This window comes from Callospermophilus lateralis, chromosome 7 (genome assembly GCF_048772815.1).
Source record: "Callospermophilus lateralis isolate mCalLat2 chromosome 7, mCalLat2.hap1, whole genome shotgun sequence".
Taxonomy (NCBI): domain Eukaryota; kingdom Metazoa; phylum Chordata; class Mammalia; order Rodentia; family Sciuridae; genus Callospermophilus; species Callospermophilus lateralis.
This window is the reverse complement of record NC_135311.1, coordinates 7,867,153-8,149,355: the sequence shown is the minus strand read 5'-3', so window position 1 is coordinate 8,149,355 and position 282,203 is coordinate 7,867,153. Positions and strand designations below refer to the sequence as shown.

Here is a 282,203-nt window from a genome sequence, read left to right as displayed (position 1 = left end):
AGGCCACTCTCAATGAAGCCCTAATTCAGTCACAAAGGCTCAGCCACATCTCCATAGGAAATATGAGCTACTAGCGTGAAGCTGTTTGACCCCAACCCAGACCCTGATCGATCATCCACAAATAGTCAATGAACTACTAGATGCCAGCCCCTGTTCCAGGTGCCTGGGACACACACACACAAGGGAAGCCTACGAATCCCCCTGCCCTCTTCATTCTATCAGATGGAGAAAGGGACATTAGAGTCACCGTAGCCAAGTAGGAATGGTATGGCATATGAAAGGTGACAAGGGAAAGAAGCAGGAAGGGAGAGTCAGGACTCAGGGAAGGGTGGGTTGTACCACAGGCTTTATCAAGAAGGAAGCCTTGGGGCTGGGGTTGTGGCTCAGAGGTAGAGCACTCGCCTAGCATGCCCGAGGCACTGGGTTCATCCTCAGCACGACATAAATGTAAAATAAAGATTTTGTGTCCACCTAAAACTTAAGAATAAATACTTAAAAAAAAAAAAAAAGAATGAAGCCTGGCAGAAAACAGGGAAGGAGGTGAGCAAGTGGCCAAGTCTGAGGAATAGCTTTTCAGGCAAAGGTACCAGTCCAGGTTATGGCCCTCAGTCGGGACATGCCAGCTGTGTCCCAGGAACACAGGCCAGTGTGGCTGAAGCAAATATGAGCACAGAAATAGGGGAGGACATTCTGAGATCAGAGAGGAAATGGGAGCCAGATCAGCTCCATCCTATTTTAGGATCTCAGACGTCAGAGCCAGGGGAGGCTCTAGAGAGAGCGTGATAGCCCACCACCTGCTGGGCAGACAAACAAACTAGGTGGGCAGGACAGGGGCACTTCACCCAGGGATACTTGAATAAAGCTGGACAGTACTTCTCAATGCCACTTATGCTAGAGAGGACCTGCCTGGGCTCAGGGCAGGACTGTGCTCTTTCTCCTCCCACGACTCCACTCCCAAGTCCATCACTATCACCTCCACTACCTCCACCACTACCTCCACCAGCACCATCACCTCCACCACAGTTACAACCAACACCTCCACCACTTCCACCACCTCCTCCTCCTCCACCACCACCATGGAGTGTCCAAGAGAGGTGGGCAGCATGAGACTCACACCAGGGCCGGGGACCCAGCTCCTATGGCTGCAGCTGCAATACAATCCACCAGGGGGCGCTGGTTCCCCGCGCGCCTTCTCCCTCCATCCCAGGTGCTTCCTGCTCTCTGCCCTGGAGATGCCCCCTTCACCCCATCTCTGACCCTGACCCAGCCCTCCCAGGTTCTCCATCTCACCCATACTTGCGCCCTTTGCCTCAGTTTCTCTTTCCCTCTGCCATGGATTAGGCAGGACAGAGGAGCTAAGTCCCCAAGAAAGAAGGGACCCCAGACTGAGTTTTGAGGGACAGAGGAGCAGAGTGAGGGGAAAGAATAGCCCATGGGCAGGCGTGGAATGTGCACAGTCACAGTGTTGCTGCCTGTCCTCCCCAGGGCTGACTTTTGCTCTTTCCCTGTTGTGTTTACGGCTGAGGGTCCCCAGGGGCTCATTTGGAGCCAGGGAACCGGGCAACCCGGGTAAGGGCAGAGGAGAGACTCAAAGAGAGCGAAGAGCTGGTGTTGGCTGGGAGGACTTCACCTCCTAGAAAAGGAACCCTGGAGAAGGAGGCCATTCTTCCAGAGCCCTTCACGGGGTTCCTCCCTTCCAACAGCAGCCACACCTCAGGGAAGGGGACACTGAGGCACCAGGGAGAAGTACCAGCCTCCGGGTGCCCTCCTTCCTGGCTGATATCTCAGAACGTGACCATGTGTGAACTGTACCCACAAAACTGCTGTCCACAAGAGGGCCACGATTGGGGATCCCCTGGGGCTGGGAGGGTGGGGCCGCTGCAGTCCCCTTATCAGCCCCCAGGATGCAGACACTGTGTGCCCAACCCACACCCTCTTAGCACACAGGCCCGGCTCAGGAGGGCAGAGACAGTTCAGGAGATGGGGGACAGCACACCCCAGGCCTGGAGATGCAGGCAGGGGTATCAGCCTACGGTCTCTCACCCCACTGCCCTCTAGCTCCCACGCTTCTCCCCCTCATTTCCCTGAACTTGACCTTGCTCTCCAGGCTCAGAGACTCAAACCCCCAAATCCTGATGGAGCAAGGTCAGCAGGAGTCCCCAGCGACCAGGGGAAACAGGCTCCTCCTCTGAACTTTGGTCTTGCTTTAGCAGCTGGACAGCAGCCAAGAATAAGGTTTCCCCTCTCCAAGTCTGACTTCCTGCTGGCTGAAGACTGGGGAAATCCCAGAAGCTGAACTGCCCCTGCCCCCAGGGACTCCCAGCAGCCCAGGCCAGCGCAGGGCATGCAGCTCTGTCCTCCTGAAGTCAGTGGGGACCAAGGGCAGAGGGCAGAGCTAAGAGGCTCTCAGAGGAAGCCTGGAGCTGTGGCATCCTGGGAAGCGCACTGGGAGGTGTGGGAGGGTCTGAGAGGATCCAGGGGACAGGGCAGGGAGGCCCAAGAGGGAGAGAGAAAGGTAGCCTTGTTCACCCTTCACTTCCTTCTGACTGTCAGGGTTTCAGCCTGTCAATAGCTCAGGGAGCCATGATGTGGGTGGGAGTGGAGGGAGGAAGGTGGGCAGAAGACAGGAGGGTGATGTGTCTGGCAGGAGCCGAGTGGGGGGATCGTGATGGGGCTGAGGCGAGGGAGGAGACAGGTGGCCAGGCCCACTCTCCCCTCACTCAGGGAGGTGGTGGTCCTCCCTCCCCACTGCCTGCTGGGGAATGGAACCAGGACGGGAGAGAGGGGTCCACGTGGCAGAAAGTAAAGCCCCCGCAAGCAGAGAGGAAGGCAGCTGACTACAAACGGTCCTGGGCATTAGAACGGTTATTCTTGTCCTCGTTGCCCTAGAGATCTCCTTCTGGTCCCTCACAACAGCTGTGATCGGCTCTTCCTCCCGCGCTCCCTCGGATTACTGCTGGGTGCCCAGAATCCTAGGCAAGGACAGTGAGCCTCGTCTTCTTCCCAGGGTGCACAGCCCCCACCCCATTCTCTTCCCTCCTTTGCAGCTAGCTGCTCCCTCCCGGCCAAAGGCAGGTGTTGCGTGGTCCTTCTCCTCCTCCAAGAAGCTCTTCCAGCCTGACCCCTCCCCAGGTCATGCACCCCAGGGCTCCTTATCCTCTCCTCCACCTCTCCTTGCTGGGTGTTCATAGTTGCTGTGCAAATGTACTAAGCACTGTGGTTTCTGGGTGTGTCTCAGGTCTTTCCCATCAGGAGCTAGTTCAGGGCAGGGACCTCAATGTCAGACCACAAGTCAGTTCCTGGGAGAGGGAGAGGGCTGATGGGTGGACATTGCCAGATGGATTTTCTTTCTTCTTTCTTTCTTTTTTTTTTTTTTTTTTTTTTTTTGTACCAGGGATTGAACCCAGGGCTCTTAACCACTGAGCCACATCCTAACCCCTTTTATTTTTTGAGACAGGGTCTCGCTGAGTTGCTTAGGGCCTACTAAGTTGCTGGCACTGGCCTTGAATTTGTGGTCCTCCTGCCTCAGCCTGTCAAGCTGCTGGGATTACAGGTGTGTACCACCGCACCACACCGGGCCAGGTGGATTTTCATAGTGCAGATTTTCCCCCCAATACAGGGGAGTGAACCCAGAGCCCCGTGTATGCCAGGCAACCGCTCTATCACTGAGTTATACTCTGGGCCCTATTCACAGCATGGAATTCTAATTAAATGGCCTCATCTGTGCACTGAAACCTGTCTGAACCTGATCTTCATGTGCTCCCTTCCCCCACTGTCATCTCAAACCCCGACCTCTCCCAACCTCTCATGTTCTCCGCCCAGGGTTCCACTGTTCTCTTGGGCACCCAGACCCGAGACCTCAGAGACGTCTGTGGTCCCCGGATAGAGGCCACAGCAAGCCCTGCCTTTGTCATTTCTGATCCCAACAAACACCCCCCAGCCCCTTCCAGGGGCTGCCCAATGTCAGGTGCTGGTTAACACAAGATGAGTAAGTCACCAGCCTTGCCCCAGGGAGCCACCACAGCATAAGTCAGACTGTAATAAGCATTGTACTGGAAGCACAGAGGGCTTTGGAAACCAGAGGGAGGGACTCCTGCTTGGGGCCTGGGGAAGGCCGGCTGGGCTGTTTCCATCTCTCCTTTACAGAAGGAATGAAGCTCTGGCTCTTGATTACCTGCTGGGTGGCTTCAGAAACATTCCTCAACCCATGAGCCTTTGTTTCCTCAACAACAATATGAGGATGATAAAAAACCCTGGCAGGGTTTGGGAAGATTAACTGTAATAACAGATAACATTTATTAGCTCTCATTATGTACCAAGCCCTGTCCTAAGTATTTTATATGTCTGTGTCATTTAATCCTTGCAAACTCCCTACAAGGGAGTTAACATCCTCATCCCTATTTTCAGATGATGAAACTGAGGTGCATGCCTATAATCCCAGCAGCTAGGGAGGCTGAGGCAGGAGGATTGCAAGTTCAAAGCCAGCCTCAGCAACTTAGTGAGAGCCTAAGTAACTCAGCAAGACCTGTTTCTAAATAAAATATAAAAATGGGGATGTGGCTCAGTGGTTAAGTATCCCTGGGTTCAATCCATAGTATCCCCCCACCAAAAAAAAAAAAAAAAAAAAAAAACAGAAACTGAGGGTCTAGGAGGTTAAGCATTTTGTCTAAGCTGGCCCAGTGAATAAGGGTTGAAGCCAGGACTTGATGCAAGACCATCTTTCATAACTTGATCCTACTCACCCATGCAACTTTACCTTCAAAATAAAGTAACAACAGCTAATTTTTCTGAGCATTACTGCCTGCCAGACCCTCTGTGTTAATGTAACTTTCTTGCATTTAAGCCTTAGAACCACCCCGAATGGCAATCACCACTATATTAGCTTGGAATGAAGCTCTGAAATTTTCTGTAAAGCCCAAGGTCAGACAGCTAGTTCCTTGCAGAGGCAGACTTAAACCTGATTCTGTCTGACTCCAGAGTTCTCTCTTCTGCCTCCCACGGCTCAGGCTCTCTGGTCACCTCCCAGGCTCACACAATCACCATGCTTGTTCTCCTCTGGCTTTGTTAAAGCCCCACACACACCCGAAACCCCCCCCCCTGAATTGCCCCCTCCCCGTTCCTGATTTCTACCCCCCCCCGATCCAGTGGCCCACTGCAGGGCCACTTCTCACAGAGCCTGCGTGCTGACTCCAGTCAACCCTGGCTCCTTCTCCTGGCACCACCTATCAAGCGACATGGATGACATCTATCTTGACCCTAATATTTAATTAGCAAAAATAATTCTGTATTATTTGGCTTTGTCTTCTAATTATTTAATATTTAGAAATCTTATATCCCCCAACCAGGGTGCAAAATTCCTTGAGGGTAGGAATCTTAACTTTCCCTAGATTATTCCACCCATCCCCCCATCACTTAGCAGATTGCTAGCACCCAGTAAGTGCTCATTAATTGAATAGAGATGTAGAGAGCCTTGATGAGCCAGGAAGTCCCAGGTTATTAGTGCCTGTTCATGTCTTATCACATGGATGCATATCTGTACACTATGTTACTCTGAATACTGTATAAACCTCATCTGAAGGCGGCTCTTGTCTGGCTTCTAGAAGCTGGAACTTCAAGGACAGATCAGCCAAGGCCAGCTTTACTGTCCCCTCCACACTGGCAGTGTCAACTCTATGGCTTTCCCCCTGCCCCTCCTCATCCTCTCTCAATGAGAATGCTGAGGGATCTACTGAGAGGGAGGAGGGGGCAGACCTGGCGCTCCGGGGCTGCTGACAGCACTTAAGCCTACTGTGTCTGACCTTCCTGTGTGTCAGCAGCAGCCCACACAATCAGGTCCAGTTCTTGGGCCAGCAATTTATCTATTTGTGCACTCAGACCTCACTCTTGGCTGTCACCATATTGAAACTCTTAACAGTTTCTGAACAAAGGACACATGTTTTCATTTTGCACTGAGAGCCACAAACTGTATAGCTGGTCCTGCATGTGATCCTTTCTACGACCCCAAATCCTCTACAGAAGATGGTAAAAAGGTAGCCTAGTGTCCAACTAACTCCCTGGACTCCTTCCTGGCTCTACCATTAGTGAGTGATAAGGGATTCATGGGGCAAGTTATCAAATCTTTCTCAACACATTCCCGGGTCTGTCTCACAGTCTCATAATTCTCTCATCTCCAAAGTACAGACTCTGTCTTAATGTTTCTCAAAAAAGAAAAACGCATGTAAAGAGTTTGAAGCAACCCTGAGCTGTGGCACGTGCCCATAATCCCAGCAGCTCAGGAGGCTGAGGCAGGAGGATGGTGAGTTCAAAGCCAGCCTCAGCAATTTGGCACATTATAAACACTCAACAATTACTGGCTCTTGTGATTATTACAGAGGCAAGACATACAGATGAGTTGTAAAGGTAGATGGACCTGGGAGATGCCAGAGACCAGAGGACAAGTCCGTCCACAGGAAGGGGAAAGTCCAGAGATTCTGAGAGGAAAATGCCCTAGGTGTGCGGCCTCCCTCCATTATCAGTTACCCGGCCGTTCCCTCCCTGGCCCTGACCACCCCTCCCCGCCTCCTGGGGAGAGACGGAGCTCTATCGCAGGCAAGCTTCTTATCATGTCCTCAACATGGACAGTGCTTGTCTCTGCTGCTGAAACTTCTCACAAAACATTTCCTCCTAGAGTGTTTGCTTTCACTTCTCTTTCCCGTTCATGCCCATCACCTCCCCTAAGAGGCCGTCTGAGCAGAGCCTTCTCTATTCCATCCCTCCTTGACTCTGAGGCAGCCTTCTGTTGTCCCTGCGCAGACTCTGCTTAGTCATGGCCTCTTGACTTCCCCCACCCACCTCAAGGAAGCAGACTCCATATCCCTATCTTGAATGTAAACGCCTGAGGTCAGACACCTGACCCTTTGAAATTCTCTAGCACATCAAAATGCCTCTTTCTCGGCTCTGAGCTGTTGGCAAACCCACTTCTCTGTGCTCACTTTCCATCTCTGGGAAAGAACATGCTGCCCCTTCTCACCTTGTTGGAGTGATGGATAGCAACCACTCAGAAAAGAGGCTGAATCTCCAGAAATCGGGTTCAAGAGAATTACAAAATAATCATTACTGTCATGTGTCCCTCACTATGCGCCACGGGTAAAGGAAACATCACTGGGCTATAGAAAAGTCCCTGAGACAGCCAGGAAAGTCAGCACTGAATTCCAGCCCCCCACTGACATGGCAGGAGAACTGAGTGAGGAACTGCCCCCTAACTCTGTAACTCTGATTTGGGGTCTGAGCATGGGAGATAATGTCAGTGCATCCCTGGCTGGGTATGGGACTGTCCCACTAAGACACCCTGGACAGAGCTTATTATTTCTCTACATATGATTAAGGTAAATGGAGCTGGCTCTCAACAAAACTGTCAAGTCCTGGAAAATATTTTGTAGTCCTCTTTCCAGTTCTTTCAACTGGACTCCCTTCCACCCTCTTCCAATATTCAGCAAGAGAAGGGGGAGGATCTCCCCTCCCAAATATTTTTTATATACACATAAAACAATTTGAATAATAGAGTCACTCTCGCAGGAATAAGGTGAGTTTTAGTCAATGAATTGCCTTTCCCAGGTCCGTTGGACTTTGGGCCTTAAATCAGTAGCAACAATGTGATTGACTATGTTCCTTATTCTAATAACGATGTCTGAGAAGGTTTTTGTGGGTTTCTTTGGGGGGGGGGTTGTTCTTTTGTTTTGTATCAGAGATTGAACAATTGAGCCACATCCCCAGCTCTTTTTTATATATTTTTTAGAGACAAGGTCTTGCTGAGTTGCTTGAGCCTCACTAAGATGCTGCAGCTGGCTTTGAACTCCTGATCTTCCTGCCTCAGCCTCCTGAGCTGCTGGGGTGGTCTGTTCCACAATGCCGGGCCTGTCTGAGAGTATTTTGATAGAGATTATGAGGAGCCCTCTTTACCCCTGAAGCTCTCTTGTGCCCACCCAAAATTACTATAAATAAACCTTATTTTGTCCTTATTTTGTTCTGTTACCTGTTGCTTTAATAGACACCCCCAAATGTTTCTGCCTAAAACAAGAGACAGCTTATTATAACCCAGGATTTTGTAGGTCAGGAACTTGGAATGGAATGACAGTGTAGCTCGGTGGCACAACACTGGCCTAGTGTGTGAAGGTTCTGGGTTCAATCCCCAGCACTGAAGAAAAAGGGGGAAGAGAAGGAAAAGAAGACGGAGGAGGACGAGGAAGAGAAGGAGGAAGAGCAGAAAAGAAAAAAGCTAGGAGATTGGATTGGGCTTGGAATTTGGGTTGGGCTCAGCTGGATGATTCTTCCACTTCACACAGCACTGATGCAGCTTTGGCTGGTGGCTCAGCTGGGCTGGACAGCCTGAAATGACTTTATCCACATGTTTGCCCCTGGCCTGGAGCAGCAGAAAATCTGGACTCAGCTTGGTACCTTTCCCTTCCCATGTAGCCTCAGGGTCTCTGCGTGTCCTTTGTCTAGTAGGAAAACTGGTCTTCTTAGATGTCAGCTCAGAGTTACAGGAAAGCAAGGTGGAAGCTGCAAAGCCTCTTAAAACCTGGGCCCAGGCTGCACACAGTGTCATTTCTGCTGGACTCTCTTGGTCAAAGCAGCCAAAGGCTAGCCAAAGTCAAAAGGGAAATAGATCCCACATCTTAAGGGAGGCATATCAAAGAATTCACTATAGTCATTGATCCATCACCCAGGGGCACCTGATGAGGACTCAGAAGGAAAGATGTTTGAGAGAGGAAGAGGAGTTCTTCAGATGAAGAAATCTAAGAAGAGCTTCTCAATATGAAGACTGAAGTTTCAGACCTAGCTGAGGTTTCTGAAGGTACTAAACACCTGAGCCACCCCCACCCCCATATCTCCCTCCTCTATACCCTAAACCTAACTCAGCGTGGTTAGATCCTAGGAGCTGCTTTCACTGTATAATTCAAAATCCAGCCTGTGGTCTTGAACCCACTCCACCCAACACCTAACCCTCTACTAGTATTTCCTTTCTAACAATTCCTGTCTTCTCTGGTCCTAAGGAATCCAGACCCTTCTCTCTCTGGCCTTATTATCTCCCAGGACTGGTTTCTCTAACAACATGGTCACCTTCCATTTGTACCAGGTTCTATGCTATTTGCCTTATATGCATTATTACATTGACTCCTTGTACGGAAATATTATCTTTATCTTACAGATGAGGAAATAAATAACACACCCAAGCTGGTCCAACTCAAAAGTCCAGGCCCTACACCTATGCTATACCACTCAGGAAATTTTCTACTACTACTTAAATGGGTTACTCTTAACCTTATTCCTGGGTCTAGAATCCCATAGTCTGCTTGGGGAGCAACATGCTGTCAAGGACCCCTTCAGAGGGAAAGCAAGAGGAGAAGGAAACTCAGGGTCCCTAAATCCCTAGATGGGAATGCAAGAAATATCCTCTGTTGAAAAGTTACAGGCAAGGTTTCTGTCTTAATTTATGTCACAGGGTTGGCAGTGAGGATCAATCAGTACATGATATCATTGAAGACTGGTTACAGAGAGAGAGAAAAGAGAACCAAGCAGGAAGCATGAACACTGAACAGCTTGGATGACAGTAGAAAAGCAGTGTCGTGACACCCCATTTAACTGGAAGTTAGGCTCTGACAACCTCAATTCTGTGGAATGCAACACCAAATCCGGAAGTGAAAATGGCCTTTAAGCACCAAAAATAGCTGACACAAATTGAACCAAAGCCAGATCCTTTGGCTTCCACAAGGAGCCTTACTGGGTTACACTGGACAAAATATTTAAGAGGTTTGACCTCTGGCTTTCCAGTCCATGGCCCTCAAAGAACAAGGTGGGGTGTGGGTGACAGTCTTCCTTGAGAGGGAAGCCCCTGGGAACAGAGGGACAGCCAACAACCTAGCAGTGAGGAGAATATGACTCAAAAGTAGACAGGCAATGTGTTGAATATCATCTGACTTTAGAAAAAGGACTATAATGTGTTATTGTCTGGTACCTAATGCTTCACCAGACCCTCACGGGAGCATTATGTCATTACACCTCCACAGGAAGCTTGAGAAACGGGCAGCCAAGGAGAAAATGAAGTCTCAGAGAGGCCCCATGACTCTCCATGGCCATAGAGATTAGTGAGTTGTGGAGCTGGGAATAAATCTGACCTTTGACATCCAACACAGGACACCTTCCTGCATACCATGACTTGACCCTTTCCTTTATAACGTGACATCTCCCTATCTCATAATGGTGACCATGAGTCATCAAGAAAAGGTTAGTTAATATCTAGTAAACTATGTTGAAGAAAACAGGGAAGTAAGCAGTCCTTAAAATTTTTTTTTCATAAAAAAAAAATGTAAAAATAGACAAAGTGGTTTCAGCTTTCCGGTATAAGCCAATTTATAAATAACAAACATTTACCTTTGACGGTATTATGGATGTGCAGCACCATCCAAGTGGACCTCCTGAATTTTCTGGAATCAGTCATTACTCTCCATCTTTATTAGATTCCCTTAATTCTGATCTTTCCCCTCTCTCTCCTGAATGCTCATAAAATTCCTAATTGGGATCTCTACCTCCAGTTTTGATCCCATAAATTTATCCTCCACTCACATTATTCTTATCAAGCCAATAGAAAAAGTCACGCTCCTTAGCAGCAACCAAGGCCTCATTCTCATTAGATATGGTGGTGCACTACTGTAATCCCAGAAATCAAGGAGGCTGAGGCAGAAGGATCACAAGTTGGAGGCCAGCCCAGCAACTTAGTGAGGCCCTGTCTCAAAAGAAAATATAAAGGGCTAGGGATATGCCTCAGTGGTTGGTTAAGCAGCCCTGGGTTCAATCCTTGGCACCAAAAAAAAAAAAAAAGGCCTCACTCCACTATCCACCTCCCGCCACCCCTGTCAAATATCATGACACTTCAGGTTTGGTGCTGGATTCCTACAATGCCAAAGCCTTCTAACTACTGTTTCTCCCACTTATCTGAAGCATCTGCTCGTGTTTTTATACTCTCTGCCTGAAACACCCTTTGTTCAGTCCTTTATTTGATTAATTTCTGCACCACTTTAAAGACCCCAAGCTTAGTTGTCATCTTGTCACCTCTTCTTGGTGCCCCTATGGTCTCACAATGCCTCTATCCTTGCATGTGTCAATTAAGATGTCTGTGGTTGTAACAGAACTCCCACACGTAAAGCATCTGAAACAATAAGGGTTTATTGTCCCTTCACTAGAAGTCTGGAGGTAGATGGTCCCAGGGATGGCTTAGTGATGTCAGGGTTCTAAGTTAGCATTGCCAGGATTCTCTTGGCCTTCTGCAAGATGGTGGCAGCAGCTCCAAACTCACAACATTCAAAAGCAGGGAAGGTAGATTAAAGATAGACTAGGCTTGCTAGGGCCACCATAATGAAGTACTGAAGACTGGGTGGCTTAAACAATAGGAATTTGATTTTCTCACAGTTCTGGATGTTAGAAGTTCAATATCGAGGTGTCCACGGGGTTGGTTCTGAGGCATTTCTCCTTGACTTGTAGATGACCATATGAGCATCCTCTCCCTATGTCTTCACGTCTTCTTTCCTCTGCATGTGTTGTGTCTAAATGTCCTTTTCTTCTTCCTATGTGTGTGTGTGGGGGGGGGGTAGTGAGGTTTAACTGGTTTACCTGGGAATAAACTACTCTACCACTAACTATATCCCCAGCCCTTTTTATTTTTTATTTCGAGACAGGGTCTCATTAAGTTGCTTAAGGCCTTGCTAAATGGTTGAACCTGGCCTCCAACTTGCAATCCTCCTGCTTCAGTCTCCCAAATCACTGGGATTACAAGTGTGTGCCACCATGCTGGGCTAAATATCCTCTTTTTATAAAAACACCAATCATATTGGATTAGGCTTCATTTTAACAGTCATGGCTTCATTTTAACCTAATTACCTCTTTAGAGACCCTATCTCCAAACACATTCTGAAGTCCTTGGAGTTAGGACTTGAACATGAATTTGGGGGGTACACAATTCTAATCATAGCAGGAGATTCTGGTGTAGGAGAACCCCTCTGGGAATCACTCTTTTCAGGTGAGAAATTATTCCTGGAATCCTTCAGTAGACTTATAGACCAGGATTTGCTAACCTTCCTCTATCTGAGTTATAATGGAGGTTGGAAAAACATTTTTACTTTTATAATGGAAAAAGGGGGTGAGAATAACTTCTGCTGGGTAAGTTACCAAACCATCTGTCAGAACTGCTACCACATTGTATCACAGTTATCTGTTTATGTACACCTCTCCCATTAACTCTTTTTTGGGGGGTGGGGTATACCAGAGATTGAACTCAGGGGCACTCAACCATTGACCAACATCCCCAACCCTTTCTTGTATTTTACTTAGAGACATGGTCTCACTGAGTTGCTTAGCACCTCACTTTTGCTGAGGCTGGCTTTGAACTCACGATCCTCCTGCCTCAGCCTCCTGAGCCGCTGGGATTACAGGCATGCACTACTGCATCCAGTCCCATTAACTCTTCGAAGCAAATATCAGTGTGTCAATCATCTGTGTACCCCTAGAACTTGACAGATACTAAGTGTTCAACCACTATCTATGGAAGGAACAGATGAATACAATTTAATAAACTAGATGAACCTGTTGGTGTTATAGTTGATTACAACATGTAAACTTTGTTCATATGTTTGGCTTACAGTGTCTACAGTTCACACCTGTAAATAATTGTAGGAAATATTGCTAATGGAGCTGTTATTACAATCAGTGGAGACCAAGCTCTGTGAGTTTTGTCTCCCCCAAGTCTGGCAGAATGCATGTAGTAGCGACTACATGAATTTTTCTGGAATGAATAATGGAAGAATGAAGCATTAAAATATCAAAAATATATATGTTGAAAAATATGTTTATACAACTCCAAGAGTTATTATGTTTTCTAGAAAACTGTCTTTCAAAACTGAACATGCATTCTGTCTATTAGTACCTGCAAAGATGGTATATCAGCAAGTATTACATTACCAGGCCATTTCTATTCTGATAAAGAATGATCCTACCAGGTGCAGTGGCACATACCTGTACTCCTAGATACTTGGGAGGCTGAAGCAGGAGGATCTCAGATTCAACACCAGCCTGGGCAAGAAACAATCTCAAAATGAAAATAATGAGGAATGGGAATCTAATTCAATTGTAGAATGCACCAAGGTTCCATGCGCAGTACCAAAAAAAAAAAATTTTTTTTCAGATGAATTTGGCCAATAGGTCCATAATGCTGTTATGCTAAGAGCAGTTTCAACCAAGAAGTAAAGATAAACTAATAATATTGAGCTATTTGAAGTGGTATTTGATTTTGATTCTGTGGAAATGCAGGATGCATGTCACAAATCCACACAAAGCACTGCTGGATTCTAGCATGTGTCACTTTTACACCACAAAACCCCACACATCTGACACTCCATGTTCTACAGAATAGGGAAGAACCAAGTGCCTAGACAATGAGCAGCATTCATTGTGGCAGTAAGTGACTGATTGAGTGGTGATTCCCTGAATTCAGGCCACCCTACCCCATGATTTCCATCAAATTCCTACTTCTCCCTCTGCATCAAGGTGAGAGGACTCAGGTAGGTGAGGTGCAAATGATATGAAGTAAATGAGGAGCAGTGGAAGCACAAAATCCAAGTTGCCACAAGTAACTGGGTTCCCAGAGGCAGTGTATTTTGGCACCATGAGACAAACTGTGTGACTGAGAGTTAAGTCTCCTCTCACCCTATTTCAGACTCAAGGGACTTCTGTCTCCCACACATGGCTCAAGTAATGAGGTTCAATTAAAATGTTCAGGTTCAATTAGTGTTTCAGGCTTCAGGGGCAGTTTCAGGGCAAAATATTTTCTATGAGAACTTAAGAGAAACCAGCACTGTTCTGGATGAGAGTGGCATGCAGGGGCAGGAGAGGACTTGGTCTGCAACCAACATCTGCATAATAGAGAAGCTGGACAAGATGGCACTTGTGTGTGTTTATGCATCTGCATTGCCTGCTCTGTGCCTCGGGTGCTTTCCTAACAGCCAGGAGAAAGAGTTGCATGCTAGGCTGTTTTCCTTGCAAGTCATGAGTTTTTCTTCTTTCTTTAAAGTATTGGCAGCCCAGATTTTTACTGCAAAATCAAGACCTGTTACTATAATGATGATGACTTTTTTTTTAATTGTGCCAGTGAACCTGGTTTTAACACATTATTGCAAGCACATCAGCCAAGCTCATTACAATAATCTATTGTCAAGAGAAATATTCTGGCAACACATGTACCTAGAAGTTCCACCTTCTGAATTGATGCCAAAGTACAAAAGATTCCTAGTTCCTTACAATGTCCAACTAACTGTACATGTACCCCCCACTACTGCCAACATAGTTTTGCTTTGATGTTCTCTGCTTTCTACAATGGCTTTAACTCTTTGGCAGAGCCTCATGCACTAAGCTAAGCACTTTGCTATTTGGAATCCCATTACCTGCAGTGCTACTAACTGGCATTCCATAGATCAAAGGTAGACTGATGAGACACAGCATGATCCTGCAGCGATGTCTGAGCCATGTAGCAAATATGTGATGGTGTTTAGAATGGTTTAACATTCAACAATGTGTTCTGAAGAAGCTGTTTCCATGTTTGCCCCACGTAGAGCCTATCAATAACTTAAACAATAATATATTATAATAAATAAAGATGATGTAGATAGGCAGGAATAAATAAGACTAAAATCGGGTAAATAAAATTGACAGGAATTAAGGTAAAAGAGTCCTGATTCTCAGGACAAAATTCTGGCACTTAGGTTTAAAAAGTCCTTCTGGGTTAACAGCCCCTATAAAGAGAGTCACAGGGATTTTGACTATCAACTCAGCAATGTGCAACAACCTCTGAAACTGTCCATCTTATCTAAGGTCATCTTTTAAGAAAAGATAGCGCTTTCCTGTAATCCCATTGACTGGGGAGGTAAGGCAGAAGGATTGCAAGTTCAAGGCCAGCCTGGGCAACTTAGCAAGACCCTCTCTCGAAATAAAAAATAATCATAAAAAGGGCTGAGGATAGAGTTCAGCAGTAATGCATCTCTGGATTCAGTCCCTAGAACAAAAAAAGAAAAGAAAAAAGAAAGACGCAAACAAAGAGTGTCCTATCAAGGAAGGAACAATATCACTCTATATGTAATTGGTATTAGTCAAGCCAGGTCTGTGCAGGACCATGTTTGGTTATGGAGGCCTCATTTGAAAAGGAAAGGAAATAAGGATATTTCTTTTGGCAACTCTAATATAATTTCTGCCTTTAATAACTGGTGGATGTCGTATGGAAGAAACATTAACCTCACAGCCTCAGCGTCCAGAACTAGGGGTCATGGCTAGAAGTATCCACAGAACTCATTTCAGCTCTACATGAGGAAGAATTTTCTACAATTAGGGTGATCTGAACATTGAACTTGAATGACTCTAGGAGAGGCAAAAGAAGATCTTGGGGGGTATGGTAATGTCTATTTCTTACCTGGTGATAGGTACTTGAGTGTTTTATTAGTGTTCTTCAACTGACCCACAAATATTTTTAATTATATTTTACTAGGAAAAAAGCACTGATTGTGTTGACAGGCAAAATTGTGAACTCCTCATCATTGTGAGGGCTCAAGGAGAGGTTGGTAGCACTGAACGAGAAAATGGACAGATGACCTCTGATGTTCCTTCCATCTCTAAGATTCCACAAGTTCGAAAAACATGACAGTTAATACAGCAACGCTCTTTCAAAGTATTCTGAAGGTGATGTCCTTTCAATTAACTTGATCTGAGTCCTTGCTCCATTCCTCACCACCATTACTGGCATTTGTTAGACTATGATCCCCACATCTCTATTGCAGTGATTATCACTTTTATTGGCCATTATATAATGAGAAGTAGATAGACACAGTCACTGCCCTCTTAGGATGACAAATGATATGGACAGTCATAAAGAGAACACTGTGAGAGCCGGATGTGAACAGTGAATAAATACAAAAGAAAGTAAAAAGGTTTATGTGGTAAGCAGGTCAAGGTTTCAGGTATTTTAAGAGTGAGGAACAAATGTCAGGCCTTGGAAAAGACATCCTAAATAGATTAAGACCAGAAGTTAACCCTCTGCTCCAATTAATTTCAGCAGGCTTCCTGGAAGAAATGAGCCTTCAAAAATATATAGATTCTGGCAATCCAACATTTGGTTAGGGGAATCTTTCTCCTGGGCTGCCAGGAAAAAAAGCCAGAGTAGCTGAAGTGGTCATTTCCTCCTGTTAATCCTGTTCTTCCATTCTGTTCCTTCATGATCTTTACCCACTCCACTGTACTGATCTGAGAGGGGGGAACCAAGACCCAAAAAAGGGAAATGAGAGGAAGGGGTATTTATGGACTGTGATGGATGTGGAATCCGGGAGAGTCCTTGAGTCCCCAAGTCACTGCTAAATACCAGCTCTGCTCTCTGCTTCTTCTGGCTGAGCTGTAACTTTGGGCAAAGTTACTTCTGCTTTGGACACACTTAACCTTTAATCCGGGGATCCCCAATCATGTTACTGACATTAATTCCTCTATCTTCACAACAACTTAGGTTGATGGGAAAAATACACCCAAACACAAGATCTCATGAGCTATTCAAGTCCAGTGTGGTCATATCCAAAAAAATATTTAGTCAAAGTTTATTATTTTATAATTTCACCTTTACTGAAGGGGAAAGCAAAAAGAGTATAAATAAGTCAATTTTATATATACCTTCAGTCTTTGACTTCATCAAAATCAATAATGTTTTAATGTTATAGCACTTTCTTCCTGGAAATTCTTAGCATGGTCATTTTATAAATGGAGAAACTGAGACATAGAGTGATTCAAAGACACCGCGTCAATGCATGCCTCATAAAATAGTGCCTAGGTGGGAAATCAAAGAGTCCTGATTCTCAGGACAAAATTCTTTTCTCATTAGATTCCTACCCAGGTTTGAAACATTGAATCCATTCAGTTTCTGAAATTATGCAGGAACAACAATCAAATTTGAGTTCTTGATACCAAGAACAGAGAGAGGAGAGGCTGCAGTGGTAGCAAGAGTGATCATGATCCTTGACCTTTGTAAAGGTTTCATAGTTTACAAGCGTTCCGCAGCCACTATTACACTCTGTCCTCATCAAGGACATCAATACTGTCCCCTTGTAGATAGGAGGACACCGCAACTCAGAGAAGGCTAGTGGCTTGTCAGAAAACAAGAGTTAGCAAAGAATAGAATGGAGACTGAAACTCGGGTCTTCTGAGCCTTGCTTCAGTGAGAGCAAATTTGGGAGGGAAAGGGCTACCCACCTTTGACTGGGATATTTAGAGGAGCCTGAGGGAGGGGGGAACAACTGTGAGCACCTCAGCACACATAATAGCGGAGAAGGAAATGAATATCATTAGGCATTTCAAAAGGTGGCACAGAACTGCTCTGGGCACTGTGGGAACTGTGGCACTAGCCTCTGGGGGCCTGCAATTTAAGACAAACACACTGGGAGGAACAAATATGTACATGACATACAGATGATAGAAGGAGGACAGTGAACTACCACAGAGTAGACAGGAAAGCATTGATAACACATGCATGTCCAGGTAGGTTTGGGGTGTGGAGAACATAAGCACATAAATAAAAATGGGAACAATAAAGAAGCACAAGCCAGGGAAGAGTAAGAGAGGGAGGGAGGGACGGACACACACATACACACACACACACACACACACACACACACACACCAATTTAGGAAGGAATTTTTGGAAAATCAGTTCTAGGAGTTTGTTTTTTGTTTTTGTTTTTAAGACAGGGACTCGCTAAATTACTGAGGCTGGCTTCGAACTTGCGATCCTCCTGCCCCAGCCTCCTGAGTTGCTGAATTACAGGAATGGACCACCGAATATGGCTTTTTTTTTTTTTGAGTTTAAGAAGCAGTTGGGTAGATGTTGCAGGAAGAGTAGGGTTGAGGGTATAAACTTTAGAAGAAAAACTTACCCTAAATATATGGAACAATTATAAAGTTGGGTGGGAAGGGATAGGAGGCAGGGTCAGTGGACAAAGAGGGCTTTGAGCAAGTGGAAATTCAAGAGAGATTACAACCTGTCTTGACTCCTAGGCTGTCTTTTTCCACCCCCATGCTTTCAGAAGGCACATGCTCTTCCAAGTTCAGGAACACAAAGACTCTCCAAGTTGTGAAAGCCTGTTTGCAGCAGATGAAGAAGGCAACAACCTGCGGGTGAAGGAGACGGTGAATAGGGACCTTGTGTACGCTAGGCAAGAAGTCCCCAGCCATCCCAATCTCCCCAGATTCCGCCACCACAGGAGAGCTTCCCAGCACACAGCTCATTTACCCAGATCTACTCATTGTTAGGAAAGTTCCAGTTTGCTTTACCAAACCCAAATTCACCTGTTCAAGTTTTCAGGCCAGTGATTAGATTCTTAGTGTAAAATATGGTTGAGTTCTGCTGGGATCTAAACATTTCTCAACATCTCAATTCAGATTAGAGCCAAGTAGAGAGAGACCTGTTTATCTCTGTTAATTGTGTTTACTCAAGTCATCCTTTGTGACCCTAATTAGCCAGAGAAGCAGCAGGAGAGAACCTCTAGGAGTCTAAGGTGAGTCAAAACATATGCAGAAAGAGTCCTTACACTCCAGTCCCAGGGCCTTAGCAGAACACAGGGTCTTTGCTGTTGACAGTACTGGCTCTATCCATGACCATTTGAGCTATTTTAGACTTTCCAAAGAAGAAGCTGGTCACGACCATGATTGACACAATTACTAAGATTTGAGTGGGTGGTGTGAGAATTTGAGGATTCTTGTAATAATGATTAGGATTATTTTTGCCAACATTTATTTATCTGCCAAACAAGGTACCATTCTCTATCCTGAACATGCTGCATGTATTAACATATTTAATACAATGCAATACTTGTAATATTTACTATACTACGATGAGATACCTCTAGAGACTTACAGGAATCCACATAAGTAGACTCCATAGGTATTATATTCATAAAAATGAGAAAATGACACGGAGAAGTACCCTAAGGAGGCAAGAAAGCTAGTAGTTGGAGGCATGAGGACCTAACTATAATCTCCCTCATTTTGCTAAACCCCAATATTTTGGTCTGCTGGGCCAACGGCTGATATTTACATGTTAAGACACTGTTCTAGGTAATAAGCAGAAGATAGACTATTTCTACACTCAGAGAGCTTGCCGGCTATTTTCAGATATTGGTAATCATCTCTGCGGCACTTAAATTTTGTTCCTTTTATTCACCTATATAGAATTTCCTAACTAGAAATGCTATTCTCCCTTCTGTTTTAAGGCAACTTTAGGTCACTGGGAACCAACTTTCTCATCAATTTAGCCACACCTACAGAATGGCTGGTAACATGTCAAAACTGAAGACCAACTTAGAACAACTAATGTTGACATTGCCACGGTCCATGTGCAGACAGGTTGGAAAAGCTTGTTAGGCCAATGCTATAAAACAAAGTTTTGATACATTTGATCAAAATGGATCTTCAGGGGCTGGGGTTGTGGCTCAGTGGTAGAGCACTTGCCTGGCACGTGTGAGGCACTGGGTTCCATCCTTAGCACCACATTAAAAAATAAATAATAAAAGAAAATTATTAAAAAGAAATTATTATTTAATAATTTAATTTTTTAATAAATTATTATTTAAAAGAAAATCGATCTTCAGTCCCATCTCTCATCTTCACCTCCCCCACATTTAATTTTTCATTCTAAATGTATTAAAGCTTCTCTGATCCCCACTTTATGCCCCTGGAGTGAAATCAGGGCTTGGCCACCACTTGAATCTATGAGGGTAGGGGTTGGACATAAAATTGAACTGCTTGAGATCTTTTCCCATTAAACTTCTTAGAGGGAAACATAGACTTTGGACAAGGTATTTGTAATTACTCGAGCAGGAACAAAAAGGGAAAGACATGGGAAGTGTTTGAACGGCTGGGAACCAATTCGGAAGAAACGCAGATTGGCGGGGAGAGGAGGGGAGGCGGGGAGGCGGTCACTCCCCGGTCTCCACGGGAACAGCTGCCAAAGCCTGTGCCTCAGGTTTCGCGGCTCCGTTTTATACGTGCCGTCCAGGGCCCTTTTTTTTGGGGGGGGGGGGGTGGAGGCAGCGTCTGCGGATCCTACTTCCCATTTCGAGGGCGGTCCTCCCTGGGAGGTCGCCGAGCCCTTTTCGGGGGAAACGTGGGCCTCTCCTCGGGATGCCCGAGCCCTTCCCGTGGGGTCGCGAGGTGCCCGCCCGCGGCAGGTGGCCCCGGCAGGCAGCGCCGCCGTCGCCCCGCGGGCTCCTGACGTCCGGCTCCGGCGACCCGACCGGGCCGGGGTGCCCCCGCGAGCGTGCGTCACGTGCCCCCCACAACGTGACGCACGCGCCGCACCGGGCGGAGTGCGGGCGGAAGTCGGCGTCTGCAGTGAGGAGAAAGGAAAGGAGCCGCGGCTGGGTGCGGCGCGGCGAGGCCCCGAGCCGGCGGGCGGGCGGGCGCCGCCTCCTTCCCCGCCCCCGCCCAAGATGGAAGTGACGACAGCACCCGAGAAGGTCACTTCCTGCTGGGGTGGATGAGGAGGAGCTGGAGACGCCGCGGAGGAGACCGGACCGAAGACGGACCGTGCTGGAGAGAGGTGAGTCCCGCGTCGCCGCGGCCGCCGGGCCCCTCGGGGCCAGCAGCCCGGGACCCCGACAGGGACAGCGTCCCTGGCGCCCGGGGCGCCCCCTGGGCCGTGCCACCCCCGCCGGGCCTCACCCTGCGCGGGGGGCGGGGGAGGAAGGGGCCCGTGTCTGCGAGGCGGCCGGGATCCCGGCAGCGTTCGCGAACACCCGGCCGGGGAGATGAGGGACGCCGGGGCCCTGGGGGCCGAGGAGGCCGGCACCGGGAGCTGCCGCGGGCGTCCGCAGCGCCGGACCGAGAATGTCTCCCTCGGGGAACGGTCGCGAACGGAGGCAGGGCTGGGGGCCGAGGTGCGGAGGGGAGTCTCTGGTCCCGCTTGGACGGAGTCTCGGGGTGAATTTGTGAGGAGCTTGCAGAGGCGCCTCCGGGCTGTTGGAAGAGGGCGTTGATGGGCACAGTGGGACAGCTGGGGTATCCAGAAGGGGCTTCCAGATCAGGTCATCGTTGCAGCGGGGTTTGCACCCCTGGCCATGCAGGATCGAGAGTATTCCTGGGGGCAGGGTAAAGGCCCCGCCGTGGACAGAACAATCCAATAGTTTCAAGTCCAGGGCGGCTTCCTTGCAACCGTGGGGAAATTACTGTTTTTCCTTCCTCACTGTCACGGAAATGGGAGAGGAAACTCCTGCCTCAGCCCTGGTGCCTTGTTATTGTGTATGGTGTGTGTCTGTATGCCTCTGTGTCTGTGTCTGTTTTCTCCTTCCTTTGGGCTATTGATCTCCTCCCTGGCCCCTGGTAGTTTCATGGGCTGATACTGGTCTCCTTGTATGTATGGTGAGAAAGAAAATTAAAAAGATCTAGAGGAATCCCAAATTAGATGAGATTTCCAAGATTAGGAATTTGTCCCCACCCGACCCTGGGGCCAGTGAGGCACCTGCATTCCCTCTAGACTCCTGTAATATGGGTGCTGAGGGCCTGTCATCCACCCTGGGGAACAATGAGGGTAAATCTGCCCTCTCCTGCCCCCATCTCCCTCTGGCAGTTTCACCCCTCCCTCCTCTTTGCTGAAGGGACTCACTGACACCAAACTGCTTGCTGCTTGGAACAGGAAATTTATTGAGGAACTGTAAATCTGCATGGAATGAATTCAGATCTTCATAGCAGGACTCCCTCCACTCATTGGCCAGAAGGACCACAGAAATGACTGCTGCTTTTCCCCCCTCCTTCCTTCCAGTTAAAAGATAACATAAAATTTTTTTCTCAGGAAACTTGAGGAGTGTGTGTATGTGTGTGTGTGTGTGTGTCTGTCTGTCTGTCTGTCTCCATGTCCTATACAGTGACTCTACATATGTGTGTTTACTTCCTGTATCCAGAGTATTTTTCAAGGGGAAGGGGACAGTTTCTGACTAGGAGGAGTTTTCCTTCTTCCATCTCACATAATTCAGTAAAGTAAATCAAAATCAGATGTTCATTCTTGAGGGAATCAGATGGATTTGGATTTTTTTCATCCTTTTTTAAACAGGTACATCTGGGTGAACTCAGGCTTGTGTATTTTGGCATGTGAACCTGTCTAGTAATAGAAGACAAACTGTTTGACTTGTTTGGGCTGCCTTTTTGGACCCATTTCACTGTACCCTTTCTTTTTCTTTTCTTTTCTTTCTTTTTTTTTAACATTTGGAGGGTTGGTCAGGAGGAAGAAAGCAAATATTAAGGACAGTGTTTACACTTTGTGGTTTAAAGTCAGGTGAGAGATAATTATGGCTTTTGAAGCTGATGACCTGAGGACCATCATTTGATGACTTGCGGATTAGCAGTTTAGAGATGACATGTTTGAAAGACAGAGGGTTGCATAAGGAAGGAAAGACAGGGAAAAGGAAGTTTGGGGAAAGATTGTGCCGGAAAAACTCAGGAGGATAATAAATAAGTAGTATCTTAAAGTAATCCTATGGCTTATGTCTCTCAGCAGGAGGGTGAAAATGAAAGCAGGCTGTAGCATCGTGGAAAAGCCAGAAGGAGGTGGAGGTGAGCAGAAGTTAATCATCTCTGATGCACCTGGAATGTCCCTCCATAGTTCCTGTTCTGTGCACTTGGATTTTGTTCACAAATGTAACTCCATGACTGATAGCCTCCTGACTGGGACAGTTGTAGGCCTGTTTCCTTTGAATGTGTATTGAACACATTTGATCAGCACACCATTATCTCAAGTTTTAGTCTCTTTCCTGTTAGAAAAATAATTCCAACCTTGAGGATAAGAGGAGTTTTCAGCTGTATTTTCCTAAAATATTAGTTTATCTTGCCCATTTGTTCCTTTTGGAACTTTTGTGCCCCCATGGGAATAGGTTTGGTATATAATAATGTATGGAAAGCTAAATGATTAGGGCACCTGGGTTCTGCTGCCAGACTCTATCCGATTCAGTGATTGCCACAAGAATAAGTCATTTCTCTGTCCTATTCTCTCCTCTGTTGTGGTTAGCCCCAGATGACTAAAAGGGTGTTGGTGGCATGTTTACAAAGCACTCTAGAGATTCTGAGCAGTGGAATGTGAAGTTGGGGGTGCTGGTATGTATGTACCTAGCTCCTGACTACTTTGATCTTGCTGTTTTCACACTAAAGGGTATCAGTTTCCTGACTGGGCCTACAAAACAGAGTCGTCCCCCGGCTCCCGGCAGATCCAGCTGTGGCACTTCATCCTGGAGCTGCTGCAGAAGGAAGAGTTCCGCCATGTCATCGCCTGGCAGCAGGGAGAGTATGGGGAGTTTGTCATCAAGGATCCCGATGAAGTGGCCCGCCTCTGGGGCCGCAGGAAATGCAAACCACAGATGAATTATGACAAGCTGAGCCGAGCCCTCAGGTAAAAGAAAGGAGTCTCAAATCTGTGGTGTTAACAGATTGGAAGGAGACTAGGCAGTTTGGTGAATGTTAGATAAAAAGGGTATCAGGTGATAAGAGACAACACTCTCTCAGTGAATAATGTGTAGCTTTTAAAGTGGGAGTCAGAGCTGTTGAATCCTAGTAGCACAGGCACAGGAGGAGAAAAGACATATCTTTGGTTCTATGTAGGAGGGAATTCCAATGTGGCTGGCACTGGATCCTGATAGACAGCCGCTTCTGCTCTGTAGTGGGCGAGAGTGTGTGGTGAAACATGGTTTGGAGCTCGTTTATAATCGTTTAGACTTCCCTGTCGGGAGTTTATTAGAATTTCTCTTATTTGGGCTCCCCTGGGAGAAGCTAGGAAGGGGTGAAGCTAGCATAGGAGGAGGGCTCACCGAATGGCGCTGACCCAGCTACTCAGGAACTGAATCTGTGGGCTCAGTTGTCAGTGCATAGGTTGCTCTACAATTTGATTACTATAAGTTCTCAGGCTCTCTTTTCCTCTTTTCAGTCTTAAAATTTCATAACCCTTTAGCCCTCAAGGGGCCAGAAGGCAATTTATGACCTGAGCAATTAAATAGAAGCCAGGCTAAAGGTTCCATGTACGTCAAAGTTCCCCTGCCTTTCTTCATTCTTAGTGACCCTGAACGTAAAATCTGTACAGCACTCTTCTGGATCCTCCCCCATCCCTTTGAGTCTTTGAAAGTGAAGCAGGCCAGGCTGGCTGCTATTTTCCAGATCAGGGTATGCTATTGTCTCACTGGCCACCATAAAACAGTTCTACATTCCTTTGTGCCTTGAGCATCCGACCTCCTAGGAGAGGTGTCTGCCCCCACCTGGGCCAGACAGAACCTAGGCAGTTAGTGACATAGAATGGAACTGGAAGGAAGTAGACTAGAAATGAAATTGTAGAGAGATGGAGGAGAAAGGTGATTAGAGCTAGGATAGGTGTTTAGGATCTTAAAGTGAGGAAGTCTATGTAAAGCCGTAGCCAAAAACTAGAGCTAATTGAAAATTGGATGAAAAAGTGAGCTCTTAGGTCTTCCAACTCTAACCTAATGGCTGCAAAAGAATGAAGAAGATGTTTGCAAGTAATATTTACAGCAAGAATTGTTATTCTTAGCAATTATTTAAAATATATCAAAATCTGTCAATAGCCTGAAGATAAATTGATGAGTATTCCCATTTTTGCAGATACTATTACAACAAGAGGATCCTTCATAAAACAAAAGGGAAAAGGTTTACTTACAAATTTAACTTCAACAAACTGGTGATGCCCAACTACCCATTCATCAACATTCGATCAAGTGGTAAGATGAAGACTCCTTTGGTTGGTAGTGAATTTTGAGTTAAATATTTTCAGAAAACCAGTTCTAATCCATTGCCTGTAATCCCAGCTGCTTGGGAGGCTGAGGCAGGAGGATCACAAGGTCAAAGTCAGCATCAGCAACTTAGTAAGGCCCTAAGCAATTCAGTGAGACCCTGTTTCTAAAAATATATATCTAAAAAGAGGGCTGGGGATGTGGCTCAGTGGTTGTTTCCCTGGGTTCAATTCCCAATACCAAAAAGAAAACCAGTTTTGAGACATGACACATTAAAGGGGATTTTAGAAACACTGAAGTAATGTGAACCCTTGAATTGCCTCTGTGTTCTTCCTGAGTCTCTCCCCATTCATCTCTCCTTTTTTTTTTTTTTGGTGGTGCTGAGATTAAACCCAGGACCTTGTGGCATCTCCCCACCAACACTAATATTCATCTCTTAGAGGGAGTAATAGGCTATGCAATAACAAGATACATTTGTTTGGTTTGTTTACTTAGTTACCTTTTATGCATATTATTTGTAATCTCCTAGATATTATTCAACTATCCTGTTTGAGAATGATGCTCCATAGGTTTGCATTGATTCTTTTTTTTTTTTTAAGATACACACTCAGTTTAACACCCTACTCAGTGGCTCTTTCATAGATGAGAACCTGTTTCTACAAACACTTCCGATTTTCTATGAACTACCAAGCGCTCCCTTATCATGTGAATAATCATCAAAACCACAGCATCCTTGATCAGAGAAGGAGAGGTTCACATGTTTGCAGTGAAAAGTAGTGTCTTTGATCTGCACCAGCAACTCCTCAGACAACAAGACTCTAGGGTTACTTAGCCTTCTTTCCTTTTTTAAGTGTAGCAGGGCTTCCCCTCGGTCTCTCCAGGTTACAGCTTTTCACCACAGCTCCTCACAGAGGCTTTAGATCTGCCTCTCTTAATGCAGAGGCAGTCTCTTATAAAAGTTGTTTATGTTTGATTATTGGGTTTTGTAAAGATATCAATTCTTCCCCTACTTAAGAAAATAAATTGTATTTAATTATTTTTCCAACCAATTCATCATTGCTCTTTGTGGCCTGTGTGTCAAGACAAAGAAAGTTGATCTTGATTCTGTAGTAATACAACTTCTCAGAGAAAAGTTGGAAGAAACCTGGAAAATTAGAGCGGGGGTGTGGCTGAGAATATAATGCTAAAATCCATTGCAGATATGTAATTACTACACACAACAAGTTAGGGCAGTTTTAGCTTCACTCTGCTATCATTACAGTTTCATCTCTCTTTCTGTAACCACTCCCTCCTGTCCCTGGGGCATGCATTTAAAAAAAAAAAGAAGTGGTATTGGAATGCATCTCTCTAATTACAACCTGTTTTCTTTCCTTGTGCCTGAGGGAGCGGCATTAGGAAATCGGACCTGTTCTAGCCACTGGAATCTTGTTTCCTCTATTTCTCACTTTTGCCCCTTCCCTGTGTACCTAAGTACGGGCACTTTAGATGGGAGTACCAGTCATTGAAGAATGTGTTGGGGTTCATACTCATCTATCCCACCCCCAAAAGAATGCTTCATTGGTATTTTTTTTTCTGTCCTTGATTTTTTTTTTTTTTTAATTGAAAACTCAGAAGGCCAGCCACTTGGATAAATTGAAATGGGATGTCTGTCCATCAACCTCTGGGATAAATATGGTTATTTTTACAGGGCAAGGAATCTAAACTGTTACTCTGTGAAGACTGGTCTGGAAATCTAATAGCAGTGGCTGGTACACATGGTCTGCCTGAAAGCAATTGAATCAAAGTTGATCCTTAACAACCTCAAGACCCTAATCAGAAATTTATGGGGAAAGCAAAATAGCATACATTTCTTTTAGGAATACATTATCATTACTCACATCCTTAGATATAGACAATTCCAAAGAACAGGAGCTGCTTTTTTTTTTCCATGGGGGTTGAAAATTCAGGGGCACTTAACCACTGAGCCACATGCTTTTTTCAGGGGAGAGAGGACAAGGTCTTGCTAAGTTGCTGAGGCTGACTTTGAATTTGTAATCCTTCTACCTCAGCCTCCTGAGTCACTGGGATTATAGGTAGGTATGTACCACAGTGCCCAGCTTTGGAATTGTTTTTTTTTAATAGAGAACTTTTGCCCAAAGAGGCCAAGTATTGTTTAAGTAATATTAATATGATGACAAAGGGACGGAACATTTATTGAACATCTCCTTAATTGAGGTACTTTTGCTTGGTGGTTTGGCAAATTATCTTATTCAAATCTTCTAGTCCATTAAAGTATATGTCTCAGTATTCACATTTTATGAATGATAAAAGTCAATGACTGATCAGAGTAGATTGAATAGTTATATTGTTGAACAGTTTATCAGGAAACAGTTCCTGAGAGATTGAACTGTTGAAATTTAGCTCTTATTTAATAATTCATACATTCCAAAATCTCAATTGGGTTTTATTCATTTGTTCAACAGATAATGTGTTAAACCCTAAAGAAAAAAAAAAATGATGGGAGAGTTGTTTCCTTCAAGAACTACAGAATTTAGCAGGAAAAATATATACTAGGTTTAACACAATTGTGAAATGCAAGTGCTTTAAGCAGAGCTGTGTGAATTTAGATCCTAGAGACTTTAAAGGTTTCTGCAAGGTGTATTGATACTTTGGTCTGTGTTTTAAAAAGAAAGGTGGTACATGGCTGATAGTAACATGACTAAATAATATAGAAGTTTATAGAGTAAGAGGGTAAATATTCTTTTCTCTTCCCCCATATTTTCACTTTTTTAACAGTTTATTGTAGTGTATTTCATGTGTAGGTAGTGTTCAAAGTACTTCTACATATAGTAACTCATTTTTATCATTAGTAGCATCCTATAAAATACATCCTATAGGGCTGGGATTGTGGCTCAGTGGCAGAGCACTTGCCTTAACATGTATGAGGCACTGGGTTCAATCCTCAGTACCATATAAAAATAAATAAAATAAAGGCCTGTGTCCATCTACAACTGAAAAAAAATATTTAAAATATATCCTATAAGATACACTTAATAATGTATTTTAATATCTACTTGTATCTGTATAAGAAACATTGAAGCTGGACACGGTGGCACATGCCTGTAATTTTAGCAGCTCAGTAGGCTGAAGCAGGAGGGTCACAAATTCAAAGCCAGCCTCAGCAACTTAGCAAGGCCCAGAGCAACTTAGTGAGACCCTGTCTCAAAATAAAAATAAAAGGGCTGGGGATGTGGCTCAGTGGCTAAGCACCCTTGGGTCTGATTTCTGGTACCAAAAAATAAAAATAAAAAACATTGAAAAAGTACTAGTAAAAATAGTTACCTCTTAGAGGATAAAAGTCAGGACAGACTATTCAGGGATGGACTTGAGATCTCTTGGGCTATTCTCCCTATTCCCACCCCACCCCAGTTTTTTGATTGTTTGTTTTGGAAGACTTCAAATCTCAGAAAAATTGTATTAATAACAGTGAACACCCACATGTCCTTTATCTAGATTCACTAATGGTTAACATTGTTGCCACATTTGTTTTATCTCTTTCTATTTATATATACTTTTTAAATCTTTTGAGATTAAGTTGCAGACATCATGGCACTTCACCCCATGTACTTCAGCATGTATCTCCCAGGAACAAGGACATTCTTTTCCATAACCACAATAACGTTACCACACCCAGGAAGTTTAACAGTGCTCTAACACTGTTACCAAACATGTGGTTCATAGTTGAATGATACATGTACTTCAAAATTTTAATTTTTGAATCATGATTATTTTCTAAGAAAAAAAATATTTTAACAACTACATGCAATTTGCTACGTGCTAGTACTATTCCAAGGGCTTTACAAATTTTAATTTTTTTTATTTCTCATAACATTAGGATTGGTCTTATTGCCACCTATTTTACAGGTAAGGAAACTGAGGCACAGAGAGGTGAATTGTCCAGCTAGAACCAGGGATTGAACATAGGTAAAGACCTTGTTATTTACACTGTTGCCAGAGGGCAATCAGAAACTCCAGTTTGGGGCTGGTGTTGTGGCTCAGCAGCAGAGTGCTCACCTAGCATGCTTGAGGCCCTGGGTTCGATCCTCGACACCACATAAAAATAAAGCTATTAAACAAAACAAAACCAAAAAAACTTATTTGTACTAGCCACAAGATAGGAGGTACCAGAAGTAAGATTCAGACCTCAGTTTTCCAACTCTACTATTCAAATCTTGTGATGGTTTTACTAAGGCAATTTTCTTTCAGAACAATAATATTCATTCAAACTTTTTTTCGGGGGGGGCGAACAAATTCTTTTCCCTAGCAAAGTCTTGGATTTTATTTCTTAATATATAATATAATCAGAGGGAAGGGACCAGATTTCTACCTTTCCAACATGGCTCTATTCCACCATCCTTCCCCTTCCCCTTCCCCCTCCCCGATCCAGAGCATTTGGAAAATGCTGTGTATTATTTTTCCTTACAGATTTATAGCATGCCTTAGTATGTGTAAAGACTGAGATATTGCCCCTTTAAAAAAAAAAAGGCAAGCACCCTACCACTGAGCCCTGATTTAACCAGTTTTCTAAATTGTTAGGAGACAGAACTTTCCTTCCCTTCCACATTATCCTTATGACTTATTTTGTCTTTCTGAGTATATACAAGTGGGATTGTTGCTTTTGACTGAATGTACTCTTAATAAAAGCCAAGGATCAAAAGAATCAAAAAGATTAGGATTCAGTCACTGTGATAGACTGAGAAAAAGAGACTTATGTCCTGGGACTCTCTTGGCTCTCCTCAAATCCTATGCAGAGCCATTTCTCTGTCTTTCCTAAATTAAGATTAAGTAAGGGGGCTTTAAAAATAAAAGAGTCCTGCAGACAGTTTTCTGTGAAACATCCCTTTGGGCAGTGCTGCTCTGGCAGCGTTAGCCACATGTGCCCAGAAGCTATCTCACACATACCAGCCTACTCCAGAGTCACAGCTGAGGGGGTTTTCCAATAGCAAGCATAGGAGACTGGAGCTAACTGGGACCAGTTCCTAACCGCACTGTGTCTGGCCTCTTTTCGTTTTCTCTCCTAGACCACCAGACTTTTGCTGGTCTTTATTTCCCCCGCCCCCTTCCTTTTTTTTTTTTTTTTTTTTTTCTTCTTATGCCTGCCTCAGAGTATCAAGAACCCTTATTACATCATCATGATGGAAGCCACCAGAACCTCCAGGAACCTGTGGGCTCCTTTCTCGGGCCTTAAAGGAACTTTTGGGGAGAAGTTGAGAACTTTATGTTCCTCTCAAGTTGGTGGTTAATAGTGTTAGCTTCCACTTAGAGTTTCACATTTTAACAGTTGAACCTAGGAGAGGGAGGAGCAGGTCCTGGGTTTTCTTCCAGCATCCTCAGTGCTTAAAAGCAGAGTAGGAATGAAGATCATTTTATAAAATGATCAGAGGTATAAATTTGTAGAGATTGGAAAATATTTGAATCTCTGTGGTAATGATTATTTATCAAAAGTTCCAAATGTATACCACAAGAACTTACCTTAAGAAACAATTATTTATTCAATTGTTCAATAAATATTTGTGGAAGAACTAAAAAAAAAAAAAAAAAAAACAATTTTTTTTTAATTAATCTATTTTCATTAAAATATGGTCTTGTTTATGTTCATATATGTGAGGTGCAGGGTCTTGCATGACTTTACATATATATATTATTTCCGGTTTTGTTTGTTTAGGTTTGCTTGCTTTATACCTATAGTCAGAATTATGAAAACAAGAAAAGTTTGTTTGCACAGCTGCAAATTGAGACAGGTGACACCTACACAATACTTAGAGTTGCAGAGAAGGTTGCTTTTGTATCCCATTCATTCATTCACTTAATACTTATTGAGCACCTACTAATTGTTAAGCCTTGAATTGCTGGGAAGACAGTTGTGGACTATTGGAAGTCTCTGCCTGGTGAATTTGTTTTAAAATATTAATATAAACAAATAAAGAACATTGCAGATACTAAGGAGTAGTGTGAAGACAATTTAAGGAGCTAGAGAAAGATGGCAACTAAGTTGAATGGGAGAGCTGTGGTCGTTACTGGGAAGGTGGGGAACTGTGGGATTTGGTCCATTTGAGATGTTTGTTTCCTCTTGGGGCTATCTGTTGTGTACCTCATTAGCAAAAATGCTAGCAGCCTGAGCAACCAGACCTCCAACGGAGCCTTTGTCTTTCCCCTGCTGCAGGTGTGGTTCCTCAGAGCGCGCCTCCAGTGCCAACAGCCTCTTCCCGCTTCCACTTCTCACCCCTGGACACCCATTCTCCGACTGGTGATGTGCAGCCCGGCCGGTTCTCTGCCAGCTCCCTCACTGCTTCTGGCCAGGAGTCGAGTAATGGCACTGATAGGAAGGTGGAGCTTCCGGAGCTGGAGGACAGCTCAGCTGCCGACTGGCGCCGGGGCGTGGACCTCATGTCTTCCCGGAATGCTGTCGGTGGAGGCGGGCTCGGCCACCAGAAACGCAAGCCCGACATAATGCTTCCTCTGTTCACTAGGCCCGGGATATATCCTGACCCCCACAGCCCCTTTGCCGTCTCTCCCATCCCTGGCCGTGGAGGTGTCCTCAATGTTCCCATTTCGCCAGCCCTCTCCCTGACTCCCACCATCTTCTCCTACAGCCCCTCCCCAGGTCTGAGCCCCTTCACCAGCAATAGTTGCTTCTCCTTCAACCCAGAAGAAATGAAACACTACCTTCATTCTCAAGCCTGCTCTGTATTCAACTACCACCTGAGCCCTCGGACTTTCCCCCGCTACCCCGGGCTCATGGTTCCGCCACTGCAATGCCAAGTGCATCCCGAGGAGTCCACTCCGTTTTCTATTAAGCTGCAGCCCCCGCCCGCTGGGCGCAAGAACCGCGAGAGGGTAGAAAGCATTGAGGAATCGGCACCTGCTGCCGCACCCACCATGGCTCCTGTGCCCCCGCGAATTAAGGTGGAGCCCACAGCTGAGAAGGATCCTGAGAGCCTCCGGCAGCCAGCCCAGGAGAAGGAGGAGCACCCTCAAGAAGAGGGTACCGTGCTGAGCAGGACCACGGAAGAAGGGAAAGGCACCGTCTTTGCTCGCCCTGCTGCCCCACCCACCTGGCCCCCTGGCCCCACCAGCACCACCAGTGAAGAACCCCTAGAGGTGACTGAAGACAGTGAGGACAGGTCTGGCAAAGAGCCCAGTGCACCAGAGAAGAAAGAAGACGCTTTGATGCCCCCCAAGCTTCGGTTGAAGAGGCGCTGGAATGATGACCCTGAAGCCCGGGAGCTGAGTAAGAAGGGCAAGTTCCTCTGGAACGGGTCAGGACCCCGGGGCTTGGCAACAGCAGCCGCAGATGCGTAGAACTGCAAGTGGGCTGGGAGCTGTTTATATTGTAGTCAAATACATACATGTATTTATGTAGCAAGATTTGGGGGGCGGGGGGCGGGAGTTAGGCTGGTTTGATCATCTGGGGCATAGACTCATACTTTTCTGTTGGGGATGGGATGGGTGTCTTCTGTTGTAAATTAGGTCAGATGTGAACACACTTTTTTTTTTCCTGGTGAGTAGTAGGACACAGAGAGGGTATGTGAACTGAAAGGGGAAGAAGCCTGTTTTCCGTTTGAGGCTTACACTTCCTGACAAGGAAACTCCTAAAGGGCCCAGGTACTTTTTGGTCCCGCAGTAGTTTGGGTTCCAGGCTTTTTCTTTTCTATTGTATTTATGTATGAAAAGCCATTAATGGGTTTCTGTTGCTCGGAGAGAGAGACTTAAAAGGGAAAGGTCCTGGCTGGGAGGTTGTGCAGTGAGAGACCATTAATACTAAGTATTTTGCCTGAAATGTTACTTTATAATTATTTCAAGGGAGGAATAAGGTAATTTCAGTCTTAGGGGTGGGGAGGGATGTTCAGATGTCAATTTTCCTTTTTCTCTCTCTTTTCTCTAGTTGTTATTTGCCATTTCTCTTTTCCTTTTTAAAAACTGCTTTCAGGACACATGAGTGTACTGCCAGTTAGAGTGGGGCTGAGGCACGGAGCTGGCCGCCTCTCAGGGGCAGGGTTGGGGCAGGAAACCTTGCTGCGAGCTCCTTGGACTTTTTACCTACTTCATCTATTAAGAAGCCATGAGGAGTTGCAAACTCTTGTTCAGGGAAGAAAGAAGAGGGCAGGAGGAAGTAACCCAATGCCTTTAAAAACAAAACAAATGAAAAAAACATGATCCTCATTGTTCTTTTCCATTGTGGGTTTGGGAAGCCAAACCAAAGTTTGACTGTGAGCAAGTTCACTGAGAAGGCATGACAACATTGCTGAAGATGTCTTTCCATTGTGTCTGGTCCTCTTATCATTTTCAGAAGTCGAGCCTTAACTATGAACATACTTCAAGAGATACGGGTCTGTCAACATAAACCTGTAAAGGGCATGGACAGCTTTTCAGATAATCCAGGAATGTTGAGACTTGCTTCAATTCCTAGCTGGTATTTAGTCACTCCCTCTTGATGTTGTCGGAATGGGTAGCAGAAAGGCAGGGTCGTGGGAGCTCAGGGCAGATGGTACCTGGAAGCACAGAAAGTAGCTGGGGGAACAAGTGGATGTTTGTCATGAGCAAAGGAAGAGGTGGAAAGACGCTGAAGGCAGCCAGAGGCCACAGGCCTGGTGTGAGTGAAGGTTTATGTCTGTCCTGCGATGGTGCCCTTCTTGCCGCCCCATTTGCCCACATTGTTCTGAGCCTCCTGATCGACTGTCTTGCTTGAGACTCCAGACAGGAATTGTCTCTTTGTGGGAAATTCTCTTCCAACAACTTCAAAGGAAAGGGAAAGTATTGATCTTATGTGAAGCAAAAGACTAAGGCTGGGTGTAACTCTCTAGTACAGCACTTGCCTAGCATGCAGAGGGCCCTGGGTGTGATCCCAGCACCACAATAAGAAGAAAAGAAAAAACTAGGGGCAGAGAGAAAGTAACAGCAGCCAACCTTCTGTGTGTGCATGTACCTCCTTAGTGTACGTGAACGTAAACTCCTGGCTGTGGCTCAGATCCAGCTGGCAGCCAAGCAGAGGGAGGGAAATAATGCACTGTCTGTTGAGGGTAAGGGGTGGTGTCTAGGAACTGGAGAAAATCCTGACTTCACCTTGGCCTGAGAGACATAAATAGGGAACCTTTGAGAGTTCTTTTAATAGTGGGGTGTTTTTTCTTTTTAAAACTGGAGTATGTACATGAGACAGGGATTTAGGAAAGGTTAGAGCAGGTGAGAGACATGAGATGGCCTGGGATGACTTGAGTCCAGCATGCTATTTCTTGGCATGCAACTGAACTTGATCCAAGTTCCCTAAGTGACTCATCTTTGCCCAGGAAAGGAATTGAGTGTGGTCCCTAAGACTCAGGCTTGGTCAGGCTGCCTTTGGCGGTTGTGTTTTTACCAGTTTCCTTCTCTGCACCTCGATTTACCTCTGACTTGGAAAGCAGGCCCGGCAGGTGGATGAGGGCTCTCTGCTTGGCATTGCCCGATCTAACCAGGGAGGCCAGCTGGCCACCCACTGTCCACTACAGGGGAGGGCCAGCAGGTGTCGGTATGAACTCAGGAATAGAAACACGAGGCCTTTAAAATAAGAGAGGGAAGAAAATCAATGATGCATCCCTGTAACCCCCTAGAACCCAAGTGCCAGAATTAATTCCTAGATGCTGCTTCTGTTTGAACAAAAAGTCACTGCTTTTACACTTGAAAAATCATACTCAAAATGTTCAACTCCATGAAATATGTTTTTTGGCTTTAAGAAGTTGTTTGGTGTTAAACTGTTTTCTTTGATTGCCATTCCACCAGTAACTGTTGTTTGATTTGCACTGCACACTGGGGTTTGGGGGTGGGGGGGCTTCTATAGAGCCGAACTTGGGCTTGCTCAGGAAGTGGACCAGGGAATGTGGAGATTGTTGATATTTCCTGGAGCAGAGGAGTGAGAGTTTTTTCTCCTCCCCAGCGCACTCCTAGCAGCTCCTGTCACCAACCTGGTACAAAGCCAGGCCTTTCTCTTCCATGAGCATCTCATCACTGTCCAGCAGCATGTGGAAGAAGGGGAGACAAAAACCGGACCTATGTCGTGTCTCCCATTTTTTCCAAGTTTTGCTGTGCCAAATGTTTAAAACTTTGTAAACATAATGAAATTTCAATAATCAAGAACTTATTCATGTAAACAGATTGCTTTTGTAGCTACAGAAAACAGTAGAGATCTTTTAAGGGCACCCAGCCTTGCTGAGCTCACCTTTTTTCCTGAAGAAGGATAGAGGTGAACTATAAACCATTCACCAAGTCCCTCCACCCTAATTACCAAGCTGCGCTGCATTAAACCCACCTCACTAATATAGGGAAACTATTGCATCCTAGCGACCCATGGGCCAAGAAATTTTTAGAAGCATTAAAAAATAGTTGAGGTATATCACTTCTCACCAAGTGGTTAGAGTCAGTTGGCTGTTTATCCCTTGTCATTTATTTATTCCATAATTATGTTGTGCTTTTTGTTTTGTAAACAGTAATGGAACATACATATTTATGTGTTTTGAAAGAAAACTTTGAGTTTTTTAAAGAACTGTTCCATTTTTAGTTTCTTCTTGGGGCAGGGAAGAAGTTAACCAGTTAATTTGTTTTGAAATATTTAGGCATTCTTTGAGTTATAAAGTTGTGATGCAGGGATTTGTGGATGAGACATTCACGTGTGAAAGATAACTTCACTAGTTATCCGCTTACGCAGAATAAAGTGTGTATATGTACATAAAATGTAAGTAATCTTAACTCCATTGTGCAGTGCCTTTTAGATGTTCCGCTTTCTATAAAGTCTTCAAATTTTTGCATATATATTATATATATATGATGTAATGTTATAGAAATATATGTATAATATACATATTTTTTCCAGGGGTATCTGATAGCTCTGTATTTTGTTATGGAAGTTGAAAGAAAAAAGTATTTTACCTCAGAAATTAAAGTTAAATAAAAAAAAAAAAGTACTTTTAAGTAATGTTTGTGGAGTGCTGATTTTGTTGTTCATTATACTCCATGGCCAAAGGATTTGCAGGGTCTGCACCAGCTCCCCCAGTCCACACTTTTTTTTTTTTTTTTTCCCAGTCCTTTTTTTCCCCCAGGCTGAGGCCGGAACCCAGGGCCTTGCTCATGCTAGGCAATAGGCAAGCGCTCTGCCTCTGAGCTAAATCCCCAACCCCGCACAAATTTTTCTTCTACTGCCTGGGCACCACATGGGGAGGAATAGCTCTCCACTGTGGTGGAGCTTGTCATTTTCCTTGAGTGGGTGGCTGCTGCCCGATAAAGGAAACTGAAGCCAGGGACCCCGAGGGGAGTTTCCGTCTGGAGATCGTTTTCAGGGTCCATCTGAGTACATAGAGAGGCAGGCACAGAAGGCCACAGACCGCGTGACGCCATGTATGTGCGATTTCCAGGAGAGGCAGATCCAGAGGGACCAGACAGAGATTGGTAGTGCCCAGGTAATTCATTTTGGGGCAATGAAAACATTCTGGACTTCTAACAGAAACTCCTGAAGTAAGATCACTCTGGAAGGACGTTATGGTATGTGGCTCTCAATAAAGATCGTTTCATGGTTGGTTTTCTTGTCTTTAAATTCAGGATGTGCCTGTGCCAGGGGAACAGTATTTCCTAGTAGAACAAGAGTCCAAGGGGAAGAAGGGAGTCTTGGTGGGTTTTGAATATCATATAATACACTTCAAGGGAAAAGGTGCCAACGGGAATCTCATTTTACCCATGGGAGATAGGCAAGATGACTTTTAGAGGGTCCCAACATGCCAGGTGTTAGATTTGGCTTCTACTAAAAGGTAGGAGTTGTAGAAGGGTGTGACTGAGTGGTAAGGGTGCAGGTGAAGAGGCAAGTGGATTAGGAAGGATCTTAGAAGATCCCACATTTTGCATTTTTTTTTTTTTTTCTGGCAATAATCATCCCGGGTGCTTTACAAGAGTTTGGACCAGGCCAATGAGGGGCATGCATGGAAGGCCATCAGAGAGACTACCCTTCAGAGCAATATCTGTTCAGGAAGACTCAGCCCATTGGAAGTGGGGGTAGGAGGGGGACAAAATGACCTCCCTGGTGGACTGCCCAGATAACTGAGGTCAGGAAGCTGAAACGGGTTCAGTTAAGTCCCTCTTGCTTTTGTCATTGCTAAAGGGAAAGAAAGGCTTGTTTTAGGAACAGACTTGAACAGAGTTTTGAGATGCGGATTCTAAGCAACAGGCTTTGCCCGCCTAAGTTGACCTCTCAGTGCTCAGAATTGGATGGTAAGTACTGAATTTTTCACAAAGAGGAGGGACTGAGGAGGAGACCGAGCTTGGAGGGGAGAACACCATGGGTCTGGGAACAAGGGTGGGGGGAACGGAGGAGAAGGAGGGAGGATGAGGCCGCCCGGCCTTAGTCGTGGGCTAAGGCTATTACTAGGGAATAAAGCCTCCCATGGCTCCCCGTTTCCTCTGACGCAGCCTTGCTTGGAAGGCCTCTAATAATCTGGCCCTTGCAGCCTCGTCCTTCCCACAGAGGCCTGCCCGCACTCCCGGGCCCTAACTAAGCTGCAACCAGAACAGCGAGGCATTCGGAGCACTCACAAAGTGCTGGGGTTTCTTCATACACTTAGTCTTATGAACTCAATCCTCAGGACGACCCTCTGGGTAGGTGCCGGTCATCTCTGCTCTACTGAGGGGAACCCTGAGTCTCAAAAGAGTGAACTAATGTGACCCAAGTGCTCAGTGCCTGTGCTTTTAACCACACTGCTACAAGGCCTCAGCCATGCTGGACCACTGATGGGGTCTGCCCCACCTACCAGAACACTCCTCTACTTCTAACAAACTGTATCTTCTCCAGAATTCAACTCGTGTGTCCCTGCCTTCAGGGTCCTTTCCTGTAGGACACTGACCTAATGTCACCCTTTCCACACTTCTTGTCATTGCTGACTGGTCTGGCTTCTTACCCAACAGCCAGAAGCCAAGGGCCAGCACAGGCAGAGCTCAGTTCATCTCCCTTTCTCCACTGCCTACCACACTGCCCAGGATCGAAGATGCTTGATAAATGTGGATTAAATGAATAACAAGAAACATAAGGGATGTCTGACTACGGGGACAGAAAACACAGGTTTGGAACATGAGGACAGGCAAAGGGATATGGGGAGAGTGATACATGGAGGGTCTGACTTGTAGGCCCCAGAGGAGGGCCACCTGGCAGAGAAGCTGAGCTTGTGGGGGAAGGGGCCTCTCCCTGCACAGCCTCTGCGCCTCCCCTGCTCCTGCAGTGACTTCTCCGTCTCCAGGCGCTCTCCTTCCCCTCTGCAACTGAACTTCCTGCTTCCTTCAGACTTGCCTCTCCTCCAGTGACATACAGGGCATGTTCTTATTTGCCCAAGTAGAATGTGGGCAAGAAAAATAGGAACTGAAAACAGAGAGCCCTGGTCCTGAAGGTGCCCCCTGCCTCCCAGTCTCCCAGACACTTCTAGTTCTGCACAGCCCCACCTGGGCTTCTCCCTTCCCGCGCCCCGCCTGGGAGTCACACTCAGTTCCAGCTTCACATTCTACCCCTTCTGCAAAAAAAAAAAAAGTGGGTAGGAGTCCCCGGGAAAACCTCTGGTCTCAGACAGGCCCCTCCTGTCAAGTTCAGTTCCTCTCCCTTCTGAGACTCCCACTCCCGGAGGAAGATCGGAGGGAGATAATCTGCAACCAGCTCTACTCCCAGGTCCCACCCCTGCCAGTTAACTGACTCCAAGACCTTGAACAGTTTAAGGAACTTCTCTGAGCTTCAGTTTCCCTATTTGTAAGGATTAAATGCATGCGCATAAAGCAGTATGCAAAATCTTTCTTTAATGAGTGGCCAAGATGCTTAGGTGAGATTGAGATCCCCACCATCATCAGGTTCCTGTCCTCTGCGTGACTTTGTGCTTCACAATTTTTTCTAGAGCTGTTTTTACAAAAGTGAGGCCCGGAGAGGGTGACCACCTAAAGATTCAAACCAAGGCCGCCTGACCAGCAAATTTTCCTCCCGGAAGACACACTTTCCTCTCAGCATCCAAGAATCAGACACGCAAAACAGGATTTGGTGGGAGGCCAAGCTGAGGTGTTTTCCAGGTGTCCTGCCACAAGTGTGGAGACGTGGCAAGAACCAAGCCGGAGGGGAAAGCAAGCCCCCGGGGGAGCCCTGAGCTCTTACAGGCTCCAGAGACTGGCCAGAGGAACAAAGATCAAAGCATTCCAGAATGCAGATGAGCTCCCCCCAGGCCAGCTACCCCTACCCTGTTATCTGTTAGTTCCCTCCCAGGTCCAGGACCTGGGGATCAGCTTGGGCAGACAATGGAGAGGGAGCACTCACTCCAGAGGATGCAGCCCAGAAAGGGGAAGTGAAGTCAGAGGCCAAGCACTAACAGGCTCCGTCCCTCCTAGTCTGTCGGATCACTGACATCAGTCCACCTTCAGCCCAAAGACTAGTTCAGAAGAGCTACGGTTCTGTGAAGGAGGAAGTCTGCAGTCTCTCACCTGGAGTCCTGCAGGGTCTCACCAGGAAAGGGAGGATGAGAGGACCCTCTACAGGGGCAGAGGTCAGCCTTGGCCAGATTCCAGCTGCAAAAGAGGGACCCTGTGTTCCAGGGTGTCATCAAGACTTCTGACCAGTATGGTTGGTGCACGCCTGTAATCCCAGCGACTCGGGAGGCTGAGGCAGGAGGACTGCTGAATTAGCAATTTAGCGAGAGCTTGTCTTGGGGGTGTAGCTCAGTGGTACAGTCCCCCTTGGTTTGATCCCTGGTACCCCCACCTGCAAAGGAAAGACCATCTTCTGTTTTTTGCCTGGATTCCTCAAGTTCTAGAAGCATAAACAGGTGAGGGGATAGGAGGCCCAGTCACAATCCCCAGAGTGTCTTGAGATTTAAGTGTCTTCTTTGTATTACTTTTGCCTCCTCAGTAACCAACATGGCAAGGAAGGGGCGGAGAAAGAGGCATGGGGTTGTCCATCTGTCTCCAGAACGTCACAGATGGAGGAAACCTGGCCTTCCACTGGTGCCCCAGCTGAAGGAAAGCTTCACCTGCCCCATGGGGGCCAGACCTCCCACTCCACGCTAAAAAGAAAAATGAACATTTCTAGCTTCTTCTCACATAACTTGCATTAACTCCCTCCACTCACGAAATTATCTTCTATGGAAGATGCTGTCACTACCCCCATTTTGCAGATGAAGGAAACAGAGGTCAAAGAAGCTAAGTGAACTGCCCAAGGTCAACACAGTGAGTAACCCAGTCAGGACTCACCCTGAGCTTCTGGTTCCAAAGTCCATGTTTTTCCTCAAATACCTCCTGGCCTCTCTGGTGACACATGTGGCCTGGAAAGGGAGGGTAGGGATTGACTTGCTTTTAAAGAGACCCCAGGTTTCTCTCAGGGAACCTTGTGGGTTGGTCACCAGTTGGAGCTATGCTGTGCTCTCTGCCTCCTTCAGCATGGGGACTTCTTTAGTGCCATAATGAACTGAAATACAAGGTGACAAGAGTCACGCATTTATTCAGCCAGGCCCTGCCCTGTCATTACGAAGTCAAATGAGCAGTCTTGACTAGTCAGGCACTTCCAGTCCAGCAGACAGGGCAAATCAGGAGGCTCTGACTCCCACTCAGCCCAGTGCTTTTTTGGGGAATGGGACTGGGACGGGGCACTTAACCATGGAGCCACACCCCCCGGCCCTTTTTTATACTTTATTTAGAGACAGGATCCCACTGTGTTGCTTAGGTCCCTGCTAAATTGCTGAGGCTGGCTTTGAACTTGTGCTCCTCCTGCCTCAGCCTCCCAGTCACTGGGATTATGGGCGTGCACCACCACGCCCGGCCCAGTACTCTTTCCACAGTGCCATTCCTTCTCTATCCTCAGGGAAGCTGTAACTTTTCAGGTTGCCACAGAATTCTCAGTGTTACCCAGGTGGTAGCACACATCTGTGATCCCAGTGACTAGGGAGGCTGAGGCGAGAAGATGGCAAGTTTAAGGCCAGCGTGGGTAATTTAGCAAGTTCCATCCCAAAATGAAAACAGGGCTGAGGGTGTAGCTGAGTGGGAGAGACCTTGGGCTCCACCCCCAGTACAGACAAGAATTGTCAAGGCTGACCTGGGCCTGGGGCCTGCAGGAACTCAAGTTTCCCACACTCCTGGGGAAATTCTCCTCAGCTGTTGCCTTCTAAAAAAATACAACCCTCAGGTCATCTCCAACATGCACGCGGTCCCCAGATGGACTAGTGCCCTTCACCCTTGGCACCGGCACCTCGTGGCCTCCTTGGGATCAGCAGGAATCAGCAGCCTCCTCCCCCTCCCCATCCTCAGACCCCAGGTTAGCCAGGGCTTGCGTATAACCAGTGCCCCATAAATAGAATAACTGTCATCTTACCAATTAGACAGTGAAATGTCGCTGGTAGGGGAGGACTAGATCCCTGCAAACCTAGTTCCTGCGACCCAGCTGGGTTGAGCTGTCCCCCCAGTATGACAGGCAAGAGGGACCCGGGGAGGGGGAGGCATCGGCCCATAAGGGCAGCTGAGAGTGGGATCAGTTTGTGAAGGAAGGAGTGAGTGGGGGAGCGGAGGTGGCGAGGAAGCTTGGGGGAGGGGCACCTAAGCACAGGTTGGGGCTATCGGGGCAGCGGTGATACTTTTGTGGGCCAGAGTGCAGAGGCTGGGTGGGAGGCAGAATCGGAGATAAATCCCCAAGGGAGGGGGTGAGCAGCGAAGGGGGGAGCCCCGTGAGCAGGGGAGCAGGCTGAGCAGGGCGCACCCCCAGCCTCCTGCCCATGGTATTGATCCGCTAGATTACTCAATTTCACCCGTATTGATCAGGTAATTGCTTTATCTCGGTTCTCATTTGAGCTCTGCATTCTCCTGGCCTCCCCTTCTCTCTCCCTCTTGTTTTTTCCTATCAACCTGACACAGGGCTCCTTAACACAGCATCTATATATAAAGTTTGGTTAGGCTGCCTGGGTGTTTGGGGCTGAGGAAGGGGCGGAATGGAGGCAGAGGGACTCTAGCCTTAACTTGGAGCCTCTGAATTCTCCTTTTCTGAGAAATCCTTCCTGGATCCAGGTGGTGGAAATCCGCACCCATCTCAGATGCTCACAGGTCAAAAAAATAAATAAATGAAAGGAGAGGAACTAGAGCCCCTGGGTGACCCCAAACTTCAGAAAACTAGAGCCTCAGCCTCCGTCTGCCTCTGCTGACCGCCTCACCCATCCTGCTTCCTGAACTGCAAGTCTTGAGCCCCCAATTACTACACCAGGCTCTGGGTGTACTGCCAGCACACCCCATGTTAATTGTGGTGGTGCTGGCAGTGTACCTCTTTTTTTGTACCCCCGCCCCTTTCTTTTTTGGTACTAGGGATTGAATCCAAGAGTGCTTAACCACTGAGCCACATCCCTAGCCCTTTTTTTTTTTTTTTTTTTGTATATATTTTATTTTGAGACTGAGTTGCTCAGGGCCTCACTAAGTTACTGAGGCTGGCTTTGAATTTGCGAACCTCTTGCCTCAGCTTCCCGAGTGGCTGGGATTACAGGCGTGAGCCACCATGCCTGGCCTGGGCGTCCCTCCTTTAGGCCTTCAGAGCCTTGCGTTTGTCCCTCTTACTGCTCTTCCAGTGCCTTTTAAACGGTGAAGGCAGCTGGCCCCCTCTAGCCCCATGTGTCCTTCCTGCCCACTCTCCTCACATTCCCCCTTCCCTGTCACTCCCCACAAGTCCGAATGGCCTAATCCCCACCCTCTAGTGCTGGGGCAGCACACCTGGGCTCCAGGTAGAGAAATGGGAATTAGGGAAGGACACTCAGCCCCTCCCCACAGAACCTCCAGTTCAAAGGAACCCCCAATCTGGCTCCTGGCTCCCCGAAGCCCCCAGTGTGAGGAAAAGACCCGTCTAAGATCAGGCAAGAACCCCCACAAAAGACAGAAAAAGATGCAGTCACAGTGGCACGTGCCCTAGTCCCAGTGACTTGGAGGGCTGAGGCGGGAAGATGGCAAATTTGAGGCGAGCCTCAGCAAATTAGTGAGTCCGTGTCTAAAAATATTAAAAAAAAAAAAAAATAGAAAGGGCTGAGAGTGTCGCATGGGTAAAGCAACCCCAAGTTGGATCTTCGGTACCAAAAAAAAACAGAAGACAGACTAAGCCCAAAGGGAAAGCGAGCGGCAGGGGACCCTGACAGGAGTCAGTTCTCTCCATCTTCAAGAGCTCAGCCCTGGGAGAGCTCACTGGCCACAGCTCAGAAGACCGTAGGATACATTCTGAAATGGTCATTCTCAGGAGGAACCACCCTGATGCCAGAATAGCAGGGCCCAGCCCAGGGGCAGTAAAGAGCAGGTACCCACCAAGAGCCATGTCCTTTCTTCTAGCCCACACTCTGTGTCCCTAGCACCCTACCATTCCCCACCCAAACAAAGGAGTCCCTGCCAAACTGGGCCTCCAACTTGGGATCTTCCTGCCTCAGCTTCCCACGCAGCTGGGATTACAAATGCAGACCACTGAGCCTGGCCTTCTCTTGGAGTTTCAAGACTCCAGGAGATTATAACCCAGCTCTCTCTCCCCAAAGCCTCCTGACCTGCCCCCCCAAGCCCATGCTCATTACCCAGGAGCATCCCAGCGCCCCCCCCCCCTCCCCCCGTCCTCCTGGAGGAATGGAGTCTACCAGGTGAGAGAGGGAATGACTTAAAGCCAGCATCGCACTCTTGGCACTAAAGAAGTCCCCATGCTGAAGGAGGCAGAGAGCACAGCATAGGATGGACACGAGAGGGGAGCCCCCCTGCGTCCTCTTAGTGTGTGCACCCATCGGCCCTGAACAAGCAGGCAACTCTCTCTGCCCTTGTTCCCACAGGACCCAGCAGAAGTCTCTAGGGTTTTCCAAAGCAGGGAACAACCCATCCCTTCTTCTTTCTTTATTAGCTTCCAGAGTCCTCCCTCTGTGCTCTAGGGAAGTTCCTCCTTTAATCTAACTAGCAATCCTCCCACTGCTCCCAAGGTCAATGCCTTGACCTTTCCATCTTCTCTGACTCTCTGCTCCCCAACCTTCTCCCTCCTTTTAGCAGCTCCTAAGTGAAGAGGGAGACAAAGCCAGGCGCAGTGGCGCACACAGACACCCTTTCCCAAGAAAGCACAGCCCACACACCCAGAGCAGACACCCACAGAATCGTGCACCCTCACACTCACATGCACACCCAGGCTCACACACCCACGTCACCAGAGAGAGGGCCGCGGGGACCGGCGGGCACACACAGTCCCCTCACATCACCCACTGGAAACACAAAACCTGACACTAACTCCTACGCAGGAAAACACAGTCACAGGCACAGAAAAACGTGCACTGGCTGCGCGAATCCTCAGAGGTGCTCCATGCACACCCACGAGCAGAGACAGACACACATTCAGACGCCCACGGAGACACAAACACAGGCAGTGTCATCCTGGAGCCAGGAGCACCGAGATGCCTTCAGGTGGGGGCTGATCAAAGCTCCAGGGCTCCTCCCTGTCCCGCTGGGGACTTGGGAACGCCGTAGGGTTTGGGGCGAGGACAAAGGGCTGGAGATCCCAGGCCACAGGCAGCAGCCGGACCCCGGAGAGCCAGACAGGGAGCCGTCCACCCACCGCCCCGACTCCGCCCCCCGCGGCCCCGGCCCAGGTCCTGGGTCTGTCCGGACCGCGGACAGCGGACAGGCGGTGGCCGGGGCCTCGCTCCCCTCGTGGGCCGGGCGGGAGGGGCGGAGAAGTGTGAGCGAAATGGGTTTATTACTCGGAGTCTGTTGCCTCGATTGGTATCGATCCCCGCATGTCACCTTCCATTGCCGCTAATGGGACATGAAGAGTCTCCGCGACACCACAGCCCCGGGCTCCACACCGCAGCCTCCCCTCCCCCAGCCTCCCGACCTGCTTCCGGAGGCGGCTTCCAGGGCGGCCTTGGCCACGGCTGCGTCCTCCCCATCCTCTCCCCATCCTCCTGGGGTGGCCTCCTCAACTCCTTCTCCCCCTTCTTTGTCTCGAGTCGGATTTCCTCTTCCTCCCAGTGTTTGCCTGGCACCTCCTTTCTATTTCCCCTCTCTGGCGGCCTAGAGACCTTATCCCTCCATTCAGGGGCAGCACCCCCCCATCTAGTGGGGTCACCCCCACTCCCCTCCCCACTCTGAAAGGGGCCCATCCTGTCTGGTAAGGCCTGGTTATAAACAGGTCTTTGGGTCGGGCACAGTGGTACACATCTGTAATCCCAGTACTCCCAGGAGGCTGAGGCAGGAGGATCCAGTTCAAGGCCAGACTCAGCAACGTAATGAGGCCCTGTCTCAAAATAAAAAATAAAAAGGGCTGGGGATGTAACTCAGTGGCAAGATGCCCCTGGTTCAGTCCCCAGTACTGCAAAAATAATTAAATAAATAAGCAATCTGCCACAATTGGACTGGTCAGGTCCCCCAAACTTCACACCACTGGTTGCCATGACCCCTGGCCAGCTAGAGAGGGAGAGATGAGCCTAGTTTTCCTGGCTCCTTCTTATTCTATATTAGGGGTAAAGAGGGCATCACCCTCACCTCTATCTACCCCTCCCCTGTGCAGCCCTCCCCAAGATCTGAGCCCACCCTAGACTTCAGGTCCCACCGTGTATGTGTGTGTGTGTGCGTGCGTGCGTGCGTGCGTGTGTGTGTGTACACACACTGAGGATTGAATCTCCAGCAGGCAGGGTCTCACTAAGTTGCTGAGGCTGGCCTTGAACTTGCGATCTTCCTGCCTAGCCCCCTGAGTCTCTGGGATTACAGGCATGAGCCGCTATCCCTTTAGGTACCCCATTTTAATGTCAGCCACTATAGTTGAATCCTGAGAGGACCCATCCAGGGTGGTGAACCCTCATGCAAAGCCGACAGGCTCTGACCCAGCCTCTGCTGCTCTTCCCTGAGTGTGGGCACTAACTGGCGAATGGCGGGCTCACACAGAGCCTCCTTTGGTTTCCCCTGGGAGAAGCCTCGGGCTTGCCTGAACCTCTTATTTGCTAAGCCCTGGAGGCCACAGCAGAGCCCACAAGAAGGGGCTGTTCCCAATCTTCTGGTCCCTTCTTGACCCAAGTGGGGGCTGAGAGACATCCCCAAAGTGGCGAAGGCTGACTCCTGCCCCAGACAAAGATGGGTTCTCCATTCGCCCCCTCTTGGCTAGAGCCCGCTCTGGCGCTGTGTCAGAGGAGTGAAGGAAGCTCCGTGGGGACAGCTACTGGGCCTGGAGTCAGGTTCTGCTGGTTTTGTTCTGGTTTTGCTGCACCAAGGACTGAACCCCAGGCCTCTCAGTGCTCGACCTTCAAACTATAGCCTAATCCTTTTTTTTTAGAGACAAGGACTCACTAAATTGCCCCCCATCTTCCTGTTCTCCTCCTGCCTCTGCCTCCCCCAGGGCTGGGGTCACAGCATGAACCACGGCGCCTGACTGCACTGGGGTTTTGAAGGCCCTTGGAGTGGCTGGGGCATAGGAGGTGTCTGAGGCTGGGGTGCCTTTGGGTTTCCTTACTTAGAGACGCTGGGGGACACCGTGTAAGGCGGCGATGCACACAGAGCCGCTGTCATTTAGAAGGAGTCTGTAGATCCCAACCTCCACCACCCCAAGGGTGCTAGCGCATTTGCTTTCTGGGGGAGTGGTGATACCAGGGATCCAACTCAGGGGCACTCGACCACTGAGCCACATCCCCACCCTATTTTGTATTTTATTAGAGACAGGGTCTCACTGAGCTGCTTAGTGCCTCACTTTTCCTGAGGCTGGCTTTGAACTCACTCCTGCCTCAGCCTCCCCAGCCACGGATCACAGGTATGCACCATTGCGCCAAGCAGGGCATTTGCTTTTCATTTCTTTCTCTTTCTTTTTTGACCTTTTGCAGTGCTGGGGATCAAACCCAGGGCCTTGCCCATGACGGTAAGTGCTTTACCACTGAGCCACATCCACAGCTATTTGCTTTTATTTTGTTTTGTTTTTGGTACCGGGGATTGAACTCAGGGGCACTCGACCACTGAGAGCCACATCCCCAGCCCTGTTTGTATTTTATTTAGAGACAGGGACTCACTGAGTTGCTTAGTGCCTCGCTTTGCTGAGGCTGACTTTGAACTCGTGATCCTCCTGCCTCCGGATTTATTTTATTTTGTATTTGGTACCCGTGATTGAACCCAGAGGGGCTTTACCACTGAGCCACATCCCCAGCCCTTTTTATTTTTTATTTAGAGACAGGTCTCACTAGGTTGCTTACAGCCTCGCTAACTTGCAGAGTCTGGCCTCGGACCTGCAATCCTCCTGCCTCAGCCTCCCAAGTGGCTGGGATTACAGGCCAGGCGTGCACCATCGCCCCCAGCTCCGAAACTCAAGTCAACAAGCTAGGATAGGGTGACAGTGAGCAAGAGGCATACAGGCTCTTCAGACAAGGAAATACCAAGGCACCTAAGAGAAGCACCAGGGACACTGTGAGCTGGCCTCTTATTTGGGGCTGTCTTTCTGCCGGTGGCTTTCTTCGGGGGAAACCAAGTCGGCCTAGTCCTTGCCAACATCCTCTCTCCCCCTCCACCCAGCTCCCTGGCACCGTGTTCCATGCCAACCCTCCATTTGCAGCCCCAGCCCCTGCCCCTGCACCACGAGGACCCTGTCCATGGCCCCCAGCTCCGTCTCTTCCATCAATCAGCCTCTCTCTCACCTTTCCATCATGTTAGCTTCGGTTGATTTAACCAGAAAACAACCCCCAGAATTTAATTCCATGGCCCTCCATTCCCATCTCGATCAGCTCAGGGCTGGGAGGGGCTGGTAATGAGTGATGGGGGGAGCGGTGGGAAACTCGGCCTCTCGGAGTCAGGGGAGAAAAAAGAAAATCATATTGATTCCTCCAATGACATCCATCAATCTTCTCCTCCCTGCGAGTAGTCGGAAGATTGCACACAGGTCTGGCAGGCTCCAGGGTGACTTGGTCCCCAGAACTTTAAAGAGAGAGGCTCTGTCTTTGGCATCTACCCTCCTCCAGTTTCTCCTGAAAAACCTGTCCTGAGTTCAGTTACCTAAGTCCTCCATTCCCTCTCCAGGATATCCTGGAATCCTACCCCTTATCTTGTTCTTTAGCAGGCTATCTGATGCCCCTGTAGCCACATTCTCCTAGCTGGCTTATTGCTCGGTTGGAAGTTCTTCCTGCTGTCTAACTTCAAGTTGAATTCATAAGAAAAAGGAAAAGACACCAGGCATAGTGGCACACACCTGTAATCCCAGGAACTCAGCAGGCTGAGGCAGGAGGATGGCAAGTTTGAGGCCAGCCAGTGATTTAGGAAGCTCCTGTCTCAAAATAGAAATTTTAAAAGGGTTGGGGTGTAACTCAGTGGAGCAGTTGCCTAGTATGTGTAAGACCCAGGATTCAATTCCCAGTACTGCTGAAGAAAAAGAAAAAGAAAAAGTAAAAAGAAAATTATTTCCTAAAACTCCAAGAGAACAGGCAGAATAAGTGCATAAAAATCCTTAGAAAAGGAGATTGAGTGAACTGTTGGTATTTGTTTGAGACCAAAGAAGAAAAGTTATAAATTGTAAAGATCCAAAACCAATATGTGAGCAAAGCTGGGAGTCTAGGACTTAGAGGGAGAAGCCGGATGTGGTGGGGTAAAGTCAGAAGTTGTGAAGGCTGGTTGTTTTCCAGGTCTGGTCTGTATCTCCAACAGAGAGAGGGGTTGACAGAGCGAAAGGTAGACAGCTGGAAGGACTTCCCCCAGGTCTGCATTACTTCCAAGAGTTGAAGAAGAGGTGGGTCCCTCACCCGTCTTCCTCTTGGCCAAACACTGTAGGAGCCATCTGCTCCAGAAGAGGCTCTGGATGCAAAGGACCCAGAGAAAGACACTCCTCCCACCCCACCCCCACGGGTGGAGGCGCACGGGAGGGGGCGCAGGCCGGTGGTGCCGCTGGCCCCCGAAGGGTTAATGCTATTGTCTGAAAACCACAGCAGCTCCCCTGGGAGCTTGGAGATCCCGCTCTCATTTTAAGTAACCCTAACGCTGTGATGAGCGCGGGGTCGTCGCTGGGCGAGGAGTGCGCCAGAGGAGCTAGCTGCGCTGCGCTGCGCTGCGCGGGGACTTGGCTGCTGCACCTCGGTAAGGGACTGGCACCGTGTGCTCCCACCTCCACCCCCTGTGGAGCCAGTTGTGGGCAGGTGGGAAAGGGAAGCGTCAGGGTCAGGAGGTGGAGAGGCAGTGAAGCTTCCTGAGAGGTGGCAGGGCTTCCCCATCCAGGTGTGGGACACGCAGGGCCAACCTGGGCACCTGCAGGAGAGCTTCTGTAGGGCAGCAGACCCAGCAGGCTCCTCTGCCCAGGTGGGCACAGCTCTCTGGACAGCCCGACTCCTGGTCTGCAGGGTCGAGCTGGACTCTGGGGCTGAGTGCATGATGGCCTTGGCGCCTCCGTGACCTTTGGTCTGCGCCCCGGCGCCTGCGCTGCCACCCCAGTGGCCTGAAGTCAGGGCTGGCAATCAGCTGCTGGTTTCTGCCGGGCAGAGGGAGGCGGGTGAAGCTGTGGGCATCACACGTGGGGACCCGAGAAGCAGCGGTGGGCACAGGGGTACAAGGAGGAGGGTCATGTGCCCTCCTGGGCCAGGCAGGGTGACTCCAATGGAGGCCTCCGGTGGGGTGAGAGGTGCTGCCCCACCTGCCTCCTCCCTTCCCCAGACTCCTGGTTCTTCCCAAAGAATAGAACCAAGAAGCCAGAAGTCTGAGAGCAGAGTCCTCGCTGGCTCCAGAGCCCTGGGACGGCCAGCGCAGAGGCAGGCTGGGAGGCCCGGAGGGGGAGTCCTGCCTTCCCCCCACCCCTTCCCAACAGAAAGACTGTGGGTGCCCCTGCCCTCCCTTTTCTGGCCCTGCCCAAGGGCAGTGGGCCCCAGAGGGCACAGGGACCAGGACCTGTGGATGGAGCCTGTGGTTGGGCCTGGCATTTGGGGGGAGTCTGGGGGCTGAGGATCGGGGTTGAGTCAGAGCTGTCAGAGGCTCCCAGCTAGCGAGGCCACCTCTGGTGCCCACTGCTGACGTCACGGCCCCTTTTTCCTGGTCCCGGTCCTTCAGCCCCAGGCCAGTGGCCGACGCACCCGGCCCAGCTCTTGGGTAGGCACTTTCACTTCCTCTCTCCGAGCCTGGCTCCCGGCCACCTCTCTCCTGTGCCGGGGATTTCTTGTCCTTGGGTGGGGACACTGAAGAGGGGGTTTACCCCGGGGGGCTCCCCAGGCAGGCTGACAGGGAAGCTCTGAGGGAACCCATGCCCAGGTGTCCCTGGGGAAGGAAGCTGGAGGGACTGGGGGCGTGGGGACGTGAGGCTGTGAAAGTCCAGGAGCCACAAGCTGGGGCTACAGTCAGCTTCCAGTTCTGAAGCAAGGGTGAGAGTCGGGGCAGGAGGGGAGAGACAGGGAGGCAAGAACACAGAGAGTGACAAGGAGAGGCCGTGACAGAGACAGCGCTGAGTGATGAGGCAGACATCACCCTGGAAAAGAGGGAAACGGGCATCCCAGGGGAGGCCAGACGGAGATGGCCACCGAGAGAGACAGGAAAAGACACATCAGGGAAGAGAGAAAAGAGGGGGGAAGGTACAGCACGCCAGTTATGGTGGCACACACCTCCCGTCCTAGTGATTCTGGAGGCTGAGGCAGGAGGATCACAAGTTCGAGGCCAGCCTCAGCAACTTAGCAAGACCCCCTGTCTCAAAATTTAAAAATTAAGTAAAAAGGGTTGGGGATGTGGCTCAGTGGTAAGTGCCCCGGGTTCAATCACGGGAGGGAGAACGTGCCATAAATGGATGGCGGCAGAGGAGGAAGACCAAGGAAGCCTGGAGGATGGGGAGTAGCAGGAAGGACGAGGAGAGAGGCATCATGGAGGAGCAGATGAGCAGAAGACAAAGGCCGCAGTGCCACAGACCAGCAGGGGTCAGACGCAGAGTCCCAGCCTGGAAGCCTGTTGCTGGGTAGCCCACGTCCCATTCCCCTAAATCTGAGGTCCCTTAGGGTGTGTGTGAGGTCAGTGACTTTCCCCCTGACCTTCGACTGCCTGTGTTCCCGGGAGTCACACAAACCTTTTAAATCCCATGGCCCCTAGGGACCAGGGACAAGAGCAGCAAGGGGCAGGCTGGGAGCAGGGACTGCGCCAAGATCTGGGTCTAGGTGAGGGGACTGGAGAGGGAGCCCGGAGGCGGCTCAGGGCGAGGAGAGGAGAGGGTGGGCTGAGGCTGCTGGAGGAGCTGACTCCCAGCCCCAGCAGGAGGGGCAGAGGTTCAAGGTGCCCTGGTCTCTGCCAGCATGTCCCTTGGTCAGGGAGGAAGGGAAAGGAGACTGAGGGGAGGCTGCCCCTTCCCTAAACTCCCCCAGGTACGGTGGCCGGCTTTGCCCTCCCAGCCCCCAGTTCTTCTTGCTCTCCTACCTAAGCAGCTTTACTTAATAGCATTAAGCAGGTCTCAGGACTCCCCACCCTCCACTTGGGGCTGAGATCAAGGGGAGAGACCAGAGGCTCCTAATCAGATTGGGGATTTGGCGGACGGGAGGGGGTTGTGCAGTTTGTTCAAAGCTAACAAGCATAAAATATCCCCTGGGGACTGCCACCGCTGTCTCTGAGGGGCTTCTCTCCTACTCTGATCCCCAGGGCTCATCTTTCACCCAGCCCCCACCCCCGGGCCATACCCGACCTTATCTGCATCACTATTTGTCTCCTCTCTGGTTCACTCTCCCTCTCGCTGATCCCCACGGTCTGCCTTTGTATTTATAAACAGTTCCATTTTCCCACTGAATCAAACAGTCCCTGGGAAGACTTGGTTCTGTCCAATCGATCAGATTATATAGTCGATTCATTCCAGCTGCTGAGAAGCCCCCTAACCACAAAATGACTTTCTGTACCAGGTTTTGTTTGTTTATTTTTTTGCATGCCTGTAGCATTGGGCTTAAACACTCTTGGCTTTTTAAATATGTGTATCTGTGTATGATCCTGTCTTTCTTGTCCTCTCTGTCCATCTGGTTGGCCCTTCTCTGACTTCCCGGGATCTCTGTGAAATATTTTTCTGGCAAGGGAAAATAAAATGGTCATTTAGGAACCCGGGAGACTCCACCTCACCTACTCACAGCACTTGATTTTGTAAGCTCACATCGTAGGGTGGGAGTGCAGTGCCTCCTTAGGGGCTCAGGACCTCCCGCCAGCCTCACCTCTCCGCTCCCAAAGTTTCATCCTCAACTTTTCTGCCTTGATGGACTGATTGCAGCTCAGCTCAGAGTCAGACAGACCTGTTCCCATCCAGCTCCACCCCTTAGCTAGGATCTTATGCAAGTCTTTTAATCCTTTTGAGCCTTAATTTCCTCGGCTTGCAAAACGTAGCTAATAGTCACCTCTGAGGATTATTGTGAAGAATCAATGAAGTTACACTTGAAAAAAAAAAAAAAAAAGTCAAGTTCAATGTTAAGTGGGTGACAGAGGGGCCCAATTCATATTAACGACAATCTTGAAAAGGAAGAATTTGCTTTGGACATTTCCTTTGGCTCTAAACCCTGATTTCAGACTTAGTCTCCAATATTATCATCATTATTTATATTGCTTTTATTAAATAATGATCTAAAACCTACATGTGTTGTAATGAACAGTTATATTAGCCAAGAGGATTAACCTTATTGTTATAATCAGAATGATGATGATGATGGTGGTGGTGGTGATGATGGCAGCAATTCCTTGCTGCTATAACCCTTCCAGGAACCCAAAGTGCTTTAGACAAACCACACTGGCCATTCAAGATTGGGTTACGGTCCTTTTTGATTTATAGTTCTTAATACTCGTCCTCCTCTCAGGCCACTGCACCAGTGTTGCTGGGGGGGGTTGCAGGGGCTGAAGAAGCTGCGTAGTCAGTGGTCAGAGGGTCACCAAGCTTTGTGTGATTAATCCACAGCACAAGGGGGAAGGAGCCCCAGGGCCTAGAGGACCAGGAGGAGGGGACAGAGTGGGAATGAAAGGACTGGGTGCAGTAGCACACGTTTGTAATCCCAGAGACTAAGGAGGTTGATTCAGGAGGATCATCAGTTTGAGGCCAGCCTCAGCAATTTAGAGAGACCCTGTCTCAAAAATAAAGTAAAATACGAAATAGGGCTGGGGATGTAGCTCAGTGTTAGAGCTCCCCTGGGTTCAATCCCCAGTACCACAAAAAATTTAAAAAATTAAAAAGTAAGGCTTTCCACACACAGAACTGGCAGGCTGCTGGAGGGCTGAGGATCCACAAGTGAGGCTTAACCCAGGAGAGGCTGGGAAGGTACCACTTCCTTTTTTGTTTGGCTGGCCTGGGGTTGTTGTCTTGTTTTTGTTGTGTACCAGGGATTGAACCCAGCAACACTTAAGCACTAAACCATATCCCCAGCGCCCCCCAGCCTATATTTTGAGACAGAGTCTCACTAAGTTGCTTAGGGTGTAACTAAATTGCTGAGACTGGCCTTGAACTTGTAATCCTCCTATCTCAGTGTCCTGAGGTGCTGATATCATAGGTGTGCCCCACTGCACCAGGCTACCACTTTGTTTTTTGTTTACATTTCTGTTTTTGTTCCTTTTTAAAGAGCAGGGAAAAGGTATTGCAAGCCTACCTTCGCAGCCGAATCTTTTAAATCCTTTTTTTTTGGGGGGGGAAAAGGGGTGCGTACCAGGGATTGAACTCAGGGGCACTCAACCACTAAGCCACGTCCCCAGCCCTATTTCGTATTTTATTTAGAAGCAGGGTCTCACTGAGTTGCTTAGCACCTCACCATTGCAGAGACTGGCTTTGAACTCGCGATCCTCCTGCCTCAGCCTCCGGAGCCACTGGGGTTACAGGAGTGAGTTACCACCGAGCACAGCTACAATCTTGACTCAGTATTGCTTCCCACTCTTCCACTTAGCTGTACAGCTTTAGGGAATGTGCCCGAATGTGCCCCCTGAGCCTATACCTTGTGTGAGGTCTCAGCCTATGTCAATTTCAGTCCCTTATGCAGGCACAGTGAGGGTCTCTAGTGGTGGGTTAATTATACTCTTCTTGCCAGACCCTGAGGTCCCAGATCCTCCAGACCTGGAAACACCACCAGATCCAACAGTCACCAGAGCAAGCTATAGAATTCCATCTGCTTCCTCCAGGGAACAGACTTCCCTGGAAACCTCTCACCTTTGCACAAACACACCCCATTTCCAGCCAAAGTTCCTAAAGTGAGACAGAAGCGCTCCCAATTTAATTGAGGTTAGACGAAAGAGGAATCCCCCCACCCCCAGTACCAGGGCTGTCTACCACTGAGCTACATCCCTAGCCCTTTTTCTTTGAGACAGGGTTTCAGTTGCCCATCCTCCTGCCTCAGCCTCCACAGAAGCTGGGATTACAGGTGGCAACACCACGCCCAGCTTCTTTAAAGTCTTAAGGCAACTTGGTATATTAGACAGTGCTGTGGAGTGGCGACTAATTCTCCAGGTGTCTTTGGTCAACTCACCTTCCCTCCCTAAGCTCCTCTGGAATGTGGGGAGGTTGCTCCAGACACACCATCAAGTCCTCCAGACCTGAGCGCCTAACAAATTCTAGTTGAGAATAAAGCGTCATCATCATCGGAGAGGAAACCCCAGAGGCCAGGTTGTGTAATCCTGTTTGCACGCAATCCTAAACACCCAGGAATCTCCCCTGCCCCCACCCACCCCGAGCAGTCCCCACATCCCCACAGCCACCTCTCCCTTCCCAGTCCTCTTGCACATTGTCTCACGTTTCATTAGTGACAGCAAAAACCAGTCTTGTACTGACATCCTCTGTTCCATATGGAAGGCTTTGCTTCAACATTTTCTATGATGATGATGATGATGATGATGATGATGATGATGATGATCTGGGGATAAACCCAGAGTACTCTCCCACTGAGCTGTATCCCCAATCCTTTTCATTTATTTATTTATTTTTTAATTTTAAGATAGGGTCTTGCTAAGTGGCCCAGGATGGCCTTGAACTTGTGGTCCTCCTGCCTCCCGAGTCACTGGGATTACAGGCATGTGCCACTGTGCCCTGCTTCCTTCAACAGTGATTGTCCCCCCTTCACCTACAAGTCTGACTCGCTGGGGCTCATTCCAAACTCCCCTCCCTACCCCACCCTCATCAGTTGAGAACCAGCAATCAATGTCCCCTCTTTTGTGTCTGAGGTTATTTATTTATTCATTCATTTTTGGTACAGGGGATTCAACCCAGAGGTGCTCTACCACTGAGCTACAAACCCAGACTTTTTATTTTTTATTTTGAGATAAGATCTCACTAAGTTGCCTAAACTGGCCTTGAATTTGCAATCCTCCTTCCTCAGCCTCCCAAGTTGCTGGAATTACAGGTATGCCCCATTGCAGCCAGCTCTCCCATGGTTCATTAATTCAATAAATAGTCTCAATACCTAGGGTGTCAGCAGTCAGCAGTGAGCCAGACAGACAAGGTTCCCGACTTTTTGTAATCGGCACTCTGAGGGAAAGCACACACATTAAAAAATGATGCTGTTCGTTTATTCTCTTGTGATCATTTGTTGTACGTCTACTGTGTGTCAGGCCCCTGGGACACATTGGTGAAAATAACAAGCAAAAATCTTTGCTCATCTCAAATAAAACTGTTCCGAGTACTATTAAGGTACAGACAGATAGGTATACATGCTGCCTCCTCCCCATTCAAGGTTTAGAAAGAGTCAGCAATTAATCACATTTTCTCTTGTCTTCTCTTGGAGAAAACTCCAATCCTGTTAAGCCCCGAGATCCTCTGTTCCATGTCTAAATCCCCCCCGCCCCGTGGGGACAGGACGCAGGAACTTTGCCTTCCTCTCTCTCTGTGTAAGTGGTTCAGCCCCGAGCCCAGTCCAGGGTCAGCCTCTGGGCAGCGAGGAGGTCCCCAGAGGAGGCTGGGCCCTGCCCTGAGACTGGGAAGTTTCCTTCCTGACCCTCCATCTCTTCCTTTTCCCCTTCCTCTTAGTGGTGACCGTTTCCCCCCAGGTCCGGCCTCAGTCCTCTGACACCTGGAGGGGACCATGCACTGTGGCTGCCTGGCTGAGGGCATTCAGGCCACCCCTGGCAACTACTGGATCTCAGGTGAGCCTCTCTGAAGCTCTCCCACGCTCTCGCAGCGGCTTTGGGGGCCTCTGGAGAAGCAGGGCGCCTCACTCTCGCTTCCCCACCCCAGGCGTGGCCTTCCCTGACTGGGCCTACAAAGCCGAGTCGTCCCCCGGCTCCCGGCAGATCCAGCTGTGGCACTTCATCCTGGAGCTGCTGCAGAAGGAGGAGTTCCGCCATGTCATCGCCTGGCAGCAGGGAGAGTATGGGGAGTTTGTCATCAAGGATCCCGACGAGGTGGCCCGCCTCTGGGGCCGCAGGAAATGCAAACCACAGATGAATTATGACAAGCTGAGCCGGGCCCTCAGGTGAGAGGCGGTGGCCAGCGCAACTGGAGTGTACAGAGTTCAAAGAAGAGGGCTGATTCCTGACACCCGGTCCTGTGGCCACTCCTCCTAGGCTTAGGAAATGTCCTTCCCTGTGGGAAGAGGCCCAGGGTCCTCAAGACAGCATGGTCAACTCTGCTGGCCCGGGGAGGGGGCTCTGACTCTGCCCCCTTCCCACTGAGCCAACTCCTTGTCCACCTCCCTTCCCCAGGTATTACTACAACAAGAGGATCCTGCACAAGACCAAAGGGAAGAGGTTCACTTACAAGTTCAACTTCAGCAAGCTCATCATCGTCAACTGCCCTTTGTGGGGAGTGCGGGCACCGTCACCCCCACACCTGCTGCTGGGGGCTCCCCCCCTGGGTCGGCCAACCTTGGTGCCCACGGGTATGCAGAGTGAGGTAGGCATGAAGGTGGCCCTTCCCAGAGCCCTACCAGGACCTGCCCCTGCCCAGGGAGCCCCTGTCCCTGCTCTCTGCCTTTGGGATCTCATTGGCCTCTGATGCTCTTCTTTTCCCACATCCTCGTCCCTGAGGACCCCAGGAGCAGGGGTATGTAACAGTCCATATGGTACACCCCTGGGAGAAAGGGTGACTTCTGTGACCGGCGTCACTCATTCAGTTGTGGATCAGAGAGAAGTGATGGCTGTTAACCACCAGTATGGGGGTATTTCGTTTTTTGAACTGGGTGATGAGGTACAGGCATGTTCCAGAGGAACAGATGCCGGGGTGAGTCCATCCCCCCCCCCCTCCTTCTCCTCACCCCTCAGCTCCTGCACAACATGCTGTTTACCCACCGGGCCATGGCGGAGCAACTGGCTGGACTGCAGAGCCCCCAGGGGCCACCAGAGGCTACTGGGGAGAAGAAGGGGAGCAGCAGCACTGTCCACCGTGAGTGCAGAGAACGGGTAGGGGCAGGAAATCTTAACCAGAGAAGGGGAGGGCCCTCCCGGCTGAGTACGCGGCTAAGCAGGGTGAGACCGGGAAAAGCACTCAAGTCATTCACTCATTCACTCAACCAACATTGGTCAGGCACAGCTATTTACTAGGTGTGGGGACTCAGATATGAAAGATGACCCTCAAGAAACTCAGTCCTGCCAGGCGTGGTGGCACACACCTCTAATCCCAAGGTAAGGGAGGCTGAGGCAGGAGGATCACGAATTCAGAGCCTGCCTCAGCAACTTAGTGAAGCACTAAGCAACTCAGTGAGACCCTGTCTCTAGATAAAATACAAAGAAATGGGGCTGGGGATGTGGCTCAGTGGTTAAGCACCGCTGGGTTCAATCCCTGGGGAAGGAAGGAAGGGAGAGAGGGAGGGAGGAAGAAACTGAGAGCCTAATGGGGAACAGAAAGGTGAGGACTGTCAGGGTCCAGTTCTGAGATTCAGGCAAGAACAAGGTAATGGGGAGATGCACAGGAGGAGATGGGGTTTCCTGGACAAGGTCACACCTCAGCAGGTGAAAAAAAGATGCCCTGGCAGAGGGAATAGAATTTGCAAAGTAAAAAGCAGTTGGCAAGGGCTGGGGTTGTGGCTCAGTGGCAGAATGCTTGCCTAGCATGCGTGAGGCACTGGGTTCAATCCCCAGCACCACATAAAAATGAATAAATAAACAAACAAAATAAAGGTATTGTGTCCATCTACAATAAAATATTTTTAAAGAAAGCAGTTGGCAAGCATAGCAAATCTGGCATCCTGTTAGTATCTTGCTGTGGTCAGAGTAAGTTATATGATGGGGTCAGAATAAGCAGGAGCAGCCAAAGACGGACTTGGCAAGGCAAACCAGTGTCTGCCCCAGAAGGCCTTAGAAACTATTCTAGGGCAGTTGGACTTTATCCTATGGGTAGGAGGGGGCCAGGAGGAAGAGCAAGTTCAGATACTGGGGAAGGGTACTGAGGATTGAACGCAGGGGGTACTCTACCAATAAACTACATCTCCAGTTCCATTTATTTATTTATTTGTTTATTTATTTATTTTTGAGACAGGGTCTCTCTAAATTGCTGAGGCTGCCCTCAAACTTGCAATCCTCCCGTCTCAGTCTCCAGAGTTACTGGATTACAGGCATGTACCACCAGGGCCCGGCTCAGATTTTCATTTGATAAGAATTACAAGAGTTTCCCAACTTATAATGGTGTGACTTCAAACAGGGCAAAAAGCTATCTGCTATTCAGTATGGACCATGCTTGGAACTTTGGGTTTTGATCTTTGCCTGGGAGCCACAGCTGCGGATCACCTACATGTCAGAAGGGGAAACCACCAATGCTCTACAGTGCCCCGTGTTGCTAAGCTAAGATATTCTGTAGGTTAGGTATATTACGTACTCTTTTGACTTGCAATATTTTCAACTTACAATGGGTTTGTCCAGCACTTAACCCTACCGTAAGTGAAGGGATATCTCTGTCAGTGTGTAGTTGGGACTGGAGGAGACACAAGACTGGCACTGGGAGGCTTTTGAAGATAATCCAGGCAGGAGACAGTGAGACCAAGACAAGAACCAGGGGGTGAAGGAGGAGCCTCAGCTGAAGGCAGATGGAGAAGACACAGTTCACTCACTGATTTACTCACTCATTCACTCGCTCCTTGCATCAGATGTTTAATAACTTTCTGTTTAGCATGCCAGACACTGTCTTAGGGACCGGGGGTGCCTTTACAGGGCTTGTAAGCAAGAGGGGGTGCATATTCAATTACTGAGAGGTATGCAGTTATAACTGCTACGCGCTACCGAGGAGAAGTTGAGGGTGCCGAGGGTAACACACTTCCCCAACACAGTGACATATGAGCTGAGACCCAAAGTGTGCACAGATGTCAGCTGAGCTCAGAGGGAGCAGGGAGAACAGGGCAAGGAGAGTGTGTAAAAGCCCTGGGACAGAAAGAGGAACCGGGAGAAGGCCAGTGGCTTGGCACTTGGGATGGTGTGGGAGAAGGTGAAAACACAGACAGATGCCAGTTAGCTCTTTTTTTTTTGGTACTGGGATTCAATCCAGGGGTACTCTACCCCTGGGCTACTTTCCCAGTCCTTTTTCATTTTTTACTTTGAGTCAGAATCTTGTTAATTTGCTAAGGCTGGCCTCACACTTGCAATTCTCCTGCCTCAACCTCCCAGGCTGATTAGTTCCTAGAGCAACAAAATTAGATTTTCTGTGGAAAAGATCACACAGATATTCAACCAATCCAAAGCTCCTGTGCAGAGACCAGAGAACTACCCCTCCGCTCCAGCCGGTTTCATGGAATAAGGATCCTCAGTGTTTGGCCTACTCCAGGTGCAGCTGGGGACCCAGACTCTGTGCCCCTGGGAGAACAGCTGAGGCTGCGGGTGTAGGGCAGCCCTGGGCAGGCTGGGACTCGCTAGGCCACCAGTCTGACAGCCTGGAACCGAACAGCACCTGAAGAGCCCTCCCTGTCTCTCCACCCCGCCCCTCGAAAGTGCCCTAGGCATAGAGTGTCCCTTTTTGGAAAACAATGAGGAAAAGAAAAGGGTTCCTTTCCTAAGCCCCAGCTTGGAGGGGACTCTTTCACATCTCTGCCCTCCTGGGGCACACAGGTCCTGCCCACACTTGACCCTGAAGGACACAATAGGTTTAGATCACCAGGAGGTTAGTGAAGGTTATCAGAATGCTCCATCTGAACTGGGATTCCCAGCCCGTGCCAGCCAGGCACATATCTGTAGACCCAGTGCCCTGGGGGGCTGAGGCAGGAGGATGGCAAGTTGCCAGGCCAGCAAGACCTTGTTTCAAAATAAAATAAAAACGGGCCTGGGATGGGGCTCAGTGGTAGAGCACTTGTCTAGAGTGTACCAAGCCAGGTTTGATCCCCAGCACCATAAAACCACCCAAAACCCTGTGCCAATCATACTGCCAGTCTCACTCAAAGCACAGGATGCCAAGAGAGGAAGTTGCTTCTGGACAGGAGAGTGTGGGGACTGAGCTAGAGCCAGGAAGCTGCAGGGCTGGGTGGGGAAGGGGTCTGGGAGGACCCTTAGAAACATCTCCCCTGGAGCCAGGTGCAGTCAGTGGCACACACTATAATCCCAGTGGCTCAGGAGGCTGAGACGGGAAGATCACAAGTTCAAAACCAACCTAAGCAACATAGCAAGACCCTGTTTCAAAAAAAAAAAAAAAAAACAAATAATTAATTAAATAAAAAGACCAGGGATATAGCTCAGTGGTAAAACTTCCCTGGGTTCAATCCCAATACAAAAAAACAAAACAAAGAAACCTGTCCTCTGCCTGCTTGGCTGGAACACACAGAGGACACAGCCTTCCTGGGAAACAAGTCCCCACACCATCTAAGAACCCAAGACAAAGAACACTGGCCTAGTACATTATGATTTCTGTATGTATATAGGTGACTCTATGACCAGTGTGATTCTGCAATCTGTACAATTAGAAAAATGAGAAAGTATACCCCAGTGATTCAAATGTATGAATTGCCAAGATCATTGTAATGTCATGTGTAGCTAATAAAAAAAATTAAATTGAAAAAAAAAAGAACACTGGCCTACAAAGAGGGTATACTCTGACAGGGGTCTCCTACATTTTCCCATGGAGGATCACTGATGCTTCATGATCTGACTTTATTTTATTATTAAATAATAATGAATTTGTCTTCCCCATTTTTATTCATTACACTCTCCTGCTGATGTGGCTACCTTGTTCCTACCCTCTTTAGGTTAAAAATGAGAAAAAATGTTGAGTTGCAGTCAGGCTACTTGAAATACAGAAAATGGTTTGAAGGTCTAGCTAATTAGGTCCAGGCTGGGCATCCCTAGCATAGGATCCTAGCAGATGGCAAGAGGAAAGAGGGCAGATTTGGAAGGAATGGGGTGAGGGCAGGGTTCTTGGAGGAGGAGAATTATGGGGCCCAGACGCAGACAGAGAAGAGGAAGCTGGGATTCACCCCTCATCCATCCTGGGATCACAGCCACCATCTCTGAGTTCCCTTATTACCAATGATGCTGCCTGATCTTAGCCAGGATAAGGGACTTTGCAGATGAAGAAAGAGGCTTTCAAATTTAAGCAACAAGCCCAAGACCACACCACAGATTCTTTGCCCAGCTAGTACTCGAGCTCTTCGCTGCAGGGACAGGGAGGGCAAAGGATGGATTCACTGTGTTTTGGCAAACAGCACCCTTTGCTTCTCTCGGTGTGTTTTGTTTTGTTTCTGGGGTACAGGGGATGGAACCCGGGGTTCTACCAGTGACTGCCACCCCAGCACTTTGTATATCTCATTTTAAAGCAAGGTCTTGTTAAATTTGCCCAGCCTGGTCTCCAAAGTAGCTGGGATTACAGCCTGTGCCACCTCACCTGGTTCTCACCATGGTTTTACTGAGCACTCGATGTGTGCTAGGCAGGTCTGGGTTCGGGAAAGAAAAAATAAATACACGTCGTGCCCACACTGAGCTGGGGCACAGACATTGCATAAATAAGTACACAGATGACAGCATGATTCTAACAAGCTAAGTGCCCTGAGGAGAGGTAGAGAGAGTGAGGACTGCTGGCAGCCATGCTCCCACCGAGGCTGGGAGTCTTGGGAAGCTTCCTGGAGGAAAGGCCATTTAGGATGAACCTGAACAAAAGCAAACAGGGGAGGAAAGAGGGGTGGGGTCAGGGAGAGGCTTTGGGGCAAGAGGAGAAAGGAATGGGAAATGGGAGGCGCCATTTTGACCCTTTCTCTTTCTTCCTCTAGGACTTGGTTCTGCCTTGGGCCCTTGCCGGCTGGGCCCTTGCTGCCACTTTGGGAACCCCCAAGGCGAGCTGCCCAGCCTTGCCACCTTCACCCCCACTCTTCTGCCTCCTCTCCCTTCCAACTGGACTGGCCTCTCAGGGCCCTTCTCGCCTCCTCTCTCCTCAGAGCAGCTGCTCCCAGGGACCCCCAAGCTAGACACCCTGCTTCCAGGTCCTGGCTTCTCCCCAGGGTCCTGGCATTTTCCAGGGCTCCCCCTGTTGGCCAGGTTGGGCCAGGGCCCAGGTGAGAGGCTTCGACTCCTGTCGCTCAGGCCTGAGGGGCTGGAGGTAAAACCTGACGCTGTGGCAGGGGCCAAGGGCTGCCTGGACCCCAGGGAGGGCATCTCCTCAGAGACCCACAGACTCCAACCTGGGGAGGAAAACTCTGAGTCCCCCAATTTGGAAAACCTCAAGGTCGTGTGGGCCTTGGACCCTCCTTAATTGGGGAGGAAGATGTGAAGGGCAGCAGTCTGCAAACGCCATCTCTCCTCTTGCCCACCTTCCTCCTGGCTGGACACCAGCCAAAATTGCAAAAGGATTTGAAATTGGACCAAGAGAGGGGGCATGGCAGGAAGACACCAGTGTGGGGTGGGGAAAAGAAGGCAGGACCCTCTTCTCCCACCAACTTGCTCATTAGACTAAGGAGACATTCTTAATCTCAATTTTCTTTGAGAGAAATGAGGTTAAGGTTTCCATGCCTGCCCCGTGAGGGAGGAAATTAGGGACTGTGCTGGGGAGGGGCCGAGTCTCAGGTGACTCCTGTCTTCTCTGGGCTCTTCTCCCTGTCCAGGCCACGGTCCCCAGTCGCTCTCCCACCCCTCCATGCCCTTCTCTTCCATCCCTCTGATTTCTGGGCCCTGGTGGCTCCTGTCCCCTGTAGGCACTTTCTTTTGTCTCCACTGCCCCAAGCCCCAGGCAGGTGGCTAGGGAGGGCTGGCTTCCTCATCTCTGTAATACTTGAATAAAATACCCATGGCAAACTGCCCTCTCGGTGGCCACCCCTCGCCCACTCCATTCCTCCTGCTTTCTGTTCCTCCAGAGTCCTCACGGGAAGGGGGAGTGTGGTTGGGGAGGGTCTGAGACCTGGAGCAAGAGCAGCAAGCAACCCAGTGACTGCGGTCAACTCAGAAAGAGAAAAGCTGAGGAAGCCATAGCCCCAGGAGCTTCTGAGCAACCTGGAAAACCAGCTTCGAGAAAGAGCTTCAGGAAGAGCAGAGAATGACCCTCAGGTCTCCACAGAATGGCCCTCAGAGCCCCGTGGAGGCCCTCTGGGCAGAATTCCAAGGACTTGGTAAGAAAGGAGGCCCTTGCCAGGGGTCCTTCTTTCTCTGCCCACCCTCCACCCCCTAACAGAGCAGAGTTGAAGCCCTGGGGGTCTGGGGGCACGGGCAGGCACGTGAGAGCGTGTGCGTCTTTTGCTTACACCTGGACATGCCAACTGAGAAGGGTGCTAAGGGGCCAGGGCCATCCCACACATTGCCATCTCCAGTCTCCAGTCACACTGCTCGGGTTTGTCGATGTCGAGCTGCGTCTCCAGGCCTTTCTCCCACATGGAGCATGAACGAGGGAGCCACAGAGGCTCCGAGCTGGCCCAGTGTGTCTGTCCTGTCCTTCCAATCCCCTCACCTGCCTTTTGGCAGCCTCTCAGTCCCCAGGTGGTGGGCGTGTGGCCAGATGGCTGGAGCAGGGAAGGGGAGACCCAGAGTGAGGCAGGGCCGGTCCTCGCCCAGTGGAGAGGTCAAGGTGGCAGGAAAGCCAGGCCCTGGCTTCTCAGGGGGCCTCTGCCAGGAGAAGGGTTTCTGAGGGACCACCTCAGCCCAGATGCCAACAAGGGGACCTCAGATTTTCTTCCCAGGCAATTCCAGCTTCCCACTTGCGCCCAGAGCCACAGGCCCACCCCCTGCCTGCAGGAAGGACCACACCAGGGGCTTTCCCATCGACACACTCCGTCCAGGAAGGCAGGGCGACTGCTGCCTGCCCCAGCACGAGGAAGAGGATGATGCTGTCACGGGGCTGGGCCTGTTCAGAGGCCAGCCCCAAGGACAGGGTTTTCTCCATAACGGGGACCCTCCTGTGTCCTGGGCCTGACCCTTCAGTGGTTTCTGGTGGCTCTGACCCCCACATCTCAGGCAATGAAGAAAGCTTTGAGGTCACTGGTCTAAGAATTCCCTTCAGAATAGGTGAAGCCAGGACACTAAAAGCTCAGCCTAGAGGACCCACTTCCAGGTGGATGGCACTATTGACATTTTGGCGGCACAATTTTATCACTGTGGGGAGCTGTGCTGTGTATTCCTGAATGTTGAGCAGCAACAGAGCTTCTAATGAGTAGGTAACAGCAGCGCCTTCCCCCATTCCGATGTGACAACCCAAAATGTCTCCAGATGTTGTTAACTGTCCCCTGAGGAAAGGGAGGAGAATCACGGCCTTTGAGAACCACTTAAATAGGGAAAGGCTTCAGCAAATCCAGATGTTCTGGCAAAGATGGGACCCAGCTTCCAGAGACCGGTTGGTCTCCACATTGCAAGAGTGCCCTCTGGTGGTCAGAGTCAGTACCAGCGCTCAGAAGACCAGAGCCATGAAGTGGGAGTCCTCTTAGGGGAAGGAGGATAGTGGCAGCATGAAAGAATTTGTGAGAAGCCTCCCACTTTAAACCCCCTGAACAACTCATCACAGGATCAACTAGTCTGATGTGACAGAATCTGCAGGCTTTCAGGGACAATCATCAAGCCCAGACACCACACCTGGCCCATCTGTGAGTGCCGGTCTCACCTGGGATAGCACAGCGTGGCTGCTCAGCTTTCTGCCAGAAGCAGTGGCGAGAGCAGGACAAGACACAGCGAAGCCAGCTCGCCAACCTCCCTGCTCCTAGGCCTTCAGCTCCGTCAGACCAGAGACACCGACAGACTCTCACAGGCTTCAAGAATTTTAGGGAGTCAGGCCAGGTGTGAAGATGCACACCTATAACCCGTGACTCAGGAGGCTGAAGCAGGAGGATCATAAATTCAAGGCCAGCCTGGGAAACTTAGTGAGACCCTGTCTCAAAATCAAAATTAAAATGGGCTGGGCTCACTGGTATAGCACCCCTGGGTCCAATCCCCAGGACTAAAACAAAGAGGGTGGCTTTTAGGGACTCAGATTCCCCAGCTGCATGTATCTTAGATTCTCAGGAGTCAGAACTTTTAAGATCATGGAGTTCAGCCCCCGTAATTTTACAGACCCAGAAAGAAGAAGGGACTTGTTCCAAATCATCCATACAGAAAAGCCGAACTCAGAATATAAATTTCCTAATTATCAGTTAATGTTCTTTCCATATCATCATAATCACTTGGCTAAAGAGTTTTAAGAATTTTAAGAGGTACTTAAAATTCCTTAGAAATAAGAGCATATTATATGTGGAGAGGGAAATTCTAAAAGTCCTTCCTCTGTGTTACTTTTCATATGACTATCGCAGCAAACACTTTCCTTTTTGTGTGTAATTTGTGGCCCTTGATTACTGTCTGGTGCTGGACTTTGTCTCATGTGCATCAGTATTGTGTCCCCATAAGCTGGCATTCTTGGGGTACTGCCGGACACTTTTATGAAATGGAGGGTGTCTGGTCACTAGATTAGCAAGTGAAAGAGGCCTTAGAGATTAAAAAATATAAGAGCAAAATATTGGCTCCCCTGAATTGTTGGTGGTAGTGAGGATGATTCTGACCTGCTCCCTTTCTTTCTCTAATGAGAACCTGACCCACAGGGAGGAAAACTCAAGCACCTACAGGTTTTATGTGTACAGTCGTGCAGCACTGAAAGCCAGAACATCTTCTGCACTGTTATGTGATTCCTTCACCATATGACCATAGAGTGTGCTTAGGTCAACCTCTGCACACAGTCTTTTTTTTTTTTTTTTTTTTAAGTATATGAAGTAAACCCGGGGGTACTCTACCGCTGAACTACTTGCCCAGCCCTTTTTATTTTGCCCAGGCTGGCCTCCAACTTGCAATCCTCCTGCCTTGGCCTCCTGAGTAGCTGGGATTACAGGTGTGAGCCACCTAGCCCAGCTGAAAGCAAACATTTCTACATTCATTTACTCTATACAATTTGGATTCTCTTGTTTTAAAATTAGAAACAGAGGTACTTCATTAATATGATATTAAAAAGATATCTTAAATTTACATATTATGACCAGGTGAGAATAGAGAGAGGAAATGGGCATGGGTGGAGAAAGGAAGTGGAAGGAGACAGAACTCTTCAGAAGGTTTTGAAGAAAACATCGCAGCCACAAGGATGGGCAGCACTTACTTCATTTACTGTTGAAAGGATAAACGACATTTCTAAGATCCCTCTCCATTCACTTGGGCTGAAAGCTATAATTTCATTGGAAATGTTAGTACCATCGTTAATTAATCACTGTGGTAATTCTTTCATTGCTTTCTTCTAAACACTTCAGAGGCGCATCCTGGACAGGGCAACCCACCGGGGCAAAATTGAGCACAGCAATAATTACCTTCAGGATTCAGTCAGAGAAAAGCAAGCAGTGGGCAAGAATGAGTCCACGGGCATCCTAATGAGTAAAGCCCACACAGCCCCATTCCTGTGGGCCACTGCCAGGAGTGTAGAAGTGCAGCCAAAAATATCATCCAGTCCAACCCACTTATTTTTCAGTTGCAAGTTCAAAGGCCCCTGAGAAGAATAAGCTGTTCTGCGTCTCCAGAGCTGCACCACCTCTGAATCGATCCCTGTGTGTCAATCACACCTACCTGTCCCAATCTCAACTTGTAGTGTACTGACACAGAAAATCCCACCATTTCAGGACTTGTGACTGCCACATAGCAACGCCTCTCAGTAAAGCACTCCTGAGTTCAAATCCCAGTACCAAAGAAATAAAAAGGCTGGGATGCAGCTCAGTGGTCAAATGCCCCTGGGTTCAATCCCCAGTCCTGCAAATAAAGGACACCTAATATGAACACACAACCTAAAATTCTCCAGTGGCTCCCCTGAAAAGGAGAATCAAACATTCTCTGTGTCCCCAGTGGTGATCATTTATCTGTAGTATGATGTCGTTTAATTAGATATTAGGCATAAGACTAGGTGTGCATATATTTTTATGGCACATAAAACTTCAAAAGCAATGGCAATTTACCAATTAAATGGGAACATAACTATAAAGCCAATGCATTTTAAAATAAAAATACTGATATACAGCAAAAGATGATGTTTTTCTGCAACCATGTGCTACACAAAACATGACCCCAGCACGCCAGCTGCAGCGTGGGGTCTCTGGAGCTGGCGCGCTGGGCAATGACTCACTTCTCCTTCTCTTAGTGTAACTTTTACTAGCCCTTTGTTCATCCAGCCTACTTCAAGGACGTTTGGTCTCCTCTGAGCCCAACGCATCCTTTGCATATTAAATCCTCCTCTGTTCTCATTAGTGGAGACAATTAAAGCAGGGCTACTAGGTGCCAACTCATGATAAACACAAAGGCAAATGCAGACACTGAAATCATTTTTTATTAAGTACCACCCAGACGATGCAAAACGTGATTTTCTCATATGCTTTTTAATATTATCATCACAAGTAAGACACAAAAGTTAACCTCTTTCCAGAAATTCCATGGACTCAAGGTTTGGAATTCCAAGTTCAAACCAAGTTTATTTAGCATGGGATCACTGTGCTCCCCCCGCCCGCACCCCAATCCATAGAGAGGCTTCCAAATCACTTCCCAACACCCACTTTATACTCTGATGGCACCTAATTGCTCGTGCCTTTGTGCTTTGATGTCTGCTCATCTTTCTGGTGGACAGGCCCTGCCCAACCCTCTTCTAAGACTGACTCCTCCACATCCTTTAGGATTTTGCTCAGAAGCTCATCCTGGCCCACTGGGACTACCTTACCTCTTTTCTCTGTTTTTTTTTTTTTTTTTTTTTTCTGAGGACTGAACCTGAAGGCTTTACAACTAAGCCACATCCCCAGTACTTTTTTAATTTTTTAAATTTTGAGACAGGATCTCACTAGGTTGCTTAGTGCCTCACTAAGTTGCTGAAGCCGGCCTGGAACTTGCGATCCTCCTTCCTCAGCTTCTGAGTCACTGGGAGTACAAGGGTGTGCCACCACACTTGGCTGTGCCTTGCTTTCTTTGAGCCCTGACTCCCGCATCTTGCAGCATGATTTTAAAAGCAAAATCTTAGAAGCAAACTAAATTTCCATCAGTAGTGCACTGGTTAAAGAAATTATAGTACATCCACACAATGTCAAAAGGGGAGAAGGTTTATGTACAGTGTTGAATTACCTCTAGATTCGTTTTTAGGAAAAAAGTAGGGGGCTGGGGGTGTGGCTCGGTGGCAGAGCACTTACCTAGCATGCAGGAGGTACTGGGTTCCATCCTCAGCACTACATAAAAATAAAGATATTGTGCCCACCTATAACAAAAAAAAATACATTTTAAAAAAGAAAGAAAGGTGGGAGGGAGAAAGAAAAGAAGAAAGAAAAAAACAGGGCAGAACGATGGGTGAAGGGTGTTACCATTGTCTAAAAGGGAAATCCTGGAAAAATAAAAAGCTCATCATAGAGTTTTATCTGTTGGGGTAGAAGAAACTGGAAGGACAGAAAACAGATGTGAGAACTATATTTTTCACTGTGTAGATTTATTTAGTACATATGATTTTTAAACTGTAAGACTGTATTACTTTAATAGAAATTAAATAAAAAGTTTTAATTTACCGGCTGTTAGTCAGCTTTTTGACACTATGACAAAATACCTGAGAAAATCAATTTAAAGGAGGAAAAATTTACTTTCGCTTATCATTTCAGAGTTTTAACTTCATGGTCACTTGGTCCCATGGCTCTGAGTCTGTGGTGAGGCTGGACATTATAGCGGAAGGTTTTGGTGGAATAAAGCTGCTCACCTAAAGGTCACTGGAAAGCAAAAAAAAAGAGAGGGAAGGCGGGCAGGGACATGACATACCCTTCAAGGACACACCCCCAGTGGCCCCTATTCTTCCTATTACGGCCTACCATCTCCCAACAATGCCATCAAATTATGAATCCATCAGTGGAGTAATCCACCAATGAGGTTAGAGTCCTCACAATCTAATCACTTCCCCAAAGCCCACTTCTGAACACACTGTACTGGGGACCAAGCCTGCAATACAGGAGCCTTTGGGGAACATTCCAGATCCAAACTATACTAGATGCCATGACTATATCACAGGATCAAGTGGGAAGATCAAAGAAATATCACAAAAGTACGTGCTGTTTTCATCAGGGGCAAGCAATGATGGTACTGTGGTGCTGTGTGGTGCTACTGCTGTCCCAGAGTAGGATTGATAATCATAATGACAAATATGTCACACACCTTTCCTTCTCCATCCCCACATTCCTCCAACACACACCCACTAGGGGACAGTCAAGTTTTGCTATCATTTTACAGGCGACTGCAAGAAGGGAAGTGACAACAGACTGACACATGATCTCACACTTGCTTCTAATACAGAGGGTCCCACATCTGAACCCTCTCCCCAAAGTTTTATATCAGCAGCTGGTTCAAATAAAGCCTGAGTTCTCCCTCTTCTTTTCCATGCTCCAGTTGCACCCTACACTTTCTCAGACACCCTCACACAACTAGGAGCTCTTCTATGAATGGCATCAACCATCTACCACCAATTTCACGCATATTTTCTAATTAATCATGGATGCACACCAGATCTGGTGACTTTCCCTCACCTACCCTGACATTCTCACAGAAACCTCAAGCCTGTAAAATCCAAATTGCAGCCTAATGGCAGGCTCCTCAGAAATACTGGATGCTGACCCCCGAGAACTTAAGATAACCCCAGTCATCAGGATGAGTCACCTCTGATATCCTTCTTGCTTCTCTTACCACTTTCCCCTTGTCAAATATTTCTAGGAAACCAGAACTAGATGGGAGGAATGTCAAGGTTTGCTTTAGGAAAGTAACCAGGAAGTTTGCAAGAGCAGTACTCCAGTATGGTCCACAGCAAGAGTGTCCTATGACAGGAAATTCTGAAATGAGTCCTGATCCATTCAAGGTATGGCTGAAAACACCTTGAGGACATGGATAAACATGTGGACTTTGGAGTTACATGTTTACTCATTCAACAAATATTACTGAGTGCCTACTCAGTGCCAGGCACTTTGCTAGATAACGCATGCCGGACTAGACTCTACAAAAAGAAAAACAATTAAGTCCTGACTTAGAGCATTTGCCAATTACCATGGTGTAAATACTCCCATCACACTCAATATCAAGCTATGGGACCCCAATAAATGTGGAACTAGAAGAGATGAGCACAATGGCTGCCATGAGTCAATGCAAGCTGGCCCCAGCAGACCACGGCACAAGGCACAAAACACACAGGTTCTTGACCTGGTCTTAAAAAATACTGAGGGCTGGGGATGCCGCTTTAGTGCCCCTGGGTTCAATCTCCAGTATCACCCCCTCACCCCACCACCACCAAAAGTAGAATATTATCTGGCATATAGTCAGCATTCATTAAAAGTTATTATATTCTGAACTTATTAACCTGGTATTATTGATCCACTTTGTAACATGGTCTCACCGAGTTGCTGAGGTGGCTTTGAACTTGTGATTTTCCTGCCTCAGCTTCCCAAGTTGTTGGGATTACAGGTGGACATCGCTGGGCCTGGCTCTTTGGTTTTTTGTTTGTTTGTTTGTTTGTTTGTTTGTTTTTAAGAGAGAGAGAGGGCTGGGGATGTGGCTCAGGTAGTAGCGCACTCACCTGGCATGCGTGCGGCCCGGGTTCGATCCTCAGCACCACATACAAACAAAGATGTTGTGTCCACAGAAAACTAAAAAATAAATAATAAAATTCTCTCTCTCTCTCTCTCTCTCTCTCTCTCTCTCTCTTTAAAAAAAAAAAGTAAGGAAGAAATCTTTATTTTTAACATAACCTCAATATTATTATACACAATAGTATTTAATAGAATTTCTCAAGTCACCGAAAATCCTATGTTCAAACTTCTAATGGTCCCCACAACTGTCATGTGCTTTTAAAAGTGTTTGAACCTGTATCCACAAGGCTCAGATTATAATTAGATCATCTAGGACTGGGGATGTGGCTTAGGCGGTATCGTGCTTGCCTGACATGCATGCAGCCTAGGTTCGATCCTCAGCACTACATACAAATAAAGATATTGTGTCCACCTAAAAAACAAAAAAAAATAAATATTAAAAAAGTTGGATCATATATTTTATAAATCTTTTTTTTTCTAGTATTGGAGATTGAACCCAGGAACATTCTATCTCTGAGCTACATCTCCAGTCCATTTTTATTTTATTTTGAGACAGGGTCTGGCTGTCTCAAAATAAAAGCTGGCCTCAAACTTGGCAATCCTCCTGCCTTAACCTCCCAAATAGCTGGGATTCTAGAAGTGTGCCAGCACACCTGGTTCATGAATCTCTTTTTATTTATAGGTTCCCCCTCTCTTTCTCTCCCTCTCCCTCATAAATATATACACATATATGGCTATACATAATCATGAGTATACACACATACACATAAAATTTTTTCTAGCAGTTTATTTGTCGAAGAAAACTGACTGTCTTGCAGTTTTCCACAGTCTACATTTGGATGATTACAGTGCAGTGGCGTTCTTTTTTGGCAAGATTACTTAATAGTTAGCACTGTTCTTCTTAAGGAGACATGTGTCTAATAGTCTCTTTATGCTGAGTTATGCTCAGTGCCTAGATCCATTAGCTCACTGAGTATTAATATAGTATTGATACTCTAATTCTATCATATCCTGATTTATTAGACAAAATGCTGCTTTAGGGGGCAAACTCCCTTTCATCTACTGTTAGTTACTCAGTGAATTCTGAGTATGTAACTGTACCTGGTTACTCTGCACTGTTATTATAACCTTAATAAAAGGTTCTCTTGACTACCCTGATGGAATTAAAGACTGGTTCACTTTCACAAAGGATATGTCCTTTGGGATCTTAGTTGTAACTGGAGGTGGCTTATCAGAGCCTCACACCTAGCAGATCCTGTGCTTTGACTGTTGTTCCCTCAGCCTCATGTGGTCACAAAGTGGGCATGCAGCTCAGTCTATACCTACAGGCACAACAGAAATACATTTTAACTCAATCAGAGATCTAACCCTTGGTTCAAAATAAAAGGATAAAAATGTTTATCTTTACATTGTGTTTGTTTATTTGCACTACTGGGGATGGAAACCAGAGCCTCATGCACGTTAGGCAAGTGCTCAATCACTGAGTTACAGCTCCAGCCCAAGAAAACACTTAATACCTGATTTGATTACAAATTATTAACCTTTTAAACTTATGCACTATTGGTTAAACAAAATTTACAGAATATGTCCCCTTATATTTATTTTCAAGGGTAATATTAGAAAAATACCTTCTAGAGGATTGGGGTTGTGGCTCAGTAGTAGAGCGCTCGCCTAGCATGCATGAGGCACTGGTTTTGATCCTCAACACCACATAGAAATAAAATAAAGATATTGTGTCCACCACTAAAAAAATAAATATTTAAAAAAACAAAAAAAGAAAATACATTCAAGAGATTGGCTTCAATCTAGAATGACCTATTAATAAACAATGTATTTATAACTTTTAGTACATTTCCTTCAGGTTGTATATTTGCTGGAACATTCTACACAAATTGTTTTGTATCAAGTTCTTCATGTTACTTATGTTTACAGGATTCTACTACATGAGAAAATTTCATAGGGCTTTGAAACTATTTGTTACAACAGACAATTTTCTCATATTTTTCACATTTATAGGTTATGAATCCAGTGTGCATTTTCCTTATTCTTTTTATATTTTATTTTGAGACAGGGTCTCACTAAGTTGCTGAAGCTGGCCTTGAACTTGTGATTCTCTGGCCTCAGCCTCCTGAGTCCCTGGGATTATACGCATGTGCCATGGTGTCCAGCTCAGTGTGCATTCTTGTATGTGGGCCACCTAAAGACTTCTAGCATGAATCTGTTTATGTATACAAAGGGAACTGAATAAGTGAAGGTTCTCCCACACTGCTTACATTAATAGGGCTAAACCCTAATCATTTTTCAAAATCCAACTTAATTATGAATTTCCCATGCTCCCAAGTATTATATCAATTCCTCCATTTTAGAAATACATTGTTATGTCACAAAAGTCAAGACAGAGTTTAAGAACTGATGAACAGTGTCAAGAGTCTCACAGAGTCCACTGGTCCCCAAAAGGTATCTACTGGATCTGGCAGGATGGAGGCCCCTGGGGCCCTCTGCTTGAACAGTTCAGAAGTATAATAGGGAACAATCCAAGTTGGAACACTATGAAGAATATGTTATGAAGAAGCAGTGGAGGTAAGGAATGGAGAATATTTTTTCAAGGTGCTTGGCTAGGAAGGGATGCCAAAGGTTAGGAATTTTGTATTTTGTAAATGGAAGATATTCCTGAATGTATGAGAGGAAAGAGGGGAAAGGTTGAAGATATAGCATATAAAGTGATAATTTATGACAAGATTAAGTCCTCACTGAGGTTTGAGGACAACATGTAAGGTGGAAAGGTGGAGATTCACAGAGTAACCTTAGGGATGGAGGTGGGCACTAAGTGTGAGCTATAACTTCTTCTTTATCTTCATGAAACCAGAATGGGATGGTCATCTAGCTAGATGCTGAGTTTCAAAGAGGATGGAAGGGTTACAGTTACCACTTGGAGTGAAAAGTTTCTTCTGGGGGGAAAAAAAGCAGGGGGATTGAATTAGGCCATCTCTGAGCAATCTCAGCTCTCAGAGGGAGTCTCTATGGACCTCCAGGACCTAGAGGTTTGTCCCCAACCTACGGTACTTCCCTACCTTTGCTGCCTTCACTGCTAGGATTCACACACACTCCAATGCTCAGCTTTTCTGCACTCCTCAGCCATGCTCATGAGGGACTCGAAGTCCCACTCTGACCTGTGTAATCCTTAGTGTTGGTGCTAATGAGGGCAATGTTCTTAGCAAATTGAAGGCTCTTATTAATTGTCAATCTATTATCTAGTGCCTCAATATCTGCCAATCACTCGGTTCTACTCAAGATACCCGGTTCTTGGAAGATCTGTTTCATCCTATCAACACATCATGAAAACTTGTAGTTAACACTTGCAAGAAAAACAATGCTGCCAAGGGTCTCTCCCTCTTCTATCTGGGAAACCCAGGACTGCCTGTGGATGGACTGGAGCTTCCCCTTTCTTCCAATGCCTTTGCCATTCTACTTCTTCCCACTTCATATTTGTTCCTGTGTCTGTGTGTGTGTGCATGGCACCCAGAGTGCACACAGAGGCACTTTACCACTGAACTACATCCCCAGTCCTTCAGATTTTTTATTTTGAGTCAGGGTCTCACTAAGCTACCCAGGTTGGCCTCAAACTTACTATCCTCCCGTCTCAGCCTCCGGAGTCTCTGGTATTATAGGCACACCAACACTTCCAGCTTGCTCCTCCATCTTTACTACCCCACCACACACACTGATTTGGAAGTACCAATTCTATCCTCAAACTTTAGCCTATCTGCCAACACAACCCTCTGGCCTCCCACATCCATCTTCAATGCCAACCTATTTTTCAGAAAAGGCAAGACTCTCTTCCTCTTGAGTCATTAGGATCTTGACTGAGTCTTTCAGTCTGACTACTGTGTGCCTGCCAGCTGTGAGGATTAGTGAAGCGTCAGAACAGGCTGGCAGCCATGCTGGGTTTTCCCTGCAGCTGCTTCGAATAGCATCTCAGTTACCACCAAGCAGGAGCCCAGACTGCCAGCAAAGAACTGCAGGCTACAGAGGCTGGCTCCCTGTGACTTCCCTCTCAAAATGCAGGGGGAAGTCAGGATGTGTGCAAGTCCTTGTGAGGACTCCCCAAATGCCTGCAGTGAAACTCACACAAGTAAACGCAGAAGTGGTAATCAGAATGTCAGGGCCCTTATCCATCCCACTTTACCTATTGCTGCTAACATTAAATACAGTGCTTACCCTTTCCCTTCTCCAATAGATAATCTTGTTGGCTCCCTATTGTCTTACCGATCTTTAAATCAGAGTAATTTTTAAAATTAGATTTTTTTTTATTATTAAGATGAGTTACTGAAGAAAACTTGGGAGGGAAAAAAAAAAAAGAAGTAAAAAGATATAAATCACCTGTCATTCCATCACCCAGAAATAATATTGTTAATATTTTTGGAGTGTTGCCCAACAATCTTGTGGTGTGTGTGTCTGTGTCTGTGTGTGTGTGTGTGTGTGTGTGTACACGCATGCACATGCAAGAATATTTTTGTGTTTTTCATTTTGTTTTAATTTACAAAACTGGTGTACATGATAATATTCCAGGACATAGTTAGACTGTATTTAATTATTTCATATTTGTCAGGAATTTCCCCAACTGTATAATGTTGCTGTAATGAATGTCGTTAAGGAATTACTGAGTCAAAAGATACGTTCACTGTAAGGCTTTTAATTCATACTGCCAAATCATCCTCCCCAAAACAAAAAATCAGTTTTTACTTCATTCATTCAAGGATAATAGTGCCCAACACTAGATAATTTCATTTTTTTAATGCTTTGCCAAACCGATGTGGATAGATTCGATGTTCATCTTATTTCAATTCAAAATTCTTACAAGAGAGGTTTTACAGTTTTTCCTATACTTATTGGTCCACCCTATCCCAACTAAACTTATCAGTCCAGTCTTCCCAGCCTTATTTCACTGAGCCCACCCACCTTGCCATCCTCATTTCCCACGACTTCCCACCAATCTGCACCCTACACTAGTCAAACTCTTCTATCTGCACAATACTTACCTCTTCATACACAGGAATAGTGATGTTTAATATGTATTAGGCACTGTACAATGCTTTACATATATGAACTCATTTAATCCTTACAACCAACACTATAAGGAAAGTATTGCTTTACTCACCTCTAAAATGAGGCCATAGTGCTAGCACAGTAGGACATGCCTATAATCCCAGAGATGTGGGAGGTTGAAGCAAGGAGGATCACAGGTTCAAGGCCAGCCTGGATAATTTAGATCCTGTCTCAATAAATAAAAAGGTTGGGGTATAACTCAGTTGTAGAGCACCCCTGGGTTTAACCACCAGTAATAAAAACAAAATTTTAAGTGTCTTAAAGTGGCTTAAATTAACTTTCTTGAGGTCACACAGCATAGATCTTGAACCCCAATGATTGAAGATTCAAGTTCAGACAGAGAGTTGACTGAAGAGGTACAATTAGACTGAAAATCTCCCTTCTGAAATAATAACACAACAAGTCTTCCTTTAAATTTAATTCTACCATTGGGATTTTTTTTTTTTTTTTTTTTTTTGAACCCAGGAGTGCTCAACCACTGAGCCACATCTCCAACCCTTTATTATATTTTATTCAGAGACAGGGTATTGCTGAGTTGCTTAGGGCCTCACTAAGTTACTGAGGCTGGCTTTGAACCTTGTGATCCTCCTGCCTCAGTCTCCCAAGCAGCTGGGAGTACAGGGTGCACCACTGCACCCAGCAATGTTTTAAGTTTGTAAGTGTAAGGGTGGGGCTTGAATTCGAATATAAAAGATAAGACAGATTTTCTGCTTTTGGCCAAAATGAAATAGGAAGGCTGGATTGAGATATTTCAATTGAAGCAAAAAACAAAACAACAACGACAACAACAACAACAAACAAACTATATGAAAACAATTCTCAAAATGCTGGATACCAGGCAATGAAGGACAGTGATTTCTAAGAGGTAGAAACAATGAGGAGAGCCCTGTAGTTGCTCCAGCTACATCCATACTTCCTGGATGTCGGGAGCTGCCACATAGGAGCCGAGCGCCCCCTAGCTTTGAGAAATGGGAATGTGGAGACTGGCCTCTCTGTGCACTGAAGCAGGAGGATCTCCTTCTCCACTCAGCAGAGGCGCAAAGCTTTGGGAGTGGGCGGTACCCAATGGAGTGGGCTGCCTTCTTGTTCCTTCGTAACACTACCCCTTACCTTTTCTGGATGGAATGTTCCATCGAACTTCCCCTTGTGTGCCCCCTATATAAGAATAAAGAATCCAGGTGGCTCTCTCTCTTTCCAGTGGACCCCTAAGGTCCAGAGAGCCCTCCCGGATTTCGAAAAGGTGTTTTTCTGTGCTTGCGTGCCTTCTTCGCCATCTTCAGTTATTGATGTAGTCAGATATTGTGAACCCAGCAGAGGTCGCCAGCTCGGTTAGATGGCGCTATCTGGAGTTTCCAGGTCAAGCTATGGGGAGGAGAAGCCATGCAGAGTTGAGTGGTAACCCTGAGTTGAAGAGACAAAGCTGGGAGGTCAGGAGAGGAAGGTGGACAGACTTCACAGGCAGAGCATCAGAGAGGAGGCTGCCGCAGAGAGAGAACTCCAGAGATCTGCAGAAGGCCCCTCCTGAGTATACAGCTGAGTTTACATCAGTACTGCTCAAGAGGATTAGAAAGAATGATCTTTGAAGCCAGGTGCAGTGGCATACGCCTGTGATCCCAGAGACTTGGGCAGCTGAGGCAAAAGGATCACAAGTTTGAGACCAGCCTTGGCAACTCAGGGACATCCTATCTTAAAATAAAAAGGTCTGGGATACAGTTCAGTGGCAAAGCACCCCTGGATTCAACCCCCAGTACTGCAAATAGAAAATCAATAAAGACTTCTAGAAACTCATACAGGGCTAGATATAGGGTTTTCTTCACCAGGCAGAGTGAAAGATCTTTCATATATCTTGGGCTGAGGTAGAAAACACAAAGGGACCAGTCAGTAACAACAGAAGAATCCTAGACTAAATATTGTTCTGGTCCTACCTAACAAAGTTGAAAAGAACATCTAAAAGGGTCAAACTGTTTCCCAGAAACTTACTGCATACTGTAGCAAAATGCAATAACACACACACACACACACACACACAGAGTTATATACATACATAAAAATATCTAACACCCAAAAAGGCAACATTCACAATGTCTGGTATCCAGTGAAAATTGTGCCAGGCATGCAAAGAAACAGGAAATTATGGCCCATGATGAACAAAAATATCAATCAATCAAACTGACCCAGAAATGACACACGATAGAATTAGTACACAAAAAGTTTATAACTATATTCCAAATGGTCATGAAGATAAAGGAAAGACTTATCATATTAAGCACAGACATCTAAGAGATTAAAAAAAAAAAAACCTAAATGAACTTGGGATGACAATTACAATATCTAAGATGGAAAGTTCATTGTATATCAAAGCAGAAGAAAAGATTAGTGGTTTAAACTACCTAAAATGAAAATTTAAGAGAAAAAGAAAATTAAGCACTGTGTACAAGTAGATTAATATACATGAATTAATCTCCAAAAGACAGCAAAGAGATGAGAGAATAGACAAAAATGTCTGAAGAAATTTTAAAAATTCCAAATTTGAGTAAAACTATAACCTACAGATCTAAGAAGCTCAATAAGCCTAGAACTCAAGAAACTAGAAGAAAACTACATCAAGCACATCCTAATACAACTGCTTAAAACAAGTGACAAAGTAAATCTTTTTTTTTTTCATGTGGGTAAAAGTAAAGACTTTTTTTTTAATTTTTAAATTTTTTTTTATTGGTTGTTCAAAACATTACAAAGCTCTTGACATATCATATTTCATACGACAAAGTAAATCTTTAAAGAAGGCAGAATAAAAAAGACACATTATATACAGAGGGAATGAAGGTGGAACAATAGCAGATTTCTCATAATAAAAAATGCAAGTTACAAAACAGTGGCGTAGAGCTGGGCACCATAGTGCATGTCTGCAACCCCAGTAATCAGAAGGCTGAGGCAGGAGGATTGCTATAGTTCAAGGCCAGTCTCAGTAACTTAGTAAGACCCTATCTCAAAATAAAAAGGGCCGGAGACATAGCCCCGTGATACAGTGCCACTGAGTTCAATCCCTGGTAGTCCTTTTAGAAGGAAAATGTATGCTAATAAATCACAGAAGCTAGGAGGGAGAAATGGAAGGCAACTGTTGTTAGGTTATTATATGTGAAGTAATACGTCACTTGAAGGTAGGTAACGATAAATTAAAGATGCACACTATAACAGCACAACATAAAGGCATAGCCAATAAGTCAATAAGAGATTAAAATATTAAATTATATACTTGTACATCTCAAGGAACTAGAAAAAAAAAAGAGCAAACTAAGCCCACTGCTAGAAGGAAAGAAATAGGAAAGATGAGGGCAGAGATACATAAAAAAGAACATCCTAAACCTACAAGAAACAAAAAGTCAATGGACCCATAAGTTGGCCCTATAAAAGATCAACAAATTTACTAGATTGACTATGGAAAAAAAGACTCAAAATACTAAAATCAGAAATGAAAAGTGGAGGCATTACTATCAATTTTATAGAAATAAAAAGGATTTTAAAAGAATACTATGAATAATTATATTCTAACAACTTGTATAGTCTAGATGAAATAGAAACATATAACTACCAAAATGAAATAAAAAAAAAATCTGAATAGACTAATAACTAGTATAGAGGTTGAATCAGTCATAAAAAATATCCTAGTACAAGCCATGTGTGGGGGTGCATGCCTATAATCCCAGCAACCCAGGAGGTTGAGGTAGGAGGATTACAAGTTCAAGGCCAGTCTCAGCAATTTAACAAGACTCTTTCTCAAAAAAAATAGAAAGGGTTGGGGATATAGTTCAGTGATAAAACATCCCAGGTTCAATCCTCAGTAGCAAGAAAAAAAAAAAAACCAAAACAATAATAGATATCACTTTACGTCCACTAACATAGCAATTAATGAAACAACAAAAAAGAAGTGTTATCAAGGATATGGAGAAATTTAAATTTTTGTGCAGTGATGATGTGGAGCCATGGTTTAGTGCCGAGTGCAGAGTTGAGTGGTTCCTCAAAAAGTTAACCATAAAGCTGGGAGTGTAGCTTGGTAGTACAGTATTTGCTTATTTTGTGTGAGGCAAGCAAAAAATAAATAGTTAAATACAGACCAACAGCATAAACCAATAATCCTCTTCTGTGTATATGCCCCAAATAATTGAAAACAGGGACTCAAATATATATGCCAATGTTAAGAGAAGCATTATTCATATTAGCAAAAATGCATACAACTGTCCATCAACAGATAAAGGGATAAACAAAATGTGGTATATATACACAATAGAATATTATTTATCCATGAAAATGAATGGAATTCTGATACATGTGACAACATGAAAGAAACCTGAAAAAAATGCTAACTGAAATAAGCTAGTCACAAGAGAACAAATATTGTATGATTTCACTTACATGAGATGTGTAGGCAAATTAATTGAGACAGAAAATATAAATTAAAGGTATTAGGGGCTAGACGAAGGGATGAGGACTTACTGCTTAATGGTGTAAGATTTTGTGTTTGCCATGATGAAAAACTTTCTGGAAATAAGATAGTAGTGATGGTTACATAATATTGTGAATGTACTTGGTGCCACTGAGTTGTACATTTAAAATGACTACAATTATACATTTTTTGCCACATACATGATGTATATTTTACCATAATTAAAAATATATTATATATATATATATATATATATATATATATATATGGAAGAAAAGGAGGAAAAAGAGGAAAAGGAACATAGAGAAAAAACAGCAAAATGGTAGATTTAAATCCAAACATCATGTTCATTGTAAACACACTCAATAACCCAACTAAAAGACAGACATTGTCAGAGGGACAGGGGAGAAGAAGAATTGCTCCATGCTTCCTGGGCTGGGGACGTAGCTCAGAGGCAGGGGCACTTGCCTAGTGTTTGAGAGGGCCTGACTTCAATCCTCAGTATTACAAAACAACACAAAACCTATATGTTTCCTGCCAGAAACCTGCTTTAAATATAAAGACACAAATAATCTGGGTGCCATGGTGCATGCTGTAATCCCAGTGATTCAGGAGGTAGGAGTATCACAAATTGGAAGCCAGACTCAGCAATTTAGCAAGACCTATCTCAAAGTAAAAAATCAAAAGGGGATGCAGCACAATGGTAAAACACCCCTGGGTTCATTCCCTGATACAAAAAAAAGAAAAAAGAAAAAAAAGAAAGAAAGACAGAAAAAGACACGAATTAATTAAAATTTAAAAGTTGGGAAAAGATGTACTGTGTTCAGCCTAATTTACAGAAAGCTGGAGTTGCAATATTAATATCATACAAAGCATGCTTCAAAGCAAAGAATATTACCAGGGCCAAGGATAGTTTTTCATAATTATCTGAGTCAATTCATCGAGAGAATATAAAAACCTTAACCATTGAGGTATTTATTGACAAATCTTAAAAACATAAGAAGCAAAATAGAACTGAAAGAAGGAATGGACAGATGCATAATTATAGTTTAAAAGTTCAAACTTCCCCCACTCCACCTCTGATAGGATAGGTATGAGAAATTCAATAAGGCTACAAAAGGTTTGAACCATACTATCAAATACAATGACAAAACTGACACTTATAGGACATGTCACCCAAAACCAGAACACATGGGACATTTATTAAGAGAGACCATATTCAATGCCATAGAATAAGTGTCGATAAATTTGCAAGATTCAAGTCATACAAAATATGTTTTCTAACCACAATGTAATTAACCTAGAAATTAATAAGAGAAAGATATCTCAAAATTCTCCAAATATTTAAAAATGTAGTCACTTCTAAAACACCCATGACTTTAAAATGAATGAAAATGAAATAAAGGGGCTGGGGATGTTGCTCAAGCGGTAGCGCGCTCGCCTGGCATGCGTGCGGCCCAAGTTCAATCCTCAGCACCACATACAAACAAAGATGGTGTGTCTGCCGAAAACTAAAAAATAAATTTAAAAAATTTAAAAAAAAGAAAATGAAATAAAAACTTGTGGATGAAGGTAAAACAATAATGTGAAAATCCCTATTTAGAAAAGAAGTGGGGAGGAAGAATGGAGGTTCATGGGATTGGGCAGGGGAGGGTGGAGGGGAGGGAAGGGGGATGAGGAAAACAGTTGAATGAATCAGACATAGCTTTCCTATGTTCATGGATAAATACACGACCAGTATAATTTCACATCATGTATAACCACAAAAAATGGGAAGTTATATATGTAAGATATGTCAAAAAACATTCTACTGTCACATATAACTAAAAAGAACAATTTTTTTTTTTAAAAAGAATGACTTCAGCTTCACCAGTGAGAAACTTGGAAAAGAAAAACAAATAAAATCTAAAGTAAAAACAGAAGAAAGGGGCTGGGGATGTGGCTCAAGTGGTAGCGCGCTCGCCTGGCATGTGTGCGGCCCGGGTTCGATCCTCAGCACCACATACAAACAAAGATGTTGTGTCCGCCGAGAACTGAAAAATAGATATTAAAAAAAAAAAAAAAAATTCTCTCTCTCTCTCTCTCTCTCTCTCTCTCTCTCTCCTTAAAATAAATAAATAAATAAAAAAAAAATAAAATGGAGAGATATTTAAAAAAAAACAGAAGAAAGGAAATAATAAAAACTGGTTCAAAAATCAGTGAAAAAGTATCAGAAAAAGCAAATTAAAAAGTTGAATTTTTTTTTTTTTTTTTGGTATGGGGGATTGAACTCAGGGGCACTTGACCACTGAATCACATCCCCAGCCCTTTTTGTATTTTATTTAGAGACAAGATCTCACTGAGCAGCTCAGAACCTCAATTTTGCTAAGGCTGGCTTTGAACTCATTATTCTCCTGCCTCAGCCTCCTGAGCTGCTGGGATTATAGGCATGTGCCAGGCAAAAAAGTTAGTTATTTGAGAAGATCAATGAAATGTATAAACCTTCAGTCAGATTGGGAGAAAAAATTACAAATATCAAAAATGAAAGAGGAGACGCCAGATTTTACGCACATAAAAAAGATAAAGAGGGGCTATTATAAACAAGTTTCTGATGTGTTATATTCAATAACTTAGGTGAATGAACAAGTTCTTTGAAACACTGAATCTATCAAAGCTTTACTCAAGAAAAATATAAGTAACATAATAGACTTGACTTATATGTATGAAAGAAAGATCAAATTTATAGTTTAAAACTTTCCCATGAAGCCAGGTATGATGGTACTCTCCCTATTCCCAGCAACTCAAGAGACTGAGGCAGGAGGATCACAAGTTCAAGGCAGCCTCAGCAATTTAGTGAGGCCCTCAGTAATTCAGTGAGACCTGTCTCAAATAAAAAAGTAATAAAAAGGATTGGGAATATGGCTCAGTGGTAAAGCACTACAGACCTTTTACTGGAGTATTCTACAAAATATTTAAAGAAGAAATAAATGCCAATTCCACACAAATTATTCCAGAAAATTTAAGAAGATGTAAACTTTCCAACTCATTCTACAAGGCCAGCATGATTAAAAACCAGACAAAGATATTATAAGAAAAGAAAAGCAATAGACTTATATCCCTCAAATATACAAATGCAAAAATTTTTCAAACTTTTAATAAATCAAATCTAAAACTAACATACAAGGTAAATTTACATATATTTACATCTATATCACAACCAAGTAGAGTTTATCCCAGAAATTCAAGCTCAGCTCAAAAAGACTAGAGAAAAAAAAAAAAAAACAAATAATAATCTCAATTAATAAAGAAAAATAATTTGATAAGATATATCTGTTCTTCAGAGCCTCCCCCTCCCCACCGCCCCAGGGCTGAGACTTCATGTGTGGTACGCAAATGCTCTACCACTGAGCTACACCCCAGCACTACACCTATTCTTGAAAAAACTCTCAACACACTAGGTATAGAGAAGCATCTATGAAAAATCTACAGATCACATTATATTTAACAATGAAAAAAAATGCTTTCCCCCTAAGATCAGAACAAAAACAGGTATTTATTCTTCCTAGTTCTATCAACATTGCACTGGAGGTTCTAGCTGGTGCAATAAGATAAGAAAAAGAAATAAAATGAATGCATACTAGAAAAAAAGGAATAAAACTCTCTTTATTCTTGGATAACACAATCATTTATATAGAAAATCTGATGGAATCAACAAAATACACCCTATAACTAAGAACTGGATTTATAAGATTGCAAGATTTAAGGTCAACATACAAAAATAATTGTAATTCCATGTACTTGCAGTAAGCAATCAGGAATGAAAATATTTAAAATACCATTCGGCAACAAAGTAAATATACTCAATGACATAGATGAATCTGAAAATATTTATGCTGAGTAATAGAAGTCATACAAAAAAGTATGAACAGTTATTGCCTGGGGACCAAGAGTGGAGAAGAAGTCTAGGGAGAAGGATTGGGAGAGGATATTAAAAAGGAGCAAAAGTAAATTTTTCAAGGTAATAAATATGTTATTATCTTGATTGTACTTAAGTTTTGAAATAAAACTTATCAAACTGCACGTTTAAATATTTTAATTGAAAGTATGACAATAAATTTTTTCAAAAAGTTAAAAGAACTTTTTTTTTAGTTTGTAACATAGTTTTCAGGCATTTTTTTTTAAAGAGTTAGAGAGAGTGTGTGAGAGAGAGAGAGAGAGAATTTTTAATATTTATTTTTTAGTTATCGGCGGACACAATATCTTTGTATGTGGTACTGAGGATCAAACCCAGGCCGCACGCATGCCAAGCGAGCGCGCCACCGCTTGAGGCACATCCCCAGCCCCAGGCATTTTTAAAAATTATTATTATTATCTTCCCCTTGGCATCTCACCTCTTTTTGTTTCTCATATATGATCCTTGGAAATTTTCCTTATTGGGAAGGAAATACACACACACACACACACACACACACACACACACACACTCCCAAAATATTAGCCTTCAATCTAAAACTGTTCTTCTTTCACACGTTTTCTTTTACAATTTATCTTGCCACCTTTTTTGCTATTCTGTTTGTCTCAGCTACTAGGGGTGTGATGGCAGAGAGTTGGTTACTAAGGTAACCACAGACATGAAGGTATCAAGTTTGAGAGACTGAAGTATAAACCTGGGAGGTGACACAATGCAGACCATGCAAACTTCTCCTGGGTGGGAGTTACAGTGAAAATCTTTTTTCCCCTAAATTCTTGAGATCCTCTCTCTGGGGAAAGTAACTCAAGGGACTCTGAGAGGGAAGACAGAGAACTGAGAGCAATAAGGAAAAATATGTGCTGGTCTGGGGGTCTGGGGAATTGAATCATTGAATTGTTTTTAGCTCCACTTGCCCCAGTTTCTCCCCAATCAGCCTTGTACCTCCTCTCTCTTTCTAACAAGGTTCTGCCCATGTACTGTTCTTTGGCTGTTTTTTCCCCAGGGCCTGTAACACAGAGGCAGACAGCTGATAGTCAAGTGTGAAAACCATGGGGATAAACTGCTGAGGTTCCAGCTCTGTGAGCTGGGCAAGTTATTTTAACTCTCTGGGCCTCTGTTTTCCCATCCAAAGATGGGGTGATAACAATACGTACTTCAAAAGGTTGTTGTAGGGCTGGGGATATAGCTTAGGATGTAGAGCTCTTGCCTAGTATGCACAAGGCCCTGGGTTTGAGGTCTTGATACCAGGGGAAAAAAATCGTTGTAATCCCAGTTAGTTGGGAGCCTAAGGCAGGATGACCATGAGCTAAGATAGTGAGACCCTGCCTCAAACAAACAAGATCTCCAAAAAGCAATAATACTCTTTAGTGGTACTTTTTTCTATTTGTGGTTCTGGTGATTGAACCCAGGGGTGCTCTGCCATTAAGCCATACCCCCAGCCACCTCCCCTGCCCTTTTAAATTTTTATTTTGAGACAGAGTCTCACTAAGTAGCCCAGGTTGGCCTCGAATTGTTATCCTGCTGCTTCAGCCTCCAGAAGCATTGGGATTATAGGTATGTGCCACCATTTTGGACTCCCAGTCTCTGTCTCATAACAGCACCCCAGAAGGAGAATCTTTATGGGGAGTCCATCTTTCTAAAAGAAACATCCAGTTTGGTCCCAGGATATCTACCCATCAGTGAGAAGGTGCTTCTTGAAAGAGTTCTCAGCTTTTCAAGGTTCTGCATCACTGACCTCCCTCAGCTATTCAATTAAGTGTTAGGTTTCTAGAATTCCTCCCAGCAAATAAAAACTGACCATACCTGCCTTTTTCTTTGCTTCTTGTTGCTTAAAGATGATAAAGATAAACTCTAGTTCCAAACAATCAATTAATGGGAATTTATGCAAATCACGTAAAATTTCTTTGGGCCATAATTGTAACCAGTGCCCTACCCATTACATAGGATGTTAGGCAGAGAAAAGGATTCATCTATTAATAGAGTTCTATAGGAAAAGAGTTAAAGGGTCATGTAGATTCAAGATTCAAGGTATCCCTTTATTAACATGAATCATGATTTCCCTGCTGAGAACCTATAGCTTACAGAGTCCATGCTTGATCTTTTTTTTTTTTTTTTTTTTTTTTTTTTTTTTGATACTGGGGATTGAACTCAAGGGCATTCAACTCAACCACTTAGCCACCTCCCCAACTCTATTTTGCATTTTATTTAGAGACAGTGTCTCACTGAGTTGCATAGGGCCTCACAGTTGCTGAGGCTGGCTTTGAATTTGCGATCCTCTTGCCTTAGCCTCCTGAGCCACTGGGATTACAGGTGTGCACCACCCAGCTCAGCCCATGCTTGATCTTATTGAATCCTCATACCCTGCAGACAGCCCATCACAAAGCTAGAAAGAAATGCAGTCCTACTCTAATGCTCTTTTGGATAATCAACAGCTACCTCCAGATTCCTACAATCTAGTCTGTCTTGGCTACAATCTACTCTTAACTCTGTTTCCTAAATGGAGGCATGCAGTTCACTCACATGGCCAGCTAATTTCCAGGAACTCATCCTGGGATAGCAACCCCCACAGTCTTCAGAGTGAGTGTGCAAGGAGATGCACTGATGAACATGGGGAAAATATTTAAGGATGAGTGCTGAATAGGATTTAACTACAGCAAAAGTAACTAAGCTTTCCTAATACTAATGACCTAGCCCACTCACTCAGTCACTGTGTCAGAAGTCATGTGTCACACGCAGAATGTGAGGAGTTTCCAGGGACCAAAAGTAACATCACAGGTGACACTGGTCTTCTTCATAATGTATGCCATCCACTGGGCAAAAACAAGCTTGTTAATTACTACAAACTTTATATAATTCTTTGTAATAACAGGAGAAATGGTCACAAAAATCTTTGCTTTGCAGATTGGCAGTCTTCTAGGAAAGGCCTATAATGATATAGTCAACAGAAAGAAGATACACACTTTATTTTCAACATTCATGAGAAATGGCTGTCAACAATAAGTCACCTAGCTGAGCACAGTCCTAAACAACTCAGTGAGACCTCGTGCCTAAAATACAAAAAAGGACTGGGGATGTGGCTCAGTGGTTAAGCACCCCTGGGTTCAATTCCTGGTATCAAGAAAAAAAAAAAAAAAAAAAAAAAAAAAGCCACCTAGCCCTTATTTTCAAAACCAAAACAAACCACAAAAAAGAACCCACTTAATTTGTCCCTTCAAAGGGAAAATGACAGTCTATGAATGAGTGAGAAAGTCAGACTTTTCTAAACACAGGGAAAAAGCATTTTGAAAATTAACTACTGAAAATAGCTCCAATATTGTAATTTTTTTTGGTATTAGGGATTGAACCTAGGGGTGCACTACCATGGAGCTACCCCAGTACTTTCTATTTTTTTTATTTTGAGACAAAGACTTAATAAGTTGCTGAGGCTTGAACTTGCAATCCTCCTGCCTCAGCCTCCCAAGTAGCTGATATTCAACACTGCTCTGAACACTCCAATATTGTGATTTTTTTTAATTAACCAAAACAGTATTTCACTTATAAAAATTTTTGTCTGCACACTTGTTAAACTAAACAAAGTTTCTTAGTGGGTTTTAACCACTTTGTTAAAAATATAAAAATGTAACACCTTCCATTCAAAAAGGACTGATTGACTTCAGAAATAAATTCACTAGAATTTTGATTAAAAGTCTTTGCATCATTGGTGAATGAAATTAGAAAATGAGTAACATGATTCAATGAATGTAATCAAGGATGCATTTCTGCTTGAATCTACCTATCATTGACAAGTATCTTTTTCAGTGAAGACAACCATTAATTTTCATTTAAACTTGTGATTTTAATAACGTACTTCATTTTATTTCAACCTTTTAATATTTCTGCACGTTATATGGTATATAATAAAATCCAGGTAAATAACTGTTTAAAAAGAAAAACATTAAACAGTTAAAAGGTGACTACTGGTCTACCATCATAGAGAAAGAGTCCACGTTTGGGAGCATCATTTTTGCAAGGAGTATGGGAAAGAAGACACAAGAAAATCAGTAGCAATTTAGACTGCAGTGTTTCAGATGCGTGGGCAGAACCTACCTTTCAGAGTTATGGCCTCAGGGTTGACAGAGATGGGTGAAGGCAGGAGGTTTGTATGAGTTTTCTGTCACTCTAATAAACAAGTTGAGCTAATCATGTTATAAAGAGAAAAGGTTTGTTTTAGCTCACAGTTTGGGAGGTTTCAGTCCATGATCACAGGTTGGCCTCATTGCTTCCAACCTGTGGCAAGGCAGCACATGGTGGCAGAAGCACATAGCAGAGCAAAACTACTTACCACATGGCTAGGGAGCAAAAGAAAGAGAAAGAGTAGAGTATCTCACAGTTCCTTTTGCCATCACAACCCTGATGACCTGAAGATCTCCCATTGGTTCCCACCGCCTCCCAACAGCCCCAAGTTGGGGTTCAAGCCTGTAACCTATTGCCTTTGGGGGACATTTAAGATGCAAACTGTAACAAAGTCCTTTTATTGGCCAACCTGATATAATTTGATTAATGCTCCTAGTTGCAGCAGATCCTTAATTGCTGTTCGTTGGCTTCTTTGCCCCCTTGCTATTTGCATACTCACCACATCTAACATGGGCTGGGGACTTGGAGCTGACGAGGTGAGTAGGTAAATTTACATATCCACATGTTCCTGAGAACACCCAAGTAGTGTGGGAGAGAGAGCACATATGCAAACACATCAGTGACTGCCAAGAGTTTTATCTAGGCAAAAAAAGACAAAGTTCACCCGACAGTCCTAACGAACAAGTTCCTTTTTTATTTTTAAACATAATGAGCCAGACCTTCTGACTAACATCACGTTACTTGGGACAATTCAGAAACTGTGATTCCATGAGAAGGGGGTTATGAGAATAGAATTGTCCAGGAAAGCCTTTTTCCACTGAGTTCAAACCAAGATAACCAAGCGAATCCCAGGGGCAACAAGGAAGGGTCTTCCCTCCAAGTCGGGGGTGGGTGGGGGGTAGAGGCGGAAAGGGCCACAGAAACGGGGGCAACGGCTAAAAGGTGTTTCTGAGAACCAAGAAGGGGGCCCGCGACAAATTCTTTAAAAACATCAGAAGCGAGGCGGTGAGGAGGCGAGCAGAGAGGAGACTGGAGGTGATGCTGGGGGCCGCAGGGTAAAGCCGGGGGGCTGGGGAGGGCGGCCCCCCGCGGGCACCGAGGCGGGAGGGACGGGGTAGGAGACAAAGGTCGGGTTCCCGGAGCCTAAGTCGGGGAAAGGGACGCGGCAGCCGAAGGGGCGGCGCCGCGCGGGGCCGGGCGGGGTCGAACCGGGGTCGCCTGCCGGCGCGCGGGGCCACACTGTGGATCCGGCCGCACCGGGCACAGCTAGGCCGCACCGAGGGGCAGGGCCAGCGGCTGCGGGGCGGAGGAGGGGACCACGCGAGGAGCCGCGACCAGGGGTCGCGGGCGGCGGGACGCGCCGCCAGGCCCGGACTGAGGCGGGGGCGGCGGCCGCGAGAAGGCGTAGTGCGGTCAGCTCCCCGCCCCCGCCTCGGCCGCGGCTGCGTGAGGGAAAGGGCGACGGGCAGCGCGGCGAGGAGGAGGAGCCTGCGGCCCCGCCCCCGCTGGAGCAAGGGAAGGAGAAAGGCTCGCGGCGGAGGAGGAGGGAGCCGAGCGCGGGGAGGGGGCGGCCGGCCGGGCCTGCGCCCCAGAGAGCGGCGAGCTGAGGGGGAAGGGGCCCGGAAGGAGGCGAGCGCGGCCGCGACGCCGGGAGCCGGACGCCCGCTCTCGCCCGCTCTCGCCGGCCTGCCGCCGCCTTCCCAGCCCTCGGCCGAACCCGAGTCCCGAGCTGCCGGGAGGCCGGAGCGCGGCGCCCGGCGTAGGGCGAGCGGGCGAGCGGGAGCCCAGGCCCGGCCGGCGGTCCAGCGCGGGGCGCGGTGGGCTGGTGCCCGCGGGAGCCGGCGAGGGGCGAGAGGGAGCCGAGAGGCCGAGCGCAGAGGAGACGGGGTTGCCCGAAGCCGGTGTGGAGGAGGGACCCCTCCGGACGCCATCCACAGTCGCAGGTCCAGACCGAGGATGGTCGGGGGGCAGTTTTTCTGAGCCGGCGACGGAGGAGGGAGAAGGGGGGACGCGAGGAGCCGGAGCCCTGTTCCGCGGAGGCTGAGGCGAGAGGAATTTTCGGAGCCTGGATGTGGAGCAGCCAAACAGCAGAACTAACTCAGGAAATTGTCTCAGAAAAAGGCCGAGCGAGGCTGGGTCTGAGCGTCGGGCTGGGGTAGGTGGAGGAACCTGCAAGTTCAAAGGAGACGGGGAGAGGATAATTTCGGGGATTCTCTCCGGTTGGTGGTCAGTGCTACCATTTTTAAGGTGAAAACCATTGCATTTCAGGTGTTCTGTGATTTTTTTTTTTTTTATTTTTGGTGCGATTGGTTCCTTTCAGAATTTCAAAACCATTGATGTAAAAGCTTTTTTCTTTTCTTTTTTAAAAAGAAAATCTACAGATTTTGGTTCCCAGGGTCGCACTGGATGTGGAAGGAGTGCTGTTGTGTACATACTATTGTATGGTTTTATTTATTTTATTTTATTTTTTACTGTGCAAATCAGCTGGAAGATTTTTTTTTCCAAGTGCCATTTCGGATTTATTCCTCTGTTTTTTCCTCCCTCAAATATATCTGCCGTTGTCATTTTAAGCATTGGAGACCAGAGAATAATTTTTTTTTTTCCCCTTTGGAGCTTGAGGCTCCCTTGCCAACAGAAGGACAGCTAGGAAAACTGGATTAAAAGGATGGGTTTATCTGTGTTTTGCAGTTCAGACTGATATTTTTGAAGGCACATTCTTTCTGTGATTCATTTTTAGCCCAAAGTGCTAACCTTGAAGAGATTTGTGGTTGGGATTTTGGTTTCTAAGAAGGTCATAGTTTTCCTCTTTTTTCTTTCTTTTTTTTTAAGGGGGGGGGAGGGGAAAAGGGTCTAAGAAAGGAGACCATGTTCACCGGTAGAAGTAGGATGGAGCTTCAGTTACCAGGATCCTGAGAACTGGAATAAAAAGGATTCCATCTTCAAGTTGGGAGGCCCTCTTCTTACCTTTCTCAGAAATTGCAAGGGATTCAGTCTTGATCAAGACACGGAAGCCACTGGATTCTGGAACCGAACCTTGGAGACACTGAGAAACCATGAGTGTAAGGTTGCCCCAGAGTATAGACAGGTAAGTTTGGATTTTTCAACACTTATTAAAGGAAAGATTGGGAGGGGAGGGTGTTGCATTTTGATAAAGGATTATTAAAGAAAAAAAAAAGATTTGGGTGTGCTGTGGGAATTGATGGGGTAGGGGCATTGGTCTCTGGGGACCGTCAGCCTGTGGGATTATGAGTGTGTGTCTGTGGTCAAAAACACCTCCTGGTTCAGTGTCTTTCTAATATAAGCAAGCAGTAAGCAATGAAGCTAAGAGAATGAAAGAAGGAGGACATGCTTTCAGTGGGTTATGATTTTTGCTGGGTTGGAGGCTGAGTTTGGGTCCCCAACTTGCCAGCCTCTAGGGGGTAGGAGGCATGAACAAGCCTGGTCATGTGAGTGGTGGATGGGAACTGGTGTTAGGTGTTGGAGTTGCTGGGGGAGGGGCTCTGGCAGGGTCGGAAGGCCAGGCTGGTTGGTATGGAATAGTGGGGTTTGGGGATGGGTTGGATCCCATTTCTAGAATGAGCAGGATGTCCTTGGCTCAAATGGTGGGATAGAAACACCATTTACAAAAATCATACAGGTCTGGATTGTTACCAGTGGCTGATGTGGCCCCCGGTTGCTTAGATCACATTAGAATTTTCTCTCCTACAGGCTTAAGAGTTTAAATTGAGACTTGTCAATAGCTGATGCTTGAAGTTTAATCTTCCAAGCCGTTCTCAATAAGCTTGACTGCAAAATGGGCCTTCCCTCTGCTTAGAACCAGAGAGTTGTTTTGAGCCTCTTAGGCCTGATGGGCAGAGGCTCTGGCCCTCAAATTTTAGAGCACATGATACACCTCCCCCTCAAGAGTCAACACTGCATCCTCTGTCACTATTAACATTACACTTGGGTTGTAATTCCTTCTTCCAAAGATTTGATACAACTTTGTAAGGTGTCTGCCTTTTCCCTCCCACCCACCTCTGATTTTTCCCTTGAGAATCTTGCGTGGGTTGGGTGGGGTGTTCTTAGGGGTGGTACATACATCCTAACCAAATAGATGGGTGTTTGGAGGACTAAACAAGCAAATGAAAGCACTGGACCTGGAAAAAACATTATTGGAGAGATAGGGAAGAATATTTTCGAGGGAGCAATTGTTCTCTCCATGTTCAGTTAACCTTTGGTTATCCATGCTAATAATAATTTCCTTTTGACTGTGGAATGTGGCCTAGAATGCATATAATCTCTCTCTCCCAAACACTAATCTCTGTGTTGGTTTAGAGTCCGGTTTAGAATCATTCAGCAGTCCCCAGACAGGGAACTGACTTTGCTGTGGTGAGGAGGAGGCAAACAACCACAAAGCATTTATGGCTGGTTCAGACCTCCTTTCCTTTCTGTTGGTCTCTTTGTAGTTTGACCCTGGGAAAGGGATAACTATGACATGGCATGGCAAGGCAAGGAGGGGCAATGGTTTGCAAGGCTGCCCTTCTTCCCTTTTCATCCTCTTGGAGTTGGGAATCAGTGCACTTGTCTTTTTAAGATTTGAATGGTAATCTATTTCTGTGAATTCAGGAATGTGAGAAGATGGAAATCCAGGTGTTGAGGAGTGCAAGGAGAAGCAGTGAGGTTCCTGGGTTGATATGAGCCTCTCCCTCTGGGAGTTTGTAAATCTTCACAGCTGCAGATCTCAGGCTCTGTTCAGTATGTTATGGTTTCCTGAGTGCTTTCATATAATGTCTCATTTGAGCCTCACAATGTTCTGTGATAGACAAATCAGAAGGTCTTATTCCTATCTTGTAGAAGGGGAAACTGAGGCCCAAAGAGGATTCCTGGCTTGCCCTGTACCATTTTGCCTGACTTGTGGCAGAATCTGAACTCTAAGCTACATCTTGTGATTCTGAATCCCTGGTTCTTTTCATTGCCTCATCCTGTTTGACTAGGTTTGTAGATACCCTGTAGAATGTGTGAGGCACTGTTTTGCCTTCTAGAGCAATAGAGGAAGGTACTGTTTAACAGTTACGGTATTTCCTTGCTCTTCATACCTGTAATTTCTATAGTTAAAGTACCATTTTCTCCCATGGGCAGGGCTTTCCTTGTCTCCACCCCTGCCTGATTCTCTTCCCCAGGTCCCCTTCTTGTAATCTCCAGCTGGCTGCATTGGATCTTGTTCCATTTTAGTTTTGTTTCATTGGACCTTTTGACATCCCAGGCTCTAGACCCTATGAATTTTTTTTAAGATTTTTTTTTTTTTTAGTTAGACACAATACCCTTTATTCAATTTATTTATTTTTATGTGATGCTGAGGATCGAACCTAGGCCTCACATGTGCTAAGCAAGTGCTCTGCCACTGAGCCACAACCCCAGTCCTAGACCCTATGAATTCTAAATAACTCAGTCTATACCACTCTGGAGCACTGATTGGAAGGAAGTGATGCAGATTATGGAGTTGGGTTCTGTTCTTAGTTTGTAAGTTTGTTGTGTAGAGTCTTGTGTAAGATGCTGTTGGTGTGTTTTAGAAAATGAAAGCATACAGTTCTTGCTCACAGATGATGAAAGGAAGAGGAAACTGGAAGAATAGGAAACTGGAAGAATGGGCTGGGGGGTGGGTGACTGGGAAGTCTGTGGCTCCTAACAGAATTGGAGCAGGATTCGGAAGGTATTTTTTAGGCCTAGAAGAACACCCAGGTTTATAGTGCTAAAACAATTGGATAGGTTTGAGGGGGAAAATGGCAGGAGTCTGGTAGGACCTCAAGGAATTACCTAGTTGATTCTAAATAGGGTGTGGGTTGTTTTTGTTTTGTTTTGTTGTTGTTGTTTGGTTTTGGTTCTGGGGAGTGAACCCAGGGGTGTTCTACCACTGAGCTACATCCTCAGCCCATTTTATTTTGTTTAACACAGGATCTCACCAAGTTGCTCAGGCTGGCTCAAACTTGCAATCCTCCTGCCTCAGCCTCCCAAGTAGCTGGAATTACAGGCAGGTGCAGCTGCATCAACTATAGGGTGTGTCTTGAGCTAGTAAAGACAGGTTAGGGTCTTTCCCATTTTTTTGTATCTCAATGGAAGGTGGTTCTGTGAGTTCAACAGTTCTAAGTCTTTTTGGATACTAGACTTTTCCTACATTTTTTTTTCCGTTTTATTTTTAGTTTTTTTTTTTTTTTTTTTTTTTTGTGGTGCTGGGGATTGAACCCAGGGCCTTATGCATGCAAGGCAAGCACTCTACCAACTGAGCCATATCCCCGACCTCGTTTTATTTTGGATTGAACCCAGAGTCTCGTACTCTACCACTGAGCTACATCCCAAGTCCATATTTAAAAATATATATATATTTTAAGATGATCTAAATTGCAAAGGCTGGCCTTGAACTTGATTGTGAATCTCCTACCTCAGGTGCCCCAACCCACTGTGTGAACTGAGATTATAGGTGTGTGCCACTAACCCCAGCCCTTTGCTACAATTTAAAGCCAATTTATTGTCTTACTTCTGACTTCAATGGGGACCCTAAAGTCATTAGTATTGCTCTCTTTGTTGACTTCTTCGAGATTTTCCTCCTCCTTAAAGAAGAGCAAACTAACATATAAATGTATGAGAAAAGGATAGGGCAGAGGGGTTAGAGGGGGAAGGAATGGGGCATGGGATTATTAATGATGGTGGAGTGTGATGCTCATTATTATCCAAAGTACAGGTATGAAGACACGAATTGGTGTGAATATACTGTGTATACAACCAGAGATATGAAAACTTGTGCTCTATATGTGTGATAAGAATTGTAATGCATTCTGCTGTCATATATAAATAAAATTTTTTTTAAAAAAAGAAGCAAAACAAAAATGTATGAGAAAGGGGCTTTGAAAAAATTGGAATAACGTGGGCTGGGCTGTGCTCAGTGGTAGTGTACTTGCCCGGCATGTGTGAGGTACTAGGTTTGATTCTCATCACCACATATAAATAAATAAAATAAAGGTCTATCAACAACTACAAAATATATTTTAAAAAATTGAAATAATGTCATTTCAGCATCTTTTCTTTCTTTTTTTAAAATATTTTTTAGTAGTTGATGGACCTTTATTTATTTGTATATGGTGCTGAGAATCGAACCCAGTGCGTCACACATGCTAAACAAGCGCGCTACCACTGAGCCACAACCCCAGCCGCCCCCCCCCCTTTTTTTTTTGATACTAGGGATTGAACTCAGGGGCACTCAGCCACTGAGCCACATCCCCAGCCCTATAGCCCTATTTTGTATTTTATTTAGAGACAGGGTCTCTCTAAGTTGCTTAGTGCCTCACCATTGCTGAGGCTGGCTTTGAACTCGCAATCCTCCTGCCTCATTCTCCCAAGCCACTGGGATTACAGGCGTGCACCACTACGCCAGGCTCATTTCAGCATCTTGATTCCCAGCCCTTGTTTCTTTCTCTTCAGTATTTTTGGAACAACTCCTACAGAATGGTGTGGTGGGATCTATAGTCAAGGTCATGGCCTGGCCTCAGATCACATAGGGAACCAATCTAGCAGCCTTCCAAGTGGTAACCTAAGATTGGTGGCACTTGGCAGTCACTTGATTGGACTGCAAATATTTATCAAAGGACTCCAGGCTCAGCTCAGTTCTTGGTGTTCTGGTAGATAATATTCAAGAATGTGGAGCATACATTCTTGGGAAGGGTTATTAATGAAACAATACAAAACAGTAAAAAAAAAAAAAAAAAATTGCTGAATCTTTATTTACACCAGAAAGGTACCTTTAGAGAAGAGTGGAAGATTGATGCCGATAAGAATAGTCAAGGGAGGGGTAGTTAGAAATTGTTTGGTGGAAAGGGCAGAAGGCGTGAGGAAAGCTTCTGGGGTAGAACAAGCATGGTGTGGCCTGCTTATGGTGAGATTGTTGGTCTTTGCAGAACAGAGAGAAATTAGGTTCACAAGTGGGCAGGATAGAGAATAAAGGTGTTCCGACTTTATTTACATGGTGAAGAAAAGGGAGTCAGTGATAGTTCACGTATTATATGGTAATATGAAACACTGTTTAAGGACAGAATTGTGATGTTGATAGGTGGGCTGAAAAAGCATAGGGTCAGGAAGGCCATCCAGGAGTTTTTGTAGCAAAAGATTCTGGATCAGAGTGGTTATGATGGGAACAAAGAGGAAAGGCAGGATTCAGGAGACATTTTGGTAGGAGAATCAGTAAGATATGTTAGAACCAAATTACATTTGATTCCCATAGTTTTTGAGACTTGTGGACTAGAGAAGGGTAGTGCTGTTGACAGACTAGGACCTTCATTACAGTCACTTTGTCTCCCACCCATACCCAGCAATTCACTGAATACGGTGCATTGAATACTACTTATCTCATAGAGACTCTTAGGTTAGGCTGTTTCCACCACAGAGCTTTAGAGTTCTTCAGTGCAGAGAGGGAAAGGAGAGTCATCCAGGAGATTCTTAGGAAATTGGATCACAGTTTGAGGAGATTAGTATGTATTTGGTGAATCTTGATTTATCCTACCAAACTCTAGGATTGTAGAAACCAGTCTAGTAAGCCAGGTTTTGAGGCCAGCCTGGGCAACTTAGTCAGACACTGCCTCAAAGTTTAAAAAATACAAAGCACTGACAGGTTTTGAGGCCAGCCTGGGCAACTTAGTCAGACACTGCCTCAAAGTTTAAAAAATACAAAGCACTGAGGATATAGCTCAATGGTAGAGAGCCCCTGGTTCAATCACCAGTATCACAAAAGGGAAAAAAAACTATCCTAGTAGTATAAGATATCATTGTGTGAGCCCCCACTTGGCCACTAACTAGCTGTGTGACCAGGATGATTTGTGTAAAAACATTTTGTGAATTCTATAGTGCCAAACATATGGTGAGTGTTGTTAAGGCATTTGGTTTGGCAGGGACCCCAGATTGGCCTGAACTCTCCTCAGCTGTCACTGAAAGACCCATGGTTGGATTACCCGCAGTCCTGTGCTGCTTCTCGCTGAGGACTGACAGCCAGGCTCTGGGAACATAATGAACAAACACAGAACAGTAGTTAAAAATTAGGTGCCTAAGATCTCAACCCAGGGCACATCCTGTTTTGCTTGAAACCTACAGTGGCTTTCCTTTCTAGCCCCAGATCCCCAGCTTGGGATTCATGACTTTCGTGGTTTCTGTTTTTCAGTTCAGCCTACAGCCTCACTAATGTCAGGTCCTATTGCTGTTTCCTACCATCCTCCTCCACCGAGACTAACCTGCCTTCTGGGCCCACATCACTCCTTCCCCACCTTTGTGTCAGTATTCTCTGCCTCCCCCCAACCCCGCCAGTCTCATTTTCCTTCAAGGAAACCTTTTCTGGTTAACACCATCAAACCCTACACGTTTTTTTTTATAAAAATTCCAGAATACTACCTAGCACATTGTGGACTATTACAAGTAAATGGTGGTGCCATCCCATTCTTCACGTGTTTCATGTTGGCTATTGTATCTTGTCCTATCTTGTCTCGTCACTTTTCTGAGTTGTCCACCTGCCTGAGTTACCTTCAGGCGGGCTCTTCTCTTCACACAGGTATGCTGTCTCCTGCCTTAAGCTGTGGCTTACTCTGGACATTACTGATGCCCTCCATGCCTGGTCAAGGGCTTTTAAGAAAGCAGCTCTAGGCACTGCTGCCAGGAACTGAAACCAAGAACTCCTTTTGTCTTCATTGGGTGCTTAGTCTTGGGCGCTTGCTGTTTATTCCAGGGACAGAGCAGCCTTGTTGGGTTGTTGCTTTCGGCTCCTCAGAATTCTGGGGATTTCCCCATTGGCGGCTTGGTTTCCGGGCTGCCTTTTCCTGTGGGGGTCTGAGGGCACAGAGCCCACCCTGCTATTGTCCTGCCTGCCCCAGGCTGGCCCCATTCATTTCCCAGAGTAGGGCCCTCAGAAGCTTCCTCCAAGAGACTGCTCCCACAGAGAAAGGCCACTGTTGTTCTGCAGGGAGGTGACTAGAGAGAGTGTAGTGAATAGCTGTGTGAATGGGACCTTGTATGAGGCTAGAACCACAGACCCTCTTCTCAGAACACTAGGGACACAGGAAAAACTACTAGGGTTTCAGTACCTTTACAGGAGCAGGGTTTCAGGTTTAGGAACATTCTGGCTTTCCCTCAAATAAGAAGGTTGATCCACTTAATAGATCTTCACATGACAGGGTGATGCTTGGGAGTCAATGCAAATTTGGTGCACACCATGCTCCCAGGGAGCTTCTGGTTCTGCTGGGAGTAAGCAGGAATTAGTTGATTGCACCCAAACTTTATTCCTGTGATATCAGTTGAAAGCACATGGGAGGGACAGCTAAAGAAGATCTCCCGGAGGAAGGAACCTTCAAATTGAAATAAAAGAATGAGAGCCAGGCAGGAAAGAGGGAAAGTCCAGGCCGAAGGATCAATATTGCAGAAAGAAGGCTGAAGACAAGAAAGAGCATGGTGTTATGGGAGTTCAAAGTAGTCATGATCTATTGTGAGACCACAGAACAAGTAATTGAATGAATCTAGAGAATAAGTAGGGGCCAAGGCTTGAAGACCATGTGGTCCTCTGTGTTAGAAGTTTGGGATTTGATCCTGAGGGCATTGCAAGACCACCATGAGATTTTAAGTAGGGGTAACTTGATCAGATAAACTCTTACAAAAACATGATCACCTGACTATAATGTAAAGATTGGATTAAAAGAAAGAGTAGAGAGAGGGAAGATGGGAGACCGTGGGCAAGACAAGAGTGTGGCCTTTCTACAGAAGTGACCTTAGAGATGGAGAAACATGAGAAATTAGACAGAGTAAGTGGTTGATTATATGGGGAGAAAGGAATGAGGGAAGTGTGGAAAAAGGATGACCCTTATTTGTGGCTTTGGATACTGAGTAGTGGTATTTAGTGAAAAAGAATTGCAGAGGAGGAACATGATTGGGGTGGGGGCAACAGGTCAGCAGCCCTTTTGAACATGTTGATGGAAGTACTTTTGGGGATCCAGGCAACGGGGTACAGGTCAGGAAGTCAGAGGGCATTGTGGGATAGAGGTTCACATTGGCAGGTCATCAACATCTGGACAGAGCAGTCAAAGCATAAGTCCAGCGCAGGTGTAGAACAAGAAAAGGGTGATGGACACAGAACACTGAGGGGCAGCACATTTATTGGTGAGGAAGAGGAGCCCACAGAAAGACTGGCAGAGAACGATAGAGAAACAGAATGAGCCAGGACAGTGTGGAATCTCAAAAATGAAGGGAGGGAGTATATAGGAGTGTCAGATAATCCCGAGAAGTCAAGGACAAAAAGGACAGAGATGTCTGCATTTAGTAATTAAGTGGATGTTCATGGCCTCAGTGATTTCTGGGCAGTGGCGAGGGAGGGCAGGAACCAGTTTGTGGTGGGTCATGGTAGGAAAGGAGATCAGGAAGTGGTTCTGTTGGGAGACAAAATTAAGCAAGAATTATTTGGTAGCAGCACCCAAACTTTAGCACTGATATCGGTCGAAAGCACATCGGAAGAACAACTAAAGAAGATCTCCTGGAGGAAGGAGCCTTCAATTTGAGGTTAAAAAAAAATGAGAGACAGGCAGGAGAGAGGGAAAGTCCAGGCAGAGGGAACAGTACATACATAAGACATGGTATGTCATGACTTCTCAGTGAATCCAAAGTGTCTCGCACCCTGGCATGTGGAGATCTGTTAAGTGTATCAGCCGCCTTTTTTTTAATTTTAATTTTTTTTTGGAAATGGATACAATACCTTTATTTTGTTTATTTATTTTTATGTGGTGTGAGAATCAAACCCAGTGCCTCACAGGTGTGAGGCAAGCACTCTACTGCTGAGCCATAACCCCAGCCCCTGGATTAGCCCTCTTGATTGAGAGACAGCCTGCCTGAATGTTTCTAAACCTGAATAGATAATCTAGTCAATTTTTTTATGAAGTTTGGTCAGAAGGAAAATAAATACAGCTCCTAGTTCCTGTCGTATGACTTGAGTTTATTTTTTTCAAGATAGATCTTTTTTTTCAAGGTAGGTCAAGGGTTCTCAATCTTTAGCATATCTCAGAATCAACTGGAAAGCTCTTCAAAATACAAATTGCTGTACCCTATCCCCTGAAATTCTGACTCAGTAAATTTGTATTGAAGTCCTGATCTAAGAATTAACTTTTTTTAATACTAGGGATTGAACTCAGGGGCACTCAACCACTGAGCCACATCCCCAGCCCTATTTTATATTTTGTTTAGAGACAGGGTCTCCTGAAGTTGCTTAGTGCCTCCCTGTTGCTAAAGCTGGCTTTGAACTTGCGATCCTCCTGTTTCAGCCTCAGGAGCCACTGAGATTACAGGGGAGCTGCTGGAATTACAGGCCTGTGCCACTGTGCCCAACCCAAGAATATTTTTTTTTTGGTGGTGCTGGGGATTGAACTCAGGGCCTTAGTGCATGCAAGGCAAGCACTCTACCAACTGAGCTATGTCCCCAGCCCAAGAATTAACATCTTTTTTTTTTTTTTTTTTAATTTTAGGAATTAACATCTTTTTTTTTTTTTTTAACTTTTTTTAAAGAGAGTGAGAGAGAGAGAGAGAGAGAGAGAGAGAGAATTTTTAAATATTTATTTTATTTTAGTTATTGGCGGACACAACATCTTTTGTTTGTATGTGGTGCTGAGGATCAAACCCTGGCTGCACTCATGCCAGGTGAGCGCGCTACCGCTTGAGCCACATCCCCAGCCCCTAGGAATTAACATCTTTAACAACTTCCTCATGATACTGCCTCATGATAGCTGTGCTCTTAATTAGCTTTTGTGTTCTTGTAATGGAAGTGGTTAACTGCCTATTCCAATACTAAGTTATCAGTGGTTCCATTCCTTGTTATGAATTTCTTCTGTGGATTGTTAAACTCTATCCTTAATGCTTTATCTCCTGCCTGCTACACAGTAGACATCCCATAAATTGAACAATGTAAGGTAACAGAAACATAATTTCTGGGCTCCTTATCTGTGAAACCTTGCTTAACTCTTTTCATATAATTTTTTGTAATTTCAAAGTTAAGCCCCCAAAAAGGTCAAAAAGTAAATTTTAGGGAAACATCGAAGCTTCTAGTAAGTGTCAGAATATATAAAATTTTAGTGGTTCAGTTTTGGATTAAATGAGAGAATAAATTTCCTAAATGATTCCCCAAACTGATCCTAGGTTCTTAATTTTGCAATAGGAAGGGTCTTTAGAACATCATTAATTCCTCTTATACTGTTGCTGGTAAGAGTTCTTAAAAGTGTGATTCCTGCACTAAGAGAGCTTGTTTCTGAGCATACTTCCACAGAGTGTCCCGTTGTTCTGCCTTTGCAGTAGCCCACACCACCACTGGCAACTTTAGCTTCAGCGGGTAGCAGTAGGAGCCCCAGGCTGCTCTGGGGTTCCTATTCTAGGGTCTTTGTCACTTCCCTTGAAATTGGGTTTAGAGACCACACAGCTGGGGTTTTCAAGAGTGCCTGACCTTGAGTCTCTCCCTCTTCTGCTTTTTTTTTTTTTTTTTTTTTTTGGCCTGTGAATCATGGGTTGTTTATCATAATTTCCAGAAATCCCCCTAGGTTCTTCGTACTGTGAGTCTGAGCAAGATATTGGTATAGGTCAGAGTTAATGGCAGGTACAGGACAAAGCCTGGAGTTCCTGTGCAAGAGAGGTTCTTAAAACACCACTTCATGCTTTAAAACCATTTAATTAAGACTCAGAAGAAATCATAGTTTTCTTAGTTCAACCCAGCCTAGCACTATTAGCTACACTCGTGCCTGGATATACATCCTTTAGCTCTGAACTTGGGATCTAGCAGGTTGGGAAATGACTGGACAAGACACGTGGGGAGAAACCACTCCCTTATTTAAAATCTTTCCCAAGATTCTGTACTTCCCAAGCCAAGTGCAGTGGCCCATCCCTGTAATCTCAGAAGGCTGAGTCAGGAGCATCACAAATTCGAAGCCAGTCTGAGCAACTTAGTGAGACCCTGACTCAAAAAATAAAAAGGACTGCGAATGTAGCTCAGTGGTAGAGCATCCCTGGGTTCAATCTCTAGGACTGTTTAAAAAAAAGAAAAATCCTACTTCTCATTTGTTGGTCTGGTTTATGGGAATTTTTAAAATTTATTTGGCACATTTATTAAATATTAGGCAGTATTGTAGGCACTAGGAATACACTGGAACTTGTGTTCTATCTGGAACAAGACAGATAAAAAGTAAATATAAAGCCTTATTAGTTATGATCAAAAAAGCATAAGACCTGGTTTACAACTGCTATGACAGACTGGAGGGGAGATATGACAGGATTCAGGGAAAGAGTAAAGTCAAGAGAAGTCAGTTTTTAACTCATTAAGTCCTAAGTTTTCAATTCTGTGAATATTTTAATGAAATTGACACAGATGCATCAAATGTGTTGGAATTCATCATCTAGAGTGTATGTATCCTTTATTATTATCAAGAACGGGGCTATAGATTGTCATACAAATAGGACACTGAGACAATATCCCTTACACATATAAGCCATCATATAAATAGGACATTGGGCAAATGTGATATCTGGGATGCTGGGACAGAACGGATTAGGTAGGGGAGGACATGACTGGGAAAGAAGGATGGGAGCTCTGAATCAGGATAAGAGCAGGGTCCTGACGGGCTCCTCCAACTCCTACAGGACACTGTGTAGTTGGTAAAGTAGTTTTTATTGTTCATAATCTCACCGGGCAAGGATTTTCAGTCCTGTTTTATAGATGGGGAATCAAGGTTGTGGGAACATCAATGACTTGCCTAAGATCTATAAACTAAAAATAACGGAGTTGGGAATTTGAAAAATATTTGTGCCCACTGAACCCTAGCCTAGTGTGGTTTCCATCTTCCTGTACCACTGGCAGGGCAGTAGCAAAATGTGTCAGTTGTGAGTGAGCTACACGTCCCTTTGTTCATCAGTGAAGGTGACCCCCAGGAAAGAGACAGGTAAGCCAAGAATCAAATCTCTTTCGAGTTTTTTTTTTTTGTCACTTCCTAATAAAATCACCTTGTCCAAGGTCCCTTTAGAACCTGAGGTTTGCATTCACTCTCCAAGAAGAAGAAAACTCTTTTTGTCTCCTGGTTGGTTAATGATGGGGAAAGGGTAGCACTCTGGGACCTTGTGAGTTTCCGTGAGGTTGGGAAAAATAAAATCTCAGAATCAAAGTGACAGTGCTTTACCACTAAGCAGTATGGCATCTTCAAGTTGTGCAGCGGCCTTGTCTTTGTGTATAGTACACTATAGTGCCTGATACTGGACAGGAAATAGATATTTCATTGAAAAAACATACACTTGTATTTTGTTTTTGTACTGGGGATTAAACCCAGGGCTACTTTACTCACTGAGCTACATCCCCCTAGCCCTTTTTTGTTTGTTTGTTATTTTCAGACAGGCTCTCCCTAAATTGCTGAGCCTGGTCTGGAACATGGATCCTCCTGTGTCAGCTTCCCAAATCACTGGGATTATAGACATGCACCACCACACTCAACTGGATACCAGTTTTTAGTTAACAGCTTTATCAAGATATAATTCATATATCATAAAATTCACCACTTTAGCACACAGTTCATTGTTTCTTAGTATATTCCAAGTTGTGTAACCATCACCACCTTTTAATTCCAGAACATTTTAAATACCTCTCCAACAAACTTGGGGCCCACTAACGGTTACTTTGTATTGTCCTCTCTCCCAAACCCCTGAAAACCACTAAATCTATATTCTATCTCTATGGGTTTGCCTACCCTGGATATTTCATATACATGGAATCATACAATATGTGTCTTATTATGTTTGGCTTTCTTAGCATATTTTTTTTAAAGAGAGAGAGAGAATTTTTTAATATTTTTTTTTTTTTTAGTTTTCGGCGGACACAACATCTTTGTTTATATGTAATGCTGAGGATTGAATCCAGGCCGCACACATGTAAGGGGCGAGCGCGCTACAGCTTGAGCCACATCCCCAGCCCCTCTTAGCATATTTTAACGATTCAACCATGTATATAAGTAGCATGTATAAGTACTTTTATGGTCCATTGTATGGATATACCATCTTTTGTTTATCCATTCATCAGTTGATGGACATTTAGGTTGTTTCCACTTTTTAGCTATTAATATGACTTTGAACATTTGAGTACAATTGTTTGCATACACAGATGTTCAAAGCCACATTAACAGTACTTGTTGTCTTTCTTCTGTTTTGTCATTTTGTCTTTCTTTTGGGTTGAGGTCTGTGCATGTTATCCAGACTGGCTTCGAACTCCTGACCTCAAATGACTCTTCATCATCCTCCAGAGAAGCGGAGACTACAGGCATGTGTGCCCAACTCTTAACTTTTTTTTGATTATAGCCATCCTAGTAGGTGTGAAGTGATATCTCTTGTGGTCTGGTTTGCACTTCCTTAATAAGACAAAAACGTTGTGCATCTCTTTATGTGTTTACTGGCTATTTGCATATCTTCTTTGGAGAAATGTCTGTTCAGGTCCTTTGCCTCCTTTTAATGTGGATTAGTTGTGTTTTTATTATTGAGGAATGGATGCAGTTGTAAGGAAGTTATTTAACCTTTATTGGCCTCCAGTTCATCAGTCATAAAGTAGGAAAGTTAGATTTGATCTCTGAGATCCATCCTACTCAGATTACTTAATTTATGGTATTTTTGTAACTTCTTTTAGGTTATATTCACCACTGTGTTGCAGAAGTTGTTAGGAATATGACTTTTATGTTACATTGACTTAGGTTTCCTCTTATTTAATCCTTCTAAGCATGTTTCTCCCTTTAGAAAATGAAAAAAAAGTAATGTTTCTTTCATTGGGTTCTTCTGAAAATTAAGTAAAAGTAATGCATGCAAATTGACATAGTTAAAAATTCAGTAAATGTCAGCTATTACTCTGACATGATTACCTCATATCTCGTAGTGTCCAGTTGAAACAGCCGGTTCCTCATCCCGTGGAAGTGACTTATCTGTCCTGATCTCGGAGGTTTGCACAGATCAGTATTATTCATATTATCAATTGTTGCGTGACAAACTACCCCAAAGAGGGACTTAGCATTTAATACCAATCTCCTCCCCAGTTCTGGGGTTGATTGGGCTGAGCTAAGCAGTTGCTTTCTATTGGACTCTTTCCTGGAGTTCCTGGTCCAGGGCTGGGCTTCAAATAGTGCTTCCCTCTGACACCTATGCTGGGAGGAGGTTTGTCAGGGGCTTGAGACACCTGGAGCTCCTCAGGTACCTCTCTTTCTCCATACCTATTTCTGTGAAGTCTTCAGATTACCTTCTACATGGTGGCCTAGAGTAGCTGGACTTCTAGAGCGAGCCTTCTAGGACATTTGCAGAGGTGAGGAGCTATTCTCCAGAGTCTGTCACTCCAGGGGGCCACAGGTCTGCCAAAGGTCAGGGAGGAATGGGGAGTAACAAGGCTTTGGAAGAGTGTTAGTGTGGGAAATGTTACAGTGGTCACATTTGGAGAATTCGGTTTTCCCATCTTTCCCACACAGGTCCCTGTTGATCTTGGTATGACATCTGTATCTATTCTTGTGCCTCTCTTGTCTACAAATACTCAGGGTAGCTATATCTGGGCTCTGTACTCTTTAGGTAGTATCAACCAGCTGCTTGAAATGGTTTACCAAAATCTCCAGTCAAGGTTTTTTAAATAACTTTAATCTGCTAGTGTTCAAATGTTGACTGGTTCTTTTTTGGTTAAAAGTTCTTGCAGGTTTTTAAACTGACAAACCCCTAATCCTAGTCTATCCTGCACTTTGGGGAAGCCCAGTACCACCCCTTTGTTTTCCCACATGGCATTATATTTAGCCATAAAAACTTACAGAAAGGCCAGTAAGGAGAGATCCATATTAACAATTAGCATTTGTCCAGAACCATACTGATTTTGTAAAGTGCTTTTATAACCCTTCTGATAAATGGCTGTTGAAATTATTATTCTCACTGGGCTCGGTGCACAGGCCTGTAATCCCAGTGATTCAGGAGGCATGAGGATTGCAAATTGGAGGCCAACCCCAGCAATTTAGCAAGACCCTGTCTCAAAATAAAAAGGGCTGGGGATATAGCTCAGTAGTAAAGTACCCCTGGATTAAATCCCCAATACCACCCTCTCTTACCCACCAAAAACCCTAAAACCAACTAGAAGTATTCTCTGTTATAGATGAGAAAAACATGGGTGTTGAGCCTTTGTACCACATAAAGTGAAGTTGGTGCTCTATCAATCCCTATTTGAGGAAAGTATCTGATTTGGCCTCCAGATTGGCACCCAGAACTCCAAAGAGCCTCACGTACTGAGTTCAAAAGTCACCCTTTATCTTCCAGTTCTGGTTGAAGGAACTGAACTCAGATGAAATTTCTAGCCTTTGCCTTTCTGTAACAGTCATCGTGGTGATCTGGGACTCTGAGCATTGTTTCCTTGCTTTGATTATTTACAGCCAAGATTGTGTTGCTTGGGAGCCCTTTGAACTTACTTACTTAAAGTACACTCCCAATAAAGGAAATTGTGTGTGTGTGTGTGTGTGTGTGTGTGTGTGTTCCTGTGTGCACGTGCATTCCAGGAGGAGGGTCTGAGAACTAGTGCTTAGTAGGTTAGAAAGCACAGCTAGAGAAAAGAATCTCCCTTCGTGGTAACTTTAAGTTCTCTTTTCTTCAACAGAAGAGTAGAGGCAGATGCACAGCTGATGCTGTCTTTGCATCTGATGTTGCTGGTGATCTGCCCCTGCCTCCAGATTGACACGTATGTCACCAGCAGCTGTTCATTGATTGTCCGTTCCTTCCATTTCCTGTCCTGGTGATCAGACACTCCTTGAGTTTTATTGGGATGCTGTTGCTCCAAAACGAGGCAAAGGAGTCAGGTGTGATGGTACCCGCCTATAATTCTAGTTACTCAGGAGGTTGAGGGAAAACAATTGCAAGTTCAAGGCCAGCCTGGACAATTTAGTTAAGATCCTGTCTCAAAATTTAAAAAAATTTTAAAAAAGGACTGTACATGTAATTCAGTGTGCTACACTTACCTAGTATGTGTGAATTCCTTGGTTTAATCACCAGCACCACAAAAATAAGTGAATAAATAAATAAATAGAAAGAAAAGAAACAGACAAAGGGTTAAGAATCCATTTAATACATTGATTGTTGCAGACCCAAGCATTACACAGTGCTTGTGTTCTTCAGCTGCTGTCTTTCATCCTCACCACATACTTGTGAAGGAGAGCCTGGGGATGTTGAGTGAGGCCCTTCTCTTTAGGTAACTTAGTTTTCCTTTCCTACTCTCCTTACTGTGTGTGGGTCCCCCCAGGACCCAGTTTTGACAGCTCTTTCTGTCTTTTGGAATTGCCCATCTCCTGATACAACTTAGCCATCTTCCCTCCAGTAAACAAAATGCCTTCCCTCCTTGGCAGTAATGAGCAGGGAGCCCTCTCATCTGTGTGGCTGCCCAGGCTGTCTTCATCAATCTCCAGGAGAGCCTTTTCTATAAAAGCTACAAGATTAGGAAATAAATTGGCTAGGGCAGAAAGATGACCAACTCTGAGGCTAGGAACCCACAGGTTCAGAATGTGGGGGATGATGAGGAGGGAAGGATGAGGCAGCTAGTTGGCAGCACTCCTGTTCTACTGGAGTCTGAGGTCCTCCCTCCCTCCCAGCCAGATTCACATGCCATCCCATCTCATCAGCCACCCTCTGCTTCAGCATCTGCTCCTGCTTCTGTGTTGGGTGCTCCTGGCTCCTCTGCATGCCTTGGGAAAGATAGGAGACCTCTGATCCCTGCATTGAGGGTACTTGGAGGCTGCTGGCACCTTCAGACAGTTTGATGCTTTACTGAAGGGCAGAGCGAAGGCACTCAGCCAGCAGTCAGTTTGGTAGAAATAAGGAATCTTCCCTTCTTTCTAATTTACTTTCAAGTCTTATTGACTTCAACAAGAAGTGTTTACCGATCCCAAGTTGATGTGCTAACACTGGGCTAGATGTTGTGGGAACTTAATATTCATAAGCATGTATTTAACCCAAGCCGTGTATTTAAAAAAAAAAAAAAATGAAAGGAATATCTTGCAAAATGCCACGACTTTTGAATGTCTAACACTTTTAAAAGGCGTGTCTGTCTGACACACCTTTTAAAAGTTTTCTCCACTATTTAGAAATAGACTTGATTCAAGAGAAGAGAGTACTATAAATGATTTTAGTAATCTAGACAAGAGATGCTGGGCCTAATTACTGAGTTAAAATCCTTCATTTCGACTGTGGCACAGAAACAAACTTCCTTCACTATGGAAAAGGATAGGTTTCTGTTTCCTTCCCGCATTTATTTTATCTTTGATATCTTTATTGGTTGGAGATGAAAAGGAGATTATTATAAATGTACCCAAAGGTCAAGAAGTTCATTAAATCTAAAATACACAGCAGACTGGGTGCCTCCCATGCCTGCAGACAAAGTTTTTTGAGGATTAGTGAATTGGCTGATTTAATTACTGCTTCATCGAACCTTCATGACTTCACAATCCACAGCCTTTTATTTTGAGTCATAATAATCCCTGTGCTTGTGCAGCACTTTGCAGTTTTATAGTTTGAATGTTTTCACATATATTCTTTTTTAAAAACAGTTTTATTGAGATATAATTTATGTGTCATAAATTCTACCCTTAAGGTTATATAATCATCACCATTATCTAATTCCAGACATTTTCATCACCCCCAAAAGAAACCTCAGACCATTAGCAATCACTTCCTATTCCTCTGTCCACAACCTCAGGCAACTGCTAATCTCCTTTCTGTCTCTATGGATTTGTCTACCTAAGGCATTTCATATAAGTGGAATCATACAATATGTGGCCTTCTGTGTCTCACTACTTTCACTTAGCATGATATTTTGAAGGTTCATTGTGTTGTTATCATACTTCATTCTTTTTTATTGCCTGTTATTATTCTGTCATGTAAATATACCACCTTTTGTTTATACATTCATCGGTTGATAGATATTTGAGATGTTTCTGGGATTTTTTGGTTATTATGAATAATACTGCCATGAACATCTGTGTACAAATTTTGTGTGAATATCTGTTTTTATTTCTCTTGGGTTCATACCTTGCAGGGGAATTACTGACTCTTAAGGTACCTCTGTGTTTGAAGAAGTACCAAAGTGTTTTCCAAAGTGTTTGCACCAATTTATATTCCTACCAGCAATCTTTGAGAGTTTGGATTTCTCTACATACTCTCCAGCACTTAGTGTCAGTCATTTTTATTATACTCATTCCAGTGAATGTCTACTGGTATCCTTGTGGTTTTGATTTGCATTTCCTTATTGGCGGTAAGCATCTTTTCATGTGCTTACAGGCACATTGTGATTCTTTAGAGAAATGTCTTTTCAAATCCTTGGCCCATTTTATTTGAGTCATTTTTCCTTTCATTGTTGAGTTCTTAATGTTTTTTCAATTTTTCATTACTAATGTGTATAGAGCTAAGTTTTTCTTCATCCTTTCCAACCTGGATGGCTTTTTTTTTTTTTTTTTTTTTTTTTTTGGTACCAGGGATTGAACCCGGAGGTGCTTAACCACTATAAAATCTCCAGCTCTTTTTTTAGAGACAGGATCTCACTGAGTTGCTTAGGGCCTCAGTAAGTTGCTGAGGCTAATTTTGAACTCAAAATCTTCCTGCCTCAGCCTCCCAAGCTACTGGGATTATAGGTGTTTGCCACATGCCTGGTCTGGATAGCTTTTATTTCTTTTTCTTGTCTAATTACTCTGGCTTAATGCTCCAGTAAGATGTTGAATAGAGCTGGTGAGAGTCACCATCCTTATTTTCCTCATTTTAGGGGGAAAACATTCAGCTTTTTATCATTTAGTGTGATCTAGCTTTAGAGTTTTTTAAATAGATGGTCCTCATCAGGAAAAGGAAGTTCTGTTCCTAGAAGGAACAAAAATGTTCCTCTATAACATTTTTGTTATAGAAGGGCCTCCTGCAGGCTAGGTAAATTTGTCAAAATCTTTTGCATCCTTTGAGATGATCATGTTTTTGTTCTTTATTCTCTTGATACAGAATTTGACACAAATTTATTTTCACATGTTAAACCAATCTTGTGTTCCTGGAATAAATACCACTTGGTCATGGTATATATCATTTTTTCGTGTTGTTTTTGCTGGTATATTGAGGATTTTTTGCACATATAATCTTAATTTGATCCTTACAACAGTCTGATGAGGTTAGGGCCCTCATGAAGAAACTGCATAAGTCAGGTCATTGGCTTGTGACCACATAGTATAAAGCCTGGAACAGGGATGCAGGACTTTTGGATTTATTCTAACTTACTTTCTACTGCTTCATTTTGGTACTCTTTTGGCACAGATAACCCACAGTTGATTTCATTTATATGGTCTGTTTTCTTTTTTAAAACACCATCATTATCATCTTGGATTGAAAACTCCCAGAGGTAGGGCTGGGGATGTGGCTCAAGTGGTAGCGCGCTCGCCTGGCATGTGTGCAGCCTGGGTTCCATCCTCAGCACCACATACAAATAAAGATGTTGTGTCCGCGAAAACTAAAAAATAAATTAAAAAAAAAAAAAAAGAAGAAGAAAACTCCCAGAGGTTAGTCTTGCTAATACTTTTATTGCAGGGCCACAAAATTAGAACTTAATATTGGATGCATTTTGGGTGGTAATGAAATTTACACCCTTAGTGGTTATTAGTTCAGTTTTAAGTGTGTCCTTGTCATTGTCTTCATTTTTATTTTTGTGGTACTGCGGGTTGATCTCAGGGCCCCCTGCAGGATAGGTAAGCACTCTACCACTGAGCTACATTCCCCACCCTTTTTATTTTGAGACAGGGTCTTGCCGAGTTGCTAAGGCTGACCTTGAACTTGGAATCATCCTGCCTCAGCCTCCTGGCTAGCTGGGATTACAGATGTGCATAATTGCACCCAGCTCATTGTTTCTTTCTTGAATCACAAGCATTTATAGACCAAAGATGTGTTAATGATTCTGCTTTCTATTTTGGTGCTCAGTATTTTCATTGTCCAAGTAAAACTTGACAAATGATTTTAAGATTTAGCAGTGCCCACCTGAAAACATCTAAAAAATATGTTTTTGCTAACTTGCATTCATTTGGTCTGAAATCCATTATTCTTATCAACAGCTCTCTTCTGCTGGGACCATGTACCTCATCATACCTCTCTCTCTCCTTCCTTCCTACATAGCAACTGGCTCCCAGGGAATTTATTGCTTAGAATTTACTGACAAAATTTCATTGTGGAATCTTTTGCTTCTCCACTTTTTCTAATGTGTACACAGGCAGTCTGTTGCAGCTTTTACATCTGTTGTAAAACAAAACTATGTATTATAAAGGCAAAAGAAAATTTCCTGATTTTGCTATATGTGTTGCCTCTCCACTAAATACACGGTTAGAATTTGCCTATCCATTAATTGTTTGAATAATCATATGTATGTGTGAACATCGTGATATTCCATTTTAAATTCAAAGGCTGTTGCCTCTTTTATGATCTAGTAGCCCTCTCACCTGGAAAGTAAACAACTTGTCTTATATTTCCAGTTTAAAAAAAAAAAAAAAAAGTGCCTACATCTCTGTAATTGAGGAGGGCAATTTTTAGTTTCTAGTTTAGACCCAGAATATTCTTTTGTCCTTAATGCTGTTCATTTAAATAGTCTTATTAGGGTATATTTGACACACCCAAATGCACTCATTTACAATGTATAATTTGATGCATTTTGTGCATCTATGACAAGAATGTTCCCATCAAGATAAAGAACATAGGCTGGGGGATGTAGGTCAGTGGAGAGCTCTTGCCTATCATGTTTGAGGTCCTGGGTTTGATCCCCAGTACAGGGTGGGGAGGAGAGATAAAGAAGACACCCAGCACTCCCAAGAATTTCCTTGTGCCCCTTATATCATACACTGTATACTTTTTTCTTATTTGACTTCTTTCACTTAACACAATTATTTTGTGGTTAATCCACATTGTTGGGCTGGAGTTGTGGCTCAGCAGTAGAACGCTCGCCTAGCATGCATGAGGCCCTGGGTTCAATCCGCAGCACCACATAAAAATAAATAAATAAAATAAAGGTATTGTGTCTAACCAAAAAAAATAAATAAATCTTAAAAAAAAATCCACATTATTGTGTTATCAAACAGTGTGTTCCTTTTCATTGCTGTTTAGTATTCCATTCTATAAATAATTTATATATCCATTCACCTGTTGATGGACCTTTGGGCTACTATAAATAAAAGCTATTTTGAACATTTCATGTACAGGTCATTGTACAGGCATATGTTTTCCTAGGAATAAATCCTAGAAGAATGGCTGGGACATATGGTAGGTACGGTATGTTTAACATCATAGGGAATTGCCAAATTGTTCTCCAGAGTGGTTTTTTGATTTTTTGTTTCCATTAGCAATCTTTGAAAATTATAGTTGCTGCTGTATATCCTAACCAGTACTCAGTATGATCAGTTTGGAGTTATAAGGATTCTTTGTATGTTCTGGATACGATTTCTTTGTCAGGTGTGGTTTTGTTACTTTTTTCTCCCAGTCTGTGGCTCATTTTTTTTTTTTTCATTTTTGCAACAATGTCTTTTAAAACCTGTTTTAAATTTGAACACATTAAAAAGTGTCTTTTTTAAGGTTTATATTTTTATTAATATTTTTTAAATTTTTAAAAATTTTTCGTAGTTGTAGATGGACAGAATGCTTTTATTTGATTTGTTCATTTTTATGTGGTACTGAGGATCGAACCCAGTGCCTCATGCATGCTAGGCAAGTACTCTGTCACTGAGCTACAGCCTCAAACCTTTATTAATTTTTTTTAAGAGAGAGAGAGAGAGAATTTTTTAATATTTATTTTTTAGTTTTCGACGGACACAACAACTTTATTTGTATGTGGTGCTGAGAATCGAACCCGGGGCCGTGCACATGCCAGGCGAGTGTGCTACCGCTTGAACCACATCCCCAGCCCCCTTTATTAATTTTTTAAAATTTATTTAATTATACTTGAGAGTAGAATGTACTTTGATATATTATATATAATAGAGTATAATTTCTCATTCTTCTGGTTGTACATGATGTAGAATCGCACTGGTTGTGTAGTTATATATGTACATAGGGTAATAATGTCTAACTCATTCTACTGTCCTTCCTATCCCCATATTTTCTCCCCACCCTCTACTCTTCTCTACCTAATCTAAAGTACTCTTTTCTTCCATAGCCCCCTCCCCATTGTGAATTAGCATCCACATATCAGAGAAAACATTCAGCTTTTGTTTTTTTGGAATTGGCTTATTTCGCTTAGCAAGATATTCTCCAGCTTCATTCATTTACCAGCAAATGTTATAATTTCATTCTTCTTTAAGGCTGAGTAATATTCTATGGTGTGTATATGTATGTATGACTTTTTTAAAAATCCATTTGTTTGTTGAAGGGCACCTAAGTTGGTTCCATATTTCAGCTATTGTGAATTGTGCTGCTATAAACAATGATATGGCTGTGTCACTGTAGTATGATGATTTTAAGTCTTTGGGGTTTAAACTGAGGAGTGGGATAGCTGGGTCAAATGGTGGTTCCATTCCAAGTTTTCTGAGGCCTCGCCATACTGCTTTCCATAGTGATTGTTGTTTGTATTCTTGATACTTACCATTCTGACTAGGGTGAGATGAAATCTGAGTTTTGTTGTTGTTGTTGTTGTTGTGTGTGTGTGGTGCTGGGGATTGAACCCAGAGTCTTGTGCATGTGAGGCAAGCCCTCTACCAACTGAGCTGTGTCCCCAGCCCTTGGGATAGTTTTGATTTGCATTTCTCTAATTGTTAAAGATGTTGAACATTTTTTCAAATATTTGTTGATCGATTGTATTTTTTTCTTCTGTGAAGTGTCTGTTTAGTTCCTTAGCCCATTTATTGATTGGGTTATTTGGGTTATTTTTTGGTGTTAAGTTTTTTGAGTTCTTTATATATCCTGGAGATTAGTGCTGTATCTGAGGCACACATGGTAAAGATTTTCTCCCATTCTGTAGGCTCTCTCTTCATATTATTGTATACTTTGCTGAGAAGAAGCTTTTTAGTTTGAATCCATCCTATTTATTGATTCTTCATTTTACTACTTGTGCTTACGAGTCTGTTAAGGAGTCAGATCCTACGCCAACATGGTGAAGATTTGGGCCACCTTTTTCTTCTCTTAGGCTCAGGGTCTCTGGTCTAGTGCCTAAGTCTTTGATCCACTTTGAGTTGAGTTTTGTACAGGGTGAGAGAATAGGGGTTTAATTTCATTTTGTTACATGTGGATTTCCAATTTTCTCAGCACCATTTATTGAATAGGCTATCTTTTCTCCAGTGAATGTTTTTGGTGCCTTTGTTTGGTATGAGATAACTGTATTTATGTGGGTTTGTCGCTGTGTTTTTTATTTTGTCCATTGGTCTACCTGTCTGTTTTGGTTCCAATACCATGCTGTTTTGGTTACTGTGGCTCTGTAGTATAGTTTAAGGTCTAGTATTGCAGTGTCTCCTGTTTCACTCTTCTTGCTAAGGAGTGCTTTGTCTATTCTGGGTTTTTTAATTTTTCCAAATGAATTTCATGATTGCTTTTTCTAGTGATTCTGTATTTAGAAGAGCCAAAAACTTCTACCAGAAAACTTCTAAAACTCATAAATGAACTAAGCAGCAGGTTATAAAATCAACACCTATAAATCAAACACATTCCTATACATTAATGACGAATCTACTGAAAGAGAAATTAGGAAAACTACCCCATTCACAGTAGCTTAAAAAAAACAAACTTGGGAATCAATCTAACAAAAGAGGTAAAAGACCTCTACAGTGAAAATCACAAAACACTAAAGAAAGAAACTGAAGAAGACTTTAGAAGATGGAAAGATCTCCCATGCTCCTGGATAGGCAGAATTAATATTGTCAGAATGGCCCTACAGATTTAATGCAATTCCAATTAAAATCTCAACTGCAGTATCTTTTGAAGAACAAAAATTCTTGGTTCAGATTAAATTCAGCATATCATTTTTTAAATTTTATAGATTGTGCTGTTTTTAATAAACCTCTGCCAAGTTCAAAGTCAATAAAATTTTCTCTTAGGTTTTCTTCTAGATGTTTTACGCTCCCAACTCTTTAAAAATTTTATTATTTTTTTTAGTCATACCTGACAGCAGAATGTATTTTGACGTATAATACATACATGGAATGTACAAACATCAATCATATTGTCTATTCTGCTGCCCTTCCTATCCCCCCTACTCCTCCCCTCCTCTCCCATCCTTTCTCTCTATCCAACCTAATGGGACACACTTTTTTTTCTTTTTCTCATTACAACATCATATATGTATTCTGTATAACAATGAGGTTCCCCTTCCATCTTCTGTGCAACTCCCCTTCTCCCTCTTTTTCCCTTCCACCTCTCTTCCCTATTTAATGGTAGTCTTCTTCTCATGCTCTTCTTCCCTATCCCATTTGAGTCACCCCCCTTATATCAGAGAAGACACTCGGCATTTGTTTTTTAGGGATTGGCTAATTTCACTTAGCATAATCTGCTCTAATGCCATCCATTTGCCTGCAAATGCCATGATTTTATTATTTTTTAGTGCCGAGTAATATTCCATTGTGTATAAATGCCACATTTTTTAATCCATTCATCTATTGAAGGGCATCAAGGTTGGTTCCACATTCTAGCTATTGTGAATTGTGCTGCTGTAAACATTGATGTGGCTGTGTCCCTGTAGTATGCTCTTCTTAGGTTTAAGCTCCCAACTCTTAACAACAATTTATTTTAAATTACTCGTATGGTAAATGTGTATTCTTTCCTCATTGAATTACCTTGGCACCCTTGCTGAAAAATTTGCCTTGAATCTTGAAACCTTGCTAAATTCACTTATTAGATTCATTTTTTAAAATTGATTTGCTAGGATTTAAAATCAGCTTTTAAAATAATGAATCGGTTTTGCAAATAATGACAGTTTTGCCCTCTTTATTTCCAATTGTATGTTTACAAGTTTGAGAGAAAAATTAGGATTTTAGGACTTATTGCTAGGATTTTGGAGCAGATATTGGATTCATACTAGAATTCTTTAAAAAAAAAAAAAAAAGAAAGGAAACTTTGATCTTCCATCCATTCTTTTATTCATTCAATGAACATTGAGTATTTGCTATGTCAGACACTCTCTAGTGACTAATGAAAGACAGACACATAAACAAGTAATGACAACTTAATGAGTAAATGTAGTAAGTGCCATAGCACTTTGTGCTACAGAGTGTGCAGGAACATGGAGGCGGGTCTGCTCAGAATCAGAGGAATGAGATAGATGATCTGTACAGGCCCTGCTGCCCTAGAAGGATGATTGACAGAGGAATACTTGGAGATCATTGAATTTTTGTTCAGAAATTCTACATCCTTCTCATTCTAATTGTCCATATTACTATTATTATAGTAAGAGTATTGGAACCAAAACAGATACGTAGACCAATGGTACAAAATAAAAACACAGCGACAAACCCACATAAATAGAGTGATCTCATACTAGAGAGAGAGCCACACTTATGAAGAGTCTGAAAAGAATCTATCCTTAACTCTATTTTTTTTTCTCCAATTTTCTTCCTTTTAAAAATCTTACAGGTAGAGCAGCCTTTGCTTCTATATGTAAATCTCAGTCTGCAGGCCAGGAGTAGTGGAGCAGGAGCATTTAGCATTGTGTTGCTGTCAGTAAGGATGCTACCCAGTGCAGCTGCACTCTAAGACCCGTGAGTTGGGTACTCTCTCATCCCGTTTCTACAGTGTTTTGTTCGTTTGTTTTAAAATGCACTTTGGCATATATTCATCTTTTTTTTTTCCTCATAGCAATCCTTGAGGTATTTAAACACATTTTGAAGGGGAAGCATGCTTTTGATTTTATATCCCCAGCATATTTCCCAAAATCTGGTGAGTGGGAGGAACAAATAGACATTAATGTATGTGTTAGTATAATTTCTCCTTAGCCTAGTTAGTATACTTTGGGTTCCTCTAGATAATGTAGATTCTTCCCATTTTACAGACAAAGAATATTTTTCAAGCCATCAGATAGTAAATTGTAGTAGGGTTTTTGTTTTTTTGGTAGAGAAGCTAAGGTTTTATTGATTTGTAAAATTATATAATTTACAAAACACTTACCTAGACCAGCTCTTAACTATGATTTTAAAAATTTTTTTTCTTTTACTTGTATAGACAGCATGTTTGTCTTTCCTTTTTTCTTTCTTTGAACCCAGTACCTCACACATGCTAGGCAGGCGTTCTGCCACTGAGCCCCAGCCCCAGCTCCTAGGATTTATTTTAGTTACTTTTTTATGGTGTATGAAATAAAGATTAATGCGTTTTCTTTGAGGTTTTTGTTGTTGTTTTACAAATCATGCCCACATCTAGCACCATTAGTTGATAAAATTCTTTCCTCATTGAATCCCACCGTTCAGCAAAATTGTCACTTTATTTATTTCAACCTAAATTTTTGTTTTATTTTGGGGATTGAACCAGAGGCTCTTTACCACTGAGCTACACGCCCAGTCCTTTTTTTGATTTTTTTTTTTTTTTTTTTTTGAGACAGGATCTCACTAAGTTGCCAAAGGTCTTATTTGTGATCCTTCTGCCTCAGCCTCTGGAGTACCTGGGACTACAGGCGTGCACATGTAATCCATGACTGGAACCCCCAGTCCTTTTTATTTTTTTATTTTGAGACAGGGTCTTTCTAAATTGCTCAGACTGGCCTTGAATTTATGATCTTCCTGCCATAGCCTCCTGAGAAACTGGGATTACTGGTTGCGCCACCACACTCGGCACACTCTTCACTTTAAAAGTGAACAAGGTTTCTTGCTATGAGAGAGAAAGATAGTTTTAAAAACACTAATGTTAGAGGTAACTACCTTTTATTGACTGCTTACAATGTGTCAGACCTGAAATGGGTGCTGCAGATGTATTCTGTCTCTCAGTCTTCATGACAGGTGCCTGGGCACCTGCTCTTGTTGTGAGCGGTTGGGTGGTTATGGCTCCTGGCAAGCCTGCTTACTAGTATGCTTCCTTTGTTGTTTCACTAGAGGCTGAAAAGTTGAGAGATAGCCACTCTTCAACTTGTTTCTAAGACCTCTCTAAGTCTTTGCCTCACTTTGCTGTTACCCTTTTATGGAAAAAAGTCTCCCCTTCATCAGCTGAGAGGAAAGCAACATGGTTAGGAATTCAGTAATTTTTTTTTTTTTTTTTTTTTTTTTAGTTATAGATGGATGCAATATCTTTATTTTGTTTATTCATTTTTATGTGATGCTGAGGATCGAACTCAGTGCCTCACATGTGCAAGGCAAGCACTCTGCCACTGAGCCACAACCCCAGTCCCAGTTAATGTTTTTGACTGGGTGAATGAGTGTCCTGCTCTCCATGGGAAACAGTTCCATTGAGCCAGTACACCAGGCGTCCAATAGCTGATTTTCAATTCCATTTCTTCTTCCTCTGTAGTGCAAGAGGCATTGATTTGCACATACCAGCTCTACATTCAGCAAGTCCCTCCACAGTCTTAAACCAGCCTTACAGTACACACTCTGCATGGGTACCTAGAGTACAAGTGTGGCCATAGACTTTCAGGCTGCAAAGATGAGTAAGACAACCCTGGCCTCCAGTAGCTCAGAGATTATGAAGTAGGTAACTTAGTGCAAGATGAATGCAGTGATTCAGGCTGTGTTCTTCCAGTTAGAACTGTAAAGTAAATGCAGCTAACCTCTACAGGATGCTTGTATGTTTGCTGTTATGAACCAGGAACTGTTATAAGCAGTTTGCACATCCTCATAACAACCCTGGGAGGTTCTATTAATGTCCCCATTTTGTAGCTCAGGGTAATGAGACATAGGGAGTTAAGTACCTTACCCAAGGTCCCATAGCTGGCAAGTGGTAGAGCTAGGCTTCAAATCCAGGCAGTCTAGCCTTAGAGTCTGTGGCAGGGAGAGGGGCACTTTACCACTAAGCTGCATCTGCAGCCCTTTTTATTTTTTAGTTTGAGTCAGGATCTCCCTAAGTTACATAGGTTGGCCTCAGACTTATAGCCCTCCTGCCTTAGCCTCCGTAGGTGCTGATATTACAGGCATGTGCCACTGTGTTTGACTGGCTGTAGAGTCTTTGTTCTTGATTACTGTGCTGTCTTGTGGAATTCCTAAAGTAGAGACAAAAATGAGAAATGTAAGCATTTTTGCTAAATTCACATTATTTATTGTTTAACCGGCTGTGTGACCAAAGGAAAGGATAATCCAAGATTGATTGCCAGAGTGTCTACCTTGCAGGTGAGAAAGGGAGTCCAGGAGGAATACAGAGGTGGGGTATGTGTAGATGAGTTTTTCAGTGCATTGAATTTGAATATTTATAGGCTAAGATTTCCTGGGAAGTTGCATATAGATGTCTGAAACTTGAGAGGCACTAAGAGCTGACAAGATCTGGTCAGTAGCATTATTTACAAGAGTTGGTTAAAACAAGAGTAGCACTGTCTACTAAGAAGAGAGTGTCAGATAAGAGTACCAAGACTTCATGAAAGTGAGAGGAATCAACATGTCTGGATTTGGAGAGAGGTGATTAGATGATTTCTGGAAAAGGAGATTCTTTGAAATTGTCAAGTGACAGACTGGCTATCAACAGTCCTATTGTAAACAATCCCATCAGAGTTCTGAAGGCAGAAGCCCTGTGGTAGTGGGTTGGGAAGTCAGTGAGAGATGAAAAAGTAGAGACAGTAAATGTGGAATACTCTCTCCAGAAGTTTGGGTAGCAGAGAACATAATTGATCGGTAAAAGCTAGCAGTACTTACTGGGTCAAGAAAATATTTTTTTTTCCCGCAGATTAAGAGAGATTTGGTAAATTTATGGGACGAGTAGATAGAGCTGATAGAGTGTAATGGGGTCTAGTCTTAGGTGAGATTCGGGCTTCAGGAGAAGCACGAAGATAATTATGACTATAGGGTGATGAGCTTGCAGGCAGAGGTAGGTTCCAGTTAGTTGTTAACTGTCGACAATCTAGTGATAAAGAGAGGACAGGCTGTAAATACAGATGTGGAGGAGCCCCCTGAAGTCTGGAGCATTGATGGGAAGTTATGGGAGAGAAATGACCGAGGCTGAGAAAGCCCTTACTGGAGGCCTGGAGGCTTGACGAACTGGAGACCTTGAATCTGCCTGCTGGAATCTCATAGCAATCTGGGTTCCTTCCCTCGCTGAGTCCAGCTAATTGGAAAGTCAGCAAAGCCCACACAGGAGAACGTTGCTGGAGTGTTAGTTTGTTGGACAAATTTGATGAGAGGATTGATTGTGCAAAAGAATCAGGAGCACTGCAGATTGGCTGTGAAATCCAGGCTAGAAAGAAGAGAAGCCAGGAGGGGCTGGTACCTGAGAGGAGAATAGAAGGGCCTGATGAGCTCACCAGAAAGAGCTGATGTGACCAAATTCAATGTGGGAGGGAGGAGAAATTGAGTCTGTGTTTTTGAAGCAATTCTGAGCAATACCAGGATCCCAAATAAAGTTCTGTGAGTAGTGGAGATGGCGTGGAAGTAAACATGAAGAGAATTAGAGGAGAAAAGGTATGTTCAAGGAATTCAAAGTCGGTTGTCAGAGACCCATCAACAGATCTGCTGTACAGGAGGAAGGAATGTGCAAAGTCAAGCCAGGTCCAGAAGGAAGGTACAAGCAGCTCTTTTGGGGAAGAGGCGTTGATATTTTGATTTGGTGCCTGAGGAATGAAGAGGAGTTTGTCATGCATTCAAGCAGCAGAAGCAGGCACAGGAGGCATGGCTTTGCTACTTGCAACAGGATAGGGAATATAAATGTTTGTATTGTAATATTGGTGTCTTGAAATAAACCCACTGGAGGAAGCTGTTGTGGAGTGTGGGATAAGGTGGAGGGAGGAGAAGGAGTGAGGGACAGAGCCAAGTACAGGGAATGGGAGGGAAATGGAATTCAACTCTGTCAATAAACTAGATTTCTGGCTGGGGATGTGGCTCAAGTGGTAGCGCACTTGCCTGGAATGCGTGTGGCCCGGGTTCGATCCTCAGCACCACATACGAACAAAGATGTTGTGTCCGCCAAGAACTAAAAAATAAATATTAAGAAAAATTCTCTCTCTCTCTCTCTCTCTCTTTAAAAAAAATAAAAATAAATAAACTAGATTTCTCTAGGTAGAGCAGCCTTGGCCAGGTTTCAGGCAGGTGGTCAGTTACAGGTGTCCACGGCTAGATCACAGAGCTAGGATGAAATGAGATACATGACATTAGCCTGTCATAACTGCCCATCTGCGCCCAACAGCAGCACCCTTATCTAAAGACCTGCAGTGATGGTACCAGACAAAGAAGAGGAATCTGATTTGTATCTTGTTTTACTTTTCTCCCTGAAGCCTCCAGTGCTGTTGCTTTTTTTTTTTTTTTTTTTAATCTATTCTTTTTAGACATACATGACAGAATGTATTTTGACATATTATACCTACATGGAATATAAATTCCCATTCTTGTGTTTGTACATGATGTGGAGTTACACTGGTTGTGTATTCATATATGAACATAGGAAAGTTATGTCTGATTCATTTCTACTGTCTTTCCTATTCCCATTCCCCCCCCCATTACTCTTTATCTAATCCACTGAACTTTTATCCGCGCTCCTTATTATGTATTCACATCCAAGTATCAGAGAGAACATTTGGCCTTTGGTTTTTTGGGATTGGCTTATACTGGAAAATGCCATAATTTTATTCTTCTTTACGGCTGAATAATATTCCAGTGTGTGTGTGTGTGTGTGCACACACACACATACACACCCCACATTTTCTTTATCCATTCATCTGTTGAAGAGCACCTAGGTTAGTTCCATAGTTCAGCTATTTTGACCAGTGCTTCCTTATAGGCATTAAATACTCAGTAAATTTTGTTGAATGAATTGCCCCCAAAATGATCAAGATGGTGATGATCACAACTAAAACATACTGTTTAGCATTTGCCAGTCACCAGGCCTTGTTCTAAATGTGATTTAATACTTAACAATCATGCTGTGAAGTAGGTTATCTTTTTATTCATATCCAACACAGATGATTTGGCAAAAATATTCATCTAATACCTAGACAGAGAAATTATTTACAACAAGTAACCATCCAGATTAGAATGTGAGGAAGTAATCCTGTGAGAGTACCAGAAGACCTTTTCTTTCCATCTAAAGTCAGAAAAGTGTGGAAATGAAGGGCTACTTGTTTTTGTTAAAGTTTTGTTGAGATATATTGCACATATTATAAAATTCACCCATTTAAGTTATCTGGTTAAGTGGGGTTTTGTTTTTGTTTTGTTTTTTAGTATTTATTCAGAGTTGTGCCATTACCATTACCTCTTTTTAGAATTTTTCAGTGTTTATATTCTTTACCTTTCCTGTTCCCTACCCTTTCATTGTGGCCACAGCTAGTCACTAATCTTTGTCTTTCTGAATTTGCCTATTCTGAATACTTTACACACATAGAATCATTTAACATGAAATCTTGTAAATTAGCATAATATTTTTTAGAGTCACATGTCACGGCATGTGTCTGTGCTCTGTTCTTTTCTCCTTGCCAGTTAATGTCACAGGGATATACCACATTTTGTTTATCTTTTGTTGGTTGATAGACATTTGGATTCTTGCCACTTTTATGAATACTGCTGTGAGCAGTCAAGTACAGATTGTTGTATGAACATAGGTTTTCCATCCTCCTGGGCAGGTGTAGGAGTATCTACCCAACGATTCACTGTGTTTAACACTTTGAAGAACGACTGCCTGTTTTCCAGGGTGGCAGCACTGTTTTACATTCCCATCCAGGGTGTGTGGGATCCTGACTCCCCATCTTCATCAGCACTTGTTATTCTACCTTACCTAGCGTTCTAGCCATCCCAATGAATAGAAAGTGGTATTTTGTTATCATTTTGATTTGCATTTCTGTAATGACTACTGATATGTTTTTAGGTACCCATAGGCCATTTGAACATTTCTTTGGAGGAATGTATATTCAAATCACTGACTTAACTAACCACTGAACCATTGCCTAAGCTCTTTTTTTATTTCAAGACAGCATATCTGTGAGTTGCTCAGGACCTTGCTCTGGACCTTGCTAAGTTGCTGAGGCTGGCTTTGAACTTGGAATTTTCCTGCCTCAGCATCTTGAGCCGCTGGTATTACAGGTGTCAAGTTTCTTTCTTTCTTTCTTTTTTTTTTTTAATATGCATGTCTATTTGTCCTAGCACCATTTACTGAAAGAACATTCTTTCTCCACTGAATTGTCATGGCACCCTTGCCAAAATCAGTTGACTGTAAATGTAAAGTTATATTCTGTATTTTTTGCTTAATTTATGTGTGGATCTATCCTTGTGCCGAACCCATTCTAACTTGATTACTGAAGATTTGTGTAGTGTATTTTGAGTAAGGAAGTACGAGTCCTCCAACTTTGTTTTTCACGTTCAAGATTGTTTTTAGTTTTGTTTTTATACTTTAAAAAATGTATTCTTTTTTTTAGTTATACATGACAGTAGAATGTATTTTGACATATCATACATACATGGAGTATAACTTCCCATTTCATGGTTGTACGTGATGTGGATTTTAAGTCCTTTGGGTATATGCCTAGAAGTGGGATAACTGAGTTAAGTGGTAGTTCCATTCCAAGTTTTCTGAGGAATCTCCAGACTGCTTTCCAGAGTTGTCGTAACAGTTTGCAGTCCCACCAGCATTGTATGAGTTTTTTCCCCACATCCTTGCCAATATTTATTGTTATTTGTATTCTTGACAATTGCCATTTTTAGATTGTTTTAACTGTTCATTTTCACATGAATTTTAGGGTCAACTTGAAAATCTCTTCCCAAAACAAAAAATCAACTGGGATTTTTATAGGAGTTTCATTGAATTTATAGATCAGTTTGTGGAGTATTGCCATCTTAACAATTTAAAATCTTACATAAATCTTAAATTTATTCCTATGTATTTTATTTTTTTCTACTGCTATTAAAGTAAGACCATTTTCTTAGTTTCACTTTTGTGTTCATCACTAGCATACAAAAGTATATGTATTATATGGTGATCTTGTATCCCACAACCAGTTATTAATTTTAATAGTTTATTTTGTGCATTCCTTGGGATCTTTTATATAAAAGATCATGTCATCTGTGAAAGTAGTTGGCTCTTTCCTTTTCAATCTGGATGTCTTTTATTTATTTTTCTTGCCTTATTGCCCTGGCTGCCCACCTCTTCCTGCTTCAGTGTTGAATAGAGGTGACATTCAAGAAGAATATAGTGAACATTCTTGGCTTGTTGCTGATCTTAGGGGGCAGACACTCAGTCTTTCTCCATTGAGTATGTTAACTATGGGTTTTCATCTGTATTTGAGCAAAGGGTGAAATTGAATTTGTTAGGTGCTCTGGGCAGTAGGTTTGTGTTGAGAAGGCAGGAAGTGTTCCAGTTGAGATCCAGCTAATGCATACTGAGTGGGGTGGGGGATAGGGGAGCATTTACAATGCAGTAAATGACTCAAAGATTACAGGTCCTGGGCAGCTTTATGTCTTTCAAACTTTCCAGCCAGGTAAACTGGCTTCACCCTCTGTGAAAGTTTTCCACCAGTTAATTTAGATGAGCTAATGAATCTGTTGGTAAGGAGTCCTGTGTTTAGATCAAATCATGGTTCAGGCTCAAGTTTAGAAGCTAGGAAAAAATAAAAGAAGGGAGTTTATTCTGGGCATCCTTCAAGAGTTTAGCTTGACATCACCATCCTTATGATAGCTCTCCTTGATGAATTGCATTTTCTGATGGCTTTGTCACATAGCACATTCTGTGTTGACACTTTGTGGACTTGGGCTTAACTTCTCTCATTTGTACATTGCCCAGACTTAAGTTTATTTTGCCTAACTCCTAACTTCTCAAGATGTAAGATTTCCAAGGACATGCCTATACCCTAAGATATGTTCCAGATGTTATAAGCATTTCTCCATACCAATAAACAGTGTTTAACTATTGGTAAAGGTGTTCATAAATACAGAGATCTCTGAGCCATTTGGGAAGCATATTAAGTATAAAATCTACTTTGTACTTGATAAGCAAACTTTTCATAGAGATGAAGTGATGATTTTAAGGTTTAATTTGAATTATAAAGTGTTAGCATTAAACTGCCCCTAGGATTTACTTAAATTTAGCCTTAATTATCTATAGGAAAATACCAGGCAATCTGACTTTTTACTTCCTGTGGACTTGATCAGCATCTCTGACACCTATTCCTAAATGCAACCTTGTTGCTCAATAATAGCTAGGAAGAAAGCCTTTGAAAACAAAGTCATGCCTTACTTTTTGTCCCCCCCCACCACCACCTTGTGAAGGAATGAAGCAAGACTCCTAGGAGCAGTTTCTTTCATAAGTGAGAGAGTTAAAAACCCAGCAGAGGTAAAAAGCTCTCAGAAGTTGAATAGAGACAGACACTCTGAACCCATTTTTCCAGCTTCCAAAGTTGTTATTTCTGTAATCACTCACACCCCTACAATGATACACAAACATATTCCAGGGCCTTGGCTTAGTAGAAAGCTGAATGACCACCTGGGATAAAGCCCTGGATTCTAATTCTCACTCTTCCTCTAGGAATCCTGAATAGTTAACTCACAGTCTGTCCTAGTTAGTTTGGGATCCTATAATAGAATATCATAGACTTAAATAGCAGACATCTATTACTCAAAATCCTGGAGGCTTAAGAGATCAGGGTGCCAGCATGGTTGAGTTCTGGTGAGGGCCCTCTTCCTGGCTTGTAGATGGCTGTCTTCTTACCCTACACTCGCCTGGCCTTTCCTCATTGTGTACATGTGGAAGAGGGAGCAAACTGGTGTCTCTTCTTCTGAGGGCACAAATTGAGGACCCCACCCTCATGACCTCGTCTAACCCTGATTCCCTCCCAAGGGCTCCATCTCCAGATTCCTTCACTCTGCCAGTCAGGACTTGAACATATTATGGATATGGGTTGGCTGGGAGTTGTGGGGAACTCAAACATTCAGTTCACAACAAAGGCTCTGGCCCTCGGTTTCCTTGTGTGTGAAATGTGGACATTCAGATTCTCTGCAGATTTGTATCATTTTCTATTTTGACTTACATGAAATGTCTCCCCCTATATTCTCTTAGGTAACTGAGAATTTAATAGAGTTGGGTTTCAATGAAGTTTCAATGAAGTTTATTCTTTAATTTGAGCATCTTCTGTGTTCCAGGAAATGTTGGAAGCACTGAGATTATAGCATTGAACAAATAGACAAAAATCTTTGTCTTTCTGGAACTTATATTTTAAACAAATTAAATTAGAAATGAAATAATAATATATTGGCTACTAATGGCTAGAAAGATAAAATAGGAAGTATCAGCAATGTGGGGTTGCAATTTTAGATAAGGTGTTCAGAGAGGAGATAACTCACTATAGGTGGTATTTGAGTCAAGGGAGGGGAGAGAATGATTGATTTTGCATAGCCAGGTTGGAAGCTGAGATTCTGCTAAGAAAGCTTCTTAATCCAGAATCCTACACAGTCTTGGTTCTTGCTCCCAGATGCTGACTACCCACTTCTTGCACTAACTCCTATCCCCACCACCCCATCATCCTATTTTGTTCCTATTTTGTGCCAGACACTCTACACTAATTAATGTTTTCACAGTTCTCTTATGAATCTCATCCCAAGGACTGTAATAAGTTCCACTTAACACCCCTGATACTAGAGTCTGGGCAAGTCAGGCTGGCTTGGAATCTGTACCAGCTTAGGTAGTTGGGTGTTGAAATAGCTCCGCAGCTCCCTTCTGTTCACTGCTCATTCTCTTGCCGATTTTCTGTTTTCTCCCCACCTTTCCACATAGCCCTTTATCCTAGTCTTTATGCTCATTCTCTTGCTATTGCTCTTCCCTTTCTTTTGTGACTTCCATATTTTCTCCCCTCATTCATTTTGTGTTTTCATCTCACGAGTGTATGTATCACACCTCCAGTTCTTCCCTTCTCCCTGTATCTTCCTCTTCTTTTCTATTCTGTCATTACCCTGTGCCCTGTGATACGTGTGGAGAATCAGGGTAACACATGTAAGGAGCTGTCTCCATTTCCCCACAGTCAGCCACGTCTTGGTCTTTCTGGGCCTCCCCTTGCTTCTGCGCCTCCCCCTGCTTCTGCGCCTCCCCCTGCTTCTGTGCTGCCTGCACATGCAGAACCACTAGGGGAGAGATTCTGACCCAAATCATTATAAAGATGTAAATAATTGCTAACCTTGGCCAGCCTAGTCCTAGTGGACCCCCCCCCAAAAAAAAAAAAATAGGCCTGTGGCACAGGGCTCATACTACAGATCTGGTTTGCTTCATGTGGTTCCTGCATTCTCTGGCTCAGGCCCTTGGCACATTTACACGATGGCTTATGGGGATGGCATCACCTATCAGTCAAGTCGTTAAACCTTCAGTGTGACCCAGAGAATGGTATGCCAGGGTAGGTGAAACTTTGTATCAGTTGTGGGTGTCTTCTCACTGCCTTGCCGACCTGAGCCTTGTCCAGGTGTCCAGAAAGTCAGAGCCTCCTGACTTCCCAGAGCATTGAATCCCAGTCCAGAGCCACCTTCTACACCAGGAGGCACACGGTATCAGAGAGGAATTCTCTTTTTGTCCCTAGAAACTTTTTCCCTTAGAACTGTAGAAAGACAGGGAAACTAGATTCTAACCATTTTCTACCCTGTGATTATAGTACTTTTGGTGGGGTGCATCCTAGCTCCTTCCTGTCTCCCTCAGTCCCACTGTCTTCATATCATAATCAACTTCGGTGTCACATGCCTATAATCCCAGCTATTGAGGAGGCTGAAGGATCACAAGTTCTGGGCCAGCCTTAAAATAAAATTTTACAAAAAGGGCTGGGGATGTAGCTCAGAGGTAGAAGATTTCTGGATTCAATCCCTAGTACCAGGGAAAGGGGAAAATTTCAGGGTTGGAATTTTCAGCTTCTCTTTGGTCTCTTAAATTTTGTGACTTGTACCAGTTACCATTTATCATCGGATTTGCCACACAAATGGATTGAACAATGCTGTGTATGTAGGGTCCTGTATTTTATGGCAGATGCTGTGCTTATATGTGTGTGTAAATACACATGTATGCAAAAAAAAAAAAAAAAACAGCTATTTCATCTGGCTAGCCAGCAGAGGAGGAGGGAATACAAAAATATTTCAAAGGTAGAAGACACATCTTTTACTTTGAGGGAGTTTACAGTTTACTTGGAAAAACCAGAAATGTGGAAGTGTACTAATTTAAGAATATTTAGAATAAGAGGGTCAAAATAAGTGCTCTCTAGCATATAAAGCAGTCTTTTTAGAAACATCAGGGAGGTGTTCCTATTTTGGCCCATGCTGGATATGTCGAATATAAATTGAAATGAAATAGTTTGCATGTGTGTGTGTTACCTGTTTTCCACTTCGATTTTGTTATAAGAAACTATCCAATAGTGCAGAGTAAATTTCTGGAGGACTGAGGTGATGTTAGCCTAGGGGGAGAGGTCAGTCAGGCCAGCTAAATCAAGGAAAACTTTGTGGGATTAATATGTTCTAAGTCAGATTTTGATGAAATTAGGTCAGTACTATACTGCTTCGAAGCTTTTCTCTAACTGCTTATGTCAGCCACAATTCTAGGGGCTCTGGAACGGCTTTGAGAAACTGTACTAACAACTTTCAGCTCTGGCCTCTCAGCTATCACTGTTCAAAATCCTTTAGGTTGGGCCCAGTGGTGCACACCTGTAATCCCAGCAGCTCGGGAGGCTGAGGCAGGAGAATCACGAGTTCAAAACCAGCCTCAGCAACAGCAAGGCACTAAGCAATTCAGTGAGACCCTGTATCTAAATAAAATCAAAATAGGCTGTGGATGTGGCTCAGTCCTTTTAAGATATTAAAGTCCACCCCTATTGGGAATGCCACTTCTTCCTCATCTTTTGCACCATCCAACCATTAATGTCATCTCCTGAGAGTTCCTAGAGGTGATCCAGTGTACCCACACCCACTATAGGCCTTCAGCATTATCGGGTACAAGTTGGAGAAGTGGGATAGCCCTGAGAATACTAGAAGTAAGGGACTATGATGGTGTGCTTGAGCCAAACTGAAGAGATCCACTTCTCAAAAAATAAGCAGTAATGATGGAAGGGAAAAAGTGCTACACAAAGTATTATGCTGGAATTTGAAATAATGGAGACACCAATCCCATATTTCAGGATAAAAGGGTGGGTAGTAGTATATTTAGAAATGAAGGCAAGGCCTGGCTTTCCTTCCTGTGAGCCAAGATTAGGAGGAGCTGTGGGAAGGGTAAATTTCCTCTAGGACATCTCCATGGTCTTGGAGATAGGAGTTATAATCCTAGATTCCCAAGCCTTCTAGATATCATCTTTTCCAGTCTTCAACCAAGATTATTTCCATTCTAGAGAGATTGGGGTTTCTGTTTCCTGTTTCACAAGATCCCTTTTATTTCACATTTGGGGGTCTCACCCAGGGAACTCCTTCCCAATGTCATCTTTGTGGGGATATAAGGAACAGGATGAGGGGAGGGGCCCCAAGAATGCTTCTCTTTCTGTGAAAGCTATTTTCAGCTCTTGCTGCCATTCAGCATTAGTTTTATCCATGAAATGGTTCTTTCTTCCCTCACCCCACCCTTCTTTAGTTTCCTGGAAATCAAGTAGGGGCTAGGAGAGAGAAAGGGTGGAAATTCCCATTGCATCTCTGTTGCCCAGTGGTTGAGATGGGGGTGTGGGTGGGGGGGATGGGGAGGTAGAGAGCTGGAGTCAGCCTGTAGGGAGAGGCCAAGAGACTGCTGAGCTGATGGTATGGGCCTAATTACTCCTCTGCCTTGAGCTCGTCTGTAATTGTGGTTTCTGGGAGCCAGCACGTCCTGGAAATCTGCTGGAACAGCACAGATTTGGGGTTTCCGCCTGGGATGGAGTTGAATTTTCCACTTGGAATAGCTTGCCCAGCACCCGTTTTTTGGTGGGTGGGGGGGGACACAGTGAATCCCTGTAGCTCAAAAGGGTTATTAGGATCCTCATAGGAGTATAGGGCTTCCGTTGGAACTGAATGGGAGGTTGTTTATCCTGAAATTCTAGATTTTTTTGAAAAATTCAAAGAGGCAGCAGATGGCATGGTCTGGTGAAGAGCTTTATGCTTCGAATTAGGAAATCAACACTGTCCTAACCTTGGGCAAGTGACTTTATCTCTCTGGAACTTAGTTTCTCTATCAGTCTTTTTTTTTTTTTTTAACCATTTTTTTTAAGAGAGTGAAAGAGAATTTTTAATATTTATTTTTTAGTTTTCAACAGACGCAACATCTTTTGTTTTTTTTTTGTATGTGGTGCTGAGGATCGAACCCGGGCCGCACGCATGCCAGGCGAGCACTCTACCGCTTGAGCCACATCCCCAGCCCCTCTCTATCAGTCTTTTAAAAAATTCATTTAATTTTTTATTTGTTCTTTTTAGATGTACATCACAGTGGACTGTATTTTGACCTATTATACATACATGGGTATAACTTATTCTAATTAGGATCCCATTTTGTGGTTGTACATGATCGTTGAGTTTCACTGGTGTATTCACATATCCATCAGTCATTTGATTTGGGCATCTTTTTTTTTTTAATTTTTCTAGTTGTCAATGGATCTTTTTAATATTTATTTATTTGTTTATTTATTTGCAGTGCTGAGGATCAAACCCAGGGTCTCATGCATGCCAGGCAAGCACTGTACCACTGAGCCACAACCCCAGCACCTGGACATCTTTTTTATTAGGGATATTCCTAAATAATAGGTGGGGATGCCAGGTGTGGTGGTGCACTCCTGACTCAGTAGGCTGAGGAAGGAGGATCATGAGTTTGAGGCTAGCCCCAGCAACTAGTGAGGCCATTAAGTTGGGGCTAAAGTGCCCTGGGTTCAATCCCTAGTACAAAAAAAAAAAAAAAAAAAATGGTAATGATAGTAGTTAACATATTTTGAGCATTTGTTGTGTGTCCTGTGCTAAACACTAATGAATTCCACCATTTACTTTCTTAATAATTCATTGAAATAGTTACTTCTGCTATAGGTGAGTTTGAGAGTCTAAATGTCTTGCCCAAGGTCACAGAGCCACAAAGTGCCAACATCAGGACTGATTCCAAAGCTGGTGCATTTGGCCAGCAGATGTATAAATGTTGTCTGCACTGCTTTACACGTGTGCCAGGAAACATCCAGAGCCACCCTGACTTAGTAAGGACTGTCTTTGTGTTTGGGGTCAGGGAATCTGAGTTCTAGTTCTGGCTGTAGGTCTCACCAACCCTGACCCCTCAGGCAAGCCCCCATCTTCTCTGAACTTCAGTCCCCTCCCCCCACTCTTTATACTCACACACATATATATGTATATATTTTTTTTCTTTCAAAATTGCTGTAAGATCAGAAAAATGAGAAATTATACCCCAATTGATTCAAATGTATGAATTGCCAAGATCATTGTAATGTCATGTGTGGCCAATAAAAAAAAATTGCTGTAAGGATCAAATGAGATACTTATTACCCACCACAACATTTGTCACCCAGCAGATACTTAGTAAATGTTAACAGAATCTGAATTTGAATACTGAGATGTAAACAACCAATTTCTGCCTTCCTGAGTCTGGTATTGTAGATTTCAAACCACTGAAGTAGTTAAGGGCAGATCTGTAGCAAAGCGAATTGGGTGGAAAGGATTTCTAGCCAGAGAGCACAGTATTGGCAGAAGAAGGACTCTGAAGCTAAACTGCTTTGGTTCAAATACCACTTCCATCTTACTGCTGGGTGCATGAAATCAAGCAAGTTACTAAGCTTTTCCATGGTAGTTTCTTCATCTGCAAAATGATGAGATTAATAGTACCCATGCATGAGGTTATTGCGAGGATTAAGTAAAATAATAAATATGGCTAAATTTTATTGAGTTCTTAGTATTGAGCACTGGCCTGAGCATTCTTTTAAACATTTGAAATAATTCAATCCTAGTAATCTCATGAAACAGATATTATTATTATCTTCATTTTATAGATGAGGAAGCCAAGGCAAGAGATTAAGTCACCTGCCTAAGGTCACATAACTAATAAATGGCATGGACATTTATATCCAGAAGAGGAGCTCATGAGCCTGTACGAAAGATCATACTGTCTCATTTCAGTAGGTGCCTTAAAAACATGCTGGCTCTTATCATTATCATCATCAATTCCATCAGTCAGTAACAAGTATTTATTGAGTATATGCTTAGCACTCTGCTAATTAGGGTGGGCCCTGTCAACAAAGTATCTGACAGAATTTCTTCTCTTAAGTAGTTTAAAACAATTAAGTGTTAAGTGGCACAATATGGATTCAGAATGCAATAGATGAGTTTCTGGAAAGGGGTCATTGAGGAAATTAGACTGGTTAGGTAAGTTTATTAAGAAAGGTATTGTTTGAATTCAGCCTTAGAAAACTGGGCTGAAGGACAAGGGTGAGCTGTTTGGAACCCTGGCATTTGGAAGTAGTTCAGATTTCAAGGTTGGTCACTCATCATTCAACAAATTTTCATAGAGTATATAGTCATGCACCCCATAATAGCCCTCCATGGACCACATATAAAATGGTGGTCCTGTAATATTTTATTTTATTATCTTGTGAGGTTGTTGCCATCTTAGTTTGTGTCCATATACTTTAATGTTAGTACAGTAGTCAAACTACCCTATGATACATTCCTCACAATGTATCCCTGTGCTGGGCATGGTGGTGCATAGGTGGTGCATGCCTGTAATCCCAGCAGCTTGGGAGGATGAGGCAGGAGAAACTCAAGTTTAAAAGCCTGTCTCAGAACTTATCGAGACTCTGTCTCTAAATAAAATATTTTTTTTAAAGAGCTGGGGATGTGGTTCAGTGGTTGAGTGCCCCTGGGTTCTTCTCTCCTGGTCAGTCCAGGTTTGTTTCCTAGAGATTATGTTTTGCAGATTGCCATTTTCCAAGTTCAAATATTATTATTGCCCTATTCAAGATGGTCCCTTGTTGACATAATAAAACCTCATTAAAATTTGATTTGTAGTGGTAATTCATGTCTGTAATCCTAGCAGCTTGTGAGGCTAAGACAGGAGGATTGCAAGTTCAAAGCCAGCCTCAGTAATGGTGAGGCTCTAAGCAACTCAGTGAGACCCTGTCGCTAAATAAAATACAAAATATAGTTCTGGTGATGTGGTTCAGTGGTCAAGTATCCCTGGGTTCACTCCCCAGTACCCATCCCAAGTATGATTTATACTTGGATAGAATCAGCATGTGTCCAGTTTTCTGGAAGGGAACTTTAAGGACCATTGGATTCATTCATTTCTTCCTATTATTCCTCCCCACATGTACACATATAAATTCACTTGAGAACTAATGAGACTATATAGTTCACATCCTCAGACCCCTAGTACACTTTATTTAACCTATTCTTTGCTTCTTGATAGTAAATTCTGAGTTAAATTACATGCTTGAGAACCAAATGCTTATTATTCCCGTTAACCTGTAGGGGAATCATAAGCCCATCTCCCAGGGCCAATAATTTTGGTCTTCATTATATCCCTTTCACTGTTCCCTCGATATCAAAGATTTCCTTCAGGAGGAATGTATAAGATCCACGACATTTGCTGGAAGTAGCAGGACCCACGGTTCTCCTCCACCACCCCAACCCTGTCTTCCTACAAAATGGCCTGGAAGGAGAGCAGCGGCTGTTTCCTCTGTGTGTCCTCCAGCTCTGCAGGCTAGAAGGCCTGCACAGGCAGGGCCAGTGGTGGGTTGTTTGGTTGGTGGCCGCCTGTTCTACCTCCTGTCAAGCAGGCACATGCCTAAGTTTGTTGATGGGGTTGTCTTAGTCTGTGTGAGTGGTCCCAGGCCCCTGGGTCAGTGTGAGCGGGGTGGAGTAAGGATCAGAGAGATCCAGAATGGATCCCGTGCAGTGAGAGCTGCAGGGACCTGCCTGCTAGAAAAGCTGACTAAAGTTTTCTCCCAGCAGCATCCCAGCCACCTATGTACACAAAGTATGCTTTATAGAGCTCAATGTATTGGTTGGGGGACCCAAGTTGTGTGGTTGGAGTCTCACATTGAATGCTGACGATACAAAATAGGGGGGGCCTTCCTTCAGGACAGGCATTTTATTAAGACAGAGCACGCAGAATATGTGGGTTCCCTTTTGAAGTAACATAGAGACAAAATATGTGATTATAGCACAATTCAAAAACTCAGGGCTGGAAGGATGCAAAGAAGAGGGTGATCAGCACTGGAGGCTTAACTGAGGAAGACTTTCTGAGAATTTCTGGTTAGTTTTTTTAAAGGGGCGGAACAGGAATTTGTAGGGAGCCTTTTGCAGGCTGGAGAAGAACATCCCCACCCACCCTCCCTTTATTTCTTCTACTTCCCGCAGTGCTTCCTGAGGTCACCAGCCAAGAATGTGGAGGGAAGGGACTCTGTCTGGGAAGTTCTAGGTCCCCTCCCTGCCCACATTGTAGTTGGTAGTTCCAGCTGTGATGACTCAGTTGGCATCTACCTGCAGGTACCTGACCTAAAGGAAAGGCTATAGTCACCCTGATGTAAGAAGGGTTTTCAAAAAATAGCAGGTGTTTTACTGTCAACTCCATCACCTTTAATTGCAGCAGTTAAAATCAAAGTCTAACTTTCCACTAACCCAATACTTTCCTATTAACTTTAGTGTGCACTCAAGGAAAGGGAACTAATTTAACTCTACCTTAATAAAATAGATTAGAAAGTTGAATTAGCCAATTGAAAAGTTTGTTTTTGTTTTGTTTTGTTTTTTGGTACTGGGGATTGAATCCAGAGGCGCTTTACCACTGAGCTACATCCCTAGTCCTTTTATTTTTTTTTATTTTGAGACAGGGTCTCACTAAGTTGCTCAGGGCCTCAGTAAATTGCTGAGGCTTGCCTCAGACTTGTGATCCTTCTGCTTCAGTCTTCCCAACCTCTGGGATTACAGTGGTTTGGTAGGATTACACCACCATGCTCACGACAAGATTTTTTTGTTTTCTTTTGTTTTTTAAGCCAAATAGTAGCTTTTTGGCTTGGTCATTATTCTAGGTTGCCTGTTTTGTTGTTTGTTTGTTTGTTTGTTTGTTTGTTTTGTAGTTATTGTTTTGTTTTTGTAGTTGCAGATGGACTGGATGCCTTTATTTTATTTGTTTATTTTTATGTGGTGCTGAGAATTGAACCCAGTGCCTCATGCATGCTAGGCAAGTGCTCTGCCACTGAGCTACAGCCCCAGCCCTAGATTGCCTATTTTATAGTCTGTTTATTTGTGCTAATAACAAAATATTGACTTGAACAACACTAACTTTAAGGAAGCAAATCTGGTTTTTGAAAGTTTTCATTTATGGTATTATAATCCCCTTTAGGAGGTTCCTTCATAACAAATTTATTTATCTTTTCAGGAAAACTTTAGATAAAACAGGATATACCTATGGACTGATCTTAAGATTAACAAATAATTTAGTTATCACAGTGCCCTGCATACATTTTGTCATTGTGAAAGCTGAGAAGAGTGTCATATGGCCTATCCAGCACCTCCCAGTGGTCATGATGTAGAAGGAAAAAACCTCATTCTAAGAATGAAGCCCTTTTATTCAGCCTGCCCAGGCCTTTGGCCCTGTGATAGATGTTCATTCTTTTTTTGCGGTTGAGGGCATGTACTGGGGATTGAACTCAGGGCCACTGATCCACATCCCCAGCCCTATTTCATATTTTATTTAGAGACGGGGGTCTCACTGAGTTGCTTTGTGCCTTGCTGAGGCTGAGGCTGAGGCTGAGGCTGGCTTTGAATTTGCAATCCTCCCATCTCAGCTTCCCATGCTGCTGGGATTACAGGTATGTGCCACCGTACCCAGCTAGATGTTCATTCTTTATCTTGAGAGTTCAGGGGCAGCTGCTTTTATCTCCTTTGCCCTTTGTTAAAACCAGGAAACTTGAATAAAATTATTCTTAGCCATCTTGTGGACATCACTAGTGCAGACACTGAATTGCTTCTAGATCATTGTCGGCATTAGTGTCTGTGGGTTTTTTTCCATTTGAAATACATTTGGCTATGGCCCGCCTTCACTTTATATAGGGAGAATCTTTCCTCGACAGACAATGAATTTAGTTTTACCTGACTCCTCTCTGGGCACAAAGAGGGGTATGCTAAAGAAAATCCATGAGGGACAAAAAATCATGCAACATTAGAGCAAGAAAGGACATGAGGTAATCTGGCTCAGCCCCTCATTGTAAGGGCGATGAAGCCAAGATCCAGAGGAGGAAGATGGGACTTGACTATAAAGCACACCCAGTTTGCATTCTTACTCTACCATTTAATACCTCTATGACCTTGGGCAACTTATTTAACTTCTCAACCTCATTTTCCTCATTTGTAGAGGAAAATAACATTGTTACCTCACCAAGTTAGTGTAAGGAATAAATGAAGGCCTATAACATATTAGATGCTTATTATGTATAATTTTCTTCTCCCCTTTCAAGGGTATACAAAAAGGGGCCGAGCTGGTCTAGAACCCAAATGTCTAGACAATAAGTCCTGACCTCTTGCCACGTGGCTTCCTTCCTCCCTCCTCCTACAGCAGCCTCATTTTCCCTTCCAGTGGGCTTTGCTTACCTCCATCATCCCCGCCAAATCTTGAATACTTTGACTGTTTTCTTGGCCATATAGATGATCAAATTTCACAACTAGTTAGTTGAAGAATTAGCACCAATATCCAGATCTCCTGGTCTCTGCTGTCTTTGAGACATTGTTCTTTTGCCAAAGATAATGGTTTAGGGCTGGGGATGTGGCTCAAGCAGTAGCGCGCTCGCCTGGCATGCGTGCGGCCCGGGTTCGATCCTCAGCACCACATACAAACAAAGATGTTGTGTCCGCCAAAAACTAAAAAAATAAATATAAAAATTCTCTCTGTCTGTCTCTCTCTCTCTCTCTCACCTCTCTCTTAAAAAAAAAAAAAAAAAAAAAAAAACAAAGATAATGGTTTAATGGAGGGTGTATTGACAAAAACAAACAAATGAGTATGAACTAAACATGACAGTCAACACCCAGACCATCTCCTGCAGAGATCTGTAAGATGGGTGTGTCTGTGTTAGATAACTCAATATTTGAGTATTTTATGTTTCAGGCGGGTTTGTGATTGCTGTGGTAGTAACTTACTATGTGTGTTTTAGGTTCTTGTAATAAGAATAGCAGCGATTTTTAAAATATTTACTAAGGGCTGGGAATGTAGCTCAAGAGTAGAACACTTTGTAACATGCACAAGGCCCTGGGTTCAATCTCTTGCACTGAAAAAAATTATTAAATAAAAATTAAAATGAAGTATTGCTGTATGCCAGGCATTAACTAGATACATTACTATTTTGGGGGGAGGAGGGGCTACCAGGAATTGAACCCAGGGGTGCTTAATCAGTGAGCCACATCCCCAATCCTTCTTTTAAAATTCTATTTAGAGACAGGGTCTCGCTAAATTGCTTAGGGCTTCTCTAAGTTGCCGAGGCTGGCTTTGAACTTGCGATCTTCCTGCCTCGCACCACTATACCCAACTTATACTTGATTACCTTATGCCAGTTCTTACAATAGCCTTGCAGCGTGGGAAGCTATTTATTCCAGTTTTGTAGATGAGAAAATTGAGGTTCACAGAAAATAAGTAATTTGCCCTAAGTCACACAGATGATCAGAGGGAAAGCCAGGATGCAAATTCATTCTAACTCCACACTCCATTGCCCTGTTGCTCCTCAATATCAATTTGAATTCCTGGACATAGCCCAGGCATGGGACTTTTTCTGAGGAATATGTGACAAATGAGATAACTCAGATATATGGAGGCTGGTGGGATGTTGGGTTCTGAGTAAAGAGAAAGGTGCATAGTCCAAAGCAGCTTGGATTGTTCTCTGCTAAGAGCTAAAGATGACTGCCCCGCAGAGTCAACTAGCTCTTCCTCACTAGGGAGACAGGTGAATTTGGCATGCTACCGTACTTTAGGAGCTCACAATCCAACCAACAAGGGAAAAGAATTGGTGACCATGAGGGAGGTAGTTGGCAGAAATATATACCAGGTGCTGTGGGAGACAAATTACTAGAGGGGCAACTCTGGCAAGCTACTAGCTTTCTTTGGTCAAAAGGGCTGGAGGCACTGGCATTGGAGAGAAGAGCAGAGTGTGGTTTATTTGTGGCCAAAAGAAGCTAGACCAGTACTGTCCAATAGAAATAGAACATAAGCCACTGCAAAATTTTTTCTAGTAGCCACATTAAAAATGTTAAAATTAATTTTGATGATATGTTTTATTTAACTCAATGTATTCAACATACTGTTATTTCATTATAAAAAGTTATTGAGACATTTTACTTTTTAAAAAATTTTTTTAGATGTTGATGGACCTTTGTTTTATTCATTTATTTATATGCAGTGCTGAGGCTAACCCAGTGCCTCAGCATGCTAGGCATGCACTCTACTACTGAGCCACACCCCAGCTCCAAGACATTTTGTTGTTGTTGTTGTTTTGTACTAAGTCCTTGAAATCTGGTGGGTATTTTGTTTTTAAAGAATATAACAGTTTAGGGGCTGGGGATATAGCTCAGTTGGTAGAGTATTTGCCTCACACGCACAAGGCCCTGGGTTCAGACCCCAGCACTACAGAAAAAAAAAAAAAAAAGAATATGTAAGTTTGAACCAGGCACATAGTTCATTGGCTCTTAGCAGGGCCAGCAAATTCCTTCCTGTCAGCTCCTAGCAACCATAATGCCCTCTCTGGTGTGTTCCAGCAGTAGTGTTCACCTTTAGGCATGTATTCTCTCTGCCCACCTGGTCTCTGGGCCTCCAGCCTTTCCTTTCCCCTCTGGTCATTGTAGCCAGACTTAGCTTTTTAAAAGCTAAATATAATTCTACCCAATACAGCTCCCCATCTATAAAGATAAAGTCCATAATCCTTAGATGGCACTTAAGGCCTTCCACAACTGCCTCAGTCTTTCTTATGTCATCACACTTCCTAACATCAATGTTGCCTTAGTATTTGCAGAGCCTGGACATACTGTATCTTGTTTAATTCTCACAGCTGCTCTGTGAGACAGGTAGGACAGGGCAGGTAAATTATCTACATTTTTAAAGCAGAGAAATTGAGACTTAGACTCAGTTTCCTAAGATCAGCTAGCCAGGAAATGGCAGAACCAGGCTGCCACTTTGTCTTTTCAATTTTCTTTCTTGTTGGGACCCTCCCTTTCCTCCCACCTGTGTTGCATTAACAGCCTCCCTGCAGTCTCTGTGCCCCTATGTATGCCGTTTCTGCCCCTAGAAGGTCCTGCCTCAGTACAGCCACCCATCAGAAGCCTATCTGACCTCTAAGGTTCTGGGTAAAGTTCACCTCCTTTCCGAGTTCTTCTTTAGCCATATACACATTCCTTTGTAGTCACCAACACATTTTAACATGCATATGCTCATTTAGTGGATGCTTTTTCATTCATTGTTTTGTGTATGGGATGGAGTTCTAGAAATCTGGGAGTTTGAAGGTTTTAGAAGTTCTTACAGAGAGGCTCTTAACAAAGAGCCCGATGTTACTTCCTGCCATAAGTCCATGGAGAGTCTAAAGCCTTCCTGCTTTATTCATTCTTTATCAAAACTATGAAATTGTGAACTTGATCCTAATATTTTTCTCTCCCCTAGTACTGAGAATTGAACCCAGGGCCTTGTGCATGCAAGGCAAGATCTTTACCACTGAGCTGCTTCTCTGGCCCTTTTTAAAATTTTTATTTTGAAGCAGATCTTGCCAAGTCACCCAGGTTGACCTTGAACTTGTGATTCTCCTGCCTCAGCCTTCTGAGTAACTTAGATTATAGGAATGGGCCATCATGCCTGACACCAATCCTAATTTATGTGTATCAGAGAGGTCACTCAAAACTGCTTCTTGTAGCTGCCATGTTAAGTATATGCTCATGATACTTTCTCTGAAGTTCTATTGCATACATTATCTGATTTGAATAAAGTATGTTCTGGGGGTTCTGCGTATTTTAAAGGAAGAAAGATAAGGGGCTGGGGATGTGGCTCAAGCGGTAACACGCTCACCTGGCATGCACGGGGCGCTGGGTTTGATCCTCAGCACCACATAAAAATAAAATATAATGATACGTTGTGTCCAACAAAAACTGATAAATATCTTTAAAAAGGAAGAAAGATAAGCTTTTTATTAAACTCAGAAAGCAGACGTCAGTCAATCAAAAAAGTACCCAAATAATCATTTAGTTAATATTGAATTAGGTACCACAAAGAGAAATTTCAGAAAGATCCAGCATAATGGAATAAGATAAAATCGCCCTGAGAAAGACACTGAGCTGAACCCTGAAGAATGAGTTTACCTGGCTGTGGCAGAAGAGAATATCTCTGGGGTTGAAGTACAGTGCAGAAGTGCCAGGAGAGGGGGCCCCTGAAGGACCTGCAAGCCAGCGTCTTACAAGGACAGTGGGAAACCACTGAAGGCATTGTCATATCTTCCAACTCCTCTCTGTCAAACATCCCCCCGTGTGGAGAAGGGCTATGGACTGCTAGAGGAGTGGAAGGTGGAGCAGATGTCGGGAGGCCATTTCTTATAGGTGAGAGATGATGGTGTCCTCTACCAGTGTGGTAGCAGAGATGTTAGGTCATATCAGCAAGACTTGACAATTAATTAGATTTGCTGGGAGATGTCAGAGATTGCTGGCATGCACACCTGCATAGCACTGTTTGCCAATTACAAACCGTCTCATCATGAGCAGGGCTGGACATGGGCTGGAAAGATTGATTTCAGGTTGAATATTCAAACTTTAAGGTATCAGTGGAGTTGCTTAGGTCCTTGCCATTACCATTTGAGAAAGATGGTATTAGCCACGTTTTTAAACTGGGAAATGGGCTTGGCGACATTAGGTGACTTGCCTAACACTACATAGCCAGGAAAAGGCCAAGCCTGAGCATGAGCCAACATTTTGATTCCTACAGCTGTGCCACTGGCCTGTGTGCTGTGTATTCAGTGCTGAGCCCAGCTAACCAGCCCTCAGCGCACTAGCCCTGCCGCCGCCTCCGGGCACATGGCTGCCAGGCCGTCTGCTCTGATAGCCAGATTCTTATTCCACTTCCATGGAATTAGAAAGCTGCCCTGGCCCTGCCCTAGCGAGAACTGGAATACTCCAGGGGTCTGCTAACCTGTCCATTTACTGTTCATTTACTCATCCTAGTTCTGTTCCTCTCACCTTGATGTTTGTCAGGCATAGATCACCCAGTGTGATCCTGGAAAAGACCAGGAAAAAAAAGAACAAAGCATTTGCGTAGGACTTTGTGCTTTGAAAGCGCTTAACAAATAATACTTTGGTCATCACATCAGCTCTAGAAGAAAGAAAGAAAGAATGTGTATATACTCCTTTAATAAATGTATTCAAAGCAGACATCTACCAGGCACTAGGTGCCATGCTGAAACTTGGTTGGTTATAAAAGGATGAATGAGACATGGTCCTTGTTCTCAGGGACCCAAGGTTTAAAAGGGAAGACAGACAAACAGATGGTTTCAATATGTGTTCATTACACAGAGGAGAAAGGTAATGATAGACTCAAAAGTTAAGGGACTTGTTTTGAGAGTTTTTCAAAGTTTTGGTCCTCTGGATCACTTGGGTTGCTTGTTAAATCAAAATAGATTCCACACCACAGAGCTGCTGAATTGAGTCCCTGAGGGTGGGCCTAAAATGATTCAAGCTAGTAAATGAGCCATTTGAGATGTGAGCCTGTCCTGGCTACCGTGCCAGAGTCTTTCCACTCTATTTGTCTAACTCTGGTTTTAAGGATGAAAGACCTGACACTTGAAATTGGCAGGGCTTGTCCTCACAGCCTTTACTGCAAGGATGCAGACCCAGAAGGTGCCAAGAGTCTTCTTAAAGTTCCACCCGGGAGATATGGGAAACCAACTAGCAAGATAGGTCCAGTTTTAGAGTATGGACTTTACCTAGAGTGAAGGTCCTGGCAAGGTGGCTCTTTCCTGGATTCCTAGGGGTTCAGGAATATCCCTTTGCCCCAGGCTCAAGAATACCTAGCTCAGTCCCAGGCATAATGGTATACTCTTGTAATCCCAGCTATTTGGAGGCTAAGGTAGGAGGATCACAGCCTGGACAACTTAGTGAGACCCTGTATCAAAATTAAAAAAAAAAAAAAAAAGTGGGTGTGGGGAGCCACTCTGAATGACTGGGGCCTTCCATCCTGAAGCTGGGCGTTGTCCTGGTTCAGGAAGTTGAGAGTGTGTTTTCAGGTGTAGATGACACCCCTTGGATTGAATTACTCTCACCTGTCCCTTGTAACCCTGCCCCTTCTGGCCTTTTTTGGATGGAACTTTCTAAGAACAAGCTAAAAGCCCACTTCTGAGAGCCTCGCTCAGACCAGGCTCTCTGACTTTCTCTTGCTTTCCCATTTGGGGAGCCTGAGGCCGAGAGCAGAGAAGTCATCCTGAAGCTTGTTTAAAAGTAAAGTGTGTGTCTCTGTTTTATTTGGTGTCCCTGGAAATTCTTCACACGAGCGACCTTAAGTTCAGCTGCCAGTGTGGGTCAGGGCAGCAAGTGGGGGATGGGGTATAGCTCAGCTTACCTAGTATGGCTGGGGTATAGCTCAGCTTACCTAGTATATGCCAAGCCCTGAGTTCTATCCCCAGTTCCCCCTCTGACCCCCTAAAAAAGACAACCTATTTCGCCTATATATAATGTGCCTTGTATCTTTCCCTCTCTAGCTATCAGATAGGCATAGTATGTTATTTCCTATATGTGTATATGTTATATAGTCTCATATGTATATGTATGTGAATACTTGTGATATATATAAAGACAGGTGGACCCGCGTATGGCTACAGATCATATACTGTTTTGCTTGAGAAATCAGGCCAAATTTATGTACATCTTAACTCTACACTACCTACTTCACCGTATTTTCAAAGGATTGAGGTGTTAGCTTGGATGCTTAGCACGGTGCCTAGCATGTAGTAAGGAATTTATCATTGTGCCCATAAGACTTGGATATTAAGGCCTCGTCCTCAGTTCCACAGTCGAGTTGGAATGGATTAAGGATAAAGAGACAAGAAACCTTTCAGTAGCTGGAAAAGGACATGTTATTTGCTTATCACTGCTTCTTTTTTTTCTTAATATATATTTTTTAGTTGTAGGTGGACACGATATCTTATTTTCTTAACATAGCGCTGAGGATCAAACCAGTGTGTACTAGGCGAGTGTTCTACCACTGAGCCATGACCCTAGCCCTTCCATTGCTTCTTTAAACTCCAGAAGCCAGACCTATTTGATAACCATAAATTTAAACTCCTGAACCTTCTAGGGGTCTGAGTAAGGCAGAAAGGAGTGTAGGCTGTGTGCAGTGCTGCCTGGGCCAAAGTAAGACTGTGACCCATTGGAGAGGCTTGACATCACCCGATTTCAGCTGATTGTCACCATTCGCAATCTTAAGTCCAACAGTGCCAAAACTTACGCCTTTTTGACAGAAACTAGAAATCTGTAATTTTTTTTAAGTGTGAAATTGCTTAGGAACTAAACATCCCTGTCCCCTATCCCCCCATTCTAAAGATTGAACCTAGAGGTGCCACTAAACTACATCCCCAGCCCTTCTTATTTTTTATTTTGAAGCAGGGTCTTGCTAAACTGCCCAGATTAAGCCTCGAACTCAAACTTGCTATCCTTCTGCCTCAACATCCCAAGTAGCTGGAGTTGCAGCTATTTTTTTTTTATTTGTTTTTGTTAATGCCTATACACACTCATACACCTAAATACACCACAGGCCAACAAAAAGGTTATGTGAGCTCTTTGGAAGGTCACCAAACATGGCCTTGCTTTATTACCAGCCTTCTAGACAAGGATGAGAAGAGTGTTTGCACATAAGTAGAGGGTAGCTGCTCTGTGCCTAGTGCTGCACTAGAGCATTCTGGGAAGTCCAGCGGTTAACCTTTGTCCACATGATAGGGAGCAGTGTGGGCTGCACTAAAAAGAAGAGGGAGGGGGCAGATGGAAGGTCTCAATGAGTTACTTTTCAGATATTGTAAGTGAAAAAAAGCAGAGTACAAACTATTATGTAAGTAATAAAGGAAAATCAGAATATTTTTATGTACTTGTTTAGTTTTACAAGAACATAGAAAGGAAGCCAAAGACAAAATGAAAATGATTGTCTTGGAAGGAGTAGGGTGAAATGATATAGGGATGCTTCTGAATATGCTGAAAATTTTCATTTTGAATTTTCACATGTAAATATTTAACATATTTTTGAAAATTAAATAAGCCTGGGCTGGGGATATGGCTCAAGCCGTAGCGCGCTCGCCTGGCATGCGTGCGGCCGGGTTCGATCCTCAGCACCACATACAAACAAAGATGTTGTGTCTGCTGAAAAATAAAAAATAAATATTAAAAATTCTCTCTCTCTCTCTCTCTCTCTCTCTTAAAAAAAAAATTAAATAAGTCTGAAAAAAGTAAAATTAAAGTAAAAAATTAAGTACTAAAATTAAGTAAAATATAAAAATAAATGTTTCAAATTGGTAACATAAAAAAGAATTAATCTGAAGGCTTCAACATCAAGGCTGCCGGTTCACACGGCCGCTTGAGCTTTCTAGTTGGTGGTGTGAGCAGTCGAATTTGCTGCCACTCTCACAATGGCTTGGGTCTGGACTGCGCCACAACCTCTTGAGAGAAGCAGGTCTTCGGATCCTCTTTAGTGCTGGAATTGGGGCCACAGGCACCTTGGACACAGTGGGAGAACAGAATCTCTGGAGGGACTCTTCCTGGGAAGCTTTACTAATTTGCAGCACCTGGACAATGTTCCTCATTCTACCTGTCAGCATAGTGGTGACATCATTTCACTGTGGTGGCAGGAACTCAGCTCCAAATTATAAATTGAAAAAACACCTGGATCCCGGTCTATCAATGGCTTCAAGACAACCAGAAGCACCTGTTACTTGCAAGATGTCCCTGCCCATCGGGATATGCCGTCAGGCATTCAGCTATGATGATGCCCTTGAGGACCCTGCACCCATGACCCCTCCTCCATCGGACATGGGCAGCATCCCCTGGAAGCCAGTGATTCCAGAGTACAAGTATCAGCACCTTGCCGAGGAGGAGGACGGAGAGGCCAATGTATCCCCCCCTGCCATGACCCTGTCAACAGTCACTGACAGTACAGACAAGGTCCTGATGGTAAAGGCCAAAGCTACCCATGTCATCATGAATTTTCTGATCACAAAACAGACACAGGAGAGCATTCAGCGTTTTGAACAACAGACAGGACTGAGAGATTCTGGCTACACACCCCACAAGGGCCTTACCTCCGAGGAAACCAAGTACCTCTGACTAGCAGAAGCACTCCACAAGCTTAAAGCTGCAGAGTGGAGAGAGGACAAAGGAAGAGAAGTAGCTTGCATCGCCCAGTCACCCCAAGCAGCAGCCCTCACTCTTCCCCTAAGCAGAGGCCGGAGGCTGGTTTTCTTCTGGTTCCTCTGTAGCCTTACCTGGCCCAAGTCCTAGTACCATGGATCCTGGAAATGGAGCTAAGGACAGAAACTCATCAGATAAATGGAGCCTTTTTGGTCCAAGACCCCTTCAGAAGTCTGATTCTGGAGGTTTTGCCATCCAGGTCTACAAAGGCGCCCAGAAGCCCTCTCCCATGGAGCTGATCCATGCCCAGGCCACCCGAATGGCTGGAGATCCAGCAACCTTCAAGCCACCCAAAGTGGATGTCCCAGTGATAGAAGGGAAGAAACCACTGCTGCGGACCCATAATCTCAAATCGCGTGACTTGAATGTGCTCACACCCACTGGCTTCAAGAGTGTGTCTATTCCAGGGACTTGGGACAGAGGGTTTCTTATCCTTTATTCCCCTTTTACCTTAGCTCTGACATACGAATGGTATATTAAAACAAACAAACCGAGGCTAGAGCTGGAGACATAATGAATTCTGCAAAGCTTGTCCTTGTGTGGAAGAACCATTTTGTAGTGTTTTAGAGTCAAACTAAAAAATCTCAGCAGTGATTTTTGGGAGCGGTCTACATTACCCTTTCTTGTATCATTTACCCCAGACCAGGACTTTGATCATTGCTTAGGTAAGTGTTTATACCATTCCAAAACCTAGGCTTCTTTTTGCCGCCATCAGCATAAGCACACCATGTTGTAGAGGTGTCCGCTGACAAGTTTGGCCTTTTTGACTCTGCTGATGCTGTGCTCCAGTCTTGTCAGGTAGGGGGATCTGAGCCTGTTTAAGGTCTGAGTACAGTTAACAGCCAGACTTCGAAGGTACCCCTGTTTTCTAGGCTAAAACTGGTCTCCTTGCTTTTTGGTCAGTCTAATGGATTGCTTTGTCCTGTAACCAGTTCTTCATGCTTCTTGGTACCTCTTGAGCTGCTGCTGTTGGAGGGATGCTTCTCATTTACATGTCACAGAATAAACACTAGTCTTGCATATCCTTTCTTGCACTTTAAAGTAAGTTTAGTTTAACTCTAATTTGGTTTAAACTTCCTAAAATAAGAAAATTAAATCTATTGATTTGAGATTTATATATTTTGTGGTGCTGGGGATTGAATCCAGGGCCTTGCACATTCAAGCAAGTGCTCTACCATCTACCCCCTGCCCTCCCCACCCTGGGATAGTAAACTTTTAGAGTAAATGAAATTCATGTGAAATTAATGTCAGTTATTTCAGTTTCTTTGTGTAGGTCAGAGCTTAACTTTTTGGAGGGGAGGTGGAAGTATTCAAAATAAGAAGAAAAGCATTTTTCACCAAAATGAGCCTCATATCTTTATGTAACATATCTTAGAAACTGCATTTTTATTTCTCATCACTTTGTACATTTGTCTTGAACACTGTCTCAGATACTTGCCATTTTTGTTTTGATTAGAATTTTTGTTTACGTAAGAAGCTGACCTTCTTATAGAGAATCCCTGAAGTCTGAAATTGTCAGAACAACTAATTTATTTGTGTCTTCTGTTATGATCTTTTGTTTGGACAATAAAGATCCTTACTGCTTTCTAAAAAAAAAAAAAAAGAATTAAGCCAAATTAATTTTTATAACATATTAACTTGTAGTGAGATATAACCTAAGAGCAAAAAGAACAGAAGGAAACCTTGAACTTAGTAGGTTTAATTGTTGCTAGTGATATTTGTGTAACAATTCCAAAAACCGTCTTGTCTGTATTGTAGAATAGAGCAAATGAGTAAATATATTGATATTGTTTGGGAACAGGATTCTGAAAAAAAAGGACAGTGAAGTAGCCTAGAAAGAGGGATGGCTCACTAGCAATGAGCACCTAGCTGCCAGATTTTGTTTTTGAATACATTTCCTGCTAAAAGGAACCAGGGCTCCATAGAGAAATGGAATAGGGAAAGTACAAGGTGAACCTGGAGTATCTTTTTGTGCCAGAGAGCAAGGACATGATCAAAGACAGATGGAGAACACAAATGCTGGTTGGTTTGCAGGAGCTCCCACTGGCCAAATTGGGACATTTTTAACATTTAAAAAGGGGTGGGGGGATAGTGGGCTATAATGTATTACTTTGGGAGAGAAAACAAAATCTATTGAGTTCATGACACTACTCTAGGAAAGGAATGAAGATTACCTGCTGTAGAAGGAATGACAGAATTAGCAAATTTGCCATTTTGCAGCCACCAGTGCAATAAGTGGTTCAAGACAGGTCATCAGTAGATAGTCAAACTATTGAAAAAGACTATTGGAAAGCAGGATAATCATGTAGTCTCAAAATATCACCCCATGGATTTCTCATTAATTCAAATGGGAAAATAGACTTACATTGAGAAATCCCAGGAGCACCGAAGTAATCAAACTTCACATCACCAATGGAGCAAACCATATAATATCACTTATAAATAGTCTTCAATAATGTCTAACTTGAGTATAATCAGGAGGAGACATCAGACAAACCCCTATTTGTGGGTCATTCAACAATGTAGCTGGCCTGGATTCTTCAAAATGTCATTGTTATGAGAGACCAAGAAAACAGGGATGTGAAGGGGAAGGCCAGATTAAATAGATCTAATAGAGACTTGACAAATATAATTTGAGAACATTGATTGGATCCTGGATTGAGACAGTTGGAGAACAGTTATAAAGAACATTGATGAGACCATTGGGGAAGTTTTGAGTGTGTACTGTATGTTAGGTAATAATATACACTGAGTATACTGAGTATACTGATTGGCATTGTGGTTATATAGGATAATTTCAAGGTTTTTAGAATATATATAGATAGTAAAATAGACATAAAATGTCATAATCGCCCCCCCTACCACTCTCTCTCTCTTGGGATTAAACCCAGGGGCACTTTATCACTGAGCCGTATACCCAGATCTTTTTGTTTTTATTTTATTTATTTTATTTTTTTTGCTTTGGAACAGGGTCTTGCTAAGGTGCTGAGGCTGTCCTCAAATTTGCCATCATCCTGCTTCAGCCTCCTAAGTCACTGGGATTACAGGCATAAGTGTCATGATCTCTCTCTCTGCAACTTTCAAATGGGGAATAAATGAATATTAGTAGAAAGATAAAGCAAATGTTATAAATGTTAATTGGTGGATCTAGATGAAGGGCACATTCATCATGTTTCTCCTTCAACTTTGTGTGGTTTGAAATTTTTCACAGTGGAAGCGGGTAAGGTATTGCTTCATAGAATCAATGCCATTTTTCTAGGGTCTTGAAAGACACTAGGAGATGGATAGAGAGAAGGAATGAAGGCCATCATAAGTCAGAGGCATGAGTGAGATGTCTCTGCATGTGGTGAGGAGAAACAAGGCCAGAGTAGGTAACCCAGGGGTGGGGCATTGCGAGTTCTACTGAAAACAGCAAATGAACAGTTGGAACAAAAAACTCCTGTGAGCCCCTTTCTGGTTGGGGGCTGCTAGTCACTAGTTCTGCATGTTTTCTGAATCTACTTGCCTGGGTCCCCATTGTCTGACAGTGTGTGGAACAAAGGTCTCCATCTCCATCTGCCGTGATGGGGTGTGTTCTGTTCTGCACTGTCCAGGTGACCGCCACTAGCCACATGGAGCTCGTAAGCCACTGAGACTAGTAACTCAGAAAAACAATTTTAATTTTTTTTAGTTGTAGACAGACACAATACCTTTATTTATTTACTTCATGTGCTGCTGAGGAGGGTTGAACCCAGCGTCTCACGTGTCCTGGGCAAGCACTCTACCACTGAGCTCCAACTCCAGCCCAACCAACAATTTTAATTTTTAAAAAATGTTTTTAGTTGTAGACGGACACACAATTCTTTGTTTATTAATTTATTTTTTATGTGGTACTGAGGCTCAAACCCAGGGTCTCACATGTGCCAGGCAGTGTTCTACCACTAAGCTGCAGCCCCAACCTTTAAATTTAAATTTTAAATAGCTATGTGTGATTTGTAGCTTATTGCATGAGTACAGGTCTAGAATCTAGAACATAAGAGAACCTCTGTTAAATGATGCGTGAAGTCGAATCTTTACCCTAGACAGGAGGTGGACCATGAATGATGGAATAGGATAATTTTAAAGAAAGAACTTGAAGTTTTGGCAAGTTTACCTTTTCTGGCTTGTGGGGGATAGAGTAGGAGGAAGGACCAGTGTGGGAAAAGCCAGAAACCATCCCAAGTTAAAGAAGCAGGTAAAGAGCAGGGACCAAAAATAGGAACACAGCTATGTCAAGCGTGGGCACACTGTGGACAAGACCATCTCTGCCTTCACAGACCTTCCAGCCTCAATTCGGCAGCTTTCTAGAAAAGTGGAAAAGAGTTGCCCTTAGGCGTTGGTGCTGTAGGATGGCTAGGGGTGGGAGTTTGGGGAGATACCAGAGGGGCACCTAACCAGCTGCAGGCCATGCTTTCTGTTACGTTCTTTGGTGACGGCCTGGCTTGGGACAGGACAGCCTTTCTTCTGAGTACATGGGAAGCGCTAAGATTTTAAGCAGTAACATGACATGAATAGATTTGTATCTCAGTGAGCTCACTGCTGTGCTGGGGTGGTTTCCATCGGCGGGTCCTTCTTAGCTGTAGTGTGGTTTCTCTTTTGAACCAGCATCTCCAGTGTCTTGTCTGGTTTATGTTCGTTTTGTTTTTCTTTCTCTTTCTCCCTTCTTTCCTGCATTGCTATCTTCCGGGCCCCACGCTCTCTTCTTCCTTGATGTCCTACTCTCTCTGATCCAAAGATCAGCCAGTAAAAAGCAGTCTCACCTGTCCAGGTAAGAGGGGTGCCACTATGTGGGGGGGTGTCCCCCCTTTATATTTAAAACATATTTATTGGTTTTTAAATAGATGTTGTCTTCACATGATTTGAATTTAAAGAGTACAAAAGAGAATATAATGATAAATCTCTAGTCCCATCCTCATGCCCAGCCACCCACTTTCTCTCCTCAGAAGCAACCAACGTTATGTTTCTTTTGTAGCCTTCCAAGATGTTAAGTATTTTACATACATACGCAAATATATAAGCAAATAATTTCTTTTCTCTATTATCTACTGTTGATAATATCTTTACTTTTTCCCCTGCAATAACATATCCCCAATATCATTCCTTATTGTGTTATATAAAGTAACTTCTTATTATTTTGTATGTCCAAGTTCTGTATCATTGTTTTATTTATATAAAATAATGCATTTAACTAGTCACCCATTTTGAACATCTAGATGATTTCCAGTGTTTCGCGATTATAAACAGTGCTTCCATGAATAAACTTCTACTTAGCTAGGATAGGAATTGCCCTCTTCAGAGAGGCAGCAACTATTGATTGATAAACTGCCAACTTGCACACTTATCTAAAAAAAGGAGGGCCACGACAGTGATTTTCTCTGTTCCTGTCGGGGTCGTGAGTAAAGAAGAGATGAAAGAATGAATCTGACCTGGTCATCTTAGTCACAGATAGTTTCTAAGCAGGCACCTCAGGCTGGCTATGGTTGGAAATCACTACCAAAACCAAACCAGATTCCTGTTCTCCCGTGAAGCCCCCCAAATAAAAAGTGTGCCAGAGGCCAGTTACCCAGTAGGTTAGTACTAAATGCCGAGTCACCCTCCTGGACACTGCCATTTTGGAGAGGTGGAACCTTGAGGGACAGAGAGGTGGGGCTGAAATGGGAGCTTGTGTCTGCTACAGCCATTGAGGCTCTGCATGTGTCTGACCCGCCATGTTCTTCCCCTCAGTCTTTCTTTTCTTTGCAAATCATCGCTTAACACTAACTAGCTATTTGTTTTTTCCCGTCTTTTTCTCGCATTCATTTTCTCTGCTGCTCCATCAGCCCCATTGCAGCCTGGTAAGACCCCATAAGGACCTGTATGTGTGCACATCCCCTTCTTGCCATTGTCTCCTTGTCACCTGACTCCATGAAGGGTTGTTTCCTTTCACGCCCTGCTGAGTCTTAAAGAGATCACGGTTGCCCTGCTAGGCCAGGAGATTCCACATAGGTGATGTGGCCAGCAGTGTAGACATGGCTAACCCAGATTGAGCAGATTAAAAGTGGGTGGGTTGGTCTCTCCTTGTTGAAGACTCGGGGCCCTTTAAAGAGCCTCCTTCTGCTGGTCCCTCCCTGCCCAACTCACTGATGTGCTTTCCTTGCTCCTTCTCCAGGTTAAGTAACCTGTCTGCTCTGGGAGATTCTGCACCTGAGCGCAAGTCCCCTTCCCACCACCGCCAGCCCTCTGACACCTCAGAGACAACAGGTACCTTCTTGGCCCTTAGCCCATAGACATAGAGGTACACACCATCTGTATACTTCAAATGTACAACACCTTAGTCTTTGTGTTGAGCACATGATGTGCACCAGGCATTGTGTTACAGATTTATATAAATCGCCTCCTTGACCCTAGAAAATAGGTTTTATTATCCTTATTTAAACATAAGGGAGCTGAGGCACAGAGAAGTCAAGAAACTTACCCAACTGCACAAGCTAGTTGGGAACAGAATCAGGACTTGAAACCAGTACCATTGTAGCTCTAGAACCCATGCTTGAATCATTACAAAAATAGTCACACTTGTGTGATATCTATCACACAGTCACATGGATGGAGAAAATTGGTAGGCATAGCCTTGGTTTCTTCCTTTTTTTTTTTTTTTTTTTTTTTTTTTTAAGTTCTGTACTTGGATGTTTATGTGAATAAAAGGTGGTTTGGGGAGGTTTTTTTTTTTTTTTTTCCTGTCATTTATTCTTCTCTGGATTTGGCAAGGGGCTGGCCCTGAGTCACCTGTGTGAGTTATCCAACTCTGCAAAAACAGGCAGTAAGCGCTGGTGACCTACCTGCTCCATTCATTGGGTGTAACTTGACATAAGACTTCCAGTCCACCCAGCAGAGCTGCTTATTTGTAGTGTTAGTCTTTGGGACATTGGCTAGACTTGGCCCTTCCCTGTTCTTCGGCTAGTATCACCCAGACAAACCCAAAAGGAACAGATATGTAGAAGAGAGACACACATCACAACACCTCAGGGAAGGACCATTTCTTGTATGAAAGACAAAAGTGGATTTCAGGTTTTGCCAGTCACGGAGCGAGGCCTGTTAACTGTAGTAGTGTGTCATGACAGGATGAATCTCAGGATCCTGGGGGGGCGGGGGTGGGGGCGGGGAAGACTCTTGAAGGAAGACATACCTGGGTCGTTCCTGGGCTGACCTTGGCTGTAGGTACCAGCCTTCTGATGATGCTGCCTGCCCCACCCTTTTCTCTCTCTCACTTCTACCAGGTCTTGTTCAACGCTGTGTCATCATCCAAAAGGACCAGCATGGCTTCGGCTTCACAGTCAGTGGGGATCGCATTGTTCTGGTGCAGTCTGTGCGGCCTGGTGAGTACAGCATCTTTCCTGCTCATGGTGGGCAGTTCTTAGAAGGCTTCACATATGTGACAGTGCTGCATGACTTGGAGAATGTGTGCTTCAGGGAGCCCTGGGAGGCATGAGTGAAGTACTTGAGAACTGGCTCCCCAGAGACATCTGGAGAACTCTCCACAATACCAAGCCACAAGGCCAAATTTCCCAGGATCACACTACATGCCTGCTCCCCCAGCTGGGAAGTGCCAAATCAATGGAACAGCCCTCAGTCACCAGGCAAATGCCTGGTTGCTATCAACGAGAGCCCCTCATACTGGCTCAGAAGTTGCCATGGAGGCAGCAAAGGCCTTTCATACTTACCTTCACCATATCTGGCTAAGTGCATGGGTAGTCACTTTAACTTTTTCTTTCTTTCTTTCTTTTTTCCTTGCTGTACTGGGGATTGAACCCAGGGCCTCTTGGATGCTAGGCAAGACTCTGCCATGGAGCTACATCCCTAGACCCTCACCACCCCGTTTTGTGTGTATGTGAGACTAGAGATTAAACCCACTTGGCACTCTACCTCTGATTTATATCTCCAGCCCTTTATAGTTTTTATTTTAAAACAGGATCTCACTAAGTTTCCCAGGCTGGCCTCAAACTTATGATCTGCCTCAACCTCCCTAGTAGCTGAGATTACAGGTGTGCACCATAGCACCTGGATAGATGGCCACAGGTAGTCACTTTCTATAGAGGTTTGCAATTGGAGACAGGCACACTGTCCAAACATTTTACATTTGTAATCGGTTATTATTAAGTAATGCATTACCGAAAGATAAATGATTTATGTCAGGCTTTATATCAGATGAGTGGTATTTAGAAGTTTGGATACTTTGTAGTTCAAGGCATAAATCATATCCCTTCTGATCACTTGGGGACGCCCTTTTAAGAAAAACAGGATTTCAGGAGTTGTTTGAATGACAGAAATGAAAAACAGATCAGCAAGACAGGAATTTGGCAGGAAGGGAGTGCAGAGTAGGGAACGCCTCAATCACATGACCTTTGCATATAGAAGAACTGTAAAGAGTCAAAGCTCTTTCATATACCAAGTAATGGAATCATTGTTAGTTGACCCAGGTTGAAGAAGAGAGAAAGGAAGGTGTATGGGAGAGCATAAAACAAGTATCCCTAAAAGGGGTGAACTTCAGTGTGGCAAATGGGACTGAGTTGGTCACATGAAGTATTGTAGGCTTGGCTTATGGGAGAATCCAGGAAAGGGTAGGAAGCAGGCTGGCATTTCACCCTAGGCATAAAAGGGGAAGGGAAAATATACTTGTAGTAATTTTGGAGAAAGACTTGATGTGTTTATAGGAAAAAGGAAAAGAGAATTTCAAAAGTATGACTAAAAGGAGATACGATCTGTGGACCATACAAGGATGCGCATAATTACAGCTTGTTACACCCAGGAGCTAACTTTGATCCATGGGGGATGTGTTTTTCATACCTAGGGTAAAGCTCTGAAAAGATAGTTTTATTCCTTCCTTCCTGTGTTTTTCAGGGTTCCTGGACTAGGATGGGACAGAGCTAGTGGAACTGCCAATAACTTGAATTTTGCTTATGCAGTCTTACTAGATACAGAAATGATACCCCTCCGGTGAAGTGTCGGTGCACTTCTCCTTGGTTTTTTGTTTTATGTTTTTTCTCCTCCTCTTAGGCTGGACAGAATCAGACCTAGAGAGAGAAAAAAAGAGGAAAAAAAAAAACCAGAAAAATGATTTGCAATAAAGAATGAGTTTTAGAATGTATATGTATGTATACACCTGGGTGTGTATGTGTTTTAGGGAAGAGACAGACAGACAGACTGACTGGTTTCATTTGGATTAGCATTGAAATCACAAGAGTAATAAAGCAGTTGATTGTTTTCTTTTCCAGATAGTAGGGTTTTTAGCTCACTTTTTCTCCTGTCGTCTGTGTTCTGCCTACATCAGAATCACCAAAGCCTTAGAATAATTGAAATCCCTATTCCTAGGCTCAACCCCAGAAGTACGAAATCACTTTCTGGCAGGAGAGCCAAGGATATACTCATTAACAAATTCCCCTGGTGATTCTTGTGCTCACTGGAGTTTGAGAACTTTTGCTCATATTATTTAAAGAGTTCAGTTTCTTTTTTTTTAAATCACTGAGTTATTAGAGTTACCTCACGTGTTTTATGCATTTAGGTGAGATAGCTCTTTCCTCCCCGGCTTTCATTTCTACATGAATGTATAAGAGTGCCAAGTTATTTGTAAGTACTCTTCCATAAATAGCACATTTTAGATGAGGGGAGTCTGAGGCCCATATTGAAAAGCCAAATTGGAATATAGTCATTGCTATATTTTTTTCTGTATGTACTAGAAACATCTAGATGTGTTTTGTGGGAGTTTTCTTTTGATTGGATAAATACAACATACAGATTTAATGATCATCTTGGGGCAAATTTGTAAAATATAATTTTTATGTTCCTCATTTACTTGTTTTGGCATTAACTTGTTTCAGGAGTGTAAGTACTTCCTGGGTATAAATTAAGCCAGGAATATAAGCCATTTTAAACTATGAAGTGGTCAAAACCACTGCTGCCTCCAGTTAAGTGATAATCTGCAAAGGTCAATAGCACAGTCTTCTGAATGTCTCTTGGTCATCCATCATCAGAAGACCTTAATCTGGTCCATTTTAAACTATAAATAGTTTAAAACTTTCTTTGAGCCTCTCAGAACTTAGGAACTATCTGTTTGAAACTCTTGCATTTATTCTTTTCTCCATATTCCTAATAATTATGATTATTTTACTAATTACACTTTATTTCAGTAAACTCATTTTTTCCCACTAGATAATAAGAAATAACTTTTATCTGATCTTTTTTTTAATTAATTTATTTATTTTTGCATTACAATTCTTAATACACCATTATACTATAATTTATCATATCTCTGATTATATATAAGGTATGTTGACACCAAATTCACATCTTCATACATGTATTTTGTATAATGATGAGGGAGTTCTTTTACCATCCATGCTATTCCCCTTCTCCCTCCTTTCCCTCCACCCCTATTCCCTATCTAGAGGTAATCTTCCTCCCTTGCTGTCCCTCCCAACCCCAAGATCTTTGAACATATCTAGAGACATACTCTTCCCAGAACCTGGCCCTGCTTATCTCCTACCTTGACTGGTTGTCAGAAGTCAGGCCTCTGATCTAGGTGGAGGGAAGAGCAGCAGATGTGACCTTATATAGTTCACTTCAACTTAAAAGTCCTTAGCCAGACACAGTGGCACACACCTGTAATCCCAGAGACTCAAGAGGCTGGGGCAGGAGGATGGTAAGTGTGAGGCCAGCTTCAGCAACTTAGCAAGATACTGTCTCAAAATATGAAAATAAAATAAATAAGGACTATGGATGTAACTCAGTGGTAAATCTCCCCTGGGATCAATCCCCAGTACCAAAACAAAAGTCCATTGTCACTGGGGCAGCAGTCTGCCTAGACTGGAAGTGCTTCACACGTTGAAATGAAATGAAATTTCTTTCAGAGAGGAGGAAATTGCACAGGGACTTTGGTGTAGAGTCAGTGGTCTCTGGGGAGGATTGTGGGGTTTTGCTGACCAGGCCTTCTCCTTACAGGAGGTGCAGCCATGAAAGCTGGTGTGAAAGAGGGCGACCGGATCATCAAAGTGAGTGGCCCTGACACCCACCCCCAAGGAGAGGAGGCAGGTGTGCAGAGGCTGTTCTGGCCTTGGCTGATCCTGCAAACTTCCATTTCCATACCAACTGTTTGACCCTGAGTTAGGGGTGGCACCATGGAGGGAGCATAGTAGTGTAGTGAGAGAAAGCGAAAAGAGAGCTGGGTTCCATGTTCTGGACCCAAGCAACCACACTTCTAGAATAGGTTTTATTATCCCCATTTCAGAGATGATAAGAGTAAGATTAAAGCCTTCAGACTCTCAGCTTAATAAACTGTCCTCCATGCTGTGCTGGCCTGAGGTCCTGGCCTATTCTAAACTACTTCATCTGCCTTATCCATTCAGATCTGCTGCCTGCAAAATGGAGTCTTGTAAGCATTAAGGAAATCCTAGAGGCAGAGATTCCCAATCCTCTAGTAAAGAGACAGCACTTGGGGCCAGTTGGCATACACATGTGTGAGGCAGACTGTTGGATGAGCTTACCCCCGTCTCCAAAAAATAAAAAATAAAATGACTGAAGAAATGAAGACAGGTCTTGTTGATGAAAACTCATAGGCTGGCAGGGGATGCAAACACATGGCACACGTGAATAGAACAAATTCATAATGTGAATGAGAGTAATAAACAAGTGACCAGATGTAAATAAGGAGCATTGGAAAATGGCTTCCTAAAGAGGCATTTTGATCTTAGGAGCCCCTAGTTTCTCTCACTATTACATAATATATTTGTCCCTTCAACAGGTCAACGGCACCATGGTGACCAACAGCTCACACCTGGAGGTGGTAAAGCTTATTAAATGTGAGTTGGAGAGGGGTGACAACTAAAGAAGTAGAGGCCAGGTGGACGAGAGGGAGGAAAGAGAAGGCCTGCTGATCCAGACGGCTTCTTTGGTAGATGTTGAGGCTGCCGAAATTCCATCTGGTGTGATCTACATGGCCCTTCAGGCACAGAGCCCTGTTACTTCAAGTAGAGATGTTTCTCATCAGACATCTTCATTTTTACCGCCCGTCTTTGCCACTCTTGTTTAGGCCATGTCCTACTGAGACCAGGTCTCTGTCCTCTCTCTCATTTGCATTCTTCCTCATCTATTTCTTCTTTAGGGAGCAGGGTCAAAAGTAGTTTATAGCCAGGAAGATCCAACAATTGAGTCTGCATGGGTAATTAAATAGAAGCAGCAAGTGTTGAGGGAAGAATTAAAAGATGTGAGGAGTCTGGGAAGTGGAGGGCTAGAACTTGAGGACCTTCCATGTGCCAAGCAGGCAGTGAGCTTGGGCTTTGCACTGGCTACTTAATTTAGTAAGATAAGGGAACATTTCACTAAATATCCCAAATAATTGTGGTTGAAATTCTGGTTGAGGTCTCTGCATGAAGGAAGGTAAGGAAGTGGAACTAGGTTGATGCAGGGTAGAAAAGCAGGAATTGGAGAATGATTGGGGCCTTAAAAATGAGGAGAACATAATCCACAGGATTATGAGCTTAATGAAAAAAGAATCCCTCCTGTATCGTGAATGTCGACTGTCCGGGACAGCACAGCTCGAGCAAGCCTCTCTGTTCTCCTCCAGCTGGCGCCTATGTGGCACTGACCCTCCTGGGCTCTTCACCTTCATCTGTTAGTGTCTCTGGGCTCCAACAGGAACCATTCCTGACAGGAGCTCCCCGAGTCGTCCCTGTGATCCCACCACCTCCACCTCCACCTCTGCCACCTCCACAGCACATCACAGGACCCAAACCTCTGCAGGTAATGATCCTCCTGATTTCTCCGCACTCTGTGGTCCTTTTGAAGAGCTCTCCATTGGGGACCAAGTTGATTGGGGTTGTAGTAAGCAAAGACAAGCCAAAAGACATATAAACAGCATCAAAGAGTTAAATAAACATGAGGGTTGCATGACGGGGTGCTTCATGCCTCCATGCCCTCCCATGTAAATGAATATGAGACAGTTGTGTTCCCTAAACCTGTGGAAGGCCCTCCAGAGGCCCTCTGAGAGTGCTTCTCCTCACTAGGGATGGGCAGAAAACATTGCTTAGGGACCGTTGTGGTTAGCATCAGGAGACTATGCTACTAAGTCAAGGAGTAGGAGCATGGCTTCCTGGAGAAGTGAGATATGGAATTCAGTCAGTAGAGGGAGAGTCAGAAAAGGATAAAAACAGATGAGATCCTTCAGAGTAGAAAGCCTGTACAAAGGCATAAAAGAGGATAGGATGCAAATAGGTATAAGGAACAGGATTTTCTCTTTGGAAAGAAGACAGAGCCAGCAAGTCCCTGGAGAAGTTAGAGAGCAGTTTGATACCAAAGGTGATAATGGGCAAGGCTTCTAGGAAGCTCAAGAAAAAAACAAAATAAGGTTTTATGTTTCCTGCATTGCAGCAAGATACTGAATGTTACACAAATCACACTTATGACCTTGACTTTACTCTTACACCTTTTCCTTGCCCAAGAATCAGCAGATATAAGAGAATTAGCACTGAAGTAACCCCCAACTCTCACTACAGTTATATTTTCCTTTCCTAGGATCCTGAAGTTCAAAAACATGCCACCCAGATCCTCAGGAATATGCTGAGGCAAGAGGAAAAAGAGTTACAGGTGAGGTCACTGCTAAAGGTAGACTGGCCATGGCCTATTACTACAACACCAGAGCAACTTCAGCGTGCAGACCGTATCCCATCACAGTTAAACCCCAGTGGACAACTTCAGGACCTGGCATTGGCTAGTAGGATCTGATAAAGCAGAATTTGACCAATAAAATAAATGGGATAATAGAATTCTTTGGATAACAGATAAGAATAGTGAATGTGAAGACTAAATACAAGTAAGTGACATGACATGCAAACTAAAATATGGGAACATTAGAACTGAGGAAAATCAGGTAATCCTCAGTCACAGACACACACACACACACACAAATAAATCTAGAAATCTAGACCCTTATTACTTCACAAATTAACAAAATTTAATTCAGTGGATCAAAGACATAAGTGTCAGAACTAAAGCTGTTTTTAAAAACTGTAAAACTCTTAATAGAACTTAGGTATAAATGTCCATGATCTTGGATTAGACATTGATTTATTTGATATGACACCAAAAGCAAAAATAATTCCAAAAATATCATCAGATTTCATCAAAAATTAAGTAAAAGGACAGCTCTCAGAATAGAAGGAATTTTTACAAATTGTATATCTGATGAGGGTCTAATTACCAGAATATGCAAAGTACTCATACCCCAACAATAAAAAGACAACACAGATGGCAAAGGATTTGAATAAACAGACTAAGGACTAAGGGTGTGGCCAAGTGGCAGAGTACTTCCTAGCATGCAGAAGGCCCCATCTCCAGCGCTGCAGGGGAAAAAAATACAAATACAAATAGCCAGTAAGCATTGGAAGAGATGCTCAACGTTGTTAGTTATACAGGGACCCTGATCAAAATGACAGCAAGAGACTACTTCACAACAATTAGGATGGCTATAACAAATGACAATTGTTGGTAAAGATGTGGACAAATCTAAGAAATACTTGTTTTTATTTTATCTAAATATTCACTAATCTCTTTCTACCATTGATGGTAGGAATATAAAATGGTACAGCCACACTAGAAAAGTTACATAAATCTTTAAAATGTTAAACACAGAGAAACTATATGATCCAGCAATTCCTCTCCTAGGTAAATACCCCCAAAAATATGTTCACACAAAAGCTTGTATGTGAACATTCATGACAGCCAAAAAGTAGGAAAAATCCAAATGTCTCTCAGCTGGTGGATAAGCAAAATTGTCACATTTTCAAACCACACAATACATGTAATTTGTCCATAAAAATGAGTAAGTACTGATACATGCTATAAAGCAGAGAACCCTGAAAACATGCTAACTGAAAGAAGCCAGGAAAAGTCCACAAATTTTTTGACTCCATTTACTTGGAATGTCAAGAATAAGCAAATTGATAGAAACAGAAAGTAGTTTAGTAGCAGAAGGGGGAAGCTGGCAATGACTGCTTATAGGTACAGCTTTCTTATTGGGGTGATGGAACTATTCTGGAATTAGGTGGAACATGGTTGCACAGCTGCATGAATATATACTAAAAACCACTGACTTGTATACACTTAAAGATAATGAGTCTTAAATGAATGATCTCAGTGACAATTTTTAAGAAATTTAAAAAATACTACAACTGCCCAAAAGAAGCAATAATGGTTTATACAGTTATCAGGAAGCCTCATGAAGTGATGCTTGTGTTGGGTTCAGTCTGCTGTAATTAGAAAATTGAAAATGGCAATGGGTATAGAGATTGGAAAGTGATTTGGGCTTTAAATATCTTGAGGAGCTTGAAGTTTGATTGAAGGAATTTAAGTAGGGGACTTGTCACATTTTCAAATCAGTGTTCTCCAGAGGTATGTGTGAAAGTAGATTGACATAGGAGACTGTTGTAGATAAAAAGATGATGACATATTCAACAAAAAACAGTAGGAGTCAGAACAAAAAGAAGGGAATAGGGAAGGGAAACATCTCAGAAATCAGATCAGTGGAACTTACCAGTTGGTAAGGGAGGAAAGAATGCAAAATGGCCACAGTGTGGGTGCCTGGCTGGTGCTGTCGGTGGAGTAAAAGGGCAGAGAAGAAGAGACCTTCATAGGAAAGAAGTGAAGGTCAGCTTTGGGTTTGCTGAATTGGGGGTGTCCAAGAGACATTCAGATAACTACTGTCCTCCAGGTATAGGGAGGTGAACGGGGATAAAGCCGGAATAGAGATGCTCAGTATAAAGGTGATCATTGAAACTGGGGTCTGGGTGAGACCACCCAGGGTGCCAATGCAGAAAGAAAAGGAGAGCCAGGGATGGTTGGGGAGCTTACGTATTTCTTTGGTCCATTGCACCAGCTTCTAACATGACGTCACTGGTTATTATATTTGATCTTTAAAAGAGTAGCTATTGAGATAACAGGGAGACACCAGGTTATATATGCTGAGGAATGACTGGGATGTAAAGAACAGGGACTCTGAGTGTAGGGTGCTGTTCTGAAACATTTGGTTATGAAAGAAAGGAGAAAAAAAATGAGGCCGTAGCTTGAAGAAGAATCTGCGCTGGTAGAAAGGATTTTATTATGGTGTTTTTAAGTCAGGGAACTTGAAATTTTTATAGGATGAAGGGAATAAGCCTCTGGAAAAAGAAGACTTTGAAGATAAGTGAAAAGTATCCAGATAGTACCCGTAGTCAGAGGGATTCGCTCTGTAAGATTCAGACGGTTTCTCTGCTGAGGCGGGAGGAGAGACAGCTACAGGTGTTTTGAAGTGGAGTGAGTTGGGAAACTTCTTACCAAATATGTTATCTGCTGGCACTGAGGTTGGGGCTTGATGGGCATGGAAAAGAAAAAACATTAAATGTGAATTTCAAAAGGTTGTCAGGTAGCAGGAGTCCTCAGATGAATCTAGCTGATATGTAAACACAACATCTTTATTTCTTTCACCAGCAAAGTTTGTCAAGTATCTCCTTTTGAAGTAAAATACTAATAGCTGCCATGTATTCTGGTGTGTAATATGCACCAGATATCCTGCTAAGCACTTTACATGACCTCATTCAGATCTCACCACCATCCCACGAGGCGGTACTGTCATCTCCATTTTATTGATGAGGATGTATTCAAGTGTGTCCGAGTCTGCACAGCCCTCCGTGGAGACTCGATTTTAGAGGCAGGTCTTCCTGGACCCCTGTGCTCCCTTCTGCTGCGTACTGTGAGGAGAGCAGAGTGAGGGCTGGTGGCTTCTGCTGTCCAGGAGCTTCCTGGGGACGGCGCAGGGATATTGACTGCTTGGCCAGGCCGCTGCTTCTCCTCCTCTGGGGCTCTCGTTGTGTGGAGGTATTCTCTTTAGCACTTTACTATATAATGATCTGGACAGTCACTTCAGGACTTCACATTTGAGGTGGAGTCCTAAGTGATGGAGTCTTCACTTAGGAAGCGGGAGGGACTCCAGCCAGGCCTTGAAGAATGGGTCAGATAGGGCAGGCCTTGGTATTTTGTCTCCTGTCTCTAGCTGCCTTATGTGTTCTGTTTCTCATTGCACCCCCCTTTTTCTGATCCTAAATGATGGTGAAATAATGAGCACTTACTAGAAAGCAGAGACCTCTTCTCTTTCCTCCTTGTTTTGGGATAACTGCCTGTTTTCCCCACTGGTGAGTCATCCATTCTCTACTAACCGGCCCTCTGCCTTTTCCCCTCCTCCTCCTCCTCCTCCTCCTCCTCCTCCTCCTCCTCCTCCTCCTCCTCCCTCGCCAGCGTATCTGTGAGGTGTATAGCCGGAACCCCGCCAGCCTGCTGGAAGAGCAAATCGAAGGTGCCCGGCGGCGTGTGTCTCAGTTACAGCTGAAGATCCAGCAGGAGACTGGTGGCTTAGTGGTGAGTGATGGTAGGCATAGCTCTAGAACAGGCACCATGCAGTTGGGCTGGATTAGAACCAGGGAGAAAGCAAGGGCACAAGGCCCTCCTGAGTCATGGCATGATCTGAAGGCTGAGCTAGTAAGTGTTTAGTATCTTATAAACAATCAAAAGTCAGCTAACTGATCTTTATTTTAGCACCAGAGAGGCTGAACTCTTTCCCAACACTTGGGATTCCATATAAAGAAAAAGCTAGTTTCTTGCCCGCCAAGAACTTACAGTTGCAATGAAAAGAAAGAAATGAAATAAATCAGACTGTTGACTCCATAGTCTCCTAATTTTCCTTCCCTTCCCTTCTCACAACCATCCCATGTGATGGCTGTGAGTTTCAAAAGGTCGTCAGATAGCAGGAAGCCCCAGATGAACCTCGGTAGCTTCCTCATGGCTAATGTAGGTCACCTTGGTTTTCCTCAGTATTCATCTGGCAGCTTTTCTACCACCATTCCTTCAAGTAATGGGTCTTCTCAAAGAAATACAAGTCCCTTTTAATGTCAGCCTACATAAAGGATCCACATTCAGTTGAAAGGGATCTGTATCAGCAGCTCACCACACTCGGGAACATTCCAGAGGGATGATCCTTCATCTGTTCTTGTCTGGGGCTTCACTGTTAGTGTCTGTCTCATCTCCACTAAGCCTCAGTTCTCTGTAAATAACAAGCAATTCTTTAGAAACTTTAAGGTATCAAAGAACAGTATTTGCCAAAACCAATAGAAATGTAAGGCTTATCTACTTTCTTTTTTGGAATATCTAGATCAGAAAAGTTTGGGAAACACAAGCAGAAATATTCAAAGTGTTCTTTTTCTGAAGGTTGTAGATTTAGATTATCTTGATTCAAATCCCAGCTCTCATTCCCACTAGCTTTTGAGACTCTTGGGCAAATTACATAATCCCTAGGAGCCTCAGTCTCCTCATTTATAAAATGGAGATCACAATAGTATCCACCTAATTGGGTATTGTCAGAAGGGAAGTCTGTCTTTATCACGGGGGCCAGTGCCTGTTTACTGCCACTGTTAGTGTCACTGTGCTTGTGGGGTGATGAGTCTGAGACACTGAGCTTGGGTAAGTCTGAGATCCAGCCTTAGCTTTAGAGCTGTGCTGCAGTATAGCTTGGGCAAGTTGCTAAAGATCTGAGCTGTTTTCCTTATTTATAACATGGGATTAGCAATCAAGGGTTGGTAAAAGATGCAGTCAAGAAAAGTGCTTTGTAAATTGTGAAGCATTGTCCACAGCTTCTGGGGCATTCAGTCCCAGGCCAACAGATGCTGTCAGTCCTCAGCAAACTCAAAGATAAACCTTTCATGTCTTCCCTCAGTCCCTGCTTGAGCATTTTGTAGTACTCAACAGGAAGTTCTTTCCTGTATCCCAACCCAAGTAAGAGAACAGGTCCTTTGAGGTCTAGAGTAATAAATGAAGGGAGATTGTTTTTAATATTTATTTCTTAGTTGTTGATGGACACAGTACCTTTATTTTGTTTTTTTATGTGGTGCGAGGACCGAACCCCATGCCTCACGCATGCCAAGCGAGAGCTCTACCTCTGAGCCACAACTCCAGCCCCGAAGAGAGATTTTTGCTTTTTAGTAATGGTAAAGCTCCTTCCCACCATTAGGGGTCACTATCCTCTCAGACTGCAAATGAAGCAGTATTTCTTCCAGCCTGGCATTGTTGAGGTAATGAAGCAGAAGTAGCCAAACTATAAGCAAATATGATTCTGATTGGAGGGAATCAAGAAGGGGAAAGGCTCACAGAATTTTCCCACCCTCTGGGCCTTTCTCTTTTAGGACATACTTCCACCCTGTGGTGACACCAGCCAGAGACCATCAGAAGGTGAGTTCCCCCATCACACCTTTTTTCTCTCACATATAGTACAGGTTTCTGATCTATTGTCTCCTCCCCACAAAGCATAGGAAAGAAATGCATAGTACCTGTCCTCTGGAAAGCAGAATAAGGAGAGAAAGCAGTACGAATACCCAGGGCAGTGCATGCAGTAGAAATACAGTAGCATTGGAACCAGGGAAATATTGAGAACACTGTGGTCCAAACAGTTGCTTAACGGCTCCCCAACACTTAGGAGCTCAACTAATACTTGTGAAAGGGACGGTGACCAGAGAGGGCTGGGAACGAGTTGATAGGACTAGTTATGAGAGAGAGCTGCAGTCTTACTCTAGGAGGTGACAGGTCCTGTGCACAGGTGCAGGGGTAGGTGAAAGCTAGTGGAAAAGGTGTGCTGGGAGAACCTGGGGGTCATGATGTGAGAGACCAAAGGAAAACTGGCAAAAGGAAGGAAGGAGGCGCTTGCCCTACGTGCCCTGTGCACAGGTGCCCAGAATAAAGGTTCCTTGTCCCCCAGGGCAGAGCCCCTTCCTATTGCCTACCCTCTTTTCTTCTCAGGTCGTCTCTCTCTGGATTCCCAGGAGGCAGACAGTGGCTTGGACTCTGGAACAGAGCGCTTCCCCTCCCTCAGTGAGGTGAGTGCCAGCAGCAGTATGGCCTATTTAGAACTGCATTTGCTGTCCCTGCCTTGGGCCCCTGAAGGCTTTGCTACTCACAGGCCACACCGAGGACTCTAGCCCTTCGTCTGTGTATCTCTTCTACAGCTCCAGTACTAAGGATTTTAGTCACTGTGCTATGGGATCCAAAAAAGGGGGTTTCAAGTGTTTCCAACATGCCAGATCCTTGTATTTTATCATAGTCAACTCTGTCCTATTAAAAAGAGGATGGAGTAGCAGAAAAGATGTTCTCCTGTTTCATTAACTATAGCATATTTTTTAGAGTAAAGGAGCAAGACATAAATCATCTAAAGCAGTGATGTGACCAAAAACACTTTTCTACCTGGCTAGGAATAATCCTCTAGATTAATGAACCCAGCCTAACTTTCTTTCTATGCCACTGCTTTTTCTGCTTGGATGGCTCATTAATTTTGGAGTGACAAAGAATTTCAGGTTAAACTCAAAGGTTATCTCTTCTCAGTTTGCATACATAAGCTGTAAGTGAAAACTCATATTGTAAAAGTAAACAAGAAGAAGTAATGGTGACAGCAAAGTATTTACTCAGGCAGATTAACTAAATGTGTGAATAAGTAGTTCAAAGCATGTTAAAAGCCTAATTTCAGATAATAAAAGTTTACTTCATTATTACTTTCCCTGTTGGTAGGAAGATGATGAATATATGTGGAAGGACCAGTATGTGGGAAGGTCACCAAAAAAGTGGCAGGAGGAGTAGTCCTAAGTAATCTATGAGCAAAGATGTGAGAGAGGACATAGTTGGTGATGAAGTGTGTGGGCTGTGGGTTGAGACTGCCTAGATTGAATCCAGGGAATACATTATAAGTTCTTTGACCTTGATCAAGACTCTTAATCTTTCCAGGTCTTAGTTTTGTTATGTAAAAAATGGGACAAACAATAGTATGTACTTCAAGGTTAATTTCGAGGATTGAATGAGGTGATATGTGAACAAGGGTGCAGTATAGTGCAAGCATGATTATCACCTGAGAGTGTTCTGGATGAGGTTCCTTCTCACAGAATTCTCTGTTCTTTAGTCATTGATGAATCGGAATTCGGTACCATCAGATCCTGGACTAGACAGTCCTCGAACCTCCCCTGTGATCATGGCCAGGGTGGCCCACCACCATAGACGGCAGGGCTCAGACGTACCCATCCCTTCATCTAGTGACCAGGTGAGTGATCAGAGCCACCTTGCAGTTTTCCTTTCCCCTGCCATAGCTGCAATTTGGAGGCAGTTATTGTCCAGTATATGATCTTGAATAGTCAGACTAAACCCTACTCTGGCCATCCACAATTTGAGAGGATCATTTAGAGAACAAATAGTAAAGAACATTTCTTAGTTTTGTTATGTAAAGAGTGGGACAAACAGAAGTAGAAATGAGAGTCAGGTGATCTTCGTTTCTCTATGAACAGTCAATGGATTCATCTCTAGGGACATGGCACCTAAGGTGCAGATAGCTGGCCTTTCTTTTAATATCTAGAAAGAATATGAAATGGGTTTGTTCAGTCTCTCCAGAATACTAATTTTCTGTGCTCTCTTTTTCTCAAACAAAATTTTATTTTTTGAAATTGTAATATAGAAAACAAATAAAGTTCACTGATCTTGACATCTTTGCTCATCCACCTCCCGCTGCCCTCAGGGGCATTTCTGTGGAGCCCTAGGGTTCTACAGAACCTGATTAGAAATCCCATGCTCTCAAGGGTAGAACCGAGTCCATGGGAGATCCAGGTAGACAGGTTTTGGCTCAGTGCAGAAACTTGTAGAAAACCTGGACTGTCTGACAACGTGGTGTGCTGACTTGAGAGCCAGGGAGTCCCCTTCTGTGCAAGCAGAAGCCGTTAGAGATCCAGGAAGTCATCTCTTGGTCCTGTGAAACAGCACTGCTTAAAATTTACAACTACAAAGATTTTTTCCATATCTACTTTCTAACTGTATAATGTTATATTTTTCTTCAAGCTTACTTTTTTTAAACTTAAATTCATTTTAAAGGAAATAGGTCACGGCCTGATATTAAAACCAGTATCACATAGTATAAATGCAAAATACAAGTTTAGAAACAATTTTGTGAAGTTCTGTCTACAAGATATTGAACAGTGTGGAAAGAAAACTGCAATTTATATTAAAAAGAGGATGAGGAGCAAGGTGCAGTGGTGCATACCTGTAATCCTAGCAGCTTGGAGGGATGAGGCAAGAGGATCAGCCTCCACAACTTAACAAGACCCTGTCTCAACATAAGAAAAGGCCTGAGGATGTAGCTCAGTGGCCGAAGTCCACTGCACCCTTCCTCCCTTTGTCCTCCTGTTTTCATTCCCCAGTATCCATCCCTCCCCACAACACACAAGAAATAGGAGTCTTCTTTATAAGATACCTCTGGAGCATACGTGGTGGTATTGCTTCTGAAGAACAGGATTGGTAGTTTGAGGATAGAAATGGAAAGAGGAATTCTCATTATAGGTACCCTTTTGTATCCTCTCAATTCTGAATTATATCACTTAATTTTTAAAATAGATAAAACAAGCCAACAAATAAACTCTAGCTAGATTCTGCTGCTTTTCAATGGCTTTAATTAAGCCTGAGGCTGATTCTGCCTTTGTAGAGGGTATTAAAGTTAGATTAACAGCAGACTGAAACTTTCTCTGGGTTAATCAAAGGATTGAATGGAAACTGAAAAGAAACTTTCTTATAATATGATTCATCGTTCCTTAATTCATATCCAAGTAACACCTAAAATTATCTCAAACCTTCACAAAACTCATCTCTCCTAAAATTGTCTTGAGATCCATACTGTAAGGAAGTATGCAGATGGTATTTTGAAACTCAGTTATCACCTTTTGAATCATGATAGAATATCAAAAGTCCAGTGCAATATTTTAATGAAGTACAATCTAATAACATGGTAAACAAAATCTCAGAATTCTTTGACTATAGTAAGAGTAAGAATAAATTTGTAAAATTTCTGTTTCAGTTACATATATGTGTACCAGGTTGCAATGAAAATGAGTTTATTATTGGCCAAAAAAGTTTAAAGTTGCCTTTTGAGACGGGTCTCACTAAGTTGCTTAGGGCCTTACTGAGTTGCTGAGGCTGGCTTTGAACCTGCAATCCTCCTGTCTCAATCTTCCAAGCCATTGGGATTACAGGCACATGCTACTGTGTCCAGCCTGCTTTTTTAATTAGGAAAAAAAATGTGAATTTGTAAAGACTGTTTAAAAATCCTCCTACCAAACAAGCAGGAAACCTAGTGCTTTTCATCAAAGAGCCAAGTAGAGCCAGAAGTACCCATCCAGTCCAGCACCTACTGGGGATGAAGGGGCTCAGAGACTAGGATGTTACCAGAAAAAGGAGGATACTTGGAATCTGTCTGGAAGTACAAGTGCAGCACATTGGACCTGGCTTTTTTTTTTTTTAAATATTTGTTTATTTATTTATTAGTTTTCGGCGGACACAACATCTTTGTTTGTATGTGGTGCTGAGGATCGAACCCGGGCCACACGCATGCCAGGCGAGCACGCTACTGCTTGAGCCACATCCCCAGCCCTGGACCTGGCTTTGTGACTTTAAGCACACCAGTTGGTTTCACTAGGGCTTGCTGTTCTAAACTATGAATGAGTATTAGACTCTGCAGTATCTTCTGGGTCTCTGAGTTCATCATTCTGGCATGGAGTCATTAACTATCCAGGAGAACAGAAAGGGAGTATGGGGGATCAGGGAGGAACTGTCAGGTGAAGCCCCTTGAGAAAGTGGTAAGGAGGCTGGGTATGGTGGACTCGGAAGGCCAAGGCAGGAGGACTGCAAATTTGACACCAGCCTCAGCAACTTAACAAGACCCTATCTCAAATTTTTTTAAAAAAAGCAGGAAGGGGGGTGCGGTGGAGGCTGGGGATATAGTTCAGTGGTACATCCTGATTCAATTCCCAGTGGCAAAAAAAAAAAAAAAAAGAAAGAAAGAAAAGAAAGTAGTGAGGAAGATAGTCCAGGCCAACATCATAGTGAGCATGAGTAAGCTAGGTGGGTTCCAGAAACTCAGCCCTTGCTGAGGAGTCATTGGAAATGAAGAGTAAATCAAGGGAAAACATACTTGCTAGAAAAACTATGAAAGCTGAAGGAAAAGAATTTGTCCTGTGAACATCTGGAATATTCATGCAGTATGAAGTCCCTTCAGTTAGTAATCATGTTGGTTAGGATTTCGTTTTTATTAAAACTGGCCTGAAAGGGAAAGAAAGAAAAGCTAAGGAGTTTGGATTTTAACAGGTAATGGCTATCTACCATAGATTCTTGAGCAGACCAGGGAAATAATGGAAGTAGTATTTGAAAAACATCAGCCCCATCCCCTTTGGTTTAGGGAGAGACAGATCAACTCCATGGCTCTCTGACAGTTACTGAGCCTCCAGTACTAGGTAGGAACACAGCTATTCAGCAGTACTGTGGTAGATACCAGGATACCAGAGTTGGAGAGCGAATCTTTAGGTTGTGGGGTGACTGTTTAGGAAAACAGTGCAGCCCCCAACCCAGTCATACAGCAGGTGCTGTTTATTAGCTGATGCTCCCTCCCCAGATCTTTTGCAAACAGGAAGAGAGCATTTTCTCTTACTTCCCATCTTCATATGTCATGTGACCAGGCTGCTCTGAGTCTGCTTCGCCCCACCCAGAAGCAGTTGGTTTCCTGCAAGTGGAAATCATTGCATCTGTGCTCTGAGATTTGGGGGTGGTAGTGAGAGACCAGCGTTTACCAGACCCAAGTAGCTTTCTTTGTGAGTGCTGTGCTGTTACTGAACAAATTCCATTGAAGAGATTGGATTTTCATCCTCTATAACCTCTCATCTCTACAACTTGCCTCTCTACCCCAGGGTATAGATCAAAGCCCGAAGCCTTTAATTATTGGCCCAGAGGAAGATTACGATCCCGGTTATTTCAACAACGAGGTAAGTGTTTCCTGATTTTCTCCTTTCATCATCCTTCTGCCATGCAAGCTGCCCTTGACTGGCACCAGCTATGAAGGGAGCTGGCAGGAGGGAGCCCGAGCTGATGGGCCAGACGGTGGAGAACATGGGGGCAAAGCTGGAGCAGGCTATTCCACTGCCCTTGCCTCTGCACCTACTTGTTATGCTCACCTTTGTGCCTTCCAGAGTGACATTGTCTTCCAAGATCTCGAAAAACTGAGGTCACGTCCAGCTCACCTGGCAGTTTTTCTTCGATACATCTTCTCTCAGGCAGACCCCAGTCCACTGGTAAGCCAGAACTATCAGTCTGGTTTGAGTGCTTGCTTGTGCTTGGCAAAGAGAATCTTTGGCCTCTGTGCCCAGTCTCTAGATGTTAAATATCAGATCCATGGGCATAGTCAGGCATCTTAAGGATTGTGACAATAAGAAAGAGGATGAAACCTAAGCAGAAGAGAGTCTTCACTGTGTGTGACACAGCCAACTACATTCATTACCTAGGGAGTAGCAGAAAAGATGGGCCTAGAAAACTGCCATTTTTGATGAGTTTAGAAATTCTTCTTGGACAAGATGTTCTTTCTTGAGTTTTGTGAATGAAGGAATGAATACAGATTGGCGGAGGGGTTGAGAGAATGGCCCTTGCAAATAAACAGTGTTACTACAAGAAAACCTGACAGGGTGCAGTAGTAAAGGTCTTCAGTCTAAAGGTGACCACCAGGAATGAACATGCGAATATGGTGACTGCCTGCCCTGGTTGGTGCTTAGGGCCAGCAACTTTGAAGTTTCCCTCATTTTTCTCAGCTACTGAGAAAGAAAGGGGTGGAAGAGGGAGTTGATGTCCAGAATACACCTCTTTTGGAGTCACGGATTGCTGCTGCCATGATTAGAGGCCAGAACAAATGTCCATTCGCTCAGCAGGACAGGATTACCCATGTGTTAAGTTCCAAGTGCTGGTGTCTCAGAAGCATTCTTGAAAAAAACAAGGCGTATCACAGAGAGAAATAGCCCTTCAGAAACAACATATAAACAAGTATGAGATGCAAGTAAAATATCAAGCATGGTAAGGCTACAGAGTGCAGGAGTGAAGACCCTGAGCATGTGAGGAAGGGGATAAGGATTACTCTGTCACAGGTTTCTAGAACATTTCTAAACCAGAGCTTCTCAGCCTCAGCCCTGTTCACATTTTAGACTGGAGAATTCTTTGTTATGGTAAACAGTTTTGTGCAATTAGGGATATTTAGCAGCATTTATGGACCTTTCCTGACTAGATTCCAGTAGTACTCATTCCCCTGGTAGTTGTAACAACTCAAAATGTCTCCATACATTGTCATGTTCCCCCAGGGGGTAAAGTTCCATCCCTGGTTGAGGACCACTGCTCTAATACATTTTCTCTCTCCTCGTAGCTTTTTTACTTGTGTGCCGAAGTTTATCAGCAGACAAATCCCAAGGATTCCCGAAGCTTGGGAAAAGACATCTGGAATATTTTCCTAGAGAAAAATGCTGTAAGACAGTCATGGATTGAATTATAATCTCATTATACTCTTCGGACACAGTAAGAGGAAAAACTAAACAAAGTAGTCAGGCCCAGTGGAGGCAGGTTTTTAAAGAGATATCCAGGCTGAAAGATTAGGGTTCCTGTTTTTCATCTCTACCTCTCCTCTCAAAAAATGACTCTCCCTTTACCTGTTTAGTACCACATACAGAATACATACTGCCTCTCTTACTTCTTCAGCCATGTCTGCTTTGTCCTTCCTTAGAGGAAGAGCAGAGGCCTTAGAGATATCAAATTATCTAGATAACAAGGCAAGGAGAACCCAGGTTTCTGAAGCTCAGCCTGATGTGCCGTTGCTACCCAAAGGCAGGAGCTGAAGAGACCTGGAACATCTGGGCCAGACAGATGAGCACTCTATACATCTGGACGTAATGCCCAGGGAGATGTCAGGGACCCCCTGCCAAGAGACTTCTGCCTTCAGGGCACTTCCCAGGTTGACTTTCTAATCTGATCAATTTATTCTGGCAATAAGCTATCAGGATTAATGAAGTTGGGGAAAATTGATTTTTTCGATAGTTTTATATTTGCTCCTGTAAGTGGGTCTTGAGTAAGGAAATATAAGACCAATGTTCCTTGGAAGTGAAAGGGAGGGAGAGCCCCTCAGATAGTCTAACAGAGATTTCTTCCTTGATGCTAAATTGCCACCAGTTGGAGCAACATTGTCTATTCTCTGCACCCTGATTGCCTTAAAATGAAGTAGAAAAACTATTTTGACCAAAAGTATTGCCACCCTTAGAATATAATCCCCACTTAATCTGTAATCTCAGATTCTATTTCCTAAAACCTTGGCCTAGAATTCAGATATAGAGTTGGGGAGAGATGAGAGGAGGAGGTGGGAGTAGATGTAGGCAGAAGGAGAGAAAGTAATGTGATCAGCCCCTCCCCATCTGCATGCTGTTCGTTCCCGGGCAGCACCTGACTTACACTCCCACCCTACTCTTCTGTTGTACAGCCTCTCAGAGTGAAGATCCCTGACATGTTACAGGCTGAAATTGGTAAGTTGGCTTATTAGTCAGTTTGTCTCCCATTGGTGCCCCTATTATCCTGAGCTTTCAGGATACTTCAGAGGACAGAGGGGACATAGAGGACAGCCCCTATCCCTGGGGAACTGTCCTCTAAAAAGGGAAAATACCCACAGGACAAGTACTCCAGAAAACTTCACAGTAGCTTATGGAAAGGCACAAATGTGACAGATCCTGCCTAGGAGCTCACTCTGCCTGGTGGAGCTTGTTATGTGAAGTCCTTGGCCCTAGATTAGGAGACCTGGTCTCATTTCTCCCAACCTTTTATGTGACCACTCTGGCCCTCAGAGGGGAGAAAAGTGGACTCAATCAGGGATTCCTAAGTCAAGTGAGTCATCAGAATCCCTTAGAGATTTCTTTAAAAATCCAGAGACCTGGACCTCACTCCATCCCACCTGTATAGTCAGTGTCTCTAGAATGTGTTTTGTTTTGTTTTGTTTTAATTTTTTTTAGATGCGATGGATGCTTATTTTATTCATTTATTTATATGTGCTGAGAATCAAACCCTCACACATGCTAGGCAAGTGCTCTACCACTGAGCCACAACCCCAGACTGTGTCTTGTTCTTTAAGGGATTTATTTTTGCTTTCTTATGAATGTTGATAGCAGCAGGTCCAGAGTGAGGACCCAGTGACTGGTTGATTACTCAGCTCTTTTTGATTCCAGAAGAATTAGGAGGGGATGGTGTATAGAGGACGGCAGTCTGAGAAGCTCAGCACCCACAACCTTTCAGAGGCTAGAAGTGACAGGCTGCCTTTGGAAAGAAGCTATTTACAGCATGGGTGACCAAGGAAAACTTATGCGCACAGAGGATAGGGAGAACAGAGCTTACTCAGAAACACAGAGTGAGCCAACTGGGCCCAGGGACTTGGCCTAGCAGGGTGGAGCTAGATGCTGGGACAGGAGGGGACACATCTCTCGGTTTTATAAAGTGTGAAGTGCTTGCCTTTTTTAGTCCTTTGAGCTGGACCAGGGGGAGTAGAAGGGGAATGAGCCTCTCAGAGATCTGCACGTTGATGTCAGACAACAGCATTTGGACATATCCAGTGAGAAGGGCTTCATTATTTCTTCTAATGGATCATAGGACATCCAGAAAATGTTCTTGCCTTGACTTGAGCCTTAGACATCAGAATTCCAGTCCTGAATCTAGAAATTACCTGAATGGAGTCCAGGCTTCCACTTTCTTTAGGTGAATGGGACAGAAAGCCAGCCTTTCCTCCCAGTGTCTTAGGGAGCTGAGACCCCTTGAGATGCTCAGCATGAGCAGCCTCCTCTTGCCCCCACACCCTGCCCATGCTGCCTTTCCTGGGCTCTCACTACAGACCTGCGCCTGCGGAATGGTGAAGATGTCCGGGGCATTCTATGTGAGGCTCAGGAGGCAGCCATGCCTGAGATCCAGGAGCAGATCCACGACTACAGGTTTGCCAGTTCCCACCCACCGACCTGTCTGTCCTGGCGTTGCTTAGCAAAGCTCTCACTTTGCCTCTGCAGTGTGTCCGTCTGCCCCCCTGTCTGTGTGTGTGTCTGCTGGAATCTGTGTATATGTGTTTCCTATTCTGTGTCTGGCATAGAACCAAGCGCACTCTGGGGCTGGGCAGCCTGTATGGTGAAAATGACCTGCTAGACCTGGATGGGGACCCTCTGCGAGAGCGCCAAATAGCCGAGAAGCAGCTGGCTGCCCTCGGAGATATATTGTGAGTCTTCAGTTCCACTCCCGCCCCTGAACGTGCCCAGCGGGTATCCTGAGGGTCTTTTTCCACCCTCTTCCACTTCTTGCTTGATTTTTCTTTCCCTGAAAGATGGGGAGAGCTGAGCCCTCCCATGGTACTTCTCAGGCGAAGGGCTGCTTCTGTCAGGGGAGTTGCAGGGTCTAGAGCTCCTGAGTCATTTAGTGGTTATGACAAGCCACAGGCTCCAGGACACTCTGCTTCCCCTTTCTAGTCCTCTCTGACTTCCCTCCCTTCCTGCCTTTAAGATACTGATACTGAGGGTGAGGCTAGCACTCCCAGTCCCCTATGGATAAAGTTCCTCCAGGAGGCCCCTGGAACTAGGAAACAGAACTATTTTATTAATTTGAAAAACCAAATTCACTTTAGGGGCTTCTGATGCAGCTGCTTTTGCTACACTTCTCCAGTCCCATTTTCTAATGTATAGTGGACACTATAATTCGAGTCTGGCATAGGTTTTGTGGGGATACTTCCAGGCCTTGAAACAATTTTTTGCCCCAATACTGCTTGTTGGTAAGTAGTTGTATCACCCCGCTACTTCACTCTGGGCTCTGTGAACAAAATAAGAAAATTGGCATAGATGATCTTGTAGCTTCAACTAGTGCAGTATTCCAGCTTGGCAGATACTAAGGGCATTCCCACTGGTGTGCCAGGCACTTCCACATGGGGCACTCCTGAATGCATTAATGAGCAAAGTGGTTCTTTCCTTTTTGGAGCTTACCTATGGTGGAAGAGACAGCAGTAAAGAAATCATGTAGTATGTTAAAGATAATAAGCACTGGGGGAGAAAGTAAAGCAGCATGCAGAGGGCCAGGGTACCAGAATCAGTGGGTTGCACTTTTAAGCAAGGTGATCAGGGTGAACCACCTGAAGAAAGTGAGCAGTTGAAGAGAGTGAGGGAGTTGTCCTTGCAGACATCTGGGGGAAAGCATTCCAGGCCGGGAACAGCCAAGGCAGAATAGGAATGTCCTGGACCTTTCGGGAGTAGTACGGAGGCCAGTGTAGCAAGAACAGGGTGAAAAGTAAGTGACAGAGAAATAACAGGATACAGCATGCAGAGCTTGGGAGCTGTGATAAGGACTTGGGGGTTTACTCAGTTAGCAGGGAGCCATTCCAGGTGTGTGAGGCCAGGCTATGGGCACAGATGGCTGGAGAGTGAGAAAGGTCAGCTAGAAGACTCTATAGGAATTCCCAGGAACAATGATAGGGAGTAGACCCAGTGTAGTATTCTCAGACATTGTGAAAAGAGGTCAGTTCTAGGTAGATTTGGGCACTAGACTACAGAAGGACTTCCTAAAAATTGAGTGCCAGAGGCTGGGGTTGTGGCTCAGTGGTAGAGCGCTTGCCTAGCAAGTGTCAGGCACTGGGTTCAATTCTCAGCACCGCATATAAATAAATAAAATAAAAATACATTGACAACTAAAAAAATGTTTTTTTAAAAATCTGAGTGTGGGGTGTGAGACAGAAAAGTCCAAGGAGACTCCAAGGGTTTCTTATTTCTTACCTAGGCTGCTAAAAGGATGAAGGAATGAGCACAGGGAGTGGTTTTGTGGTGTAAAATCAGGCTCAGTTTGGGGCATGCTAAATTTGGGTTCTTTGGGACATCAGACTGAAGATTTGAGGAAATAACCACATGTGTGAATCTAGCATTTGATTAAAGATCTGAGTTCGAGATTCGATGAAGGCACACAGAACAAATATGCTTTGGAAACTTACCCTCTGACCTTCAGCTGGGCCCTGAATCGGGCCTTAGTTTCCTACGCAGACAGATGGCATTAATCACCCCAGCCACTTCAGAACTGGAGGTAGGACCTCACTGAACCTATTTTGAGCTCATAGGTACCAGAATTATAAGAATTGGTTATTGGCAGCATTAACACCACACTTAGAATGATTTCCACTTAAAGCAATGAAGTTGGGGTCTCACAAAAAGGGACTATAATACCCATTTGTGAGTTATTTTGAGAATTCGATGGGTTAAATGATGTAAATAGCTTAGAATAATGCCTAGCTGAAGTAACACTCGAGTGTTTGTCACTGTTACCAGTTACCTCTTTTAATAGGCTTCTTTGGATCTGGTCTCAAGGTGTTAGTCTGCTTTCCCTCCTCCTCTCCTCCGCCTCCGTGCCAGTCCTAGAAGGAGATGAAAAAGAGCCTCTTCCCCCATAATAACTTCACACACTAAAATAGTGAGCAAGAGGCTGTCTTTGCCATATCCCCTTCCTTCTAGCTAGAAGGACATCAGTGACATCATTGTCACTCTGTGCTACTTGAGTCCCTCAAGGGAATAAGAACTCTCACCTCCAGAGTCCCAGGCTGGCTCCAGAACCTTAAGTCTTAAGTCTGACCTTTCATCACACTCCCTTCTTCTTGCCCACCACCCTCCTCCCCTCTCTAAGAAAGAACTTTCCCTCCTCCCGAGCCTTTCTCTTGCAGTCTGAGATGCCTGTTCTTTCTTTTGTTCCAGGTCTAAGTATGAGGAAGACAGGAGGTGAGTCTGTGGTGTGGTTCATTTGCAGCTTTCAAGGTGGGAAGGACTGGAACTAAACTCCTGTGCTTTCCATTCTGCCCTGCACAGGGGAGTCTGCAGCATTGTAAGATCATGGTCTGTGCAACCTGGTTCCCAGGTGGCCATAACCATAAAGCATCGCACCTGTGAGACCTAGGCCCCTGATGCTTGGGGCCACCACCCAGGGGTGTGAGCCTGCTCCTTGGTGTCCTGTCCTAATGTTTCCCAGACCCGGTTCTGCTTTCCTACCCAATTAAACCTGTATCTTCCTCCTTACTTTTCCCCTAAACAATTTCTAACAGTACTGATGACAGAAGAATCAGCTTGGGTTAGCAGCCCCTGAAGAGGGAAGCGAGGGTATTTCCTCTCTAGGCACATATTGTGATTTTTTTTTTTTTTTTTCCTCCACAGCCTACATACTTACCTCATTTACCATGAGGGCTCAGTGGTCAATGGTTGGGGGTACCAGTTCCCTAAAGCGTAAACATACAATTCTCATCAGAGAACTGGTATTAAAATGAATCTGCATTCCCTGGGCACACACACTTAATAAGGGAGAGAAGATGGGGTTTACGTCTGTGTACGAAGGCAGCAGAGCTAGGGCTGAAGCTTTGCTGCATTGAATTCACAAAGTAGATAATCTACTGAATTGTGGGCCAAATACATTTTTTTTTTAAAGAGAGAGAGAGAGAGAGAGAATTTTATTATTTATTTTTTACTTCTCGGTGGACACAACATCTTTGTTGGTATGTGGTGCTGAGGATCGAACCCGGGCCGCACGCATGCCAGGCGAGCGCGCTACCGTATGAGCCACATCCCCAGCCCCGACCAAAAACATTTTGAAGCCCAGATCTCTGGACAGTTTCATTTGTGGCAGTTGGAAACTCCTTGACAGCTCCTTTCCATCTCTCTCCTTGTTCTCAGAGACAGGAGGGTGGTAGAGACAATATGGCTTAGCAGAGAATGGTTGTTTTGAGAATCTCTTCCTTTCCCTTGCTGAGCCCCGATGTGTATGTATAAGAATATTAGTTATAGTGCTCTGACTTGCCAATGACTTGACGAGCCAGAGAATTATTTGCTTATGTTTTAGAGATCAGTGTTCTCATCCACTGACCACTATGCCCTCATTGGAAAAAGTTCTGGTTAGGGAAGGAGTAAGATTTCTCTTGGGAGCTGTGCCAGCCCAGACAATTGACCAGCTTCTGCCTGCAGTCTCATCTGACTTTTCCAGACTTCCCTTTAAATGCCTTGACCCATAATACCCCTTCCCCACTCCACTGGGTAGCTGTGGGGAGGTTGTTTGGAGCAGGGTTTTGGCCCTTCCACCTGCTGGCAGGGAATGTGACTTGAGCTTCCTGGCTCACCACACGGTTCCTCTCTTGCAGTGCACCCATGGACTTTGCCCTCAATACTTACATGAGCCATGCTGGGATCCGGCTTCGGGAGGCAAGACCCTCCAACACAATCGAAAAGGCCCAGTCTGCTCCTGACAAGGACAAGTGGCTGCCTTTCTTCCCTAAGACCAAGAAGGTGACAGAGTGCTCTCTTTGGCAGCACATATACTAAAATTGGGATGATACAGAGAAGATTAGCATGGCCCTGCATAAGGATGACATGCAAATTCATGAACCATTCTATATTAAAAAAAGAAGAAGAAGAGGAAGCAGGTGACAGAGTTCCTCTAGAGCATAGTGTATCTTGGATCAGTTCTCTTGGCTCAGGTAGACCGGGAAAGCCATACTGCAGCCATCTAACTGGACACTCCTCCAAACCTGCCAGAGGCGAACTCGCCATGCTGATTAGGGCATAAACAAGGATCAACTTTCCAGCTATTTGTTTAGGGCTAGTCTTGGGGGGTAGAAGCAGAGTGATTAGTAGCCATGTCTGAGGGTATTGGGACCTTTCCAAACCCCAGTGTCTCCTGTCTCAGCAGAGCAGCAATTCCAAGAAAGAAAAGGATGCCTTGGAGGACAAGAAGCGAAATCCCATCCTCAAATACATTGGGAAGCCCAAAAGCTCTTCTCAGAGCAGTGAGTATTTGGGGAGCAACAGCCTTGGGCATTCCTTGGGACCTCAGCCCCTTCATATACCAGCATGTTGGGAGAGAGGCCTCCTATGTTTCTGGGAGCCACAGGCCAAAATTCTGAGACAGCTGCTTTCTCCCCTTGCCACATCTATATGGGCTCTTGAGGTACAGATGAGTGTGTCACAGCCAAGGAGTCCATGCCTGTCCCTGGGTCTTAGTCAAGGAACTCAGTACCAAGCACAGCTACTAAACAGCAATATGGAGGACAGTTTCTGCTTTGGGTAATATTGTCCTGGTGACATGTGATGCTTCCTTCACCTTCACCCATGGGATTTGTCTGCACACCTGCAGTCCTGTGTTTTGGGAACAATTATGGGTCCTTGATGGGAGGGTTGAGTTACTAGCTAATAGAACTAGACAGGTTGGCTTGAGGCATGTTGAGACCTAGAGGTTCCTGTAATGCCATCCTTAAGCCAAAAGGCAATTGACCCTATAGTTGATCTCTCTTCAGCTATAAGTCATATTTCTGAAAATTGTTGCTGGCCTTCACAGCCAGTGTCTTGGGTCCCCAGTGCCAGTGGGAGCCTATGAAGGGTGGATAGTGGGCTTAGCCTATTACCCTTTATTAAATTGGTACATTGCAGGGTTTGAGAAGGAAGGGCTTTTTCTATATCCACCTTGATTTTTGCCACTGCTTTTTCATTTTCCAGCTTGTAATTTTTATTTTGAAACATTAATTTTGACTTTTCATGGTTTACTTTTGTTTTTGTTTGTTTTTCTTTTAGCATTTCATATTCCCTTGTCCCCTGTGGAAGGTAAAAGGACCATTTTCTTTGGGTTTGTCTTTGCATTAACATCAAATTTCCATCTCCCAAATCTTGTCATTCCCTTTTCCATCTTATCTTCTTCTCCTCTCCTGACCCTCTTTCCTTCCTCCCTCGCTTCTCTCCATTTTTCTTTATGTCCCTCCTTGTTGCTAAAGCTGCCTTGGGGGCTCCTACCCTTATGCCCACAGGGACCCTCTTCCTCAGATAGAGATCTTGCAGTTCTGGCAGAACCAGCCTTCTAGGCCTCTGATAGTTCTTCCACACCCTGAGGCCTTTTCTCTTCAACTCCTGTAGCCTTTCTATGGGTACTGTTCCAAGAATCCAGGGCTCTATATAAATTAATGTCCTGCAGTGTCCTACCATAAGGCAGGATTGCCTCAGATTTTCATTGTCAATTGAAATAACCTTCAAAAATGAGGATTTTTATTATTTTCTTTTTAAGTAAATTGTGGGTCTCTAAGAGTTCTTTTATTTATATCATCTATTTTGCTTAAGCCCTCCATCTCTTTGACTTTTAACTGCCAGTACTATTCCAAAAAGAGTGACCCTAACTGCATTTTATAGGACCTAATATCTTCTAGAATTTGTGTAACAAAAAATAGATAATATTAGATCATGGAGGCACATACCTGTAATCCCAACTCATGAGGTTGAGATCACAAGTTCAAGGCCAGCCTCAGCAACTTAGCAAGACTATGTTTCAAAATAAGAAAATAAAAAGGAGCCAGACCCCATGTTGCATGCCTGTAATCCCAGCAGCTCGGGGGCTGAGGCAGAAGGATCGTGAGTTCAAAGCCAGCCTCAGCAAAACGAGGCACTAAGCAGCTCAGTGAGACCCCATCTCTAAATAAAATACGAAATAGGACTGGGGGTGTGGTCAAGTGCCCCTGAGTACAATCTCTGGTATCAAAAAAAGAAAATAAAAATGGCTGGGGTTGTATTAGTGGTAGAGTGTCCCTGAGTTCAATCTCCAATACCATAAAACAAATGAAAGTTATGAGGCTGGGGTGCAGCTCCAGCTGGGAGTAGAACCTGTGCTTAGTATGTGTGAGGCCCTGCATTCTATTCCTGTACCACCAAAAATAGTAATAATAAAAATTTAGAATAAATGATACAGATTAACCCACAAGAAGCTTAGAACCTGTATCAAAATGTCACAGAATCAGACAAGTTCATTCGAGTCTGTGAGGTCCACATGTATATGATTAAATAATTAATATTTTCTGGGTTCTACAGTAGTGTGAGAGAGAGAATGCACACATGTACATAGTAGGATCCAGTCAGGAATTTACTCTGTCACTAGGATTCATTTTATATAAAATCTGCAATTACAAATATTATCTTCACAATCATTTTGAAAGTTACTCTATTCATTTTAAAAGTCCTGTATTCATTATGCCATCTGAAGCAATAACAATAAAGAATTATTGAAAAAACAGTTATAAAATAATGAGGGAATAAAAAGAATGACCTCTAATCCCAGGCCCATCGTTCAAACCCAGGTCTTCAAGAATGCTAGGCAAGGGGCTAGGGCTGGGGCTCAGCAGTAGCACACTTGCCTGGCATGTATGAGGCACTGGGTTGGATTCTCAGCACCATAAATAAATAAATAAATGTCCATCAACAACTACAAAACAATATTTTTAAAAAATTAAAAATAGGACTGAGGTTGTGGCTTAGTGGTAGAGTTCTCACCTAGCACACATGAGGCACTGGGTTCAAACCTCAGCACCACATAAAAATGAAATAAAGATATTGGTCCACCTACAATTAAAAAATAAATATTTTTTTTTAAAAATGCTAGGCGAGTGCCTACCACTGAGTTGCCCTGAAAGATGACAGGAATGCTCACGGTGGAGACCAGTTGCTGATGTCAGGGGCGCCCTACTCTTTGACTCAGATCTTGTCTTTGCAGTTATGTGAGTTGGTTTAGGGTTTTTAAATCCCTAGGACATCAGACAGATATGTATCCATATCTGAAGACCAAACACCCACCCACACTATAGAAAGCCTCGGTATTGAGGTTTTGTGACGTTTAAGGTCATGAGCTGTCATCCCCTCTTTGTCTGATTGCTAGTAATATAATTCACTTTTATTTGGTTCCATTATCATTCAGAGACTGGAGAATGGGGAGCAAAGGCTACTAGTGAAACTTTGCTCTTTTCATTCAAAAATGAACTCCTGTCTCCCTGTTCCCCTTGTTACTCTGGATTATCCGTCATACCAGATCTCAGGGCTGCACCTTTTTCTTGACATGTACAGTGTGTAACTGTCCAGGACACAATTGAGCATTTTCCAAGTGGCCCATGGGAGAGGGGACAGTGGACTTAGCCTGTGGCTTTTTGTTATAGAACGTCCCCAAGCTCTCATATCATCACCCTTCTGAGGTCGCCCAGGACTGTGGCTACATGGTAGACCCTAACATCCACAGTGGCTCCGGAGCCAGATGCACATTCAGTTTGGAACAAACGATTTGGTCCTAACCTCCAAACAGGAGTGGTTGGTAACAGCTCCTCTCCCTAAAATATACACACAGCTACTTAGGTGGTTTGAAGAAAGTACTGCCATAGCCACCTGCTAGGTGGGGTTGAGCAGTCAAATGTTTTTTTTCTCTCCAACTTCAAAATTTTCTTATGAAAGATTTCCAGACAAGGAGATTTGTAAGTATATATATCTGTAGGTATCAGAATCTCTGAAGTCTGTTGATTAGGCCTAGATCTCCAGAGTATACATACTTCCTTCCCTGTACCACTGGTCGGAGGCAAAGTGCCATTTGTAGCCCAAGTCCTGCTCTTACCTTTGACTTGAAGGAGGAGTTCCTCTTCTCTTTTCAGGCTGCCAGTCACTATGCCCCTGTCTGAGTCCTCCTCTGCAGGGTCTTTAAGTGGCATCCTGTGTCATTTCCTCTCCCTCCTGCCCTCTCTGTCTTCTTGAACAAGAACAGTTCCCTTTCACCTTAACTTGGAAAAGAGGCTTGAATTTGAATGCCTCTCCTCCATTCCTCCTAGGTCACCTCTCTCTGATGATAGAGGAACTGTTTCTTTAATGAGGGAACTCAGAGAGGGCAGGAAGCACAGGAAGGAGAGTCAATGAATAACCAATAGTGCACTCAGAAGGTAACCCAAGTTTGGAAAATGCCTGATAGGTTTTGTCAACATGGCCAAATGACATGTAGATGTTTTTGGTCTTCCTGGGCTTTTTTTTTTAAGCCTATCACATGCCCCTTCTTGAAAACCACAAAAAAACCTAGTTGTGGTTTTCAAGTACAAGTTTTATAATGAATGTGAGAGCAGAAGTAAGCTTTTTAGAAAATATACTTTCAAACTCTCTCATTTTACACAGAAGGAAAGAGTAGACCAAGAGTGACCACCCAGAGCCATACCGTCTATTTGTACAAGAGCAGTACTAGAGCCACATCTCCTGCCTCTTGGTCTCATGCTGTTCTCATCCGTGCTTGCTCATTGCTCTGTCTTCTGGGTTAGAGGGGAGTGAGGGCCCCAAGAAGCCATCCCAGAACAGAAAGCATAGTGTCCTTCCTTTTCTTTTTGCCTGCAGTCAAGCCAGGCAATGTGAGGAACATCATTCAGCACTTTGAGAACAGCCAGCAGTACGATGCCCCAGAACCGGGGACACAGCGACTCTCAACAGGAAGCTTTCCCGAGGACCTGCTGGAGAGTGACAGGTAGCAGTGGCTGGATGGGGCTTGCCAGCTGCCCAAGGCACTGAGCATGGGCAGGGTTTGGCACTGGGGTTTGATTCCAGCTGCCTTATCCCTCTCCACTAGATGATAAGATCCCACTGTGGAACTTTCTTCCCCTGCCCCCAACTTTCCTGCCCCAGATAGCTTCAGAAGACCCCAAATGTGTTAGCAGTCAGGCAAGTGGAAGAGCAAGCAAAGAAAATCAGAATCCGTATGCTTTGAAAATTTCATTTGGATTCACCCTGACTACTTCTACTAAGATTCATCTGTACTGTATTATCCTACAACTAATCAGAAAACACTAAATGACAAGGTTAAAAAAGACTGGAGTGGGGAAGGGAAGGAAAGTCCTGGAAATGAAAAGATCCCAATATAAAGTCTTTGCCTGCAGAAAAAAAGCACTAGAGAGGAGGTTCTGCAGGGCACTTTTAAGACGCGGTTTAACTGTAGGCATCAGCTGTTCACATCAGCAAGGACATGCAGAGTGCGTTCATTCAAAACAGACTGCTTCTCCCAAGAAGAAACAGGGAATTGAGACTGGCATCTCTTATATTCCTCATCTCTGTCAGGTTCTAACAAGAATCCTTGTGGGGTTTTAACATACGCTAGGACTTAATTGACTTGCTCTTGAATGGCGTGACAGCAATCAGGTCATGCCAGAGTCTACACAGCCAACACTTAAAATAAAGATTGCCTGTAGTCAGAAATATTCATGCAGATTCCTCAAGTCTCCCTTGAGGAAGAGTACTGCAGTCTGTGTACAGGAAAATAATCTTTTGTGTTCACTAAAGTCAGCCACCGAGCTGGAATAGAGGCAGGCATAGAAGCAAGTCAGTAGTTAACTCTGGATGGTCAAGCCATTTTGCCTTTGAAATAACTAGTTATCAAACATTTTTGGCTTGACTGCAAGATTATTCCTTTCTGTTCCTATTAAGCCTTTATAAACTTAGTGCATTTTGAAAGGTTTTGTCCTAGTGAGAATTGACAAAGATTTAGGGTGATGTTAGATTTGTACTGTGGGGAGAGATTGAGTTCTATTATCAGTGGGTAAATTAAAGACAAATTATGTGATTACTGTGCTCATATAATTGTACCAAATATTTTAAGACTATAAGACATTGTCAACACTTCTTGAGAACCTTTGAGACCTTTTACAAACTTGCAGTCTTCACCTTGCTAGGAAATTATTTTTGCCCTGCTTAAGACTTTCACCAGAATCCTAAAGGTACTCTAAGCAGAAGCCTTTGGATATGATGATGATAAATTCATTGGCATTCTTGGGAGACAAGTGTTAGCAGCAAGGTGGGTGTGAGGTGGTTGCAGATGCTCACCAGGTATAAATGCATCAGTTCCAGAAGATAGGACCCTGGGAACTTTTGACCAGAGGTAGACTCTGCCTCACTTCTTGGTAGGAGTGTCACTCATTTCTGGATGTTTGTAGGAAGCTGTGTGGCTCTGTAGCTCCATTATACTACCACAGGAGGTTTGTGTGCAGATGTGACCCATTGAGGTCACCCTGAAAAGTGTTTTGAGTTGCTCTAGGTTGGAATTCTTCTAACAAGTTTCTGGGGATAAGTTTAGTAGGGAATCAGCTTCACAGTTAGTTTTCTAACCCAGCAGACCAACTCTCAGGCCCCAGGAGGTGAGCTCAATTTTGAATCCTCCGGCAGTTTGGAGACTTGATGAATGGAGACCAAGGCGCTTGGCTCCCTCGCTGCAGCAGCCCACTGTGCTATTAAGAACTCTCTCCAGACATCCAGGCCTTCTGTGGTTTCAGAAGCAGAGCAGGATGTAGATTAGTAATAATGTCAGCAAGATCAGGGCGGGGGGAGCAAAAGGGGGACATCAGGGGCAGCTAGGGGTCAGCAGTGCCAGCTGTCTCACGGCTGATGCACCACAGGACTCACAGAGTGCAGCAAGGCCCAGTCATCGGCATCTCATCAAACCGCAGGGACACTCGGTAGCGCCTGGCTCCTGCCCATCTGTTACCAGACCCTTGACACAGCCTCCCCAGCCCGTCTGCTCCCTGGAGAGAAAATGGAAGCTTAGGAAGGGTGCTGTTAGGATAAGATGGGAGAAATCCACGTGAGCTAGTGTGCCACACTCCAACAGCTAATGAGGAGAACCTGCAGCACTGAGGCACCCTTGAGATGGGGCACCAGGTAAAAGCTGGCCAGGATGTAAGAGCCCAAAGTCTCATGTTCGTCCTCCCTAGTTCACGCTCAGAGATTCGTCTAGGCCGCTCGGAGAGCCTTAAGGGCCGGGAAGAGATGAAACGGTCTCGGAAAGCAGAGAACGTGCCCCGCTCTCGAAGTGATGTTGATATGGATGCAGCTGCTGAAGCCACTCGCCTCCACCAGTCAGCCTCGTCTTCTGCCTCCAGCCTCTCCACCAGGTGAGCAACCTCAGGTAGCGCCACCCACCCCTGTCTGGGCCTGAGGCATACATACGGTGTTGCTAAGAGTTGATATTCCCTCCTTTTGCAGGTCTCTTGAGAACCCAACCCCTCCCTTTACCCCCAAAATGGGCCGCAGGTGAGTGCTGATACAGTGGTTCCTCCGATTGGCATCTCTGTGGCCCATTTGTACTTGGCCACATCCTACCCCAAGCCGCTGGCTGGCTGGCTGTGCATCTTGTCTTCCTGGGCTCAGGGCAGGAGAGGGAAAGACAAACCCTGAGTGTGAGCTCTTCCACTCAAGAGAAACTGAGCTGCCACTTTTCCCCCAGGAGCATCGAGTCCCCCAGCCTGGGCTTCTGCACAGATGCCCTCCTTCCCCACCTTTTAGAGGATGATCTGGGCCAATTGTCTGACCTGGAGCCAGAGCCAGATGCTCAGAACTGGCAGCATACAGTGGGCAAGGACGTGGTAGCTGGGCTGACCCAGAGGGAGATCGACCGACAGGAGGTCATCAATGGTGAGAACCTGCTCAGCTTCCCCGGTTTCCACTCATACCTGGTGGGGATAGGTCCAGAGCACCTAAGACACAGTGTGGGAAAGAAGAGAATAGTGTGGGGGTCTCAGGAACAGGGACAGGTCCACCTCAGTTCAGGCCTAGTGTGAGAGAAAATTAACTATCATCTGAAACCATCATTCTAGTTCCCCCCAAAAGTGGGGTGGTATGGCAACCAGGTTATGACTCTGGATACTTTCTCATCTGTTTTCTTCATCTTTCCACCCCTTCTTGTCAAACCTGCACTCAGAACTGTTTGTGACTGAAGCTTCTCACCTGCGCACACTCCGGGTCCTGGACCTCATCTTCTACCAGAGAATGAAGAAGGAGAATCTGATGCCCCGGGAAGAGCTGGCCCGGCTCTTCCCTAACCTGCCTGAACTCATAGAGATCCACAGTAAGGAGCTGTTCCCTTACTGCCGGCCTGCAGCTTCTGATCTGGCCCCCTGCCTGACCTTTCTGAGCAGATAACCCCCACCAGTCCTCTCATGAGAGGAAAGTTGATAGGCAACTTGGTACAAGCCCTCCTGTTCCCCCATGTAAAATGGTTTCCAGACCTTTCCCCATACCACTGCTGCCAAAGATACCATTTTTCCTGGTCACAAAGTACCTGACAGTACAGCTCACCCCCAGGCATTTCTCTGTGTCTTCTCCTCACGCCAGATTCCCTGTGTGAAGCCATGAAGAAGCTTCGGGATGAGGGCCCCATCATCAAAGAGATCGGTGACCTCATGCTAGCTCGGGTATGACTTCATACTTTTACCATATGGTGAGGAAGAGATTGAATTGGCAGGTCCCATTACCCAAGGCTAGGGACTTTTGACAGAGGAGGAAATAACCAGGGAGCTCTGGGACCTGGTATTTATCCTTCCTTTTCAGTTTGATGGTCCTGCCCAAGAGGAACTCCAGCAAGTGGCTGCACAGTTCTGTTCCTATCAGTCAATAGCTCTAGAGTTGATCAAAACCAAACAGCGCAAAGAGAGCCGATTCCAGCTCTTCATGCAGGTATGTCCTGGACTATGCCTCAGCCTCCCTCTTCTCCATCTAGGTCACCAAGGATCTCCTGATCTTCTTCCTCCAACCCCCCACCCTCTTGTCTCCTCTGCGAAGGACACCCAGCAATGCCCTTCATCCATTTATCCCCACCCCACATCGGTGTTGTGAAGCTTAGATGTCTTCTAGAGCTAGAGACCACCCTAGATTGCTCATCTACCAATACCAGTGTGCACTTAGATCTCAGTTTCCTTGTCTGTAAAAGGAAATACCTGCCATTCTATTTTGACCTTTTCCTTGGGTTATTGTCACCCAGTTGTCCCCGTTGTTTCTGAGAAACCCAACTAGACTTAGGACCCTATTTGGCATTTTTACACCCATCTTGGCCCCAAGCCTTTAATTCATGAGTTGATATCTTTCTCTGCCTGCCTCCTGCTGTCTAGGAAGCTGAGAGCCACCCTCAGTGCCGGAGGCTGCAGCTCAGAGACCTCATCATCTCCGAGATGCAGCGACTCACCAAGTACCCACTGCTGCTGGAAAACATCATCAAGCACACAGAGGGTATGCAGGAGGGAGTCTGCTGGCCTCTAGCAGGCCTCCCAGACCCTCACACTGGTATTACTTTGCAACCTTAGCCAAGTCACTGGACTTTTGTAGTCTTAAGTGTCTTCTACTGTTATGACTTTCAAAGAAGAAAATGATTGTAAATATAGGGCACGCAGTAGCAGAAAGGGCCAGCGCTAGTACTGAACTGCATGGGGACTTTGTACAGATCAGCACAGCTTCTGCATGGACTCGCCAGCAGGCCCAGGAGTGCACTGTGGTCCCTTGAATGATCATAGTCTCACGCCAAGGGCCAGCTTTCCTCCTGCTGGACACCTCTGTGCAGTGCACAAAGACACGGTATTGCATGATGACACTAGAGGAGCAGAGGACTGGCCAAATGAGGGGTCCTGGCCCCAGGGGTCTGCCACTACAACTGTCATTGTCCCTGAGATCCTGAGCATCGTTCATTCCTTCAAATTTCACACACTGGAGTCAGGAGAGAGGGGTGTTGAGAACCTCTTAATCCTGGCCAATAACCGTAGCAGAATGAGCTGTGGTCTAGGAGTGAAGTGAGACCCCAGCCAGTTAATGTCTTCACCCCAGTGTCTAAAACCTCAGGACGCTCAGGAAAAGTCACTCTGCCCTATGAGGTCCTCTGGTTACCAAGGACAACTTGCCCCAACCCCTGCTGCTGTTTGAGGCGAGTCAGCAACCACAGTAATGGGTAGGCAGGTGATGTCTGAGCCCGTGGTGCAGTCTCTGGGCGGGAGGGAGCCCCTGACCACCCCCTCTGTCCCTTCTTGGGTTAGGTGGCACACCTGAGTATGAAAAGCTCTGCCGGGCTCGAGACCATTGCCGGGAGATTCTCAAGTTCGTGAATGAAGCGGTGAAGCAGACAGAGAACCGGCACCGGTTAGAGGGCTACCAAAAACGCCTGGATGCCACCGCCTTGGAGAGGGCCAGCAACCCTCTGGCAGCAGAGTTCAAGGTAGGAAGCAGAGGGCGCAGCACTGGGCCCCTTTCCACTCACCTCATGGGCACCCTAGGAGCAGAACTCTGTCAGGCCTAGAGTCTGGGAGGTAGGAGACTTAGGAAGTAAACCCTGTGGTCTTGGTCACCCGTCCCCAGATAAACAGCGGCAGACTGCCACCAAGTGAGGACTAAATATTAGAACTCAGCCCCCAGAGAGCAGGGGTTGGGGTAGGGCTTGAGGTAAAGGTGGAGATCATTGGGAGGGAATAAAGCTGAAGAGAAGGGCAGGAAAAGGTAGGGTTTGGAAGGAGCCCAAGCCAGATCCACTGTCTTGCAGTAGCATATGGTGCATGGCTTTTTACTTTTCTCTGTGTCCCATGAGATTAAACAGGCAGGGACTGCTTCCTCTTCATCACTGACTCCCAGCACCTTAACACAAGGTCTACACAGTAGGTTCTTGAATGATTGAGTGATGGTGCGATGGTGTCTTCTTAACAGAGCCTGGATCTTACAACCAGGAAGATGATCCATGAGGGGCCCCTGACCTGGAGGATTAGCAAGGATAAGACTTTGGGTATGTGTCAGGGGGCTGGGGCTAGGAGGAGATCTGTGGTAGGGGGCCTTCTCTCTGTTGCATAAGCCCTGGAACCTGTTGCTCTAAATGGGTAGGGAGGGGCTGGGTTTGTGCTCAGTGGTAGAGCACTTGCCTAGCATGCATGAGACCTTGGGCTCCATCCCAGCATGGCGAATACATACGTACACATATATGTACATACATAGAAAGATAGCCAGCATGGTGGGGGGTACTTGCTACGTAACTGGGTTAGTGGCTTGGGCATCCTTAAACACAGTACAGAAAGGAAGTGACCAAAGAGAAACGAGTTGGGTTACCAGACTCCCAGGGCCTCCTGGGTCCTGGTGATAGGTTTCTGAGAGCCTCTGATCCCCTTGAGCGGATGAGGAACGAGTGGGCAGCGGGACATGCCTCACAACCCCCCAGACCTCCATGTGCTACTGCTGGAGGACCTACTGGTGCTGCTGCAGAGACAGGACGAGAGGCTGCTACTTAAGTGCCACAGCAAGACAGCCGTGGGCTCCTCAGACAGCAAGCAGACCTTCAGCCCCGTGCTCAAGCTCAACGCTGTGCTCATTCGCTCCGTGGCCACAGGTACCTGTGAGGAGATGTCCCAGCTGGCCTGGGGCTCTGGGGTTATGATCACTATTAATTCGTCTCCAGCCAGCACTGAGTGATGTGGAGTTGGTAGGTTCTTACAATAATAATTGGTAAGCCGATCTGGGGCTTACCTGTGTAAGAACTTAGCTGTGTTCCTTTCCTCTGGCTCACCTTTATCTGTAACCTGGGAGTGACACCTACCCGACCTCTCCAGGGGATCAAAAGGGCTACTGGAGCCTGGTGCAGTGGCACACACCTGTAATCCTGTTACTCGGAAGACTGAGGCAGGAGGATCATAAGTTTGAGTCCTGAGCCACTTAATGAGACCCTATTCAAAATAAAAAGGACTGGGTCGAGAACCCCTGGATTTAGTGCCCAACACCAAAAAATAAAGGGCTGCTGGTTATGAAAAGGTTCTGTAAACCTTAAGCTCTGTACATCAACCCTCATTGTTTTTAGAGCGGAGGGCAATGGGGCAGCCATGAAAGACAACATTAGGGGTCCCAGAATTGCTTCTGTCACTTTTATTGGTGGGCCCCAAGAGGTTCTGAGGACCCAGTTCTGTCTCTTGCTGCATTACTCATCCATGTTGTGGGCCAGAGTTTCCATGTCTACCTCCTGTCACCTGGCCCAGGTGCAGTCATATCTGCTCTCCCCTTCCCCATTACAGACCCTTCCACCTTCCTTTCCTCACACAGATAAACGGGCCTTCTTCATCATCTGCACCTCCGAACTGGGCCCTCCTCAGATCTATGAGCTGGTCGCGTTGACATCATCAGACAAGAACACGTGAGGATTGATTTGGGCGGGGGGGGGCATGTAACTGCCATCCCTTAGGGACCAGGGTGGTGTGTATGCAGATGGTGGACAGTGGCCAGGTCTGGGCCCCAGAGCAGTCCCTGAATCGGGAGCTGGGAAGGGAAGAGGGAGGCAGGACAGTGCAGACAAGTTGTGAGTCATTATTCCCGTACTGTCACCAGTCGTGTCCTTCCACCAGACCATCCACTCGCCCTGCCCCCTGAACAGTGGCTGCCAGAGGTGACATGGCACAGTGGAAGGAGACAGGTTGAGTCAGACTGCTTCTCAACCTTGGGATTTTTGTAGAATGCAGATAATGCCACCCGTTAGAGTTATTTTGAGAGAGAAAGTAGACACAGAGTGCTTAGCACAGGGCTCTACAGAGGCTTGGTATCCAGTCATTGGTGGCTACAAGTCATATGAACCCAAGAGAACCACAGTCCGCAGGGAAGTGCGTGTCCACCAGGCAGCAGGTCCAGGGTCAGGGAGTGGAGAGGGCTTTGAAGCTTTGGAGCAGTGGGATCTTCAGGGGACAAGGCGTGCGCCTGGCCTTGTTCTCACCACCAGTCCTCTTTGTTCCTGCTGAGCAACAGATGGATGGAGCTCTTAGAAGAGGCCGTGCGGAATGCCACCAGGCACCCTGGAGCTGCCCCAACGCCCACCCATCCCCCACCCCGGGGCCCTCAGGAGCCACCGGCCCCCTGCAGGTGCAGTGCTTAGCCCTCTAGGCACCGCTGCCCTCCCTACTCCAAGCTGTCTATTTCCTGCTGCTTCCAAGCCCTTCACCTGGGGTGGCCAGTCTCAGCAAGAAAGTGCCCACAGGGAAACAAGCCCCAGCAGTGGAGAGCGGCCCGCCTCTCTCTTCTGCCCGCTTCTCTCTTCTGCCCGCCTCTCTCTCTTCTGCCCGCCTCCTCTCCCCCACAGCCACTCACCTGGCTATAATGGAAACTTCACCTGGAGTAGAGTTCAGGGTGTAGATGGGGGCACCCAAGGAACTGGGCCAGTATCCACCCCCTGTCCAGGTTGCCAGCCTGTCCAGACCGATGTCCAACAGATGAAGCCCAGCAACTCCCTTCTCAGACTCTACTCCTTTGTTGCGCCTTCTAACTGGGGAGTCCAGGGTGGGATTCATGACATGTCAGCATCAGCCAGAATTGATGGAAAGTAGTCCTGTGCTCACCTTGGTCCGGTTCTTCCCTCAGGGTAGTACTGGATGATTCAGAAGTGTTCCATAGCGAGCCAGAACCCGAGGAGCTCCCTGGAGGTGAGGCCCTGGATTGTCTTGTCGGAGTCCAGTTCTGTCCTTTTTTTCATAGGCATGGGTCGGGTGGGGTGGTGGAGTGACGGGAGAGTCCATCAGAACCATATGTATAAAGTTTTGAAAAATGAATAAAGAAGAAACGGGGGGGGAGTAGGGGGAGTATGGGAGAGGAAGGTGGACAGACCAACAGACTGAAGACAGTGTGCACCAGCTCACTTGCCCAGACTCCTGCTCCCCTGGTGACAGGGCTAGTAGCAGAGGAAGAGAGGAGCAGTGTGGTCAGGTCCAAGGGCCCTCGGGCTTTAGCAGGGATTGCTGCTAGAGAGCAGGTGGCATGTGGAGAACAGGACGCATTGGGATGTGAGGCAGGGTTGGGGCACAGACAGTTAGGGGTAATTACTGGGACGGGATGAGATGGGAAGTTCTCAGATTCTTCTTGAAAGTTTGTATGTGAAATGACAAAGGATCTTGGGTTTGGAGAAAAATCTTGGCTCCCTGGCTGTATCCCTTTTCTGTTTCCTTCTGCTTAGAACGTTCTTCCTCCTCACTCCCACCCTCCATACAGCTAGTGGTATCTCCTGTCACTGTGCAGTTTAAACTGTGGCACTGCTGATGGGAGCCCTGCACTGGCTGTGTGTGGTCATCACCTTCTAGCAGACTATGTAATTTACTTATTCACTTAGTTATTCTGTGACCCTCCCAACCCCAGGCAGAGGTCTTTGTTCTGTCTGCTGATGTATGCCAAGGACCTAGGACAGTGGCCGGCCTTAGAAGGGGCTAGGTCAACTTCCGTGGAACCTGTCAATCAGTGTGCCCTGCCCTTTGGAGCCACAGCTGGCCATGGGCTCACCTCATCTTTTCCCTCTCTTTTACTCTGCCTGACATCACCCTCTTGTCCAAAACAGGCACTGGATCCCAGCAGAGAGTCCAGGGGAAGCAGCCCAGGCCACCAGAGGATCACGAGCAGGAGAGCAGTACAGAGGAAGAGGAGCCAGGTGCCATGCCTGACCTTCCTGCCTCCCTGGATGGAAGGAAAAGGGACCCCATTCAGCTGTCCCTCCCAGGCTCTCTGTTCATAGAAGGACTCGCTGATTCAGCCTTGGAAGATGGTGAGTGCCTCAGAGAGCTCAGGTCCTGCTGCGATCAGCTCCTGGGTCCCCAAATAGCATGACCCATGTGAACTTCACTCTCCACCTGCTCAGGGCCTCCCTGGTTGTGCTTGAGGAGAGAGAGGCAGAGACATTGGCTGGTTGGCTGGAACCCACCAGCGTCCCCTGCCGCTGTGCTGGTGGGAGCAGGGGGAGTGGCAGTGCCACGCCTGCTCTACACCTGCCCCCACTGCTGGCGTGCGTGCGTGGCCCTGCCTGGGGAGCCATCACCCTGTTTTCCCTCCAGTGGAGAACCTGCGGCGCCTGATCCTGTGGAACCTGCTGCCAGGACACACTGTGGACACTCCAGCTGTTGGGGAGCCCGAAGATGACCTGACGCCTACCCCTTCTGTCATCAGCATCACCTCTCACCCCTGGGACCCAGGCTCCCCAGGACAGGCTCCTGCTGGGGATGATGGAGACAATACCCAGCTTCCGGGGCCAGAAGGGGCCCAGGCAGAGCAAAAAGACACAGCGCTCTGTTCTCTGGCACACCTGCCACCAAGGACCAGAAACTCTGGCATCTGGGAGTCTCCTGAGCTGGATAGGAGTCCACCTGAAGAGGTTCCAGGCACAGAGGCAGCAGGAAGTTACAAAGTTGTAAGAAAAGGTAAAATACGTGAATGGGTCTGTGGGAGACAGGCAACCCACTTTTGCTGGGGAAGTGGCGAGTCTCATGCAGCTGCTTCCTTTCCCTGTTGTTCCCTGGGTACTATGTGATCAGAAGCTGGCATGGGTCCTCGGGGAAGGACAGAGAGAATGTGAAGTCCCTGGAGTCGGACAGCTCAGGTCCAAAGCACTAGCTCTGCCATTTAATGTCTGCATGACCTCAGACAAAATGCCAATCATCTCTGAACTCTGTTCTGTAATCTGTGAGGACATTTCGTACTGCCTGGCGCCAGTCAACTACCAATAAAGTTCCCGTTCTTCACCCACCTTCTGCTCCTAAGGAAGGATAATGAGCCTTCTTCCCAAGAGCCTTAGACTCGGGAAGACAAGGGCAGATGATTTTGCAGCCAGCCACTCACTCCAGATAGCAGTGGTGAGAACAGCTAGGAGTAGAGCAAGACAAGCTGGGAAGACCTCGGAGAGCAAGGGGCTTTGGCCAAGTAAATAAGGTGGTGGGGAGGGCAGCCCAGGGACGGCTGTGGGACGAGGCTAGCTGCAGGGGGCTGAGGCCAGGTCTGTGAGGTCAAGGCGAGACAGCCAGCTGCCATAAAGAGGAGGCTGAACTGGGGCATGTGGCAGGAAGACAAGTGAGGTCTGTCACCCACAGGGCCTCCTGCCCCCTCCATGCCCACTCCGTCTCCTGCTCCTGCCTCTCCTGGGTTTCTGGGAACTGACCTTCCTTCTTCCTCTTGGTGAAGTGGTGGAAAGTCCTCTGCAGCCTCCTGGGACGGGTTGTGGGTGATCTTGTGTTCACTTTGTTCTTCCCCTTTCTTGTTTTCTGCCACCCCCACTTCTTCCCTCTCCTCCTGCTCTCCCTTCCCTGTTCTTGTATTTTGGTCTTTCTTGTCTCTGTGGTGGTGGTGGTGGTGGCGGTGCAGCTGAGGTGGCAGGCAGCAAGGTTGTCCCTGCACTACCAGAGAGTGGCCAGTCCAAGCCTGAGCCACCCGAAGTGGAAGGCGCATCACAGGCTACGGGTAATCAATCACCTTCTCCTTGAGCCACAGCCAGGCCAGGCTGGAGCAGGGGACTGTGGGCAGAGCTGGACCTTGGGTATCAGACCCCACCCAACACACGCTGCCCTACACACTCACTCGACTGTCTGGAATGGGCGGGTAGCAGCATGTGGGCTCCGAAACAAGGAATAGATCCCACACCATCAAGTCCAGTCTCCGGCTCTCAGAAACCACTCGCCCAGAGCTGTCCAGCCCCCTTTCAGACCATGGGCTTGGCACCTAGACTTTTGAGATACGAGGCAGGAAGTTTGAGTGCCCAGGGCCCTGGCACTCCAAGCAGCCCCACCCAGCCCCCGTATGCCACTGTGGGAACAGGCTACTCAGCCTCCCAGGTTCTTCAGTGCTTACCCATCCTGCTGCCTTCAGGGACCCTCTGCCATCTTCCTCTGGCTGCCTCTGACCTCGGATGGGCCGAGGTGCCCACGTGGTGAGGTACGGGACAGGGGCAGTGTTGAAATTCATCCACAGAGCTTAAGCTGAGACAGGGTGAAAAAGATCCCTGCCTGCTCCCCTTCAAAAGAATCTAATACCAGCCCAACATCTTCCCCTTCCCTTCAAGAGGGGATGGGAACTCTTCGCGTTTTCCAAAAGAAATTGTGGCTTTGCCCCTCTCCCTTTAATTCACCACTGAGCTCCTTCTTCTGGCATGTGGCCAGCCTGAGCAAAATCACCATCTAGAAAGAGGGGTTTTACAGGCAGTGTGGGGGCCACATTCTGCCTATCGGCATGGGAAGCGGAGCGGGAGGGTGGCTTAGATGTGTCTGTGTGCCTCCTAATCTCTTTCTCTTGCTGCGGGAACAGGGAACTGTTTTTATGTCAGCATGCCAGCAGGACCCCTGGACTCCAGCACTGACTCTTCCGGGGCGCCCACAAGCCCCTCCCGGCCTGATCGCCACCCCGGCCTGCAGACACAGCCTCAGCCCCAGCTGCAGGGAAGCAGTGGAGACCAAAGACGCTCTAGCCGCTCTCCCCCTAGCCTGGCCTTCAGGGACGTGGGCAGGATCTTCCGCACCATTGAGCAGCTCACCCACAAGCTCAACAGGCTCAAGGTGAGGGACGCATTCCCTAGGAATGAGGTCTGTCTTCCTGGCCTCAGTCCATCCAGCCACATCCTTAAATCACAGTCCCATCCCCAGGGCCCAGCCTGGATTAGGGAGTGTGACACCTTCTTTCCCCAGCAGCCGTATGAGTAGAAGGACTCTAGCAGATCTTGCCCCTGAAACTCTTCCAGGACATGGAACTGGCCCACAGAGAGCTACTGAAGTCCCTTGGAGGAGAGTCATCTGGTGGCACCACACCTGTGGGCAGTTTCCACACAGAGGCAGCCAGGTGGACAGACAGCTCCCTCTCACCTCCAGCCAAGGAAGCCCTGGCCCCCGACTCCCAGAACAGCCATGAACCAGGGTCCTGCCCTGAGGACGGTAAGTAAAGCCAGTTCCTGCCTCGGACCTACCGTGAGGGAGGGGCCCAGCAGCTCAGGAGGAAATGGCCAGGGAGTGGGAGAGGTGTTTGCAGGGGTCCTGTTCCCCCTTGAGTGTAACCCACTCGTCCCCTCGTTTTCAGAAAGGGCTTTTTTTAGAGAGGCCCACAGAAGTTCCCCTAAAGGTGGGAACCAGAACTGAAGCCTTGTGCTCTCATCAGGTGGTTCAGAACCGAGCAGGTGGGCCAGAGATGTGTCCCAACTCAAGAAAGCCAAGCCCCGATGGCCTGACCTAGAGGCTTTGGGCGTGGCAAAGTGGGGCTCGGTAGATACCCCTATGCAGGCCAGACAAGAAGCCAAGACTGTGGAGAAGAGAGCTTTGTCATGGTGGAGGGCCCAGAACGGTGAACCTGAAGAAGCAGGTGGGCAAAGCACAGAGATGGGCACCTCAGGCCTGGCCAGCTCCTCACCTTCACCATCCCCTACAGGCTTTGACGCCCCGCTGAACGATAGCACCACAGACACGTCACCTGGACTGTAGCCCTCCAGCCTACTGTGGAAAAGGCCATCAAGGAACCGGATCAGCCGAGGCCTGGGGGGCTGCATGTTGCTTGGTCTGCTCAAAACGGAGTCAAGTTCCAGTGTCTTTTCCCTCCCTTTAGCCCACCCCTCCGAGGCCTTTGTCTCCTGAGCATGCTGACCGCTTCTGAAAGACCCCCGCTCAGAGTATGGGCGAGAGGAGGGGAGGAGGCTGCTGTATGAATGCACTTTCTCCCTCCCCTCTCCACAGGCCCCCCCAGTGAGCAGGGCGCCTACCCCTCCTCTTTGTCACTTTGGTTTCTTATAAATATGTATGTATTGTATGTGCATCTTTGCTATTGTAAATAACTTGACCTTGATGTTTCTGTCCCTGGAGGGCTGGAGGTGGTTATAGAGGGAAGAGGGGCTTCACTGGCATCTCTGGTCAGCAACCAGGGTCAGGGCTGAAAGCAGAGCTGAACCAGACCACACGCCACTGTCCCCCAAGGACAAGAAGGTCTCCCGGCTCTCCAGTCCCACTTAGCTCCAGAGCCCCACCTCCAGCCTGGTGCTGAGCTCCCCCTGCTTCCTACAGCTCATCCCCAGCCTCCCTCTGTAGAAAACCTTGTAGCAGGTACAGAGCTGAAAACGGACCCTGGGAGAAAGACCGGGGATTTGAATACTGGAGACCCTGAATTAATCCAGGACCATCCCAGGGGCCACTGCAGCACTGGCCCATGTCCTCACTCCACATCCCACTGGATAGAATATACACACTGTGCTAGGTGTATATATACATATATATATATATATATATAAATATATATATAATATATAAAATATAGATATGGAAATGACTGTTTTGCTGTTAAGATAATGTATACTCTTATTTTCTTCCTTTCATGGTTAAGATTTTTTTTTTTTTTTTTAAGAAAAGTTAAATATTCTTCAATTGTGGTGTGTGTGATTCTTCAAACTACTATCCTAAAAGGCTCCCTTGAAGCTGGCCAGGAATGCAGGGAGGGAACTGAGGCAGCCCCCCTCGCACTGAAACCTCCACATCCAGGCCTTACCATGTTTTCTCCCGGAGCTGCAGATGCCTGCTCCCTGAACAGAGGCTGGGCAAAGTAAGTTATAGTTCCTGCACACACAAAAACGCAAAAACCTGGGGCTGGGTTATGGCTCAGTGCTACCGCACTCAGCTGGCACGTGTGGGGCCCTGGGTTCCATCCTCAGCATCACATAAACAGTAAATACAGGTACTGTGTCCATCTACAATTGGGAAAAAAAAAAAAAAAAAAAAGGTGCAAAAACATGCTAAACTCAGCTGGGCACTGTGGCGTGCGCCTGTGATCCCAGCAACTCCTGAGACTGAAGCAGGAGGATCACAAGTTCAAGACCAGCCCAGGCAACTCATACCCTGTCTCAGTGGTAGAGCACCCCTGCTTTCATCTCCCAGTACCAAAAACAATCACAGCTCAGTTTACACATACAAAGGTGCAGGGGACCCCAGGGACCCAGTGAGCCACCCTCATTCAACAGCAGGAATATAAAACAAAGTGGCAGCTCATCTCAGGCCTGGCCAGCTCCCCCCACCTCCCATCGACAGCCACCAGGACTGACCATCACAATAAAGTATGGAGATAAAGATAAGGGCTAAAAGAGGTCCTCGAACTTCAGAGGCCTTGGGCAGGGGTAAAGAGAATCTGGCCTGGTCGATCAGCATCGCATATGGTAAGGTGCTCTGTGTGGGAGCTCAAAGAAATGGCAGGTTATTCCTGGAGACAGGCAGTGGGGGCCAACAGAGCAAGAGGAATGCAGGCGCTCGCAGGGTCCTGTGAAAGCCAAGGCCACACACCAGGTGGGACGGCAGTTTAGGGTGAATAGAGGCAAAGTAGTGAGGGATGTGGAGCAGGTACAGGCTGCTCAGATGAGGCAGGCATGTGACCTCTGTACCTTCTCGGGAGGCTCCCCAGAAGCCAGTCCTGTGCTCTGGGCACATTTATTCTCAGTGGAGGTGGCACTCCAGGACAATGTTGGCCCGTGCCAGGACCCTCACAGCTGCCTAGTGTCTCTGGTTTCAGTTGCTGACTACCGTGTTTAATGCCCAACCTTCACTGTGTAGGTGTTGATATACTTAGCAATCTCTCCCAGGTGGCTTGTCCAAGACTTCGCACTTTCTTAAACTGGGCCCCGGCCTCTTCCAAACCAAACACAGGGCTGGTCAGGTCAGAAAAGCAGGAGGGAGTATGCTAGGGACCTGGCCTGTTCAGTTCCTCCCCGCCTGTCTGCTCCTCCCTCTCCCACGGATGACGTCAGTCACCAAGCCTAAGTCTTTGCTTCCGACACCAGAGGCTGAATGCAGCTCCTAGGAAAGCACATCTCTTCTGGGAACACTGGAGAGAGCGGGCTGCCTGGGCAAAACCTAGCCCCCAGGAGCCAGAGGAGTGACTCCCTGGCTGCCTGATGTCAGAGGGACTGAGATATCCCCAGCAGAACTGCAGACTCATTCAAACCATCACTGTTCTGCCATCTCTGGCCTTGTAACATGAAAAGACTCTCTGAGTTCAAGTATTCTGAGTATTTCTGGAACAAAGTTTACAATGTCAAAGAAAAGTACAGCAACAGACTTTGTTATTGGTCCCAGGTCTCCCCTGGAGAAGTCAGTCCACACAGGGCCAGGAGGTGCTTCTGTGGCCAAGGCTCGGGGAAGACTGCGGAGCAGGGCTAGGTAGGGAAAGCCACGACCTCCTCCTCCCTGATCTTGGTCTTGATGGGGTCTCTTGGCAGCATCAGCTCCTGGATCGTAGTGTACGTGGGACACTGTGGGTCAAAGCAGTTTTTCTAGGAGAGGAAAAGAAAGAGTGACAGCTGACAAGAATGAAAATTAGTCTCCTGGGACTAGTTAATTCTCAGAATTGGGGGTGTCGCCCAGTTGGTAAAGGATCCCTGGGTTCAATCCCCTGTACCAAAGCGCAGCAGGGAGGGTCAGAAGTTATGTTGTGATTTAAAAAAAAAAAAAAATTGGGGACTGCAGACCTTCCTTGGATCAGGAATCAGGAGGCAGATAATGGCACGAGACAGGGACAGGGACTTACCGCCAGAGACAGCCACAGCAGCCCCACTGGGCCCTTGGACATGCTCTTGGACTTGAACTGCACCTGGTACTGCACTGTGGCCAGGAAGGCCTCCAGCCCCACCTCTGTGATGCGGTTTCCTGGGGGAAAGTACAGACTGTGCCTCTTACACCACCCGCCTCCACAGCCCGGCTCCTCCACTGTTCATCCTCAGACTCACCCTAAGACCACCTTTCCCTGAGCCCAGCCCCCCTTATTCCTTGTCTGAATTCCCTCCACCCTTTGCACCCCCTTCCCTCCATCTGCCTCTCAATAGCCTCAGCCTCCTCCCTGACTCAGCACTTCCTCTCCCTCCCTGGCCCATGCGAGATTCCATGCCCAACTGTGAGAGAACCAGGTGCACCCCCAGGGAGCCAGCACGGGTACCCAGGCAGCCAACCCCACGGCATGGGGCAGGGGAGGTCGGCAAACATACGGAGGAGGTTGAGGTGCAAAAGGACTTTGTTCCCAGGCATGAAAACCTTCCCATCGCGGTGCTCAACGGGCTCCAGGAGAGGGTTGATCATCTCAGTAGTTTCAGCAACCAACTGCTAAAGTAGATACTAATTGCAGCAGAGGAGAGGGGAGCTGTTCAACAGGCCATTCATTCATTCATTCAACATATATGTTTTGAGGGCTGGGGATATAGCTCAGTTGGTAGAGTGCTTGCTTCACATGCACAAGGCCCTGGGTTCAATCCCCAGCACCACAAAAAAGTCCAGGCTCTGTCCTTGGTGCTGGGGACACAAAGATAAATATACCCTCCAGAAGCTCTGCAGTGTTGGGAGCCAGAGAGTGAAATTGGAATGCAGTAGAGCAGAGCACCTAACACAGGTAAGCTTGGAGTGCCATGGGAGCCAAGAGGTGGGGCATTTAGACCAGTCTCGGAGGCCAGGAACAGCCTCCTACAAGAGGTGGCTGGAGAGCTGACGCATGAAGGTATATAACACCTGGTGAGGAACAGGGCCAGCCCAAGTCTCCGCAGAAACCAAAGTCGCACTACCTCTTCTGTAAGAGCTTGTCTTGGTGCCAGGGAAGAATCCTAAAGGTGACCGGGTCCTTCCCTGCCTAGACAGTATAGAGTGGTGTTGAGGGAGTCTGAGGAGGAGACCCTCAGGCAGCTGACAGAAGAACTGGGAGGTGCTAAGTCGGCAGCCCATGATGATCGTGAAGCAGGGAGCAGGCTGATCCAAGTTGAGAGGGAAGACCCAGGGGCAAAGGAGAGAGGGTCTGGAGGAGGAGCCCTGCGGAGGTGGGGCGGGGCCTGGAAAGTGCCCTGGGAGCTGCTGAGAGGGCCAGAGAGAATACATTTTGCTCCTTACGCAAGCGTGCAAGCTAATGGTGGGGGTGGTGATGGTGAGCGGGTGGCCTTTAGGGAGGCAGCCTCCGTCGGGAGGACAGATCCAAGATGTGGACTACTATCAGACAAGGAAAGGTAGAGGGGGGGTGCCCAAGTTGGGAGGGGAGAGGGAAGCGCTGAGCCCATTATTCCCAGAGAGCAGGCCCATGGTGGAAAGGGGAAGAAGAGGACCTCGTCTGAAGAGAAAGTGACTGTTGCCACAGTCTGAAAACCCCGTTCTGGGAGGAGCTGGGGGTGGAAGCCCCGGGAAAGCCCAACCCCACCTCTCCTGCAGCTCACCTCGGACTCCAGAAGAATGCTGCGCTTCTCCTTGCTCCCCAGCTTGGTCCCTTTCCCCTTGCTTTGCTTCTGCTCAGGGATGGTGACCTCTGGGCCAGAGAAGGAGCGAGGCTGCACAAAGCAGATCCCTGATACCAACCGCTCCCCAGAGGGTGGACCAAGTGAGGCCCACTATCAGAACTTTGGGTGCAATCAAGACAGCCGGAAGGGGCCCCTTAGGTGGGTAGAGTCCTTTGCTGAGGACAGGTCCTCAAAGGTCCAGCCCCAAAGAAATGAGCTGTCATGATGTCTGGGCCATGGAGCCCCCCACATCACCCTGCTGTGAGAAGGAAAAAGAGAGAGGGAGAGAGGCAAGACCAAGTCCTGGCAGACACATCTAGGCCAAGAAGTGCCCCCCCCATCCAGCCCAGTGCGCCCTCCCCGCAGGGAAGGGGCCCGAGAGCGCCTCACACTTACTCCCCTTGCCTGACTTGGCAGCGTCTTCTTTCTTGGGGGCTCCTTGTGTGGGCGACTGTCCAGACCCTGACTTCTCCTCCTTCTTGACCACTTCCTGTAGAGGAGGAGAGGAGAACAGAAAGTCCCATCTCCCAGGGAGACGGACAGCAGGTGTGCTGCAACTTGAAAGGCCCCCCGGGCCTCCTCCCTTCCGCCCCTCTGAACAGCACCCACATCCTGCCCTGTCCCCCCCCAACACCCAGGCCGCCTGTCCCCGACACACCTACCCCTGGCTTCTCCTTCTTCTTGCTCAGGCCCTTCGGGGCTTTCATTGCCTGCATCTTTTCTGACTTGTCCATCAATGCAACAGAGGTCATCCCCAGCGCCTGAGCCTTGTCACGGTCTGCTTTGAAGTCCCCATGTCGAGAGGAGGAGGGCTATGTTGACAAATGGAAAGGGGCAGAGGAAGCCACTGGAGCCCGCTGGCGACAGGGAATGGATGAGAAGCCCAAGCCTGGGTAGCCGTTGGGCAGACAGCACCCCACCCACCGCCCACCTCTCTTCCTAAATGCTGGAAACATTCCCCTGATGTTCTTCCCCTGGGTTGAGGAGTTTGGGGTGAGAAGAGAGAGGTATGGGTGGGGATGAGCTGAGAGTCAAGGTAAGGGATCCCACACTGAGGGAGAAACAGAGTCTAGCTTTTCTTGAGCTAAGTGCTAGGCCCCGTTCCAAATGCTTTACATGAATGAGCTCATTTAGTGCTCCCAATCCTAGGAGATAGGCACAATTATTCCCACTTACAGATGTGAAAGCAGGCACGGAGGGTAAGTAACATGTCCAAGGTCGCAGACTGGTATGTGGCTGAGCTAGATTCAGGTCCCAGACAGTCAATCTAGTATCCTTTCCCTCCACCCATACACTCTGCCCATAGAGAAGTTTGCATTTGGAGCCCTCAGGCAGGGGCCTGGCGAACACTAGTTAGACCTGTGCACCTACAGCTGAGCTTCGGAGAGAAGGACCGTCACAGTGCAGGGAGGGAGGACCGAGAGCCGAGGTCCTCCCAGCTGGGAAGCGGGCTCTCAGATCGCTCCGGGGCTGGGGGGCTCCTCACCGATCGCGACCGCTCCTGCGTCCCTTTCTCCAGCAGGAGGCGCCGGCGCTCCACTACCTCGGTGTGTGTCAGCTCGAAGGGACGCAGGACCTGGGACGCGGCCGGCACCGTCAGACGCTGGCCTCCGGGAAGATTTGGGTCGGCCTCCCCGGCCCCAACCCACCGAGAACCCCACCTCGGCCAGCTTCAGAGCGCCCTTGTCCTGGATGCGGTTGTGAGCCAGGGACAGCCAGAGCAGCGAGCGGTTCAGCCGGAGCCCCTGCGGAGGCCGAGCGCGGGTGAGCCGTGGCACCACCCCGCGCCGAGCAGCCCCCGCGCCGCAGCCCACGCACGTCTGCCAGGAAGCCCGCGCCCTGGTCCCCGATGTGGTTGAAGCCCAGGTTGAGCGAGACCAGGGTCCGGTTGCAGCTGTGCAGCGTGGACAGCGCCTGGCCCAGCAGCTGCGCCCCGTGGTCGTCGATGTTGTTGTTCCGCAGAGACAGGTGGACGATCCTGCAGCAGAGAGGTCGCTGCAAACACGGGTGCCAAGGGCGCTCTTGGGAATCAAGACCAAGGAGCAGGGACTGGGGACTCCTGGGGGAGGTGCTGGAAGGACATGGAAAGGTGGGGCTAAGATGGCTTGGAATGAGGGACAGAAAGTTGGGGGCGCGGATGGGGCAAGGAACCTCACGGGCTGTCCGGCGCCATGAGCTTGTGATATGACTGCTTCGGCAGCGGATTCCCCTCCAGAGACACTTTCCTAAGGTGGGAGAGATCCAAGAACCAGTAGGTGCCAGTGCCATCGAGGCCAGGCAAGAAGGGGGGTGGACAGGAAGTTGGGGTCTCTGGAGAGCAATCGGGAAACAGAGCCAAAGGATACGCCCCACCCCCGCCCCCATCAATTTAGAAAATATATGGGATACTTCCTCGGACTAAAAACCCAGGAATGTGGCCATGTGAAAAGGTCACTCCCCAAAGTTGACCTGTGGTAAGGTATTCTCTAAGGTGGCCTTCAAAAATCCTCCGTTCCTGGTAGTGAGGCCCTGTGTAATGCTCTCCCCTTTAGTATGACTAGACCCAGTGAATCCCTTAAAATGCACAGAATATGACAGAAGCGATGGTATGTCACTTCTGAGTTCAGGTGACAACAATTGTGGCTTCCATCTTGGTCCTCTCTGGCACTGTCACCAACTGCTCTCTCTTGAGGACACTCAGACAGCCTCTGGAGAGGCCCAATGAAATCAGTCACACCAACGAGCTTGAAAGCAGATTCTCTGCCTAGCTCACCTTGAAATGACCACAACCAGTCAACAGCTCCACTGCCACCTCAAGACTGACCCTGAGCCAGAAGCACCCAGGAATCTACACCAAGATGATCTCACGGACATTATCATTTTAAGCCACTAAATTTGGGGGTTACTTTGTTACATGTAGTAATAAATTACTGCATAACCCCTACTCAGGGTAATAGCTTTTCAGGAAACAGAGGTCTTTTTACTAAGTCACAACAAAAAATTGAATCAATGTCTAGAAATTTCTCTATTTAAGCATTTTCCAGGATCTTTTTATCGCATCTTCCAGGATCTGTAATATTTTCCCCCTTAGTACTGGGGATTGAACCCAGGGATGCTCTACCACTGAACTACATCCCCAGCCCTTTAAAAAAAAATTTTTTTTTGAGACAGGGTCCCCCTAAGTTGCCCAGGTTGGCCTTGAACTTGTGAATCTCTGCCTCGGCCTCTTGATCCCCTGGGATTGTAGACATGCATCACCATGCCTGGCTGTGATCTGTAATTTTTGCTAAGTCTTGTAGGCTCCCTTGTCTTTTCTCATAAACTAATTCATTTTTTAATATTTATTTTTTAGTTGTAGTTGGACCAATACCTTTATTTCACTTATTTACTTTTAATGGTGCTGAGGATCAAATCCGGGGTCTCGCATGTGTGAGGCAAGCGCCTACCTCTGAGTCACAATCCAACCCCAAAATTGAATTCATTTTTAATTATTTTTGTGCTGGCATGAATTATCCTTGCATAATAAATTCCTATGGTTCTTTCTTTGCCAGCTAAAGTGTTTCTAGTTCCCATGATGGAATGAAATGTATGTTTCTTTTCTTTTCTTTTTTGTACCTAGAATTGAACTCAGGGATGCTTAAGCACTGAGCCACATCCCAGCCCAGCTGAAATGTGTGTTCACGATGTGCTACACAAAGACTGCTGGGAGCCCCACTGAAGAAGACAGAGTCCAGAGACTGGGGTTGTGGCTCAGTGGTAGAGCACTTGCCTAGCAAGTGTGAGGCACTGGGTTCGATCCTCTGCACCACATAAAAACAAATAAATAAAAGGCACTGTGTCCATCGACAACTAAATATGGGTATGTATAAAATTTTTAAATAAAAAAAAAGAAGACATAGTCCCCGTCCTCAACAGGAATGTCCATCCCATCCCCAAGAGGAAGCTCTGTGTGTATGTAGTACTGAAGGGAATGTTCTTTGAAGCAAGAAAAGTCAAGCAAGGGTGCTGTGGAAGCCTTCTGAAGGGGCCAGCAGCAGAGTGAGAGCTCTCCTTTGCACAACAAACCACACCTGGAGTCATACTAGCTCACCACACCCTCACCCCTTGCCACCCCATCCTCACTCCTGCGCCTTCCTGTGCAGGAATGTCCCTTCCTAAAGCCTGGCCTGGCTTGCACCTAGTCCTCCAGGGCTCAGCTCAGTGTCACCCTGGAAGGCAGCCTTCCACCTCTTCCTGCCCCTCACTCATAGGTGGGTGGGCTTCTTCCTGCCATCCCCAACCCCTCCTCCCCCTTTACAGTCCCTACACTGCCCTGCAGTATTTATTCCTGAAGCCTAATCGTGGGCTAGGGAACAAGAGAGATGGCCTGGAAGGGTAGAGGGTAGCAGGACTGGCAGAAACGGGAGTGAGACCCAAAGTTTGGGCTGTTTGGATACTGGTGTAGGCTGAAACAAGACTTCTTGTCCGTAGGGAGTTTCCTGATCCAGCACACACTGACAGAGCCCTGCTTTCCCTGGGATGTCACCCAGGCATATGAGGGCTGGAACTTGCGACTTCTGCACCCAAACTCCCCATCCTGGCCCACCCAGCCAGACTCCCCAGGCGTGGCGGCCTCTCCCCAGTGCTGACCTGAGCGTGGATGAACAGAGAGGCAGGAGGGCGATGAAGGTGGTCAGGGTATTATCGGTCAGCCCCACCTTCCAAAAGCTGAATGGGCAGGGAGAACAGAAACGGCTGGAGGTCACTGCTGAAACCCCTACTCACAGTCCTTCCAACCACGCCCTTCCTTGCAGTCGTCCCCTCCCAGTTTCCTACAGTCCCCGGGGACTTCAGCAGCCCTCTGCTCTCTCTTCCAAGCCACCAGGAGCCCCAGTCTCCATAGCCCTCCCCGCCCCTCTCCGTCCCCTGTACGCTCACTTGATGGCCTGCAGCTGGCTGAGCGAGGGCAGACATTTGGAGAAGATACCCAGAATCCGGTCCTCAACCTTCCAACCTGCGAAAGGAGAAGAGGAAGGTGCCGCGGGGCGGGGCGCGCAGGGACGGTGCGCGCAGGGACGGGGCGCGCAGGGACGGGGCGCGCAGGGACCGGGCTCACCGCGGATGTAGATTTCCTTCACCGCCTTGCTGTCGTCCACCTCCAGCTCCACCTGGATCGTGGGCCGGAAGAACACGTATTTGCTTTCCAGGCTGTTGAGGCTGCAGGACGCCGACAGTCGTTGGTCGTCTAGAAGACAGGGTGAGGAGGGAGGGGACAGCACCCATGCACCGAGGCCGGGAGACCCTCCACGGACCGGCGGGGGCGAAGAGCACCGCTGACCCGGGCACAGTTTCTCTGGCCAGGCCAAGGCTCTGCCGGGACTTGGAAGACGGACGACACCCCGCCAGCTCCCCGCCGAGGCCGAGCTACCTGCCGTGGGCGTGCACAGACACCCACGCCACCTGCGCCCGCACCTTTCCGCCCCGGTGCGATGGGAGGCTCGGGATGGACGGTAGCCCTGGCAGGCACCCCTGGGCGCCACGGCCACTCACCTGAGGTGGGTTTTTCTGACATGGAGGCCGAGGCGGTGAAGGTCGGGTGGGGGCGGGGCCGGGTGACAACTTTGGGGAAGTCTGTGTAGCCCAGTCTCGTGCAGAGCTCCGCGAAATCAGTCTCCAGGACCCCTGTGCACTGGTACTCCTCTGCGGAGGGGGAGAGCGCCCGCCCTCAGGCTGCAGCGCCCGCGCACCGCCAGAGGGCAGCAGAGAGCCTCGACCCCTCCAGGGACTGCCCCCAGGCCCCGGTTCCCACGCCCTCGGGCCTCCGGGTGGCGCTGCTCTGAGACCGCGGTTTTGGTTTGTTTTTTGTATTGAACTGGACCCAGGATCACTTAACCCCTGAGCCACACCCCCAGCCCTGTTTACATGTTATTTAAAGACAGGGTCTCGCTAAGTTGCTTAGGGCCTCGCTAAGTTACGGTGGTGAACTTGCGATCCTCCTGCCTCAGCCTCCCGCGCCGCTGTGATTACAAGCGTGCGCCAACGCGCCAGGCCCCAGACACCTTTTATGTGCTGGTTCCTTCCACTCACCCCCTGGGCCAAGGAGCTTCCCTGGGAGAGCGGTGTGCTTCCTTCCACTGGGTGTCCACAGCCCAGGCTCCACCCTGTCTTCCTTCCCTGCAGGGACTGCTGGGGACACTCACATAAGTCCAAGCCTTATGTGAAATCCTGTCCCCTCCTGCCCGCTCCCTTATATGTACAAGGAGGTCTAGCAGCGCCGCATGCTTGTTTAACAAACACTGTATGGCATTCTTAGTGTGCAGTGCTGTTCTAAAGGCTTTAGAAATATTAACACATTCCTGGGTTACATTAATTCAGATATGTCCACCTTGTCTGTCCCGAGGGCTATGCAAACCTAAGGTGACTGAGTCCCCATGAGATCCCTGCTGTTTTCAGTTCTCCCAATGGATAATCCAGGAAGAAATTCTTGGAGATGGAAGAGATGTCCCTACCACGGTGCCACCAACCTGGAGTCCCACAGCAACACCATCCAGGCCAGTAGCAGCAGGTGCTGCTGGAGGGGGTGGGGGGACGCTGAAGGAAGCTGAAGCTGACCTAGAACTTGTCATCCTTCTGCCTCAGCCTGACTAGTGACTGGGATTAGAGGGGTAAGCCAGGAGCCCGCCCTACCTGGGATCCCATCTTTAGAGCTGTTTTTAAAAGTAAGCCCTGTTGTGAAGACCAATGCTGAGAACAGTTGAAAGCAAGTGGTGAAAGCAAGAGCTCACAGCAAGGGGACAAAGGGTGTGAAAGGTGCCCTGGAGGGACTCCTATAGCCGAGCAGTAGGTAGCCTGGGAGGGATGGTGCGATGCAGAGAAGTTTGAGGCTCCTGGGTTCAGTGGGGAAGGGGTGAGAGAGACACGTTGTCCCCAGGCACAGGCAATGTCAGCCCAGTACACCAAGTGCCAAGAGAAGGCATAGGGAGGTGGGGGTGACCCCATCAGACAGCCTCTCTTCATGCCCAGGCTGAATCCTGTGCGGAGAGTACCCCCTTGCTTCATTATACACCCTTTCTCAAGAACAGAGATCGTCAAACTTTAATCTTTTTACAAAGCACCAGGTAGACAGCCCGTTAAAACAGCTTCCTGGGTCCCATCCCCGGAGATTCTGATTACATGGGCTCTCCCATAGAATTTCAAGTGACAGGGCTGGGGATGTACCTCAATAGAAGACAGCTTGCTTGTCTAGCATGTGACAAAACCTTAGGTTTAATCCTTAGCACCCCCCCACCCCACCAAAGGAAAAAGATAAAACCAACCATGCGATGGTAGAAATGCGTTTTAGTCAATGGTACCCTACTAGAGGGTGATGATGGCTCCTCTCCTCCTCCCCTCCCACACCCCTTCTTCATGCTCCATAAGGACTTTGCCTTATAGCTTCTTGGAAAATAGAAGCTATTGGATAGGATTTTCTCTAAACCTATATACCTTCCTACATCAGCCATGGCACCCTACCCCATTTGAGCCCCACATCTGCCCTCACCAGAGCACAACAGGGTGAGACCGGCCGTGGTGACCTGCTTGTTTCTCTACCCAGGGTCCCCATGCCCTCATACCTCTGGGTCAGAGCTGTTCCGGATCCCGCACCAGCTCCTCCTTCTCCACATATGGCTGTGTCCTGAGTCCTCTCCTCCAGTTACACTCCCTCCTTCCTCTCTACTTCTCTCACTTCCCACGGCTTAACCATGCTGAGACATTAGCAGCTCCCAAAGATGCTTCTCCACCCTGAACTCTCTTCAGCACTGCAGACCCCCGTGTCCAGCTGCCTCGATGACTTCACCCCTTGGGGGCCCTCCTTGGCATGCCCCTTCCTTCCAGCTGTCCCTTCTCCAAGAGTGGCACCTCCACTCACCCAGCTCCCAGTCCAGAACCCTGAGAACGACTGTTGCTGTGTTCCTAACTCCCCACCCTACCAGTCCTTGGCCAGATTATTACTTCCACCCCGGAGAAGCCTAACCCATCCACTCCTCTCCACCATTACTGCCTCCCAACTACCCCCTGTTCCTGGACCGGGCTGTCTCCTAACCCATCTCCCCGAAGCTCTTCGCTGCCCCTTCTGCTCTATTCTCCATATAGCAGCCGTGTGTGTGTGTGTGTGTGTGTGTGTGTGTGTGTGTGTGTTTTTAATGTAACCAGGGGATCCTATCCTATCTCCTATCTTGTGTTCCTTTCTGGAATATGCTTCTTCTCCCCCTCTCATACCCCCTCCCCTAACCCCACAACTAGCTCTGACAAGGAGATGGCATCTGGCAAGGTTAGACCATCAAGGCCTTTCCCAAGTTGTTTTACCTCCATCCCAGGGACAGCAAGTCCCTCTCCTACAGTAAAGCTGTCAAATTGTATCAAGGAGCCTTCCAATAAATTCCCTTTTGTGCTTAATTAGTTCGGGTTGGAGTTCTATCACTTGCAGCAGAAAGAGGACCTGTGAGGAGGGATTCAGGCATCCCCAGGCTGCGCCCCAGGGTCTTGTATCATCTTCCCGCCCAAGAGGGTCCCAGAGGCACCAGCATGTGGGGGAGGGGTACTGGGGAGGGAACCCAGTGGTTCTCTACCACCGGACTGCATCCCCGCTCGTTGTTTTACCAACAACACAACTCTAAGTTGTTAGAGGCTGACCTTGAACTTGCAGCCCTCCAGCCCCAGCCCCCTCCTTCCCGAGTCGCTGTAATTGCAGGGGTGCGCCAAGCTCCTGGCTTTTGCCATGTTGTTCTTGTCAGCATCCCGAACTAGAGTGGGATCTTCAAGACCACGTTCCACTGACCACCTCCCGAGCCGAGACTCGGAGCCCAGCGAGGCCAAGCCAGCCACGAGTGGAACATTCAGAGCGCCAGCCCCGCCGCCAGCGTACCGGGGTTTTTGGGTTCCTCCTCGCCCACCGGCGGCAGCACGGCCGGCGGCTTCTCCTTGACCGAGCGCTCCCCCTTCTTGGTCGCCGAACCGGACGACTTCTGGGTCCCAGGACGAGGGGTCCTGGGTGAGCCTCCGGGCGCGCTCGGCTCGCTGGACATGCTGGCACCTCTGGGACCCTCGTCGGGGCGGGAAGAAGATACAAGACCCTGGGGCGCAGCCTGGGGATGCCTGAATCCGAGGTCTGTTCGGCGTCCGCCGGTCTGTTGAGGCCGAGCCTTCGCGTCCCTCTCCAGGACAACCGCGCGCGGCCGGCGAGCGGCGGGGGGCAGTGCCGAGCACAGTGCGGCCGGCAGAGGGCGCCGCAGGTCCGAGCCAGCGGAGGGAAAGTCGGGTGGGCGGGGCCCGCTGGGTCCGGAGGGGCGGGGCTAGAGCAGAAAGGGAACTGCGGGACCTGGGGGATGCGCAATGCCAGGCGCAGGTGAACCCTAGAGGACCCGGCGTGGAGGGATCGCTGCGAAGCGAGAGGGGCCAGGACAGACAGACCCGGGGATCCTACACCGAACCAGAGCGCCCGGGATAGGGCGGGCTCAAGGTACCCGGGAATTGAGCCCCGGGAACAGGGACTGGACGAGCACAATAGAGCTCACGGCAGTGGGAGGACCCTAAAGAAGGGAGAGTCCACGGTGGGAGCAGGTCCACATTCCTGGGTCCGCTTACCTATCCTATAAGGAGAGAACACCTGGCGGAAAGGGCCCAGAGGCCCCGCCCCGTGGGTGTGAGATTGGGTTTCTCTTGTCAACCCATCTATTTAGCCTCCCGGACCCCTGGGGATTCAGTCAGCTAATAAGTTGATGAGATGACCGCATCCTTGGAATCTAGAATTCAGATCATCGCCTGCTGGGCCCCCTTGAAGTACATACTTTCCTGTCCCCTTCCTCTATTCCACCCCAGCCCATCCCCTGTAGAAGTTCACCCTTTGGGGAAGACTGGGACCTAAAGAGCCCATTTACTTGCAGAACCGACAATTTACCATTGTCAGTGCTTTCCAAAGTGTCACTGGTATTTTTATTCACTCAGCCACTCAGTCAAAGGGAATCATTTATTGAGTGTCTACTACGTGCCAAGGGGACCCAATATAGAGCATAAACAGGAATCTTGCCTTTAGAGAGCTTACAGTCTTGTGAGGAAGGCAGAAATTAACCCAATAACCATATGAGGAAATAACACATTAAGAAATAACAGGGTGCTTGGCACCCTGGAAGCCTTCTGCTGGTACCTGGAGAATGAAGACAGTTGCCATCAATGCTCTAAAGGAGAGAGACCAGGGCTGGGTGGAGTGTGAAGGAGGAGTAGGAGCCAAGATGGGGGAAGAAAAGCATGCAGGTGTGCCAGCCCCTGGGGTGGAACGAGGCACAGCAGACAGCAGACCTAAAGGTGTAACTGGAGGAGAGTGACCACCGTGGGCACAGTTCTGGGTGAGGCTGAAGGGACAGGCCAGGCAGCAGGACCTTTGAGGCCTTCCAAAGCTCTGATTCTGACTCAAAAACAGAGGGACACCCAGGAAGACATGAGGACTTGCGGGCAAGGAGTGGCCCACCTGCTTGTACTTCGGCAGCAGGAGGGAGGAACCACCCAGTGAATGCCGGGAGCCAGCAGCAAGGCTTCTGTTGGAGCTAAGGGGGGGGGGGAGGGATGGGGGGGTGGCTGCCTGCTGGCCATCTGGTGAGGGCCCGAGGGCAGGACCCGGGGGTAGGAGTGGTACCTCTGTGAAGGCACACACACACACACACACACACACACACACACAGCCCAGCCCACGTGTGCACAGAAATGATACTCAATACCTGTTTTTGAAATCAGAGTCACCCAACGACATTCAACCCACCAGTTTATGTCCACAGGCCCCGAGGCCTTGTGAGCAGCAGCGGGGGAAAGGGACCAGGCATCCTGCCAAACAGCGTCTCCCGGATGGGACCTGGGAGGGAGGCTCCCGCCTCCACATTCACTTCCTTCATTAAGCGTTCGACACCATGGCCTGCCAGTCCACTCCCTGCTCCTGGCAGGGTTCACAGGGCTGTTCCAGCCTTGGGCAGCAAGGGTCAGGTGTGCTGGCCTCTGCCATACCATCTTGGCTTCTCAGCGATCCTGGCGCCAGAGTGGGGGTGATGGGGGGTGTCGCACTGGAGGCAAGTCATAGTGTCCGGGGATGTGGCTGTTCTTGGGTGAGTCGTAGTGGCCGGGGGGCAAACCTGGAGGAAGTGGGGGCAGGGAGCCCACAGAGTCTTGATCTGGAGACAAGGGACCAGGATGAGAGGGAGATGGCTTTTTGACCTCTATGATGGCTTTTTGACTTCTATCCTCCCACCTCCAGCTTCTTCTTCTGCCCATAGAGAAGCCAATGGGTGGTGCCTGGACAGAGGCCTGCCTCCCATCCCCAGCTGTGCCACCCCCAGCCACTAGGGGGCAGGCCACCTCAGCCTGCCCACCCTGCAGGATCTGAGCATGCTCTGTCACCTGACTTGTCCTCCACTGTTCTGGGTCCCAGATCCCCCTCCCAGGTGCTACACAACCACCCTTTCACATCTTCTGCCTTCGAGGTAGGTAGGCCACAGGTGAGGAACAGGCTCTAAGTGGCAAAAGGTGACTTCCCCAATGTCATCCAAGTCTGACCCAAGCATCTTACTCTCGCATAGCTCCATCAGGCGGCCTCCTCAGGGTTTCCCTCTGTCCCTTCTCCCGCCACCCCCACCTCCGTGCCCCTGCACCAGGGGAGAGGGAGCGCTCACCGTGGGTCAGGGGGCTGGGCTGTTCATAGGTGCCACTGTCTCTCTGTGGCTGTGGGTGCCGCCGCCTCTGGCTGTCCCGGAGCTGGAGAGGCCTGGGGGGAGATCCTGAGGGGGGGCCTTTCATCTCCACATAGCTGCTCTCCCGGGGGCCCCCTGGCAGGCCGGGCAGATCCCGGATGGTGGCATAGGGGTTCTCACTGCTCAGAGAAGCCATGCTGGCCCCCAGCTGTTCTTCAGAGATGGGCCCTAAGTGTGGGGGACAGAAGTCAGGCTGGATGGCGTCACTGGAGCCTCTGCCCGGCTCAGCCCCTCCCTCTCTGCCCCCTTGCCCGTACCTTTATTATAGAAGGGGCCTGTGCCATTACCGTGGCTGTAGCTGTAACTTCGATCCAGGCGACTGCCACCTGAGAAGAGGGAGGCAGTTGGCAACCAGCCTCCGGTGTCCTCCCCAGCTCCAGGCTCCTGGGGAACTGGGCCTGAGCCTCCCTCCCACACCTCAGACGGGGCAGCCGGCTGGTGAGCCTCCCCAGGAGCCTACCCCTGTCCAGAGGCCGGTGCTTCCAGTCAGCAGGCAGGGTGGCGTGGTTGTCATGCCCGTGGGCTCCACCCGGCCGCTCGGGTCCCTGGAGGCTGGCGAAGAGCTGACTGCCTGGAACCTGAGGGCCACACAAGGACAGGGCTTTCCAGAGAACCAGGCCTGCGGCCAGCCCCCATGGCTGGTCCCCTCCCCCAGCACTGACCTTGTTAGGGGGCGGGGGATTCGGAGAGCACTGGGACAGGGTGTGGTAGCTGGGGTTGGAGTAGTAGTGACTGTAGCTTGGAGGGACATCTGCAGGACAGACACAGGTGCAGGGGGGGCTGGGAGATGGGCCAGGGGCCCTGGAGTTGATCTACCCAGCAGGTCAGCAACTCGGCATCCCCGTCTCCCGTCCTTCCTCCTCCCTCCTCCCCTCCTCCCGTGGAGTCATGCCCCACACCCCCTCTGCCCACCACTCCTCTGGGGCCCTGTGCCAGCTCACCTGGCATGACATACTCGGAGCCATCCAGCCGTCCAGTGCTGTAGGCCACCGCCAGGTGCTGGTGCTCCTTGCCCTTTTGCCAATGGCGGTAGCCAATGAACAGTGCCACCAGGGCCACTACCAGGGAGCCCAGCACTGCAATGCCGATCACTGCGCCCAGTGAGTTATAGGCCACAGGGGAGGTAGGCATCATGGTGAAGGGCTCCTGGCTCCCTGTGTGACAGGGAAGAGCACTTGGAGGGGCATCTCGGCCCTGCTGGTGAGCTTGGGTGCAAGCATGGGAGGGGCGCCCAATAGGAGGGCAGGGGTGAGGGTGCTGGGTCCTAGTTCCCTGGGGACAGGGAGGGTATGGGAGGCTCAGAACTCACCAATCCTGCAAGGTGCACCACTGTGCCCTGGGGGACACACACAGGCGCCAGTCTCTGGGTGGCACCTCTCTCCTGGACCACACTGGCATGGCTGGGAGCAGTTGGCACCAAACACCCCTGGGGGGCAGCCTGGGGAGGGAGCCAGAGCAAACCGGATCACGGGAGCAGGAGGTCAGTAACTTGGTCTCCTGTCTGGCAAGGGCATGGGCACGGTACCCCTTCTGTTGGTACCTTCCAAGCAATGGAGTCCGGTCCAGCCTGGGGCACAGATGCAGCTTCCATTCTGGGGGTGGCAGGTCCCACCGTGGTGACACTGGCAGGCCTGGGCACAGTTGGTTCCCCAGTGGCCTAGGGGGCATACTGCAGGAGACAAGGGACCTGTCTGGCGGGCTGGGGTCATCCGCTCCTGGATGTCATCTCAGCCCCCAGCATTACTGAAGTCTTTAGCTCAGCCTTCGTCCCCAGGGACACACTCAGGCTCTGAATGGCACACAGGGATGACTCACAGATGTTTGACTGCAGTCCCATCCCTCCAGTGAGCTCCAGACCCTGTGCCCATCCACCCACCCAACATCTCACTTGACTGTCTAATAGCCTTTCCAAAACAAGGAGCCCTGGCCGGGTTTGCTGGATTGCTTAGCTCTGGGCATGGTGGGTTTTGTTGTTAGGGTTCTTCTTCTTCCTTCCCTCCTCCCCCTCCCCCCTCCCCACTCCCTCTCCTCCTCCTCCTCCTCCTCCTCCTCCTCCTCCTCCACCTTTTTGGTACTGGGGATTAAACCCAAGGGTGCTTAACCACTGAGGCACATCCCTGCTCTTTTTATTTTTTATCTCTCACTAAGTTGCTTAGGGACTCACTAAATTGCTGAGGCTGGCCTCAAACTTTTGATCCTCCTGCTTCAGCCTCTGGAGCCATTGGGATTATATGATTATCTGCTTTGTTTTGTTTCAACATAAAAAGGAAGTAATGTCCATCATATTTCATGAATTTTTTTGGTGGGGGGAGTTTTTGATTGGTGCTGGGGATGGAACCCAGGGCACTCTACAACTGAGCTACACCACCCCAACCATTTTTATTTTTTTTTATTTTGAGACAGAGTCTCACTAAATTGCTGAGGATGACCTTGAACTTGTGATCCTCCTGCCTCAGCCTCCCAAATTGGTGGGATTACAGATGTGTGCACAGTTGGTGCACTAATTGGCTTGATGCACTAATTTTGTGTATCTGATATAAATAAACAGTTGTTACTGAGCTTTTTTACCCTGACTGCTGGAAAGCTCAATCCAGCCTTTTTCAAGGCAGCAGCCTCTTACTTCTCTTTTTGCTTTACTTGGTGTTTTTAGACTAGTTTTTTCCATGATATCTTCATATACTTATGTGGGAAAGAGACCACGTATAAATAAATAAAGATAAACTTAAATGTGCAAATGGTGCTGGACATGCTGGCACACATCTGTAATCCCAGCAACTTGGGAGGCTAAGGCAGAAGGATCCCAAGTTTGAGGCTAGCCTCAGCAACTTAGCAAGGCCCTGTCTCAAAATAAATGATTAAAAAGGGCTGGGGATGTGGCTCAGTGGTAAAGCACCCCTGGGTTCAATCCCTGGTACCAAAATAAATAAATAAGAGGGTGGGGGAAAGCATGCCCCACATTGAGCTTAGGATTTCCCCTGCTCCCATAGAATACTGCTCTTTCCAGGCTTCTTGTGCCAAAGGGCAGGAAATTTTTTCTCCTGATCTGTTTTGATGCATCCTCAGAGCCTAAAACCAATACCCACCATGTAGGTGATGCCCAGTAAATACTCACTTATATTGTTCATATAAATAATTGAATCGGCGTGGCTCCAGAGAAACATATGCTCTGCCCAGGAGCAGGGAAACAGACCACCCATCCTCAGCCCACCTGCTCAGCACACACACACACACACACACACACACACACACACACGCTCAGACACACAAGCTGCAACATACGTTGGGAGCAGTCAGGGCCCGTCCAGCCAGCCAGGCAGTAGCAGGTCCCATCCGAGGGGTGGCAGGAGGAGTGGTTATTACATTTGCAGGGTACGCAGCGTTTGCCATAGCGGCCAGGTGGGCAGGCTGAGAAAAGGGGTGCATAGTGGTTGAGGGCAGGTGTCAACCGACCAATCAACCCTTGACCCCACTGTCTCCCTCCCTCCCTCCTGCTGTACCAACTGTCCTGCTGATGGAGTCAGAGGAAGAGACCATGAAGGACAGGGAGGGGGCTTCTGTGATCTGGCATTGCAAGGTACCCTGCCGTGGTCAGGAGAGGGTGGTGGGGAGACTCACGTCTCTGGCAGGAGGGGCCTCGAAATCCAGGCGCACACACACAACTGCCACTTTCAGGGACACAGGTGCCTCCATTCTTGCAGGTGCAGGTATTGCTGCAGTTGGCTCCCCAGAAGCCCTCGGGGCAGGGCAGGTGGCAGCGGCTACCTGTGTGAGAGAGAGTGGTAGGCTGAGGCTGGCCTGGGTCCCCTCCTGTTCCACGTCCCCTCTTTTGACACATTTCCTATGGGATGCATCCCCCCACTCTGCAGAAGACCTAACTCCTGGTCACCTAGAATACTCACCCATCCAGCCAGCCTGGCATTGGCAGTGTCCATGGACCGGGTCACAGCCATCAGAATGGTCACAGTCACAGTCACTGGCACAACCTTTGCCAAACTGCCCCTTCTAGAAGAGGAAAGGGAAGATAGGGTAGGCTGGTCAGCTGGAGAGGCCATTGCCCGCCCCTCCCCAAGGCAGCAGGCTGTGAGCACTCACCGGGCAGGGCAGCTGGCAGTGGGCCCCGTGCCACCCCGGGGTGCAGGTACAGGCACCAGTTTGGGGGCTACAGACTCCGTCATGGGCACACTGGCAGCTGGCATTGCAGTTGAAGCCCCAGGATCCAGGCGGGCAGGGCACAGAACAGTTCCCACGCTGCCAACCTGGAGAGAAGCTATTAGTGGGTGTGGGGACCTAGGTCCCCTCCAGAGCAAGCACATCAGAGAGACGGCTGTGCTGAGCAGGAGGCTGGGAGGGAGGACGCTCAGGGCACCGCACAAGAGACAAACATAAGAAACATTAGATGCTGAACAGAAGGCTAAAGGATTTCAGTGATGCACCACCCCACCTGAGGTCTGGGGCCTCCCTTCCATAAAACAAAAGAGTTAGGCAACAACCCACATGTTTCCAGAGGCCCCATCAGGAAACTAAAGTAGTTATCTCAAACACGTGGAAGCCAATAGGGAACGGGGACTGGGGACGCGATGCTTGTGAGATTCAATAGCCAGCAAACATCAGCCCAGAGGTTGCCATTTGTCACCCCCGGTAGATCTGGGAGGCCCTTCCTGGGGTAGCCGTTGTGTGTTTCTGTATAAACCAGAGGGTAGATATTTACCCATGAGGGGCATTCCCACCCGCGCCTTTAAAGACAAATATGATGTCAGTGATTGAAGAAAGCGAAGTGGACATTCCCGGAAGGAAAGAGCCCGGACACTTTCCCACAGTCCAGCTGCTGCCTAGGAAGCTCCGCCCTTTTCCTGCAGCCTCTGGAGCTTGGCCGGCCCCGCCCCTCGAGCCTCCCGTTCGGGAGGCCGCATCCCTTTACCTTCCTTGCAGATGCAGGAGCCGTCGAGGGGTGAGCAGGCGATGGCATTTTCGCAGGAGCAGCGCGAGGAGCAGTTGAACCCATAAGTGTCGGGAGGGCAGAGGCTGGCGCAGTGAGGCCCCTGAGAACGGGTGGGCGGGCCGGTGAGGGTGAAGGCCGGGCTCCGCGCCTTCCCCCCCTCTGGCCGCTGGCGCGCCTCACCGTGTAGCCGGGAGCGCACCGGCAGAGGCCGCTGTCGGCCAGGCAGACGCCGCCGTGCAGGCAGAGGCAGTGCTCCTGGCAACCCGGCCCGTGCGTGTCCTGCGGGCAGCTCTCGTTGCAGTGGAGGCCGGCCCAGCCCGGGCGGCAGGAGCACTCCCCGTGCATCGGGTGGCAGCTGTGAGCGGAGGCGGGACGTGGCACGGTCATCCAGTGGGGAAGCTGTGTCTCCAGAGCGGGGCGGGGGCAGGGAAGGGTGCCCAGGGCGCCCCCCGCCCCCGACACCCAGAGTCTCCCCTTTCCCCTTCTGTGCCATCTGTGCCCCACTTGGCCACACCCCAGCGCTGTTCGTCATTCGGGCCCCTCCATCCTCGAAGATCTCCCCCTTTGGCTTCCTGGCCCTTTGATCTCGTGCGCAGCCCACCTGAGACTGTGCTCCGGGTCACAGGTGCAGGATGACTGACATCCCAGGCCGTAGAGGCCGTCGGGGCAGAGGCGCTCCGCACAGCGGTCCCCGGTGAAGCCGTGCTCGCACAGGCACGCGCCGTTGGCCGGGAAGCAGCGGGCGCCTGAGGCGCAGTCGCACGTTTCAGCACAGTCCTGGCCAAAGCGGCCCACGGGGCACTCCTCGTGGCACCTGAACACGACCCTGAGTGAATCTGGCTGCGCCCACCTCCTGGTTCTCCCCCGCCGCTTCCATGCATGTCCTCGCCACTCACCGATCCCCTGTGTAGCCTGGAGCGCAGCGGCACTGTCCAGTGAATCGGTCGCAGAGGCCACCATTGTGGCAGAGACATTCCTGGGAGCAGTTGGGTCCATGAAAGCCCTCTGGGCAGGGCAGGGAGCAGATGATGCCCTATGGGGGTAAGAGGTTGGCAGAGCCCCAGGTACCCAGATGGCTCCCCAGGTACCCAGATGCCTCCCACAGGACCCCCTTGATACCCTCATTGCCATACACTTTCCCAGGGTCCCCAGAGGCCACCCTCTCTGGAGCATGAATTGTCCTCAGATTCCCACCCCATAACCACAGACCCACCCTTCATACCATCCAGCCAGGTGGGCAGCTGCAGGAGCCCTGGGGGTCCTGGAAGATACCCCCATTTTGGCAAGGAGAGGTGCTGGGACAGAAGAAGCCAGCCGTGCCCTGGGGACAGGACACATCACAGCTGCAGGACAGAGCAGGTGAGATCAGGTAGAGAAAGCAGCATCCACTCCCCCACACACTTTCCTCCAAGGCTGGTCACCTGCACTCAGGCCCTGACTAGGAGGAAAGTCTGTCCTGGGCCTCAGTGATTCACACCTGCTCTTCCTGCTCTTCCCTCCAGGGACAGCAGGAGGCAGAAAGCAAAGGTTTCCAGGTCTAGAAATAGCAGGGGTACCCCTGCACCAGCAGGCAGCCAGAGCCAAAGGCTGGGGTGCATATTTGCTTCTCACGCACCCCAAGCTCATGCGCTTCTCCTTCTTGTCTCAGGCTGGCCCTTCTGCGGGACCCCAGGACCTACTGCATTCCTGTCCTGGAGCAGTCAACGTCCTCTCCTGCCCCCACCCCACCTCCTCCCTGCGTGACTCCCCAGCTTCTTGCAAGGTCCATCTTTCCCGCACATGCTATCTCATGCTGTGGTCACAGCCCCCTCCAGAGGGACAGTTCTGCTCCCACTGTGCAGTCGGAAGACAAGCTCCCCAAGAGTCAATAATCTGACAAAGGTTGCTCAGCTAGTGGGTGGCAGACCCGGGGTTAGGATCCTGGCCTCCCAACTTCCCTCCCAGCTTTGGGACTATCTGAGTCTCCTGTCCCCTGCACACATGTGTGCAGCCCTGAGCCAGGGACCCCCTCAGTGTGTTGTTCCCCACATTACCCACCTGGGCCCCGTTCTCCCTGGAGGGCAGAAGCAGGCTCCGGTCTGGGGATCGCAGGGTGCCCCGTGACACTGGCAGCTGAACCGGCAGGCAGGGCCATAGTAGCCAGGGGGACAAGGCTGAAGGCAGTTGGGAGGCTGCAGGCCAGGTGGGCAAGAACATACCCCGCTCTTGGGGTCACAGGAGCTGCTGTTGCCACAGCTGCAGGGCTTGTCACACCGTGGCCCCCACACCCCAGGGCCACACTCTGTGGGATAAGGAGGATGGAAGGGAATCACCAGGGGCCACGCCCCTCCCCAGCCTAGCCCTGTGTGTCCCTGGGCCCCATACCCATCCCCCCTACCACAGCTCCAGAAAAGGCAGAAAGGACTCTGGGGAATTGCCCTGGGGTCCAAAGCACCTGTGTCCGGGTAGGGAGGCCATCCCTGAGGTTACCAGCCACTCACCGCTGGAGCAATCGTCACCCCTCCAGCCTGGTGCACACTGGCACTGGTTGGGCGCCACACAGCGGCCATGGACACACTCCTGGGCACAGAGAGCTGAGGCAGAGATGAGGGTGATGAGAAGATGCCTCTCCCCCTGCCCTTCCCAACTTTCATCTCTGAACCTTCCTCCCAACGCATCTTCCTCCCTTACCAGGGGCCTGCACTTCTCTAAGCACCAATTTGTGGTTTTTTTGTTTGTGTGTTTGTTTTGTTTTTGTGTTGTGTGTGGGAGGGGGTACTGGAAGTTAAACCCAGCGGTGCTCTACCACTGAGCTGCAGTCCCAGACCTTTCTGTTTATTATTTTTAAATTTTGAGTCAGGGTCTCACTAAGTCAATGAAGCTGGCCTTGAATTTGAGATCCTCCTGCCCTCAGCCTCCCAAATTACTGGGATTATGGGCATGCATAGTCCACCAGTTCTGTCCTAGGATAAAGAAGGACTGAGGGCAGCAACTCAGTGGCAGAACATGACAAGACGCCAGGGCTCCGGCTCTCCGGTCCCTTTTTGTGAAAATTTCTAAGCACCTTGTTGGGAAAATGGGTGGGGGTCTTGAGGTGGGGTCTGAACAAGGATGATATCAGAGAGAGGGTAGGGGCCAAGGCTGGGGCTGGGCCAGGCTGGGAAGGGGTGTCTGCAGGGGCTGGTGGTGGGTTGGGGCTGAGGGAAGTGGGGAAAGAGGAGGGCAGGTTCCAGTTTGGGGGGTACAGGGTGCTGGGGCAGAGGCAGGCAGGAGCGACTGAATGGTGACAAGTCAGAGCTAGATAGCAACAGAAAGAGACAGAGAAGGACACAGAGACCAGGCCCTGAGACACAATGAGAGACACTGAGACAGAAGGAGAGCTCTGAGACAGAGATGCAGAGAGAGCTTGCTCAGGGGCATGGACAGACGGACAGGTCCGCTGGAGATAAAGGTGTCAAGTAGCAACGAAGGGAGGTGCCGCTCAAGATTCTGGGGACCCTAAGCTCCTTGGCTAGGTTGAAACTGGAAGTCCAGCTCTGTGTCTTGCCAGTGTAGCCAGAAGATGAACGGCCTCCAGGACAAGGCAAACCCAGCCTCCATCTCCAGACAGTCTCTGCTGGGCCCTGTCACCTCCTGCCTGGCTGCTGGCACAGGGGGATACTTGCAGGGGCACAGGATTCGCCCCACCCGGTGGGAACAGGGAAGAATTAAGAAGGGTCAGCTCAGCCCCCTCCCATTCTGGACTGCCCTGGCCAACACGGACTCACGGACACAGATCCCGCTGCTCTCGTAGAAGCCCTGGCAGCACTGCAAGCGTGGGCGGTGGCCCGTCTTTACCACCTGCCGGTACACAGTCCGGTAGACGACCCTGGGGAAACCCAGGAGGTGACCCTCAGAGAGCCCGCCGAGGCCAGGCTGCCCACCCTCATCACGGGGCAGCACTTGGAGGTGGGGAGCCTCGAATGTTTCCTCCTTGCCCCTCCCTCCCCCCCAGGCAACACACCACACACTCTCACGGACACACGTGCACATCTATGGCCCAGACACACTCGGCACAGACCACAGAGCACCTTGCTGGGAATGAGTGGGTGCCTTGAGGCCAGAAGTGTCCTCTGAACCCTAAAGGTTCTAAGAAGAGAATAGGGGTGCGGGGGTGGGGGCAGGGGCCAGACCAGGGCAGAGACCCGGGCAGGCCACCTGCCTGTGGAGGAGAGGGGCACTCACGTGGGCTGGGAGCAGGTTTGGGAGCCCTCCCAGGGCCTGTCGCAGGGCTCCGAGGGGTGGAGGCTGAACGGGCGGGAGTGGGACTCCTTGGTGGTCGTAGTGAAGCTGGCAGGAAGGACAGGTCAGAGAGCAAGGCAAGGAGGGAATCGGGGGCCAGGGATTGGCCATAGTAGGAATCAACACCCCAACATTTAGGCTTGCTCCCCAAACCCAAAATGGGACCCTCACCCGGCCCCACCTCTCACATGCAGAGGCCCCTCCCAGACTTGGAATATTCCTGGGGCCCCGCCCATCGGAGCTCCCCTGACACCCTATTGGATGAGACCCATGGACCCTTTATCTCTCCTCCCCTTCCTTATAAGGGAGGGCCGAGCTGGGCCTGAGCTGCCCGCCCAGCTGATGGTGTTGGGTGGAAGCATTTCTGGCTAAATTCTTCCCTGGCTCTTGTTTCCCAGCCTTATCCCTCTTCATTCCCCGGGGTCAGGGTCAGCCCCTCTGCTTGGTCCACAATGAAAGGCTCCCCCCTGCGCCCCGTCCTGTCGCGGACCTCCCACGGGGACCCAGGGAGGGAATAAGGAAAGGACAGAGTCTGAGAGGGAACAAATGAGACTGAGATGAGGTCAGAGATGGGGAAGGGGTCCGAGTCAGGCCACAGAGGGGAGCAGAGACAGCAGAAACAGAAAAAGAAGGTAGGAACCAGGGACCTTTAGGGACCACCAGGGGGCTTGGGCTTGGTATTAAAAGGCACAGAGCCCCTCACCTTTCCCAGAAGCTGCAGGCATTGGGATCACTGGAGCTGAGCGTCCTGGCCAGTCCCAGGCCTAGGGCCAGGAGAAGGAGAGTCCGCAGAGGTGGCAACATTGCAGAGCCTGCATCAGAGCCAGTGTCAGCAGGTGAGGGCACAGTAGCAGCCTGGGGGACAGCGTCTGCAGAGATCCGGGCAGTGGGCATGCAGGAGAGCCAGCCCCACACCTCTGGGCCTCTGGCCCTGTGCCTGCAGAGCTCCAGTTCCCCTGGATCCTACTCCTGGGTGGGGACCGCACCCAGGCCTCCAGGTCTTAGCTCATCATTTGCTTCCCCCCAGCCCTCGTTCTCCCTGAAGCACTCAACTTCCACGGCCTGGCACAAATGCCACTCATTCTTTTCTGCTTGGCTCCCTGACCCTCACTGGCCCACTGCCCCACCCATCTCTGCTAGAGCCCCCCAGGATCATTCACCCAGACCCGGCCATTCTCTTGCCTGTTCCCTGATCATGACCTCCAGAGGCGAGGAACCAGGGGCCTCTGTCTGATTTCCCAGCCCCTAGCCCAGTGCACACCGGACCACTTTGTTATCAGGACCAAGATATGAGATTGGAACCACAGAGGGGAAGTTCTAGGATGCAGATGGACTCAGAGAGAGATTTCCAACAGCCGGAGCAATTCAGTAATGGAATTGGCCACCCCGATGGTAAGCTCCCCATCCTTGGATATATGCAGGCGGAAGCCAAACCACTCAGATGAAATGCAGTCAGGGGGTTCCTGCTATATGGGGTGGGAGTAGGGCTGGGTCCAGGTGACCTTAAGACCCCCTGTGTGCTGGAGCCAGGGCCTCAGGGGCTCGGAGAGGCCATTATGTGCATCTCTTCCCAACTCCAAGTTCAGTGATGTCACCTTAGTACTTGAATTCAGGCATGGGGAGCAGGGGTATTTATACCACTGGGCCCACTTAGGTGGGGGATCAGACCTGTGCCCCGGTCCCCAGCCATAGCCAGATGTCCCTCACAGTCTACCCAGGGCACCACCTCACCAAGGCCAATTCCCTGCCCCCAAAGCCAGTTGTGAAACATCTGCCAACATACCCCTGCCCCCAACTCTAGGCATTAAACCCAGGGAGATCCCCAAGCTGGCCTCCGATCAGGGGAGAGCTGAGCCCCACCTCCTCCCACAGCCCGGCCCTCACTGGGAAACAGGCTCCTTTCCATCTCCACCACCCTGGCCTCGCCCAGTGCGTTGGAAGAGGATCAGGACTTCAGACGGATCTGCTCTCTGGGCTCCTCAACTGGGGAGAACTGCTTTCTGAATTCGTTTGCCGCGTTCCTAAAACTTGCCCTGACTCCCTGAGGCTCCAACATCTGCTTATAATTTTCCCAAGAAGAAAGGTCACGGTTGCAGGCCCCCTGCCCCCCTGAGTATCTCTGGAATGCCTGCTGCCGGCTCCTCCCCTTGCCCCCCACCCACACACTTCCAGGGACCCCACAGCCTGCTCCGCTCCAGTCACGAGGCCCCTTCCCTGCAGGTCTGGGTCTGGTTAGGCCTCCGACTTAACCCTGCTCCTTCTGATCCGCTAGCAGTCGGACCTCATCCTCATCTAGAGCAGGGCCCCCAGCTCCCAGGTTCCCACCCTGCAGGGCCAATTCCCACCCACCCCCTCCAGTCACACAGGTCACCTTGCCCCACCACACCTCTCCCAGGGCCAGTGTCCATCTCTTAGCCTTCCCAGTGCTTTTCCCATCCTCCCTCAGTCCCCAGGAAGCTCACCCGGTGGGGCCCACGGATTTCAGATGGGGCAGCGGCCTGGTAGGAACCTTGCAGGGAGGAGTGGGGGGGCAGAGGATATCCAGGGAGATCCCAGCACTGGGGATGTAGAGCCTGAAAACAGGAAATAGAGCCTGGCGGGGAATGTGGGAGACAGGGACGATGGGGTGGGGGTGGGGACGCTGCATCTCCCACCACCCTGGCGTGATGGTAGAGCACAGGGACAGGGACAGGGCTGGCCTTCTAGTGGCACTGTGGCCCACTCAGGTGGGGGAATTGGACCTGTACCCAATCCCCAGGCCATAGTCAGATGTCCCTCACAGTCTACCCAGGGCACCTACATCACCCTACACATCCCCAAACTGTCCCTTCTCTCCAGCGCCCCCTTCCAGGGCTCAGTCTGGCCAGTATCAGCTGACCTTCCCCCCAAGTCCCCCAAGGGTTCTCAGCAGGCAGGTCCCCGTGGACAGGCCTCTTAACCCTCCACACATCTCCACTCTGTCTTGGTCTTCACCGTCCCAGCCCTGGCCCTGGACACGGCTCCTGTCCTCAGATTGGAGCTCAATCTATCTGGAGCCAGGATGTCACCCCTGTCCCCAAGTAACCCTCATCTCCTAAGCCATATAGGGCCTCCCTGGACTTAACCCCTGCCCTGAATTTGTCCCCAGAGCCATGGGGGGGGTGGGGGTGGACAAAGCCCAAGGAAGGAAGGACTTAAGGTGAGGTACATGTAGCCGAGCGGCCAAGCCCAGAAAAATCCTTCCCTGTTCACATCAGCCCCAGCCCCAGACCCCAGCCAGTGTCCCTGAAGAAACAGTCCACCTGGGGGCTGTGACATGGACCCACAGAGGACGCGGCATGGAGCAGGGTGGCTGGGAGCCGACTGGGAGGTTAGCTGGCCACAGGTGGCCAGGTCTGCCTCTCCAAGGTCTTCGGGGTGGGGCTGAGTGCGGGGGAGAAATCAGCTTCAGAGCCCAGGGCTGGGAGCCAAGGTGGTGTCAAAGGAGGCCAGTGGGTGGCCACGGGGGAGGGCAGGGGGAGATGGGGGTCCTGGCAGGGAGAGGAAGGGCTTGGCCGAAACCCTCCCAGCCCTGAGGAGGGAGCCCAGGCCAGACCAGAGCCCAGAGCAGGTTCCACTGGAGCCTTTGCTCCCAGGGACTGGGGCACCTGAGGTCCTGTCCCAGGCTCCCCCAGCCCCCTTCCAGCCTGGGCAGCATTGGGCCTGGTGTGACCACACATCCCCTCAGGGGGTTCGTCACCCAACGCCAGCTCCCTGCCTGCTCTGTCCTGGGGGCCTCAGAACACTGCCCCACTGCAGGCTCTCCTTCCTCCCCCACAGAGCCCCCTCCCCTACTCAACTCCATCGTCCACTAGACTCTGGTTTGGTGGTCCAAACACCCCGTCTCATAACAAAACTAAAGGCGACCCCAGGTATCCTTTCCTATGTGGGGACAGGCAGGGTGCTGAGCGATTTGCCTGAATCATCACGTGTAAAGCAGGCATCCAGCCCCTGGGGAGGCTGAGGCAGGAGGATCACAAGTTCAAGGCCAGCCTGGGCAACTTAGTGAGACCCTGTCTCAAAAAATAAAAAGGGGCCCGGCGTGGTAGAGCAGGTCTGTAATCCCAGCAGCTCGGGAAGGCAGAGGCAAAAGGGTTGAGAGTTCAAAGCCAGCCTCAGCAAAAGTGAGGTGCTGAGCAACTCAGTGAGACCCTGTCTCTAGATAAAATACAAAATAGGGCTGGGGTGTGGCTCAGTGGTTAGTGCCCCTGAGTGCAATCCCTGGTACCCCCAAAATAATAAATAAATAAATAATCTTTAAAAATCTGGGAGCCAGACATGGTGGCACACACCTGTGATCTCAGTGGCTGGGGAGGCTGAGGCAGGGGGATTGTGAGTTCAAAGCCAGCCTCAGCAACTTGGCAAGTCCTAAGCAACCCTGTCTCTAAATAAAAAATAAAAAGATCCGGGGGTGTGGCTCCGTGGTTAAGCACCCTGGGTTCAATCCCCAGTACCCCCCTAAAAAAAAGTGGCTCTGGGGGTGCACTCAGTGGTAGAGGGCCCCTGGGTTCAATCCCCAGCACTAAACAGATTTTAAAATAAAGCTTGCCCCCCTTGGTGGTATGTACTGCTGTTGACTTTAGGGATGAGGAAGCAGCCCCAGCAGGGGTAAGAAACCTGCCCAAGGCCACACAGCCACAAGCATCAGAGCTGGGATCCAACCCCAGGCTTCTGGCAGATGGTTCAGGTCTTTCCTAAGACGAGACACGGAAAGCTCTGTGTCTCCTTTTTCATAGCCCCAGCTATGGGAGTGGGGAGCTGGCAGGGGGTTGGACAGGAGAAGGGGAAGGGGTGGGGGCTGCCAGGAGAAGGGGATCAGAGGCGTGGGAACTGCAGTGTGTGCGCTGTCAAGAGCCACTTCTGTCTCCTCCACCTCCACATGCAAATCGGCTGGGCTCCCAGCCAGCCCTGAGGTCCCAGTCCCTGCCCGCAGCCTGCAAGCCCACGCGGGCCCAACCCAGCTCCCCTCCCCGCTCTTCCAGTCCCCCCACCCCCGCCGTGGGGAGCCCCTCCATCCTTACTGTGCCCCAGAGAGAAGGAAAATGAGTCTGGGGCCTCTGGGAGCAGGCTGGAGTTCCTGTGCATGGGGGTCCACCTCCTCCCTCCCTCCCTCCCCCTTCCCCTCCCTCCCTCCCTCCCCCTCCCTCTCTCCCTCCCCCTCCCTCTCTCCCTCCCCCTCCCTCTCTCCCTCCCCCTCCCTCTCTCTTTCTTCCCGTGCAGTACTGGACCCAGGGACATCTAACACACCCCAGCACTTTTAATCTTTTTCGTTTTGGGTCGGGGTTTTGCCAGGTTTCTGGAGCTGGCCTTGAACTTGAGCTCCTCCCCACTCACCTGGGACTACAGGCCGGGCAGCAAAAGCACTACTGTCCATAGAAAGCAGCAAGTGGGGCTGAGAGAGTGGACACAGCAGGAGGGACTTCCCCACGGGCTCCCTTCCAGCTCTGGGAAACATGGAGCACAGGATGACCTCGGAGCTCTGGGTTCCTCCACTGCTCTCTTCCTGTTTCCAACATAGGTGTCAACTCCAGCTTGGTTCCTGGTCTATAAAACGGGGTAATAGTACTTCCTCTGCAAGGCTGTTGTGCAGATTAAATGAGATAATATAGATAACGTACTTGGAACCAATAGATAGTATGTACAGCTCCCTAACATGGACTGTCCCCTCAAGGACACCCTCCATGCCCCTCCTGCTCTGGAGCCCAGCGTGGCCCCCGCTCTCCCACCCATTTTGGTGCTGTTATGCCCTCTGGGTATTAATTCCAGGAAAAACTATTTCTATTTTTTTTTTTTTCTGAAGAACCCCCAGGATGATCCGGGAACAGAACGGAGCTGAAAATGCTGATGCAGAGAAAGGAAGTGGGAGGAGGGGGCCAGGCTCCCCGAGAACCTGATCCCCCCAATGATGGGCTGCCGGCCAGGGGCAGCTTGAAGCCAGAGACAGTTGAGAGGCAGGATTCCGGGATCCTGCTCCCCCAGCCCCCTTCCCACTCCCCCCCTCCCGCTTCTCTGCCTCTCCCCCGCCCCACCTTGTAGTCCAAAAGTCCTCGTCCTGTCCGTGTCCCTCACAAGCTCCGTGACCCCCATTACACCACTCAAGCCGACTGAGCCTCAAACTCGTCTGCAAAAAAGAGGCCCCTCACATCTCCCAGGATTTGGCAAGCTGGGGTCACGATTCCGGAGACCACTCTGGAACAGAGACTCGGGCTCTTTGCCTTTTTGGGGGGGTGGGGGTTACCGGGGATTGAACTCAGGGCACTAACCACTGAGCAACACCCCCAGCCCTGTTTTGTGTCTTATTTAGAGACAGGGTCTCACTGAGCTGCTTAGCACCTTGCTTTTGCTTTTGCCCAGGCTGCTCCGGGCCACACGCCACCCAGTCCCCACATGCACAGCGCCATACACACAGCCATACACACAAGCACAGCGCTCCTCCCGCGTCCAGCCGGGCTGGGCGCTCGGCACGCCAGGCATGTCTGGCGGATGGAGGAACAGGAAGCCCGCGCGTGCAGAGGCCGGCGGGAGGCAGCAGGGCTCCAGAGCTGGCCTTGTGTTCTCGGTGGCTCAGGAAACAGAAGCTCCAGGGTCCCCAGTCTGACCTGTTTACTCATCAGGAAATTGCAGGGATTCTGATTCACCAACCATCTATTGGAGGTTGGCGCCAGTGCGCCACCACCCAGGAAGGTGCTGGTGATTGTCGTCCCCATCTCACAGGTCAGATGACTTGCCCAAAGGCGAGGACCTCGGGCCCACCCTGCTCACCGCCACTCCTAGATCATCTTAAGAAAGGACAACTGTACTCTGGCCACTGCCTCCCTCTAGCACCTTCTGTGGCTCCCATCACAGGAAAGGCAGCCCAGTGTCCAGCTTTATGGTCTAGCTCTCTGCTCCCAACACACTGGACAGCATGCGGCTCCCACACGCCTCTCACCACACAGAGACCTTTATGCAATGTCCCCACTGCCCCCTGAATACCCAGGTCCTCCCCAGCCTCTTCAAGGAGACCCCCACCTTCACTGGCTCAAACCTCCTCCGTTCCTCCCCACGCTCAAGGCCTTCTTGTAGGCTTCCGACCACATGGACCCTGCAGTCCAGAGGATCCCTGGAGCCTTGTCCCCTAGCTCTGCCCTGGGGCTGGCTCCAAACCTCACCAAAGTCTGCACTAGGGGCAGGTGGAAATAACCCTGCCTCCCCAGGAGTTCACCACCTGGCGCACCCAGGGCTGGGGACTGAGTGACTGAAGGATAAATCCCACCTGTGGCAGCTGCTTTTGCACCAGGCTGCAGTCCCTCAGGGCTGGAGACGTGGCTCATGGCAGAGCACTTGCCTAGCATGCACGAGGCCCTGGGTTTGATCCTCAGGAACTCGCATGTGCACGCGCACGCGCACACACACACACACACACACACACAGACACAGACACACACACTGCCTTGCAGATCTCTCTCCTCTCCAAGCTCTGTTCGTGGGCTATGTCTCCTCCCAGCTCCCATCCTAGGAGCCATGGTGGATTTTGCTTGTGGTGTTGGGTTCAAGCCCAGGATCTCATATACACTAGGCAAGTACCCTGCCACTAAGCCACACCCCATCCCAGCCTTGACGGGTTTTGTTCTGTTGGCGTCTGCAGGGCTGGGCATGGAATTCAGGTGCCCACCACCACTATGCTACTTTTTAATTTCTTATCAGCCCTTTTTAATTTTTATTGCCTAATTGCCCAGGCCGGCCTCGAATTTGTGATCCTCCTGCCTCAGCCTCCTGAATCACTGGGATTATAAGTAGGTGCCCTGCACCCAGTTTACCACAATGTTTTTATTGAGGTCTGTCTGTCCACTGGGCTACGGCTCTCTGGGGACAGGACGCTTCTCAGTCTTCTTCACCACCACATCCCCGGCACCCACCAGCACCGACCTGCTGGGTGCCCGGATCCAGGCAAGTAGCAACTACACATCTGTGTGAAGAGGCTGGGTGGTCACACCCTGTAACTTCAGCAATTGGGGAGGTTGAGGCAGGAGGGGGTCACAAATTTGAGGCCAACCAGGCAACTTAGTGAGGCCCTAAGCAACTGAGTGAGACTCTTGTCTCAAAATTTTAGCAAAACTAAAACTGTCTGGGAATGTGGCTCAGTGATAGATGGCCCCAGGGTTCAATCCTTGGTACCAAAAAGACAGTGAGGTATATCGTTGGCGAGAAGATGAAAGGTGGAATTCAGAAAGAATTCAGAAAGAATTCCACCATTATTAGACAAAAGAACGCTGCAGACCTGCCCTCGCGACCTAGGAGTTCCTCAGGGCTGGCCTCCGAGTTCCTCCGGGATGAGTCTGTAGTGCAAGGCACTGAGTCACCTGGGGGGCAGGGGGTGTGGCACGTGGCTCAAACCCTCACCCTCAGCCTCCAGGCCCCGGGACATTGTCCCCTCACTGTTCACACCTCTAGAGCCCAGATGCCACTACATAGGGTGGGGTGGGTGACGGCAGCAGGGGCCTGGGCCCCCACACAGGTGTTTCTCTTAGGACCTCCACCCTGCCACGTGCAGGTGGGTAATTGCCCCGCTGGTTAAATGTGCCCCTCGGGCTAGATGCTTCCTTTTACTTTTCTTGACAATGGTATACAGCAGGTGCGAGTGTGCCACCTATTTTAGAGCTAAATGACCCAAAGGTGGCGCTCAGCTGTCACCCAGCAACTCTCAGGAGAATCACAAGTTCAAGGCCAGCCTCAGCAACAAGTGAGACCCTGTCTTAAAAATAAAAAGAGCTGGGGAGGTAGCTCAGTGGTAGAGTGTCCCTGGGTTCAATCCCCGGAAGAAAAGAAAAACAAAGGAAGCAATCAATCAATCATCCAGGAGAGGAAGGCGGGGAATCCCAGAAAGGTTAAGTAATTTGACCAAAGCCACACAGCCAACCTGGAGTAGGGCGGGATTTGAACTAGGTTTATCCCCCTTCAAAGCCTGTGTTCACGCCCGTCTGCCCCTGTGGTCTCTGTAGTCTGCTGACCCTTCTGTTCTAGGGCTGCATCTCTGCTGTATCTTCTGGGCCCTGCGGGTCTTGTGGCCCTGAGATCAAGCCTCTGTCTCTGTCCCTGAGCATGTGCCACTGTTTGGATATTTATGTCTCTCTCTCTCTTCTCTCTCTCCTCTGCCTTCTTCCCTTTCATGCTGGCCTCTCCCCCTGGGTTAGGTGCCAGGAGCCACCACCCTCCTCAGAGGAGAGGCTGGGAGGTCTTGGAGGCCCTGCCTGGCCTCAGCCCCGTGCCTGGCGGTATGTGCGATGGCGGGAGGCAGCGCTCTCTCCCTCTCCAGGTGCCTGGGGCTGCCTGGGGAGCAAGCTTCCTCTTCTGGGGAAGCCTGATAGGGAACGGGGTGGAGTGGGGAAACAGATGCCAACCCTCCCCTCCGCTCCCAGCAGAGGGAAAAAGGAAGGCGCGTCTGTCTGACCCAGCTGCAGGGAGATATGGCCGCTGGGAAGCCTCTGAAGCCCGAGAGCAGAGGCTGGGAGGGACTGGAGAGGCCAGAGGGCAGGCAGCGCCCTGGCCCACATGCGTGCCCCCAAGGGCGCTAACCCAGAGGGTCCGCAGGGGTGGGGTTCCGAGGACAGCCTCCCGACCCCCCAAAGCCCAGCATGGTCCAGGGTTAAGAGCTGACCCCTTGTCCAGTCCTCCCTGGAGGAGCCGAGGCCTGGCTGAGCCTGGGAACCTCAGCCCAGCACAAGCTGTTCCCATCCCAGGGGACTGGGGTCACGGTCCAGACCGGGAGAGGCCATTCCTAAAAGGGCCAGAGCAGAGGAGCCCAGAGTGCACAACTGGGAGCTAGAAATGGGGGCAGGAGGTGAGGGACCGCTTTGCTGGGGCCTGGGCCCTGGGGACCACGCCACAGCTCACCACTCCTATTCCTGGCTCCAGCTCTGCCCCAGATCATCCTCCCAGGAGCTCCCGAGGCTCCAGATGCCTCCACGGAGGGACTTCCTAGTTCTCACAGATGGCAAAGAGGTGACAGGGATCTTCATTCTCCTCCCTGCCCTGCACCCCTTGGGCATTTCTCCCTGCTGGGAGAAACCCAGCACTGATAATAAATGGTGAGCCCATCAGAGGGGCCCCAGCTCCTCGGGAGGCTGAAGCAGGAGGATCACAAGTTTGAGGCCAGCCTGAGCAACTTAGTGAGACCCAGAATCAAAATAAAAAAATAAAAAAGACTGAGGAGTGGCTCAGAGGTCGAGCCTCCCTGGGTTCAATCCCCAGTGCCAAAAAGAGGAAGAGGAGGAGAGGGGATGAAGAAGAAGCGGGAGAGGAGGAGGAGGAGCTGGGTATTTATTTATCGCTACACTGGGAATTGAAACCCCACCACTGAGCTACTCCCCAGACCTTTTATTTTTAGTCTGGGGACAAAGTTTCACTAAGTTGCCCAGGCTGGCCTCAAACTTGCCATCCTCCTGCCTCAGCCTACCCAGACTACAGGTGTACACCGCCACAGCCGGCAGTCTGTCCTGAGTGGGAGACGCTTCATCTAACCCTCACAACCCTGTGGGGTCGGCACTGTTGTCACTGTCCCCCCTTTAGAAATGGGCAACAGAGGCACAGATTCCAGATTCCGACCCGGGTGGCCCCCACTGCTGTGTGGGGCTCTCAGGGCTGCACTTCTCTTGAGCAAAGGAGAGGACCTGCTACCCCCAGACGGAGACCGGGACTGTCCCTGGTCCCCCAAGTCCCCTTAGGAGCGGTCTCGACAGCATTTCTTTCCACTTGCGTTTCATTAGAGTGGACGCCCCCCCATCAGCTCCTGAGCCCCTCTCCACTGCCTCCCCCTTCTTTCCCCACTGTCCGCCCAGGGGTCTCGGAGTCCACATGCCCTTTCCCGGGGGCAGGTGGCCCTCGGCCATCAGGCCTCCCCCGCCCGTCACTCACCTGCCTCAGGGACCCCGTCTGTCCGCCGTCCTGGTGGGGAGGAGGCCAGAGCGTCCGTGGGCTGGCGAGGGTCGCGGCCGAGCCCCAGCCTCCAGCGGGAGCGGCTGGGAGCCGCTGGCCGTCCAGGGCGGGCGGGGAGGGGCGCTGGGGGCGCGGGCAGGAAGGGGGTGGGGACTGGGCCGCGCGAGGCAGGAAGTTTTGACAAGGAAACCGGGAGCGGGGGCGGGGAGGTCCAGCGCCCGGGTGGGAGGACTGTTGGGGGTGGGATCACGGGGGCACCGAGGCGGGAGCAGAAGGCCGACCGCCCCCTCTCGGCTGTCCACTGCCGTGCCGCTGAGGTCACGTAACGCCGCGTGCCTCGGTCTTCCTATCTGCAAAGTGGGCAACGGTGGCCGGGGCCGGGGACCTTCCAGGGCTGCCCAACCACCGTGGGCTTTGAAAGACCCACCGCGGGGCCGGTCGCTGCCGAAGTGTCCAGTGGAGGACCCTCCCCTCCCGCTGCCTGCTCTAGATGGCTGGGCGCGAGGGTGCGACCCTGGGACGCCGTCTCCCGCGCAGCCTCCGCCCTGCCTGCACCCCGTCCCCCTCGACCCCCTCCCGGCGCCCTGTCCACCGCCCTGCGGCGGCTGCTGGCTGGAGGAGCCCTCTGAGCGCCACCTCGCGGCCAGCGGCCTGGTGCGCCCCCCCCCAGCCCGCAGCGTCCGCGACAGTGACAACCACGGACGGCCCACCATTTGCCCCCAGGGGTGTTCGCACGTTGAACTTGAGATTAGTCCCGGCCCGAGGCCCGTGGATTTAGGAGGACACCGAAGTCCGGTGGAGCTTAGGACACTAGTAACTGGCAGAGGCAGGATTTGAACCGAGGTCCGTGTTCTCTCGGCACATAGTGTCGCCGCCTCCAAGCGCGGCACACCCAGGCTGCCAGAGAGAGACGCGCCACACGACAACCACAAATTCAAGGACAGTGTGGCAACTCAGTGACACCGGCTCAGAAAAACAAACAACAACAACGAAAAGACTGGGGATGTAGTCCAGGAACAGAGTGCCCCTGGGTTCAAGGTTCAGTGCCCAGTAACACACACACACACACACACACACACACACACACACAAAGTATACAGGCTGATAAGGGTTTGTTTTTTTTAAGATTTTTTTTTCATTGTGGTAAATGTACATGATATGAAGTTTGTCATTTTAACTATTTTTTTTTAGTTTTTTAGTTGTAGTTGGACACAATATCTTTAATTTATTCATTTTTATAGGGTGCTGGGAATTGAACCCAGTGCCTCGCGCATGCTAGGCAAGTACTCTGCCACAGAGCCACAGCCCTGGCCCCATTTTAACTATTTTTAAGTGGCATTGAGTCTATCACACAGTGTGCAAGCACCCGTCCTATCTATTTCCAGAACTTTTTCATCATCTGACCCTGAAACTCCAGGCATTGAACACTGCCTCCCGGCTCTCCCTCCCCTGCCCCGTCTCTGAACCTGACTACTCTGGCGGCACAAATATGTGGATTGTGTAGTGTTGGTCCTTGTGGCTCCTCTCACTCAGCACAACAGTCAGTGAGCTGGGCAAATATGTTCCTGTGTGTCAGCACCATCCCGATAAAAGCACTGAAAACAATTTCCACCTCCACCCGGATTTCACTCGTCCCCCTCACCTGGAGCCCAATCCCTGTGAAATCCCTGATCTGCTTTCTGCCAGTTGAGATGCGTTTGTTCTGGAATTTCCACAGAAGTGGGAGCATACAGTGTGTGCTCACCTCTGTCTGCCTCTTTTCACTTACCATAAGTGTTCAAGAGCTCATTATCGCCCCCTTCAGGAGTACTGAGATGGAACCCAGGGTGCTCAACCACTGAACTACATCCCCCACCTTTTTATTTTATTTTATTTTGAAATAGGGTCTTACTAAATTGCTGAGGCCAGCCTAAAACTTGTGATCCTCCTGCCTCAGCCTCCCAAACTGCTGGGATCAGGAACATGCATAACTAGCTCATTGTTCTTTATCATGGGTCATGACAGTTTTGAATTTTTTACGTATTCTAGTTTCAGATCCTTCGCCTATAATATTCACTGAAAATATTTTTTTCTGGGCAATTTCCATCGGAGAGACGAGCACTGTTGTTTAGTTGTTACTTAAAGGGGTTCGGAGTTTGCATGGGACCCTTGGGTGCTGATGGTTTGGGGAAAGAAAGGGAAGAAAGACAAAGCTTCAAGGTTGCTTTTCGGGACTTTAGTGCTACCAAGAATCTCCAGCAGGGGGCAGCAGAAACCAGCGCACAGCTCAAAGGCCGGAGGCCAAGATCATAGAATTTCAGCCTGTTGAAGCCGGAGGGGCCCGAAAGCCACCTGATCCAGCCCTGAGAAGGCTGAAGCTCAGAGCAGAGGAGGAGGGTGCACCTTTTCCCTCCTTCACCTGGCTCCATATTCTCACCCTTCTGCATTCAGCTCAACGCCCATTCTCTGACAGCCTGGCCTCCCACTCCAGCTGATGCCAAGCTAACGCTGGCCCCCACCCGCTCCCAGGCTCTGGAGCTCTGCAAGGATGGGACCCGGCAGCAGGCATCTCTGTGCTCCCAGACCTTGACACAAATGAAATGCTAAATAAACCTTAAGGGACCCAGGTGACTGGTGCACCCCAGCCCCACCTCCAAGGCCCACCCCTGTGGCTAACCTTCCCTAGGTCCCCCAGGAAGGCGGAAGGGGCCCAAGGTCCCCACCCTTTTGTGTTCACCTAGTGCCCAGGACACAGAGAAAGTGGTGGTGCTGGCGACATTGCTAGCAACTAGGTTGAATGAATGAACTGATTACTAGGCAAGAGTCCAAGCCCTTCCCTTGGGGGCACTGAGCCCAGGGGTCTCTCTGAGGGAGCTACATGTCTAGCCCTTGTTTCTTATTTTTTATTTTGAGACAGGTTCTTGTAAATTGCTGGGGCTGGCCTGGAGCTTGTGATCCTCCTGCCTCCTCTCCAACTAGCTGGGATGGTAGGCATGTGTCACTATGCCCAGCTTCTAAAAGCTTTATACTTCGTGACTTATTTAGGCAGTGATTTAAAGTTCCCTGCCCTGAAGGAACTAACCGGCTGATCTGGAGAAAAGTGAATTGTTCACTCATTCATTGAATAAAGATTTATTGAGCGCCTACTATGTTAGGCTTTGGAACAACAGCTGTTAAAAAGGAAAAAAGACAAAGTTTCTGTCTAGGACTGGCGGTGTGGCTCAGGGGTAGAGCACTTGCTTAGCGTGTGTGATGCCCTGGGTTCAATCCACTACATGGTTTTGTTTTGTTTTAATGATACTTAGATTCTAGTGTGATGGTAGTAAAGGGATGACAAAGAAACTAAATCAGTAAAATTGTAATATATAAAATGATAAAAAGTACTATCACCAAAAACAGAGAAAAACAGCTGGGCACAGTGGTATATGCCTCCCAGGGATTTGGGAGGCTAAGGCAGGAGGATCTCAAGTTTGAGGCCAGCCTCAGTGACCTAATGAGATCCTGTAAAAAATTAAAAGGCCTAGGGATGTAGCTCAGTGGTAAAAGCCCCCTGGGTTCAATCCCAGTTCCAAAAAAGGAGAGAGAGAGAGAGAGAGAGAGAGAGAGAGAGAGAGAGAGGGAGGGAGAATGAATGGGTTTTGGGCAGATGTTCACAGAGTTCTTACTGAAAAGGTACCTCCAAGTGAGAACCTAAAGGAGGAGAGGTGGGGAATCGCAGATTTCGGAGGAAAAGCATCCCAGGCAGATGGAACAGCAAATACAACCGCCCCGAGGCCAGAGCACATGCCACAGCCTGGGACTCACCTAATGTGCTGTTGGCAGGAGAGCGATGGGAACTTCCTAAGGATGGTGGACCGACCGCAGGGTGTAGGGAGGGGCCCGTGGCAGACATTACAGACCGAGGTGTAAGGGGGGGGGGGCCTGCCAGGCCTCTGAGACCCTCGTGAGCCTGTTAGATTCTGCTCTGTGTGCGATGGGGAGCCCTTGCAGGGGTCTGGGAAGAGCAGGGGCACATTCCATCTCAGGTTTTACAAGATGACTGTGGTCTTCAGAAGGGGCTGTGGTCTGGGCAGGCCGTGCTGCTGATGATGGGGAGGTGGGCCCGCTCCTGGGGCCAGGCCCATCTGATCCCCTCCCTCACCCTGCGAGGTCCCAGAAGTACAAGCCAGCGCCCCTAGCTGCCCCCCCCACTGGCCTGCCATTTCAGGCTCCCAGGCCCCTGCCCCTGGGTGGTCCCTGGTCTGGACCTGCCCACAGGCCCCCGCCTGCCCTCCCAGCCAGCCTCTGTCCCCCCATCAGCCAGCCTGGCACTCAGACCCCCCCCTCCCCCTCTGCTCTCACTCTAATCACAGTTCAATCCAGACCCCCCCCCTCCTGTGAATAATTGGGGCTGATTTAGGGGCTATCAGGGGAGGGGGGCTAATGGAGCTCGTGGGGGGCCGCCCTGGTGATGAGGGGAAGGCTGAGAGGCAATTAGCTGGGCCCACAGCCCGGGACTCACCTAATGTGCTCGCCCGCCCGCAGGAAGGGCTGGCCAGGGGCTTGGGGGAGGGGGTGGCCTGCCCCACCCCCACACCCAGGGAGGACTTGGACTTGAGGATAGGCCCTTCCCCTGGCTCAAAGGTGCAGGACACAGCAGGAGGGACTTCCAGAAAAATTGGGGCAGGGGCAGGAGGGGTGCTGGGGGAGCACTGTGGGGAGGACTCCTGGTCCTTGGTGTTCCCACTCCCGGCACACACACAGGGCCCCAGCTGAGTCCGAGCCCTCGCTGGGGACCGACCGCTGATGAATACCGACCCCAGCCCTGAACTCTCGCCCTCCTGGCCAACCCGCCATTAATTACCTCTCCCCAGCCCAGCGGAGGGGCAGCCAGCTCCTCTGGGGCAAGAGAACCAGAGCTCTGAGCCCGGCCCAGGGGAGCCACCAGGAAGAAGGAAGGAAATGAGGGGACCGCCGGAGGGACATCTGCCTTCCCCTCACGCCATCCCACACCCAAGCCTCTGCCATCTGCCTCTGCTCCCGGGGACTGTCACCCTGGACAGCCAGATCCACAGGCCCCTCCCAGGCCTCCCTCTCGGGTTGGGGACAGGACTAGACAGACCTCCTGACAGGGAGGGCCACCCACAGCTCAAACCAGCACACCAGCCCCACGCGCCCAAGGCCACCCCACCACACACAGACCCACCCACCCATGATCCAGAACACTCCGTCCAAAGGGGCAGGTGAGTGTCCCAGAACACCCAGGTGTCCGTGGAGGGGACTCTGCCTGCGTGATGGGAGGTTGGGGCTGGTGGATGAGCGGAGCCTGGGGGGGGGGTCCTGCCACTTCCCCCTGGGGCCGCCATCTTGAGTCTCCTAGCTGGGTCGCCCTATCTACTCTTTCCTTCTTTCTCTCTCTTTCCTGGAAGCCGAGTGCCAGGGGCCAAGTCCCAAGCCACTGTAGGGTGACCGGGTCCCTGAGCCCTGATTCTGCTCTCAGCCCCTCCCATCCCTCTGCCCCTCCAGAGCCCCGGCCCCCCCAGTCATCTCTCCGTCATCCCTTGAGCAGACCTGGGTAGCTGAGCGCTCACCCCAGGATATGGGGTGGGGGGCTCCGGGAGAGTTCTCTGTGCCCCTCCCAACACCCCCGTGTGCCCCATTATAAGACCAAGGGAGCTCGGAGACCTGCAATCGATATCCCTCAAAGATGAAGACACTAATAACTTTATCCCCTCTTGTCCTCCAACTCTGGCCTACATTAGCCCTGACCACAGACAGGCCCCGGGCAGCTGAGACCTGCAGGGGGCCGGCCTAGAGCCCAGTAACCCCTTCAGATCCAAGTGGGAAATGTGAGGCTAGACTGCAAGGAGAACTTCCTGGCACTCCAGAAAGAGAAGCCTTGGGGATGAGGGATGGAGAGTCTTGGCAGTATATTTCCCATCCGCAGATCAATACCATTGGAGGCCTTTGAGGTCTCTGTTGATGGGTGACCCAGAAGCATCCTACACGGTGCCTGTCTCGTCTGATGGCCGCCCCGTTGGAGGTGAGCCAGGAGGGTCCTTCCCAGGGAGGAAAACCAGGAGTCGGAGGACTGGAGCTGGGGGACGTGGGGTGTGATGGTTCTGGTCCTGCCCTCCCCATAGCACCCCGAGGCCCTTCCTCCATGGGGTCCTGTGGGGCAGCTCGGAGACCCCAAGTCCACAGTCACCCCTCGTCTGGCTCCACACCTCTGTCTGCAGCAGCTGAAGCCATTCTCAGGCACTGTCCCCGCCCAAACATCCAACCTGTCTGACCCCAAACAGCAGGGCAGGGCCTGCGCAGGGGACCAGACCTGGGCAGGCCGCGAGGAGTGGGGAGAAGGGAACACTGACCCAGCACCTGGCGCCCAGCGCGCCCCACGGGGGGCCCTTCCCACAGAAGCTCAGAACCGGGGCTCGAGGTGCAGGAGCAGAACCAGAGCCCAGCCTGTCAGGGAAGAGGGGACTCCATTTGGAGGCAGCCGGGCTTGAACGCGAATTCCAGGGGCCGGACTGGAAGTGAGGCTCAGAGCAAAGCCCACCAGCCCCCGCCCCACTGCGGATGTGTTTCTGCGGACCTGGGGCCCTGAGCTCCCCCTCTCGGGCTCTCTGCCTTTGGGGCTGTGACTTTTACGCATGGGTTTCGAGTCTGTGCACTGCTTTGGGCTGCCCTGTCCTGTCCCTCCTTCCTCCTCTTTTTCTTCCTTATTCTTTTTTTCAGTGCTGGGGATTGACCCCAAGGGCATCCTACCACTGAGCCACATCCCCAGCCTTTTTATTTTGACACAAGATCTCACGAGGTTGCAGAGGCTGCCCTCCAACTTGTGATCCTCCTGCCTCAGCCTCCCGAGTATCTGGGGTTATAGGTGTGACCACCATGCCCAGCTCCCCTCTTTCTTATGTGTGGCTCCTCCTGCAGTTCCAGCCCCCTCCTTTCCTGACAGGGCTGCGTCCCCTGGTGGTCATGCGTCATCTCACCTGGTTCAGGACCTCTCTCCTCTCCACCACCCCCAGAGCTATAGCTGCCCAAGCTCTACATTGGAGCCTGTTCAGAGATTGGGTGGGGTGGGGGACAGAGAGACAATCTGGGACAATGGTTGGAGCAATGGAGCCACCTCTGTCCCCACCTCTGTCCCCCCAGAGGATGCCCAGATAGCCCGGCAGATCAGCCTGCAAGTGAGGGACCCCAGGTCCCTCTCTCCAAATGGCTTTTAGACAGCCCAGGGCCTATGCAGTGGGGAATTCTCTCTAGGAGGTCCCTTCAGCCCGAGGGTCCAGGGGACCCAGCCTGGCGTCTCCCAGGCCCCCCTGCCGCATTCCTGGAGGCTGAGGGATGCCCTCCGGTCAGTCAGGAAGTCAGCCGGAGGGATCAGGGTGGAAGGAGGCAGAGGCTGGGGAGGGAGGCTAGAGGTCTCTGGGGCTTGGACCCTCCGGTCTTTAAAGATCCTGTCCATGTTCTGGGGGCCCCGGGGGGAGCCCCACTGGTTTCTGCATCCTGACTCTTTCTCCCCAAGAAAGAGGCTGGCGGAGGGCGGCGGGTGGCGAGGGAGTCGGCCTCTTCCACCTGAGCCCTCCTCAGGCCCACCCACCCCACCTCCTGAGCCCGTTTCCCACCAAGACAGCCGGCTCTGAGGAGGGGCCTCGGCCAGGTCTGGGGACCCAGATGTCCAATCCCCACAGCCCCAGGTTGCTGTCCTGGTCCCAGCCCCACAAGGGGTCCTCAGGGTCCCATTCCATCGATCCCCCTGCAGCCATCCATCTCAGCTGGCGCTGGGCCCTGGGGGAGGTGTGGGGGCCGCTAATGGACTTGGCACAGCCAGGAGGTAATTAACAGGGAGGGGCCAGGGGCCACAGGGGGCTTGGGGGCACTGTTAATGACAATGGAATCCAGCAGGCGCGGGGAGGGGTGCTGCGTGTCTGTGTGTGCGTGCGCGCGTGTGTGTGTGTGGGCGTGCACGTGTCAGGTTGTGTGTACGTGAGTGTCGGGTCGCCGTGGTAGGTCAGGGTGCTGGTCACTGAGGCACCTGTGTGTCCCTCAGTGAAGGGAGGGAGTGGGGGCTTTCAGGCCACCAGCGGATGACCTGGGGACAGACCCCTCCTCACCCCCAGCACAAGGCCCTGGGCCCCACTTGCCCGAGGGGTCGGCCAGTTTCAGGTCCTGCGTGGGGACCTAGAAAGCCCTGCAGCTCCCTGGCCCAAGCTCCCTGGGGACCTCCAGAGACCCTCGCCCCTCACCCACCTGCTGAGCTCCTCCAGCAATGCCTGTGGCTGCGGCCCAAGAGCCCCTGACACCCAGTGCTCTCCACCTTAGAAATGCCTCCTATGCCCTGGGAGGTCCCTTCTGCCACCTCATGGCTGGCCCCCATCCTGCTCAGCACCCACAGGTCCCCTTCTGCAGAGCCCACCAGTCTGGGCCTCTCCCTCCCTTCTTGTCACTGGCTGTGAGTGTGGCTGAGAGGGAAACCCCAGAAGAGTCCGTGAGTCTGTCTGGATCCTCCCGCTTCTCCCTCCGGGGACTTTGCACAGCACCACTCTGGCCCTCTGTCTCTTCCTCGTGTGTCTCTGTCTCCCTCCCCTCCCCTTCTTTCTCTGTTAGTATGTCTCTGTCTTCATATCTGCTCCTCTAGTCTCTCCCAGCCTCCTGTTTGTAGGTCCTGTCCCTGTCCCTAAACAGTCTCTCTCTGCCTTTGTCCCTGGGCTCACCTGTTGAGTCGGATCCCCCAGCCTCCTACCTCACTCCCCCGCCATGTTCCCACGCCGTCCCCCGCAGGGGTGGTGAGCACCAGTCCTGCCCACCTCAGAGCAGGAGAGGAGAGATGCTTGTGAACTTGGCCCTTAGGGACCAGGACAGGACCCCCCCTCCATCAATCAGCTGCTGCCCTGGGTCAGACTTCCATTAGCCGTAACCAGCCTGGACAGGAGGCAGACACACCGCTGGGCTAGGCCTCGAGGTGATAAGGCCCAGATTGAATCACCAGGGCTCGGCGGGGAGGTGGGGGTGCACCAGGGACATGAGACAGCCACCATTAGCCCCGAGGAGCCGCGGGAGTGTGCGTTATTGCAGTGGTCAGCAGGTGATTGGAAGTGATGGGCCGGGAGTGGGGATCTGCTTCTCCCTGGCTCAGGGTGAGCTCTGGGCGTGGGAAACGCGGAGGCAGGGCTCGGTCCCCTGACCCAGTGGGCTGGGGGCCCTCGGTGAGCCAGAAGCCTCAGGCCACTCAGTTAAGGGTTCCAGGAGGCAGAGAGGAAGGGGACCCCACCTATTCCCCGGGGCAGAGTGGACAGGGAGATGGCTCTGTCCTTCCGGAACAGCCGTCTTGCAAGCCCCTGGCCTCTCAAGTGCTGCTCTCAAAACATTTAGACCCAGGAAGAGTAACAAGGGAAGACACAGGAGGCGGGGGCCGGCTCTTCACCTGTCCTTAACTGTGCGTGGACACACGTGTACCTTTTGCGTCCCAGGCCACGCCAGCCCAAAGAAAACGCGCCCACCACTGCTTCCAGCCTGTCCACCAGAACATCTGACTGCGATCCCTCCCACTGCACACCCCGGCCTTGGGAACACGAAGCAGACAGAGGCGGACAGTCAGGGTCCACAGGCCTGGTAAGGTTGCCTCACCACCAGGTGACCTCAGCCACTGGGCAAGGTGGGCAGCTGAGGGGAGACCCCAGGGCCAAACCCCTACCTGAGTCCCAGCGCCCCGCTCCCGGAGCAACGTCATCCCAAGAACTGGCAGGAGACGCGGCCAGGGGGTAATAAATATAATTGCTGTGACGGAACCCACAGAAGGGGACGTCCCCCTCCCCAGCCCGGCCGGCCCTCCTGCATGCTGAGGGAGAGCTAGATGCTGGAGATCCCCCGGGGCAGCTGGGGCTGGGGGTGGCCGTGGCAGGCCGCGACGCTCGGCTGGCACCGCCGCCCTGGAGGGCCCTAGCCCAGGACGTCCAGGTAGACAGGCGGCGCCTGGGCCAGGGCTTGCAGCCGGGCGTGCACGTCCTTGATGCTGTGGCGGTGCTGGGGCTCCCGCTGCCAGCAGCCACGCATGATGGCATAGACCTCGGGGGGACAGGCGCGCGGCCGCTCCAGCTCCCGGCCCTGCGTGATGCACTCGATCGCCTGGAGCCACCGGAGAGACAGAGGACTGCAGGGCGGGCAGGGCCGCGAGGCCAGCCCTGCCCCACCACACGTGCCTGGCCCCGTGGGTACACAGTGACCCCGGGAGTCCCGCTCTGACACTGCAAGGGGGACTCTGGGAAGCCTGGGTGGGTCCCTTCCAAAGGCTGGACTCAGACCTGTGGGCTGAGGAAGGGGAGGGACTGGGACGTCTGACAAGTCCATCCGCTTAATGTTGGAGGCCGAAAAGAGGGGGGGAAGGGTCCCCTGGATCTCAGCCCCAGAGCGGGGGAAAGAAAATCAAGCTGAATCACAATTAAAGGCCTTAAAAGTAAAGTAAAAGGGCAACCCTCACTTCCTTCTCCAATCTGTGGGCAACACTTCTCCATGGCGGGGGGGGGGGGTAACCTAGCTCCTCCAGAAAGAAACTGCCGCAAGAAAGATCAAAGTTAGACTCCAGGAAGGACTACTAGGACAGCTGAGACATCCAAAGAGGGAGGGATGGTAGCGGGGAGACGGTTGGAGAAGGGGCCTGGAGCCTCTTCCCCACTCTCCCCTCCTCCCCATTAGAGGACTTGGGCTATGGGCAGCAATAATTCCATTCCTTCTCTCAGCGCTTGAGAAAATTAAAATCTATAACCCTCTCCCCCACCCCACAGCCTCCAGGGAGCAGACTGCATTAGGAGGAGAAATGGAAACTGACAGCTGTGAGCCAAGGAGGGGGCGGAAACTGCTCTGGGACACAGAACACCTGGGGCCTGTTCTGGCTGTGGCCAGCCTGGAGGACCGGGGGAGGAGGCAGGACTGTCCTTCTGAGAATCTAACCTCCAGCCTTCCTGCTGCAGGGTCAGGTCCTCTCGCCCATGCCTCTCCCTCCCCACTATAAAGTGCCCACTATAAATTTCAGCTAAGGATCGCGGGGTCCAGACTCCATGGAGAGGTGTCTGGCAATTCCTCGAGGAACCAGCTGGACCTGGACTTGGGGCTGTAAGAGGAGGAAGGACTGGCCGAGGAAGAGAGCTGGGCTGGATGGAGAGGAGGGGTCCCTGAAGGGTGCAGGGTGCAGCCCCCGGCAGGGGGGGCAGGAGGACAGAAGGGAGGGGGTGGCCGGGCGGGCGCGCTGACCTCGGTGTTGGACAGCTGGTACCAGGGCTGCTTGCCGTAGGTGAAGATCTCCCAGAGGACCACCCCGAAGCTCCACACGTCGCTCTCGGTAGTGAACTTGCGGTAGAGGATGCTCTCGGGCGGCATCCAGCGGATGGGCAGCATGGTGCGGCCTCCCACCTGCCGGCGAGCGGCCGCGTTACCGCCAGGGGGCGCCCGCGGGGCCCGTCCCTCATTAAAGACCAACAGCGGGGACTCTGGGGACCCGGGCTAAGGCGGAAGACCATCGGTGCTGGCTCCTCCGTCCAGGAGAGCAGAGGAGCCAGACCCTCCTCCACTGGGGGCCGAGGAGGTAGGAGAGGATCCAAATTAAGAGGCCAGAGTCTCAGACCCCAGCCACCAGGACAGGTCTTAGCGGGCTTTGGGTCTGGAGGCTCGGTTTGGAGGCTGCAGGAAGGCCCGGGGATGGAGGACCCTTACTCGGTAATAATCCGTGCTGTAGATGTCCCTGCTCATGCCGAAGTCCCCGATCTTGACCACCAGGCCCTGACCCACCAGACAGTTGCGCGTGGCCAGGTCCCGGTGCACGAAATGCAAACTGGCCAGGTACACCATCCCTGCGGCCACCTGGCTAGCAATGGTCAGCAGCTGCCCAAGGCCCAGGGGACCTGGAGCCACGTCCTCGCCGCCAGCAAGCAGCTTGGCATCAGGCCCGTGGGACCTGTGAAAGCGGGAAGGAAGAGGGGGGACCGGCTAGGACAGAACCCTGAGGAGCCTGGGAACAGGGACCCCCCGAGAGCTGGGTGTGGGGCAGGAGGACGGGGGACGGGGAGCAGAAATGGAGAAAGGGGAGGACAGAGAAGCAGCTGTGGGGTGTTGGAATAGGGGAGTTCCAAACAGGTGCGCCCACCTCCGGGACTTCTGCCAGAAAGAGCCCCACGTTTCCCTCATCCGGGCCTCCCTCTGGGGAAGCCCCTGTGAGCTCAGCTCCGCCCCCAGCTGCCCACTGGCCCCTGTGGAGCCCCTGGGAGCTCTAGCTGCCCACTGGCCCCTCCCTCTCTTGCCATGGCACTGTGGTCCCAGCCCGTGCCAGGCTGAGCTCCATTTCCTTCCCGCAGCCTGCCCCTGCCTGATGGAAGGAGCCTCCTCCTCCCAGGCTCTGGGCCTGACACCTGGGGTCCCCCTTGGTCCTCCTGCCCTCCACATCCACCTGTCTCCGTGGGATTTTCCTTCCTTCTCAAGGTCTCCAGGACGCCCTTCTCTGCCTCTGCTTCCCCAGTCCAGGTCATCTCTACTCCCCAACATCCCTCTGGAACCTTCCCCTCCGCTGACTCCCTTCCCAGCCTGTCCCTTCCCTACTGGCCACCTTGACCCTCCGCATTAGTTCCAGGTATTTGTTAAGGCTCCAGAACCCAGGTCTCCGCAGGGCAGTGTGGGGGCCACTTGATGGGCAGCAGGGGAGGGGAAGAAGTCAGGGACAGAGGGACATCTAAACTGACGGCCAGTCCTGACCAAGACACATGGGCAGCCATTCAAAGGGGGACGAGACAGGCGAGGGGGAGGTGACTGGGAGGAAGGTCCAGTGAACCCAGCAAAGGGAATGTGCAGACAGAAGCCCAGAGGGCAGAAGGGACACATGGTCCCTCCTAGGGACAGCCTTCCAGACTCTTCTGCGAGTGTTCAGGAGGCCTGCTCTGCTCTCCCAGAGTTTCACACAGTATTAGAGGCGGCTCCCGCAGCCTCAGCCCTACTTGGCACATTTCCCTGCATCCCTGGAGACAAGCACTGCACCTGCACCCTGTCAAGTGACTAAGAAGATGGACTCATCCGGGGCCTTCCCTAGCTGAGCTTCGCAGCCTGCCTGCAGAAATGACCCTTCGTTCCCAGAGGGATGCTGGGGGACCAAGGCACAACCATCAGCTGGACAGTCACCCAGACCTTTCTCATGCAGAACTGGAGCCCTGCATTGTGCCTCCCCCTGGTGGGGACGGGGAGATCAGAGAGAGCCTTGGTGAAGAAGGCTCAGAGAATGAGGGGCAGCTGATTACACACCCTGACCCTCTGCCTCACCAACCCTGCCCCGTCCTCCCAGGGACTCAACGAAGGGAACAGGTGATTGTCACAGCCAGGAGCTGGGAGCATGGGTTCTGTCTGGGGTCTCATCCTCCTTGGGACCATTCACTATCTGTGTGTCCTTGAGAAAGTCACTCTGGCTCCCTTATCTGTGAAACAGACACACACGCCCTCCGCCAACTGGGTACTATGGACCAAACCTAGGGGTGCGCTATCACTGAGCGACATCCCAGCCCTTTAAATCATGACAGGGTCTCGCTAAGTTCCTGAGAGTCTCACTAAATTGCGCAGGCTGGCCTCCTGCGTCAGTCTTCTGAGTTGCTGGGATTAAAGGGAGGTGCCACCGCACCCAGCTCAGGCACATTCCTTGAAGTTATTAAAATGACCAGCACAAATAAGCAAACCTATGGGGTTATTCTGTCTAAAGCCAAAAAAATAAATCTTTCAGAACTGTCTTCAAGTAACAATTGCCGAACATGCTTAGAGACTATGAAAGATAAACACATATTTATAGCGTTGTACAAGATACACATGTTCAGGACAGGCATGGTGGTGCGCACCTGTAATCCCAGCAACTGCAGAGGCTGACCCAGGAGGATCACAAGTTCAAGGTCAGCCTCAGCAATTTAGCAAGACCCTGTCTCAAACTAAAAAATGAAAACGGCTGGGGAGCTGGGCTTCATGCCCATGCCTGTAATCCCAGAGGCTGAGACAGAAGGATCGCAAGTTCAAAGCCAGCCTCCGCAACTTAGTGAGGCCCTAACAATTTAACGAGACCCTGTCTCAAAAATAATAATAATAATAAGTAAAAAGGGGCCAGGGATGTGACTCAGTGGTTAAATTGCCCCTGGGTTCAATCTCTGGTACAAAAAAAAAAAAAAAAAGGTACCATGTTCAGGCACATAGAACCACAGTAAGGATGAACTGTAAAGTAGGTAACCTAGGGCCTGGGACTCAGAAAGTACCTGGTCCATGTTTGTTACGACTGTGGTCATCTCCACAGCACCTCCCGCAGGCCTGGCCTCCACATGCCAAACACACACACCCCCGCAGTGTCCACCCCTCCTACAATGGGGCCCCTGGCCTCTACTCGAGCAAACCCCCTATTACAGTGTCCTCCTCACGGGCCATGCCCGCCTCTACCACCTTCTCTCCCTGCCTCCTCCACCAACTGTGCCCTGCAGACCCTGCCTGGTGTCCTCTTCAGTCCAACAGACAGGCCTGTAGGGAAGGGACGACGGGGCTCAGAGCCAGGGGCTGGGGGCCAGCACTGCGGCCAGGAGCTCGCACCGGAGGAAGCGGTTGAGGTCCCCGTGCCGCATGTACTCGAAGACCATGAGCAGGGGCCGGCCCTCGGTGCAGACCCCGAAGAAGCGCACGATGTGCTGGTGCTGCAGCATGGTCAGCAGCTCCGCCTCGCGCTGGAAGTCCTGCCGGGCATTCTCGGACACCTCCTTCAGCGCCTGCAGCCAAGAGCGCGGACAGCACTGGGGCCTCATCTCTACAGCCAGCGCAGCCCACCCCACCTTCAGTCCTGAGCCATGTCGGACCCAGACGTCCCCCCCCCAGCCAGAGCGCCCTGTCCTGGTGGTCCTCCAGAAGGTGGGCGCCAGGCCGGCCCCACAGCCAGGGCTCACCTTGACAGCCACCAGCATCTTGTCCTGCTCGGGCAGCAGGCCGTGGCACTCGGCCAGGAAGACCTTCCCAAAGGCACCCTCGCCCAGCTCCCACTTGAGCACGATGTCCCGGCGCTTGATGTGGTGGACACCTAGAAGGACTGGCAGGATCAGGTGGGAGCCCCAGGGACAGGGCGGGACAGCCTAGGTGGGTGATGTGCTGTCACACAAGCCCGGCCAAGGGGGTGGGCGGGGACTGAGATCCAGCTTTACTCCTTCACCAACCCCATGGCCTCGCGGGGGTCAGCACCTGCCCACAGGTGTCCGCTGTGGCCCCGGGCCGTGGCTGGGAGACAGGCTGTCCCACCTAAGGAAGGTATGCTGCAGTGGGGACATTCCTGACTGCAGGAAGGGGGAAGGGGTGGACCGGTCAGGCCTGGGCGTGCATGCGCGCGCGCACACACACACACACACACACGCACGCTCGCCCCTGACCCAGCAGAGCCCCTTACAAGCATCACTGAAGTATTGTGGATTCTCAATGATGTGGCCCTGGAGCCCGGACCCTTTGCCATCAGTAGGGGACAGAGAGCTGCCACTGAGTGTCATGAAATGCAGAGACATGGCCAGCCCATCCTCTGGAGCCAGCACCGCAGGACCTAGAGAGGAGACACCGTCACACAGAGGAGGTCCCCGCACAGGCACCCACCCTGAGCCTCACATCGTGAGTGCCAGGCCACCCCTGTCCCATAATTTGCAGGGACAGGGGAGGAGGGCCAGGGAGCAGGAGAGCAGGCAGGGGGACGGGGAGGCACCAGTCCTCTCTCTGTCTGGCTCCTGTCCAGCCCCAGGCCTCATGGGGACCGGCCAACTCCCCCGCTGCTCCCCTCGCGGAGCCCAGACCTCGCAGACCCACTTAGTGTTTGACTCCAGTCCAGCCACCAATTAGCAGCTGCTACCCCCGACGCCACCCACACCAGGCGAGGGCACACACACCCTAAAACTCCAGTGTACACCCCTGCACCCCGCGACGGAAGGTTGGGAGAGCCAGGAGGAAGTAAAAACCAGGAGGATGGACAGACGGACGGACAGACGGCTTCCCACTCACGGTTGATCCCAAACTTGTTTCTCCGTCCGCATTTGTTGAGCACGAGGAGCAGCGCGGAAAGGAAGAGGCAGGCGAAGACGGCCAGGCCCACGGCCACCGAGACCTGGGGGGGTTCATCCAGGGGCACCCTCAGAGCCCCCCCCAGCAAGCCGTCCCTCCATCCTGCCGAGGAGCCCTGAGCCAGGTCCCCAGACCTTTTCCTGTTCTATGGGGACCCTGGCCTGGCTGAGGAGCTGACCAGAGCTCCCTGCTCTGCCCAGAGACGGCAAGCAGACAGCCTCCACCCAGCCTCCACTCCCAAGCCCTGCCCAAGCTCACCCCAAAAGGCGTTTCATCCTTCTTCTCCACTGGGTCTTTGGAGGTGCTGTTAGTGTCTGTGGGGACACGGGCAGGAAGGTGGCCTTGGCACATGCTGTGTCTGCTCTACCCACCTGCCCCAGCTGCCCTCTCAGGGACCAGGTGCCCTCTGCCCCAGCCTCAGTTCCAGGGACCAGACACAAGCTGCTTTCCAGCCTGGGCTACTCACCCACTGGGGAGAAGGAGACTGCGGCAGGGGGGAGGAGAGACAGCAGTCAGATGGAGGGGGACAGCAGTGAGCCCCTGCCCCTCGGGGACTCACCCCTTCGCGGGGTGGGGGTGGGAGGGGATGGGGCAGCTGGCCCTCCTCCAGCCGGGCTCGGGATGCCCGGGCGGTGGTTCTCTTCAGCCGGACTGATGACGGGCTAGCTCAGGGGTTCCGAAGTCCTGGCTTGGGGCGAGGAGGCCAGCCCAGAGCTGGACACCGCTCCCTTCTGTCCAGGACCACGCACTTCAACCTCTGGGGTCAGGGGTCATGGCAGGAAGGGGGCCCGCCCTCCCCAAATGGAGCCCAGGGCAGGGGCAGGGTTCGGGGTGGTTCTCACACCAGGGATGGGGTCCTCGGGGTTGAACTCAAAAGGGTTGTCCATGAAGGCAGCCATGACGTAGTCGGCGGCCTGGCCGTAGGGGTTGGTGGCCAGCAGCGTGTAGTTGCCGTTATTGACGTGGGTGGGCTGGTTGAGGCGGAGGCAGCCGTGCCGCACGGTCTCGTTGGCCAGGGTGGGCTCCAGGAACTCGGTGAAGATGAAGCTGGTCTCATTGAGCACGGAGCCATTGAAGAGCCAGCGCAGGGACGGCGCGGGCTGCCCGTCCACCGAGAAGGGGATGCACCAGTGGTGCATCTCCACCGCGGTGGCCAGCTGCACACTGGCCGGGACTGTGGGCCGGAGAGCAACGCGAGAATCAGGGGACAGCGGAGGGAGGTGGACCCGACAAGTTCAAGGGCCGGGGTAGAGGGGGTGGGGGACGGGCAGAACTCAGATGGTGGAAAAACCAGATAAGAAGGTCTGAGATCGTCACAAGGAACGACGGATGTTTAGGAGAAGTTGACAGTAAATCTTAAATAAACCTGGCAGCAGGCATGCAAAATTCAGAGGCTTAAAGAACTTAGCAGCAGGCCCAAAATAAATAACAGCCCTAGAGAGGCGGGAGACCAGCTAGTGGCAAATGAACCAGGAGTTTTTCTTTCTTTCTTTTTTTTTTTGTTTTTTGTTTTTTGGTGGCACTGGGGATTGGATCCAGGGTCACTTTACCACTGAGCTACATCCATAGCCCTTTTATAAAAAAAAAAAAAAAAAAAAAAAAAAATGTTTAGATTGTGAGATAAGAGTCTCAGTAAGTTGCCCAGATTGGCCTCAAATTTAGGATCCTTCAGTCTCAGCCTCCCCAGTAGCTGGGATTACCCCCACCATGCCTGGCCAAAAATGATTTTGGAAAAAATCAGGATGGGTATGGGGAAGGATGAGGTTGGGGCTGGGACGAGAAAGGGAGGTCCTCAGAAGTGCTGCTAAGGTTCATTAATGTTTAAAGCGCGTGTGTTTTGTGCACATGTCCAGGTGTTTTTCACAGTAAAAGAAAAAAGGTGTGGGGTGCAGTGGCTGTGCACAACTGTAATCCCAGCAACTCCGGAGGCTGAGGCAGGAGGATCGAGAGTTCAAAACCAGCCTCAGAAACTTAGCAAGGCCCTAAGCAACTCAGTGAAACCCTGTCTCTAAATAAAATACAAAATAAGGCTGGGGATGTGGCTCAGTGGTGAGTGCCCCTGGGTTCAATCCTGGTACCAAAAAAAAAAAAAAAAAAGGTGATATGAAGTAGGAGATTTAAGATAATTTGTCCGCAGATTTAGAGATAGTGGGTAACATGCCTAAAGAGGAACTCAGGAGAGGAAGGTCCCTCTTTTAAAACTAGGGTGCAGCTCTCCAATTTTGAGGTTCCTTTGACTGAAGATCCAACGCCTAACTTGTTCTACCCACAAAATCCAGCGTGTAGCGAATGCTGATGCAAGCTGGAAATTCAATGCAGGGCACTAGTAGAGTCTTTGCACCAATTTTTATTTGCACCATTTTTTAAAAAATATTCATTTTTTAGTTGTAGTTGGACACAATATCTTTATTTATTTTTATGTGGTGCTAAGGATCAAACCCAGGGCCTTGCACATGCTAGGCGAGTGCTCTATCACTAAGCCACAACCCAGCCCTATTTGCACCAATTTTAAAGTGGCCATTCCAAACCTAGAACAAAATCCTAAATTCAAAACGCAATAAAATAATAAAGCTAGGGTGCGGGGCAAAGGCCTTGGAAGGGCTGGGATGGAGAAGTGCTTCAGAGCCGAGGGAGAGTCAGGCAGCTGGTGTGGAAGGCCTCAGGTACGAGGCTCGGGCAGAGGGCCAGAAAGAAATCCACCTCATCCCTGTGGCCTTGATGAGCCCCCAGGACTTCCCCCACAGGATCGGGTTTTCATGGGAATCTGGAAACAGCTGGGTAGGAGCAGCTGCGAGACACACCCCATCCTTCCCTCCACCCCCCCTCCTCTTTTCAGGAAGAAGAATCGAGTGGGGGAAGGTGCAGAGGCCGTCGTGGGGACTCACAGGAGACGTTGACCTGGACAGAGACCTCAGCCCGGCCCACATCATTCTCTGCCCAACACGTCACATTCTTCCTGTTCAGGTCACTGGTGACATTGGCGAGGGTCAGCCCCAGGGATGGCAGATCCCCAGATTTCTGGATCAGGGAAAGAGGGGAAATCAGGAAGGCTTCAGCTACAGGGGGTTGGAGCGGATGTCTTTTGGGGGGTCCAAAGGGAAAGGAGAGGAGGGCTCCTGGGGGGGAAGGGAGGGGGATGGGAGGACGTAACAGGGAACGGCCTCCCCTTTCCAACCTGTTCACAGACTGTCTCCCAGATCACTTCTGTAATGATCTGAGGAATGTGAAACATAACCAATAGCCCCAAATAGGCACCAAACACCTCAAACCAAAGCTAACGTGACCATCCGGGCAGCTAGGCAGATGACATGAATACCACATTCATACAGGGCTCACAAGGGAACCAAGTAGAACCTCAGCACCTAGGGACACCTGTTGTACACACGGTTCTCCCAGACTCAGTCTCGGCCCCGGGGAAGGTACTGCTCACAGGCAGAAGTCACACACCCTGCCAGCGCTCCTCCTTTGGCAGGTGAAGACACCAAGTGAGGCTAGAGAGGCCCGATGACTTGATTCTGAATTATCATCTAAAGATCAGATCAGAGCTGGGAACAGTGGAACCTCCCTGTATCCCAGTGGCTCAGGAGGCTGAGGCAGGAGGATCGTGAGTCCAAAGCCAGCCTCAGCAACTTAGTGAGGCCCTAAGCAACTCAGGGAGACCCTGTCTCTAAATAAAATATTAAAAAATGGTTGGGGATGTGGCTCAGTGGCTAAGCACCCCTGGGTTCTATCACCAGTATCCCCCCCCAAAAAAAAAAAAAAAAAGATTGACTCAGAGCCAGGCACAGGAAGGTTAAGGCAGAAGGATCACAAGATTAAGGCCAGCCACACAACTTAGCAAGACCCTGTCTCAAAATAAAATAAAATAAATGATTTTAAAGGATGAGGAGGGGGGGGTGAAGCTCAGTGGGAAAGCACCCTGGGTTCAAACCTCAGTCCAAAAATAATTTTTGAATCAGGTTCAAATTCTCTTCCTAAGAAACCACGGCCACGTCGTGTGGTGCATAAATTTTGAGACCTAAACCAAAGACAATTCTTCATCTTGCTGCACCACACGGGGTTTTGTGTATGTTTTGTAAACTGACAAGACAGACAAAATCATCTCTTGATGTTTTAAATGTTATTTTCCAAAGAATGATGAAAATCGGTGAGGTGGTGGGCAAATCTCATTTATCTGGAAATTGCACAAAGGTGGACGGGGTTTCCTACCTTGGGGGAAGCCCCGCCCTCCATGCCTCCTCCCCCTGCCCCCCAGGTAACCAAGTAGGATGTGGCTTTTCCAGAGAAAGGTCTCAGGAAGCACAGGGGTTAGCAAATGCGTAGATTTTCCAAAGAGGAAGTAAAAAATTTGCTAGAGTTTCCCAAAGCCAAGAGCTGCTGTAAGGTGTCTGCACATGGGCGTGGCCGACCGTGGCTCTGCCCTGACCCTCACTCTTTCCACGGTGCCTGGATGCCCTGATCGAGGCTCTGGACTCTCCCTTCAGAACGGCCCAGGGGCTTCCAGCATTTCCAGGGTGGACTCCTCTCCCAAAGCAAGGACCTCAACTGAGCATCATGCCCCCAGTCCCACGACCCACACCCTGGTCCCTGTGGGTCCACTTTTGCCACCCAGATGGGGCCAGATAGGTGGGCACAACCTGTTGTCAGAGCCTTGTAAACAGGGCCTTGGGTCCCTGTGGCTGCTCTCAGCTGCCGATGGCCAGCTTAAGGGCACAGGGCAAGGCCTGGGAGGGTGCCCAGAAACATATCTGGATAAAAAAGAGGCCAGAGGATGCCCGGAGGCAGACAGGACATCAGGAGGCCATCATGTCCAGGTCCTCGGAGTACAGATAAGGAAATGAAAGCGCAGGCAGATGACGGGATTTTTTTTTTTTGAAAGACACTCTAAGAAGTAATTAGTGAGAGAGCTGAAAACAGACCTGGGTCTCCTTCACGGATAGGTTCAACACACACCCAAAGCGATGCTTCCAGAGTCTCCGTGAGGAGACCAAAGACCCCCAAGAGCTTCCCCTGGTGCAGGACCAAAGAAAGACACAGGCACGCAGGGGGTGCACATGGACACCCACCAGGCCACAGTCGCCTTATCCAGAGAGGCAGTGAACGAGGGGTGTCTGTGGGGTCCCTCCGAGCTCCAACACACGAGCTGTGCACCCCTCTTTCAAGCAACACCGTGTTTCCAGAGAGGGGTTCTAAGTTCTGTTGGGTCCAGTAGAGTTTGGAGTCCCTGCTGGGCCAGCGTCTGCCCTGTGGTGTCCCCTTTTTCTTTCTCTATTTTTTGATATTGAGGATGGAACCCTGGGGGGCTTTACCGCGGAGTTACACCCTAGTCCTTTTTTATTTTTCACGTGGAGACAGGCTCCAGCTAAGTTGCTCAAGATCTCACTCAGTTGCCGAGGTCGGCCTCCAACTTGGGTTCCTCCTACCTGAGCCTCCAAGTTACTGGGGTGAAGGTGAGGGGTCCCACCCTGCAGTTGACTTGAGGTTTTCTGTGTCCCCTGGGCTGCCCCACAGTGCCAGCCTGACATCTCTGTCTAAACCGTCCCTCGTCACCTATGTGCTGCTGATTGGCTTGGCTGCTTCTCTCCGTCTGGGTTCCCTGTGTCCTGCCTGGGCCTCTCCTAGACAGGGGGGGACGTGGAGGGCTGCTCACCGTCACCGTGGCTGACCCCTCCAGCTCCGTGAGGATCCAGCCAGCCTGCTGAAGGCCCTGTCCCTCCACGTGGCACTGCAGCAACACATCGTCTCCGACTTCCACCGAGGCATTGGGCATCTGGACCTTGAGTGTGGGCACACCTGGCCACCCAGGATGCCCGAGGGGTGTTAGAGTGGGTGTGGCCTTGGAACCCCACCCCAGGCGTGTTTCTCCCCCACCTGGAGCCTTCATTTTCTGCCAACGCTGGTCCCCCTGGTCCCCCAGGCCCTGTCCAGCACCTCAGCCCCCCCCCAACTCCAGGCAGGTGGCCCTATTTTCCCACACGGGGCAGGAGCTCCAGCACCTACCGCAGCTGGTGTTGTGGCCAAGGGCCAGGGGCTGCCCCCGGGGGCCAGAGCACTGCAGCCTCTGAGAGCGCAGGCCGCCCAGCCCCTCCTCCTCCCAGCGCTGCAGCCAGTGCAGGCCACAGGAACAGCGCAGAGGGTTTCCCGACAGAACCCTGGTGGACACAGGGGACCGAGAGTCAGGGAAGGGGATGGCAGGGGCCTCAGGAGCCACAGGAAGTGAGTCAGACAACAGGGAGGAGGGCCTAGAAGTGAAGGAGTGGGGCACGGACGGGCTGGGGTCATGACCCGGTAAAGGAAAGAAAGGCTTCTTGGGAGGCTGAGGCAGGAGGACCGCCAGTAGAGGCCAGTCTTGGCCACTTAGACCCTGTCTCAGAATGAAAAGTAAAAGGGCTGGGGGTGTAACACAGGGTGCAGCACCCCTGGTTCATCTCCAGTGCCCAGAACTGAAGAAAGAAAAGAAAAAGAAAGAAATACAGAAAGCCAGAGATTACACGGGGTCCCCTGAACCTGGGTGACAAGCCAGGCAAGGGTCTCAGCATGGTGACAAGGAGGGAAGGGTGTGGTTTCCTGAAGGACCCAGAGGCCTCACATGCCCACCAAGTATCATGGTCCATTGCTGCCTCACCTCTGCATCATGCACTGTGTGCAGGGCATGTGGTAGGTATGCAGGGCATGTGGCAGGTGTGCTGGGCATGTGGCAGGTGTGCTGGGCATGTGGCAGGTGTGCAGGGCATGTGATAGGGTACTGGGCATGTGGCAGGGTGCAGGGCATGTGGCAGGTGTGCAGGGCATGTGGTAGGGTACTGGGCATGTGGCAGAGTGCAGGGCATGTGGCAGGTGTGCAGGGCATGTGGCAGAGTGCAGGGCATGTGGCAGGTGTGCTGGGCATGTGGCAGGGTGCCGGGCATGTGGTAGGTGTGCAGGGTTGTGGCAGGTGTGCCAGGCATGTGGCAGGTGTGCAGGGTTGTGGCAGGGTGCCAGGCATGTGGTAGGTGTGCAGGGTTGTGGTAGGTGTGCAGGGTTGTGGCAGGTGTGCAGGACATGTGGCAGGTGTGCTGGGCATGTGGCAGGTGTGCAGGGCATGTGGTAGGGTACTGGGCATGTGGCAGGGTACAGGACATGTGGCAGGTTTGCAGGGCATGTGGCAGGTGTGCAGGGCATGTGGTAGGGTACTGGGCATGTGGCAGAGTGCAGGGCATGTGGCAGGTGTGCAGGGCATGTGGCAGGTGTGCCTGTGATCCTCAGTGAGGCCCAGGAGTTCACCCCAGGCCCACGGAGAACCAGCCATCCAGGCCAGCTTCCTACACGGCCCCCCACCCCAGGCGGTGACCCTTCTACAGGTCGCCCTCCATGGGAGGGTGGGGTCAGGGGGCAGTGACAGGCAGGCGCCCAGTCCCCATTCAGCTCACAAACACATGGCCCCAAAGAGACACCCCACGTGCATCCCCCACCCCTCCCACCTTTCCTGGAAGACACAGGGACATACCATCACAGGGACACGAGTGCACTGCGGACCCCCACATCACACACCCTGCCCCTTGCCCGGGCCCCACTCACAGTTCCTGTAAGGAGAGGCCCTGCGCGGTCCTCCAGGACAGAGACTCCAGGGCATTGAAGGAGAGATTCCTGCAGGAGTTGACAGGGTGAGGCAGACCCCAGACCCCTCCGCGGCCACCCACCTCACTCTGACCCAGTGTGAGGGAGGAGGGGAGGAGGAGGCTGGCACTGGGCTCCCCTCCCCAGCCCGGGCAGCTAGAAGGAGCCCGGGAGTGTGAAGGTAGGGGTGAGGGGCGGTAAGGCTCTCTGAGTCCAGTTCTCTGCCTGGGACAACAGGGGTTAACCCCACCCAACCCCCTCCCCAGACTCCAGGGAGGGGATCTAAGGAACAGCCGGTCCCCCTCCCCCACCTTGGGCCCCAGCTGGTGAAGTGCTGAGGCCACAGCTGGGGGAAGGGACTCCATCTGTACTCCCCCACGGCAGAGGAGGCCAGAACCCAGGCTCCCGCAGCCCCCTGCCCCCTGCTGGCTGGAGGACAGGGTCTCAAAGTACTTCCTTAGGTCCCTCTCCCTCCTCTTTCCTGCTCCTCCCCAGGGGCTAAGGAACCTGGGGCAGGAAGGGACCCAGGACCGCAGCTCCCTAGCTACAGAGATGAAGAAAGGAGCCCAGCAAGGGGCCGATCCAGGCCACACGGACCCCATGCTCTGTGCCTGGTGCTCCTGGGAGCCTCTTCCTATGAGGGGCCTACCCTGACCCTCTCTTCATTCTAGAATTTGTGGGGCTGGGTCGGAGAGGCACCATCACACAAGGACCAGGAACATCGCCACTCTGGACACGGGAAGAACTAGGTGTGAGTCCCATCCTGCAAAGCAGCTGTGTGACCTCCACCCAGAAACTTAGCCCCTCTGATTCTCCGAATTCTCATCTATCTCTGCCACCAGGTTGACTGGAACGATCCATGGACATAAGAATTGTGAAATGACGCTGAGCACACATTTTTAACTGAGGTTAAAAAATCCCAGGACACAGTGAGTGACATGACATCACGTTTGTTGTGGTGGTTGTTGCTGTGGTCAGTCACTGGATCCAACTGGGTTGGCGTGGTGGCACTTGCCTGTGATCCTGGCTACTCAGGAGGCCGAGATTAGAGAATGGAAACTCGAGGCCAGCCTCAACAACTTAGTGAGACCCTGTCTCAGAATAAAAAGAAAATAAGAAGGGCTGGGGATGTGGCTCAGTGGTAGAGCGCCCTGGGTTCAATTGCTAGTAAGCAAAAACAAACCGAAAAACCTACTAGACGCAGCAGAGGACCCTGCACGCTCCACACAGGGCAGCCGCTCTGGCCAGTTCCTGGGGAGGGGAAGACATGAACTCCTATCCTCAGAAACCCAGGGAGGAGTTGCCAAGGTCTCTGAGGGTCTCTTCTACCTACTTCATGCCCCACTCCGCCCTCTACAGGAGAGGCAGCTGTGACGCCCAGGGACAGGAAGGGTGACAAGTGGAAGATCTGATACCCAGGGCCCCAGGCTAGTCCAGGGTTGGCGAGGGCTTCCCCACCAGGAGGGCAGTGGGAGACAGCCTGCTCCCTTCAGGCTGGTGTGTCACTGAATTCTGGAAAGACAGACTGGGCAGGCATCTATGGGAAGAGTCTCTGAAGAATGAAGCATGGAAGTGAGACAGCAAGAAGGACTTTCCAACCGTCCTGGATGAGGCCAAGAAGTCGAGAAGCTGCCCCAGGGGGACGGGGAGACATTGTCCCTGACCAGGCTGGGGCCTTCCTCAGAACAACTCTCCAGGGAGGGCCAAGTCCATTAGCAGCCCCAGCCTGGGTGTCCTCTCCACCCGCTACTGCCCACCCCGGGGTCCACTCACAGGCGACTGAGCCGAGGAGTCAGATGGAAGGCATCTGGCGCCACAAAACGGAGGCCACTCTTCACGATGGTGCTGGAGAGGTTGGGGAGGGTCAGCCCACAGCTACCCGGTGCCCATCCCAGTCCCCAGGGCTGATCCCCACGCCCCCTCCTCAGCTCCCTTAGTCCGCAGCTATCCTGGACCCCTCAGACCCCTGGGCTTCCTGACTTCCCACCCTTCAGCCCTCAGACTCCAGGGTCCTCCCAGTCCCTCAGGACACTTGAACTCTCCCTGACCCTGTGGTTCCCGCCCAGGCTGGGCCCCGCCCACACCCGCACAGCCCTCAGCCCCTCACAGGTTGCGCAGCTGCCCCAGGCCCTGCAGGTCACCGAGCTCCAGGCTGTGTAGATGCTGCTGATTCTCCACATAGCTGTGGGGAGAAGGCACGGCTGTCACGGGTCAGGCCCAGAACTGGGCTCCCACAACCACCCACCTCCCTCACCATAACGCGCATGCATGCATGTGCACCACTCGCACACAGACCCGACCCGGGCATACAGATGCTCAGACACACCTCCTCACAAGTGACACACACACATGCACACCCTCACACATGTGCACACTCTCCCATTCCCTTTGCACCATACCCACACCCAAGCATGCACACGTATACACTCGCAGGGGCACAGAGCTGCTCCTGCTCACACAATTCACACTGCACACGTGTGTGCAGGAACACAGAGGCACCCTCACATAGGACCACTCGGACAAAGCTCCCATATACCTCTCCCACACACATGCGAGAATGCACGGCACACGCTCATAAACACACTGGGCCAGTTCCTTCTCAGCTTTGTGCTCTGCTTTTCCGCCAGGCACAACCTAGGGGGGCCGTGCTCAAACCCTTGCTTCCTCCACAAAGGGCCCAGGTTCATCATGGCCACTGCCCCACCCAGTGCAGAGGAAGCCCTGTGGGCATGCAAATGTGTGTTCCCAAACGTGCCCGCTCAGGAGCCACTCTGTGGGCTCAGCACCAGCACACCCCACCCTCTCTGCCCCTTCTCAGCCTTGGCCCCTCCCCGCACTTCAGAAGCAGCCCTTGCTCCCTCCCCCAGTGCTTTCTTTCTCACAACCAAGATGCATAGAGGCTGTCAGCCAGGGACCCCTGGGCTCCTCCTGCCCCAGAAGGGACCCGGGAAGGGGAAGAGGGGCAATCAGAGATGGAGTCATGGGGTGGAGGAGGGACTGGCTGGCTCACCCAGCACAAGAAAGATGGGAAGTCTGAATGGGGGGTAGGAGGGAGGGAAGAAAAACAGAGCGAAACAGAGACACAGAAAAAGAAATGTACAGAAAGAGACTGGGAGAGAGAGAGAGAGAGAGAGAGAGAAGGAGAAAGATAAGAAAAGGGAGTCAGAGAGACGGATAGATAAAGACAGAGAGCCAGAGAAAGAGATGGGGGGAGAAGAAAGAAAGAAGAGTGAACAGGCATTGGGGTGACTCTGCCTAGCTTCTGGATCTGACATGCCAGAGAGTTCCTGAGAACTCAGCCACCCTGCAGTGACCTGTCCATCCCCCTGCCGCCCCACCCCCTGCCACTACCACACACACCAGGGGCCCCTGACTCACCACTGGTTCTCAGAACCCTCCCCCTCTGTCCTGGGACTTGCCTTAGGTAAGCACCAACCCTCCTCCTACCCCTGCCAGCCTTGGCCCCAACAGCACCCCACATCAGGTCCTCCATCCCTGAGATCTGCTGAGAAGCATCTAGTGACTCTGAAAGAGGGCACTTCCCTGTTGTGCTCACCCCTCCCCAGCCCCTGTCCACAGTGTTCCCAGCGGTAGGGACCCAGGGAGCCCACAAGCATGGTGGCCAGGGGCTGTGCAAGCTGTCAGTCAGCGTGCTCAAAGCTGCCGCGTTCATTTGGATTCATAATCAATCTGTCTATTCGAGTCCATTATCTCCTTGTTAGCTCCACGGGTGAGGGAGGAGGGAGGGGGCCGTGCAGGAGGGGGTGGGGGCGATCTGACTGCTGCCCCACCCAAGGGGACAGCTCAGCTCACCACTCTGCCTGCCCCTGGCCTGTCCATTCCCTTCACCCCTGGGTTGAACTCACTCGGGGCTTGGAAAGAAATTGGGAAGCGAGAGCACCCAGGCAGTCAGACTGGAGGCCTGAGTGATGATTGGACAGGACTGGGGGTGACAGCCTGGATGGGTTTCCTATCAGGCAGAAACCTAGGCTTAGACCAAGACAAGGCCATCTTCTGGTCTCCCTAGGGCCATTAGAGAGAGATATTGAGTACCTTCCCGTTAATTACCACAAGATGCCAATTACTGCAGGCTGCTCAAGTAACTACCAGACAGCAATACCCCCACCTCGGACTTCTTCCAGCCTGTCCAACGCAGGAGACCGGCGAGGCTGGCCCACCCTCTAGGTCCAGACCACAAGAGAGGGGCTTTCTAGCAGTTCCTTCCCTCTTCTAGAAGTCTCGCTGGCTCCACCAGTCACCCAGAATACTCCAGTATTTTCCAGCCGTCACCCGGTAATGCTTGAGTATCATTAGGGCAATTATTACAGCATACTTCCTTAGGTCTAAAAAGTGCTTAAGTATTTTGTAACGAGTGTTGCACAATGTCAGGAGACAGCAGAATGCTAGAGATTCCTCCCAGGTTTGGACCTGGAAGGTAGGAGAACCTTCAGCAATAGCCCTGTCTCCCTAACCCAAATAGGGAGACAAGGGTGAAAGGGAGATGGGAGTGGAGGGGAGTGGAGGAAGAGGAGGGAGGTTCCCATTTCTCACATCCAAATGGAGGGGTCCTGGGGGCTCTGGATGGTGGAAATGGGGAGAGGTGTATTTCCTCACCACCTCCCACCAATTCCAGCTTTCCCAAGTCGGGGGAAAAGCTGGGGTTGGCTGGTCACGACAAGGAGGAGTAAAGGGGTGGCTTTCTCTAGGAAAGGGGCACAGGTGCCACACTGAAGGATTCTCTGTCGCTGACTACCACCCTCTATGGGGACAGCGTGGGTTCCTGGGTGAGCTGCAGAAAGGGGCTTTTAGACCTCTCAGCTTCTCAGACCTGGTCTGCGGAGATCCCCCCTCCCTTTGCCCGAGGTCAGCGACTCAGCTGCCCTGAGTTCTAGTCAACATCCAGACAGTGACCGCGGGGCTAGTAGGGGAAGGGGCAGCGGCAGCAGTGGAGGAAGCCGGGGCAGCGCCAAAGGCTGCGCGGTGCCACCCTCGCCGCGCCCCCCCCCCACCTGACCCAGCAGTCGGGCTGCGAGTCCGCGCCCTCGGGGCAGGGCTATGCCCTCCTGTCCCCGCGCCCTGTCGCGGGTCGGACACTCACAGCTCTGTCAGGTTCTCGGCGGTCGGCAGTTGGCGGAGGCTATAGAGGGTTCCAGCCTTGGAACAACGCAGCCCCGAGGGGCCAAAGCGGCAGCAGACATCGGGGCAAGATGCAGCGCCCGCGGATGCCAGCATCAGCCAAGCCAGCAGGCTGCCCGGGCCCGTAGCCTGGCGGTGCCAGCCCAGCTGCCCGCGCGGTCCGCCCCGCAGCATCGCGGCGGCGTCCGCCTCGCTCGGCTGGGCGGCAGTCCGTGCGCTCCCAGCCACAGGGCCTCCCTGGACATGTGCGCTGGGCGGTGTTAAAGACCCAGCCGCCAGGAAAGGGCGGAGCCAGCGGCCCCCGCCCGGCCCCGCCCCGCCCCTCCACCTCTAGCCCCGCCCCTCCTCCCGAAGCCCCCAACTCTGCCGACTCCCGTGTCGGGGCCCGGGTGCCAGTCCTTTCGCTAATACATCTGCATCTCCGGGAGCAGTGGAGAGGCCGCCACCGAACGCCTTCGAAGTGTCTTCTGGAGGTGGGGGGAGTGGGAAGTGATGCGCTGATTCTCCCGGAGTATAAAGCAGCTGCAGTTTTAGATGCGGGAGGAGGAAGACCCAGCTGGGGAAAGGTTGCAGTCCAGGTCACACCAGGCAGCCCCCGCCCTGCGACGCACTTGCCTGAAGGCGCGGTGCACGTCAGTTGAGAAAAAACGTGAAACACTCTCTAAACCCTAGTAAGAAAAGGGAGAGGACCCCCAAAGGACCAAACGCAGAACCTAGGCCTGGACACCGAAGGGGCAGAGGAAGAACTGATTGCCTTTAACAGCCAAATGGAGATCAAGGAGCCAAGCCCCGCTGACCAGGAGAAACCACAGGGTGGCGCTAAATGCCCACACGCAAAGGTGCGCGCTCCCGGCCTGGGTCGGGTGGATCGGGCGCCGTGCGCAGCCCCCACTGAGTGCTGCGTCTGGGGTCCTCGGGTCAGTGGTCGACTCCCGCCAGGCAGCTGGGGCCCCCGAGCCGGGTAGGGCCGGGTGAGCAGGACTGGCATCGATCGCCATCCTGACAGGAGCATTGATTTCTTCACGGAGAAATTAATAGACCTTCTCTTAGCTCTTCGGACGCGGGAGCCGCCCGCGGGTGGAGCTGGGGACGCGTCAGCCCTGGGAGGCTGCGCACCTGGAAAGCCCCGGGATCCCCAGCACCCACGGAACCAGAAGGCAGGTCCCGGTCTTTCTCAGCACCCCGCCTTGGCATCTGCAAGATCCCGTCATTCTCAAGACCAGGAGAGGGAGGGGAGAGGGAGGAGGAGGGACTTCGGGGAAGGAGGTCGACAGGTGCCCAGGCAGCGGGGAAGGAAATCCTCCTAGGGCCCCTGCACGGATGGTCCCCCAAGGCCCCCGACACAGGGATACACAGATAGACCGACCGGGCAGCCTGAGTTCACTAAGGTGAGCGTACAGAGGCGGAGCCTCCCAGGGTGATGCCCTCCGTAAGGGACCAAGGACAAGTGTGGCCCTGAGGCTGAGAGAGGCTCTGTGAGGCGCGGGGCTTGAGTATTCAGGAGACACTGTCCACCTCCCCGCCAGGTTCCAACAGTCTCCTCCGGGTCGAGGCTGTTCGGAGTGGCCCCGCAGGTGTCAAGGCACCTGTTGGTAGAATCCAGAAACACCTCTCCCCCAGGACACGGGGCGCTGTGGGTCTGTCCGGCTGCGCAGGTCCACTTGGAGGAATCTGCAGCAGGGCTGAGGGGCAGAGGACCCGGGGCAGCCGGAGCTCGGTCCTTGCCTCTCCCCCACCCACCCTCGTAATTGGACCTTATTTCCCCAACAGATCTGTGCCCCTCAGTTGTCAGGCTAAATATTTTGGCTTAGCGGGAGGGGCGGAGAGACGGGCGAAGTCCCGGCAAACCCACGCGTTTCGACTGGGGGCGGGGAGGACGGGGCTGGGCGCGGCCGGCGGGCCCGCCCCGGGAGATGTGGCCGGAGCGCGGCCGCGGGCGCTGGCCCAGTGTGCCCAGGAGGGACCCGACGCTCGGCCTCCCCGGGGCTCTCCCTGGGCTTGCGCTCCGCCTCACCTCGGAGGCCGCTCTTGAACCCTGTGTCACTTTCTCCCTTTGGGGTCCTTTCTGAGGCTCTCCCTGTCACTGCTCGCTGTTCCCATCTCTCGGTCTCTGGAGTCACACGGAGTCCCGAGTCTCCAGCAGCCTGTCACTGGCCGCGTCTGTGGTCGCATTTCCTCCTCTGCCTCAGCTGTCAGAGCGGGGATTCCTGCTCGCCCTGCCCTCGCCCTGCCCCTCCTTTCGAAGCCTGGGTCTTGGCGTCCTTTAAGGTGGTCAGACCCTTCTTTTCTCTGGAGCCACCCGGAGGAGGGCCAAGACGGGACACAAGCCAGGGCTGGGACCATGGCAGTGCCTGGTCTGTGGCCCTGGGGAGCCTGCCACCTTATGATTCTCCTCTCCTTGGGATTTGGCCTGGATACACTAGAGGGTGAGTCCCCAGCACTGTCGCCCAGACCTCCATCTCCCTCCCAGAGAGCTGGGAAGCCAAACAACCGAGCCTCCGGCTGGAATTCATCTTATTCTTTACTGCAATGTGAAGACTTAGGTCAGCTCCCAGAAGGACTTCCCATTGGGAAAAAACAGTTTTTCTCTCAGCTCCCTAGAAGATGAGGACTCTTCCATTCCATTCCCGTTTGTGAAATCATGATCCTTGTAAAATCTGTTTGAGAACCATAAATGAGGCTGTAAGAGTGTGAGGTCATTTGTGGGGCCATGGAATGGGAAGGGACAAGGCTGGGACAGGTAGCTGAGAACCAGATGCTATTAAGTAACTGAATGTGCAGGCGGGAAACAGGCTCAGTCAATGGGGCAGTAAACCTAGACAGGTCCCGAGCTCCTGCATTCAGGGCCCTGTCCCTGGTCCCCCACTCTTAGCACCTATCTGCTGTAGGGAGAGGGACTGGCTCTGGGGAAGAGCTGCCTTTCCTTAGTGTCTCAGCCTTCGTCCCCAGATGGACACTTTCCACAAGTAGGGATCAGAAGCTGGTGTGACCTTGAAGGCAAGTGGCCCTCATGGGCACAGCAGGGGATCAGTGGGGGGAGGAAAAGGAGCAGTGGGGGGAAGAGTCAAAGGGGGAAGGCTAAGTGGGATCCCCTTCCTCAATCCCACCACCCCCCTCCAGACTGAGGGAGCTCTGTGCCTGCCTGAGGGGTCTCATGATGTCCTTGAGACTGGGGGAGCCTCCCCTTCCTACGGAGACAGGGGAGTGATGCAAATGGGTTGGGGTCGGGGGTCCCCTGAGGGTGCTAGTCACAGAGTCTCTGCCTGCAAACCACAGTGCCCCTCCACTGAGCCCCCTCCTCTCCCCCTCCGTTGCTGTGCCAGGACAGGGCCCTGTGGATGCCAGCTGGGAACACAGTTGTCAGGGCAGGAGCATGTCCCTGGGCGGGTGGGGTCAGCGTTTGGTCAGGGGACACAGATGCTGCGTTCCCAGTGCAGCTCTGCAGAGCTGTGCCTTGAGGGAAGGCAGGGGTTAATTTGCAAAGGTCTTAGATTTGTTTTTCCAAATGACTCCCATCAGGGGAGCCCTAGAGAGGCAGGGGCATGATGGGAAGTGGGCGCCTGAGAGAACCCCCCATCTGCCTGGCAGAGCCTGATTGGCCTTCTCCTGGAGGGCTAGAAGTGTCTTCCCATTCTCTGCCTCCCTTTGGTGTGTGTGCCCGGCTGCCTGAGCCCAGACACACACACACACACACACACAGCTGCTGGGCAGAGCCAAGCTCAGGACCACTAATAACCATGTGAAGAAGGTGGGAAGCAAGCCCCTGGGAGCCAGCCTCCCCTGCCCCGGCCCCTCTAACAAACCATCACCGAATGAGCCTGGCCAGCGTGCGTGTGACGTTGCCGCAGCGCCAGGTGGGAAGGGAGGCAGCAGAGGCTGGACAGGTCAGCTGGACCAGACTTGCAGCTTCAGCAAGGGGAGCCACGCAAGGCCCCTTGGGAGACACTGAAGCAGGCATCCAGCCCCTACAGGGGAAGAGCCCTGAGTGCCTTGGGCGACAACAGGGAGCAGACCTGGGGCCGGGCATTCTGGGTCCCCGGGGAGGGAGGAATGTGGGACGCAGATGCCCGTGGTCCACAGTCCCTGAGGGGCCCTGTTGTTCCGCCCTGCACTGGGCTTCATGGGGCATGCAGAGCTGACTCCTGGGCCCCATCCTCCCTGGAGGGGGTGACGGAGACACAGACAACAGTGTCAGGTGGCGCCCAGGTATGCTCGTGACTGGCCTTGACGGACTAAGTACAACTAAGCCCGAAGGGGAAGTGAGTGACTGAGGATCAGAGGGTTAGGAGGAGCCTTGGACTGGGCTGTGCAGAACAAGGACTGAGGCTGCAGACAGGAGCGGGATCAGGTCATCTACACCCAGAGTGTCGGGCCCAAGGACTGGAATTCGAGCTCTGGCCAGGGGAGCCATGGAGTGTCCTTCACGGGTAAGCCAAGGCAGGAGCCAGGCAGAGAAGGTAGGACGTATGCGCTGGGCATGGGGGCCCATGCCTCTAGTGCCAACAACTTGGGAGACTGAGACAGGATGGTTGCAAGTTCAAGGCCAGCCTGGGCCTGAGACCAGCCTGAGACCCTGCCTCAAAATTAAAAAAAAAAAAAAAAAAAAAAATTAAAGGGCTGGGGATGTAGCTCAGTGGTAGACTGCCTGCCCTTGGGTTCTATCCCTAAGACCACCAAAAAAAAAAAAAAAAAAAAAAAAAGCGGGGGGGCATGAAGCTCAGTGCTCATTGCTTCCCAGCCACAGGATTCAATCACCTGTCAAATATTTATTGAGTGCCAGTTTTGGGTCAGGCACTCTACCGTGCACTAGGATCCAGGGATGAATTAAGCAAAGATCACTGCCCTATGGGGCTTACAATACACAAAACAAATAAAGTAGATTATATATTAACCAGTGTTGAGAGCGCTAGAGAAAAATTAAACAGGGGACGGAGGGTGGGTAGTGTCCCAGTTTTTAAAAAGATGGTCACTTATGAAGGTGAGGAAACCACGTAGGTGGAAGAGTGTTCTACCTAGAGGGAACAGAAGGGACAGAGACCCTGAGGCAGGAGTTGGCCGATTGTTTGAGGGACATCCAAAAGGTGAAAGTGGTTGAAGGAGAGAAAAAAAGGAATGAAATCAGGGGGTTACAGGGGCCCAAACTGCAGGGCTTTGACTTTTACATCAAGCAAGATGGGAGTCATGGGAGGTGGGGCTCAAGCAGAGGAGGAGTGTGGTCCAACGCTGTCTTGAGGTCACCATGGCCTGAGAGTGGAGAACAGCACAGGGAGGCCAGGCAGAAGCAAGAAGGCAATTTTGGAGGCTGTAGATCCAGAGTAAGACGATGGTGGAAACCACAAGAGTGGTGACCAGTGGTCAGGTTCTGGACCTATATAAAATATGAAGCCCACAGAACAGAGAGGGAGGGAAAGAAAAGTTAAGGGTAGAAAGACACGGTGGCACCCGCCTGTCACCTCAGTGACTCAGGAGGCTGAGGCAGGAGGATTGAAAGTTCGAGGCCAGCCTGGGCAATTTAGTGAGACACTGTCTCAAACTAAAAAATAGAAAGGGCGGGGATGTCGCTCAGCGGTGGGGCACCCCTGGGATGAACTCCTAGTACCACAAAAAGAAAAAAGGTCAGGCAGGACTGCAAGAGCGAACTTGTTATTGACTGAGGGGAAGCAGGTTTGGAAGCGGAAATCAAGGACTCACTTGTGGCTATAGTGGCTGGTGAGCCCTGTGAGGCCCTGGGAGGTGGCCACCCCTGCCCAGAGCAGAGCCTGACACCATTGGGTGTCTGGCAGCGCATGTGGTTCCCTTAGCCCAAAGCAGCCAGGGGCCACAGGGTGCCTGGCCCGGGATGCACTCACTGTTGCATGCCATGTGTGCCCACAGTGTGCCCCAGCCTGGACATCCGCTCAGAGGTGGCGGAGCTGCGGCGGCTGGAGAACTGCAGCGTGGTGGAGGGCCACTTGCAGATCCTGCTCATGTTCACGGCCACCGGGGAGGACTTCCGCGGCCTCAGTTTCCCCCGCCTCACCCAGGTCACCGACTACCTCCTGCTCTTCCGCGTCTACGGCCTGGAGAGCCTGCGGGACCTCTTCCCCAACCTCGCGGTGATCCGGGGGGCGCGCCTCTTCCTGGGCTACGCGCTGGTCATCTTTGAGATGCCACACCTGCGCGACGTGGGGCTGCCCGCGCTGGGGGCTGTGCTGCGCGGGGCTGTGCGCGTGGAGAAGAACCAGGAGCTCTGCCACCTGTCCACCATCGACTGGGGACTGCTGCAACCTGCGCCTGGTGCCAACCACATCGTCGGCAACAAGCTGGGCGAGGAGTGTGCAGACGTGTGCCCAGGGGTGCTGGGAGCCGCTGGTGAGCCCTGTGCCAGGACCACCTTTGGTGGGCACACGGACTACAGGTGCTGGACCTCCAGCCACTGTCAGAGAGGTGGGTGTGGCACAGAATATGACCCGGGGGCACAGGGAAGCAGGGCCAGGTGGGCCAGGGTGGGCGCAGGATGGTGCAGGTGGCTACCTACTGCCAATGATTTTAATCTTGTCCAATGAGGTAGGTACTATAGTCATTCCCATTTTACAGAAAATGAAACTGAGGTTCAGGAGGGTTAAGTAACTGATGTAGCAACTAGGAGTAGATACAAAATGGCATCAAAGCCAGGTCCCTGTGGTGCAGGCCTACAATCCCAGTGACTCAGGAGACTGAGGCAGGAGGATCACCAGCTGGAAGCCAGTCTGGGCAACTTAGAAAGATTCTGTCTCAAAGTAAAAATATAAAAAGAGTTGGGGGTGTAGTTCAGTGGTAATGTGCCCCTGGGTTCAATCCCCTGTACGGGGGCAGGGAACAGCATCATATAGTCATGGAATAGGCCAAGGACAGGTACAAACAAGGCAGGCATGGGGCAGTGGGGAGAAAGTATGCACATATGGACAGAAGACTGAACAGGCAGTCTTAGGTCAAAGCCAGGTGGCCGGGTCCAGGTCTCAGCTCTACCACTTACTGGCTGTGCCTCAGGCCCCTCTTCTGTAAAGGGGTCACAGCGTTATCAGGAGGGATGAGTTCCACAGAGTATTAGAGAGGCGCCTGGGCCACTGTAGTGGTTCTGGTTGATAGTAAAAATGGCCACGTGCTAAGTGCAGTGTCCCACACCTGAGATCCCAGGGACTGGGAATCCTGAGGCAGGGGTACTGCAATTTCAAGGCCAGCCTGGGCCACTTAGTGAGACCCTGTCTCAAAAAAAAAAAAATAAAAAAATTAAAAGGAGGGCTGGGGATGTAGCTCAGTGGTAGAGCACCCTGGGTTCAATCCCCAGTGCTGGTGGCGTACATCTGTAATTCCAGCAGCTCTGGGGACTGAGGCAGGAGGAGCAGGAGTTCAAAGCTAGCCTCAGCAATTTAGGGAGGCACTAAGCAATTCAGCGAGACCCTGTCTTTAAATAAAATATTTTAAAAAGGGCTGGGGATATGGCTCAGTGGTTGAGCAACCCTGGGTTCAGTCCCCAGTACGAAAGAAAGAGAGAGAGAGAAAGAGAAAAAATAAAAAGAGGGAAGAAGAAGAGGAGGAGGAAGAAGAGAGGAGGAGGAGGAGATTATTTATGGAGACAGAGGAAAGGAGTAGAGAAGAGAGGGAGGAAAGAAGGAGGGGTGCTAGAGGAGGGGAAATGAAAGTTAGGGGGAGGAAGGAAGACCTTTCGGAAGCCAGGAGCGGATCTGGGATCCGCCTAGGAGTCTCTTCCAGACAGTTCATGGAGGTCAGTTCCTCTCACCTCCCTGGCCTCCGCATAAGGGCAGGCGAGTAACCGGATCCCTGCTGTAGCAGAGGCCACTTTCCTGAGCCTCCCTGTTGGCTGTAAACACAGCTGTTCCAAGTCCCCTCGTGTACAGTATCAACAGACCCTGGCTGACCCCACCCCACACATGGCTCCCAGACACCCAGCTGCCCCGGTGCCCATCCAGGCTCTGTATCCCCGGCACTGAACCCACCTCTGCTGCTGCTGCTGGGGCCACCCCCTGCCCCGGGGGAGGGGGAGCTGGAGAGGGAGGCAGAATGGGCAGGGCATGGACACATGAGGGGTGGTGACCCTTCCCTCCACACGCTCCCAAGCCCACCTTGCCCCTGGCCTCACTGCTCAGGAAAGACCAGCTGGTTCACCCTGGCACCGTGCCCAGCGATGATGTGGGCACCAGGCCTAGACAGGACAGCAGGCTGGAGAGCAGCAACCCTGATGGGCAAGGTCACCGCTCTGTCCTGAGTTCTAACACCTCCAACTGGTCACCGCGGGAGGTGGAGAGCCACAGAGAGGAGTGATGGTCCTGGTCCTCAGAAGACCCTGTTGGAAGGAAACCAGTGTCGCTGAATCAGAGGATGCAAGCTGAGAGGGCCATGGGGTCAGGCTGGCATGGGGTGACAGGCCTGAGGGGAGTGGTGAGGTCTGACCCAGCTCTCTGCCCACAGTGTGCCCCTGCCCCCAAGGCCTGGCCTGCACGGCCGGGGGCGCCTGCTGCCACGCCGAGTGTCTGGGGGGCTGCAGCCGGCCTGAAGACCCTCGTGCCTGCGTGGCCTGCCGCCACCTGTACTTCCAGGGAGCCTGCCACAGAGCCTGCCCTCCAGGCACCTACCAGCAGGAGTCCTGGCGCTGCGTCACGGCCGAGCGCTGTGCCAGCCTGCGCTCGGTGCCCGGCCGCGCCTCCACCTTCGGCATCCACCAGGGCAGCTGCCTGGCCCAGTGCCCGCCAGGCTTCACCCGCAATGGCAGCAGGTGAGCGGAGGGTGGAGGGAGGAAGCCTGGGCCAGTGAGGAGGCCTGAGGAGGCTCTCAGGGACCCAGAGCTCACGCCACCCGACTGTCCCCACCAGCATATTCTGCCATAAATGCGAGGGGCTGTGCCCGAAAGAATGCAAGGTGGGCACCAAGACCATCGACTCCGTGCAGGCAGCACAGGACCTGGTGGGCTGCACCCACGTGGAGGGGAGCCTCATCCTCAACCTCCGCCAGGGCTGTCAGTACCTCCTGGGGCCGTGGACCTCCTCCTGACCACACCCGCCCTCCCGGCCTGGCCCATTTCAACAGCTAAGCACCGCTTTCTTCACCCAGGCCAGCCCTGAGGACCCACTCACCCTGGACCCCTGCTGCCCCTGCCCTCTGCCCTGTGGGCCATCCCTTCCCTACCCCGGCCCCACCCCTGTCTTCCTTCCTCAGACAACCTGGAGCCCGAACTGCAGCGCAGCCTGGGGCTGGTGGAGACCATCACTGGCTTCCTCAAAATCAAGCACTCCTTCGCACTCGTGTCCCTGCGCTTCTTGAAGAACCTCAAGCTAATCCGGGGGGATGCCATGGTGGATGGGTAAGGGGTCAGAACCAGGCCTCCGTCCAGCCCCTTCCCTCAGCATTCCCAAAACAGTGGTGAAGACATGGGCTGTGGAACCCGTTCAGCCACTTACCAGCTGTGTGACTCTGGATAGGTTACTTAACCTCTCTGGCTGTTTTTTATTGAGAAAATGAGGGTAGTTTAACACTACTTATTTCTTGGGGGCGGCTGTGAATATTACTTAAATTGTTATGTGTAAAGTACTTTAAATAATTCCCGGAACGCAGTATATACAATACAAATTAGAGTTACATAGAACTCCATAAGGATTGGCCATAATTGTTAACATCCGATCCAGCACAGCCCCTCCAGGAGGAGCCCCAAAGCCACCCCCTTGGCACCCCCAGCCCCTACCTCCCTACAGAACAAGGTCGCCTGGCCTCCCCCAGGAACTACACTCTGTACGTGCTGGACAACCAGAACCTGCAACAGCTGGGGTCCTGGGTGGCCACTGGCCTCACCATTCCTGTGGGCAAGATCTACTTTGCCTTCAATCCGCGCCTCTGCTTGGAGCACATCTACCGATTGGAGGAGGTGACGGGCACCCGGGGTCGGCAAAACAAGGCTGAGATCAACCCCCGCACCAATGGAGACCGCGCCGCCTGTAAGGCCCAGACCCGTCCCCAGAGCGAGCAGCGCTCCCAATGCCACGCGACCCCCAGGCACAGCGGGACGCCCACCGCTGCCATCCCCACACCGGGCAACGCACCAGGCACACGCGCTCGGGTGGGAGGGGTCGCTTGAAGGGGACAGCCACTTTGGAGGTCCCGTGGTGGGCGGGATGCCTCGGGGCAGGGTGGGGCTTGAGCCGGTGACGGGCACGTTGGGAGCAGTGTTTACCCGGTCCCTGAGCCCAGGCCAGACTCGCACCCTGCGCTTCGTGTCCAACGTGACGGAGACTGACCGCATCCTGCTGCGCTGGGAGCGCTATGAGCCGCTGGAGGCCCGCGACCTGCTCAGCTTCATCGTCTACTACAAGGAGTCGTGAGTACCCGGCGGGGCCGCCCCCCGGACCGCCAGAGAGGGACCGGCCAGAGGCCGACGAGGGCCGGGCGCCTGGGGCTCCGGAGAGCCGGAAGCTAGGACCCCCAGGTGACATTTCAGTGTGGGGCCCACACTGGGCGCTACTTCAGTTTCCCTCACCAAAGGATGATGAGGACCGTCAGGGCTTCTGGGAGCTGCGATCCCTCTGCTGGAAGGCTTGATAATTAAACTTCAATTCACTATGCTAATGCTCCACACTGACCACACGCTCCTGCCCCAGCAGTGGTTTGGGGAGTGCCCATTAATTTGGCCAGTTTTAAGAGCAGCTCTGCCAGCACTTCATTAAAGCCGGAGAAAGGGAGGGTGCTGAGATGGCCAGGGACCGGTTGCTTGTTTCCTTGAAGAGAATGGAACGACCCTAGCAACAGGGATCACAGTTAGAACACAGAAGAACTTCCCCTCCAAACATGGCTAGGAATCAAAAAGAGGGGAGAAATGGATTTTGGAGGGCAGGCTGGGCAGGCAGGAGTGAGGAATTCTCTCTCCCAGGTAGAGAAGATGCAGCCATCTGGCTTGAAAAGGCTGTCTATGAATCAAAATTGGGAAGTCTTATTTTTTTTTTCTTAGGTCCTGTCTTAGGGGGAGCGTGGGAGGCTTCCCCAGTGGTGGGTGACTGGAGCTAGCGTGAGGGGCTGGAGAATTTGTACAATATAGATTCTGAATTGTCTAGTCCCCAGTACAGCCTGTAAGTCTGCTTTGCCAAAGAGCTTCTAGGCGATGCTGAAGGTGCTGGTTCATGGATCACATTTTAAGAAGCACTGACAGGGCCTGCAATGTGAATGGCAACCCCTGACTCCTGAAGTTCCCAACTGCACAGATCTGCACAGATGCTTTTGGGCAACAAGAGCAGAGAATCATGGGGATCCTCCAGGGGCTCCCTAATATTACTGCCTTGCAGTGTGACTGTTGTGCTCCCTCAGATGCATGCACTGTGATCGTGGCTCACCCCTGGCATTGATTCTGCACCTCTAAACACTTGCTCCTGGACTATCCTGCTTCCATCCCAACAAGGGCAGGCATTTCCTGCTGAGCCTAAACCCCCCACTCACTTTCCTTTCCTTTTCTTTTCTTTTTTTTTTTTTTTTTTTTTTTGTACCAGGGATTGAACCCAGGGGGCACTTAACCACTGAGCCTCATTCCCAGCATTCTTTATGTTTTATTTTGAGACAGGGTCTTGCTAAGCTGTTTAAGGCCTGGATAAGTTGTGGAGGCTGGCTTTGAACTCACAATCCTCCTGCCTCAGCCTCCAGAATCTCTGGGATTACAAGTGTGCAACCACACTGATCTATCCTGTTTCCCTTTGACATCCCCTGAGGTTCTGTCCATTGCTCAGCAAGAATTCCACCTCTCTGCCTCCCTCCAAAGAAACCCATATCATGAACATAAGCACGAAGCCCCAGATTTCCCCATCATCTACCTTGACACCTCCCATTGGGCTCCACTTTCATCTTTCTCAGTCACTAGCCCCCCAGGGGCTATAGAGCTGTGTTTAGAGTCCTCAATTCCACTTGAGGGGAAGGGGATTAGGATAACTTCATATCCACCTTCTGAGATATATATATATATATATATATATATATATATATATATACACACACACACACACACACACACACACACAATGCAAAAAAAAAATTGGGAAGTGGGTACTGGGAATTGAACCCTGGGGTGCTTTACCACTGAGCTACAATCTCGAGTCCTTTTATTTATTTTGAGGCAGGGCCTCATAAGTTGCAAAGGGTCTCGTTAAGTTACTGAAGCTGACCTTGAATTACAATCCTCCTGCCTCAGACTCCCAAGTCACTGAGATTATAGGCATGTGCCAACCCCTCCCAGCCTACAATGCAAACATTTTTAATGTTTCTTGTGACTAGAGCTTGATATTTCCTGCTAACGATGAGATGATTCAGTAAAAATTTGGTTGGCAACCGATATCACAGGGAGGACGGGGTCTATCAGGTGTCTGGAGTTATGACTCTGCCCTCCTCCGTAGTGGAAGAACAATGACAATGACGGTCCATGGGGATGGGGCTGAGCCAGTTCTCAGTTCTGGGGATGGGGTGTTCAGCCCATTCCAGAATGCCACAGAGCATGTGGGTCCAGATGCCTGCGGAACTCAGAGCTGGAACCTGCTGGATGTGGAGCTGCCCCTAAGCCGCACCCAAGAGCCAGGGGTCACCTTAGCCCCCCTGAAGCCCTGGACACAGTATGCAGTGTTTGTGCGGGCTATCACACTGACCACTGCTGAGGACAGCCCTCATCAAGGAGCCCAGAGCCCCATCGTCTACCTGCGGACCCTGCCTGCAGGTAGGCTAAGCACTGAGAGGACCCAAGTCACTGTGCCTGTTTCTAGTGAGAAGAGCGGCGGGGACCAAGGTACCAGAAACAGAGAGGCTAGGACACTGAAGGTCTGGTCCTAGAGACGGGGAGGTCAGAGGCCTGAGTCCTAGAAAGAACAGGGGGCATTCAGCTGGGTTCTAGGGAGGTGCCGTTGGAACTGTGCAGGAAATAAGCTGGGAGAACTCAAGGGACTTTGGAGAAGGGGAGGACAGCATACTGATCTCTGCGCCTCCAGAGAAGGGAGGTGGACTCCAGAGAGAGGGACGCACTACCAGACCCTCTCTGGAGGGGGAACCCGCGGCCTCTGAGTGGTACTCTCCTCACGCCCCCAGCACCCACGGTGCCCCAAGACGTCATCTCCACGTCCAACTCCTCCTCCCACCTCCTGGTGCGCTGGAAGCCACCGACCCAGCGCAACGGAAACATCACCTACTACCTGGTCCTGTGGCAGAGGCTGGCGGAGGACGGCGACCTCTACCTCAACGACTACTGCCACCGCGGTGCGCAGGCCGGCAGGGTGGGGATCGGTGGGCGCCAGAGGAGGGAAGACCCCCTCTCTAACGACTGTCTTCACGGACGCGGCGCTAGGCTTGCGGCTGCCCACCAGCAACCACGACTCCCGCTTCGACCGCGAAGATGGGGAACTCGAGGCCGAGACCGAACCGGGCTGCTGCCCCTGCCAGCACTCACCTCCTGGACAGGCCCTGCCCGCGCTGGAGGCGCAGGAGGCCTCGTTCCAGAAGAAGTTTGAAAACTTTCTGCACAACGCCATCACCATCCCCAAGTGCGACCGGGCACACGCCCAAGGGGCGGGTCTGACGGGCGGGGCCTGGAGGGTGGGTCTTCCAGAGAGGTGGGGACTGGGGGCGGGGGCTGGCTTGTGGGTGGGGCCTGAGTGGCGGGCGGGTTTGGGGAGAAGGAGGTGTGCGGTCGGTCGCAGAGCGCTCTGGGGTGCGTTCCAGTGGGGCCTGATAGTGCCTTCCCGGGCTCCTTAGGTCCCCTTGGAAAGTGACCTCCCTCAACAAGAGCCCTGAAAGGTGAGCCGGGATGGCGCTGGGGATTGAGGGGCGAGACTCCAGGGAACGGGCCCTGGCTGACCTACGCCTTCTCCAGGGACTCGGTGCGGCACCGCCGGGCCGCCGGGACCCTCAGACTGGGGGGCAACAGCTCGGATTTTGAGATCCAGGAGGACAAGGTTCCCCGAGAGCGGGCTGTGCTGAGCGGCTTGCGCCACTTCACCGAGTACCGGATCGACATCCACGCCTGCAACCACGCGGCGCACACCGTGGGCTGCAGCGCGGCCACCTTTGTCTTTGCGCGCACCATGCCCCACAGTAGGTGCACCCCCACCTCTACCTCCACCGCTGTCCCTGACCTCCTCGCCCTAGAAACTCGCTTTGCTCGCCCCTCCCCGTTTCCATAATCCTGGAGCTTCCTCAGACCCCGCAGCTCAGCCCAGTTTAACTTGATTTTGAACGTGAGACAGAGAACTACCCGTGGACTGATTGTCAGATGGCCCCTCCCGCAGGAGAGGCTGATGGTATCCCAGGGAAGGTGGCGTGGGAGGCAGCCAGCAAGAGCAGTGTTCTCCTGCGGTGGCTTGAGCCACCGGACCCCAATGGACTCATCCTCAAGTATGAAATCAAATACCGTCGCTCAGGAGAAGTAGGTACCCTAGGGCACCCCCTGTCTCGGCCCCTATTTTGTGCCTACATCCCCCTTCCCAGCCAGCTCTTCTGTGCTCCCCGTAGGAAGCCACAGTGCTGTGCGTGTCCCGGCTGAGATATGCCAAAGTTGGTGGGGTCCACCTGGCCCTGCTTCCCCCGGGGAACTACTCTGCGAGGGTTCGGGCCACTTCACTGGCTGGCAATGGCTCTTGGACGGACAGTGTTGCCTTCTACATCCTTGGCCCAGGTACACGACAAATCCCCAGATCACGCTGCCTGATCCCCAGCCTACCAGACCCCTCTACCCGGATCCTTCCCATCCTGGTCTCCCAGTGGTTAGAGGGGAGCAGCCCCTTCCCTTGGACTTTTCCATTTTTGACCCTGCCCTCTGCTGTCCTGCGACCACTAGAGGAGGAAGACTCCGGCGGTCTGCACGTCCTCCTCACTGTCACCCCCGTGGGGCTCATGCTGCTCATCATTCTTGCTGCCCTCGGTTTCTTCTACGGCAGGAAGAGGTGATAGTCCCCCCTGTCCTTCTATTCCTCATGTCAGCACAGTCGGAGGGTGGGAGACCAGACAGCAGACAGCACTGCCCCCCGCGGATTGATTCTTCCCTAGGCTAGGGTGACCAATTCATCCTGGTTAGCCTGGGATTTTCCCCATTCTAGCAGGGAAACCCCTCCATGTGGGCACACAGGGCCTGGTGGACCACCGCACTCTCGACCCAACATGAGAAATAATAAATCTAGTCCTGCCATAGCAAGGGGACAGACAAGAGATCTCAGCATGTGTCCCAGACACTTGATGTCAGATCCCTCTGGGACAGAATGCAAGAGGGATGTGAGAGCAGGACACTGGTCAGCTGAGTCCTAGGGATGTCCCAAAGGGTCAGGAACCCCTTTACTCCTGAGTCTGCCTACTCCCAACCTGTCATATTCCAGCCCTCAGACCAAAATCAGCTTGGAAAGTGTTTTGTGCTTTCCCGGGGGTCACCCTGACCTGGGCTGGGGTGTGGCCAATAACCCTCCTCCTCAAGGGGTCCCCTTCCTTGTTTTCTGGAATGGCTCATTCCTTCCCAAGGCCTCTTCCAGCCTGACCCCCTTGCTTCCTGTTGCAGAAATGGCACCCTGTATACCTCTGTGAATCCGGAGTACTTCAGCGCCTCTGATAGTAGGTCTGGGGGTGGGGGACAGGTGGTGTGGGAAGGGAGACAGAGCGGAGGAGAAGCAAGCTTCCAGGATACTTGGAGAAGGTGGCCTTGGGACCAGAGCACTTCCGAAGAGGAGGAAGCAGTGGGTGGAGGTGAGGCAGAGAGCAGCATCCCTGCCTCATGACCCCCTCCTCCTCTCAGTGTACGTCCCTGATGAGTGGGAAGTGCCCCGGGAGCAGATCTCCATCATCCGGGAGCTGGGCCAAGGCTCTTTTGGGATGGTCTATGAGGGCCTGGCACAAGGACTCGAGGCTGGAGAGAAGTCCACGCCGGTAGCCCTGAAGACGGTGAATGAGCTGGCCAGCCCGCGGGAACGCATTGAATTCCTTAAGGAAGCTTCTGTCATGAAGGCATTCAAGTGTCACCACGTGGTAAGGAGGTCAGGCATTGTCAGGGTCATAATTAAAGTAAAAGTGATGTGGTAAGAGGGAAAGAGTCAGAGATGAGTTCAGGGCACCATCAAGGTCAGGGTTGGGACTGTGGTTAGGATCCTAATTGGCAGCACCTAAGTGTGGTGGTGCACAACTGTAATCCCAGTGACTTGGGCCCAGAGACTAGGGAGTCTGAGGCAGGAGGATTGAAAGTTTGAAGCCAGCCTCAGCAACTTAGTGAGATCCTACCTCAAAAAAAAAAAAAAAAAAAAAAAAAAGCCACATGCATGTAATCCCAACAGCTCAGTAGGCTGAGGATCACAAATTCAAAGCAAGCCTCAGCAACTTAGTGAGGCCCTAAGCAATTTAGCAAGACTCTGTCTCAAACAAAATAAAAATTAAGTTAAATTTAAAAAACTAGAGGCTGGGCAAGGTGGTGCACACCTGTGATTCCAATAGCTCAGAAGGCTGAGGCAGAAGGATCATGAATTCAAAGCCAGCCTTAGCATCGGTGCGGCACTAAGTAACTCAGTGAGACCCTGCCTCTAAATAAAATACAAAATAGGGCTGGGGACGTGGCTCAGTGGTTGAGTGCCCCTGAGTTCAACCTCCAGTACCCCACATGTAAACACAACAACAACAAAAGAAAGAAAGAAAGAAAGGATCTTAGTTAGGGTTATGGCTAGAGTTGAGACATGGCACGATTGGGGGTGTCCAGAGGATTTTTAGGGTCATGATTGGAATGGAAGTCAGAGTTGGGCCAAGTTCATGATGTGACAATTTTCAGATATGACCAAGGTTCTGAGGGCTGTGAGTTAGGGTCAGCGTCGCTGTTAGATCAGGATTAAGGTTGGAGTTATGGCTGGGATAAAGGTCAGAGTGGATGTCTGGGTCAGGCTGTGGTCACAGCAGGTCAAGGTTTTCACCAGGTTGGTCAAGAGGAGGAGGGTATATCTGCAACCAAACTCTCTGTCCAACCCAGGTGCGTCTCCTGGGAGTTGTGTCTCAAGGCCAGCCAACTCTGGTCATCATGGAGCTAATGGCCCGGGGGGACCTCAAGAGCCATCTTCGGTCTTTGAGGCCTGAAGCAGAGGTGGGAATCAGGAAGACCCTGAGCCTTCAGAGGCTGGGGAGCCTGAGAAGACTTGGGCACAGTGTGGGGACAAGTCCAGATTCCTTCTTCACCAGCCCTGTCTCTTGGCCCTAGAACAACCCCGGGCTCCCACAGCCAGCACTAGAGGACATGATCCAGATGGCTGGTGAGATCGCGGATGGCATGGCTTACCTGGCCGCCAACAAGTTCGTGCACCGAGACCTGGCAGCCCGTAACTGCATGGTGTCCCAGGACTTCACTGTCAAGATCGGGGGTACAGAGGGTGCCAGGCAGATGAGGGCCTCCTGAGGAGTAGAGACCCCCCTTGCTAGCTCCCCAGAGCCACAGCTCCAACCCCGACAGCCTATGAGAACTTCGTCAAGTCAGTCCCCAGATGAGTCTCCTGGCCCGAGGTCAGAAGGCTCTGGGTGAGATGACCTCTGAGGTCCTTTGAGCCCCCACATAAGACTCTTGGAGGCTGTGGAGGCAGAGAGGGCTGGGAGAGGGATCCCTGGGGCAGGATCCGGTGTGTGACCTCCATACCTCCTCCACCCGCTTTTTCTAGACTTCGGAATGACTCGGGACGTGTATGAGACAGACTATTACCGCAAGGGTGGGAAGGGGCTGCTGCCCGTGCGCTGGATGGCCCCCGAGTCCCTCAAAGATGGAATCTTCACCACCCACTCAGATGTCTGGTGGGGCTCAGTGGGATCAGAGGGTTCTGGGGATGTGTGGTGTCATCTGGGGAGGGGCCTGGGGCCCTCCCCTCCCTCGGGTTGCACTGGGCAGCCTGAGGGTGCTGGGCTCAGGCCCACCTGTGTGTCCTCCAGGTCCTTTGGTGTGGTGCTCTGGGAGATCGCCACCCTGGCTGAACAACCCTACCAGGGCCTGTCCAATGAGCAAGTGCTCAAATTTGTCATGGATGGCGGGGTCCTGGAGGAGCTGCAGAGCTGTCCCCTTCAGCTGTGAGTCACCCCTGCCTGCCCCACCCCCAAGATCCTGGGCTGCCACCTCTGAGGCTTCTGTATCCACTGACCCCCCTGGGCCCGCTGTGAGATGCCAGTTCTGCACTCTCACTAGGCAACCCCCACGCCACTGCCCTCCTCTGGTTCTCCCACACACAACGCCCCCGGACCCTCTACTTCACCGAGGGACCCTCCCAATGCCGAAGGCTGGGAGTGAGCGCCTGGGACTCCAGGATCCTCAACACTGCCTCCCCCGCCTGCCAGGCAGGAGCTGATGAGCCGTTGCTGGCAGCAGAACCCACGCCTGCGCCCGACCTTCACCCACATCCTGGACAGCATACAGGAGGAGCTGAGGCCCTCTTTCCGCCTGCTCTCCTTCTACTACAGCCCAGAGTGCCGGGGAGGCCTGGGCTCCTTGCTACCCACTGAGGCAGAGACCGACTCCCCACTATCTCCAAAAGAGGCCTCAGAGGGCAGCCCCCCAAACGGGGGTCCAGGCCATTAAGGGACTCCCCATTCCCTAGCTGACTGGCCTCTCGTGGGTAAAGAGGAAGGGACCCAATCTTTGTGCCCATGAGACGTCCAGATGTTCACCTCCCACCCAGCCATGCTCAGGGCAGGGAACGGCCAAGAGTGGGACAGAGAGCAGGAGCAGGAAGACGCGGGTGCAGTCAGAACAGACTCCTGCAGGAAAGAGCGTCAGCAGTTGGAGTTCCTGGGAAAGCAAGCAGGGCCTCAGCGGGAGGAATCATTAGACCAGGGACAGGCATCCCACCGCCCGCAGAGGGAGAGGCCCTGCTCCCACTGAGAGGAGAAGGCCCATCTGCCCTGGAAGCGGAGTCTGACGAGCCCACCCTCAGCTCAGGACCCCCTGTGGACATCTGGGTTCATCAACAGGAGCAATCAGAGCCAGGCCTGGACCCTGTCCATCCATGCCTGGGACGCTCAGGATGGATGTGCAGATTGCTGCCCGACCTTCAACTGCATCACCTCCTCCCTTGGCCCCACACACCAGGGGGACATGGCCAGAACCCCGGGCCTGGTGAGCGGGCCCCCAGCCAGGCCCTGGTGGGCCTGCCCCAATTCCTCTCCCCTGGCCCCACCAGGGACCCCCAAGCTTGGTGCTCCTCCTTCTGGTTCCCCAGGGGCCTCCCTTGGTGCACATTCCCTGTTTTGTCCAGTCTTGCCCTCAGTCTTGGATCATTAAGGCTTAAAGAGCCGAGTCTCCTTCCCT

At 48.7% G+C, this 282,203-nt stretch overlaps 7 protein-coding genes, 1 non-coding gene and 1 pseudogene across 25 annotated transcripts; 6 read left to right on the top strand and 3 right to left on the bottom strand.

The window, feature by feature from the left end:
• The first annotated feature begins 20,579 nt into the window (after nt 1-20,579).
• Nucleotides 20,580-32,251, top strand: Etv3 (ETS variant transcription factor 3). 2 transcript variants are annotated; one of them, XM_076862279.1, is made up of 5 exons: nt 20,580-20,646; nt 22,597-22,652; nt 23,244-23,481; nt 24,696-24,811; nt 31,026-32,251. In XM_076862279.1, exons 2-5 carry the CDS (start codon nt 22,607-22,609, stop codon nt 32,162-32,164), a joined length of 1,539 nt encoding a protein of 512 aa, XP_076718394.1. In that variant the 5' UTR covers nt 20,580-20,646; nt 22,597-22,606; the 3' UTR covers nt 32,165-32,251. The 2 variants fall into 2 exon arrangements, with proteins under 2 accessions (XP_076718394.1, XP_076718393.1); XM_076862278.1 differs by having other exon boundaries at nt 20,588-20,646; nt 22,594-22,652.
• A 23,555-nt stretch (nt 32,252-55,806) lies between these two features.
• On the top strand, nt 55,807-62,375 carry LOC143404720 (ETS translocation variant 3-like protein). Its single transcript, XM_076862908.1, has 5 exons — nt 55,807-55,867; nt 55,959-56,196; nt 56,426-56,615; nt 56,984-57,104; nt 61,897-62,375. The coding sequence occupies exons 1-5, from the start codon at nt 55,807-55,809 to the stop codon at nt 62,373-62,375; spliced, it is 1,089 nt and encodes a 362-aa protein (XP_076719023.1).
• Nucleotides 62,376-89,894: 27,519 nt separating this feature from the next.
• On the top strand, nt 89,895-197,833 carry Arhgef11 (Rho guanine nucleotide exchange factor 11). 10 transcript variants are annotated; one of them, XM_076862269.1, is made up of 42 exons: nt 89,895-91,380; nt 150,483-150,515; nt 151,896-151,987; nt 153,001-153,099; nt 156,719-156,768; nt 157,518-157,575; nt 158,340-158,515; nt 159,287-159,358; nt 163,040-163,159; nt 164,977-165,022; nt 165,587-165,663; nt 166,734-166,871; nt 170,548-170,622; nt 170,827-170,928; nt 172,041-172,139; nt 173,142-173,184; nt 174,534-174,630; nt 174,783-174,905; nt 177,406-177,429; nt 178,833-178,977; nt 179,381-179,477; nt 180,259-180,288; nt 183,856-183,982; nt 186,216-186,395; nt 186,487-186,534; nt 186,728-186,915; nt 187,202-187,348; nt 187,615-187,694; nt 187,831-187,956; nt 188,388-188,505; nt 189,300-189,478; nt 189,961-190,036; nt 190,463-190,630; nt 191,335-191,425; nt 192,028-192,141; nt 192,637-192,698; nt 193,601-193,804; nt 194,091-194,453; nt 195,391-195,486; nt 196,327-196,574; nt 196,757-196,946; nt 197,434-197,833. In XM_076862269.1, exons 1-42 carry the CDS (start codon nt 91,349-91,351, stop codon nt 197,484-197,486), a joined length of 4,686 nt encoding a protein of 1,561 aa, XP_076718384.1. In that variant the 5' UTR covers nt 89,895-91,348; the 3' UTR covers nt 197,487-197,833. The 10 variants fall into 10 exon arrangements, with proteins under 10 accessions (XP_076718384.1, XP_076718383.1, XP_076718386.1 ...); XM_076862268.1 differs by having other exon boundaries at nt 179,378-179,477; XM_076862271.1 differs by lacking the exon at nt 150,483-150,515 and having other exon boundaries at nt 179,378-179,477.
• LOC143403355 (putative monooxygenase p33MONOX pseudogene) lies at nt 145,262-146,688 on the top strand (annotated as a pseudogene).
• LOC143405414 (U6 spliceosomal RNA) lies at nt 178,986-179,091 on the top strand. The gene has a single exon (XR_013092111.1). It is a non-coding gene; the product is annotated as a U6 spliceosomal RNA (small nuclear RNA).
• A 2,269-nt stretch (nt 197,834-200,102) lies between the features above and the next one.
• Nucleotides 200,103-211,302, bottom strand: Lrrc71 (leucine rich repeat containing 71). Of its 2 annotated transcripts, none has more exons than XM_076862014.1 (15): nt 211,143-211,302; nt 207,788-207,937; nt 207,354-207,482; nt 207,176-207,251; nt 206,888-206,965; nt 204,436-204,504; nt 204,098-204,257; nt 203,941-204,024; nt 203,766-203,855; nt 202,942-203,091; nt 202,676-202,769; nt 202,220-202,308; nt 201,017-201,131; nt 200,563-200,681; nt 200,103-200,308 (listed from the first exon to the last, which is right to left on the bottom strand). In XM_076862014.1, the coding sequence occupies exons 1-15, from the start codon at nt 211,300-211,302 to the stop codon at nt 200,192-200,194; spliced, it is 1,680 nt and encodes a 559-aa protein (XP_076718129.1). In that variant the 3' UTR covers nt 200,103-200,191. The 2 variants fall into 2 exon arrangements, with proteins under 2 accessions (XP_076718129.1, XP_076718130.1); XM_076862015.1 differs by having other exon boundaries at nt 201,017-201,128.
• A 923-nt stretch (nt 211,303-212,225) lies between these two features.
• Nucleotides 212,226-234,249, bottom strand: Pear1 (platelet endothelial aggregation receptor 1). Of its 6 annotated transcripts, none has more exons than XM_076862261.1 (24): nt 234,119-234,249; nt 228,560-228,804; nt 223,911-224,019; nt 223,151-223,255; nt 222,694-222,794; nt 221,428-221,520; nt 220,985-221,228; nt 220,170-220,290; nt 219,844-219,980; nt 219,549-219,761; nt 219,128-219,302; nt 218,927-219,047; nt 218,101-218,264; nt 217,908-218,010; nt 217,624-217,770; nt 217,288-217,413; nt 215,549-215,677; nt 215,318-215,446; nt 214,950-215,162; nt 214,671-214,759; nt 214,469-214,586; nt 214,266-214,334; nt 213,931-214,176; nt 212,226-213,432 (listed from the first exon to the last, which is right to left on the bottom strand). In XM_076862261.1, exons 2-24 carry the CDS (start codon nt 228,678-228,680, stop codon nt 213,281-213,283), a joined length of 3,225 nt encoding a protein of 1,074 aa, XP_076718376.1. In that variant the 5' UTR covers nt 228,681-228,804; nt 234,119-234,249; the 3' UTR covers nt 212,226-213,280. The 6 variants fall into 6 exon arrangements, with proteins under 6 accessions (XP_076718376.1, XP_076718375.1, XP_076718378.1 ...); XM_076862260.1 differs by having other exon boundaries at nt 228,560-228,769; XM_076862263.1 differs by having other exon boundaries at nt 212,226-213,393; nt 228,560-228,769.
• A 9,793-nt stretch (nt 234,250-244,042) lies between these two features.
• On the bottom strand, nt 244,043-263,092 carry Ntrk1 (neurotrophic receptor tyrosine kinase 1). 2 transcript variants are annotated; one of them, XM_076861162.1, is made up of 17 exons: nt 262,881-263,092; nt 259,890-259,964; nt 259,556-259,627; nt 257,744-257,812; nt 256,187-256,338; nt 255,837-255,979; nt 253,072-253,204; nt 251,031-251,360; nt 250,653-250,670; nt 250,445-250,500; nt 250,127-250,229; nt 249,531-249,677; nt 249,040-249,170; nt 248,693-248,865; nt 245,810-246,050; nt 245,351-245,509; nt 244,043-244,228 (listed from the first exon to the last, which is right to left on the bottom strand). In XM_076861162.1, the coding sequence occupies exons 1-17, from the start codon at nt 263,090-263,092 to the stop codon at nt 244,043-244,045; spliced, it is 2,400 nt and encodes a 799-aa protein (XP_076717277.1). The 2 variants fall into 2 exon arrangements, with proteins under 2 accessions (XP_076717277.1, XP_076717278.1); XM_076861163.1 differs by lacking the exon at nt 250,653-250,670.
• A 2,167-nt stretch (nt 263,093-265,259) lies between these two features.
• Insrr (insulin receptor related receptor) lies at nt 265,260-281,474 on the top strand. Its single transcript, XM_076861161.1, has 22 exons — nt 265,260-265,344; nt 268,793-269,344; nt 271,367-271,670; nt 271,768-271,910; nt 272,111-272,255; nt 272,669-272,883; nt 273,137-273,263; nt 275,392-275,630; nt 275,996-276,163; nt 276,252-276,447; nt 276,659-276,700; nt 276,777-276,997; nt 277,192-277,328; nt 277,415-277,577; nt 277,740-277,845; nt 278,448-278,500; nt 278,682-278,911; nt 279,894-280,004; nt 280,119-280,278; nt 280,570-280,699; nt 280,835-280,969; nt 281,234-281,474. The coding sequence occupies exons 1-22, from the start codon at nt 265,260-265,262 to the stop codon at nt 281,472-281,474; spliced, it is 3,903 nt and encodes a 1,300-aa protein (XP_076717276.1).
• The last annotated feature ends 729 nt before the right edge of the window (nt 281,475-282,203 follow it).

Excerpts from the sequence above, each read along its gene's own strand:
- Lrrc71 (XM_076862014.1), bottom strand. The coding sequence starts at position 211,302 with ATGTCCAGCGAGCCGAGCGCGCCCGGAGGCTCACCCAGGACCCCTCGT. Across the intron at positions 206,966-207,175 it reads AGCCAGCTGCAGGCCATCAA|CTTTTGGAAGGTGGGGCTGA; the intron begins GTGAGCGTACAG and ends CTGCCCATTCAG. Across the intron at positions 204,505-206,887 it reads CTCTGTTCATCCACGCTCAG|GAAAGTGTCTCTGGAGGGGA; the intron begins GTCAGCACTGGG and ends CTCCCACCTTAG.
- LOC143404720 (XM_076862908.1), top strand. The coding sequence starts at position 55,807 with ATGCACTGTGGCTGCCTGGCTGAGGGCATTCAGGCCACCCCTGGCAAC. Across the intron at positions 55,868-55,958 it reads TGGCAACTACTGGATCTCAG|GCGTGGCCTTCCCTGACTGG; the intron begins GTGAGCCTCTCT and ends TCCCCACCCCAG. Across the intron at positions 57,105-61,896 it reads GAGCAGCAGCACTGTCCACC|GACTTGGTTCTGCCTTGGGC; the intron begins GTGAGTGCAGAG and ends TTCTTCCTCTAG.
- Etv3 (XM_076862279.1), top strand. The coding sequence starts at position 22,607 with ATGAAAGCAGGCTGTAGCATCGTGGAAAAGCCAGAAGGAGGTGGAG. Across the intron at positions 22,653-23,243 it reads AAAGCCAGAAGGAGGTGGAG|GGTATCAGTTTCCTGACTGG; the intron begins GTGAGCAGAAGT and ends TTCACACTAAAG. Across the intron at positions 24,812-31,025 it reads CATCAACATTCGATCAAGTG|GTGTGGTTCCTCAGAGCGCG; the intron begins GTAAGATGAAGA and ends CCCCTGCTGCAG.
- Pear1 (XM_076862261.1), bottom strand. The coding sequence starts at position 228,680 with ATGTTTCCCAGAGCTGGAAGGGAGCCCGTGGGGAAGTCCCTCCTGCTG. Across the intron at positions 217,414-217,623 it reads AGGCCCCTCCTGCCAGAGAC|CCTGCCCACCTGGCCGCTAT; the intron begins GTGAGTCTCCCC and ends CCCTTTTCTCAG. Across the intron at positions 215,678-217,287 it reads GGGCCCTGACTGCTCCCAAC|TATGCCCCCTAGGCCACTGG; the intron begins GTATGTTGCAGC and ends TGTCTCCTGCAG.
- Arhgef11 (XM_076862268.1), top strand. The coding sequence starts at position 91,349 with ATGAGTGTAAGGTTGCCCCAGAGTATAGACAG. Across the intron at positions 174,906-177,405 it reads GCTGCCCTCGGAGATATATT|GTCTAAGTATGAGGAAGACA; the intron begins GTGAGTCTTCAG and ends CTTTTGTTCCAG. Across the intron at positions 192,699-193,600 it reads ACCCGAGGAGCTCCCTGGAG|GCACTGGATCCCAGCAGAGA; the intron begins GTGAGGCCCTGG and ends TGTCCAAAACAG.
- Ntrk1 (XM_076861162.1), bottom strand. The coding sequence starts at position 263,092 with ATGCTGCGGGGCGGACCGCGCGGGCAGCTGGGCTGGCACCGCCAGGCT. Across the intron at positions 259,628-259,889 it reads CTGGGGCAGCTGCGCAACCT|CACCATCGTGAAGAGTGGCC; the intron begins GTGAGGGGCTGA and ends CAACCTCTCCAG. Across the intron at positions 251,361-253,071 it reads TGTCCAGGTCAACGTCTCCT|TCCCGGCCAGTGTGCAGCTG; the intron begins GTGAGTCCCCAC and ends TCCGGCCCACAG.
- Insrr (XM_076861161.1), top strand. The coding sequence starts at position 265,260 with ATGGCAGTGCCTGGTCTGTGGCCCTGGGGAGCCTGCCACCTTATGATT. Across the intron at positions 271,911-272,110 it reads CCTCAACCTCCGCCAGGGCT|ACAACCTGGAGCCCGAACTG; the intron begins GTCAGTACCTCC and ends TTCCTTCCTCAG. Across the intron at positions 275,631-275,995 it reads CCTGCGGACCCTGCCTGCAG|CACCCACGGTGCCCCAAGAC; the intron begins GTAGGCTAAGCA and ends TCACGCCCCCAG.